General features: G+C 39.7%; 1 protein-coding gene, 1 long non-coding RNA gene and 1 pseudogene across 5 annotated transcripts; 2 read left to right on the forward strand and 1 right to left on the reverse strand.

Moving 5' to 3' along the window:
• The first annotated feature begins 1,238 nt into the window (after positions 1-1,238).
• PTN (pleiotrophin) lies at positions 1,239-102,075 on the forward strand. Of its 2 annotated transcripts, none has more exons than XM_038559442.1 (5): positions 1,239-1,415; positions 78,459-78,574; positions 79,423-79,596; positions 81,912-82,073; positions 101,332-102,075. In XM_038559442.1, the coding sequence occupies exons 2-5, from the start codon at positions 78,460-78,462 to the stop codon at positions 101,385-101,387; spliced, it is 507 nt and encodes a 168-aa protein (XP_038415370.1). In that variant the 5' UTR covers positions 1,239-1,415; position 78,459; the 3' UTR covers positions 101,388-102,075. The 2 variants fall into 2 exon arrangements, with proteins under 2 accessions (XP_038415370.1, XP_038415371.1); XM_038559443.1 differs by lacking the exon at positions 1,239-1,415 and adding an exon at positions 2,369-2,443.
• Positions 59,078-158,840, reverse strand: LOC111090243. Of its 3 annotated transcripts, XR_005371260.1 has the most exons (10): positions 158,504-158,840; positions 157,935-158,407; positions 120,263-120,319; positions 100,644-100,750; positions 96,143-96,243; positions 95,238-95,317; positions 87,727-87,885; positions 80,407-80,477; positions 78,407-78,547; positions 59,078-60,325 (listed from the first exon to the last, which is right to left on the reverse strand). It is a non-coding gene; the product is annotated as an uncharacterized LOC111090243 (long non-coding RNA). The 3 variants fall into 3 exon arrangements; XR_005371261.1 differs by lacking the exon at positions 87,727-87,885 and having other exon boundaries at positions 157,935-158,012; XR_005371262.1 differs by lacking the exons at positions 100,644-100,750; positions 120,263-120,319; positions 157,935-158,407; positions 158,504-158,840 and adding an exon at positions 96,351-96,667.
• A 25,369-nt stretch (positions 158,841-184,209) lies between these two features.
• Positions 184,210-184,370, forward strand: LOC119877124 (annotated as a pseudogene).
• Positions 184,371-228,475: the final 44,105 nt, after the last annotated feature.

Consider the following 228,475-nt stretch of genomic DNA (forward strand, 5'->3'; position numbering starts at 1 on the left):
ACACCTCTTTGTCCCTGGCTGGCACTTTCATGGGACATTTGTCCAGGTAGCACTCAATATACAAGCCCAGAGTTCTCAGAACTACCTGCCACAAAACAATGCTTCTAATTGGTGGTGGTGGTGGGGGGGGGGGTGGTGGAGGTTGGGGTAGGGTTCTAAGCAGATGTAAATTTTAAGAGTTATATAAGGCACATAATAGATATTTATCAAACTGAAGAGAAGGAACGTAACCTTAGGAAGTGGAAATGGAAGTATATTTTGCGACCATTTGTGGATGCCATGGAATGAGAAACTGAAAAGTAAAAAGAGGAAGACTCGAGGCCGGCAAGAACTCTGATGAGGAGCAGAAAAAAAAAATCTCAGAATGTGCTTTTTGATATGTTTGGGGAAAGTCGTCTTATACGTCACTATTATTTTATGCAATACTTTTATGTCCTTGGTGTCATAGATATCCATCCATATGTCATCCAAACACCCCTCCATGTGTTGACTGCCTTAGCATCGGTTCTCAATGAAACATAATGGGAATCCCGAACGCCACGCCGCCCAGCCTCAGTTGTACCAAGGACCAGAGTTGGAGCCACACTGATTAAGCCTCTCAACTCTTGGGTGTCAAAGAAGGCATGTCACTAAAGGTCACTAAAGGCAAAAAAAAAAAAAAAAAAAAAAAAAAAAAAAAAAGTGTAAAGAGCTCCCTAAAGCGAAATGGCATTTAATTGGTAACCTTCAGACATCTGTCACTCTTGGTGACCAGCGCCAGGGAGGACTTCGCACACTTGCGATGGCGCAGGTGGGACGCGGCTGACAGCTGATGTCCGTGGAGCAGGGTGCAGGGGCAGGGGCGGGTGCTCGCGCGCGCGGGGTGGGGAGAGGGGAGGAGACGCTGCCTTGGAAGACGGGGTTTTTTCATCTCAAATATAGCTTAAAAAAAAAAAATAAGTCTGGGGCTCCAAGTGTCTCCTAAATTGCTATCAGCTGTGCATTTGGGCGCTCCTGCCTCTCAAGCCGTGGGGTGCGCGCACCTAGAGCAGCACGGCTCGGGCATAAAGTTTGCAAAGGGAACGCGGTGTGCGTCCCCGCCCCACGGGGAGCGGTGGTTGGTCCGGGGGCCCCGGCGGCTCGGGGCTGGAACGAGCTTCCCAATCAGCTCGCGAGCCCCGGGCGCGCTCCCTCCCTCGGCCTCCGCGTCCGCGCCCTGCCCGCCGCGCCCCCTCCCTTTCCCCAGTCGCCTTCCGCTCCCTCCCGGCGGCGCGCAGCGGAGGCCGAGGCGGCTCGGGGTCCCCGCCTGGCCGTCCCCCCAGCCCCGCAGGGAGCCGCCGAGCGCAGCAGCGGCCGAGCGGGCGCGGCCCCCGGCAGCCCACCGAGCGCCCGGCCTCGCCCCGCGCAACCCAGGCGGCCCGAGCGCGCGACGCCGAGTAAGTGGCCGGCGGCGGAGTGGGCGACCCGGGCGGGGGCGGGGGCGGGGGTGCCTCCGAAGCTCCTGCGCCCCGGGGCCGGCGGAGGCATCAGCCGGGCGTGGGGTGCAGGGTGGCGGTCGGGGGGGGTCAGGGTGCCGGGAGGCGGTGGGTGGGGGCGGCTTTTGTCCCGGCCCGCGAGCATCTACACCTTGCGCTGCCCGGGGCGGAGGGGTGTCTGGGGCTGCGCGGGGTGGGGGGCGCCCCGGGGCCGGCGGAGGCATCAGCCGGGCGTGGGGTGCAGGGTGGCGGTCCGGAGGGGTCAGGGTGCCCGGAGGCGGTGGGTGGGGGCGGCTTTTGTCCTGGCCCGCGAGCATCTACACCTTGCGTTGCCCCGGGCGGAGGGGTGTCTGGGGCTGCGCGGGGTGGGGGGCGCCCTGGGGCCGGCGGAGGCATCAGCCAGGCGTGGGGTGCAGGGTGGTGGTGCGGAGGGGGGGGGCTCAGGGTGCCGGGAAGCGGTAGGTGGGGGCGGCTTTTGTCCCGGCCCGCGAGCATCTACACCTTGCGCTGCCCGGGGCGGAGGGGTGTCTGGGGCTGCGCGGGGTGGGGGGCGCCCCGGGGCCGGCGGAGGCATCGCGGGGCGTGGGGTGCAGGGTGGCGGTCCGGGGGGGTCAGGGTGCCGGGAGGCGGTGGGTGGGGGCGGCTTTTGTTCCGGCCCGCGAGCATCTGCACCTTGCGCTGCCCGGGGCGGAGGGGCGTCTGGGGCTGCGCGGGGTGGGGGGCGCCCCGGGGGCAGCCCCCCGTCCTCTCTCCTGGGCTTGCGGGCTGCGCCCACCGCGCTGGCCCTTGTGGGTGCGGGCCGGGGGCCAGGGGGGATGTAGGGGTCGACGTGGAGAAGCGCTCCCCGGGCTGCCCGCCGGCCCCGGAACGGCTCTGCAGGCAGGTGGCCGCAACCGAAGTTTAAAAGGCGCACCTTAAGCCCGTCTGCGCTTCGAACGCCGACTTTGAGGGCCGCCCGCGCTCGAACTTCGGGGCTCCCGCGCCTGAAGGTAGGGGGTGGAATGTTCACCGCTAATTTGCCGGATGCCCAGTCGGAGTTGAGGTTTTTCATAGGTTGACCTTTTTTCTTTTTCTTTCTTTCTTTTCTTTTTTTTTTTTAAAGCACGGAATGCATTCGACTGCTTCCCTACTTGTCCTACAAAATAGAACGCTTCCTCTTGGAGGACGCACATCATGCCCCTTAACACACACACACACACACACACACACACACACACACCTGGTTTCTGCGCGGTGAGCCCCCGTGACCTAGGCCAACCGCGGCCGCCCCGCCAGTGCGTGGGGATGCCCTGGAAAACTAGAGGCTGCGGTGGCTCCGGGGAGAGGAGGAGCGGACCGTGGGGGCGGCGGGGACGTTCCCCTCTTCCCCTTTCACCTCGATAGCTCGTTGCTTGAGCAGCTTGAGGCAGGTGGTGTGTGCGTGTGCGTGTGTGCGCGCGCGTGTGCCTGTGCGTGTTGGAGCGGCGGACCTGGGAGGAGACCGAGGGCCGGCCAAGAAGAGCTTTGGGATCCCCCGCCCCAAACCCCTCATGAAGCAATTTCAGGATCCCAGGCCAACGTCAAGTTGGTGAAACAGGAAAGCCCACTTGGCCCCCTGGGTCACTGGGGATGATGGATACGTGGAGATCCTCCCGGGTAGTGGTAGTGAAACAAAAGAAGTGTCTCCCAGCCCAGAAGACCAAGCATGGATTTTCCATCTTCATTAGGTGCCTTTTTAAATAAATTATTCACCTTAGGGGCCAAATCGTTAAAAAAAAATCACTTTACATTACTTACAAAGTCCAGTTACATTCAGAGGAAATTAGAGTGGGTGTTAGCTCCTTTCCCCTTTTGAGATGTGAGATACGTTAGATGTTAGATCGGTGATACTTCCTCATTGAAACCAGAGGATGAGACTTTTTAAAATTTTATTCAAAAACAAAAACAAAAACAAAACAAACAAAAAACCCAAACACCCTATGGCTATTATTCTGTGCTTTAAGAAACTTGTGCTGTGAGTTCTCCAACTGTGCTTTACATCTTCCGAAGGTGATCTTTTCTCCCCCTGGGAATCTTTTCTTCACCCAGGTGGTGAGGGGGGCAAGGAGGAGGGAGGGAGGAGGGCCCCCTTCCTTTAGGACAGTTTTCTTCCCATGAGTGAAACCAGTGAGGGATGCCCACCTGAAGCCTTACAGTAGGCTTACAGTGGGTGCTCTATTTCAGCTGGTCACTTGTGGATACAACTGCATTGTATTTTTTTCTTTTTTTTTTCTTTTTTTTTTTTTAAGATTTATTTATTAGAGCAAGGGTCAGAGGGAGGGGAGAGAGAGAGTCATAAGCAGATTCTGCGCTGAGCATGGAGTACTGTGCAGGGCTTGTTCCCAGGATCCTGAGATCAGGACCCGAACTGAAACCAAGTGGGGTTGCTTAACCAGTGGTGCCACACAGGTGCCCCGCGTTGTATTTACACAAGCCAGAGCTGTGCTAATGCCCAGTTAATGTCCCATTAGTAGATAACTTGTATTACCTGATGTTTAAATGAGGTATTACAGGAGATGAGAAAAATTTAATAGTATATAGAGTAACATATGTACATATTATATAATAATACATAGTTCTGTGGTTTCCTATATTTGTTGTAATAAATTTGCAAATTTATTGAGAGCTTCAATGCACCTTATTTGGTCTTTACATATAGCAATATGTAGCAGGATGCACATTTTTTTTAGGCATTTTTCTTTGTAACTATTAAAATCAGTGGCCTTGTTTGAATATCCATGAAACTTGATCATTGGAAATATCCTGAAAGAAATAAGGTCCCCAAATAGTTTAATTGCTTTTATCAATAAAATCAATCTTAGAAATGAACTGTTTTAGCTATAAATGCTTTTTTCCCCCCTTTGAAGATACTCTTGTTTTCTCATTTAAGTGATCTCTCCCCATGGATTCTGATCCCGTTTTCTGATCTGTGGGGTTTTTTTTTTTTTTTTAATCACTCTTCAAAATTTTCTCAGGAGACTGAGTTTAGTTGGCTTACTCAAAATGTGGTTACCTAATGGCTAATGTAGGCCCAGAAGTTGGAACACACCTTAAAGTTCTCCACTATGGTTTTTTTTTTTTAAGATTTTTTTTTTTATTATTCATAAGAGACACAGGGAGAGATGCAGAGATGCAGGCAGAAGGAGAAGCAGGCTCCCTGCGGGGAGCCCCATGTGGGACTGGATCCCAGAACCCCCCAGGTCACGACCTGAGCCAAAGGCAGATGCCCAATCTCTGAGCCACCCAGGTGTCCCTCCATTTATGCTTTTAGTATGGTGGCATAGGGATATGGAGAGTTGTCCTTACTTCTCTCCTGAAGGTACTGTTCACATTGAGAGTGCCCAGGGTGACCAGAGCGCAAGCATGGTCTACACCTGAGTGCGCTGAAGTCTAGTGTAAGGAGCCCCGGGGGAGTCAGGGCTCTCCAACTGTGCTGTTCACTGCTTGGATGCTGAATGGGACTTCTTCAAAAGGTTAAGGCTGCCATTCTAATGAATAATCAGAAGAACTTTTGTCTCTTCTTGGCACGATGCCATGCCATCGCTCTGTGGTAAAGTAATATTCAGATATGGATCTTCTCTTTATGAGCTGGGTCGGCTCTTTTCCGTCCAGAGCCAACTGGCCTGAGTGGGATTTGGGCCACAGCCTGCCTTTGGAAAGCTGTTCTTCATTACTGATGTTTAAGGCCAATTCCACTTTCCATCCATCGAGCCATTTTTCCATGCACTTCTTGCCAGTCTTGTATGTGGCAGGGTTCTCAGTGTCATACAATCTTTCTTAGGTTGTCAAATATAACAGGGCTTTTGTTCCGCCCTGGTTTAGTATTTGGTTAAAAAAAAAGTTAAAATGTCTGCGGTGTAAAAGAGTAGCTATAATGGAACATTTTCAGAGGGCATTATATTTATGTTAACATTGTGGATTTGATTATGTAGATCACATTCACCGCAAATCCCTAGTTCTTAAGGGTAGGCAAGGAAGACAGTGAATAGTTGATGCTTGAGGTAGTTTGAGAAATAAAATTTAATTTCTTCTACTGGGATTTGTTTTTTAGCCATTTCTTCACAGTGGATTTAGGTAAAGTGACATTTATTTATTTTTCTTTTTTCTTTTCTTTTTTCTTTTTTTTTGGGGGGGGGGTAAAGTGACATTTAAAAAAAAATCACCATCATGTATTTTCTAACAACAGAATTCTTAGAGTCCTAAACATCATCCTTAGGAAAAAAAAAGTCAATTGTTGTATATGAATCTTGAAAGAGGTGAGTGATAGTAACTGACACCGCGCTCTTAATTCTAAGAACTGTGCTTAGTACAACCCAAAATGTCACTTAAAAAATGGCCTGCTGTATTCTTAACCCTTTGTTTCCACTTCTTCCAACTGTAACACTTCCCTGTCCCCTTCCTCTGGCTCTCATTGCTCCCTTCCATTCATCCAGTGCCATCATTTCCCATTTAACAAATCCCATGATGTCTTGCCCAATTCCTTTGCCATATCTGTGACGGTGAATACACGTTCCTGTAACTGTGTATCTGGAAGCGTTGCCCATATGTGAGATGCATGGAAGGCTGGGCCTTTGTAGCTGAAAATTTCACATATTTCTGATCCGGTTCACTCAAATCTGTTTTTCAGGCCAATGTGCACTCTATCGACTACCCTGGGTTATTTCCCTTTTGACTAAGAAAGACCCTAGTTAGGATCATTTCATGCTTTTGTCACTAGGAGAGGCTTGGCTTCATTGTTTCTTTAGCGAAGCCTGGATTACTCACTTCCATCTTCCCAGGTCCTGCCTTAACAATGCAAATGTTTCTTGCTCCTTTGGCAAGTCAATTTAACCATAATAAATAATTTTTATTATATATGCTAGATGCCTAATGTAATATACTCAAGAAATACAACACATAGTTTCTTTTCTCCAAGGCTTACAGTTTTACAGTTCCATTTGTATATGGAAATGGTGCTAACTTGTGAAATCCTTTATTACAAATTCATTTAAAAGAGATGTCAATGAAAATCCATTTATACTCCCTTCCTATCTCTGGAAAAAAACACATTTTAAGTCACAGGTCATGTCATCAAACAAACGGCTTCCTTTTCCTTAGCATGCAGCAACCTTGCTTGCCAACACTGCCTTCTTCCGATTATCTGGTTATATTTTACTGTAACCTCCTTGACATATTAATTTTTTTCCAACTTCCTTGGACACTTCTCAGTATTTTTTTTTTGCATCTTTTCCCTTCAACTTCCAAATGTGGATATTTATTTCCAAATATTCAAGTCTCACCCCCTACTTTTCCACTCCCCCCCACCCAGATGCTTCAGTATTAATCTTGACTTTGAGTTTCTACTTCAATTTTCATGAGAGAACTTGCAAATCTCTCCATTCTCTATTGAGTTTTGGTGTCACATTCTTAATTTTTTTTTTAATGAATACTTAAGGGGAGCACAATCCTAGTTGGGGAAGGAGATTGAAATAAAAGACTTTTTGTTACTTTGTTCTTAACCCTAACAGACTTCTGCACATATTGACTACCCCATTATATATCAGGTAGTGTGATAGGGGTTACAAAAATAGGCCTTCACATAGCTTTTGGGCTACTCGGTGTTTGTGTGAATACCATTAAAATTACTACAAGTTAGAGTAAGATGTGTACATACAAAGTGATTGTATGAGTAAGATGTGTACATACAAAGTACATACAAAGCGACAAAGTGATTTAAAAATTTTTTTTATGAGAAAAGGAGTTTAACTCAAAAGGCTAAATGGAGAAGGTGATAATATGTATTTCAAACTTATCACTGTGTTTTGGTTACTCTAGTGCCATTTATCTGGAAGAGAAATTGAACTCTTGATTCCTTCGTGCCTTCATTTCACATCAGCCATGCAATACAGCAGACAGGAAGTGACTGCAAGTGACATCTTAGAATTTACTCGGAGTTATTTAGAGTAAATATAATTTGAAAGATTTGACACATCGCCGTAGAAAATTTCAGGAAAATTTATAGTGGGAGTGAGATGACTGCCCTTCAGGGGAAATCTATGCATGGAGGAGAAGAAAGCAAATCCTCTAATGTCCTCTGTGGAATTTGTAGGAAACTGTAAGGGAGTGGGAGGCACCCAAGGAGGGTTTCCCAGGCAAATCTGCCCTCTAGGTGGAGCTCTCATTCTGCCCTGCTCTTTTCTCCACCTCTACATCAACCCTTCCAAGTGACCTTTAACTCTTGCTTTCTGTAGCAGGGTTGACCCTGGAAGAGCTCATCTTTTCCCAATCATAATTACTCACCATTGTCACGAGCTCAACCCCCCCACACCGTGTACCCTTAAAGGCAGGGACTCCCTCCTTCATCTCAAGGACCCTAGAATATCTGGCACCAGATCATTGAAAATGACCAATAATGTCTGGCAAATAAGTAAAAGAGAAATGACTTTGAAAACCATTTTTTCTGCCTCTCATGCTCCAAAGACCTTGATGGTCTGTCCTCTATACATGATCCCTCTAAACATCACCTGGTGCCAATTTCCTATTTAAATCTGAGCGCCCCCATTCGTAGCTTCCAACCTCTATAAGAAGCCTCTCCATCTCTCGTTCCAGAGGCCACCTAAGCCTGCCAGTTCTCTGGAGTATCTTCTAATCATAGACTCCCTCATCCACTTTATGCCCAAATGTTGCATGGTCTCCGACTCATGACTACCTCCCTAATAGAGAAATCTGACTTACCTCTTCTTTAACAGACCATGAAAGTCAAAGCTACAAGACTGATCACTTGAAGCCTTCTTCTTCACCATAGCTCCAACGTGGCACTAGAATATGTACTTTTCAGAACTTTCTACATTTATATATATATATATATGTATATATATATATATATATAATTTTATACTTAGGCTGAGCAGGGTTTTTAAAAAATTGATGCAGTTAAGCTTTGAGGAGTTAAGATGAGTTAAGTGCCATGCAAGTACCGAAACAAAGGTTTTAAATTCCCAGTTCATGTATTTTCTTCTCCTCTATAGTGTAATGCCATTTCTTCCTTTGGCTAATTAATTTTATGTCCCAGTTGCCTCTTATAGCAAACCTAAACTTCAGTGTGTGTGTGTGTGTGTGTGTACACACACACACACACACACACACACACAGAGTGTAAGAGGCCAAATGACCTACGGTAGTGGTTCCCTGTCTTCAATGTTTATCAGAATAACCAGAGCCCTGTCTAAGCCTCCAGATGCCTGGGGCCCATCCCCACAGATTCTGACTTGAGAGGTGGAATCAGGGAGTCTGGACGTGTGACAGGCCACTTGGATGCAGGTGATATGTTAAAAATATTAGCCCTAACACTCCAGTATTTGAGCTCCACGGTCAAGGAAATCAAGGTAGAAACCACAGCTATACTTGCTACTAGCTGTGTGACCATCAGCAGTTATCATGCTTTTTCTTCAATTGCCTTCTGTCTCATTTTAATGAGAGCACTGATACTGTGTAGGATTGACATGAGTATTGATCTAGAAAATGAACATGACGGACTGAACCCAGAGTCTGTGGGGGCGTGTTTGACAAGGATGACGAAGGTGCTAATTATGGTGACGCAGCACCCCACAACACTGTGCTCCCTCACTGCTTTCATTTCTCATGCCCAGTTGGGTTCTCAAACATGCAGACAGAATCTTGGGTGACGCCCCCTCTACTTGTTGAAATGCTTCTCCTCTCCACACTCTCAGATCATTCTCTGTAAATGCAGCTCCCAAATGCCTTTCCTCTGAAAAGAAACATGCGACAAGTGGTCATGCTTAAGGCCTGGGGTCTCCAAATGAGGCTGGGGACCTTGGCCTTTCTTGTATGGTCTAGCAGGGCAGTGTGCATTTAAGGCACCCCCGGCCCAAAGAAAGCCATCCTATAGCTGACGCTGGTGAGGCCCACAATCTCGTTCTCCCCTCCCTGACTCCTGCCACCAAGGAGGCATTGGCTCAGAGGAGTTGTCAAGGTTAAGGTGTAGAAGCCCACATTGTTTCCTTGTGGCTCTTCCTGTTATTTGGTATGGGATGGTGTGTATGTCACTGAGTCTCCCTCAGCCTCAGGGTTTCTTTTTAGCTGTCAGATGGCACTGAGGATGGTGATGGTATTACCTGCTTTGCCTTTGGTGATAAACTGTGACAATCCAACATTTATAAATTGTAAACTGTTACATTAAATGTGAGTCGTTAGTAATAAAATCAGTGGAGCCAGGTCTGTCTCTTTTCCCAATTCTGCTGCATGTCATTGTCATTTTCTGAGGGCTCCTAGAGATTGCTTAAGTTGCTGGAAGGTAAGTTTGACTGGATGAGGTGAGTAGGATGAGAGATGTGTGAAGGGTGTGAAGAAACGAAAATCTGAGTCAGAGTGAGGGGCGGGGGGGACACAACCCAAGAAGACAATCCTAAAAAAAGGCTAAACTAAAATGGTTTTGCATTCTTTTACTAAATATTGTATTACAGTTCTTCCTAAGAGTTGTCAAGGAGACACCCAATTTTTCAATCTCTTATTCTCCCTCAATTTAGGTCTTTGCAGCACTGTGTTTACACTATAGCAGGTGCTTCTCACACCTTCCTGTGTATTTCAGTCCCCTGGGGATCTTGCTAATGCAGATCCTGAGTTAGTGGGCATCAGGCCACTTCTCCCCAGCTCCCCAGCGATAGCAGTGCTGCTGGCCTGGGGACCTGACTTTGAGTAGCCAGCCACCGGAGTTGAGTTGAACAAACCTGAGAGAATGGGAGAGGGATCAGAACTCTCCAGGCATGACATCCATAGCTTCCAACAAACATGGAGAGTCATGGGCAGTAACCCTTTTTGCTGCATGCAAAAGCTGCTCATCCCCATACTTGCTATCCAAACATTTACAGTGTTTGGTTGTTTATTCAAGAAAATTGCAGTTGCCTTCTGAATTCTGCATCAGCTAAAAGCCCTCAGAGTCAGTGCCCCCCTGCCCTGTGGGTACTAGTGTCTCCTTTCCCGGTGCTTTCCCTTGAGAGGGGAGAAGGGATCCAAACACTGCCTTCTTAATTTGCCTTAAAAGCGACTGAGACTTCATTCTTAATATGAAAAGGATAAAATATAATTTGTTTTCTTTGTGCTAGAATATTCTCCTCTTTAGGTTTTGAGTATATGTCATTCTCTTTGATCATCCCATCCATACCGTAATGGATGTCGAGCAGGTGTCATCCATCTGTGTGACTTCCGAGAAGACTCGGGGCTGCCCAGAGAAGAAGCTAGAGATTTTTGCCTCAGAGCCAGGTTTCAGCAATAAGGAACATATCTCGGTAACGTTCTTTGGTAACAGAAAGTCTTCACTCAAGCTAAAACAAATGGAGACCACACAAAATTTTGAAACAGTGTTTTCATACTTGTTTGTTAATAATACAGACTTTTTGAAACCTGGCCCTGGGGTCCTTGCCCCCAAGAGCAGAGGATCATCCCTGAGGTTTTGACATACAGCAGTCTTCATTTCGGATCACTAGAACACTGGAGGGATTCCAGTGAGCCTGTGCCAGCTGTCCCTGGGGTATGTCTATGTTAAGCCAGAAGTGGGATCTTTGGCTTAAAAGAAATACCCTGCAGCTTTGGAGACACTTATGCAAGGGTCAACTTTGTTGTCCAAAAAGTAGTTTCCAGAAAAAAATGTTGCCTTCTCTGTGCAGTATGTTTCTGTAGGTATGGTCCACGGGGTGTCATTGAGGGAGACTGAACTGCCCCGGGAAGGAAAGCAGGTAGTTTATTAGATTATTTTAACAGGTTTAGGTACTTAACATTTTGAAACAGAAGCCTTTCTTCCTATCCTCTTTTCTTATTTATAGCATACGTTTAATTATTAAGTTCAGTGTCTTTGCCGATATTCAGAATCTCAAAAAGAGCTCCATTCATGTCAAACTTGTGAGAAGGTTGCTTCGCTTTAATCATATGAAATATAATGAAGAGTTTTTACATTATTACATTTGTTATTAGAAAAGCAAATATATACCTGAAGAAACATTATTTTTTTCTCTCACTTTAGAAAACTACATGTTCCTGGTATAAGATGCTCAAAGTTTTAAGAACTATAAAGAAGAAAAACTCACTTTAAGTCTTGCTCAAAATGGATACTTCTATTAACACTGTGATATACATCTACAGATTTACCAATATAACTTTAAACAATAGTTGTATGAATGGTTGTAGGTCTTTAAAAAATCAACATAATTAATGCAGGCTATACTTTTAATAGCTTTACACACATTAATGTGCATTCGATTTTACTAAATGGGCCAATTAAGGTGGAAATTCAATTTATTTAGCTTGACATGGGGAAATTTGAATCATTAAAAAAAAAAAAGCCTAGTAAATTACAATTACAGAGTCTCATAATAAAGTTGGAAGTAGGAAAATGAAAACAAACAAGCATAATCCCTTGAAGCAAACAAAAAAATCTTTGTCTCAGCGAAGGATGTACTGTTGAGCCAGGAACAAGTAATCCCGTGGAACTTAGTGTGTGCCCATGAAAGGTTAAGCTCAGTAAACAGTATCTTCCATTCTAACCCTTGAGGACCTTCCCAGATACATAAGGGGAGAGGGTTAGGGTTTCCCCAGGGGAGCTACAGCTGTCAGATTCTGCCTTGGTCCCATCTAACCCCTGTAGCAGCTCCCAGGAGGCTAGGGGACCTCTGGGCTGTTCTGGGGCCCAGGGGCTGGGCCCAAAGCACTGCAGGTGGTCAACCTGCCCAGCAGCAAACATTTTGATGTGTCCGTGGCTCTTTGATGCATTGGCACCCAACGGGGAGTTGTTTATTTGCTCTGTTGTTATTTGGAAGGTCTAATGCACAGATTGGCTGTAGTTGAAAATGAGTCAGATCAAATTTGCGTTTGACAACCTGCATTCCTGATTGGAGAGGACAGGCGGTAGTTAAAAGCTTTGATTGTCCATGCCAGTATTGGGATTCCCACCAACTTGAGCCTGAAATGATTTTTAGCCTTTTCAAATAGCGGGTTTAGTCTGACAGGGATCACAGAGTTTGCCCCCTGATACATGATATCTGGGGATTTGAAGATGTATTTCAAGGCTGTCATAAATGAATTTGGTTTGGAGAGAGAGATCAAAAGCAATGTGGCAGGAGTAAGTGGGTAGAGGTGGATTTCTAACCAGTTTCTCTCAAAATTGATCTGCAGTTCCGAAAAGCAGCCTAACTCGGGGGTTCTACTGCCTCATCCAGTGATGTTCTCTTGCAAGAGGTTAAAATGAGGGCAGTTAACTTCAAAGGCAGCAGATCCAACAGACAAAAGAAATGCAAGTAGACTTGGTCTGAGACCTTAGAGAAAACATCCCCAAACCTGAGAGTCGGAAGCCCTGTACTTGGGGAGAGGAACTTGGGGTCTCCCAGAAAATTCTGTTAGATGGAACTGAGGTTTCCTTCACTGCAGAGGAACCACTGGGCCCACTGGCTCTGGTGGGATTTGTTGGGAGACTCCTCTGGGCTGGGTTGGTCTTGTTTGCTTCCCAATTCCCTGAGCTCTAGATGCCTCTTGGTATAATGACACCATGCAGTCAGTCTGGCTCCGTGGAGCAAGCTTGTCCCCTCCTTGTTCTTAGAGGAAGCTTTGAAGACAGAACAGTAGCAGCTCTTCCAGTGCCTTAAATACGACCTAAGCAATATTGGATGCAAGACCATGAGGGGAGACTATTTGGTTGCCGGAGCCAACTCTTCCGTAAAGGTGCACATCCTCTAACCAACTGTCTTCTTCACCCTTGATGGGGGGGGGGGGGTAGGGTCATGAAAGGGGCTCAAGGAGGAGACAGAGAGGCTCCCTTTCCTGCGCTGGAGCACAACAGGATCCTCCAGGTCCAGGGCTTAGCTGCCCACATACCAGTGAGCTTCACCTGGTGAGTTTTGTCCCTTGCCTTCCATTTACCAGCTGTAGCGTGCAATGTTGTTTAAATCAGTACCTTGTTTAAATCAGAAAAAGTTTAGGCTTGGTCCTTTCTATTAAAAAGTCCAATTTTATCTTGAAGAACAAATTATTATCCCCTTGTCTTCTCCCCATCTCCAACTGACATCTTCCTTATCTGGTTTCCAAGTCCATGCCAAGGTGTGGCTAGGTTTATTATCATCCATTAGAACTTGAGCAACATTTGAAAACTAGTACAGAATAAGGGGAAGGTGTAACTACTCTTCTTACTGTGATTTTAATGTATCTTTGGTGAAGAAGCTCAACCTAAGTATTAGAGGCTGTTTTTCTCAAAAGGGAATGGATTTCATGGCTTAGCCAGTGTGATAAGGGATGGCTTATCTCTACTCTTGGTGCAATTTAAGCAAAATCACACTCTGTCCCTTGAAAGTGTTAAATATTTGTATCTGTTAGGACTCATAATGCTGCAGTGAGATCAGGGAACCCGTTAGACCTGCAGAGAGGCCAGGAACCTCTGCATTGGAAGAGGTGACGAACATGGCAGTGAAGTGCAGACCAACTAGTAAGGCCTTAAGGAGCAAGTAACAACATTCTCCCAGAGGGTACAGATGGAGAAACTCTGAGACTGTGGCTCATCAGGAAAGTTTGACTTTGACTGAATTAAGGAAGAATAAATACCCAGTGAGGAGCACCGTATCAATTGAGGGATACTTGAGGAACATACTAGAAAGGATAAGACTTGGCAAATATTGACTGGTGTTTCTTGAAGCCTATCTGCAGATCTTATGACCTATCCCTCAAGATAACATCTAATACTATTTCCATTTGTAGACCTCTGTGTAAAGATGCTTCCATTTTTTAAAACCTTTTATTATTATTTATTAGAGCATGCATGTGTAGTTGGGGGGAGGGCGCTGAACAGAAGGAGAGAGAGATCCCAAGCAGACTCCCTGCTGAGCATGGAACCTGATGCGGAGCTTCATCTTAAGACCCTGAGATCATGACTTGAGTTGAAATCAAGAGTCAGACGCTTAACCGACTGAGCCACCCAGACACCCTGAAGATGCTTCAATTGTTAAATCATTTTGTGTCTTTGATCCTTTGTGTTTAAAGGAAATCATTGTATTAATTCTGAGTTTCAGTGGCCATGTGTCTTGTTACTGAATCTCATCGTTCTAAACTCTGTTGCTGGGTAATCCTTTCTAGTTCTTTCTATCCATCACTGCCCATCAAGCAACTGGTACAGAGCAGGACTCAATTCACATTTGTTGCTGCATAGAATTAGAGTAGCATTTTACCTAGTTTCTTCTCCTCCCCTGCATCCCTACTGCCCTCTCTCCACCAACCCTGGCAAGATTTAATATTACTTGGCTGCTGTAGCACGAACTGTGGCCTGAGAAATTGTTTCTCTTGGCATCTCCAGTTTTTCTTTTCTGCTCAATCCTTCATACTCACAGATATTTCTGCTATCGATGTTCAGGCACCCAGGGGCCTGCCTTCTGCTGTTATATGAAGACATCTTGTATCCAAGCGTCACACTGGCCATTGGCATCCCTCACTTCCCTTGATGTGCTCTGGGGACATATGGCAATCAGTCAAGTTCAAGACCTGCCAGCACTGCAGAGGTGCTGTTTCTAGGAACTTCTAGGGCCAGACTTTGTCCCTTATCAGTAACTTCTGGAAGCTGCAGACCTAGCTGGCTTTCTTTTGTTATTTCCTCCCCTTTTTTCCTTTCTGAGCACCATCCACCAACTCGAATAATAATATCTGATGTTTATTGGATGCTTTCTATGTGTTGAGTACAGTGCTAGAACTTTACGTTCAGTTCCAGATTAAATGCTCCTAACAACCATGTGGGAGAGAGATTATTTTCTTTCTTAGTTTCAAAATGAGGAAATGGAGGGTCAGAACCGTTAGGTAACTTGTCCCAGATCACCAGCTAGTGAGAGGGAGAATTAAGATCGTGGTCCAAATACTTCTGACCACAAACTCTTAATCGGCATGATGTCCCACTTCTACACCCCGTTCCATGACAAGGAAGGATCCCATGAGTATCTGAAGAGACTCAGGTTCAATATTCCCTTCTTTCCCCTAGCCAGGACCCAGGAATAAGGTCTCATACCATGTAATTTATTTCTACCTCCCTCTGATCAAGAAAGTACCCTCCCTTGGACAAAGAATACTGTCATTAGGCTCGGCCTCTTTGGCTGCATCTGATTGTGTATTGGTTCATTTTCCATTGTCTCCTCAATCATCACTTTGGCCCGGTGGTTCATCGGGCTCGCTCGTGCTGAGGGGAGGGGACAGGGGAACATGGGCTGGAGAGTGTCCGGGAGATGCTTTGTCCGTGCCTGCGGCCTGCTATCACCTGACTAAATTGTTTATTGGATTGCTGTGTTCCAGCTCCGGGGGAGGCCACAATGCCATGTTTGTGTATGAGAGGCTCTGGCTTTGATTAGCAGCTAGCTCCAGTGCAGCTGAACATACAATAGGGACCAAAGGATGGGGGAAAAATCCTGCTACAGTTTCCCATTGGAAAGCATTCCCTGTCAAGCTTGGACCTCCAGCAGTGGGGCCCAGATGGACAGAGGCTGGGAAAGGTTAGGCGATGGGTTCTCCATGCTCTGCCTGCCCCATTGCTTGGGGTGAAGTCACTCCTTTACATGGAGTGTTGAGCCATCTGCCTCTAGATGTCTTTCATGATTTAAGGTCTGAGATTGGTATTGATGTGGTTTGACGCGAGGCAAAGCCTGGAAGGATGAAGAGCATGAAAGAGCCCCACTATTACAAGGGATGGGGTAAAAACATGGGAAGGATGGGCCCATCTTAAAGGGCTGGTCACACCATACCAAAAAATAAAAGTCATTACCTTGGTTGTGTGGACGAGGTAAGAATAACTGTGACTGTAATTTTATCAATGATAGAAATGGGAAGGTTTTATTCCATAATAGAGGCAGAGTTAGTGATTTTGTAACAGACAAACTCATAATAGAATTTTATTCTCATTAAATGAGGTTTTCTGTTGTCAGCACCCTATCCATTGGTCGCTGAATAATAAGGTATCAGCCCAAGTTACAGACCCCCTGTAAATCCTTAGAGGAGTATTTAATTGGGTGAGCATTTTTAGCCAGTAGAATATTTGCCTGAGATATTGTGCATGTTACAGAAGGACACCATCCATTCTCTTAGCCTGTAGGTACCTTACCTGGGTCCCCCTGAGAGGGACAAAGGAGACTTGTAGTTAGAAAACTATACAGTCTAGAGCATGGTGAATTGGCAAAAGGATGGTTCTATCAAGTTACCGAGAGGAAGAAGGCATTCTGGTCTGGAGCAGCCAAGGGAAGGGCGGGCAGAGCTGCATGAGGAAGTAGGGTTTGCAAAGATGGAGTGCTGCTATGTGTGGGAGAAAGGCAAGGAGTAAGCATTCCAGGTGAGGGGTGAAGAAGAGGACAGCCAAAGAGATGACAAAATTGAGATTTGGGGGACCAATTGCAGATGGGCCTGATTCGTGCACACAGTAGGTGGCCGGAGAACCAAAGTGAGGAACAGAAAAAAGCATAGGGCCACAAGAGCAAGACCCCTGAAGGCCAGCCAACGTGCTTGAATTCCACTGTGTTAGACAGTGGGGAATCACTGATGGTCCCCACAAGTAAGTAAGGGGAAAAAAAGTGGTAGAGAAGAAGAAAGATTATTTTTAGAAGAGTAGTAGATTATAGGTGGAGAGAATCAGGTTTTAAAAAGTAATCCTCTGGGTACTGGCCTTCCTCCTCAAGCCTTTGATCTTTTCACATTCTAGAAATCCTGTTCACACTTCAGCGCTTGGCTTAAATACCATCTCTATGAAAATTGTCTTTATTCCTCCAGTTGAAATGAATCCTCCTCTTCCTGTTCCACAATTTTCTGTGATTTCTCTTCTAGTTTTCATTCGTTCATTCAAAAATATGGAGTGAACACACAGTGTGCTGAGCTCTCTGCTAGGAATGCAGAGATGAATAGGACCCCATCTCTGTCATCACATCCCACAGTCTGGTTGGGGGTAGACCCGTACATCAATGTAACGCCCAGGCAATGATCTAGATAGGTATTCCTGAAAATCCATAAGAGAGACCCTAATTCAGCTGGAGGTGGAGTCAAAGCAGGCTTCCAAGAAGTCATGTCTCCTGACTTGTGTTTTAATCTTGAAGAAGACCAAGGAGAAAGGAGGGTGGCATTCTAGGTAGATACAGTAGTGCAAATCCTGATTTTATTCTTGTCTTGAACAGTGATTTGAAATGATTGTCTATTCCTTATGTGTGGAGCCTTTTGCCCAGGTACTTGGGAACCATAACTGAATGAATGAATTTCTAATGCCTTGATGTATCTAAGTACTTGAGAGGGATCCTTTCTGGAGATACTAAGAAGGAAAAGAAAAGCCATCTGAAGTCTAGAGGTTAGGATGTAGGGTGAGTATATTTAAAAGGTGATTGGAAAAATGGGATGTTGAAGCTGACCCAGTTTGGGAAAATTCTGGTGCCGTGGATAGAAAGAAGACATCTGGAGAAAGAGCTGATTTGGGGGAAGAGGTGGATGTCCTGGGTCTGAAGAAGTTGTGGCAAGATGAGATTCCCTCAGACCTGAGCATAAGCAGGACCCACACATCCCATATCTCTCTGAATTTTGTGGGCACCCTCAGTGCCTGGAAAGGCCGTATGATGAGCGTGAGCTCCAGGCATGTCACATGGGTGAGTGGTATCCAGGCTCCTTCCTGTACCTTCTTCTGCCCCAGCAGATCTTGCAACATCTTATAGCTACAATGAGGCAAGACCACGTTAACAGTTTTATTTTCTGGGTAATATTTTTGATGACTCTGCTCCTTGCTTTGAATTTCCCTTGGATGTATCAGCCTTTGAAAAAGCTCTGTAATCAGGTCTAGGCATTTCATATGGAATGGCTTGAAGCCACATCTTCTACCAGAGATCATTTGTTAGCCAAGACCCTTCTGTAATTTGAGGAACCACATTTGAGATGAGCACCGATCACTCACACCGAGGTGCCTGCTCTTCCCCTGAAGCTGCTCATTTTCCTTCCCTCAAGTGAATGATCTTGTGCCAGTCATGGGCAGGGTCATCCCTTGTGCAGCCAGTGGAAGAAAGTAGTTATTCATGATGAGCAACACCACAGTAACCGGGAAAGCCAGACTGTTATGGCTCACCAAACTTTGATGAAAATACATGGAGAAAAACTAGAGCTGGACCCTCAAAGGCAGAAAGCTTCTCATGTTCTTTGTTGGAAGGGCTCCTGTCTGGGGAGAATGTTTTGTACCATGATGGCTTCTTTGCTATCCACAGTCAGCACCTCTTCCTCCACATATCCTGCTGGGATATGAACACTCTCCTTTCTGGCATTTCTTTATCCAACCCCAGGGGTCTTCTTTGCACCCCAGGGCAGAGTGGATGTAAATGGATAATTTTTTCATTTTTCTTCTTTAAAAATTATTTTTCATCTTTGCTAAAAGACAGGAAAGCTCAGGAAGAAGTCACAACTGTCTGGTTTCCAATCCAATTGGAGTCTGAAGAGTCAGGAAATGTCCTAGGGATAGAGATTAGACAAGATATTTTCTAAGAAAGCCATTTAGCCATGCATATATTATCCTTAAAAATACTCCACATTATGGGGCACCCGGGTGGCTCAGTGGTTGAGCATCTGCCTTTGGCTCAGGGTGTGATTCTGGGGTCTCGGGATCGGGTCCCACGTCGGGCTCCCTGCATGGAGCCTGCTTCTCCCTCAGCCTGTGTCTCTGTCTCTCTGTGTCTCTCATGAATAAATAAAATCTTCAAAAAATTTTTTTTTCCAGATTAGAGGTTAGTCTGCAGATCCTGGTCCAAGTAATCTGGGGCTTCTGAGGGTGAAATCATGTGATTTCACAGAGATTTTCCCTCCTTTGATTCCTTTGACCAGTCAGTAAGCTTCTGTCAGGATGAGCTATTATAATTCAATTCAGAATCTTTTATTTGCAGATAATCCCACTCGATTTAAAAAAATTCTCTTCTGTATTGAAGCTTCTCTGTAATGAAACTAACAACAAATATATAGGTAATACGTTATCCTTTGCAATTTTCTTTCATAGTTCCTAACTCCTTTTGTCCTCAGAACAGTTGTATGAGGTCAGATTTAATATTTCTACTTCTTGGGATGCCTGGGTGGCTCAGTGGGATAAGCGTCTAATTCATGCTTTCAGCTCAGGTCATGATCTCAGGATCATGAGATCAAGCCCTGAGTTGGGCTCCATGCTCATTGTGGAATCTGCTTGAGGTTCTCTTTCTCAGTCGGCCTCTCTCCTACTTGATCTCTCTCTCTTTCAAAATAAATAAAATACTTAAAAAATATTTTTACCTCTTGTACAGATGAAGAAAAAGAGGGTCTAGGAAGGGAAAGACTTGTCTAGAGTTTCTCTAAAAAGGCAGATTGGAGTTACCTCATCCCCCTCATCCCCCTCAGAATTGGGATAGTTTTCATAATCTGTGGAAGTATTTGTTAAAAAAAAAAAAAAAAGAATTCAAAGACAGCTGGTATTCTGTTCTTTCCTGTGTATAGATTCTTTGGCTTACAACATTGGCTTGCCCAATGTTTCTTCACCTGCATTTGAATCTCACAGGGTTGTAATCTGAAAGCGCCTCATCCTTCACCTGTGAAGTCAGAAACTTTAGGTGAGGGCTTAGGAACAGCAATTTTTAGCCAGGCCATTTCATATTCAGTAAAATTTGAGAAACTGTGTGTGTGTGTGTGTGTGTGTGTGTGTGTGTGTGTGTGATATTTTCACCATATGTCTATTGAGAATAAGGTCTATTATGATGCTGGCTGTCTTCCAGAAATTATTGGAAATAGATTCTAGGTTCTAGACCAGACTCTAAGAATTGGCTAACTTCATATTTTAATTAAATCATTTGAATTTTGCAGGCTTTCATGTCCTTAATTGTAAAATAAGGGACCTCAACTAAAAGATCACTAAGATACCCTTAAGTGGTTGGAATCAGCATCTATGCTCTTACCAAACTTTGGTTCTCAAGACTTTCCTCTCTCCCCATGGAATAGACTTCTGACTATGTTTAAGTCTGTGGTTCTTAAATTGGCGTTCCTCATCTGCAGCATCAGGTTCACTTGGGAACTTGCTAAAAAGGCCCATGCTCAGGTACCACCTCAAACCTACTGACTCAGAAACTCTAGGGTGGGATCAGCATGCTGTGTTTTAATAAACCCTCCAGTGATTATAATACATGATCAAGTTAAAGAATGATGTGTGTAGGCATTTCTGATCCTGGCCAGTACATGCAAATCACTTGCTCTATAATTACATTTTGTTTTCCTGGAGCTGGGCTGTGACTATATGCTGCTGTCTGTTTCTCAGGGAAAGACATTTAAAAAAGTATAATCTGTTTATAATCCATGACTTTTGAGGGTAAAAACCCAATTTCCTGTGTTTCTAAAGTAGTTTCTCCCATATATAGAGGTATTTAGAGGTCATAGGAAACCTTGGCAGAGGAATGAAATTTTCAATTATGGGCATTTTTTTACCTTGCATGGTTCCAATATGCATGAATTTTGGTTTCTACAGTTTACTTAACCCTAAAACCCCAATAGCATGGTTTAAATTTTAGTATATTAACCATAAGTAAGTATACACAGTAAAGATTTCACCCCAGTTAGTAAGTAACAGATTTGCTTTCCAATTGGTGACCAGTCGCATCACTTCTTTGGTCATTGGTCCAGATTTGTCAGTCACCTTGCATCTGTCATTCATGTTATGCAAGGACAGCAAAGAAGGTAGTCCTCTTACCTCCTTGTCTCCCAGTATAAACTCACATGACAGTTTTTCAAAAATGGATAACTAAAGGGAAATTGGCCAACAAAGTTGAAAATGTGGGCAAGGAATGAGAAGTGATTTACTACTGGGAGTGAAATTGAAATGACATCCAAATGGACATAAGAAATAATGAGAGGCAGGAACATGGACACACTGCCCTTTGAGAGACAGCACGAATGCAGCCAGACGTTTGGTGAACACCAACTTGATATAAACGAGGAAGACAGATAAGACAAAGGAGATGAAAATGTGCCAAAGTGATTGACGCTGGCCAAAAACTCACTTGAATAGAATTCTTGAGTGTATGCTAAGACTTGAAAACTTGAAGAATGAAAGAGTAAAATAATCTTAGCCTAGAAAGGCATAGAAATTTGCCAAGGCATAGAAAAGATGCTTGCTCAGTATTGTGACTTACACAATGGGAGAAAGAAAGCAAGCTCTTCAGAGGATTCTGGATAAGTATTTTACAAAAACAATGATGAGACACACACAAAAAATTTCCTTTTTAAAAAATCTCAGTATTACTAGCATTGTACATGACAGTATGCTGTTAGCTTTGCCATATTTTTATTTCCCTATAAGTTTTTAATGATTTGGTGAAAATTTTCAAAGTTTAAGGAACAGTCATACTTTTTCCTAATGATTATCAAGCTTGCTTTCCATGGTTTCAGTCTGCATGACCATTTTTATGTCTGCACTACTGGGCAAAGCCATGACTACCTGCATATGTCTGTGTATGCATCACTTCCAAACAATAACGATGAGGTTTTGCATTTCATATTTGTAAAATAGAAGAGAGGTCACCACCTGAAAACAGCCATCCATTTATTTGCTTCTCAAATATTTATAGGATGCTCACATACTCTTCTTCTAAGCCTTGGAAACCAGGGGTGAAAAGATATGGAATGCCTGCTTCTACTGGAAGCTTTCATTCTGGACAAATGAACCAAATAAGCAGATGCAATTTCGGTTAGTGTTGAAGTTAGGAAGAAAATCAAAGCGGGGAATGAGCGCATTATGAAGGTGCCTGTGCCAGGCAAGGATGGTTGTCAAGAAAAGCCTATTTAGGGACACCTGGGTGGCTCAGCAGTTAAGCGTCTGCCTTCGGCTTACGGTGTGATTCTGGAGTCCCAGGATCGAGTCCCATATTGGGATCCCAGCATGGAGCCTGCTTCTCCCTCTACCTATGTCTCTGCCCCTCTCTCTCTCTCTCTCTCTCTCATAAATAAATAAAAATTTTTTAAAAAGCCTATTTAGTTTCCACCACATGCTGTCCCTGGGTGGGGATAAAACCACAGTTATATTTTATCTCCCTCATTTTCAATGACTAAATCCAAACTTCTTATCTGTAAACTGCAGTATATTATCTTTATGGAAATCAAAGTTATTAATAGTAAACATTTTGTTTTATTTATCCTAGTCATGTATGGCCTCTTTTAAGTAAAACAAACTGAATAGGAAATCTATAAATACAAAACTATGTGGAACTTAGAACTAGGAAACCTTAAAACTAGGAAACTATGAAAATTTTTTCTTGCACAGTTTAAGCATTAAACAATATTTTAATTTTGCAGGTTACCTAAATTTAAATTTGGGATCCTATGTTTGAATTCCAAAGGCCGCATCTATACTTCAACTGAGAAACATATTAAATAGTGTTTGGAAAAGAAGAGGAAACCATATTCTGATGTCCATAAAAAAAAAAAAAAAAAAAACCTTCAGTTGAAGCTGATACTAGTCAATATCTAGGAAAGATAATATTGTTATAGATTATAAATTCACATATTTAATCTTTTATCACCTGTCACCTAAGAACTTGGCATCAGTGATAAAACATTATTGCTGATAAGCGAGATCTTGCGACTATTGCCATCTAAGTATGTTTATAGAGAATCTATATAGTGAGATAAACTATATTGAAAGTATGTAATGTACACAAAAATATATTTTTTTCATATTCTAGAGAGAAAGAGAAATCTGTATAAAAAATCTATAGGACAGTATTTGGTTAAAAACTCTTTTGAAGCCAAACTGAAATTCAAACCATATTTGGATTAAAGGGTTTTCTTTTGACGAAACAAACATGTCTCTGATTTTTAGCCAAGCTGTGAGCAGGTATAAAGCCTGCCCTGAAGCCAGTTGGATAAGTAGTATGAACCCTGGACTTGGGTGAGGGGAGAGCATAAGTGGGGAGCGTTTCTGCTGCTGAGCTGTGTACGTGCCCTATAAGTCAGCATCACCTAGAGCATGGAAACTTGGTTGGCAAAAGCAAGGGAGGCCTACCAGCTGTTGAATTGTTTCCTTAACTGTCCATTATCTTGGGTGCTCTCAACATCTGTGGACTCAAAGTGCATTGCTGAATACTCATTACAGAGCCACAGCACATACACTTCACCTCAAAGCTTACTTTGAGTCTGGGGTGGCGGGGGGGGGGGGGCAGAAGTTCAAGCACGGAGAGTTCTCCCAATCTCAGCTTGCTCTGTAGGATGAATAGCTACATCAAGACCTCCAAAGAGGACTAACAAGGCCTCCTGTGGGGCAAGATGGCCATAGGTCTGAAGGACCAGAGAAGCCAGGGTGCTGGTTTGCATAAGGCTATTGCAGCTAGGAATAAAATTTGATTGACAAGCTCCTGTTGGGAAAGTGAGAGAAAGTGTATAATGCAAACTTGAAAAAAACCCCACTGCATTAGAAAAGTTTGCTAATTTTTCTCTATTCGGTATCCAGCATTATATTTCTTTCTGTAAGACTCCTTAATGGTGTGTGAGCTCTTTATTCTCTTTAAACATCTTCTAGAGAAATCTCCCCACTTTCCTGCTCTACTACAGCTTTAAGTCTGAGAAGGAGCGAGTGTGTTCATAATCTTTATAATAAATACATATTTATTAATGCAGAGACAGATATTAAACTCTAAGAGAAAAACAGTGTGAAATTTCCTAGAAGTGTGAAATGATCCCATTGATAATTGAGCAGAGAGGATAGGATATTTAGGACATGCAGTCCACATTTTTGACTTGACACTAAAATGTTCAAGAAAGATTTTATGTGCCAGGGTGTGGCTCTTCATTTTCTATCAGGCAAGTGAGTGAGCACGAGGAAGGGTGTTGAGGTGCGTGGGTGAATGGCAGTGAATGATGAGTAGAAAAAGAAAATATAGGACTATTTTATTCCTCCAAGGCATGAAATAATGATAAGAATAAAATTGAGGATGCTCAAAAGTTGTCATTTAAATATGAATATATATGTCTATGTCTTCCAAGCAGGCAAGCACACATCGAGCATACATAGAGTGTGAAAGGGCATTTCAGAGCTGAAGAGAGGGAGGGATTTCTTTTCTTTTCTTTTTTTTTTTGGGGATTTGTTTTCTGCCACTTAGAGTGTCATGGGCACATGGACATGTGGATTTTTTAGTTGGTGGAATGTGTATTTAAGGGGCATTTCAAGGAAGCCAGGGGCATTGAGTACAGATTGGAAAAACGGCCCAGACCATTTTAACAGTGTCTTTGACCTTTCAATGTCACTGAAGTCCTAACCCTATGTATAGAAAAATAACAATGTCACTGAGTCCTAGGAAACCTGGAGAGGCTGGAGAACAGGCCGCATGCTCTCACTGCTTGCATCAGTGTAGCACAGGCCCTGTGCTCAGCCTCTGGGGCCTGCAGGCTTGACGGCTTGGGGTCCTCCTCCACTGTGCAGGTTTGAATACCCTTTATGGACGCCAAGAGGACAGTCTGAGATCTCAGATTCTGATAAAATGACAAAAAAAAAAAAAACAAAAAAAAAACAACTCTACAGGGGAGGCGTCCTGAGTTTTCCATTTCAATGACTACAGAGGAAGCTGAACAGCTCAAAAAAGCTGTGAGCTGTTTGAGGAGGGCCACTGCTGTCTTGGTGAAATGAGGAAGAGCTATTTGCTTTCGGCCCCTTGGGGTGCCTTCTTCAATGTCAATTTTTAAAGAAGGTGCTCAAAAAAGAGCTCTCAGGTTATGGGAGTTCAAGTCAGGCCCTCTTTAGAGGCTGAAGCTTGCAAAGAAATGGAAGGGAGGAAAAGCTAACCTTCATGAAATCTTCTAACATTTTTTGAGCCAGGAAGGCAGATAAATCCTTTGTTATGTGTAGGACTTCAGTGAATCCTCACGATAGTTCTGTAAGGTGGGAACCAGTTCATCCCATTTTACAGATGAGAAAATTAAGGCTGAGAGCCGGTAAAGTGCTCTTTGGGTAAGTAGGTGAGGCTTGATGGCAAGTGTGTGCATTGGTCTGGACCACAGGTTGTCAGCAGTCATACAGTACCTGTACTGTACGTAGCTTAGATAATAGTGGGGGGAGCTGATAGATACATGGAGCAGAAAAATCTCCCTTTAGTGATGTAAAAAGAAAGATACAAATGACACTAGTCATGAAAGTGCCCAAGAGCAGGGGCATCTGGGTGGCTCAGTGGTTGAGCATCTGCCTTCGGGTCAGGTTGTAATCCCAGGGTCCCGGGATCGAGTCCCACATCGGGCTCCCTGCAGGGAGCCTGCTTCTCCCTCTGCCTGGGTCTCTGCCTCTCTTTCTCTCTGTGTCCCTCATGAATAAATACATAAAAATCTTTTAAAAAAGAAAGTGCCAAATAACAAACAAATGGGTGCTGGTGGTGGAGGCAAGTTAGTTCTAAGCATTGAATGCTATGCCTCTGCCTTCACGTAGTGTAATTCACCCGAGGTGTTATTATCCCATTTCATCAATACAGAAAATGAGGTCTCAGGAAGGGCAGGTCAGTTTCTCAGTCATCAGCCAGTATTTGATGAAGGCTATCTTTGAACTCTGGTTTTCTGACTCCAGAGTCCACCCTCCGCTTCCAGCCTCATGGCGAGTGAAAGTGAGCACCCTGGAAGGTGGAAGAGGAGCAGCAAGGGTACCATCCAGCAATGCCTGTGGCCATTTGTTCATTCACTTACTCATTCAGAGTGCCCACATCTGTGTGTCGGGTGTCTGGAAAGGAATCCAAAGTTAAATGAAGCATAGAGCCTACCATTTGTGGTCTTAAAAATATACATGATGGGGCTGCATATTTTGTGTAAATATTCACAAAAATGAATATTTAATGTGGAGTCACATGGGATAAAATGCTACCTAGAAGAACCTGTGGAATTCTGACCTCCCTGTTGTTGGAGGAGGTATGTGGAGTTGCTGAAATTGGGAATGACAAGGGGCTGAAATTCTTGGCGCATTGGCTCTCTGCTACTAAGGTACTTCTTGTGAACAAAGGGTCAAGTCCACGTCATCCATAAACCCTCCAGCCAACCTGAGCATCCATTCCTCGAGCTCCAAGGGTGTACTTACCCGTGTCGACCCTTGCTCACACGTGCTGTGTCACTCACCTTCTCAGTTGATGCCTCTTCTTCCTGCAGAGACAGTAAACTAATTCAAAGGCTGTAAACCCTATGTCTATTCTAAAAATGTTCTGATAGCACGATACCCCACAAGGCATCACTACATCCTGCTGAGTGCTCCACAGGTAGTCACTTCACTGTATTAAGGTGAAGGAAGGCTCTGTAAAATCCAGAGGCAGAAAGAAAGGAAACACATGGTTCTCCATCCCTGCATTTTTTTTTTAAGATTTATTTATTTATTTATTCATGATAGACATAGAGGCAGAGACACAGGCAGAGGGAGAAGCAGGCCCCATGCAGGGAGCCCAATGCAGGACTCGATCCCGGGACTCCAGGATCACACCCTGGGCCAAAGGCAGGTGCTAAACCGCTGAGCCACCCAGGGATCCCCCATCCCTGCAGTTGTTGATGTGGGACTGGAACTTTGTGAAGCTTCTAGGTCAGGTGGAAGGGAAGTCGTCAAGTTCTGGAGTCTGCAGAATTTCCCAAAGTTGGGAGTGCCGCGTGTGTGTGGCCAGCAGTTTGGGGGTCTACAGGTTGCCATATTGGGGGCCCTCTGGGCGATTTCTGATTGAGGTTGCTAGGCATGTGGGGGAACAAGAAAGAGCGAGAAGGAGAGAGAGCGGGGGAGGGAAGGGGGGGAGAGGGAGAGAGACCACCAAACTGAGAGGAAGCCCAAGTGCAGCAGAGAGGCGGGCCTGGTGACAGACAAAGCATGAATTGTGAGCAGTTCCACTCGGGGCCTGGGAAACCCCAGCCTGGGGGGTGGGGTGCAGCTGTGACCCGTTTGGCACAGGCCTCGCTGGCTGCACATAGTTCCGTGTCCTGGATGGTCAGACACCTGGGCCACATCCTGAGTGCAGCCCTGGCCTTGGAGATCTATGATGTTCACCAAATGTGGCAGCTGGCTCATGTGTAGGAAAGGTGATGCCTTGGGAGCCCTCTCTGCACCCCTAACTCTCCCCAGAAGGGCTTCGTCTCCTGCTTATTGTTCTCACATTAACTTGCCAGTTTCTAAAGCAAAACAAATGCTTTCCACGCTCCTTTGGGCCCTCTTGGGGCCTCTGGCATCTGCCTGGGTCAGTTGTGAAATTAGCCCCCCACCTGTTTGAGAGCCTGTTACTAATGCGAGGTGGCCCCCCGCCTGTCTTCCTAGCATCTACTTCCATTGCGTCACTTGACCTATGTAGTCGTGGAAAAGGCCTGGCTCAGTGTTTCTCAGGAGCACTACGTGTTTGGGCTCCCGAGGGATTTTTCTTTTGCCATTTGCAAAATTTGCATTCCCCTCACCCTGGAGCAGGCCCCCGAGATAGGAATTCCAGGCACAGGAAGCAGAGGGTAAGCACGTCGCCCCAAGTGTGCACAGGCGAGCGAGCAGTGGGCCCAGGCCTTTGCAGCTCAGAGCCTTGAGAGTGCTCCCGTCTGCCAAGCCTCCGGGGTGTGCTGCTGCTGGTCTGAGGACCTCACTGTGAGAAGAGGGGCTTTAGTTAGACGTTACTTGTGCATCAGTTACCCACGAGCAAGAAGGGTGTTAAGAGATGGTTTTACTCAGAAGCGGATTACATGCAGTAGAGCTGTCGGGCCTTGAAGAGGGGCAAATGTGGTGAGCAAAGGAAAGGTCCCCTGCCTCGGTAGTAGATGTAATCAGAGCAGCTTGCTTTTATGCCTTTGATATATGATTTTACTACTTGCAACAAAACTGAACCTATCCTCTAGTCCAGTGTTTTCTTTGCAGCCTGCACATGCAGACACCGACGCTGAGATCACAGAACTGTGGGATGGGCCTACCTGCAGGTGGTGTAGCTGCATGTCCATTCTGGATGCGGTGCTCTCATCTCCCAGCTCTACAGCCACCCTTTTCTGCCCTGTCCTGGGATGCTGGGGTTGGGACACCACAGACCACATTGCTGGGTTGCCAGTTGGCTGCACATGAAGCTGTTGATGAGCGGGAAGCTCAAAGTGACTCTGAAGTGCGAGAGCCTGGGTTTTGTCAGAGGCCAGGTTAGAGCTCCCCTTTCCACATTTTGGGAAATCTGCTTCCCAAACGATGTCCCAATGGGCACATGAGAGAATTGGTCAAGTTGTTACTTGAACGTGGTTTGTAATTCTGTAACACCCACACGTAGATGTGGTGCTTGATTTTCAGGGAGATCAGCCCAGAGTTTTGTTTTAGTTTTTGTTTTTGTTTTTTCAGCCCAGAGTTTATAAGAGATAAGAGCTTCTTTTAGGACTGCCAGATAGGTTCTCTTCTGTGATTCGCATTAAGAGTTTAGACTTGAGCTTATCTATCACTGCTTTCTGTAGTCTCTCCAGAGAACTCCGAAGAATCCAGTGCACGTCACAAGGCTCATACCCCACCACTGACATAATGGTCAAGACAGCAGCCGGCTGGGCTCTCCAGACACTTTCTCCAGTAGGTGCTTGATCACAGTCCCCCACAGGTGCTCATTCAATTGACTGTGATGCCGTCCTATCGCATAATTATTAGCATGCTATTTCTCATTGGCAGGGAGCCCATCAATTGTGTTCAATCCCAAGGACGCAACCAAACCAATCCTAAATGCCATCTCATCTATTAGGGTCTGATTCCCAATTGCATGCCTGCTATCAATTTCTATATCAATTAGGACCAGCCAGGAGAGAAACCACACCAATTATTTTAACAGAATGAGTATAAATATTAGCTGACCATGTATAAAGTTAGTAACCAGAAAACTGAAAATGAACCACTGAAGAATCCTGGAGCATCACATAGCAGCATAAATAAGGTTGGACTTGGACCTAAGAGATAAAAATAGGCATAGTATATATTATACGTTTGTATATATAATTGCCCCAGACTGCTGAGCCTATTAAATCTCCTGAGATAGTCTATATTCTTACAATGCTTTTTGCTTCTAAAATACCAACTTTGCATTGTGCTCTAAATATCTTTCTACGTATCTGCCTTTCATTAACAGTGGGTATCTCCATGGCGACATGGAACAGAGTAGATCAAGAAATGTAGAGAAGAATAGCGGGCCATGATACTACTGAACTTGCTTTAGTTACTGGAGGACTCAGTACAGACACCGTTCTCAAGAGCACGCCTTGGGATTCTTATGTTTCAGGGCATTATGTAGCCTTCTGAAAGTTTTGGCTATGGGGTCTAGCTGAAAGATAGCCTTCAAGGACTCCAAAATAGACACATTTTTCTGCTTTCGTAATGTGACGTCCCACCTCTGCTCATCACCCAGCAGCTGATTAAAGAGATGGAGTAGCAGACCTGCCTGTAGCCCAGGCCAGTAAGACTGGGCAAGATGAACATCCAGTGCTGAGGAGTGGGAATGTTCCAAGAGTGTGTACGTTTCTTGAGGACCTCCATACTCTTTTCCAGAGGGGCTGCACTAATTTGCATTCCCACCAACAGGGCACAAGTGTTCTCATTTCTCCTCATCCTTGCCAACACCTGTTGTTTCTCTCTTTTTTTTTAAAATTTTAATTTATTTATGATAGTCACACACACACACAGAGAGAGAGAGAGAGAGAGAGAGAGAGAGAGAGAGAGAGGCAGAGGGAGAAGCAGGCTCCATGCACCAGGAGCCCGACGTGGGATTCGATCCCGGGTCTCCAGGATCGTGCCAGGCAGGTGCCAAACTGCTGCGCCACCCAGGGATCCCTACCTGTTGTTTCTCATGTTGATTTTAGCCATCCTGACAGGTATAAGGGGATAGCTTATTGTGGTTTTGATTTGCATTTCCCTGATCACGAGTGATGTTGAGCGTCTTGTCATGTGCCTGTTGGCCATCTGGATGTCTTCTTTGGAAAAATGTCTATTCAAGCTCTCTGCCCAATTTTTAATCAGGTTGGGTTTTTGTTTTTGCTTTTTGATATTAAGTTGTGTAACTTCTTTTATATTTTGGGGATATTAACCCCTTATCGGATATATCATTTGCAAACATCTTCTCCTATCTTCGGTAGGTCACCTTTTGTTTTTATTGATGGCTTCCTTCACTGTGCAAAAGTTTTTTAGTTTGATGTAATTCCATTTGTTTAACTCTTTTTTGCCCTTGCCTGCAAAGGCCAATTCTAAAAAAATACCGCGAAGACCTGTGTCAGATTGCTTATGGCCTGTGTTCTGGGAGTTTTATAGTTTCAGGCCTTTTATGCATTTGTTTTGTAGTAAGTTATTTTAAACTAGAGTACGAGTCTATTTAAAGCTCAGTATTTAAAATTTTTATACAAAAATTAATAGAATTTTCTAGCCCTTTCCTAAACCCTACTTCCTTTGCTCTCTCTCATGGACTGGTTGTTGAAAATCTCTCATGTTAATAGCTTCTACTTTTCATTAAATCTGAGGGAGGGGTGTTAAAGTGTTTTTTTTTAAAGCAAACTAAACTGCCACAACCTTCCAGAAAGTGGGTATTGAAAACTGAGTTGGACAGGTGAGATAGAGAGTGGGCAGAGAGAATAAGTAAGCTGCAATAAAGGAAGCCACTGCACAGCAAAAACCAAACATACTGTGAAACCAGGGGACATTTGTCTTCGAGCATCTTCCACTTCACATTTCAGTAGGCATCTCATGGCCTAGTTCTCTGTCTCATTTACCCTTCTCTCTGTCATTGGTAGCAAAGCAAGCAAAGTGCCTTCAAGTCAAACTCCTAAGAAATGTAGACTGTAGAGACTCCCAAAGAGAAAGGGATGGATTCATTTGGCTGCCTCATTGCTGTACACCCTCATTTATGTTCATTTTCACTGGAGAATGATTATGACAGTATAACTTAAAAATTGGCTTTGAAAACCATGGGCATCAAAAGTAGACAATAATTAATAAACTGTCCTTCGAATTGGAAGACATCACACTTCTTCCCTGTTAGCATTGTCTGGTAGGTTTTATAGATTTATTAGGGCTTCAGAATTGCTACCTGCCTCTTAAAACCAGGTCCGTCTACTTTTGTGTGACATGGCCAATCAATGATACAAACCAGTCTCCAGAATTAGGCATCGCAACCATCCATTTCCCCGAGAAATTGTATCCAACTCTCATTCTTCACTTTGCTTTAGGATGTATTTCAGTGTCTATTTTGTGTCCCATCATCTCTCTTTCCCTTTCAGTCCTAGCTTCCCATGGCCATCTGAAATGAATAGAATAAATCAACCTTTCAGGTGGAGAGGGAATTTCCAGCCAAGCCCGTTAAATGGCGAAACACCAATCTCAGACAATTCAGCGTAATCCAGTAAATGTAGAGGTAGCCAATTGATTCAAACCTTCCTGCTCTTCCCTAATCTTTATAACTCCCAGAGTAGTGTCTAAGTTCCAGGGAACTTACAGAAAGCCAATGTCCTGGAGACAAATGGAGAGATGGAATTTGGGTTGGGAGTGTCTTCTCCTTGGCCATTCTGTCAGCTGCTAAGATTTTAATCTTCAACTATCTTAGCATATAAACTCTGATAGTGACCCAATCCCCCTAATGGCAAGTCCTTATGGTGGTATCTCACAAATAATGCCTTCCCAAGCCCTGAGTGTGAGAACTCATGAGTAGTCTGGCATAACCTACCATGAAAAGGACCTAAGGCAGATGGCTAATCCCTCTAGAGGTTTCAGTAGGCTTTGGTCAGCTGATTTGACAATCTAATCACTACTGGTAGGATATATGAGTTTACATAAGTATGTATATATTTCTAGGAAGTAGTGATGGAAAATAGAATTAGTTCTGTACTGATTTTTTTTTTCCTACTTGTAAATCCAGTTATCTTCTTCCTTTGAGCAGCTACACAAAGTCATAATACAACTCTCAAGAGAAAGTGGCTATAACAGATTGTGAGAAAAGAAGAGCAATTTTTGCCTTTTGAGGAGCAATCAATTTGGGAGCTTTTCAAAGCCGTGGGGGACTTGGGGCATGGAAGTTACAACAATAACAATGCGTTGAACAATGAAGAAGACCTATCTTCTTCCCCTTGGACCAGATAAAGATTTTATAGGCTGTAAGCAAAGCAAGTCAGAAGGGCCAGGGTTATTAAGACATAGGTGTGTCTCTCAGTAGATATTTTGTAACTTGAGGAAAAGAGGGTGGAAAATACAATCCTAGATGGTTGACAGATTCCATGAACAGATGAATCTGTTTCTCCCTTCCAAAGAACACGGCAAACCCTGCAGTGTCCTTTCATTCCAACCTCTGACACTGTGCATGGAACAAGGGCAGGAGTAGAAGTGGCTGTGCAGGGCATTTTGGAGGGGCAGGAGAGGTGTCACAGATACATTCTGGCCCTGGCTCTGTCCTTTATTAGTGACTTTGGCCAGTTTCCCTGGGCAGTGTTGTTGATATTATCAGGTAGGATGGTGCATGTTACAACACACTGTGAATGGTAATCACAGAATTATAAAGCATATTACATGCAGAAAACACCAAACTGGATGACCCACATTGAATATATATTTTAAATATTAAAGCTGCGTATGTGTACATTGATTATATATGCATTATATAAATATGAATATATATTCAAGTAAGAGAAACTTAAATAAAATCAGGATATTGTATGATAGAAAAAAAATTGGCTTAGGTATCCTGAACTATGGGTTTTGATTTCTGCCCCACCACAAGCCGTGTATATATCTATGATTTTCAATAAGAACTTTATATACTCTCTCTCAGTGTTGTATCTTTGAAAAATGGGGTACACCAGATGGTCCGTAATCTGTTTCATCTCTTTATATCACTATGATTTTGATAACTTATGTTTATATGTTTAGTCTGTGTTCTTAATCAGGCAATTAATTTTAATTAGTTGATCTGGTTAGAAATAAAGATTAGGAAAAATGGAAAGAAAAACCAGTATGAATAAGCCAGCCCTCCATCCAATCAGAGGTATTCTGAAAAACACTTAAGTGGCTTTTCCATTCGTAAACTTATGTAATTGAGGGACTTCTAGGTGCCAGGCTTGGGAATCCAGGCATCTGTCCTGTCCTGTCCTAAAAGGAACTTAACATTGTCAGGAACTAAGTAGCTTGCAGATCCTGGAAAGCAGCAGGGATGTGATAGACGTGCACTTTCATGGAGACTGAGATAATCCATAGAGAAGGTAAAATGTCAACACCAAAGCCCCAATTTAAAATCAGATATTCAAATTAGGTGGCACGCATACCATTGATAGCTGGATTCAATTTCACTTGTTCATCTGAGCGCGGACCACTTGTGGCCTGTGTGGAAATTTAGTGTCCTAGCTCAAGTGGTGCTAGTTGCTAATGAATGGCAATCCCATTATTTTCATCTGGGGAATCTGAGGCCTGGAAAGGGAAGTGACTGCCCGAGGTGAGGTGGTGCGCTACTGAGTAGTGGCAGAGGCAGACTGAAAGCCTGCTATCCCTCAATCTTAGTGCTGTGATTTTTTCCCCCCACCTCAGTTAGTCTCCTACCTGAACAATGACTTATTATCATGACATCCTAACATAAATGTGAGCTTCCTAAGACACAAGTCAGGTTTCATTTTGAGCATGTATTTAGGTGTCTGAGCATCTCAGGAGTGGTCATGTTTAGTGATGCCAAGGTAAGGACCAGTAAATAGTAGCAAGGAGGTAAACAAATGCAGAGTACATTTCCAAACCCGCTGGAAGATGAAAACTCAGCTATTTTTGTTATCCTTGGTCCAGATTTTCCTTTTCCTATTAAAAAAAATTGTGAGTTAAGCTGTATAACCATTGGTTTTGGCATTTTTTCAAAGGGTTTCTTTCATTTTGCAGAGGACCTCATTTATCCCTAGCTCTCCCTGCCCCCAGGGGGTTGGAAACTCAGCCAGGGCATCTGATTTATATAATTAGCCCTTCGCGAGTATGGATGGCCTCTCACTCCAGCATGAAGTGAGGTGAGTTTGAGGAAAAACACTCTTCCTTTATCCTCCTGCTTACCCTCCCTCCCACTTCTAGCTCTCATTTGTAACCCGATTTACCAGGGAAAGCCACGCTTCTGCAATCTGATGTGATCTCACCCTGCCCGAGCTTTCAGCCAGAAAGACTTAGAGCCCATCAATTCCATGATAATGGGTGTATAATGACGGTCCCTTTGGTATTGCTCTCACCCAAATCCCCATTTAGAGACGGCGACTGGAAGGACAAAGGCTAGTGTTTCAGGAAGGGCAGATTTAGGGTAGATCATGGAAATCGGCATTGGCTCACATGTCCGGGACCTAATGAGAATCTGGCAGGGGCCCAAAAGGAATTGAATCCACTCTGCCTCTGCATTCTAGTCCCCATTTCAGTGCTTTTCATGAGAATCTGCAGAATTGGAAGCAGAGAAGGTTAGGGAACAGCCCGGGGAGGGGTAACTACCACAGTAATCACCACCATGGGGTCATTTCTGTCCTTGGGGCCAGTGACGTTGCAGAGAGCCTCCGGCTGTTCCTTCAATGAGGGCTTCTTCCACACTCACACTTGTGTCTGTGCCCCATTTTGTGGCTTCTGGCGATGCTCAGGGTCCTTGCCCTTGACAGTGGCAAGCTGGTGTCCTGCGAGTGCTTGCGCTTCCACCTGATGATTAGAGCTCATGTAGATTTGCCACACTTCCCATCAGCCTCATCCTTCTCGTTTCCCCATTACCATGCAGCACCTCCTTCTTGCACATTCCCATGCTTCAAAATCTGTGCCAGCAAACCTGGGTAGTCAGGGAAGTGTCACCAGCGATAAAAAATGCAGGTGGTGGGGGCGTGCAAACAGTTATCTAGTACCAAGGCCAGATTTTCTGGCAACATCACCTTGGAATTGTACTAGAAAGTAACTGGAGTATGGCAGTGAGGAAGGAGGAAGACTGCTTCCTACCCTTGGAGCTATAATGGGATGACTAATGTCCCTGTGGTGGAGGAAGAATGGGCCGAGGGGTGATGGTAACGTCTTCTTGCCCCAATGTTGCGTGTGATGCATGGACAGTGAGGACCTTTAGGGGTGCTAAAGGTCCAGAGCTAGCGCCACGTGGGAAAAAGAAAACCACTTTTCAGATAGATGACTAAGACATGAGGAAATGTTTACATCTCATGGGCAGAGGATGCACATCAATATGGTGAATGACGTGGAAATATCAAACTCTACCGTGACATTGTCTTGAGATTGACCTGAATTTAATACTGATTTTCCCCCCACATCTAACATTCTTATGTTGAAAGGAAAGTATCTTGGGTTTGCCAACCTCTTTGCTGTTTCCAAGTTGGTTGATGGTGAGGCCATCGGCCAGTCTGGTTTGGGTCACTTTCTTAGGTTGTGGTTTGGCCTTGGGCGCATCCAAGTGCTCTAGCATGACTGTTGAAATAAAAATCGTGTGAGTAATCCAAAGAATACATCAGCTGGCATGGCTGTAACTTGCTTTCTGCCACGTAAAAACTTTTCCTCTGAATGAGTGTGGGATTGGGGAGGTGGGGGTCTCGAGTCCCAGCTCTCTGGGCAGGTGTTCTCTTTCCCCATCTCCCAGTTCCCACACCATGCTGCCATGATACTTAAAGAAAGGACAACCCTCAGGGCGCCTGGGTGGCTCAGGCAGCTAAGCATCTGCCTTTGGCTCAGGTCATGATCTCAGGGTCGTGGGATGGAGCCCCAAGTCGGGCTCCCTGCTCAGTGGGGAACCTGCCTCTCCCTCTGCCCCCTTGCTTGTGCTCACTCTCTCTCTATCTCAAATAAATAAGTAGAATTTTTTAAAAAAAAGAAAAGAAAAGATAATCTCAGACACTCCGTGCCTTCTCCTTTTGGTGCTCCTTCAGGTGCTTTTGTTGTAAGAAGTTGTGATGCAAGTGACAGGCATGCGTTTTGGAACAGTTGGCCCCTTGCACGTTAACTCCATTTGGGGAAATGTGCGACGCTGCTTCTCGTCTTCAGGGTTTTTATTTTTGAGAGCTCACAGCTCGAGGTCCACGGTAGTTCCTTACTCTTCTCTCTTTCTTTCCTGGCACTCCTTGTTTTTTGCCCTGCCTATTTCTCAGCTTGCTTTTCAGCCAATAAGGCTTTCTTCTTCATCTCCTGCTTATTGATGAATGAGTTTCATTCATCTTTCCCTCTCTCTTTTTTTTTGAGGGGGGGGGGAGCGGGGTGGTCTGTGAATAGCTATAGACTTTGCCTGCTCCCATTTTTCCGCTTGGCTGTTCAGTTCCATGGAGACAGAAAATGGAAGGGAGCAGCAGGGTGGGAGGCACCAGGGTCAGAGGTCAAGAGTGGTCACCTTTTGAATTAAAGCTTCTGATTTCCACTGGGGATAACATATTGTAACCCAAAGTAACTGCAAGTCGTTGGCTGTCAGAAGCCTCAAAGCAAAGGGAGGGAGGAGAAAAAGAGGGAAAGATCAGAGAGGAGGGGAGGATTGCAGACCCTGGAGTCAGTTAACATTATTTGCAGTGCTTTTTGAGATAGAGTTTGGTGACTCCGCACGTGAGACGTTATGCTTTGTCCCGCTCTGCATATCTTCTCAAGGGTCGGACCTGGAATATATCTTGCAGTCCAGACGTAGAAGATTACAGCCTTCCTACCTTACAGGCAACCGTATTCAGAACTATTTAATTAGGTAGCAAACTATTGTGCAGCAAGAAAGCGTTTGTGGGAGCTGGGAGGTTATGCTCCAAATTACATTTAAATTGTCACTTCTTAAAAGATTTTGCAAAGCCAGCACTCAGGAGGCCACTGTGTCCTGTTGCACATACACGAGCACTGAAGTGTACCCATGTTAGTGTGTTAGTGATTGTTTCGTGGCTAAACCACAAGAAATCTTGTAGAAGTAGTTCAGGGAGTGGGATTTGCTTGGTTTTCCACTCATATGTGCTCCTTAACCCTGCAGATTTAATTTTGGTGAGCAATAGAGTAGCCTCAAAATCAAACTGTAGTTTCCCACTGACTTTTTAAGGCCTTGGTCTCCATCCTCTCCGTCTTTATGTGTATAGCACAAACCTCAGCAGTGCTCAATAATTGTGTGTGGAAAGAAGAAATGATAAGGAGGATTTAAATTTTCCAGACATCATAAACACTTTTTATGTGCTAAGATATTACTTGGCCTATAGCAAATGGTCCTACTACAAAGTAAGAGTCCTCCTCAGGGAACTTTTCATACAATCAGGCTTTAGTTTTGTCTGGGGAGAAGTTTTCATCCTAATAATACAATAAATAGATGGAATCCTCAGAACATAGTGATTCAAGTCAAATCAACACCGAAATAAAAGAATATTCCATAGAACAGTCCTTTTAGAATCTGACAAGTCATCAGAATCACTTGGGGGGAAAATGTAAAAATTCTTCCCGGGCTCTGTAACTTGTGATTCCAGGATGTGACTTGTTTTATAAGCTACTGTCACAGCCCAGGGCAAGTAAAGAGCGAAAGAGCCTTGCCAATAAACTCTCCAAGTCTGAAACCCTTAGTGGCAGTCAGAACCATATATGACAAATTCCATTACAACAACCACAAATACAAAGAGAATGTTATAAAACAAAGCTATTTCCATGTCTCATGCAGCTGGCCCATAGAAACAGTGCCTTATTGATATGATCACAATAAATACTATACAATGAATAAACATGAACATCAGGTGCTTGGTCTTTGAGGCCATATAAGTAATAGCTATTGTTTCACAAAGGAACTAAATTGTATACAGTTTACATTGACAGAAGGGAGCGGAGAGCTGAACTGATGCACATTTTGAGACGTTTTGATGCTGTATATTCCAACCGCCTACCAAGACCATAAAATGAGATCATTCAAATGGAAGCGCCTTACAGTACTAGAAGCATCCAGTAAGTGGAAGCTGAAGTCCACTATTGCGTTCCTCTTAACAAGCTTTCATTTCAGGAAGGAAGGGTAACAGCAATGTGGGCGCCCTCTATAAAACCCTTACCAAAACGTCAGTCTGCAGAACAAACCCAGAAGTGCTTAGAGGGAGCAGGTGCTGTGGTCCCGCAGAACTCCAGGTGAGGTCTGGCATTGCTTGGCGGTCAGTTCAACTTCTTTGCATCCATTTCCGATTTTCCTTTTCTCTGCTTTATCAGGTTCCATCTACTGAAGTTTTTCACTGAATGTCACCTGATTGCCAGAACTGTTTGTTTTCATTTTCCAAGCAACCAAATGTTTCCTTTTACAAGTAGTTAAATTCTGCGTGAAAATAAGGACAACATTCCAGACCTAGGGAGCGAAGAACCAGCAAACATGGTTTGTTGCCTCTGCTGTTGTGACTAGCTGTGTCCACCTCTTTCTGGTATTTAGCTTCTTTGAGGATTAGGTCTCACCTCTGGAAGATGGGAGTAATATACATCGCCCTGCTGGCTTCCCAAAAAGGCTGGGGTCAAATGAGAAAATATGCACGGCATTTTTTGTAAATCTTAAGTTACCAAGTAAATGTAGGGAATGATTAGGCTTTACCTTCTTACTGTATCAGATTGACTTCTCTTAAACCTTGGAATAATTTTTATTTTACACAGACCAAAATTTTCTATAATACGTATTTCTAAAATTGACTAAAAAACCATGGGTTGATGATTTAAAAAAACAAGTGATAACAAAAATAATAAATTACGAGAACTCTTAGGGGTATGTTTTCATGTTGTGATTCTTAACCTGGATTTTTGACAATCCAGGGTAAGGGGTTCGGGGGTCACCTCTACTTTGCCAGGTCTTTTATTTTTTCTTTAAGTAGACCCAGCGTAGGGCTCAAACTCACGACCCTGAGAGTATGACCTGAGCTGAGAACGAGAGGTAGACGCTCAACTGCCCCTGCTTTGTCAGGTCCTGATCTTCAAATGCCAAGATAAATGTTTTTAATTACGACATTAATTTAAAAAACAAAACAGGACAAACATACTTCTTATTGACTTCAAAGAATAACAACAACAAAATGGTTTGCATATTTATTTTTCTTTTAACTTGAGTTCCCAGAGTTTTGCTTATTCTGTCAGGGAGCTCATGGGTACTTTTCCTTGAGAACTCAAAACCTAAACTTCTGTGGCACAGGGCCCTCTGCCCCAGGTAGGCTTGCTGTACAATTCTATTGACTCTGTGTATGTAATTCGCAGTCGCTCTTGGCATCCTACAGAGGAACTCTGGATCCTTTTATTTATTACTTATTTATCTCATCAATATACTCAACACGCCTCTCTCTTTTTAAATATCCAGTTCAGCTTTTCCACAAGCTGGTTTACCTCCAGCACTATGACAGCTCCCTGCTGTCTCTCCAGGTGGATCTGCAGGCATTCAGAGTGTGGGTCCAGTGGGCAGCCTTCCCCTGTCTTCAGTCTCTTTGGGAACCCCCCTTCCTCTCCGGGGTCCCTCACCCTAGCCAAGGGCTCTCCCCTTCCTGCTCTCTTTCCCCTGGCAGGCTTCAGTGACAGGTGTGCTTCAGCTTCACACGTCTGCTCTACTCCCTGGATTGTCTTGGTCTGTTTCTTTCTCAGGCACATTTTGCACATCTTCAGGATATTGTTGAGGAGACCTGAGTGTGTAAGATGTTAATTGCAGGGACATCTGGGTGGCTTAGCAGTTTAGCACCTGCCTTTGGCCCAGGGCATGATCCTGGAGACCCGGGATCAAGTCCCACATCAGGCTCCCTGCATGGAGCCTGCTTCTCCCTCTGCCTGTGTCTCTGCCTCTCTCTCTCTGTCTTTCTGTCTCTCATGAATAAATGAAATCTTAAAAAAAAAAAAAAAAAAAAAAAGATTGCAGGAGCCACATTTCTGGCAAATATGGTGCTATTACCCTTCATACTTTTTCTCTCTCAAGGGCCTGACTCCTTGATAATGATCCAACTCCGGCTCAAAGAGCCAGTTAGCACAACAATAAAAGTGGGGAACCGGTCACAAGTCAATTTAACATGCAGGTGGAAAGATTAAGTTATTGGTAGGAGGGCTCATCCATAATAGCATGGAAGGAATAGGCTTCAGAGACTTTGTACTTTGTATTCAGACAAGGATTTTGAAAATGAAACCTTCTGCTGGGCCAGGTAGTGCTCGGCAATTTAGTTATCTCCTGGGGTTGAAGTGGGATGAATTCAGGGAAAAATCCAAGCTCTGGGATGATCACCTGAGATAGAGAATGTCTGCTTTTAGGCTCTTCCTACAACACTCTTCTCCCAACCCCCAGAGTCCGTCCTTGTTAATCAGGGCAGCCACAGTGCTGAGTAGACCTCCCCAACCTCTTTGTCTCTGTCATGAGATCGGTTCATGCTAATGTCCACTTATCCCTTCCAGGGCCCACCAGGTTTGACCATCTCTGAAACACCTGCCCTAACTCACCCCTGACTCCTAAGGAAGAGGTGCTCTTAGGTCCTTGCTCTTCTCTGTTGCCGTACTGCCCCGATATCCTCTTTTTCTTGGCTTACTTGTCAGTTTCCTCCATCAGGTGTCATCTCCATGAGGGCACATACTAAGCTGGGTTTTGCTCTGTGCCTCTGCTCTCCAGCACAGTGGCTGACGTCTCAGAGGCACTTGGTGATGAATGAATGCATGAAGAAATAGGGGACAAATGGTTAAGGTCACTTGGAATAGCTGATGCATTTTTATGCTTCTCAGATGACGATACTCCCACGATCAGCTACCTGCATCTTAGACCCTAAGGTCATTTTGATGATCACAAAACTCTGAGCCCAGTGGGGTACAGGACACAAAAGTATTTGAACAGTGATTTTTTATGGAGTATCAGTGTTCATTTGTTCTATCTACCCACCCACCCATCCATCCATCTAGAAAGAAAGAAGATACAAGGGTTAGAGAAGAAGAGACACTGCTTCTCTGGAGGGGGACAGTCACCTCGCCTGAGACCCTCTGGTTCCTACACTGCCTCCACCATAAGACTTAGGGTAGAAGGGCCTGATCTCTTCGCCATAGGATTTTTGGCTCAGATCTAATGGAGGAGACTTTGAGGGTTTTGGTAGAATTGGGGGCTACCCTGGTCTTTTAAAAAATGGGTACCTTTTACTTGAAGGCTACTCTGATTCTAGGGCCAAGACAGGGTCTCTGGCGAAAGAGTCAGAAGACAAGTTCTTTAGGGCTGATTCTTAGGCAGAGAAATTTAAAATAGAAGGGTAATTAATGTTCCTTGCCATCTGGCCCTTTCAGAAGGGTGGAAACAGAGATGAGGAGTGAGGGCAGAGCATCTGAGGTCAAAAGTGATATATATGATGGGAACGTGCCTTTCATACCAGAGCATGATTTTCAGTCATATTGATAATTTCTGTCTCCCCTTTGGAGATGACTGCCCACAGTATTTGGTGGTCTCCTCGGGAATGCTGCTTTTTATTGTGCCACCTGCTGCTATTACATGTCCCTCTGGGGCCTCTCAGAGGTGCACACACAGTGGACTTTGCACTGGCTGGTACAGCACTTCCTAGTTTGGACCCTAGCTCTCTGTTTCTTGAGAAGCTTGCCAAATGACTTGATCTTTCTAAACTTGGCTTTCCCATTTCAACAATGGGGTCAACAGTGATGACTAATGAGACTGTAATAAGGATTAACGGGATCAGAACATGCAGAGCGTTTCATATGGTGCCCAGAACCAAAAAGAAGAAAAGAATCCACAACAGCTAACAGTTAAAGGTTATTTAGAAGTCGCTCTGTCCAAGCACCAGGATGCCTGAAGAACATGACCCCAGATGCTACCAATGGTGGGACGTAGGGCTGGACACAGTAAAGAGAAGAAGTAAGTAGGATACCAGTTGTGAATGCCCATGGGTGAGTAGCATGGGCCCAGAGAGGAGGCATGTAGGAAGGCTCAGTGTAACTTTTTATTAAATCCCAAAGGGGCAGTGAATCGTCTCTTAGTACTTACTAAGAACTCTCCGGAGTTCCCCAATTGTTTCTGATTGGCCAGAGGCTTACCAAGTGTCACCTGGAACTGATTCCCACAGTGGATCTGGAAAAAAAGCAAGGCTGCCGTCTTGGCACACACTCAAGTTGTGATTAACCAGGCCTGGAGCCATGTCATTTCTCTAAACCCCTGGATATATTACAGATCTTGCCTCATTTCTTTGCTCACAAGCTCCGTTTTCTGGATAAGAAACCAAAACAGAGTTAGCTTTTTTGAAATTCTTGGCAGTGAACCCTAACCCCTGCAGAGAGGTGGTGCCATGAGCAAAGTGGGTTGAAAGAGTTGGTTGCTTCCTGCTATTTTGGGCAGGAAGGCAGGAAATAGTCCTGCTTTACAATAATTATGGGCAGCGAGGTTGGGAATAAAGCAAGGCTTCTATTAAAACAATCTGTTCTTAATAACGGTGTGCCGAGCCACCAAGAGTATGTACAGAATTTTCGCAGGGTCTCAACGTGTCTCACTGACCAGCCACCCAGTGCCATGTATTTATTAGCATGAATTATACTAAGAGGTTTAGAACTCTTTAATTACCAACATTTCTATGTTAAAACCTATGGGAGGATCAGAAAGTCTGAAAAAAAAAATCTCATTAAAGAATCTGCTATATTAAATGACTAGGATACTTTTCTCTGCTTAATATCCACTCAGTGACTCGGTGAGCTTTTAGACAGTTCAGATCAATATCTGGCCAAGTCAGGAAAAAGGAAATCCAAAGCATATTTGCTCAGCTAATTAATACAGAGTTTAGGATTAGTTCAATCAAAATTTAATCAAAATTTGGATTAACACAAATCTCAGGACTGTAGAAGGCTCAAGACTAGAAGCAATCATGTTTTTATATCCAGGAATCCATATTCCTAAAGTTGCGCGTGGACTTCTTTTTTGTTCTGTCTTGCACCTTAATCCTCAATGGAGATATTTCATTTTAAACGCCCATGGATGAGCTGCCTGTACCAGTTTTTTGCTGCCTGCAGCATGAGCTACCTGTGTCACGTAGAATCAATCAGGGCAAGCTTGTGACAGGAGTGGGTAGACAGGAAACACACATTTCCACCATGCCCCCCCCTGCCCACCATAGGGAAGCTTCTAGCCCCATGATATCCTCTTGATCTAACTCATCAGCTCTCTGGGATATGTTCCATTTGCCCCTCCCGGCCCCCTCTCCAGTCTTCTCACGTCTGCTCTAAATACCAGGAGGTTGACCTTCATGGAAAACCAGATTCCTTTGCCATCTGGCTTTTGGTTGGCTTTGGCCCACAGAAGCGCTGTCAAGAGCTCATAAAAAGGGGGAAAGAAGGAGTCCAGGCTGTTAATTTCTGTCCCTCCTTTTCTGCTCACTTGTGAGTTTCCTGAGGCTGATGGGCTGTGGCCCGTCCTCTCCTGGAGCTCTAGCCATTTTGAGGCTCTGACAATTATCCCTTCTACTTTCCATCTAGACTTCACAGTGGTAAACCTTTTCTGTTGTGGCTCACCCCAGTCTGTTTCAGTATCTCCTTTGGTTTGGTTTAGCTCTCCTTGCATCATTTTAAATAATGAATTCATTAAACTGTCCTCAAAGAATACACTTGAGCAATGCCATCTGTGTCCTGCTGAGACTCTCTTCTCTGTGCGGTGACATGAAACCTCCATTCCTTCAGACTGGTTTGTCACCGTGCCTCAAACATTCTCTCTGTGGCTTTCCCACTTCCACATGTGTAGTGGCTCATGCCTTCCCATGCCACAAAACCACACCAGACCCGAGTTTAACCATGCCAATCCCCTCCCCCTTCCCCGAGCTGGCCATTCTGTAGGAAAGCAATAGTCCAGATTCTTTGGAAAAAATGATCCTGTGCTGTTTTATAACATGGTATATTTAAAAAAAAAATACATTATTCAACATTATCTGGTCATGTCTTTTGGAAGCTTCTTTAGGAAAAGTCAGTTTCTTTCACTTCCACACATTTCCCCATAATACCAACCTCTTTGTCCTATGCACTGGAAAATGTATTTACTGGTTTAAATTAGCTCCGATTTGGAAAACTTGTTGAATCTCTTGTATAGTCAGGCATAAAACAACTCAGTTTCTTTAAGCTTCCCAGCCTGCAGCGAGCACAACGAAAGTAGGATTTCTGAAGCTATTGGATCCGCCTCGATTTTTAGGGTTTGATGGAAACCAGGAATGTTGGGACTAGCTCAGACACTGGGAAAAATAATCACGTCTCTGTTTCACTCGTGTGCGGTTACGGGCTAAGTGGTGTGGTGCCTGGCATCGCTAAGCCAGACGTCATACAAAGTGGCCTCTGTTTCAACAAGCTTCAGCTTACACAGTGTGAAACCAGAGGCTGAGCTCCCACCTTTGTTACTACAGAAATACTCGGTTGATCAGAGTGTAAGTTGGGTGAGTTTGGTTGGTTGGTTATTTCTTTAATCAGTATATATAAGAGAATTTTCATTCCAAAGATGAGTAATATCAAAGTGATCTCTTGGAGTCGTGAGCAGTTGATACAGATGTGAGCTCTGAAACCAAATGGTCCTCAACTCTTTGACATGCTTCCACTCGAGGTCCCCACCTCTTTGACTCCCCTATTTTCTCATTAACCTTGCTACCGAAACATTCATATTTTAATAATTGTATTTGACATTTTGTTGCATTGGAATTTTTGCAGGATGGAGGTATTTTAATCTTCTATAGCTCAAACATTTTCTTATTTATAGAAGTATTATGATTATTATAAATGACAATAATGGCATCATGGTTTATGTTTATCAGGTGGGTTCACATACATTTATCTCACTGAATACTTGTCTGAAATAGGACAGATTTTGTAATATATATATTTTTACCTAAAGACATGGAAATTCTGCAAGATCTCGTGATTTGCTCTTGATTTTTCAGTAAGAACTCTGAGACCAAAGGAGTCAGATTTCTTTTTAAAAATTTCATTTATTGGGATCCCTGGGTGGCGCAGCGGTTTGGCGCCTGCCTTTGGCCCAGGGCGCGATCCTGGAGACCCGGGATCGAATCCCACATCGGGCCCCCGGTGCATGGAGCCTGCTTCTCCCTCTGCCTGTGTCTCTGCCTCTCTCTCTCTCTGTAACTATCATAAATAAATAAAAATTAAAAAAAATTCATTTATTTATTCACTAGAGACAGAGAGAGAGAGACAGAGAGAGAGAGAGAGAGAGAGGCAGAGAGGCAGAGACATGGGCAGAGGGAGAAGCAGGCTCCCTGCGGGGAGCCTGATGTGGGACTTGATCCCAGGATCCCAGTATCACGACCTAAGCCAAAGGCAGACACTCAACCACTGAGCCACCCAGGTGTCCAAGGAGTCCGTTTTCTGATTGAGAACCAGTGCCTCTCCCTTGCCTCGCACTGCATTAGTTAATCACTCAAGGTACAAGTGTCCTCCTACAGAAAATAGAAGAAGGGAACACCGAGGCTGCTTATAGCATCCTAGTCAGATCAATTCCTCCGTCAGTGGTTCCACAGCTTTCTGAGGGTGAAGCTCCAGCCGGGGTAGTTATTTGTGCTGGTGGAGTGGAAAAAAATCAGTATAGAGAAGTGTTTGCCAATACAAATGCTACATGAGCCACATATGTCATCTTCATTTTTCTTGTAACCACCTTTAAGAAATTAAAAAAAAACAGAGAAGATTAATTTTAATAATCCATTTTATTTAATTGAATATATACAAAATATTTCATCACGTAGTCAACACGAAATAGGAAGGAAATACTTCATACTCCTTTTTCAGACTGTCTGAAATCCACTGTATTTTACACTGACAGCACATCAGAATTCAGACTGGTTGCATTTCAGGTGTTCACCTGGGATGAGTGGCTGTTTTATTGAGCAGTGAGAAATGGCACCTTTCCTGGTTGGCAAGTGGTACGTGCTCCTAGCGCACATTCCTTTTCTTCGACATCACAGGGCTACAGTGGTGTTTGCTTTGAGGCTATCAGAAGTGTCATCATAGTATTCAGGAGGATGACCAATCAGTAAAGGAAGGAGATTTTCAATGACCTCTCCTAGACTTGAAGTGTCATGAGGGCCAGGTCTAAGCTTGTCTTATATCTTGCTCTATTTTTAATGACTGGTACAGTGCCTTACTCTTGAATGAATGAAAGAACTATTGATGAAATGAATTATATCACCCTATCTGTGATATTTTGACGTTTTTTTTTTTTTTCCCTTCATACTAGGTCTTCAAATCCTGGTGTGCATTTCACACTTCCCGCACAGAATCTCAGTGCAGACTCTGCCCACATCCTATGTGCTCAGCAGCCACATGTGGCTAGTGGTTCTTGAGTGAGACAGAGTAGGTGTAGGTTGTTGGGATTTAAGGCTGACCCTGTCACTAACATAAGTCACCAGATATTGTGACCTAGGGTGAATTCTTTTCTTTCTTTGCCAGCTCTCTGGAGGCCTGACTTCCAACTTAAGACTCTGAGTCCCCTTATAAAAGAGGAAACAGCAGAGATACCGTACTGCCACACTTACTTAGCCAAAGCAACTACTATTACCTTCATTCACAATCCAAATAATGTGGCTAATGAAAATGGCATAGATTTTCATTTGCCTGCCTCACCTTCTCCAAAATGTCTGTATGTGCAATACCAGCAGGGCACATAACTAGAAACGCTGAGAGGAACTTTAAGACACAATAGATAATAGGCTTTTCAGTAACTACAACTTGGCCTGTTTTCTGGTGGCTGGGGTGGATGGCAGAGAAACTTGCTAACAGGCCAACCTCACTTGGTGGGGCCTGAGATGTCCTGGTGGGGAGCAAGTGATCCTAATTTGGCTTCTGACTAGATACTTGACTGCCAAGCAAAGCAGCCAGAGACTAAACAAAACAAAGCAAAACAAAAAACAACAACACAAAAACCCCACGAAGCGTTCAGGACCAGGACTCTTCTGCACCAAGCAACATGATGCAAAATCATGTTCTGCACAAGGGTGCGCAGTGCGTATCCCGTGTTCCCTCCCGGGGGCTTGTGATCACCTGGAGGGAGTGGTACGTTATTAAGTTTTGTCCAAGGATGCTTCATGGACCATCGACGGCCACCTCTAGGACCTAGGTAGGCACATTTGACACTCAAGCTATGCCAGAAGGAAGAGTTCCCTTCTGCTGAAGCTGTAAAACAAACCAACAAAACAAAACAAAAGCAAAAAACAACAGTGGTAATGTAACAACATTCTGTAGCTAAATGCTAAAATGCGGAAGCCCTCATATACCTTATATTGGTCTAAATATGAGTGAATATTATTTCTTTCTAGGAAGTAAAAGGAAACAAAAGGAACACAACAAAGTTATGTAAGTATGTGAATAGAGAACAGATGTGAGATATACGTGTAATGCTCGGGCAACATTTTTGCTTGGATGGTGTACCTAGGCCCTCCTTTTCCCTGAGTACTTTAAAGCAAATCCTGGACATGTTATTCTTTCATCTGAAATTGCCAAGATAAAAAGCTTTTTAGAAGTCATAACCATGATACCATCATCACACCTCATAAAAAAAGAACACTTAAGACTCTTTGTTCCACCCTTTCTTAAATGTGCTATTTCCATAACAAATCGTTCACTTTAAATAATTTTTTTGAAGATTTTATTTATTAATGAGAGACACAGAGAGAGAGGCAGAGACACAGGGAGAGGGAGAAGCAGGCTCCATGCAGGGAGCCCGATGTGGAACTCGATCCAGGGACTCCAGGATCAGGCCCTGGGCTGAAGGCAGTGCTAAACCACCGAGCCACCGGGGCTGCCCAAATCGTTCACTTTATTTTTAATTTTTTAAAACAATTTTTTATTTATGATAGTCACACACACAGAGAGAGAGAGAGAGAGAGAGAGAGAGGCAGAGAGACAGGCAGAGGAGAAGCAGGCTCCATGCACCGGGGGCCCGACATGGGACTCAATCCCGGGTCTCATGGATCGCGCCCTGGGCCAAAGGCAGGCGCCAAACCGCTGCGCCACCCAGGGATTCTGCAAATCGTTCACTTTAAAAAGGGATGAGCACTGGTTGTTAGACTGCATGTTGGCAAATTGAACTTCAATTAAAAAAAAAAAAGAATTAAAAAAAAAAAAGACTTGCCAAAAAAATAAAAAATAACATCCCTCCACCCCCTGAAAAAAAAGAATTAAGGTCAGGACCTCAGCTTGCCATCCTCAGAGTGCTACATGTAGTAGAATCATCCAGAGCATCACTTCCCAAGATAAAAGATTTCTCTCTTTTTTTAAAAAGATTTTATTTATTTATTCATGACACACACACACACACACACACACACACACACACACACACATATACACAGAGGCAGAGACCCAGGCAGAGGGAGAAGCAGGCTCCATGCAGGGAGCCCGACAGGGGACTCGATCCCGGGTCCCCAGGATCATGCCCTGGGCTGAAGGCAGGCGCCAAACTGCTGAGCTACCTGGGGATCCCCAAAAGATTGCTCTCTTCCCTTGGCACCTGCGCAGTGGATTGTGCCCTTCGTCACTAGTAGTCACTAGCATTTCAGTGTGCTAGCCGAGGAGTTTCACCGATCGCGTGACGCGGGGCTCGTGGATGCACTTCGGGGCCTGGCCCTTTGCTGTCGCAGGCCGTGGGGAGCAGGCCCGGTGGCAAGGGACGGGGACCCAGCGCATTACTGGCTTGTGGTTTGGTGCTGGCCCCGGACTCTGCAGGCTGCTCGGCACATGGGGGTCCTCTCGGGGCCCTGCAGCACCGCCCGGGCAGGAGCGAGGCCGGGGCTGCACAGCAGGGCTGGGGGCCGCGCGTCCGGCCCGGTGTCCACGCAGGAATATTCACCCGGGGTGACAAGGGGAGGACCCGGTTGGCGCCTGCAGCTGCAGCCCGTTGACTTGGGAGGACTTCTGCAGCCTAGTGCAAAGACAGGTTGACCTACCAGCTAGAAGCTGCAGAGGGGACCCCTGGGGGGCTCTGCAGTGGGGGAGCATATGCCTTCCACCCAGGACATGGCCCTGGGTCCCAGGATTGGGTCCCAGGTCGGGCTCCATGCAAGACACGTTCAAAGTAACAAATTGAAGGAAGCAGCCAGGCCTTGGGGGCAACAACATGGCCAGAAGGAGTCAGGGAAGCCCAGACTTGGCGGACACAAGGAGGTAGATTCAGCTGCAAATTTGCAATTGTGCTTTATTGCAACCCAAGCTGTCCAGAGGGAGAAGGCCACTCTTGCTTGGGGCTGGGGGTTTCCATGGTTGTCAGTGGGCACACCTTGGACCTTGTGTCAAATCCTGTGGTAGCTTCTCTATTGCTCACTCTCCCTTATCTAGGTTAACAACCACCCCCCACCCCTTGTTTTTAGCCATCACATCCCTGCCGTGGCTGCATGATGGAGCATATGGTTCCAATATAAGCAAATTAGCATAATTCCAACCTAAAAAAAGCAGCCATAGTCCCATCCCTGCCATAGTCACTGGTTGGCAGTGGGCATGAAAAAAAAAAAGAGCCTGTTTCTCCCTCTGCCTGTGTCTCTGCCTCCCTCTCTGTGTGTCTTTCATGAATAAATAAATGAAGACTTAAAAAAATGATAAAAAGCATGGAGAGGTTCTTACAGCTTGTTCAATTTTGAGACAAACCATGGAAAATTGTGAGTATCCTAAGATGGCGAGTAAATACGGAGGTGAGTAAGCTATGAAAGCTGATGAAGCTTTAAAAGCATTTGGGTAGAGGGTTAGGATAAAGGAATCAGATCTCATTCTTCGTCACATTAAAAAAACTACTTTATTCCACACTCTGAGGATTTCTTTTCCCTCTTTTGAAGATGACCCTCCTGAGAGGCTGCAATTCACCCCCTTGATTTTAGCTGGAATATTTTTCTAGTGGCTGGAAAACCATTAAATCCATGTACATTTTTATTGGTTCAGAGCAGGCCAAAGACTCCGAGTCTCCACTCTTCCTTAGGGATGGGAGCTTTGTTCCTCAGACACCACGGAGCATGGGGTGGGTGAGTGAGGTTAGGTCCTTAGGGGAGGTTGCCGCAGGACACGGTCCCAGTGCGAGTGGGAAACCCCAGCCCAGTCACACCAACTTTTCTAAATGAGTCAAAAGAAGTTGGAATCATGTTTATCCTACTGCCCTTGGCGATAGATTGGTAGGTCTCAGCGACCCTGACTGGAAGCCCCATGTAGAGAGCCTGATGCTTCATAGACCACGAAGGAAATTCTCTTCCACTTACTTCAGTTGAAGCCTTGAAGAAGTGGAGTCAGGGAGGACTAGAAGCTCCCTCAGGCTCACTTTGCTGCTGTGGGCTCCTGGCCGTGCTTATTGGCACTCACCACCCAGCCACCACTGGTGGTCACACATGCTTAGCAGCTGGGGGCACACCCAGCTATGGTAATGGGGACAGGGTGGAAATTCTTGGCCTTCATATAGATTCCTGGCTATTTTCTGATAGCCATGTTGCTTTGATACAACTAGATGGAGAGTTCCAAGCAAATTATTTTGTCAAATGAAAATGACTCCAGGGCAGGTTTCCTTGGATAAAAAAATACACTATAAGATGCAGTACTTACAAGAAATGCAGAAAATTAGAAAAGCATTAAAATGCCCCCATTCCACAGATGACCTCTGTCAAAAATTTAGTATCTGTATATATCAGTGTGTGGGTGCCTATGTGTATTCTTTTTTCTTTACAGAATAGGATTGTAGGGTACAAAGGGAATCAACAACTTCTTGTGAGAATTAATATTTTTATTGTGGATAACTACAGATCTCATTTTAATGGGAACATAAAACTTCATTTCATAGACACATTTAATGAATCTCATGCTGGCTCTTAGAAAGTTTTTATCATACAGCTTTAGTAATTTTTTTTTCAGCTTTAGTCATTTTGAAGCTTAGTTCAAACTTTTACAAAATCAGTTTCTTTTAAAATAGTAAAAAAAAATTCTAAACAAAGATGTTTTCAACATAAAAATGAACATTTAAAAAATTGTTTTTTAATAGCCTTATGTGAAGGGTAGAGAAGTTAATGTGGGTGGGAAGAAAAGCAATTATTCCAAATATAAAATTATCTAGTTATTCTTCTGTTTCTTAAAATAGAAAATTAAATAAAATTTGTTTGGCCAAAATATTTTAGTCGGCCCTGAGAATAAAAAGTGATTTTGAGAGAAATCAGAAGACCTTGATTGTCACCTACTGGGCCACCACAGTGCACTCCCAAATTCCTGTGGTTGATCTTGAGTTAGTTATCTCCTTTTCTACGTACTCAGTTCGTGTACAATAAGGAGGAATAGTAATTATTTGTTCCACTGAGTTATATATAGTAAGCTCAAATGATATAATGAATGTGGAAGTCGATAGAACACTCCAAAGCATTATTTCCATATTATTATTATTGCTGTTATGATTATTTATAGGTCCATGGTTAGATGACCAGAGGAATTTGATGGATCTGCAATTAATTTATACGCCAGTGATGTTTTCCTGAAACTGTGTGTGTAGGAGATTGATTACACTACTTTCAGATAAGGCAAGCTCGTTTTCAAAGTAACCGGAGGTACTCATTAATGTTCTAATCACACGTTAGCTCTCTCGCTTTCTAAAAGTGTTTAGCCCTTTGTTTTTGTTTTCTATTGCCCTGGGACAAATTACTATAAACTTTGTGGTTTAAAACAACACCCATTGATGAGCTCGTAGTTCTGCGGGTCATTTTGGGCATGATGTGGTTGGGCTCTCCCATCAGGGCCTTAAGGCTCTGATCAAGGTATTGGTAGGGCTCTGTTTATTTCGGGACATTTTGGGAAAGAATCTGCTTCCAAACTCATTCAGATTGTTAGCCATCTTCAGTTCCTTGTGGTTGTAGGACTCAGGTCCCCTTTTCCTTGGAGATTTTCAGCAAGGAGCCACTGTCAGTTCCTAGAAGCTATCTACTTTCTGGCCACATGACCCTCAGAGCCAGCAGGAGAATGTCCCTTGTCCAAATACCTCTCACACTTTCCTTGTCTCTGACGTCATGGCCCTAATTTAGCGGCCTCATTTGATTAGATTAGAGCCACCTAGATAGTCTCCCTGTATTAGGGTCAATTGATTTGGGACCTGATTGCATCTCTGAGGTCCTGTCACAGCAACACTCAGTGTTTGCTTGAATAACGAGGAGAAGGTATGTGCACCCAGAGGCGGGAAATCTGGGCAACATTTTAGTGTTCTGTCTCTATACCCCCAAAATTCTTCTCTTCCAGTGATTCAAAGGACTATACTTGTTCTCTGAATAAAGAGAACTCCCAGTGCAAGAGTCATAAGTAAGTCTGAGTTCTAGAGAGCTTGGAGATGACATTTCACTCCTGAGGTTCTAACTCATGATGACAGTCACCCTAACCTCCTCTTTGCAGGCCCAAGAGAACAGGCTTAGAGATCAGATCAACAGGGGCTCCTGAGTGGCTCAGTCGGTCAAGTGTCTGACTGTTGACTTGGCCCAGGTCACGTTCTCAGGGTCATGAGATGGAGCCCCACATTGGGCTCTGTGCTGGGTTGTTGGAGCCCGCTTGAGATTCTCTCTCTCGTCCCCTCCCCCTACCTTTCCTCTTCTCTTAAAACAAAACAAAACAAACAAGAAAAAAGAAATCAGATCTACAAAATTCAAATTGTTTTTCTACTAAGACCTGTATGAGTTTGGCAACATGTGTAACCTATTGGATTCTGTTGTTTTTCCACCTGTGAAACTGAATGCTACCTGTTTGCAAGGGCATTCTGACTGTGAAGTAAGAATGTGCATGTAAAAAGCTTTAGTACAGCACCTGCATTTAAGTGCAAGATGAATAATGATCTCAATGTTGCTTCAGTGGGGAAGAAAACAAAGAAAATGCAAATTTAGGTTATTTTCTTCTCTTGGACTTTTTAAATTAAATCCACAATCCAGCAGAAGGGCTGATTCTGCCTTTTTAGTGCTTTTACTGGAAGTGATATCCCATAATAATACCACTTTTAATAAATGTACTATTTATATTTTTAGCCCTCTTGAACAGTAAGCCCAAACTGTGCAAACTCCAAATGAAGAGTTTGTTTTTCCGCAAATACATGTTTCTTTCCACCTCTGTGCATATGATTACACAACACTAAGTTAAAAACTGAAAATGTGATTTTTGGTAACATTAAATATATTTGATAATAAATGCATGTGCTATTTTCATCAGAGGCCCCTAGAATGTGACTGAATGTCCTTTGAAGCGTAAACAGTAATCACAAATTGTATTTTACATGTAAGATGTGACGTGAGGAAGGCTTTCCAGAGGACTGTGCTGTAAACACTTTGAGAAGCCCATGTAGTATAAACTTTTAATTATGTGGGAATTTCTTTCACTCTTGTCTTATTGAACGAAGGAGTTACACTTAAATTTTCATGAAAACTTTCAAGCTTTAGTTTAAGTTCTTTAAGGATAAGGGTCACTTATTTATTTTTATGTCCACAGAGTCTTGTATATATCAGCACTAAACAAATTCTCATTGATGGGTGAGTAGCTGAAGGATCAGTTTAAGGTTGTTCCTTTTTCTGAAACTCTCTGGGGGAAAAAAATGCACATTTTATTTGTACTTAGATCACATCCTGAAGGACCCTAAGTAGAAAAGAACTCCATGTCATCCCCAAAATAGCTGACAAGCTTTACATACACATAGTAATGAGGCTTGGCAATTCATAAGCTACTTTTTACAAGCGCTCTGGAAGGGTCTGGAAGCAGTAGTTATTTAAAAGAAGCAGTATAAGCAAAGATAACAGTGAATTTGTTCACAAATTGTGCATGTGGAATGCCAAGAGAGGAGAAAGAAAAACTTTACTAGCAAAACAGCAAACAATCCACCACTTGGGGAACAAGCCTCATTTATTGGATGAGCTTTATCGTAAACATATACCAGAGTGAGATTTCAATCTATGAAATGAGACAGCTAATGATTTCCCATCATAAAACATGAATGACGCTTATTACATAATAGAATAATTAATTAGGATTCAAATCAAGTTAACTTCTTATCTGGCTTCACTGTTAACTAGCTGTGTGGTTTGGGGTAAGTTACGCAATCTATAAAAATCCTCAATTTCATAGTCTATTAACTGCAGATTAACAATGCCTGACATTGTTTATTTCACAGTGATTTTGTGAAATTGAACAAAGTAGAATCACATCATTTTGGAGTTGAAAAGTAGTTAATGGTTATTTAGTCTAATTAGGGCTTTAAAAGGAAAAGTGCTTTACAGACAAACATTTAGTACTGTATATGGTATTTTAAACCTATCTGTCCTGATTTTTTAACGCATTCTGAACTATTCCTCCAATCATTTGTTTTCCCAGCAGAGTTGCTTTAGATCTACATGTGCGTCACCCAGCCTGGTGCCTGGAATTCAGTACACGTCCATATCATAAATGTATTCAGTCTACATTAATGATTGAATGAAAAACAAAATCTTGACCTTTGAGGAGTAGACCAGCCTCACCTCCATCTGATTTGCTTTCTTTTGTGTTAATTTGGCTTGCATATCCATAAAATGGATATAATGTCCTCATTCTGCTACTCTGAGCTGTTAGGATAATTGAGGTAAAAATAGGAATTGCTGGAATATAAGAAGGGAAGTCGCTAAGGAGGTTTTCGGAAGTGTTAATGAAACTGAAACTCTCAGGATCTCGGCCGAAGCAAGTAATCACAAATAGTGGACAGTGGAGTGTTTGTAGAGAGCGGAGGGTTTATGCCTTTGAGTGCTATTTTTTCAACAAATTAACTTTGTAGGTATAGTCTTGTAAGGCTAGTTTGTGCATACTTTCCTATATCGTTGATCACATAATGATACACATAATGTGTGCACTGATGATCTCAGTGTCTTACAGATATTAGTACTGTGACATTGGTGGTTGCTCTAATCAGGGCAAACTAAGTTGCTGGGGGTTATTTGACTCTACTCAATGATCCATACATGCATATGAATTTTTAAACGTTTCCATATTTTCCTTTATTTTTATGCTGATACCGGTATAGTTGGTGATGGCCTTTAGTTTTCTTCCTTCTATTTTTTTTTAAAAGACTTTATTTATTTATTCACTAGAGACACACACAGAGAAAGAGGCAAAGAGACAGACAGAGGGAGAAGCAGGCTCCACGCAGGGAGCCTGATGTAGGACTAGATCCTGGGTCTCCAGGATCGCACCCTGAAGGCAGCGCTAAACCACTGAGCCACCCGGGCTGCCCTCTTCCTTCTAATTAATTATAGGCCTGAAAAACCAATTAGCCGAGCTTGCAGAATTACATGTAAAATTCAAAAGGTAGTGATGAATATCCTAAGAGAATCCACCACATTATATTGTTTCATTAGGTTTGACTGGTCAGCCTTTTAAATTTTTTTTCCATTCATTCTGTAAATATTTGCCAAGGACTTAGGTACTTTAGTAAGCATGTGGGTAGAAAGACTACAGGACACAGTGTTTTAGAAACAGGAAGTTGCTGGATTTATATGCCAATAAAATAAGATGTATGTTTTTTTTTAAGAGGTATGGTTTTTTAAGGAAACAAATATGATCTAGGTTAGCCACTACTCAAAATCTAGTTACAATTTACAAGGTAATAATCTCTAATCCATTTGAGTGTTAGTCCCGGCTGTCATAGTCACATTTATACATAATCAGAGTTAATTTTATATCCTATTGTCTCTGTCTGAGTTATCAGGAACTCAACCTCATTCCTCTCTGAGAAAAATTAAATGAAATGACAGTGAATATATTCCAGCTCCATATAAGGAAGAGCTTTTTAACAATTGGAGTCCCTCAAAAATGGAATGTGCAGATTTGCTCATTAGCTTCATTTTTCCATCTGTATTTACCATTTGCATATATTAATTTGGCCATCCAGTAAAGCATTCCTAGTATCCTGTGAAGTAAGTTATCTTCTGTTGCTTAAACTATTGATTTAAAAACATTCAAATGCAGGATCTCATAGTCTTCACTGTTTTATTTTAATTAATTTATTTTAAGTTGATACTGTAGTTTATTGAGGATGTAATTAGTCTTGATTTTTGTCATCAAAATAATTTCATATTTGCTCAGATTTGAGGTAGCCTGCACATTTAACTATCCTTTTGGTGTTTTTTTTTTTTTTTCGCTTATTCATACAGTGTTTTGTGGAACACCGTTAAAGAGAGAATCTTCAGTGAATTTCTTATAGGTACCTCTCCAGTTGACTTTTCCAGAGTGTATCCACCTTATAATGTTACTGTCTAACTCAAACTTCATTGTCTGACTCATAGGTGTGTTTTCAGAATATGTGTCAAATGTTGCCTGAAATCAAGGTACTCTATGGCCACGAGATCATTATTGTTAGCTACTTTGTCACATAACTGAATAAGATTCATTTGGTATGACTGAACCATTTTGATCTCTTAATTCCTCTTTTATAAGTTACAATGGTAGTTTTATTCTTTAGGCTAGTTATTTCTAGGAAGTAGGGAGATTTCAATGAGTTGGGCATTTGATTCTTCCGATGAAAGGAAGGACAAAACTAAATAACCTTTTTTTTTTTTTTTTTTGGTGTGGAAACTATGAAGGCATACTTCAGGGGATCTCTGAAGGGGTAGGAAGCAAGGGATTCTCACACACCAATATGAGATCTGATGATCATGGCTGCATTCATTTCAACATTGTGTGCAGAGAATCATCAGGTGCGAGGAGAATGAGTGGGACTGTAGGAGAGAGAAGGATGATGGAAAGGAGGCTAAATGATCATGAAGTTGAAAAAAGAAAAGTGGGTTTTTAGACGAGGACAAAGTGAGTGAGCAGAATCACAATCCCTGATTTTTGTGTTTCTAATTTCTGATAAGTCACATTTCTTTCAGCTTATTTGGTAAGCAATCTTTTCATCCTTGACAAGGGCATGGTGAACAATGCAAAGAATGAACCAGACAGAATGAATGGAGATGGGGTATCCCTACCGAACTACAAGGTCATTTGATGTTTCAAACTAACCTGATGTAATGTTCTGGTTTTAGAAGATGTCACTAGGTCCCTAATGAAGTGAATTTGCCAGCCTTCTAACAAGATTTTCCCCTTTCCCAAAGCAACACTCTGCATAAACAATTAAGCCTTTCCTTGATTTCTTTTCTTGTGGATTTTTTTTTTTCCGTTCTTCTTTATTTTTTTAGTCAATGAACTCAGCCCCAAATGAAAGCTGGAGTTGTATGAACTGAATTGGCTGGAACTAGTAGCTGAAAAGCGTGCAAATCAAAGCTGGCAAGTGTTGGCTCTTCCGTTCTTGAAGGAGAGGCTAACTTCAATCCAAATGGCTTCCTGGGCAATTGTTCCATTATCCTAGGGCTTTGTTCCTGGTGTAGAACCAGACATTAATAATCCAGCTTTTGCATGCTAACCCAAGAAAATACACATCACATCTTTACCTTGCAGTGTCTTAGTACCCATTTGGACACTTCCTAGTAGTGTGGGAACTCTGTAGGAAGGGATTTTACTTGACCTATGGGGTTGGGGAGAAAGAGGAGTAGCCCACAGATGGAGATATAGACTTGTTTCCACACACATTTTGGGGAGGGAGGCAAGATTATTTTTAATTTTGCTTTAGAAAATTATTTACCTGCCAATGATTCCTTTCTAGTCTAATTGTATCCAAGAATTCCCGCAAAATGAGAAAACCTAATCTAAAGATGGTTTTCAAGTAGAGTGAATTTTTTTATTGCTAAATATTAGATCATATGAAGTTGACATATGTTTATTTTGTAGCCATTATTAAATACTAATTTCAGTTTTTGCTGTTTTCTTGTTTTAGAGAAACCTGTTTTCCCCCCAAATCTCAAACATTTTGAAGACCTCCAAAAAGCCTAAGGTACCAGACTCTCTGAATATAGGGACAGGTGGATAAATGGCCGTGAATGACAGGAATTCCATCCTGACCCTCTATTGTACTTCTTCTGTTCTACTACTTGCCTCCTGCCTCATTTTCAAATTCAGAAGTAATAAATTATCAGTCATCCATTTAAAGTTTGTACATGATTTTCCTAGAATCTAAAAATTTTTCTGGATACACTTTAGCTAAGAAACAGGACCTTGAATCAGTATGCCTTTCAATTTGTTGAGGTTTTACATAATTCACACTTTTACAAAGACGTATAGCTCCTCTGAAAAACATGATAGCTCTTTTCTACACAAATTACATCCTGATAAAGAATTCAAAAAGGCTCTTTGCATGCTCTTCTTACATGCTGTCTTCATATCAGCTTCTAGAAAATGTGGAGCCAAATGCAGCGTAAATCATTAGCTTGTACGTAGAGTGCTTAACAGGCATCTTGTATTTTAACTTCACTATTCAATTAGAGCACATGTCTAATTTGGTTTTAAGTGATCTAGGTTCCAACCCCATTTCTCAGACTTTGTGATCTAGGGCAAGTTATCTCAACTTTCTCACGTACATTTTTTTCTCACCTGTATAATTGGAATAGTATCGACTGCCTTCTAAAGTTGTGAGGATAAAAATCAGATAAAGCTCTTAGCACAGGCAAAGCCTTTAGTCCACAGTGACTATTATCTTTCCCTACATTTATTTTCCCTCTGCCTTTTTCCTTATTTTTATTTTTTAATCTTTCTAGAACGTATACATTTTTAAAACCTACCTTAAGCTTACTGGAAGAAGCTGGACAATCAATCAATAGCAAATATTCAATTTTTAAAAAAGCTTTTATTTGAGAGAGAGACAGAGGTAGCGAGAGTGAGCACAAGTGGGGAGGAGAGGGAGAAGCAGGCTCCCCATTGAGTAGAGAGCCAGACATGGGGCTCGATCCCAGGACCCCAGGATCATGACCTGAGCCAAAGGTGGACAGTTAACCATTTGAGCCACCCCAGTATTCAACTTCTTATTTCTAAAGAAACAATGGTTTCGAAGAAGCATCTATTAAACTTCTTTGTAGGAGTTCACCTGGGGATCTTGACCTTGTTAAAATGTCAGTTATACTTTGGAAGTGTCTGGGGTGGGGGCTCGAGAAGCAGCATTTCTTATGTGCTCCCAGGTGAGGTGGATGGTGCCTGGCTCTCCAGTAGCCCTTTGTGCAGTAAGGGTTTCAGAAGAGAGAGAGGGATGTCATCTCTAGAGCTTTATAGAAACAAAATATCCAGCGCTGGGACTCCCCGAATCACAATCTCACAAAAGCAGTGAGAGGGTCTCTTATTTCTCTTATTATGAGTCAAATCGTGCAAATCAAATTTACCTGAAAGGGTCTCATGGGATTCAATTTCTAACAGGAGTCATTGTCTTTGCCGTCCTTTTGAGTCACCCCAGCTCCTTGAACAGGTATTTGGTCCTTGACTCTTGGACAGTCTTTTCCATTATACTGTATCAGTTCTCAAAGCCTTTCATTATATCACATTGAATATTTATTAGGCTCTTCTTATATAATATCTGGGCAAAGTCACACAGGATGTTCACTGGCCAAGAAACAGTCTCTAATGTTATCTTAATGATTGTTTCTGAGATAGCTGTTTGCTTTTTTAACTTCACAATAATACTGAAATGTATCTCTGAGATTGCTAGTGACTTATTGCTAATTCCTGTGGGCACCTACCTGTAGAATTTGACTTTGCTCATCATTTTTTTACTTCTTGAAACTTCCTCTTTGCTTGGTTTCCAGGATTCAACTCCCTTTGCTTACACTTGTTGCTTTTACCCCTTTGCTGCTACCCATAATTCACTTATGTAAAAACTACAATTGTTTTCACCTTTTGCGTGCCTCTCCAATTTCTTGCTTTGTCTTCTTTGGGCAGCCCCAAGGCTTTCCATTCATTCAAAGAGCCTCCGTTGACTCCATGTTCATTCCGAGCACCATACCGGAGCCCTTTTCCAGATCTATAACATCCTATCGATTTCGGTTCAAATGTCCTACTGGCACTTGAAACTCAACATGTCCATGAAGATCTTTATCACATCTTCCTAACTTCAGTCACATAACATCGTTAAGCCTTTGTGATCCATCTGAAAATTAAAGATAATAAAAGAAACTAAATAATCATATTTGCTGAGAATTAAATCACATTTAATACGTGCCCGAGGCTTAGACTACTGTCCTTCAAACAGATCACAGTATGTCTTATGAAGTGGTGTGTGAGACCCTGTTCTTTGTGTTGACACCTGTCTCTGGATTGGAGGTCAGAATTGAGGGGATACCCGAGATCTCTCCATCCACAGTAGATTCAATTTATTTGATAAAGCCAATCAATTTTAACTCTTAAGTACCTTTTCTTTTTCCCTTCATTCCTTTTCTAATGTCACAGTTTTAAGTCTTTGCAATGCCTCACCTGGAATATGTCAGATGGTCCCCTCTCAGCCTCCCTGACCCTAGTCCTGTGTCCTCCGTTCACTCTGCTGACTGTTGGCAGGGGGTCCTCTCAACTGATTGTGGTCCCCACTGCACTCCAGGTTCCTCAGAGCTCCGGGTGTCCTGAGGTAAAGCATCACTGCCCATCTCATGGGAGCCTTACACACAAGAAGGAAACACCAAGAAAGGTGGCTTCTCTCTGTTCCTTTTCAATTTCCACACTTTTCTCTCTGATGCTTGAGCAGTCTTTAACTCCTTGCTGACTCCTGGAATATATCACACTTGCTCAAGTCTGCAGGCCTGTGCCTCAGTGTTCTTTCTTCCCTCTCCTCATCTGTTATTTGGTACTAAACTCAAAATTAGTCTCCTCTGGAAACTTTTCTTAAAATCTCTGAACATACTTAGGTAATTGTTTTATGCGCATAAAAAATGATTGTAGCAGGTTTTAAACTTTAGTGCTTCATAATTTTGCACATAGAAAATAGTGTTGGATTTGTCAGATTTTTTATGGCATCTGTTGAAATGATCCTATGATTTTTCTCCATTATTCTGGTATGATGTTAATGTGGTGAAATACATGACTGTTCAGGTGTTGAAACAACCTTGCGTCCTGGAATAAATACCGCGGGTGATGATTTGTTAGCTTTTTAAATATTTGATGGATGGATTTGATTTACTAGTATCTAAAAAATATTTTCATGTTTTTATGTTCACTAGGAATATTAGTCTACAATTTCTTCAATGTCTTTGTCAGGTTTTGGTATCAAGAAAAATTCATTTAAAAAAATAAAAAAAAGAAAAATTCATTTATACTGATTTTTTTTTCCTATTTATTTCAATTAACCAGAGAGATTTTTAAAACCTCAGATTATAATTCTGGATTGTTCTATTTCCTTCTTCAGTTCTGTCAGTGAATAATTCATGTTCTTGAAAATTTTGTTAGGTACAAACCATCTGGTATCATGTCTTATAGATTAATAGATCTTTTCAGATTATAAAATGTCCCTCTTATCTTGTTAATTTTCCCTGTCTTCAAATCTATATTGACTAATAGGACTATAGGCACCAGCCTTTTTATGATTACTATGTCTTTTCACTTTCAACCTTTTTAATATATATAAAATGTGTCTTTTGTAGATAGCATACAGTTCAGTATTGCTTGTTTATGTAGTTTGACAATCTGGGTTTTGCTTAATATATCTAGTGTATTTGTACTTAATCCAATTATTTGTGTGGTTTTAAACATACTATCTTGTTATTTCTTTTTATACCATCTGTTCTTCGTTCCTTTGTTTCTCCTTTCCTATTTTGGATTAATCAAAATATGTATCTTTGACATATCACTTTCTATTTAAAATGAATGTCGTATCACTTTTGTAAAATGCAAAAGTTCTTAAAACAGTATAATTGCATTTCCTTCATTTTTATTAATTGTTGTTTTACTTCTACATATGCTATAAATCCTATAACAATTTATTTATAATATATGATATTTATAATACATTATGTGTATATAAAATATATATGGGGTCTAATTACATATTACATATATTTTAACATCTATAATACATACACAGCCACACAATATTCCCTTCAATTTGAACAACATCATTTAGAATTCATTATAAAGAAAATTTGCCAGCACCTAATTCTTTCAGCTTTTTTCCTGAGAATATATTTATTTGCCTTTAGTTTTAAAATATATCAATTACAGTTTGTGATTTTTTTGTTGTCCCATGGTCTTTTGTTTCCTTTGTTTAAATAAGAAAAGGTCATTCTTGTTGTTCTAGCTTACATGACATACCTCCCTCCACAGTTGCTTGGAAGGCTTTTTGTTTTGTTCCTTTAAATTTTGTTTTCAACAGTTTAAATATGAAGGGCCTATGTGAGGCATATTTTATTTTCTTCATGCCTGGGGTGTGCTGAGCTTCTTCTGTGGGTTGATGTTTAATCAGACTATAGAAGTTTTCAATTCTTATTTCTTCAAATACTTGTGGTGCTGCATTCTTTCTCTTCTCTACTTCTGGGTTTCTTTCACTGGAGTATGATAGATTATTTAATACTGGTTCACAGTACACTGAAGCACTATTTTTTTTAAAAAGATTTTATTTATTTGAGAGCAAGAGAGAGAGAACATGAGCAGGGGAGAAGGGCAAAGGGAGAAGCAGACTCCTTGGTGAGGAGAGAGCCTGATGCTGGGCTCCATCCTAGGACACTGAGATCGTCACATGAGCTGAAGACAGACACTTAATTGTGTGAGTCACTCAGGCATCCTCTTTTTTTTTTTTTTTTTTTTTTTTTTAATTTATACCTCAGTGTCTTAGTTCAGATAATTTCTAGTGCTCTATTTTCAAGTTCAGTAAATCTCTCTTCTGCTATATCTAATATTTTATTAACCCATCCAACAAACATTACATATGTAGTTTTCAGTTCTGTAATGTCCATTTGATCCTTCTTTTTTACAGTTCTCACTTTTTTCTGCCAAGATTCCTCATTTATTATTGTGGTATTTCCATCTTTTCTTGTAATCATTGACAATATTTATCCTATCTACAGTGTTCTCAGTGAATGGCAACATTTATTTCATCTTGGAATCTGTTTCTTTTTTTAGATTTATTTATTTATTTGAGAGAGAGAGCAGGGGAAGGGGCAGAAGAGAGGGAGAGGGAAGGAATCCCACGCTGACTCCCTGCTGAGGACAGAGCCTAGCAGGGTGCTCTGTCACACCACCCTGAGATCATGACTTGAGCCAAAATCAAGAGTCAGGTGCTTAAGCAACTGAGCCACCCAAGCACTCCTTGGAATCTATTTCTGTTGACTATCTTGATTATGCCCTGCTTCACAGTTCTTTGGCATGAACAGTTTTAAAGCTTTATTGAATTTAACTGATATACCCCAAACTTCACAAATTTAATCTATTCATTTGATGACTTTTATGTATGTAAATCGAAACTTGCAAAATTATCACAATTAAGATAATTAATGCATCTATCACTTGCAAAAATTTCCTGATGCCTCTTTGTAATCTTTCTCTCATCATCCTCCAAATGCTCCCAAATTCCATATTTAAGTAATAATCTTTTTGTCACTTTATGAGTTTGCATTTTCTAGAATCTTATGAAAATACAGTTGTACAGTACATAGTATTTTTTTATAACATCTAAGCACAATATTTTTAAATTCATACATGTTGCATGTATCAGTTAACTTTTATTTATTTATGCTTAGTCAGATAATACAAGTAAGCCACAATTTATTTACCAGTTTACTTGTTGATGGACATTGGAGTTGTTTCCAAGTTTGGCATTTATTTATTTATTTAAGATTTTATATATTCATGAGAGACACGGGGTGGGGGGGAGGCAGACACACAGGCAGAGGGAGAAGCAGGCTCCTTGCAGGGAGTCTGACGTGGGACTCGATCCCGGGACTCCAGGATCATACCCTGGGCTGAAGGCAGGCACCAAACTGCTGAGCCACCCAGGGATCCCCCAAGTTTGGCTGTTATAAATAAAGTAAGCCTCTATGAATATTTGTATATAAGTCTCTGTGTAGCCCCAAGCTTTCAAGTGTTTGGGGAAAATGCCTAATAGTAGAGTAGTCAATTTGTATGATAGGTATATGTTTGGATTCTTAAGAAACTGCCAAAATGATTTCCAAAGTGGTTGCAATCAGAAGATTATGAGAGTTAAACTTACTCAACATTTTCTAACACTTGCTGGGGTCAGCCTTTAAGTCATGTGAGTGAGTATATAGGGTATCACACTGAGGTTTTCCCATTAACATCGAACATTTTTCATGTGCTTATTTGCCATTTGTATATCTTCTTTTAAAAATGTTCAATTCTTTTGCCCACATTTTTATTGGATTTTCTTATTGTTATTGAGTTGTAAATGTTCTTTATATATTCTATATTGAAACCCTTTGATAGATACATATCTTGCAAATATATAGTCATATAATTGATATTTGTATGTTGATCTGGTATTCTGCAGCATTACTGAACTCATTTATTCTTCCTGGTAGCTTTTGGGGGTAATTCCATTGATTTGTGAGTAGAATCTTGCTCCTTCCAGGCTCTTTGATAATTCTATGTTCTTGAGTTGAGAAACCTGGTGCAGCCTTTGAGATACAATTAAGGTTTATTGGGTTATGATTTTCTGTAATTTCTTTGCAATCAAAAGTAAAAGTTGCATTTCCAGTGTAGATTTATGATCTGTGACAGGCTGATCCACAAATTTAGGTCCTTCTTCAAGGTCTCACTTTCATTATGTGTTTGACCCTTTGGCAAATGTAGAAGAGCTGCTTCTTGGGGTTGGTGCTAACTGCTGCCCTGAGAATTCTCTGCCTCACACAGCCATAGGATATTTATTCTTTACCTATCCAATATGATATTGTCAGATAACTTTCATTTGCTTAACGGTATATTAGTGAATATGAAAATCTGCATGCTGTTTTGTTGGTTATGTTTTTAATTGAGTCACTTCATTTGAACAAATAAAGCCACCAGCTATTAAAGATCCCACCTGAACTCAGTAGTTAATAAAAGCTGTACTGACCTGTTTAGAAGAGCATGAAAATATGGTAGTGATCTTGATGAATTTAATTTTTTAAAATTAAATTGAAGCTGAGATTTATACTTTTTTTTTCCTTCTTAATTTATTGTATGCCTGATGCTTGATTTTTGACTGTTAAATCCACCTTGCTTTCTGGGGAACAAACCTAAACTGGTAATTCCTGATTGATTTTGGTAGCATTTTGTTGAGGAATTTTTCATTTCTGTTCATAAGAAGGTCCTGCTCTTTTTACTTCCTCATTTTCCTGGTCTGGTCTTGACCTGAAGGTTATACTGCCACATAATATGAGTTAATCAATATTCTTTATTTTTCTTATTCTCTGGGAGAATTGTGTAAGGTTGGAATGAACTGGTCTTTGATTGCTTTGTGGATATTGCTTTTTTATTTAACCTAAACAGACTTTATATTCCTTTTTTTTTGGGGGGGGGGTAAAGTAACACGAAAGTTGCAATAAATCTCTGCAAGATGTGTGTGACCATGAAAACACTGCTGAGATCAAGGTAGAGAACATGTGGTTGCTTGCTGAGTGAGTCTGAGTAAGTATACATTTTTGTTTCCAGTCAACACGGGGCATTTATTTATGATGTGTTAGTACTACTGAGAAATTAGTTCAGTTTGTCAATACAGATGACTTTGTTTGGATTTTTACTGCCGCAAATTAAGAAGTGTTCTTTAACTATTCAGAAGAGATTTTTTTTTTTCAGAAAAGATTTTGGAAAGAACATTAGACACTTCTTTTATCATAAACACATTTGCTTTCAGTTACAGCATTTTTATATCTCACACAAAATATGGTATATACTTTCATTGCTCTGGTCTCCATAATGAGTTAGTAATCTAGTAGGTTTTGTGAAATAAGATATAACTCACATCTGTGTCTCTCTTATAACATAGCCTATAATACACATTAATATACAATATATAATATTATATATTATATATTATATAATTATTATAACATAGCCTATAATTGCATTTAGTAGGTGGTCACTAAATATTCATTGATAATAATTAGGATTTCAAAGTTTTGCCTGCTGTGACTCCAGCTTATCTACGCTGTACTTTCTTCTTTTTACTACCAAAATATAGTAAACTATAGCTTCTACATTGAACTGTTTACTTTAAATTGGTTTCTTGATTTCTCACGTAGAGCTTTAGCCAGTTCTGTTTCTCCCACTGGAATGCTTCGTATTCCAGATTTACTTATCATATTCCAAACCATCTTAAAAGATCATATTGCCATTATGTTTATTAAGCTGTCCCTGGTTAACTTTCATAAAGATATGCTGTCTTCCACCCCAACTATCTTCCTCTAAGAACCACAGGAGCTACCATGGATGGAGCACATGAGATGCCAGTCATATTATATCTGTTACCTCATTTTAATCTTCAAACAGATTGTAAGCCTACATAATAAGTTTCCATAAAGGAGGATACTGAGTAAGAGATTGACTACTTTGTTCGGATCACTGATGGAATATTTTTGGAGTCATTGTGGAGAAAATCTTGCTGACTCCAAAGCCTCTTCTCTTTCCACAGTATTAAAACAATTTTTATTGCCATATGACTTTCTTTTATACTATCCTCATACGATCATACTTGTTAGACTATGCATTTGATCTTTGATAAGAGGATAAAATCACACCAAATTCTTGTAAAGTATGAAACTGTTGAAATAGACACTTGTAAACTTCCTATTTGTAAATTATGTAAATTCCTGTTAATACCACAAGCAAGGTATTTTGAATACTCAAAATATATTTCATATTTACATCACCATACGTGGGACATCTGTTCAGTTCTGCTTTTTGAACAAAAAGTTTTGCGTTATTGTATCCTCCCCAGCATAGACTTGAGATTGGCTAGGCCAGTGACTATTAAATTTATTTTTCATTTTTGACTAGTGAAACTTACAAGGAAACCAATGAGGAAAGTAGTGAAAGAAGGACTGCTCTAGCCAGAGGGGAGATAAAGGTGAGGGACATGGGAGGCTTTCAATAAACCTGCTCAGGATGCCCTTAATGCCTTACACCAGCCTTCGCTGTCTCTCTGTGGAAACACCAGTAATCTAAAAATCACTGCTTCAGCCCAACTTTGTTTTTCTAATGAAAATCTAAAAAATCTAAAATCTAAAATCTAAAAATCTAAAAAAATCTAAAAAATCTAAAAATCTAAAAAATCTAAAAAATCTAAAAATCTAAAAATCACTGCTCTAGCCAGAGGGGAGATAAAGGTGAGGGACATGGGAGGCTTTCAATAAACCTGCTCAGGATGCCCTTAATGCCTTGCACCAGCCTTCGCTGTCTCTCTGTGGAAACACCAGTGATCTAAAAATCACTGCTTCAGCCCAACTTTGTTTTTCTAATGAAAATCTAAAATCTAAAAATCACTGCTTCAGCCCAACTTTGTTTTTCTAATGAAAATCAGAAGGATGTGTGTGTGTGTGTGTGTGCGTGCGTGCGCGCGTCTGTGTGCGAGGTTTTTGAGTCTTGGATCTTGTTCTTGACTCTCAGTGATAATACCTTCGTAAAAAATCCCACAAAATGAAATCTCTGAAAGATCCATAAATTGACAAGTAGCAACAACAAAACCCAACCCAAAGAGCCATCACGTAGAGTATCTGGATGGATTGTTGATTGGTGGCTCTCCCCTCCGTGGTAACTATAGTTTTAGCCATGTTTGTATAACAAGCAGCCTTTCCTTCTCTCTGGGATCTTCCCTTGCTTCTCTATCTTCCTCTCTCACAGCTCCTAGGATGTACTCACTTCCGCTTCTCCTTTGGAGATCCATCCACTGCTACGTGCTGCCCTGTACTCTACATTCTAATCACATTTTTCCCCTGAATATTATTACAAACATCTTCACCCATTTGCTTTCTTCTGCCTGAAGTTCCCTTCTTTCCTTATTTTCTTAGAAGGCTTCAACTGTTTTTGTTTTGTTTTTCAAAAAATGCTCCAACCTTCTACCTCATTCAGACTTGCTAAGCAAAATTAGTACTTGGGCCTATACACTCAGATAACACCGTGCGTATAATTTTTCCTAATATTTGCCACCGTGAATCATCATACTCACTTGTCTCCCTTTTCTCCCCTTTAGAACTCTTTTGGGGAAGGGCTGTATCATATTCATATTCATATTCCCATGCTCAGCATAGACTCAGCCTTTCACAGGTGCTTTCAAAATTGGCAAATAGACGTATAACAAAAATGTCCTAAATATCACACTTCTCCAGCAGGTGCCACCATGCCATAAAGGATATTTTGACCTGAAAGTTCTCTGCATTTGAGACACTGAGTTATGCAAAATTAAATGAATGCCCTACTTTATCAATCTAATTGATATGCACTTAGTTAAAATCAAAGGTGGAACGCTGTTGAATTTACTTCTGTGCTGTGAGCAGAGTACACCTGAGGTTATGCATGCATGCGCTTAGGACGTATTCTTTTCAAGGCTTAGTATTTAAATAAGACAGCTTAACAAGGCCAAAATGAAGGGCTGTTTAGTAACAGACTTCATTATAAACATAATGCTTATTTATGTGAGACTTTAGGAATCTGAGGCAATGATCAAACCATTCGAGAATAAATCAACATGATGATTTTAGACTTGAAGAAGAGTTACTGAAAATAAAGGGAACCTGTAAGTAAGGAAAATTAAAACACTAAATTCCCAGGGCACTGCTCAGGCAGGGTAAGCATCTGCCTCTGGCTCAGGTCATGATCCCAGGGTCCTGGAATCGAGCCTCACATCAGGCTCCCTGCTCAGTGGGGAGTCTTCTTCAATGGACTTCTGCCTCTCTTTCCTGCTCATGTTCTCTCCTTCTCTCTTTCAAATGAATAAATAAAATCTTTTTTTAAAAAAACCCACTAAATTCTCCGTAGAAACAAATCTCTCTCAAATGTAGGAGACAGAAGAAATCACCATTATTTAGTAAAGGTATAATGTGGAAAGGTAAGATTACAATGGTGTTTTTGTTTAACCTTTTGTCTTTGTACCCTTAGAAGTAAACTACCTCTATGAATACTTTGCATTTCACAAGCAAGATGGAGAAAGCTGACTTAAATTAAAAAAAAATAATAATAAACCACTCTAAAATCAAAGGTCCTGAGCTATTTAAGAAACACATGAATTAACATGTATTTTAGTTACTATTGCAACTAGATAACACTGCCTGGGATGTCTTTACATTTCTGTGTGCTTTCCCCACCCCAATATGACCTCAGCGACCAGCACCTAATTCTGTTCTCCAGAGGTCTGCTGTCTTGGGAGAGAGGATAATGGGCAAACAAAAATAAAGATATAATACGTCCAACAATAATTTGTGCCAAGGAAAAAGTAAAGCCAGGTGAGGGAACATGCATGTGTGAAATTAGTGCAATTTTAGATAGTGGAATGAGTTATCATATTTGACCCTGGGCTGTTTTTTCTCTTATTTTTCTCTAATTTATGTTATTCTATTCAGTTAAAAAATATGTCACTAACATCTGTGTGTCAAACACTGTTCTAAACTTTATAAATGAATGTAACAAAAAGTTAGTGTCTTGTCCCTTAAAAGGTTTATGGATTACTGAAGGAAAATGTATACAGTTTGTGTACACACAGTTATATACACAAATGCACATGCACACACTGAAAGTTATGCTATGATGTTAAGGTTTTTTTGTTTTCCCCCCAGTAGGCTCCATGGCTCCATGCCCAGCGTGGAGCCTAACACTGGGCTTGAACTCATGACCCTGAGATCAAGACCTGAGCTGAGATCAAGAGTTGGACACTTAACTGACCAAGCCACCCAGGCATCCCTGATGTTAAGGCTGTTGAAAGAATTCAGCAGTAGAGGGTATTCTAAATGTTAGTCATTCTAAGAGGACCTCAAAAGGTTCATGGCTTGTATTGTTGGCAGTTTTTCAGAGATGAGCATTTACTTCCTGGCTGGTGTGTGGGAGTGAGTCAACTAGCTAGCGAGGAGCCTGAGCTCCAGTAACTGCTCAGTGACTACAGATTTTTATTCTCCATTTGCTTTGTGCTTTACAATTCTGTAATTGTATGTTTTCATTTTGTTTTGGTTTTATTTATTTATTTTTTATTTTATTTTATTTTTTTTTAAGAAAGGAATGACTGTTAGAATCGGTTGCTAGTAATGGTAAAAAAAAAAAAGTTAAAGGGGCCTTATAAAGTGATGGTTATTAAATATAATGGTGTCGTGGGCTCATGATGTTTTTCAGTTTTCTGTGCTTCCGTTCATAGTCAGTAATATGCCCCTTGAGCATTCAGGGTTTGTGAATGAGCAGAGTTTGTGAAATGGACATGGCACAGTGAGCTCCAAAGACAAAGAGGACAATGTTGCCTTGACAAAGGCTTCTCTGAAGGTGAAAATCCCATATGCAAAACTTCAGGATGAGATAAGAGTTTGCTAGGTAGAGAGATGTGGGAAAGAACTGGTTGCATGAGATAGCAGGAGCAAAAGATGAGTTGACTGAAACAATATTTTTGAGTTTAGAGAATAAGAGACCCATGGGTTGAGTGTAGGAGGGTGAGCACAGGTGGAAAGGAACTCCTGTGAGAAAGAAAGATTTGGGGATGCTCTAGATATTCTGTTTACACCTTGGCTTTGTAGGATATAGGTCAGAAGGAAGCAAGAAAGGCCACTTCATGCTGCAAGAGAAATCACAAGATAGTACAGTCATCTATGAGGAGAACTGGACTGCCATTTGTGCCCAGTGAAAATTCAGTGTTTTCCATTCTATTCTAGGAACATCCCACCCCAAATGCCAATTTGTTGTCTTAGTACAGTTAAGGATAAAGGAAAAAGGGGGCTGCAACAGAAGTTAAGAAAGCCTACTGACAGAAGGCACTGTGGGGCTGCCATGTGCCAGGTACTGCGATGCTAACTTTTCATGCATACTCTCTCATCTCAAAACACGGTGAGACAGACTTTAGAGCCATGTCTACAGCTAAAAAAAGTAAGCTCCAGAGAAATTAAATGTAGTGCTTCATTACCTAGCCAGAGCTGAGATCTTAACTCAAGGCTGACCTACTATAAAGCCCTTACTTAGTCCTCTGTATCAAGCTGTAGCAGATGGATACGAAAGGGATTAAGAGGAAACTAGAACATTCTAAAAGTCGATTTCCACTTACTTTTGATTATGACAAATGAAAACAGTAAAGGAATACTACAACTAACCCAAGTCCCTTTTGAACTCACGTGATTCCAAAAAATAATTGAATAAACATAACTTCACTGTCATATTATGGAAGGTAACCAAATCGAATTCCTTTGAATGCTTGCTTCTGTTGATTGATTTTTCCCTCTTTTTCATCCCTGAATGTTTTTATGTATTTAGAGTTGAATTTGAAGTAGAAAGCCATTTTCAAGAAACCTACACATCCATGTAAAGATTAATAGGGGTCAGAGGTGAGAAGGCTACATGGTTTTAGTAAAAAATGGGTTTCCTACTATATTGCCACGTCAGAAAACAGGAGATATCATGTTTTAAATTAAATAAATGCTGGTCATTATTTTTCTTGGGGAAGGTAAACATTTCCTAACATGATGATTTGGTTGGTTTACTTTTTGAAATATGGGATTAGATATTCATATAGATTATACACTGGTAAGATCTCAGGTTTGACTAGGCTGCTTACTAGTAAGTCAATAGGAGTTAGAAATTGTTGGTTGTTGGTCAAACCTTCAGTAGACCCATTGATTTTAGCAGAGTAGAGAGAACAAGATCAGTCAGGAGGACTGGATGGCTGATTATTGAATTCCAGAAGAATTAGAAAAGCTTAGAGGCTAACATAAGACTGTTCCATCTCAGAAGATAATGATGAGTAGTGAAAGTGATAATTAGGGGCCTTGCTGCAAAATATCAGTAAGAGATACTTTATTTTTCTGGCTCTTTCTCAGTCGTATGGAAGAAGCCATCCATAACCCACCTACCGAACTAGTCCTCTTCAAACTCACATCACCTTTTTACTTTGTTCATAAAATTTACCACAGTCAGAAATGGTCTTATTTATGAACTTATTTACTTGCCTTTTTGTTTACATGTTATCTTGTAACATGTATCTTGTAACTTTGCCCCCTAAGTGTAAGCACCACAGGGTCAGTACTCTGGTCCATATAATTCAATTCCTTGCCACCACTGCCTAGACCATCTTATGCTACAAAGGATGCAACTCTTTCATACACAGACTTTTTTAATAATTGAGTAAATGGATACAGGTATTGGTTAATGTTAACCAATATTTGTGATATTCCAGGTATTGGTTAATATTAACTAAGTCAATATTTATAGAGTACTTAAAATAGGTCCTTGCATATAGTATAATAAAAGTTTAACTCAATGAATATCTTCCTAAAACGAGCTGAACAATCTCCCTCAAGCTGAGGTCACTTCTGATAAGAGAACAGAGACATTTAATTTTAAGACTGCAATAATTGGAATGTGATTAATAGTTAATGCTCCATAACAGAATATCTGACCATTAGTGGTTTTGTTTGCTTCATATGGAACTTAAAGGAAATTAAATCTTTGGCCTTAACTGAATCCCTGTCTTTACCCTCAAGAAAGAGAAATGCAAAATTGTTGTCCTTCCCTTACACTTCATGACATTTTGTAGTTGTTACCAGAACATAGTGAACCACAATTGGCTATTTGACAGTGTAAACTTTATTGGAGTGCAAGTTTCATGAGAACAAGCATAAAACTTACCACTTGTCATTGATGTATTCCTGAGACTATAGCCCAATGGCTGGCATAAGGCAGGTGTCCCCAAAATGTTTAATGAAATAATTTGCTAATGTCAGGAGGAAGGAGGTATCAGGATATTTTTGGAATCTTCCCGAATCCTCCCATAAATATAGATGGTGCAGCTTGGTAGATAACAAAACTAAAACCCAGGGACAAGGTTTAAAGCAAAACTCAGGACAGATTTTTATTATTATTTCTCACAGCTCTGGAGGCTGGAAGTCTAGGATCAGAGTGCCAGGATCTGGGGCTCTGGGTAACAGACTGCCAGCTTTTCATTGTATCCTCACATGGCAGAGGGCAGAGACAGAAAGGAAACTCCCCCGTGACTCTTATAAGGGCACAGATCCCATTCATGAGAACTCATCCTCATGACTTCTTGGATCTTAATTGCCTCCTAGTATCATCTGCATGACGAAGGGTAGGGTATCAATATACAAGTTTTGGGGGGATATGAATATTCAGTCCATAATATCCTACCGATAATCATGGAGTAGTGCCCATTGCTGTTAGCATGACAGAAGGGCCAAACACAAACGTTGTGCAGCTCCTGGTGAAACAGCACAGTGCCACTTACAGTCCTGCCAAAGGGATCACACCTGAGTCTGATTAAGCCTCTGCATCCAGCTGCCTATTTGCAGCCAAACAAAGGAATGTTGAAATTCATCATGAATTTGCAATCATCGAAATCCAGAATGTGGGCTACTGCTGATTAAATGGCCTGGTTCTTGTAAAAAATGAAAAGCCAGAAAAGGAAAAAGGAGCTAGAGGATAAGCCTGTGTAATAAAGAGCAATTCAAAAGACATCAGTTTTTAAAATGAGATGTGTCAAAGGAAGCTCACTTGAGTAAAACCCTCAAGAAGTGCAGAGGCAATTACTGCATATTAGTGTTGGGGGTACAGGGCTATGATGGGGATGGGGAGCATGTTAAAGGCTTTGGATAGGAGTGGAAAATTTATAATTTACGAAGTTATGTATTTGCTTTCTGTGGTTTTCTGTACCTCGTGTTTTTGATTTTACAATAAAAAGTAAAAAAAAAACGATTTCATAGGAGTTTGGACAAATAGATGACAAAGTCTAGAAAGGTCTAGTGATGTGTAATACATGATGCAGAAGCATTTCACATCATTCACTGATGACCCTGGTTATGTGTGTGTATACACACACACACACACACATTCTGCACTGATTATGTATGACTGCTTTAGATTCTGGCTGTTGTCTGCAGCCTAACTTCCTCAGTAAATTTCATATCCCCTTGGCTTAGACAAAGGACTGAAAAATCAGTTGAGCTGGCAAATTAATTCCTCTGATGCCATGTTTTAGTGATACTTTTCACTAGCAGAAAGTTTACCAAGGAGCTGCTATGGACTGGGGCCCTGGCCCAGGTATTTAAAACAGAAAAAGGGGATTGGAATGGTTTCTCCACCCCGAGGGCATAAAGTACAGTTGCAAAGTGAGATTTTTTTTTCCCCACATTTCATACAAGTTAAATTGCCTTGATATGATCCCTGATTCTCAACATGGAACCTCTTGACTTCCATGAACTTCAAAGAAAATACTGAGGATAAAGGTCCTCAGGTTTATTTTAACCTAAGAAGTCAAAAGGCAGAATGAATTTGTGCCCTGATCACGCTGAACAAATCTTCAGTTGACAGTCAAATCATATCTCTTTCTCCTTTTCGGTTTCATTTTTTTGTCTTTTGCTTTTGAATGATGCTAGATAGTTCAAGGTGTGACACCTGTTATTTCTCATTAAGAAGTATTATCGTTTTGCAATACAAATATTGAGTCATTATGTTGTACACCTGACACTAATATAATGCTGTATGTTGATATATCTTAATTTAAAAAGTTAAAGAGAATATTTCTTTGTGGTAAGAAGAGTGTAGGGGTGAATTAACTTTATTCAGCAACTAATCATACATTTCTTAATATTCTGGGTTGGCTCTCTGTCTACATCTGCATTTTCACAGTAAGCCTCTCAAGTAGTTATAATCACTCCCACTTTGCAGGTGTCAAAACAGAAGTTCCAATGATTGGTTTTTGCCTGAGGACATTCCCAAAATTAGGTGGTGGAGCTGGAGCCTCAGCCAAAGCTTCTGCCTCCAGTTCCCATGTTTGTCCTTCCAAACAGATCACTAAGGGGCCAATTCGATTCTAGCATCCTTGTCTTGTGTTTATACCAGAGGTTGAACACCTTTTAAAATTCCAGATCCTATTAAAATGCTAAAGGAAATGGAACTCTCTTTTTTTTTTTTTCCCCCTTCTCGTCAGCTTTTCTCTAGGGAAGGGATGAGGATTTAATAAACTAACACTTTTCCTTTAATTTCTTTCACTTTAATTTCCTTTCATCTCTGAGCTTTACACTTATGAGTGATGGAGATTAACTCAACAGTAATTTCCAGAAACCACCATCCATCTAAGGCAGTCTTCTATTTGACTATTAAACCCTATGAAATTAAATCTATCAGGGCAAGTACAACGAAAGATGGAAGTTAGAGGAGGTGAAAATAAGGAAACGGTTCAAAAGAACAGCCGGTTCGGCAAGTCATCCTCTTCCACTGTTTGATTTCCCTCAGTGCAAAAACTGAGCTGTGATCAATGTCTCTGTCTCTGTTCATCTCGCACCCTGCTGGAGAGTGGACAGGGTTAAACTATATACAGAGAGAACTTTTGCCTTTACTTGATGCTAAGGACAAATAAACAATCAGCTATGCAGATGCCACAAGCAGGGGAACTGTCAGCTACACATGTACTGAAGACTCAAGTATTTACTACAGCAGCAGGCATCAGCGTGCTAATTGGACATTGTTTGGGAACACTCGAATTTGGGGATAATTTCAATCCTCCCTTTTCTAAAACCCCTTACTCTATTAAATAATCTTTATTCATTTTCTCCAGCCAGAAGAATCTAAGCTATCAAAATATAGGCTCAAGCAGAATAGGAGGTAGGGGCGAAGGAAATGAGAAGAAAGATATTCTCCAACTCACCCCATGGCCGATCGCATATTTTACACAGATAGACTTCCTGTACACGTGGACTTGTGTGCATTTTTCCTCAGTGCATCTAAAACTGAAATTCACCATTCACCCACTTCTTAAGGTTCTGAATTGTTCTGAATTAATATCAGAAACAGAATGGCTGCATTTCCATTCTAACTCTCCCAATTTTCATCCAATTCCTCTCTCTGCTTCCTTCCTGTCAGCTTACTCGATGAGTAAGGTAACTTCATGACTTAAAACAAGTTTATCCTTAGGAAATTCTGGTCTGGATGGGTTTTTTTTTTCCTTTGAAATGAAGTGAATTTGACTTAAGAGAAAGCTTTTTGAAAATAAATGTAAAAGAACTTAGTAATGTAAAACTAGAAATGCCCAGGTTAAAATGAGCCAGTGAGAGCACCTTTCTGTTAATAACTGTGCCTGCCGGTGTGGCTGTGGTTTTCTGGGGGGCTCCAAGGGCTCCTGCCCTCTCCTCTTGCTGCAAATATTACAAGAACCTACAAGGATCAGCCCATTGTGTGGTCAGAAAGTTTGCTCATGAGCTGTGCTATCTCAGTGGGAACTGGTGAATTCTCAAAGGACTCTAATCCAGTATCTAAATGCTTCAGGTATTCCTAGGTAATTGTTAAAAGTAAAAGCAAATTCTAACTCGGAAAGAAATACATTTAAAGTTATGAATTGAAAAGTTAATTTACCCTTTGAGAAAACTCAAATGAGGGTTCCTGGGTGGCTCAGCTGGTTAAGCGTCCAACTCTTAGTTTTGGCTCAGGTTATGATCTCATGGATCCCGAGGTTGAGCCCTGCACTGAACTCTGCACTCAGCGGGGAGTTTGCTCGAAAATTCTCTCTCTCTGCCTCTCCCTGTACTCACACACTTGTGTGCAGTCTCCCTCTCTCATTCTCAAATAAATAAATATTTAAAAAAGAAAAAAAAAACTGCCTCTAAAGTGGTCACTGAGAGTAGGTTCTCAGCCAGCCTTTGGAGAAAACAACAGGAGAACTTCACTTTGATTCACTTTACACCTAATAATTTTACATGATATTCAAATATATGGCAATATATATCAGTATGGATGCACCAGGGTAGTCAACTCTAAGAAGTCTTGCCAGCCAGGAAGTCTAGACTGGCTTTACATATCATTCATGCCCAATGAAAGGCACGGGAAAAGTCTCAGAATCAATAGGAATATTTCTGTGTGAGCATTAGTGAAGTATAGTTATAAAAATTCAGCATTAGGAGGATGAACAGAGCATCCAGTATTAGAGTTTAGAGAGTGATGGAGATGGTGAATAGCTAATTAGGACTTATGAGTCAGCAAAAGGACCAAATGACCAAAATACTCATTTTAATTAGTAAATGAAATATGCTTCATTCATACGATGGAATCCAAAGTCATCAAAAAAAAAAAAAAACACTAATAAGGGATAGTATTCCCATGACACAGAGAGGGAGACAAATTTGCAGACAAGGATATCATTTCATAGATGATTTTGAATTATAGAAACAAACTGTAGAACCAGATGATCTCAGTCCTGTGTGTTTTTGGGTGTGTGTGTGTGTCTGTGTGTGTGAGGTTTTGTTGTGCACACTCAAGGAAATATAAAATCACTCTTCTGGAAAAACAAATCCTCAGAGCTAATGACCATGGGTGAGCATGTTGACAATTAGTTGTCATGAGTGACTTCAAGTACTAGGACAGTTTTTCTAATGTAATCTGGGATTATTGATTCATATAAAATGGGGAGAATTTTAAATTATGAGGGAGTGTAATCTCTTTATCCTAGAATTTAGAAGATTTCAGGACTGTATGTGAGCTACACACGTGTTTGAAATAAATCAGTGTGTTAGCTGTACTTCTGTCTTCTGCTTCACTCTTTGGTGGACCAATGAATAATGGAACAGTGGTGATAAAATAATCATGATTATAGGAAACGTTTAAAAAAGTCAGAGATGTTGGTCATTATGACACATCTAAAGATAAAGGCAAATAATATGCTGGCCCAGATAATCCATTAGCTGTGTCATTCAAATTATCCATGTGGACTACAACACCAAGGTTGTTTCTAGGGATTGTTACAAAGATGACCGTAGTTCTCGACACAGTACCATGTGTCACCGTCAGCAACATTAACTGCAGGAGTCCATTCAAAAAACATGCCATGAAAATTCTTTTGCTTCCTTAATTCCTGAGTCATACTCAGCAAAGCAAATGATTGTGTGTGAAGTTCTTATATGGAGAACCGTTGTATTTTTGTCGGTGAATATCTGACTAATTGCAGATGCACTTACTTCAGTGGCTGTTGTTGAGAAAAGATAGATTCAGCCTGAGAGCACTGATAGAAATCTTCCAAAAATCTATTCCAGAAATGGAAAATGGTGCCCTCCATTAAGGAGTTCCACCAGCCTACCTCTCTGACTTAGGATGACACCACCTTCTTCTGTTGCTCTGTTTTTTCCTAGAATGCAGTCCCAACAGTATGTGCAGCAGCGTCGAAAATTTGCAGCTGCCTTCCTGGCATTCATTTTCATCTTGGCAGCTGTGGACACTGCTGAAGCGGGAAAGAAAGAGAAGCCAGGTAAGCTGTAGGGTTGTGAAGGCAAGACTGCTCATGGATTAATGTCTATCTGATCCAACTACCTGATTTTTGTCTTCCCTCCCTCCCTCCCTCCTTCTTCCCATCCTTTCTTCCTCTTTCCATGTATTTAGAGGAAGCTAAGTGACACCCCTGACACCCCCCCACCATCCATCATAAGCCCTAAGATATGATGACGATTAACATAATGATCATATCAGTAGCTACCATGTACAAAACACTGACGGGCAGTCAGGTGTCTTACTTTAGGTTGCCGCTCTTCCTCAGAAAGAGTCCTGCAAGGAATTTTTGTTTTATCTTACATTAGCAAAGGAGGAAACTGAAGCTTAGAGCAATACAGCATCTTCCCTGTGTCACTCCCAGTGTCATAAATAGTAGGCTGTGGAGCTGGGAGTCTGTGTATGTCTGTGATCCACCACATTTAGCTTATGCGATTCCATTTCCAAGACAGAGAAAAGAACATTGACTTGCAATGAGATGCTAATCTGACAACCGTGACTTCCAATAGACTGTTTCCTTATTTTTCGTGTTTCACTGTTTTTGAACATCTTCTACAGAGGCGTGTGCTCCTAAAAGGAGATGTCATTAAATCCCTGGTACAGCCCCTCGCACCTAGAATTACATTAGTATTGGTTCTATCTCCTTCAGCTTTCCTTCTCCCTTCTCTTGATTCGTCATTTGGTTAACACTCATCAAAGTGCTCCTGTTGACTGGACAGGGAAGATGCAGGCAAAAAGCACAGACCCCTCAGTTAAGGTGCTCTGGAATGAACTTTGTTATAGGAATGAGAGTTTTCCAGAAGTTGACTGTTTTTCCATTCTTCTTTCCAGAAAAAAAAGTGAAGAAGTCTGACTGTGGAGAATGGCAGTGGAGTGTGTGTGTGCCCACCAGTGGGGATTGTGGCCTGGGCACCCGGGAGGGCACCCGGACTGGAGCTGAGTGTAAGCAAACCATGAAGACCCAGAGATGTAAGATCCCCTGCAACTGGAAAAAGCAATTTGGAGGTAAGCCCCACCGCTATTGTCCTATTGATTTAATCTTCCTCTCTGAGCTAATGCTTGCATTTTTCCACCAATTATCTTTTTCAGATTGACTACCACTTATTTTAAGTAAGTTGATTTTATCAGATTGCAAATAGCCAGATATCTTGCCTTACCCCAGGGTTTCTCCACTCTGGTGCTACCATCCTTTTGGGCTGTGTATTTTTTTTGTTGTTGTAGAGGGCATTGTAGGATATTATTCTGTGCATTATAGGATATTTGCCAGCATCTCTGGCTTCTAATTCACTAGTTTCCTCTAGTACTCCTCACCTCCACCAACTGTGACTGCTAAAAATGTCTCCAGATATTGCCAGATGACCGCTGAGGTCAAAACAGTCCCAGATTGAGAACCACTCTTGTACCAATCAGGACATGAAATATACCCTTTTTTTTTTTTTTTTGAAATATACCCTTGATCCCTCCTAAGTGTGCATTGATCTATTTTCTCTCCTCTGTCTCCCTCTAGTTCTCATTCCTTTTTCCTTCCTCGCCCCCTCTCTTACTTATTCTTCTCCTTCTCCAGACCTCTTTCTATGACTTTCAGGCCCCCTCTCTCTTTCAATCTTTCTGCACCATCCACACTGGTTAATAGAGTTACGTATCAAATCCAGCAGGCCTGCTTATCGTCACTTCCCATAGACTCTTCTCTCCCTGACTATTGTCATTCCCCTACAGGCCTCATCTGCCTATTTGGGAAGGAATCCTTTTCAACACTTCCAACTTTTAAACCCACTAGTGAACACTCAGATTACTTCTTTATTCCACATTCCAGACCTTGTCTTTCTTGGCCATGGTGGTCCACAGTGCCCCAAATATTCTTATTCTCTGCAGAAATGTATTCTGACCTATAATCCAGTAAAGAAAAACAATGAATATACATGCTGTATCTATCTTTTTCATCCTCTATAATCTTTAAGATACTTTTTATGAATGGTGATAAGTTTTATAAGGGCATGGTGAAATTCAGACACAATGGTCTTAAATTATATATAGGTTCCCCTACAGATCCACCTATAGATCCCCTACAGATCCACCTACAGATCCACACTTTTTAGAAGTGTGTCTTAGAGAATGTATACCTAGAATATGTAAGGAACTCTCAAAACTAAGAATACAATTAGAAAGTGGGTAAAAGACATAATTATTTTACCATAGATGAAATATAGGTGGCAAATAAATGCCTGAAAAGATGTTGAATATCTTTTCCTCATTAGGGAAATGGAAATGAAAACCAGTGAGATGTCACTATATACCACATTCCTATATATTCCTTCCTATCAAAAGGACTCAAGTTACAAATAACACTAAATGCTAGACAGGAGGTAAAGAAACTAGAACACTCATACCTTTTTGATGGAAATGTAAAATGGTACAGTCACATTAAAAAGGGATATGACAAAAAAATAAAAATACAAAGAAAAATAAAAAGGGATATGACAGGTTTTTTTTATGTAAGAATAAACATCTGTTTACCATACAACACAGTGGTTTCACTCTTGGCCATTTATCCTAGAGAAATGAAAACTTAACATTCCTCTAAAAATCTGCACACAAATCGCGGATAGCAGCTTTACTTGTAACAGCCAAGAGCTGGAAACAACCCAGCTATCGTTCACCTGGTGAATGGTTAAGCAACCCGTGATATATGCCTACTATGTATACTACTCAGTAAAAAAAAAAGAGGAACTGATTGTTGAAACGCAAAAGCTGGATGGACCTCTAGGAAATGTTTCACTGCTGAGTGAAAAAATGCTGATCTCAAAAGGTTACATACTGTATGATTCCATTTATATAACATTCTTAAAATGACAAAAATTACGGAGATGGAGAGGAGATGAGTGATTGCCAGGACTTGAGATGGAAAGGGAGAAAGGTGCCAAAGCTAAGCCTGTGACAGGAATAACCCAGAGGACTCTCACGTTGGAGCTCTTTTGCACTTTAATGGTATTGGTGTTTGCTCGTATCTATAGAAGTGACACTTCACACAGAACTAAACACACACATTCATGGGTACACACAACTGAGTGTCTATGAAATTGGCAGAACATGAATAACCCCTGAGGAATGTGTCCCTCTGCATTTCCGGGTTGTGTCCATGGACTCTGGTTATGCAAGATAATCACAATTGGGGGGAAATAGGGTGAAGGATATAGGGATCTCTCCATATATTTCTTTCAACTACATGTGACTCTACAATGATCCCACTGCAAAAAGTTAAAAAGAAAAGTGTCTATCTAGAGGAACTCAAAGATTTCTCTTTCATCCTACCTTGTCTTTAGCGGAGTGCAAATACCAGTTCCAGGCCTGGGGAGAATGTGACCTGAATACGGCCTTGAAGACCAGAACCGGAAGTCTGAAGCGAGCCCTCCACAATGCCGACTGCCAGAAGACAGTCACCATCTCCAAGCCTTGTGGCAAACTGACTAAGCCCAAACCTCAAGGTAGGTTCCTGTCATCATAGCATGCTTTCTTTATGCATATGTTAATGGGTCATGCTGGATCTTCAGATGTGGAGACTCGAATATTCTAGAGGGAAATCTTAGGTGAATTACCTCAAGAAAGGGATTGAAAAAGCCCTTTATGTTGAGCATCACACCAGTGCTTTTCAGCAGGCAATTGATGAGTTCAAATTAGAATCCTCTGCACAGATGGGGAGTGGGGGTGGGGATTGGAATAATCTCCTCGCACAAATAAACAATTTAGCAGAACACGCCAGTCGTTGAATGGTGACTGTATATTCCAAGTCCTAAATCGAGACTGCATCCTGACAAGTATGATGAACACATTTATGAAGATCATGAGGCAGAAAATCTAAAATCAGGTCTCTTCTAGATTATCCAGCATATATAGTTTGCATGAAGTCAGCCACATGATTTTACATTTCTCCTGTATTTCTCACAATTCTTTCAGTTTTACCAAGTCCCTTTATCATAGAATTTTAAAATTATATAGGGCTGTCTTTCTAGTCATTCCCAGAAAGTTACACTCTGCTCTCATGCCAGAGAAGGGGAACCAAAACAAATATCATGGCTATGGTTTCACAGAAATAGAATCTCAGCTGAGGGCAGACAAGGGGGGATTGCAGTCTTGTTTCATGGGTGTTAGGGGCTGAATGGTGTCCCCCCACCCTGCGCCAGCTTAAAGTGAAATAAATCATATGAGTGGGTCCCCGTCCAATCTGTCTGGCATATAAAGAAAGATTAGGACACAGACACATTCAGAGGAAGATTGTATGAAGACACAGCAAGAAGATGGCCATCGACAAGCCAAGCAGACACACCTCAGAATAAAGCAACCCTGCTGACTGTTGATCTTAGACTTCTCACCTCTGGAACTCTGAGAAGAATTTCTATTGTTGAAGCCACCCATGCAAATGAATACAGTAGGTCTCTGGGAACTCTAAGATACCTCCCTGTTTTTTGCTCATATTTGAGCTTGAAAATGGACCAGAAAAGTCTTACTGACCAGATTAAATATAAGGGGAAACTCAGAAAAATGAAGTCCATAATAAATGAAAATGGGGATAAAATACCTCCAAAAATCAGGAGGATTGGCTGGCCTGCTGCTGATAGTCAGAAAGGACTCATTTCACAGACCTAGCTCTTTAGCCTCTGATAGAGTTGTCCGTGGATATGGTTACCTTCAACTGCTTGGTGGCCAGATGCAGGCTAGAGTTGCAGATGGCACATCTAGGATTCAAGCTGCCCTTTGCAGATCATGGAAATCTGCTGGTTGCAGTGTGTATTTGGAAGGCATGATGTGAGGCTGGGGTCAGTACATGAGTGCGTGTGTGCCAGCTTTACGAGTATTACTTGCCTGGAGACAACTACACAGATCTAATGAAAATTAGTGGCCGTATCTATCCAGTGAGACTTCTCCAAAACTGGAAGAACTCAGAGATATACAGTGTCCAAATTACTTTGTAGCCAGACAGAGAACCAAAATGTTCAGCATAAATAGAGCATTGGAAAGAAAAGGGATTAAAGAAGTCTCCATGTTCTACCATAGTGGTTCTCACCCTGGCCTGCACATTAGAATTTCCTACCTAAAACTCCCAGTTGTCCAGGCATAACCCAGACCAGCTATCTCAGCCTCAGTAGCCTTGAAAATTAAGATGTCCCATGAAAGATTTCAGTATCAGCCGGAATCAAGAATTACTGAGTTTGAAACTCATAGAGACCACACACACTCACATGTGCGTATACGCATGCATGCCCATGCATGTGTGCACACACGTGTACACAATCTACTCCGTTCCTTCCTGTGGGGGAGAGAGACTGCAGTCTAATGGATGAGTAGGGAAAAATGAGAGAAGGATTAGGTGGTGGATGGTGGTAGGGCTGGGTGGATATGGAAAATGTTGAAAAGTCTGGAATAGATAGGACAGTGTGGGGACATGATTCAGGAAGACCCTTCGGATTATTTGGCAAAGACAAGTATGTGAGGATTTCTTTTGAACTGGACTGGCAGATAGTTTTCCATTTTCTCATTTGGTAATATATAATGAAGGTTATAAGTCTGGCTCATGCTTTCACCTTGAAAAATGGGGGTAAAATATTTTAAGTGGGTAAACAGTCTGTAATTTCAAATATCAAAAATTAAGGTATATACAATTAATTGAAAATGGGATTAGCCTGAGCGAGTTCTATATTTCACAGCACTAGGTAAAGCCTAACACTGATGTGCAAAGAGGACTCCTAAATGGAAGAAGACACTTTTTGGAGCATGATTTCTTATTATTTTTGTAAGTTTTAATTAAAGTGTAGTCAACATTCAGTCTTGTATTAGTTTTGGGAGTACAATATAATGATTTAGCAATTCCATACACTCCTTAGTGCCCGTCATGACAAGTGTACTCTTAATCCCCATCATCTATTTCCCCCCATCCTCCCTTATCTCTCCTCTGGTAAACATCAGTTTGTTTTCTTTAGTCAAGAGTCTGTTTCTTGGTTCGCCTCCTTTTTTTCTTTGTTTTGTTTCTTAAATTCCAAACTTGAATGAAATCAGATGGTATTTGTCTTTCTCTGACTTATCTTGCTTAGCATTGTACTCTCTAGCTCCATGCACATCATTGCAAATGGCAAGAGTTCATTCCTTTTTATGGCTGAATGGTATTCCATTGTGTATATATACCACATCTCCATCCATCCGTCAGTCAATGGACACTTGGGCTGCTTCCGTAATTTGGCTATTGTAAAGGAGGCTGCAGTAAGCATAGGGGCATGTATATCCTTTTTAATTAGTGTTTTTGTATTCTTTGGGGAATACCCAGTAGCGCCATTACTGGGTTTTAGGGTAGTTGCATTTTTAACTTTTTGAGAAACGTCCATACTGCTTGCCACAGTGGCTGCACCAGTTTGCATTCCCACCAACAGTGCGTGAGAGTTCCCTTTTCTCCACATCCTCACCAACACTTGTTCCTTGCATTTTCTATTTTAGCCTTTCTGATGTGTTGTATCTGAGTTGATATCTCATTGTGGGTTTTATTTGCATTTCCTGATGGTGAGTGACATTGCCCATCTTTTCATGTACCCATTGGCCATCTGGATGTCTTCTTTGGGGAAGTGTCTGCTTATGTCTTCTGCCCATTTTTTAATGGATTGTTTCTTTGGCGTTGTGTTGTTTAAGTTATTTATAGATTTTGGATTCTAACCCTTTATTGGATATGTCATTTGCAGATATCTTCTGCCATTCAGCAAGTTGTTTTAGTTTCATTGATTACCTTGCTGTGCAAAAGCTTTTAATCTTGATGGAGTCCCAATGGTTTATTTTTGCTTTGTTTCCCTTTCCTCAGGAGACCTATCTAGAAAAATGTTGCTAAGACTTATGTCAGAGAAATTACTGCCTGTGCTCTCTCAAACATTATTTCTAAAACTGTTCTGGAAGACATCTATCAGAGTATAAGTTTCAGGAGGGCGGGGACCTGATTGTTCTGTTCTCTACTGTGTCACTTTTGCTTAGAATAAGGCATAGCACATTGCAGGTGCTGAATAAATATGTGTATAAAAAGTAAATGCTCAAAGAAAAGTTCCACACATTACATTTATCAAAGACTGGTGGAAGCTGCAATAAAAAAGTCATTTAAATAATATTTTTATAAAGCAATAAAATTATATATTATTTTTTCCTTTTTGGAAAGAACAACTCAACAGGGCTTCCTGCTATTTTAACTCAGGAAAGAAGGGGGTAAGGAACTTACTATTTTGAATCGGGCACTGTGATAGGCACTCCTCATTTCAGCTTCAAATCAACTCTGTGCACTACATTGTATTTATCTTACTTTATATATGACAAAGCATGGGCCCAGAGAGGGTAGGCAACTTGCCTAACACTTCACAGCTTGTAAGGGGTGATTCAAATTCAAAGTCAGGTTGACACCACTGCCTTTTCAGTTGCACCAAGCTGCCTCTGGGCATTATAAGCTCATGACACTCTGGTCATGTTAGATAAATCTTGATGTCTAGCATCATTAAATAGAGCTCCTGGAGACCTTCATCTGAGGTATCCTTGATGGAACAGATGAGGAAGAGAACATCAGTGAATCTTCTAAATCCATCCTGTTGTGTAGGAGCAGAATCAGTTTCAGGTTTTCTTCTCTTTTAGCACCATTTTCTGGCTTTTTAATGGAGTCTCTGAGCTCATGGCCAGAAAGTATCCTTCTTCCCCTCATCATTATCCTTCTCATCAAACACATCACCAGGTCCTGTTCTTTTGTCTGCCTTTTTGGGGTCTGTTTTTTTTTTTTCCTAAAACTTTTTGGTTTGATTTCTGTCCTCTTTTGTTTTGGAAAAAGGTAGTGGCTTAATATGCAAACTGCATGACCTGCAGTGTGGGAAACACGGTCTTTAAATTTTGGAATGGAACATAAAGACATCAGTAAGGCTGAGCCTACTCAGCAATTAAACTGAAAAGAGACTGGAGAATATCATTGTGATATGATTCCCAATAAGGCCACAAGTTTAAAAGACTTGCTTGGGGGAAGAGAGGGCACTTAATATCCGGAGTTGGCACCTGAACTCTGGGAAATTGCGAACAATCCCACTTGGTTTAGTTAAAAATCGCCTTAAAATTCACCACACTCCTGTCTAGTGGTTCTTCCTGTTGCTATGTCAATATTGTACAAATGCCACACTCTAGCCTTGGTACAATTTCAGTGATACTAGATATCAAATTGGAAACTCTTATCTAGAGATTCTCCTGTGTTGAAACCCCACTTAATCCAAGAAGAGGCTTTAGTCATCTTCTCTATTATATACCCAGAGGAAGAGCGAATATTGATAGTCTTATGTAGACATAAGAATTGAAAGGTGCGTAACCAGAATATAGCTTTCCTGGGAATGGGGACAGGATTGCTCTGGGGAGGTCATTGATTCAAAGATTGTAACCAGAATTTGCCTAATTGCAGCCAGAATCTACCAGGGATCAACTGGCGAGCAATTGTGTTGGACACTGGAGATTTTACTTTCTTAGTAAAAGAGACTAAGAGTATTAATTACAATCACTAATTAAGAAAATCCTGTATCTGTCAGGGTTTCTAGTTGCAGCAAGGTCTACTCTAGCTAGTTAAGCAAAAAGGGGGTTATTTGAGGGTATTATATAGCTCACAGAATCTCCAGAAAGGCCAGAGGATTGGATCCAGCAGTATTGCAGCAGAAGGCAACAGATCCAAGAGAAATGTCTAATCATGCCAAACATGACTGATGGAGCAGAAAGCCTCCTGCTAAAATTACCCACAGTTCAGCACATATGCTAAGAATTGAACACTGGAGATTCTGCTATACCTGTCCCCTCAAAACCAGATTCGTTGGCCTCCTTTCTTGCCAAAATACCCAATTTCCCCAAATTTGCCTCCCCCCTTTTTTCTGGTTGCTGACTTCTGCCTCTAAGACTCAAAGTGTGATTGCTTGATGGAAACGAGATCACATGTAAAATCTTGCTGCAAGGGACTCTGGGGCATGTGTCTTCAAAACTCTCCCTCTGAATAGGAGAAGAACAGCTGAAAGGTGCTTGAATTGGTATTTAGTGAGCAATTGGCCAGGGAGTGGGCAGGAAGGGTGGAATGTATTGAAGTATCTCACCGGACCTAACACTTACTCCTTTTGTGTAGATGAGGCATAGATGACATTTCTTGGAGAGGAAGCTGCTGAGAGAAATCTCAGATAGGGACAGTTAACTCCAGCGTAGAGTGAGTTAGGGCTCTCCTTTTTGGAACTGCCAGTAGTTTTTCTGTCAAGTCATTAACGGTCTTTTCAGCTTGAAAAAAAACCAAAAACATGGGGATAATTGAGCTGTGGATCAATGAAGAAAGTGGGAACCAAGTTCAGTCTGCGCTGACAGCACTGCATAAACCATCAGAGCACAGTTATTCCAGAGGGCAAAGAAGTGGTGTCTAAGCCACAGTGTCTCCCAGGGGTCCCCTTGGAGGATGGGCTCACTGTGGAATTAGAAGATGGCCCACCTGTGGGAGAGCCGTGGCCCTACTGGCAGTCCCATCTATGCAAGCAGGTGCAGCGCGAGGGAGCAGGCTTCTTTCTTCTTTCCAGTTATCACTGGAGGGAAGCATCTAAGTCAGGGCTTATGCAGGAGGCCTTCGTACGAGCTGAGATTTTCCTAGGGACCACAGGAGATGTGGCCTGAGTGATTGTCTTAGAACATTCTAGAATCTTAAGTTATTGTTGAAATGGAAATGTTTAGTTGTTACTATTTAAACAAGATACATAAATAAGGGGTATTTGTGGAGCTTTTCTTGTACTGACAGGCGAGCATTTGTGACAGTTTCCACATTTGCCTGTGGAAGGGTATTCTAGGGCAGGAGGAGGCGGGAGCACATGAATGCATGTCTGTGCTACAGGTGGGCCAGGGAACAATGTGAATCCCTCCTGCTGCCCTGTCCACCAGTTCATGCTCTGCGCTCGCCAGATCCTTGCTATGCTTCCCTCGCTCAGGAGGACCCCAATTCCTTTTATTTCTTCCCAGCTATTTCTAAAAGTTTTGCCATCTTGCTGTTCTTTTTTCTGGACAGTTGCCTAGCCCTCTCTTAGGTTTGACAATTCATCTTTAAAGATCAAAAGAACGGCAACTGTTTCAGTGCAAGACTCAGCTGTGTGTGCTGGACACAGCACTTGGCAGCTGGTTATAAATGAGAAAGGGGGTCAGTAAAGTGATATTCCCAGCATTCTCAGGTCTCTCCTGCTCAATAGATTTTTTTTGTTGTTGTCACTTCTTTTAAAGATAAAAGAAGTTCCCGACATTTCTTTCTGGAGTCTGGGCTCTGATACACCTTAGCAATGAGCATGGTGCCATTATGCAGATGAGTTTTGCTAGGCTGAGAGACTCGACTGTGTCAGGAGAGGTGGAGGGGAGCTTGGGATGGGCTCAATTCTCCCTGAAGGCCCAGCAGGGTTGGTGGTTGCTGCCCTTGCGTCTGATCGGAAAGAGAAGCCTGGGGAACCCTGCAGGAATTTTTTTCTTCTTGATCAGAGAAAAACATTCTCACTCAGTTTGGTCTTGAGGTTTGATTTCTTTTTTATTCTGCTGTGGACATGCCTTTGAACATTTATATTTTATTTCCCATTCATGATACTGTAGTTGAAATGAGAAGATCTAGTTCTGCCCCTTTCTTATTAGAATTACCTTTTTTTTTCTTCTATGAAGTCTACAGTGAATACCTCATTATTGCAAAGATGAAGTGAATATGTAAAAATGCTTGAAAATTGTGCAGTATTTACAAACTATTTCCTTCCTTCCAAATGAAAAGCTTGAGGTGGGTGTTTCCCTGTTTAGGTTTTTGTCATTTACTATAAAAATTTGTTTAAAATATCATGTATTTAAGTTTAGTAGAAATCATGCTACCTTTTAAGGCAAAAGAACCATGGTGATTATAACAGTAGTAATTATAATTAATATTTCCTGAGAGACTTGTATGTTTTGAGTGTATTTTAGTATATTGAGTATACATTGCATCGCTGAATAATCACAGAAACTGTGAAATAGTTACTATCATCATTCCTCATTTTACAGATGGGGACATGGAGTCAGAGAAAGTTGTATAGCTAATACAGGCATCTCAGTTTCTTATCTAAGAAAGGATGAATTTCAGATTTCCTAAAATCCCACTTTTATCCTGGCTTTCCATCAGCAACAGAATCAGATCTTTGCTCCTTCACAGGACATCTTGCTCAGGCATCATCTAACTGACTTCTTGGCTGACCCTTGCCCATGTGCTCTGCTCCAGCCATCCCACGCCCCCAAACTGGATGGCTAAATGGGCCATCCAGTTTGGGGGCATGGGATGTTCTTATACATCCACTTCTCTGCACCCTGTGGTTCTAGAAACAGAAAATCTGTTCTTTTTCTATACATTATATATCTCATTCCGTAAAATCTAGCTTGTTCATTTGGCAAAAAGTTATTAAGTGGGATTAAACTACTGATCTATATGGACCCATAATGCAGTAGGAAAGCAGAAGGATAAATCCCAATGTACTGCAGAGAGTGACAGATGCTATGAAAGAGAGAAGCATATGGTCCTCTGGTACTGTTTCCAATTTATTCATTTATTTATAAAATCTATGAAGAGCCTGCAGTGGAGCAAGCAGTATGTCAGGTGCTAGTGATGCTGAGCAAGTTTCCTCCCTCTTACTGTTATGTTCCAGTGAGGGTAGTGGGTAGATAATGGGACAAAAACAATAACTAAAAGAATAACTATGTATTGGAGTAAGTGGTCTTAAAAACTAAAGAGCCAAGTGTTAGACTGGCGGGGTTTGGGGAGGGGAGGGCAGTTAAGTTAGATAGAGAAACCAGGGAAAGCTTCTTGGAGAGGAAGTTCTGAACTTGGTCTTGAATACAGAGCACAGGAGCTAGCCATACTAGTTTCTAAATGACATAAGGACAAGCTCAAAGTCCCTGAGGCCAAAATGAGATTGTTTTGTTCAAAGACTAGCAAAGAGATCAGTGTTGGAACTTGCAAGATTTCCCTTCCCAAGCGTTAGGTTGCTGCCTTTCTGCAGGACGGGTTCTTCTGATAAGACATTCATTCATTCTGCTGTTGTGAGTGCATCTTTGCCTCTCAACCCTGACCCGCTTGAGAGCAGGAGCCACATCTCATTCACCACTGCCAGTGACTACATCTCCTAGTCCCTAGTTCATGAGAGGAATTCAATGAATAGTACTGATTTGAATGAATGAGTCAATCAGTCAATCAATGAGTCAATGAAGCATCCAACCAGATGTCCTGGTCTGGCTCACAAGGCCACATCATTCATTCAGTGGCTGCAAATGTACAGAGAAATCACCATTGAGGCACAGTTTGCTGGGAAGAAGAGTCATCTGGGTGTTTCACTCCCATCCTTATTAAAAGGATTTTTAGTCCTCATTGTGGGGACAGATGTGAGAACTAGGAACTATAAATATTTGTAGGGTTTACCTCACACTGTGTGTCTAGCTTCATCTCCCTTGGTAAATTCCAAGCTCAGGGGCTCATTAGCTGTGCACACATGAAACAGCTATGTAATAATTAGTATGAAGGAAGGCTGCATAATAGAACAGTGTTCACCCAAATCAGTTACGAGTCGAGGGACCTTCTTTCTTTTCCCCCTGCAGCTTTTGCATTTCTCCCTTCTGACTTCTAGATGGAGAATTTCTGCTTTGTGTTTTAAGTTGTAGCTCTTGTCATCAGCATTTTTGAGCAACATAAAAGTAGTATTTGTGATGTGACTGGCATCACACTAGGTTGTTCATGTGCATGGTCTCATTCAGTCCTCACAGGAGCTCCAAGGAGTTGTTCCCATTTCACAAACAAGTCACTAAGGTTGCAGTTTGCAGAACGTCACTCAGCCAGAGAGGGGTCAGGTTTGAACTTGAGCGCAGGACAGTCCTTTTCCAGAGTTCTTTCTAATATCCCAATGCTTCCCAAACTGAGTGTTACCTATGGCATCTCTCTGGATATTCTGAAAGACATTAAGAATTCTAGTTGTGTCTCATTTTTTTAAAAGATTTTATTTATTCATTCATGAGAGACATAGAGAGAGAGGCAGAGACATAGGCAGAGGGAGAAGCAGGTTCCCCCGCAGGGAGCCTGATGCTGGACTCGATCCCAGGACCCTAGGATAATGACCTGAGCCAAAGGCAGATGCTCAACCACTGAGCCACCCAGGTGCCCTGGATTGTGTTTCTACTGTAATCCTAAAACATTACTATAAGCACGTTTGAAGGTCATTGATGATTGAGACGTGTCAGATAATTTTTGGCTCAAACCCGTCTTTGCGTAATAAGCTCACTGAAGCAAATAATAACTTTTAGGGCTGCATTTCTCAAGCTGGGATCCTGCAGAGTAAGACAAAGCAGTGCATCATAGCCTGTTAACCTGTGGCCTGCCAGGCCAGACCCTGAGCTGGATCCAGGACTGATGCCTTGCCGCTGTGAGAGTCATAGCCACTCTGGTGCTTCGCAAGGATTTGAGGCTCCGCTGTCCTGGTAACCAGTGGAGATACTTCGCACACTCTCAGTGACTCCAGCCAGCTTTGCACTGATGCAAAGCCTCTGGGAACCCTCAGGGAAATCAAAGCAGGCTGGTTGTTGCTCAGCACAGAGGCAGGGAAAAGGGGAGAAAAAGGCTTTTTCTAGAGGGATAAACAATATTTATAGAAGAACTCATCAGAAATGCAAAGAACAGAAAGCAGGTAAAAATTTTCCTGGTGTCCTACTGCCTGGGCACATAGGGGACAAGACCTGGAGCTGTTGACTATGGGTTCACATATTCATTTGCCCTTGTAAGTCTTTCAGATATTATTTTCATTAATAGAAAAGTGTATTTTCAAATCTTCACCCAGACACAGGAAAAGCAATAAATTAAGCTGCTGTGAAGGTTTCTCTCTAAAGAGAGAGAAGTCTGGAGGCACCTCTTCAAGTCTAACCTTTGATGCTGCTGCTGTAGAGAGGGTGGAGTGAGTGCGGGTGAGAGGAGGTGGGTGGAGGGGAAATCTGGAAGACATGCATGCAGATGGGTGAACTGCCGACTGCAGGGAACAGCTTGTGAAACTAGTGAGGGACATTAAATCCTATACTGCATACTACCAAAGTCACAGACTTACATGGTGTGTATTTAAAATTCTGGAGGACACATTTAAGAAACCATGAACTCACATGTATTTTGCACTTATTAATGAGGGTGCTCTGAAAGCTATGCAAAAATGAAAGCGTGAAATCTAATTCACTGATGTATGGGTTTGCTTGCACCCTTAGGTAACAAAGAACCTAAGCTCGTGTAGCTTCAACAACAGACATCTGTCTTCTCACAGTTCTGCAGACTAGAAGTTTCAGATCAAGATTGCTGTAGGGTTGATTCCTTCCGAAGGTCTTGAGAGAAGGATCTGTTTAGACCTCCCTTTTTGGCTGATAGATGGCTGTCTCGTCCCTGTGTCTTCACATAGTCTTCCCTCGGTGCCTTTCTGTGCTCAAATTCCATCTTCTGTGGACACTAGTCGTATTGGATTAGGGGCCCACCCTGATTTTAACTTAATGACTTCTATGAAGACCCTCTCCAAGTATGTTCACATTCTGAGATGTGAGGGTCAGGAATTCAATATGAATTTTTGAGGGGAACATAATTCAGCCCATAACAACTGATTCATAACAAATGCTACCATCACTTGGAACCAAAAAAAAAAAAAATCAATTGGGGAAGCAAATAAGACATGATGTATGGAGCTGTACCTACTGAAATTTTAAATATCCTAGACTTCACATTTTTTCCCCTTTGACATAAATCAAAATTTGATTTTCCAGTAACACCAGTCATATAATGTTAAACATCAGGTATGATAAGAGAAAATAATGATGTGCTAAGTGGGAACTATTTATTATTGATTATAATAACATACTTCATTTCTGGCTCAGGCTACCAATAAGATTTGATAATAAGGTTTTCTACATGGGCCCTCATTCTTGCAGAGACATCACACCTTTCCTGTTTTGGGGTGGAAGAAGTCAGTGCATCTGTGTTGGGAAGGTCACTATGAAGAAGTGTAAGGTCCTCAGAGTGGTGGTTCAGATTGAGGAAGGGGCAGATGCTTTTGCTGAACATGGGAAACCAAACATTAATCTCCCCTCCATGGTTGTATGTGTGTGTGTGTGTGTGCACGTACGCATACCTGAATGTGTATCATTCTACCTAACTCCATAGAGTTCTTCAGAATAACTTTGGAAGATCTAAGAATGAAATTAGGGCCACCACTACCAGCAGGTGTGACAATATACAGTGCCTGTGATACTTCTTCCATGGGCTGGGGAAGCCACTAGGTAGCTCAGTTGCTTCCTTTAAAAGAAGGGGAATGGAGAGATGGGACGGAAAAGAGGCTGAAAAGTGAAAAGGCTATAGAGAGTCATCTTGGATGAAGGGAGAGGAGTTTACTCTACCGCTACTGGGTGAGTTGCTTTGGAAAGTAACTTGACATTTTTAGTGACCTTTATTAAGCTTCCTCCGTGAGGTTGATGAAATAAATTTCCTCATCTCTTCGACTTCACATTCAGTTAAATCTATATTATTCACCAGCGTTTTCATAGTTTAACTTTCTGTTTTACCACCTCTCAGAGTAAAAGGGAGCAGGACAGAGGTTCCTTGTATGGTCCAGACATGTTTAGCTTGTGCCTAGACAGATGCATACTATCTTTTATCTATCACATCTATTTGATAGCAGAAAGCACATGTGTAGGAGGACTGATGGTTGAGGGAGAGGTAGGTACTGTTGTGCAACACAATCGTTGGGTGAAAAGGAAGGTGGATAGTGAGGGAAAGAACAGGTGTTAACGTGTGGGCAGTGTCAAGGAGCAGTTGTTTGTATGTGTGTGTTCCATTCATAATCCTAGAGGGAAATGCATGGAGTCGATAAGGGGAAACAAAGCAGTGGTATTACAAAATAAGAAATCGAAGAAGAAATAACAACTATTGCACAGACATTGGAACAAACAGACCTGAGAATGATTTAAGAAGAAAAAATTTTTAAGATTTTACTTTTGATTTTTAAATAGAAAGTTCTACCTATATTGTGCAATTTAATATATGCTACCCTACTTTAAACTGCAATGTTGGGAGATTTAATGAAGGAGGCTGAGCCAACTAGTACCTGGATTCTAGATGGATCACTGAGTTGCATAATCAGGATTCAACAGGCCTTATTACCAGTTCTGAGGAACAGCTAGCTGATGTGAGGGATTAGATATTCTCAGGTGAGTGGGCAGCTCATTCTTAAGCACAGGCAAGTTCCTTTAAATAGGTTCACGAAGCAATACTTTTTGGACATATTCATATTGTGATTGTACTGTTGGACAGTGATATGATCCTTTTCTCTCACTCAGTTCTTATGATTGATTGAAGGAGTCTCCACATGCTAGCTTCCAAGGTCTCTCTGGCATGGCTCCAGCTGGGCCTGCCCTCCTGCCCTCCAAATCTGCAGTGTCCATTTCTGACTGTCCATAGCTGCCTCCCATGTGAATTTTACCTGTGAGAAGGTGCAAATCTCTTTTTTTCTATTCAAATCAGTACTTCCTGATTGGTTTAATGACCTGAAGCTACTTCACTGAAGTCAGTAGCAAACAGTTGAACTCACTTTAGTTAAAATCCAGGCTCCAGTCGACCATTTCATCTCTCAATTCCTTTTTATGTTTTCTGGAGGCACAAGCAGGCCATCTGAAAAAAAGGGAATCAAACCAAGACATGTTGATTAAAAAATGAGATAACCTTATTCCAGAATTCTCAACTCTTCTATTCCTTAAAAATAACACCTTCCTGAAGTTCTCTGAAAACTTTTACATTGATATCTTTCTTCCAAGATTCACTCCCCAATTATTTCTCTCAGATTTCCCAAATACTGAAAATGGGAGTGGGTGCTTATTTGTACCAACTGCATGGCAACCCTGTTCCTAAAAGGGCCTGTGATCGAGGGAAAAGAGATGATGCATGCTGTTTGATTATTTGTCTTTTGAGAACAAATTTGCTGTGATGGGGTGTGATAGAATGTAAATGAGTACTGCCTTTCTAGAAAGAAATTTGTCAGTACATATCTAGAGCTTTACAAATGCCCTGCCCTTTGGTCCAGTAGATTCTCTTCTAATAATCTATCCTAAGCCAACACTTGACAATGTAATGATTTATCTACAAAGCATGCATCGTACCATTAGTTATGGTAACGAAAAGTGAGACCAGAGACCACGCTAACCAATAAAAGAGGAAAGGTTACAAAACATATGGGACAGAACAAGTTTTAGTAGAAGTACCTTATCAACTGTCAATACATTCCTACTTAATATATGTTACATATATTCATTGAAAGAAAACATAAATAGTACCCACTGTGGAAAGTGTTATCTCTGTATTGTGAAAATATGGGTGATTTCTGTTAACATATATCTATGTTTCTTTACTTTCTGTATAAACTTGTATTACTTTTAAAACCAGAAAAGTAATATTTTTAAGAAGAATGAAGTAACAGAGAGAGGAGAAACTATCTCTTACCTTCAGGCTAAATCTTTCATAGACATTCTTTTTCACCCTAGTAATTAATTCTCCCTGTGGATACTCTTTTACATTGTATGCATCTACGATGCCAGAAGAAACTAGGAGGAAGAGAAATAGGCATTGAGATAATAAAAATAGCTGCCACATACCCATGACTCAATTAAAAATATATACTTTAAGAGTATTTTACAATTTTGAGACTCACAGAAAGTAATCTTGAAATCTTGTAAACTCAAAGTAGAATTTTGTCTTGTTTGCCATTATATCCCAGCATCTAGAACAGTGCCAGGAATATAGTGGATGTAGGGTGTATTATTTGCTAAATGAATAGAGGAATGTTTTTTGAATATTCCTATTTGGCCAAATAGGATATTAGAGGTTATAACCTCGCATAATATTCATGATGGCCCTCCGAGGAGGATATACTCAGTGTTATTATCCCCAGTTTATAGGAAACAGATGCAAAATGGACAATTTGCCTGACATCACAGAGCTGGTAAATGGAAGATATGGATTAGAATCAATTCTTTGTTCTTAGACTGATTCTAATGGAACGTCATGGTTTCCTCATTGCCCTACTAACAAATGATGCCATGATGCTACTTACTACTTGAGAATCTTGTTTTCTTTTTCTTTTTTTTAGAATTTTGTTTTCTAATCAAAGTTTTTAAAATGTATAGATTCAGAAATTATTGTAGCATGACTCATATTAATTCCTATGCTTTCTTACTGCCTCTTTTCTCCCATATCAGTACTTGCTGTGAATGGCAAGAATTTTCTTGGCTCCATTTTGAGCTTTCTAGATAGAAGACAGTAAAGATGGCACTCCAGGTGATTCATAGCAATGTGAGGATCCTGAATTCTTTCTAGAGTTTTTCTTCTTAAGAAAATCTTGGGACTTTCTGAACACTTTTAAATATTTCTTTTCAAATAATACAAAGTACACACATACCAGAAGAGAACAATGAATACTCTCCTCCCTCACCTTGAACATTGGCCAAAGAAAGAATGAAGGTTTATAAACACAGGAAGTTAAAACACAGTAAAGGCACCACTGTGAGTTTTCAGTATGGTGATGTCCTGGTAGGGATCATCATCCAAGGGAAAAAACAAGTCACTTTTCAGGCTGGTGGCCTTTGTGCTCACATACCAACGATGGCTCACTTCCTATTTGCATCCATTTGGGCTTCACAGCCTCAGTCCCTGTGGGGAAGAGTGACATATAGCCTAAGGTGTTCTTTGATGTGTGGCATGTGTGTACTTCTTTCTCTGGACTTGCTCTTTTCACTGTGAACTCAGGTGCCCTACTGTTTGACATCAGGATACTGATCACAATGGCTCTTCAAACCTTTGAGAGTAGCCACTATGTGACCGTATTACAAATACAAAGCACTTGCTTTACACTGGTATACCCATGCTCCAAGCCAATTCATGACCCTTGTGCCCATAGCAGATTTCTCAATTGTAACCTTGATAAGCTACTAAGATGGGACATAACTTTATTCACAGAGTTATTTCAGTCTTCTATATTAAAAACAGAGACAAATGGCTAAGAAATTTGGATAACTTTCATGTATATACGTTTGTAATTTTTTTCTTCATAAAATATCTTTAAAGAAGTATGGAAATACTGAAAGACTTTGACTGAATCTACACTCCTTTCCTTGAGAAATACTACTATTCTGTATACTAATGAATTGACTCTGTTTCCCATCCAAGTGTTCATTTCTTGACTTTTATTCAACAAGTATTTCATGAGCACTTATTATGTGCCAGGCACTAAAGACACAGATATAAAAGACAGATACAGTCTCCACCCTCAGGGGGAGGGAGAAATGCATATTAAATAATTAGATATAAAATCAACTCTGATTTCATAAGAGTGATGAAAGGCAGATGTGAGAGGCACCACATGGAGGTATCTAACTTCAGGTGCAACCTGCTTAGTGTAGGAGTTCTGGGAAGGCTTCCTTGAGGAAATAAAGTTGAAACAAAGGTGTCAAAGATGAACAGATTTTGGCTAGGCAAAGTTGAGGTGGTAGGAGGAAAAAGGTGTGGAGAGAACACAGTGTTGTACAAAGGCTGACATGAAACTAAACAAGGAAACCTCAAAGAACCACCATTAGGAAGAGAAGGGCATGGTGAGCCCGTGAGGCAGGGGTTCTTTCCATGCTAGAGATTTATGTATTTTATTGAAGGGTTGTGCATCAGCTACAATGCTCTAGGCACTGTGCTAGGGGCAAGGGAAGTGACAGTGAGTTGAGATTATGCCCCTCACAGCTTATGCTTACGGACAATTATGATACTAACAGTCAGTGATCTGAGAGAAGAGAGAGAAGAGGCTTTTAACGCAGACCAAGCAATCAACAAGCTAGAAGTTGTGTCAACACTGGTACCTGAAGGATGAGAGGCATTAACAAGATGGAGGGAGTAGGGGAAGCACAGAGCTGACGGAATGAAAAGTGAATTTGAAGGCCAAAGAGTAGGGGAGAAAAAGAATGATGTGCTCCTGGAACTGAAATAGGCCTAAGCATAGAGACTCAAGCCAAGAGAGGTGATTTGAACGATGGTCAAAAGATAAGCATAAGACCAAGTGCATTTACTAGAGAGGCGATGATCAATGGAGGCAGTGCTATGTTGTGTGAGGAGGTCAGAGAATGGCCTCTCATCTGATTCTATAGCTGGATCACTGAGGACCTTGAGGAACGATAGACATTCTTTTGCACTCAGTTTCTTCATCAACTACACAGGGCAGTTCAACTAAGTTCTTTCCAGCTTATAGATTCTGTGATACTATTTAAAAACCCTCATGTAGAATGGGTAAAGCCCAAGAAGCTGTTTCTAAGTTTTTGAGGCCAGAGAAATGAGGAGTGACAACATTCATTTAATCTGTCAGTAACATGTACATAAGTCATCAAAAAAAACCTGCTTTTGTTTGGCACCAATATTACCAACACAAGTTTCATCCTTATTCTCAAAAACTTGAATAATTTTTTATGTTACAAACCAAGTTGACCTTATGCAAATAGAAATGTATCCTTCTTTCCACCACTATCGCAGTCTCCTCATTTTTCTACTTAGATTTGAACCCAGACTGGACTCAAGGTCTGCATTGTGTCAAAGGAATGCCCTGATGACTTCTCAGTAGTGTAAAAAAAAAAAAAAGTTTGATTGGCATTGTGCAGATTAAACTGGCAATTATTTGGTTTCTTGTTGATTAATGAAAATAAAATATGGGCATTCTCGAGTACAGAATTTGGAGAAATTGAGACAAGAGAGACTAGGTTTATATTCCAGCTGACACCCTAGGTTCTTCTCTGAGGATATCTTTCTAATAAACAGCTGTTGTTTAAAATTTCCACCAAAGACTGAGGAATTATTAAATGTTAAGACAATGATTATTCAGAAATTAAACAGAAAACATTCTTTGACTTTATAGGTATCTTTGAACTTGAAAGTTCTAGTCATCTCACCTTTCGTGGATCAAAAGGAGGAAACATTTATAATGACAAAAACAGAGTGAAAGGTTAAATCTCTTCGGTTTAGGTGGAAAGTGAAGGATAGGCATGAACAGAGTGAAGACTTGTGAACAGCAAGTTAGCAGGATGTTAGCAACTCCTGACATAATTGTGATTAGCGCACTTTTGGAGCTTGAACAAAGGGAGCTCAGGACAATTACTTGGTGCAGAAATATTATTTCACCTAGTATATAGTGGACTTTTGAACTTAGAAGAAGTGACAAGATAAGGGGGAGAAAAAGGTTCAAGCTCTACCCAGGTATAAGTTTGGACTTTTACAACATACACAATTAGCATTATGTCCCCTCTCATTCTAAGCCCCTCTTGGACACAGGCCCTGTGATCCATTGGACAATCCCTGATGGCCATCATTGTTATCTCATGATTCCTCTGTCTTTCCGCCTATTCAGGGACCTGCTCAGTCAATGTATCTGAGGGATAATGAAGAATATTAATTATATGGAGAAATGACCTCTTGTTCTTAGCAGTTTTCATCAGTGTGATGAAAGACTAACCTTTATTGAGCATAGGTGATTATGCCATGTTCTGTTCTCAGTGAATTTTATACAACTTATTTAATGTGGATATTGGCCCTACAAAGTGGTATGATTCATATGCCCATTCACAAGTGAGGAATCTGAGACACACAGATACATGAACTGGCTTTCAGGAAGTCTCAAAGTAACTTGATGATGGAGCTAGGACCAACACTCTAGCAGTCTAACTCCAGAGCCTATACTGAACCCCTATGTTTCTACCACTTCTGTGGTAGAAGGATCTTATAAAGGGGAAGGATCATAAAAACATTTAGCAATATCCTCTCAATTGGTAGTGATTCTGACCATTCTCATCTCTGGAGCCAAAGTTGACATGTCCTATTCTACATGGCATTCTCCTCTGCCTAGAAGAAGGGAGAGAGCAAGAGGATTGAATGGAAAAGGATGGGATGTTTTGATTCACGTTCTCATGGTTTTACTTACCTGGTTCAGGCCAGGTTGGTATGTTCTACTTGCTTCATCCAAGACTAGGAGGCTCTATAGAGTCAAAGCTCCACATGGTTCATAGCTGGTCCTTCAAACATGAATAGCTGGCAAATATATAAGCAAAGGGCGAATTCAAGAGAGGAAGCACTTCGAAAGCATCAGGAAAATGCTTATCAATAGCCCCATGGAAAGGGCACATAGGGCATGAGTTGCTAAGCAGAGCTTTTATAGCTCTCCATGGATCAGTCTTGGAATATTCTCTCAGGGAGGTCTGCTGTGTTTCTCTTTTCTAAGTAGGATCCTCAGGTAGTATTTTGTTTATCAAATGGGGGCAGCCAATAAGATGGCAGGCATTTATAGGTGTTCACATGAAGGAAGACTGTATGACTCCTGCCTATTCTCCTAGGCACTCTACTGGCAAAAGCAGGTATACAAACCACACACCTTGTCTATCCATGTAATCATTTCACTCCTGGACAATTACAGTTGGCCCATGAAAAATGAGGGTTGGAACCGCTATTAATAGTTAAGTTTGGGGGGAGTACAAAGTTACATGCAGATTTTCGACTGCATGGGGGGTTGGCACCCCTAACTCGAGCATTGGTCAGGGGGCAACTGTATAAGAAAAGCGCCCCCTTTGTTTACTAACGTGATGATTTTCTTCTGTCTGTATTTTTAATCACAGCAGAATCCAAGAAGAAGAAAAAGGAAGGCAAGAAACAAGAGAAGATGCTGGACTAATAGACACCACCTTCTGATGGAACGTGAGAAGGACATCAGCAAGCAGGATCAGTTAACTATTGCATTTATACCTATGTAGGCTTTTTATTCAAAAATTATCTATAGCTTAAGTACACAATAGGCAGAAACAAAAAGAACAGAAAAATTTTGTAGTAGCATTTTTTTTTTAATGTATACCATAGGACCACTAGGGACTTATAATAAAGGACTGTAATCCTATTTAGAAAGTTGACTTATAGTACATGCTAGAACATTGAGGTAAGTTTTTTGAAGTTATGTGATATTTTACATTAAAAATCGTTTTTTTTACATGTTTTTCTTTTGGCAGCAATTTACGTGTTATGTAAACTACTATTCTTGTTAGATAATTTTTTCACCTAGACTTTTTTCCCCATTGAGAAAAATATATACTAAACAAAGCAGCAATAAAATATAATCACCCTATCTGAGGAAATATCTTTTTTTTCTGCCAATGGATTTAAAAAAAAAAAAAAAAAAACTTTAGTCAGCAAAATGGGGGAGGGGGTGGAGCATGCCCTAATTCAATGTTGAATTTTTTTTTTTTTTTTTAAAGGAAAAGCATTAAAAGTTCTTTCATTTTGGCAGGGACATTGTTTTCTTGATGAAATTATTTTTCCTTCTGAGGAAAAAAAAGACTAGGAAAATAAATCAAGGTGATGCTGAAAAAGGTGCTTTTGTGTGCAGTGATTTGATACTGTAACCCTCCTCCTTTGTCCCCTACACTCCCCTAGTCAACCTGTTAGCAGTGAGAATTTATCATACAAATTAAATTACTCATGGGCACAAATGTTATAGAGGGCTTATGTAATATAGATGTAGATGTAGATCTATGTATTTTTAACTATCAGCATTTAGTGCTATGGAATTGAACAAAAGTCCCAAAGTAACCTAGAGTTTTATGGAACAGAAAAACACTCTACTTATATTGAATATATTTGGGCTTGCACAATCCAAATCAGGAACAGGGTAACATGCAAAATAGTACTTTGTACTTGGTTTCTACAAGTCAAGATTTCTACTCTATTATCTACCATGTGTACCAAGATAACTACCAAGGGTTATCTGTACAACTCCCTTATCTGCTGGATTCCAAATACAGTCTTTAAATAAACAAGTCCCTGCTTCTATTAGAGAAATAACACCTCAGGAATCAGCTGGGATTAGCTAGTATTCCTCTTGAAAAATCCAGCTCTAATTTTCAAGTGTAAGACTCCATAAACACACACCTACCTACCAAGGTAACTCCAAGTCCACTTTCAGAAATCATGGTTTCAACACACCTTGGGCTAGCCATAAAAATAATTACAAAACTGGTCTAATGATGCAGCCAGAGCCTACAAAGCTAACCTGTTCTGCTGTCTAGTCAAGGACTCCACTTGAGCTAGAAATGTTCAGGGGGTTTGTCTCTCCCCACTAAGTCAAAACCAACTGCCAGGGGGAGTAGACAAAGCTCAAACATTTTATGGACTGGTGCTTAATAAAAGCAGAGTACCTTGTAAAAAGCAGACGACAGAAACTGCGAACAGTGGATGTGGTCTTTTTACAAGGGGGCCTTAATAGGGAAAAAGCACTTGTGGGGATGGATGGACAAGAAGAAAGACATTGTTTTGAGTAGGTTTTTTATAGAAAGTCTCATAAGGATAGAGATGGTGGAAGAGTCTGTAGCAAGTTTTGTTAGCTTCTCACCTACTATTGTTCCTCCATCATCCTTTAGCCAAGCTAGCAGTTCATGAATCAGTAATGAGCTAAGGTAAACTAGAACAAAATCTCCCCAAGGGAAAGCAACCCTGTAAATGATTGTGGCGTCCCCTTCACTCACGGGGCATGGAGGATGATTCCTAACAAACCCTAAAATAAACCTCTGAGTCTCTGTCTCAGCAAGGAATGCTAATTGCTGTTGCATAGGCAAGGAAATTAAACTTCCTCTAAGTCTTGAGAATTATTCTACCCCAGTATAAAAAGCCTCCCCAAAGTACTTAAAACATAAATGCAAAAGGACAAGCTCCAAAAATCACTGATTCCAACAAAGAGGAGAAAACAGACCATCATCAGTCATTTCCGAGAGTGCTCCAGCAAATTCTTCCTTCCCAAATGTTCTGAGGCTTACAGACTTTGCCTTGAAGTTTATTTAGCCTTGAGGTAGGAAAGGGAGATATAAAAGAATCAGCTGTGATAGAAAAAGTGGCTTGGGAAGACAGCAGAGTAGGAGGACACAAAGTTCACTTCATCCCACGTTTACAACTAGATACCACTCATAGCCAAGAAAATAAGCCGAAGAGCAATCCAAACACTGGCAGAACAAACTCTGCAACTAAGTGTAGAGAAGAAGCTGCATCAGAGAGGTTAGGAGTTGGAGAGGTGAGGAAGGGCAGGAGTGGTGGTTAGTAGCTGACCGAAGGCGGAAGGGAGCTGTGGACACAGGAAAACACAGGGTAGCCCACATAGGGAAAATGAATCCCCATAACATCTGGCTTTGAAAACCAGAGGGGCTGAATTCTGGGAGTATAACCAGTGCAACTTGGAGCCTGGAGCTTTCAAAATCAATCAATCAATCAAAGTAAAAGTCAGCACTTAGCAGTGGGCAAGCCAAGATAGCGAGTCATAGCCAGGTTCCTGCCCCTAAAGAGACAACAGCCCAAGGAGACTCAACATAGAAGCCACAGTTTGCACAACAGGACAGAGATCTATTTATAGTAATTTTGGAGAGTGATGGGGATACTTCTCTGGGAACAAAGAAGCTGGCAGGCACCATTTTTGTCCTCTGACCTCCAGCATAAACAGAGCCACCTGAGGGAGATGGCACTGCACAGACACTTGCTGCTACCTTACTTGCTAGCGGTGTGCTCTGCCCATGAGTTCTCCTGAGGCCTCGCCCACTCCAGACCAGCTGGCCTGAGCCCTGGGCTCAGTGCAAATTGTGTTAATGCTGTGCAGGCCCCACCCAACTGCTATGCACACAGACGCTGCATGCCCTTGGCCACCAACACCATGGCCATGCACCATGCTCCCAGCAGCCACCAGGTTACAGGGGAATATGACCTAGGATTAGCAGCTCAGTGCAAATTTTCCTAATGCTGCTGCCCTGTCCCTGAGTCCTTCTGTGGTCACGCCTCCTCAGACCCTGCATGCTTGGCTTTCACCAACATCACAGAGAGCAAGTACAGGCTACAATAGGCAGAGAGGAAAAGGGACTCAGACTCATAACAGGACACAAGCAACACACATAGGAAACTTCTCTCAAGTGCCAGGTTCTGGTGAACAGCAGACAGTGTACTGCATGGCACTACAGGACCTCTTCTTCATAAAGCCACCACTTGCAAGAACAGAAGACATAGCTGGCTTTCCTAACATAGAGAAAAAGCAGACACAGAGAGGTAGACAAAATTAAGAGACAGAGAAGTATGTCCCAAATGAATAAAAAAAAAAAAAAAAAAACATGACAAAATCACAGCAGTGGACCTAAGTAAAAGAGAGATAAGTTATATGCCTGATACAGAATTTGATGATTATAAGGATACTCACTGGGCTTAGAAAAGGGTGGAGGACATCAAAGAGACCCCTGACAGAGAGATAAAAAATAACATATCAGAGGTGAAGGACTTAATACATTAAATTAAAAATACAATAGATGGTATAAATAGTAGACTATAGGAAGCAAAGGAATGTATCAGTCACCTGAAGGATAGACTAATGGAAAGCAATCAAGCTAACAGGTGACAAACAAGTACTGCGTAATGAGAATAGACTTTGAGAACTCAATATGATAACATTCACACTATAGGGATGCCAGAAGAAGAGAAAGAAAGGGGGACAGAAAATGTATTTGGAGAAAAAATAGCTGAAAACTTCCCAAATCAAAGATGGAAACAGAGATTCCCCCAACATATTCAATTGAAGGCAGTCCACACCTAGACACATAGTAATTACAATGCCAAAAAAATAGTGATGACCAATGAATTTTAAAGGTTCCAAGAGAGAAGAGGGCAGTTATAAAGGAAGTCCCATAAGGCTATTGGTTGATTTTTCAGCAGAAACTTTGCAGGCCAGAAGAAAGTGGCATGATGTATTCAGTGCTGAAAGGGAAAGATCTGCAGCCAAGAATACTTTATCCAGCAAGGCTGTCATTCAGAATAGAAGGAGAGAGAGAGTTTGCAGGCAAAGAAAAGCCAAAAGAATTCATGACCATTAATCTAGCCATACAAGCAATGTTAAGAGGGACTCTAGAAAACAAAATCCATAAATGAGAGTAAGAAAAATAGGAAGCACAAAAGCAAAGAAAAAAAGTGTATCTGTAAAAATCAGTCAAGAGAAGCACAAATTAAAAAGATATAAAATATGAAACCAAATATCTGAAGTGTGGAGGGGAGAGGAATAAAGGAGTTCAAAATTAGGTGACTGCTTAATATACACGGCTTAATAGAGCTTAATATGGACTGCTACATGCAGAAGATATGACGTATAAAGCAACTGGTAATCACAAATCAAAAAAACAATGATATGCAAAAAATAAATAAGGAATCCAAGTATATCAACAAAACCAGCAAATCATGAATGACAGAAAGAAAAGAAAGGATCAGAGAAAAACTATAAAAACAAGTAACAAAATGGCAATAAATACTTATCTATCAATAATTATTTTAAATGTAAATTAACTAAATACTCCACTCAGAAGACGCAGGGTGACAGAATATAGAAAAGCCAGACTCCTCTATATGCTGCCTATAAGAGACTTGTTTCAGAGCTAAAAACATTTGCAGATTGAAAGGGGATGGAGAAACATTTATCATGCAAATGGATGTCAAAAGCCAGAGTAGCAATACTTGTATCAGACAAAATAAACTTTCAAACAAAATTTGTAAAAAGAGACAAAGAAGGACACTATATAATACCATCCAAACGAACTTCAACAAGGAGACAGTGGCACACTGGACCAGATAGATTTAACAGATATATTCAATTAAAAAACAAACAAATATATTCAGAACATTTCACCCTAAAACAGCGGAAAACATAGAAGTATACATGGAACATTCCTCAGAATAGATCACATATTAGGCCACAACAAGTCTCAATAAATTCTAAAAGACTGAAGTCATACTATGCATCTTTTCTGACCACAACACTATGAAACGACAAGTCAACCATAAGAAAAACATCTGGAAAGAGTACAAATACACGGAGGTTAAACAACTTGCTACTAAATAATGAATGGGTCACCCGGAAAGTTAAATCAGAAATCAAAAAGTACATGGAAGCAAGCAAAAATGAAAACACAATGACCCAAAACCTTTGGGACGCAGCAAAAGTGGTTCTAAGAAGTTTATAGCAATACAGGTCTACCTCAAGCACCAAGAAAATTTCTCAATCTAACCTTACACCTAAATGAGCTAGAAAAAGAACAATAAATGAAGCCTAAAGCCAGCAGAAGAAAGGAAACAATATTAGAGCAGAAATAAGTGATATAGAATCTAAAAAACCAACAGTACAGATCAATGAAACCAGGAGGTGGTTTCTGAAATGATCAACAAAATTGATAAGCCTCTAGACAGATTCATCAAAAAGGAAGGGAGGCAGGGGGGAGAAATGACTCAAAGTCAGAAATAAAAGAGGAGGAATAACAACCAACACCACAGAAATGCAAACAATTATAGGAGAATATCATGAAAAAGTGTATGCCCACAAAGTAGACAACCTAAAAAAATAGGTATATTCCCAGAAACTTATAGCCTACCAAAATCAAATCAGGGAGTAATAGAAAATTTAAACAGACTGATTACTAGCAGCGATTGAATCAGTAATCAAAAAATTCCCAAAAAACAAAACTCCAGGACCTGATAGCTTCATACGCAAATTCTACCTAAAATTTAAAGAAGAGATAATGCCTATTCTATTCAAACTATTCCAAAAAAGAAAAGAAGGGAAACTTCCAAATTCATTCTATGAGATATCACCCAAATACAAAATGAGACAAAGACACCAGAAAAAAAGAAAATTACTGGGCCATATCTCTGATGAACACAAATGCAAAAATCCTTAACAAAAAAAACCCAAAATACTAGCAAACCAAATCCAACATTACATTAAAAAAAATTATTTGCCATGATCAAGTGAGATTTATTCCCAGGATGCAAGGTGGGTCACTATTTGCAGATCTATCAACTGATATATCACATCAACAAGAGAAAGGATAAGAACCATATGACCATTTCAATGGATGCAGAGAAAGCACAACATCCATACATCCATACATCCATATGTATGTATGTACAACATCTATAATATTACAACATCCATAACATCATACCTAAGAATAAACCTAACGAAAGGAGTGAAAGACCTGTACTCTGGAAACTATAAAAAACTGATGAAAGCAATTGAAGGCCACACAAAGAAATGGAAAGACATCCCATGCTCATGAAGTGGAAGAACAAATATTGTTGAAATGTCTATACTAATCAAAGCAATCTACACATTCAATGCAATTCCTATCAAAGGACAAGTAAAAATATTTTATAGAACTAGAGCTAAACAAACAAACAAAAAAACAACTTTATAATTTGTATAGAACAACAAAAGACCCTGAGTAACCAATGCAATTTTGAAAAAAGAAAAGCAAAGTTGTTAGTATTGCAATTCCAGACTTCAAGTTATATTACAAAGCTGTAGTAATCAAAACAGTATTGGACTGGCACAAAAACAGTCACATAGATCAATGGAACAGAATAGAAAACACAAAAAATAAACCCACAATTAAATGGTCAACTAATCTTTGACAAAGCAGGAAAGAATATCCAATGGAAAAAGGAAAGTATCCAACAAATGGTGTTGAGAAAACTGGTCAGCTATATGCAAAAGGAGGAACCTGAACCACTTTCTTACACTATGCATAAAAAGAAACTCAAAATGGATTAAAGAACTAAATCTGAGACCTGAAACCATAAAAATCCTAGAAGAGAACACAGCCAGTAATGTCCCTAACATCAGTCAAATACCATATGATTTCACTCTTATGTGGAATTTAAGAAACAAGCCAAATGAACAAAGGGGGAAAAATGAGACAAACCAAGAAACTATAAAGAAACTGCTGATTACCAGAGGGGAGGGAGGTTGGGGAAGTGTTGGGGGGTGTTGGGGGGGGCGATGGGGATGAAGGAGGGTACTTGGTATGATGAGCACAGGGTGATGTATGGAAGTGCTGAATCACGCTGTACACGTGAAACTAAGATAACCCTGTATTTTAACTATATTAGAATTAAAATAAAATGAAATTAAAAACAAACGAAAAAGAAAACAGCTGTGATTCCTTACATGGCCTTAGAGTGAAGACAAGCTTTCTGGCTAGTGATTAGGAGGGCACAAAGCAGCCTATCCAAACCCTAGCAAAAATATGTCTTCAGCGACCAGAAAATGTCCTCGTTCAACTCAGTGATTGCATCCTCTGTACTGGTGTTCTGATAGACTTTCTAATTTATCCTGAATACCTGAATGCTGTCACATTCGTTGCATATAGACAAAGAGGATCTGGGATAGCGACATTTCGATTTCATATATTCCCGGAATGACGTTCTAACTTCCTGTTAACTGTGCAAGAGTGGAACTCCAAATACAATCTAATATTCGAAATAGCTGTTAGGTTCTACTAAGTTGTACTGGTGGGGATATGTGGGTATAAAAGAATTCATTGCATTTGTGTTTTCTTATTTGAGGAAAGAAAGGCTACACTGCCATCAAGAAGACAGAGATTTCTTGAGGAATGAGACACACATACTTTTTTCATAATGTGCACTTTGTCTCCATATTACTTAAAATCTTAAATCAATTGTTTTATAACTTCTTTCCATGAAAACTAGAGGTAAATACGCTTTAGGAAGCATTGAATGTGGCAATAGAAAATACTATGAATTATTCAAAAATAGTTCCCAAACATAAAAGTTAGAACTTTGTTAACCTTCAGTCATGAGATATTTTTTCTTTCTTTTTTTTTTTAAAGCGATTTTATTTATTTATTGGCGCAAGAGAGAAAACACAAGAAATAAAGATCATAAGCAGCATGGAGGGGCAGAGGGAGAAGCAGACTCCCTGCTGAACTGAGCAGGGAGCCTGATGTGGGGCTCGGTCCCAGGACCCTGGAATCATGACCTGAACCGAAGGTAGACACTTAACCAACTGAGTCACTCAGGCACCCTAGGCATGAGATTTTCTAAGGGAGTAAAGCAAAGGGCTTTCTCCCCGTTAACCTTCAAAAAAAAAAAGCAAGTCAATATGTTTGGAGGTGGAAAATTCCCTCCATGTCTTTCTCTACATTACCACGTTTTTCTCCTGTGTTCCCCCATTAAGTCTTGGCTGCCACAATGAGGCAGTAGAATGCAAGAGGACACTTCTTTCCCTACATTTGGAAACATTAGCAACAGACAGTAACTGCTCCCAGTCTATCAAATAAGTGCATTTTCAATCTACTTTTCAAAGAAGATATAGAGTCTTGGCACACGTTTACATCAAAAGGGCACAATATTATTCTGAGCATCAGCAATTAATGCCTACCTCCAACTTACGGAGACTCTATTTCCCCCAGAAATAAAAGATGTGGAACATCTTATTCAGAGAAAAATATATCACGATCTTACAAGTCCACCCCCTGCTTCCCTGTTTCTGTTCTTCTCAACTGTTCACTCTTTAAGCAAAGCACCAAAAATAAGGTAAACTGCGCAATCCTGGTGGGTCACAAGTAAAATCATGTGATTCAAGGATGTTTTGACACAAGCAATTACAGACCTACATGTGCTTGTTAATTTGAAAAGAAACATAAAATTAAATTAGCTCTCAATATCTGATTTCTGTAAAGTGATTTTTTTTTTTTTTTTTTTTTTAGGACACAAAACCTTAACAGGCTGTTAAGTTGTTGTACAACTGTTAACCTTAACAGGCTTAACAGTTGTAGACTGTTCAATGTACTTCCTACATACGTAACCATTATAACTGCTGTATTAAGTTATCTGTGAGGCTGGTGAAGGAGATTACACATCTAGTTTATCACCACATATTTTCTTTTGTTTTTTTGAAAATGGCAAAAAGCCATACATTTTACATTAAAGAATGAAAATGGACGGTCCTGCCATCATATCCCTAAACTCCTGCGAATGGAGGGATCGCCTTAGAGACCATGCAGGTATAGTGACTGTATCCATATACTTGACTTTCTCTTAGAAAAGATACAAGGGTTACATAAAATAATAATCATGAGAATTGTTTTTTTTTCTGTCTTTTGATTGTCAGATCCATCAAACACAGGACAAAGTCATCTTCAAGCATCTTAGTTCATGAGATTCTTTGAGAATCACACAAATGTTACTATAGTTATTATAAATGACCAACAAGTTGAGATGCTTGCAATAAGTGTTAGGCATTTTAGGCTTCTAAATTCAAAGGTTGTATGCTTTTAAGGTAGTCACGGCTAATAATCAAAATGCTTAGCAATTTATTTAGAGATTTGCCAAATTACTGTCTGATACCAAGGATGAAGAGAGAGATAGGAGGGGCCTGTTCTGGGAAGTAGTCCAGAGGAGAGTGGGCAAGAGGTGTTTAATTGCTCTAATCAAGCATTTCTGACACCTCTGAATTCCTTACCTCTGTATTAAGCTAAAGAATACCTGGGTTTCAAAGGTAATATTCTTTGGGGAGCATTTTGTTTAGGTGTGTATTCATTAAACTAGGACGCGTAACCAGTGCTGGGAAAATTGAATTCAGACTTTCTGGTGAATGCATCCTTATCAAGACAACTTAACTATATCCAAAATAAGATCTCATTCTCCTACTAAGTCCATCTCTAAAATCCATTTGAACAAATACTTTTCAATGTTATTTATATAGATTACTGTAGATTAATTCCTGAAAACCTCTTTGGGTATATTTCCCCCTTCCAAATTCTAAGTATACATTTTATCTCATAGGCTATGACTAGTTTAAATTCATTAACTTATGCATTCCTTCATTAAACATACTTAGCTGCTACTGGTGTTACTCAGCTGTTACTGGTGATAGGGATGTAGCAAAGAACAAAACGGACCCCCCCCCAACACTATTTTCATGAAATTTACATTCCTGCTGAGGACTCTGATCATGAATACAATGAATAATGTTTTTGTTATATATTGCTGTCTAACAAATCACCTTGTGGCTTAAAGAAACAATTATTTTATCATCTCATGACCCTTCCAGTAGGCTGACTGGACACATCTGTGTGGTTCTTTTGCTCCACATGATGTTAGGTTGAGGGATTGGATGTCCAACATGGCTCAATGTCAGGTCTGGCTTCTTAGTGGAAATGACAAATTGGATTCAACTCGGACACTGAATTGGTAGACCTCTCCTTTTGTCTATGTAGTCTCAAGACCTCATCTATCTACATGGTGCTGTCTGCCTCTATGGGGTTTACCCAGCAGAACAACCAGCCTTTGCACCTGGCAGCACAGAGTTCTTCAAAGCACAAAGTTGGAAACTACCAAGACTTCTTAAGGCTTAGGCCTGAACCTGGCCCAGGATCATGTCTGCCACATTCTAATGGTGAAAATGCATCAGGGCCAGTTCAGATTCTAGAGGTGTGGTCTACACAGGGAGTGAATCCCAGGAAAACACAATTCCCTGGGGGCCTTATTGGGCACAAAATACACAAAAAAGTAAGACACACATTAGATCGTGTTAAGCACCATGGAGGAAAATGAAACCATGAAGGGCAATATGTAGTGTTGGGGAAGCACTGCCATTTGAAATACAGTGATCAGAGGAGGGGACATTCAAGCCAGCAAAACCCTGAAGCAGGTGAGGGAGTAGGTTACCCACAGGGAGAGCATTCCAGGCAGAAAGAGCTCTGTAAAGGCAGTGAGTGCAAAGCTTCCAGATGGAAGTTTCCAACACATTTCATGAACAGCAGGGAGCCTGTGGACACAGGAAGCCAAGGGAAAAGGAGGAAGAGTTCACCAGAGTAACAGGAAAGAGGGCAACACCAGTGAGGTATGGGAACCAGAGGAATTGTTTTATTTCTCCTGTGAGAGTCACAGCTTCCTCAACCAAGAAGACAAAGTAGGAAGGCTGGCAGGAGCTTTGGAGGTTGGGGTTTCTTCAGATTCCTCAATTCCCTACTAATATACCTGCTGAGCAACTCACCTCAAGGTTCCCATAAGGTATGTGGCAAAGTTCTCCTTGACCTGATCTAATTTAATGAGCTGAATGATCCATCTCTCAGTTTAGTTTTCTTCAATCCCAACCCCATGACAACTAGTAAAAAGAGATGCCTGGTGCCAGGAAGACTCTGGATTTTAGTCCATGCTTCAAAATGAAAATGTTAACATTTGAGCTCATCATTTCCTTGGCTTAGTTTAGATGGGTCTACTGAAAAGCCACCTATTCCTAAAAGTGTCAGCCCCAGTGCCCTGGTGCCCCACCAATAAGTTCATTTATGAGCTCTTCACTCTATATCATGGACCCTTCATTTCTCAGCTTAGAATGTTAATGTCAATCCCATTGCTTTTTTTGACATTTCAGCTTGATAATTAATTCTACACACTTCCATCATCTCTGAGGGTCTGTGCCCTATGCTGTACCTAACAGTCTCTTGTTCCTGATATCTGCATCATTCTGCATTCTTAGGTTGCAAGCAATTAGAACTGCTATTCCTAACTGAATGTAGTGTGTGTGCAAGGAAATTTTGAAAGGACATTCAGTGGCTCAAAGAATGGAGTAGAAAGGGCTAGGGAGGGTAAAGGATCAGAGGAATGTTAAAATATATAAAAGACACAAGTATTCTGAGCATCTGAGCAACCCGAGAGTTCCTCACATGACTCAGTTCCAATCATTTTTGGTCTCTCTATGTTCTTGCATTCATGGGACATTCCTCCTGGGAAAGGCCTCTGATTGGCCTAACCTGGGCCACATGGAACTCCCATTCTCAGAAGTCCATGATTCTGAGGTTGGCAGCCTACTGGAATCCCACAAAAATGAAGTAGAGCCCATTCTTCCAGGATGGGCATATATGCCAAAAAAGAAAAAGGAAATACTAAAAATGAAGCATTGAAATAATTGTTTTAATTAATTATTTTCATTATATTTAATACTAAACTATTAAAAATAAGGAGTGCTAGGAAATAAGCACTGACATGGGCTGGACCCATTTTGTACAGAAATTTGAAAGCAAAGAAAGGAGCCTGTTAGACAATGAAGAGTTCCCAGTATTTTTAATGGGAGACTGGCATGAGTAACAGTGCTTACACTTGAAGGATTTTAGTCTGTCACCTGGCTTATAAGATAAATTTAAGTAGCAAAGCACTTAAGATGTAGAGACAATTTAGGAAGTTATTGGAATTTTCTGACAGAGAAATAATGAAGGTCATTTGGATCTGTCATACATTTTGCCTCTGGCCACCAAGTCATTTTCTCCTGATTATTTTTTTTCCTCTTCTATCACTGTTGCCTTGTTATTTTCTTTGTGATCCAAGGAGATCTGACTTAATAACACATTTTGCTTCATGCTTTGGGAGCCTAATGTCACATAGCTCTTCCTTACTAAATAAGACAGATTTAGAGAGCTGACCAGTTGTCCCAAACTTCCTGATTCTCTGACTTCAGAGCCCCTTGTTCCTATTAGCATGAATGAGGTCACCTTGATCAGCAGACTTAGTCCCAATAAAGAGTCTTGTGAACTGTCCTCTGATTCACCAGTAAGATACTCACCAGCAAGCCACTGTTGCTTTCTTGCCCTCAGGTTGCATCCCATGTGTAAGACACAGAATCATGTTTTACACCTGAGATAAAGCCTCTAATCTATTACCCCCTTCCACCATGCCCTTAACTTCCTTGAAGTCAGCCCAGTATTCTGGCCTTTATAAGACTAGACTCTGTTTTTCTAACTCTATCCTCACCTCCCCAACCATGTAGTCTCCATTCAGATATAGTCCTGCTCTGAACCTCTTATCACATCTGGAGAGACTTGTCTGATGTGAGTCAGGGAATGAGTCTGCATTTTGTCTGGTATTAGAGTACTTGCTACCATGTTCTCTGAGCTTTGTTTCAGCAAACATTTTCAGGTTTTTTTTCCCCTAGACCTTCCTGATGCTAGACTCTGACCAACCTGTGGCCGACTCCTATACCTTCTTGCCCCTGAGTGCTGGGTTCTTTCTGCTAGGCGGACTCTCTCTCCTACCATCTTCTCTCCCATCACCTTCCTTTCCTTCCCTTCCTTTCAGCAGCTCCTATCCATATGTGAAGCTCTCTGCTTCCAGATCTAAGCCCTTCTGAATCAGTCCTGCCTGCCTGAAGCTATCCGCTTCAACTCTGGATGTGTGCTGAGATAGGGGAAGTCATTTAAATAGAAGAGAATGGGCACAGGGGAGAGTACAGAAAACAATAGAAAAGGTGATGTAACACCTTATCTTATCTACACAGGCAAAGACAGGTACTGTGCTATCAATCACCTGAGAGTCCTAGAGAGAGCTCAGAGATAGATAGAGCTCCCTTTACCTGGAGATTGGTGGAGAACTCATGTGATAGAGCAGTGGGGAATGCTAAACGCAAGATGCTCATTCTCAGGTAGGGCTCTTAACATTTTTTTGATCCGTGAACTCCTTTGGCAGGCTGGACAAGCCTGTGGATGCCTTCACGGAACAGTGTTTTTATGCTTAAAACAAAGTACAGTGGATTATAAATGATTCCAATTATATTGTAATTCGGTGTAAATATACTAAAAAAATAAGTTTGATAGAAGAATATTTTGCTTCACTACCCATTAAATTTACCCATTAACAGAAAAGGACAAACATTATATGGTCTCATTCATTTGGGGAATATAAAAATTAGTGAAAGGGAATAAATGGAAAGGAGAGAAAAAGAGTGAAAATATCAGTGAGGGTGACAAAACATGAGAGACACCTAACTCTGGGAAATGAACAAGGGGTAGTGGAAGGGGAAGTGGGCAGGGGTTGGGGTGACTGGGTGATGGGCGCTGAGGGGGGCACTTGGCGGGATGAGCACTGGGTGTTATGCTAAATGTTGGCAAATTGAACTCCAATAAAAAAATTTAAAAAATAAAAATCATAATGAACAGATTTATAAAAAAATAAGATAGAAAAATAAATTTACCCATTAAATAACGGGTCTAGGGCTCAGTCTAATCACTAAAGTGATAGATATAAAGGATGTTTGTAGATATCTACAAAGCTCGAAAAAATGAGATTCTCTGTGCTTTCTGTTCATGGCGAAGTCACAAATACTGTTAATACTGTTGTGGTTTATTGCCCATATTTGCCATGGAAGAAAATGTCAAATTTCCATCCAGAGATGTGTGAAAATAAACATTTTTTTTCCTGTTATGTCATAGTCCCCAAATTTATTTCAGGTACCCATTAGTTAAGACTCTATTCCAATGGAAGTCACAATCCTGGGCAAGCCCAGAGTGTTGCTAGGGATCTGTTGTCAATTCTTTCCCAAGGGGGCTCTTTTACTCTTATCACACTAGGATCTTCCTGCCTTCTCAAATAGTAGACTTCCCTTCCTATCAAGACTAGAACACTCCACTGGATCCTCTCCCTGGTGCCCGGGTCCTTGCTGCTTCCTCTGTAATGTGAGGTTAGACCTCCATACAATGGTAGAACTATGGTCTTCTCTCCCAATTCCTTAGCTGTTATTCTCTCACTCATACATCGATCTGTTCATTAATTCAACCAAGTTTTAAGTGTACAAAAAAGGCATGTTATATCTCTGTCCAGATTGGATTCAAAATCTATTCCCACCTAAGATTCTTGTACTTTACCATCTCTTTGCTTAATACTTACTTCTGATGACAATTTTTTTAAGAGGCAGAAAGTTACTAGTTACAGTTATATATTATGCACATTTGCAGATATGGCAGTCTCTGCTGGGTGGATATTATTAGTAATAATTTTCCTTTTCTATAGAGCAAATCCTATAATGGATTTGAAAATGTAGAATTGTCCGAAAGCAATATTAATAACTTTGATTTACTGAGTGCCTACTACATGCAAAACACTGTTATAAATGCTTCCTGTGGATTATCTTTAATTATCATAATGATTCTGAGAGAGAAAGGCTATTAATACCTTCATTTCATAGTCAAACGAAGATTCAAATGGGCTAATAATTTGTCCAGTGACAGTATGAAAGAGCAAAGGCATTGTATCAATACTTACATTTTAGCCACTCTTTACCCATTATATGAAATGAAAATTATATATGCTCAAAGTTATATGACTATATATTATAATATTTAGCCATATTTAAATAAGGGCCACTGAAATCCATTCTGCCATTTGTACGTAAATTACTTCTAGAAGTTATTGAGTAACAGCCATAAAACACAAGGTAAGAAGATGAATCCCCCAATACCCTCCTATAAGTGAAATGCACAAATATTAGCATTCAACTGTACTTGAGGAGTAACTTACACATTTTCACACAGCTCTAAGTTTTGGCAGGTGGTATTTCCTATTGTATTGTCTCTCATTGTGTTAAGAGTTTGTACTTTGTTATCAAAATTTTGTTCTCTTTTTCTAAATATAAGGGAATCGTCTTCCCTCCAATGGTTAGACAAAATCCTGAAATTCTTATTAAAATAAGAGCAGTGATTGTTTTATCAGCTTAATTCAGGAATTGTAGACTAGGGAAATAAGATAAACCTACCTCAAAACATATAAACATATTATAAACGTTTGCTAGATTCTTTGTAGGAGTTCTCATTTTTTAACATAAATAGAACAAAATGAAATATATTAGGGAAAAATTAATAACCTTCCAATATTTTCTTGCCATAATCAGTGTTAACATTTTTATATGTACTCTTCCAAAATATTCTCTGTGTACATATACATGCAGCAGCTCTGAAGTAGGCAGATAAAATTGGAATGGTGCATTCTAGAGGATATAATCAAGTCATTTTTTTATTGGGATGGATTCACATTTTTTTTGGTTTTTTTTTTAAGATTTTATGTATTTATTCATGAGAGACAGAGAGAGAGAAAGAGAGAGAAAGAGAGAGAGAGAGAGAGAGGCAGAGACACAGGCAGAGGGAGAAGCAGGCTCCATGCAGGGAGCCCAGTGTGGGACTCGATTCCAGGACTCCAGGATCACGCCCTGGGCTGAAGGCAGGCGCTAAACCGCTGAGCCACCCAGGGATCCCCAGGATTCACATTTTAGATAGGAGTTCACCTCTCAGCCACCCTAACTATGCAAGGCCTCATAGGGTGCCAGAATTACCACAACCCTCAGAATATTGCCTCATACAAAGGCCCATTCTGCAGGAAAAAAAAAAAAAAAAAGTCATTGCAATAGGCGAGTCACCACAGAATACCAGAATACACTGGCCCATAGAACTTGGAATGACTTTTTAAAATCTTAGTTAATATGCAAGCTTAGGGACAATGCCTGTGGAATTTTGGCAATGAATTCTATGATGTGTAAGGTACCAGGTTTCGCAGTGGTCGCAGACTGGTTTGGTTAATATCAAGAAGACGGGGAAGCCTCCAAGTAATAGAGGCCAGACATCAATGCTTAAAGCCAGTAACCCAAAGGCTGCAATTACCTTAATGACCAGCAAGGCTGGAGGGACAGCCAACTGGACTTTACCTTTAGGGAGTCTGAAAGATAATAATGGAATCTGCTGTTCCTAGAGACTAAGTGGTAAGACAAGGCAGTCAAGAAGGGTGATGCTAAACATCTACAACCAGGAAAAGGTAAGAAGAGAAAAGCAGGAGGCTGGGGGTGTTTGCCCTCAAAAGACTTATGATTCCTTGTTCAGTTGTTAAATCTGAGCTCATTTTAATATTCAGAACCCAAAGACTGGACAGATCCAGGTCCTAGATGGAAAGACTATGCAACTTCATGCCTAGAAAATACAATAATGATTCCTTTAGAATCCTCAAATGGATCTAAGGACACTTAAAAGGTTGACTTTACCCTGAAGACAAGAGAATACCAAGACATTCTGAGAAATACTGACAAAGTATCTGACTTGATATTCATACCTAGAGATCCAAATCATCATCATCGAGCCCTCTACCCTGGCTTAAGGGAGCAAGTAAAACATAGTCCCCTGGATAAAATCAGATCACAGTGGGCCCATTCCATCTCAAGACTCATCCACTGGTCATTTTTCCAATTCCAGAATGAGTGATTGGAACGGACATACTTAGCAATGGCAGTAACTCCGTCATTGGGTCACTGACCTCCAATAAAAGGTCTCACAAGAAACCTCTGACCAAGAAACCTCTGACCCTGTCCTCCTGCAAGCAATTTAGTTAGTCAAAAACAGTATTGCATCCTTGGGGTGGACAGTGGAGATAAGTGCCACCATTAAAAACCTAAAGTATACAGTGGGTAGTGGTTCTTAGCCAGCCTTTCTTTACCTTGACATAATTGTTCCTGAAAAGTCGCTGCAGGCTCCTGAGAGCTTAACCAAGGAGAAGCCCCAGCTGAAGCTGCTGTGCCAGGCCTAGTATCCCTGCCAGAGCAGATGAATGATGCCTCTGGCACATTGTAGGCCACCACTGCTTTCGCAAATGTGTTCTTTTTGATTCCGATTAGAAAAGAGAAATAGTTTGTGTTTGTGGTTTAGCCACTATTCAGCCATAATTTTGCTTTAGGACTGTATTAACATTCCCATTCTCTGTCATGATGTAGTCTGATCAGGGCCACCTGGATAACCCACAAAAATCATAGCAATCTATTATGTTAATGATACCATGCAAATTAGGCAGGATGAATAAGAGGTGGCTCATACGTGGGAGACCTTGGTAAGGCTCTTGTGCTCCAAAGAGTGAAAAGAGAAGTCCTATGAAAATTCAGGGACCTGACACTTTGAAGCTTTTAGGGGTCCACTGGGGAGAGGGGCTTCTGGGTTATGTACCACACTAAAGTAAGAGACCTAAATTGCTCTAGTTTCCATCTACTACAACAAAGAAAGCACATGGTCTGGTAGGCCTCTTAGGGTCATGGCTCTGGCTCATCTACCAGGTGACACAGAATTGTCAACATTGAGTAGGACCTTATTTAGAAAAGGCCTTAGCAACAGGTCCAGGCTGTGGTGCAAGCAGCCCTGAAGCTTAAGCATTAAGATCTAGCAGCAACTATGGCACTGCATATGTATGTCAGCAGTGAGAAAAAACACAACACAGTGGGCTGCTCTTGCAAACCCCAGGGGAAGAATTACAAGGCAGGCCCTTGGGATGCTGAAGCAACTAAATTCTTGCAGATTCGCTTTCCAAAATTTACATCTGCACTGGTAGAGTATCAAGTTTCCATTACTCTTTGTTTTTGTTAATGCTTGGTGTTGTCAAACTTCTGAACTTTCTTAAGAAATTAATACAAACTTGATTATTTTTAGACTTGATTATTTTAGATTATTTTGTCTATTTTAGACTATTTCATACTATACATATGGAAAAAATAGAAAATAAACTTATCTTCCATGCATCTTTATCTGTTGTAGATGGCAGTTGCTTAAGAGAGACAAACTATCTGAGATCTAAAGTTCCTTTGACTCAAAACAATAATTTTTAAAAATCAAAGAAAGTTAATCTTTATAACATGGAGGGAAAGAAGATTCAGAAGTTTTCATAACCTTTACACCAACTGATACCTTATAAATTTTTGGTTCTTTTATACTCTTGAGTACTTCTCTCTCAGATTTCTCAAGATACGTGATAGTATTCCAACTCTTGAGATTAGGCCTTCTGGTGGTAAAATTGGGAAAAAAAAGAAATGAAGAGAAAGGTATCTAACTAAGCAATTAAAAAGTAAATAAATAAATAAAAATCTAGATAGTGTGAATTTCAGGACTGTTGAAGATTACTTACCCTCATGCTGCTGTACTTGGCTATGTTGGTATGTAAGTCTAGAGGACATTAGAGCATCTGAGAAAAAAATGAGAATTCCATTAAACATTAAATGGAATATGTGAATGGTTATACTCTTTGCTCTTCCTACCAATGCCTACTTTTGCTTTTTTTAATGTCCACTTTCCAGGCTAGGATTCTTGCACTTAGCAGGAATATTTCTTCTTTGAAATAGGATTCTGGACCATCCCCTGGGCTCTGCTGGTCCATAATCCATCAGACTTTAAGGAGCCCACAGCTACTGTCTATGTGATGGATCAAGTTAGTTTAGTCTGAAGAAATAGATATTAATCTCTAGAGAAAAATTAATTCCATGCCAAAGTGATTACTCTGGCTTGAGATGTCATTATTTTTCTCATTAGAAATTAAGACTAGGATGGGAAAGTTGCTTTAATATGGGTTTCTCATGTTTTATACTCTACTATCTTTTGTCTAGTTTTGCTACTAAATGTGTGGTTCCTAAAAAGAAGCCACATTTTCCCCAAGAATCATGGAGATTTTTTTTTTTTTTCCTGACAGCTACCTTGAACTCAGCTTCCTTAATGGCTAATTTTCATGAACTTTGCTTCATAATTCCTAATTAAGTTTATCTTTTCAGACTTTAAGTTACCATATTTCAATTTCTAATCAATTACGTAAAATTATTTTTACCTATTATTAGCATTTGGAGCCTACAGAGAGGCAGTCTCCAAGAATTTCAGAATGTATTTTTTAAAAAAATGGCTCACCTTCTGCAAGCGAAGCTACAAAGTTAGCATTTTAATTGGTCGCACACAAAGGCAGTTTAAAAAGACTGGCTACAGGTTCAAGGAATTGAGGGGTATGAGACTGATGTCACCCACCAGGGTACGCTGATCAGAAGGAGGAGTCTGGGGTAGTGGGGGAGGTGAGAGAAGATGATCTGGAGAGTTGTAGTAGCCACACTGCAGTATGAGCATGCGCAGGGAAGGGAGAAACATTAAGCAAAAACACCTACCAACCACATCCAACCCCACTGACTGGACAGGACTGATCTCACTGAGAAAATATCCATACCCAGTGTAGGTCTACATATAGGAAGAAAACCAATGCCATGTCAACGTGAGTATTGCAGCCTGAGATATAGTTATTTTCATCACTATAATTAGTGATGGAGGTCAAGATTTTATATTTCAGCTCTATAACATGGTTAATTTGAGTTCAGCCTGCCATATGTATCCGTTATTAGTATGCTAATAACTCAATCTCTGAGTCAGTTGGGGTCAGCCCTTGAACCATGAAATAGTAGTCACTGTGATGCTGCCCCATGGGATTATTTCTAGTGCACAGCTTGCCTTTTCCAAGTGATAGTTCTGTTTCAGACAACTGTTTTGAAATTTCTGTGGTTGAGATGGGTCATTAAAATTACGAGAGTAGAAAATGCCCGTATTAAATTCCTTAAAATATCATCAACTTCATAGTGGTGTAACACATATTCATAGTTAGCATGTACCTCCTTACTTTGACATCTATTGGGATGAAAAGAATTAAACCCAAGTTAGGAAACACATCAAAATTAAATCACCAGGAAATCTCATTCCCAACCAGTGGACTACAAAATAAACTTTAATAACCTTCGGGAAGAAGCCTCTCCTCACATTTTATGAGAGTGGAGAAAAGAGAGACTTCAAGATGACAAGTAGGGAGAGTTCTTATATATCAAGAAAAATCTTTGAGACTGGAATGACACATCTTACAGTATTTATATGAGCTGCATAAAGGCTCATAGAAAAAGTGGGTACAGACTGTGTCATTATCAAAGTGTCTGACCATGTTCTGGCTACCTAAAATGTCAATTTGAGAAAGAAACTTTAGTAGGGAGAGATGGATAACATGCAACAGAGAGATATTTATTTTCTTTCTGTCATCTTGTTGCATAAGGGGCTCATTTTTAGTGATATTCCAATATACACCTAAGCATAGTAGGTATTGGTAATGAATAAAATATCTTGGCAATGTAGAAAATATGTAAGAGATGTGGTCTTTCTATCAGTGTCTTGATTAACTGGAGAGAGTCCACAACAATGTGAATTGGCTCTCTGAGTTTTCCAGCAAAATCCCTCACATGTTTTTCCTATCCAGGAACTCAAATTTAACTATCCTATCTTCCATTTTTCATTTAAGTTACTATTTTTAAAAATAAATATTCGAACAGAATAAAGACCTATGCTGGTGTCTTAGCAGCGGCAGCTATGACAAATTACTACAAATTACCACCGACTAAGTGGCTTAAACAACAAACACTTATTTTGTACAGTACCGTAGCCTGAGAAGTCTAAATTCAAGGTGCTGGTGAATTTAGTGTCTGGTGAGAGTCCTCTTCCTAGATTTCAGTCAGTTATGTTTTTGCTCCTCACATGAGAGAGTGTGTGTGTGTGGGGGGGGGCAGGACTCTACTTTCCTTCTCTTCTAGTTCTAGGGGGCTACTAATTCCATCCACCCTTATGAGCTCATTGGAACCTAACTATCTCCCAAAGGCCTCACCTCTTAATGCCATTCCACTGGAGATCAGGGTTTCAACATATGCATTTCAGGAGTGGGGGGTACAAGCACGCAGTCCATAACAGCCACAAGAGATTAATTTCTGCATAATAACTACACACTTGAAAAAAATAACTACACACTTGATACATTTTGTGCTATATCAAAGTATCCCATAATTGTGAATGGAAATCAGATCTTAATACATACTCAATACTGAAAAATCCTAAAGGCCTCTCTGATGAATTTTAAATCACTACTCATCTAGTTATATTAAAGGAGTTATAGAAGATTTATTGGACATGAAAAATCCCAAGGTTTATCAGGATTTAGGAAAATCTCATTAGAGCTAGTTCTCACCAAGACTACAACTGGAAAATGTTTATTTACTGGCAGTTTTGAAAACCTCAAAATCAGCTGGTCTCAGAGTCTAGTGCTCCACAATGATTGTAAAGTTAGATATGTCCTTTCTCTTCCACCATTCCTAATATCCTCTAGTTTGCTCAATATTCTGTTTGCATTGTCCATAATCGCATCAGCAGGACCTCCAACATGTGCTCAATGCTCAGGAAAATTCCTGATCTCACAGGCTCAGCATGATAAGTAATATTTGCAGCCCCAAATCATAACCTTGAGATACGATTTGTCCTCCAGAGAGGACAAATTGCTCTTCCACCAATATGGGGTTTTGCTTTATCACTAATATCTCCCTTCTGCAACTGCTTTTTAATTACAATTACACGTTGTTTGGGTCCCCAGAACATCACTACTAGGAGAGGTCCTTCCTAACCTGAGGTAGCTGGGAATGGTGCCTTTACAGTCTTGGTTCTGTTACAGTTTCTGTTCCATTTGGTAACTGCCATGATTTTATCCAGTCCTCTGTTCACCAATCTGAGAGCTTTCTACCTACACAAATTCAGTTTTAGAGATAGCAGGATCTATTAGATAATACCAAAGACTTCTGCCAGTGAGATCATTCCCAGTACTGATTTTGGCCCTGCCTCTCATTTCAGTATTCATACATTTTTTACCTTTGGTGAGTAGTGCCACCATGGAATCCCATCATTGTCATCACTGAAATCAGACAGGCCAGCTGACAGCGGTAATTTTCACTACTGCTGGACCTCTAGAGAAGAGCCACCATGAGATGTCACCTCCAGTGAGGGGAGTGTCCTCTGAACGCTCTTGGAGGATACACTTAGGGAGTAGATGGGCAAGCCTTACTCTATAGTAGCACTCTCATCTTCCTAAACCTTTGAAAACCACATCCCCTCATTTTTTTAACAGCCTACCAAGCAGTCTGGCATTTCATCTTATTTCGGATCCAAGGTTTTTCTTTAGTTTTTAAGATTTTATTTATTTAAGAGAGAGTGAAAGAGCAGGGAAAGGGACAGAGAGACAGAGAAGCAGACATGCTTTGCTCAGCTGGGAGCCTGACATGCGGCCCAATCCTGGGACTCTGGGATTATGACCTGAGCCGAAGGCTTAATTAACCAACTGAGTTGCCCAGGCACCCCTTGGGTCCAGATTTTAGTCAACAAAGCAAGCAAACTATTAGGACACCTTCCAATCACCCATGCCAATGTTTTAAATACAAAATTGTGTCTTAATTCACTGAAAGCAATATATTAGACTCAATCCAACAGTAAAATCCTAATTGAAAATATCTATAATTTTTTTGTTGTTGTTGTATTAGACCTTTTTAAAGGTTACACTTTGTACTTTATACTCTGGCCACTATTTGAGTCCATTTAAAGGACTAGAAACAATGAGACATGGTCAGGGCAGTTCCTAAGGAGGGTTGTAAGTCCTCTGAACTTGTGAAATTATGAAATTCTTCTGATTACATCAAAGTAGGTCATTGCAGTTTCTTCAGGAATGAGGAGACCAGCTCCCTTGACTGGACATGAGTGGCTTCTTTAATGAGTAAAGGATACTTGGCAAAACACAGGGAGAGACTCCCAGCTTTATCAGAATCTACCTGTAGGAGAACCCTCCTTCCCATATAATAGCCTAACTTTAACATAGGAATCCAGAGGAGATTGGGAATTCAGTTTGTGTTACAATTACTTTTAGGATTAAACATCAAGTTTGGCTTTCAGAATTCGACACCTTAAAGCTACAGAAAGTAAGGGATTTTTGTTAGCTAAGCAATAAAATCATTCTGGCCCCTAACTAGAACCTGAGACTAGGGATTTTCATTCCTCATGTTATTCAACTAATAATGGAAATGGCCAACCAACTGTCCTTATTATGCTTATTTTCTCTAACATATTCTATGGAAGCAGCTGCTTGAACTACCAAAGTTGTGCTTCTTCTACAGGTATATCAGTACAGATGTCTATAGGGAATCAGTAGATATTTTGCTGATGTATATCCTGAACCTGAATGTTTCCTTTAACTGGAAAGAGGGTCACTAATGGTTTTTAACTGGATCAGAACATCAAGAGCAGCAATTTAACAAATACACATAACAGAATGAATTCAAAGAACCCCTCTTCAAAGTTCTTATGCCTCTTGGGGCCGGCAGGGGCAGAGGAGTAGGGGCCTCACCTCATCCGGCCCCACCAACTTACCCAGATAACTTCCAAACCTCCTGAACACCTTGCAAATCTGACCTGAGATTTAAAGAGAACAGCTGGACACTACAGAGAGTAGGGTTTTGCTTCTAACAAGGTAGGAAGGATGAAAAAATAAAATAAAAAAGAATCAAGTGGGGGAGCTAACCACCCCCCCCCCGCCCCCCTCGCCCCAGGAGGTGGGCTAAGGCCAAGGCGGGAGCCTCCAGGACAGGAAAGCCCAGCCTCGGAGACGCAGGGACTTTAAAAAATCCGCACTGGATTCTTCCTGGAGGGAAAGGTGCTCAGCAGGGAACTCGGGCAGGATCGCAGTGGAGCCCCCAGTCTCCCGGGGTCACTGTTATAGGAGGGGTGCCCAGGGGAGAGCGAACCGCACACTGTGGGCCGATGCTGGTAAAGGGCTGGAGCGCACCAGGTGGGGCCTCGGGAAGAAGCTGGGGGGTCAGGCGGGGGCTCCAGGTGGAGGGGGCTGCGCCCTGCTGCCTTCAGGAGCCCGGGCCTGGGAGCGGGATTCCAGCAGCCCAGGGTACCGGGGGACACAACCCAGGATCCTGCACTCACCCCGGGAGAGGCGGAGGTGGAGGGGGCACAGGACAGTGAGGACACTCCTGCCAGGTGCCCCCAGCTGTGCTGATCAGCACCCCTCACCCTAGGAGCATCCAGGACAGTGTGGACTGGGAGAGTGCAGGTGGTTACTGCAGGAGCTGACTCCAGGGCTGGAGACCTGGCTGCCGCCGGAGTAGTTGTTCCTCCTGGTGTCACCATGTGCCTGGGAGAGGCAGGGCCCCCAGGAACAGGGGCCTCATGGGGTGAACAGCTCCCACAGAGCCTGGCACCCAGCACGTGGCAGGGCAGCTCCCCCAGGTGCACACACCTGAGAGTCAGCACAGCAGCCCCTCCCTGAGAAGACCAGCTGAAAGGACAGGAGAAGAGCAAGTTCTTGACTGAGCAGCACTGGAAAGCTCCAGGACCAAGGGAAAATAGAGGGAATATAGTATACAGAAGTAGAGGCGCCCCCCCCCCTTTTTAAAATTTGTTTTTCCTTTTTCCAGTACAACTCATTTTTATATCAGACTAAAAATTTCCAATATTTTTTTCTCTTTTCCCACCTTAACTACAATATTTTACCACCTCTTCATCTTTAAGTTTCTTCCTTTTTGACATTCATATTTCTACAATTACAGGTCTTACATATATTTTCCACTTCTGGATTCCCTTCAACATACTCAATTTAATTTGAGGAGATATGGATTTTTGTTTTGTGTTTTTTGTTTTCTCTGCCTCATTTTGTTCTACAATGGCAGAAATTAATACCTTCTAAAACATGACCAGCATGCACCCAGAACCAAGTGGTATACCATGCTCGTTCATTCTGTGAGATTATATTCTCTCTTCATTCCCATTCTGCCCTCCTCCTTTATCTTGTTTATGTTTTGGTGGTCAATGGTGGGGCTTTCTACAAGTATTGCTGGTTTATATAAATTTTGGATTGAGCATCTTTTAACATACCAAGAGGATCACCCTCTAGGACCCCTCAGGTAGACTTCATTCTCCTTCCACTACAAATTCCTCACCACTGCAATCTTCCAGTTCCCCCTTTTTTTCTTTTTCCTCTTTACCTTTCTTTTATTTCTTCTTTTTTTCTTCTTTTTTGGGATTTTTGGCCTTTTATTTTTTTACTACTTTGTTTTAAAATTTGTTTTTCACTTTAGTGGTCCTTTTGTTTTATTTTGTTCTGATCTTCGTTTTCATTTTCTGGTCTCTGACCTCATCAGAATCATCTAGAGTGAAATTTGCTTAGGTCATGGTTGATATTCTTGACTCAGTCCGCTCATACAGCCCCTCTGCACTGAGCAAAATGACTAGAAGGAAGGACTCACCATAAAAGAATCAGAAACAGTAGTCTCTCCCACAGAGTTACAGAATTTGGATTACAATTTTATGTCAAAGCCAATTCAGAAGCACAATTATAAAGCTACTGGTGGCTCTGAAAAAAAGCATAAAGAACTCTAGAGACCATTACTGCAGAATTTAGATCTAATCAGGTTGAAATTAAAAATCAATTAAATGAATTGAAATCCAAACTGGAGGTCCTAACGATGAGGGTTAATGAGGTAGAAGAAAGAGTGAGTGACATAGAAAACAAGTTGATGGCAAGGAAGGAAGCTGAGGAAAAAAGAGAAAAACAATTAGACCATGAGGAAAGGCTAAGAGAAATAAATTATAGCCTGAGAAGGAAGAACCTACCTATAATTGGGGTTCCAGAAGAGGCAGAGAGAGAGAGAGAGAGAGAGAGAGACAGGACCAGAAAGTATATTTGAACAAATCATAGCTGAGAACTTCCCTAATTTGGGGAGGGAAACAGGCATTCAGATCCAGGAGATAGAGAGATCCTCCCTAAAATCAATAAAAACCATTCAACACCTCAGCATTTAATAGTGAAACTTGCAAATTCCAAAGATAAAGAGAAAATCCTTAAAGCAGGAGAGACAAGAGATCCCTAACCTTTATGGGGAGAAGTATTAGTTAACAGCAGACCTCTCCACAGAGACCTGGCAAGCCAGAAAAGGCCGGCAGGATATATTCAGGGTCCTAAATGAGAAGAACCTGCAGCCAAGAATACTTTATCCAGCAAGGCTCTCATTCAGAATAGAAAGAGAGATAAAGAGCTTCCAAGATAGGCAGAAAATGAAAGAATATGTGACTACAAAACCAGCTCTCAAAAAATATTAAGGGGGACCCTGTAAAAGAAAGAGGGAACCCAAAGAATCAATCCACAAAAACAGGGACTGAATAGGTATTATGATGACACTAAATTCATATCTTTCAATAGTAACTCTGAACGTGAATGGGCTAAATGATCCCATCAAAAGATGCAGGGTTTCAGACTGGATAAAAAAGCAAGACCCATCTATTTGCTGTCTACAAGACATTCATTTATTCATTAGTTCATTTTAGAACTAAGGACACCTCCAGGCTGAAAATGAAAGGTTGGAGAACCATTTACCATTCAAATGGTCCTCAAAAGAAAGTAGGGGTAGCCATCCTCATATCAGATAAATTAATATGTATCCCAAAGACTGTAGTAAGAGATGAAGAGGGACACTATATCATATTTAAAGGGTCTATCCAACAAGAAGACCTAACAATCATTAATACTTATGCCCCTAATGTGGGTGTTGCCAAATATATCAACCAATTAATAAACAAAGTAAAGAGATACTTAGATAATAATACACTAATAGTAGGGGACTTCAACACGGCAAATGACAGATCTTCTAAGCACAACATCACCAAAGAAACAAGGGCCTTAAATGATACACTGGACCAGATGGATTTCACAGATTATATATATATATATATATCTTTCCATCCAAATGCAACTGAAAAGACATTCTTCTCAAGTGCAAATGGAACTCCAGAATAGGCCACATACTGGGTCACAAATCAGGTCTTAACCAATGCCAAAAGATTAGGATTGTTCCCTGCATATTTTCAGACCACAATGCTTTGAACTAGAACTCAATTGCAAGAAGAAATTTGGAAGAAACTCAAACAAATGAAAGTTAAAGAGCATCCTCCTAAAAGATGAATGGGCCAACCAGGAAATTAGAGAGGAATTAAAAAGATTCATGGAAACTAATGAAAATGAAGATACAACCATGCAAAATCTTTGGGATACAGCAAAAGCGGTACTAAGAGGGAAATATATCGCAATACAAGCCTTCCTCAAAAATTTGGTAAAAACTCAAATACACAAGCTAATCTCGCACCTAAAGATACTGAAGAAAGAATATCATATAAAGCCTGCACCAAGCAGAAGAGGAGAGATAATAAAGATCAGAATGGAATTCAATGAAATAGAGACCAGAAGAACTATAGAACAGACCAACAAAACCAGAATTTGGGGGACACCTGGGTGGCTCCGTGGTTGAGCATCTGCCTTTGGCTTAGGTCGTGATCTCCCGGTCCTGGGATCGAGTCCCACATCAGGCTCCCCGTCCCCCCACAAGGAGCCTGATTCTCCCTCTGCCTATGTCTCTGCCTCTCTGTCTGTGTCTCTCATGAATAAATAAAATCTTTAAAAACAAAAACAAAACAAAACAAAAACAGGAGTTGGTTCTTTGAAAGAATTATTTAAAGAAACCATTAGCCAACTTTATTAAAAAGAAAAGATAAAAGACTCATTAATATAATCATGAATGAAAGAGGAGAGATCACAACCAATACCAAGGAAATACAAATGATTTTAAAATCGTATTATGAGCAGCTATATACCAACAAATTAGGCAATCTAGAAGAAATGGATGCATTTCTGGAAAACCACAAATCACCAAAACTGGAACAGGAAGAAATAGAAAACCTGAACAGGCCAATAACCAGACAGGAGATTGAAGCAGTCATCAAAAACCTCTAGACACAACAGTCCAGGGCCAGATGCCTTCTCAGGGGAATCCTATCGAATGTTTAAAGAAGAAATAATACCTATTCTACTAAAGCTATTCTGAAGGATAGAAAGGGATGAAATACTTCCAAACTTGTTTTATGAGGCCAGTATCACCTTGATTCCAAAACCAGATGAAGACCCCACCAGAAAGGAGAATTAAAGACTGATTTCCCCAATGAACATGGATGCAAACATTTTCAACAAGACACTAGCCAATAGGATCCAATAGTACATTAAGAAGATTATTCACCATGACAAAGTGGGATTTATCCCCAGGATGCAAGGCTGGTTCAACACCAATGTGATAGATCACATCAATCAATGTGATAGATCACATCAACAACAGAAAAAACAAGAACAATATGATCCTCTCAATAGATGCAGAGAAAAGCATTTGACCAAATACAGCATCCATTCCTGATCAAAAATCTTCAGAGTGTAGGGATAGAGGGAACATTCCTCAGTATCTTAAAAGCCATCTATGAAGAGCCCACAGCAAATATCATTTTCAATGGGGAAACATTGAGAGCCTTTCCCTGAAGATCAGGAACACGACAGGGATGTCCACTCTCACCACTGCTATTCAACATAGTCCTAGAAATCGTAGCTTCAGCAATCAGGCAACAAAAAGAAATAAAAGGCATTCAAATTGGCAAAGAAGAAGTCACACTCTTCCTCTTCGCAGATGACATGATACTGTACATAGAAAACCCAAAAGACTCCACCCCAAGATTGCTACTCATACAGTAATGTGGCAGTGTGGCAGGATACAAAATCAGTGCCCAGAAATCAGTGGTAATGATACTGAAGAAAGAGAAATTAAGGAGTCGATCCCATTTACAATTGTACCCCAAACCATGAGATACCTAGGAATAAACCTAACCAAAGAGGTAAAGGATCTATACCCTTAAAACTACAGAACACTTCTGAAAGAAATTGAGGAGGACACAAGAGACAGAAAAATATTCCATGCTCATGGATTGGAAGAATTAATACTGTGAAAATGTCTCTGCTACCCAGGGCAATTTACACATTCATTGCAATCCCTATCAAAATACCATGGACTTTCTTCACAGAGTTGGAACGAATTATCATAAGATTTGTGTGGAATCAGAAAAGACCCCGAATAGCCAGGGGAATATTGAAAAAGAAAACCAAAGCTGGGGGCATCACAATGCTGGACTTCAAATTGTACTACAAAGCTGTGATCATCAAGACAGTGTGGTACTGGCACAAAAACAGACACATAGATCAATGGAACAGAACAGAGAACCCAGAAGTGGACCCTCAACTCTATGGTCAAGTAACATTTGACAAGGCAGGAAAGACTATTCACTGGGAAAAGGACAGTCTCTGCAATAAATGGTGCTGGGAAAATTGGACATCCACATGCAGAAGAATGAAACTGGACCATTCTCTCACACCATACACAAAGATAAACTCAAAATGGATGAAAGATCTAAATGTGAGACTAGAATCCATCAAAATCCTAGAGGATAGCATAGGCAACACGCTTTTTGAATGTGGCCACAGTAACTTCTTGCAAGATACATCCATGAAGGCCAGAGAAACAAAAGCAAAAATGAATTACTGGGACTTCATCAAGATGAGAAGCTTCTGCACAGCAAAAGAAACACTCAACAAAACTAAAAGACAACCTACAGAATGGGAGAAGATATTTGCAAATGACATATCAGATAAAGGACTAGTATCCAAGATCTACAAAGAACTCATTCAACTCAACAGCAAAGAAACAAACAATCCAATCATGAAATGGGCAAAAGATATGAACAGAAATTTCACAGAGGAAGACATAGACATGGCCAACAAGCACATGAGAAAATGCTCTGCATCACTGGCCATCAGGGAAATACAGATCAAAACCACAATGAGATACCACCTCACACCAGTGAGAATGGGGAACATTAACAAGACTAGAAACAACAAATGTTGGAGAGGATGTGGAGAAAGGGGAACCCTCTTGCACTGTTGGTGGGAATGTGAACTGGTGCAGCCATTCTGGAAAACTGTGTGGAGCTTCCTCAAAGAGTTAAAAATAGAGCTACCCTATGACCCAGCAATTGCACTACTGGGTATTTACCCCAAAAATACAGATGCAGTGAAAGACTGAGACACCTGCACCCCAATGTTTCTAGCAGCAATGTCCACAATAGCCAAACTGTGGAAGGAGCCTCAGTGTCCATCGACAGATGAATAGATAAAGAAGCTGTGGTCTATGTATACAATGGAATATTACTCAGCCATTAGAAACAACAAATACCCACTATTTGCTTCGACGTGGATGGAACTGGAGGGTATTATGCTGAGTGAAGTAAGTCAATCGGAGAAGGACAAACATTATATGGTTTCACTCATATAGGGAATAGAAGAAATAGTGAAAGAGGTTATAGGGGAAAGGAGGGAAAATGAGTGGGAAAAATTAGAGAGGGTGACAAAACATGAGAGACACCTAACTCTGGGAAATGAACAAGGGGTAGTAGAAGGGGAGGTGGGTGGGGGATGGGGTGACTGGGTGATGGGCTCTGAGGGGGGCACTTGATGGGATGATCACTGGGTGTTATACTATATGTTAGCAAATCGAACTTCAATCAAAACAAAACAAAACAAAAAACAAAACTCTTATTTCTCTGGTATTACTTCCAGTACGAATTTTTGAAATCAGTGTTTTGAAAAGTTATCCTTATGAGTGGTCTTGGACAAGATCCATTATAAGTAATAGACCATGCCCAATTGTGGGATCTGTGGACAAATCTATGCAAACTGTTATCTCTGAGGCTGGGCTGGGCTTGAAATCTTTATGCAACAGGGAGAGCAGAGAAATCTGCAACTTGTGGAAGTGTATCAGAATTCAATAAAGACAAACTGGAACCAGAGTCTGTCTCTGACCTACCTCAGTGATGCTGGAGACCTGGAGAAAAGGATAGTACCATTGAAGATTAAGCTGCACATGCATCTTCACCAGGATTTGAGCAACCAAACCAGAAGATCTGATGGGAGCTGGAAGAGCTAGGATAGATGCTGCCCATACCAACAGATGAATGAGCAGATGAGGGACTGCACATGTGTGCCACATTACCTTAAGTTCCTCACTTACCATCTGAGCATAAAAATGGCTGCTTCATTTCCTCCTTCTAAATCTTGCATCCATTTCTCTTGAGGCCAAATACAATCTGGAAGAGATGAAGTTGGGAGCCACATTGACCCACAGGACTGTCTGCAGGAGTGAGGCATGCCTTGGGCATGGAGAGTGGTGGTTGGGGGGGGGTGGTGAGGAGCTGACCTCATACCAGATATTCCAGGCACAGGGAACCCATACTTGAAAAACAAAAGCCCATAACATTTAGCTGAAAACCAAAGAAGTTTAACTTTGCAAGTTCTCACAATCAGCAGGGCTTAACATCTGGAACTTTAAACTTGGTGGGTTCAGTTCTGGGAGAGACGGAGGGCAAGAGGAAACTGAATCCCTGTCCTTAAAGAAGCAGCATAACAAACAACCCCACTGAGGTACAGAATAAAAGTAGTTTGAAAACCACCTAGGGTATACAGTAGGGAGATTTGTTAAATACTCTCAGAGCATGTTCTGGAGGGGCAGGGATAATTGGGAGACTTCTCCAAGAACAAAAGAGCTGTTAAGTGTCATTACCATGTCCCATCACTCAGCCTAGATACACGGACACCTGTGGGAACCAGCACAACACCAACACTCTCCACCTAGCATGCTAACAACATGCCCGCCACACTCACTTCCTCACTTCCACTCCCTCCAGCTAGGCCTTGGCCCCTGATCTCCCCCACAGCAGACCAACTAAGCACTGCTAATACCACATGCCCTGCCCCTGTGCTATTCTGTGGACCTGCCCCCTCCAATGCAGCCTTGTCAGTAGTCCATCTAAAGCAGTTCCACAAGCATGACAGTGTGCAAGCAACCTCAGCAGAAGCCAGCACCAATCCAAGGTGATTCCTGCTCAAGGGATAGGGGAAAATAACCACACACACCAGTCCAATGTGGCCCCAACAGTGGGTTGGGGGCAGACATGTCCTCTGAATGTAAGCACTACCCACCAACAAAAGCCTCCTGGGGACAACATAAGAAGAGTACCCCACAATTTGGTAGTACTATAATTCTGGAAAATGCCTGAACTGACACCCAGTCAATCCAAGGCAGCCTCAGACTGGCCCACTAACAACACAGGGATGAAAACCTGCCCATGACAGACAAAGAGAGCTATAGAAGATGACTGGACTAAAAGCAAAAGGAGCTTAGCCACAATAGTAGGATACATGCAACACACACTGGGGACACCCCTGAAGTGCCAGATTCTGGTGAACAATGGACATTGCCCTGGAGGGCACTACAAGACCTCTTCTTCACAAAGCCATTACTTTTAAGAGCAGAAGACAAAGATGATGTTCCAAACATATAGAAACAGACCAAGAGAGTTAGATGATATGAGGAGACAGAAGACTATGTCCCAAAGGAAAGAACAGGACAAAAATTACAGCAAGACACCTAAGAAATGGAGATAAGTAATATGCCTGATAGAGAATTTAAAGTAATGATCATAAAGATACTGGACATGGGAAAAGAGTGGAGGACCTCAGTGAGACCCTCAACAAAGAGATAGAAACATGAAAAAGTATCAGAGATGAAGAACTCAATAACTAAAATAAAAAATACACTGGAGGGAATATATAGCAGACTAGAGGAAGCAAAAGGATGGATCAGCGACCTGGGGGACAGACTAATGCAAAGTAATCAAGCTGAACACAAGAGAGAAAAAAAGAATAGGAAAAAATGAAAATAGATTAAGGGAACTCAGCGACATCATCAAATGTAATAACATTTGCATTATAGGGATCTCAGAAGGAAAAAAAGAACAGAAAATTTATTTAAAGAAATAGTAACTGAAAGCTTCCCAAATCTGGGGAAGGAAACAGATATCCAGATCCAAAAGGCACAGACAGATCCTAACAAATTCAACCCAAGGAGGTCCATACCAAGACATATAGTAATTAAGCTTACTAAAAGTAGTGAGAAAGAATTTTTTAAAAGATTTATTTATTTATTTTAGAGAGAGAGAGAGAGAGCATGAGCAGGGGCAGGAGCAGAGGGAAAGGAAGAAAAGAATCTCGAGCAGACTCTATGCTGAGCCAGGAGCCCAACGTGGGGTTTGATCTCATGACCTGAGGTCATGACCTGACCTCAAATCAAGAGTTGGACACTTAATCAACTGAGACACTCAGGTGCTCTTTAAATAGAGGATTTTTAAAACAGCAAGAGAAAAGACAACAGTTACATAAAGGGAAACCTCATAAGGCTATCAGCTGATTTTTCAGCAGGAACTTTGTAGGCCAAAAGAAAGTGGCACGGTATCGTCAAAGTGCTACAGACAAAAATTCCCTCTCCAGCAAGGCTATCATTCAGAATAGGAGAGATAGAGTTTCCCAAACAAATAAAAGTTAGACAAATTCATCACCACTAAACTATCCTTACAAGAAACGTTAAAGGGGACTCCTTAAGTGGAAAAGAAACCATAGCATGAGTAAGAAAGTAGGCAGCACAAAAGCAGTAAAATTAAGTATATTTATAACAGGCAAAGGATTCACAAAATAAAAGAACATAAAAGGCTGGCACATATACCTAAAATGTCAGAGGAGAAGAATAAAAATTAATTGCTTTTAGAATGGGTTCAAATTTAAGCAACCATCAAATTACTATAGACTGCTATATTCACAAGATGCTATATATAAACCAAATGGTAATCACAAATCAAAAACCAGTAATAGATATGCAATAAAAGAGAAAGAAATTCAAGTTTATCACTAAAGGAAGCCATCAAATCATGAGAGAACAAGAAAGAACTGAGAAGAACTACAAAAACCACCATAAAACAACAAGATGGCATTTAGTAAAGACCTGTCAATAATCACTTTGAATGTAAATGGATTAAGTGTCCCAATCAAAAGACATTAAGGTGACAGAGTAGATTAAAAAAGCAAGATCCATCTTTATGCTGCCTACAAGACTCATTTGAGACCTCAAGACACATGCAGATTGAAAGTAAGGAAATGTAAAAGCATCTATCATGCAAATAGAAGTCAAAAAAAAAAAAAGCCAATATACCAATACTTATATTGGAAAAATACACTTTAAAATAAAGACTGTAGCAAGATGCGAAGAAAGACACTACATAATCATAAAGGGAACAATCCAGCTAGAAGATATAACAACTGTAAATGTATGGGCAACCACGTGGGAGCACCCAAATACATAAAGAAGCTAATAATAAACATGGAGGAGCTAATCAATAGTAATACAATAATAATAGGGTTCATTAACACCCCACTCGCATGAATGGTTAGATCATCAAGCAAAATCAACAAGGAAAAAAAAAGACATTGAATGGCACATTGGACCAGATGGATTTAACAGATATTCAGAACATTCCATCCTAAAATAGCAGAATACACATTTTTATCTAGAGCACATGGAACATTCTCCAGAATAGATCGCATATTAGGCCACAAAACAAATCTCAAAAAATTGGAAAAGATTAAGTGTATACCATGCATCTTTTCTGACCACAATGCTTATAAAACTAGAAAGTGACCACAACAAAAAATCTGGAAAGAGCACAAATACATGGAGGTTAAATAATATGCTACTAAAAAATGCATGGGTCAACCATGAAATCAAAGAGGAAATAAAAAATATCTGAGCTGAAAATGAAAACACAGTTGTCCAAAGTCTTTGGGATGCAACAAAAAGTTGTTCCAAGGAGGAAATTTATAGCAATACAGGCCTACCTCAAGAAGCAAGACACATTTCAAATAAACAATATAACCTTACACCTAAAAGAGCTAGAAAAAAAACAATAAACAAAACCTAAAGTCAGTAGAAGGAAAGAAATAATTAAGATTAGGGCAGAAATAAATGATATAGAAGCTAAAAAACCAATAGATCAGTAAAACCAGGAGCTTGTTCTTTGAAAGAATCAACAAAATTTATAAACTTTTAGCCAAACTCATCAAATAAAAAAAAAAAGAACTAAAAAAAAATCAGAAATGAAAGAGAAGAAATAAGCAACACCACAAAGGATTATAAGAAAATATTATGAAACATTATATGCCAATAACTTGGACAACATAGAAGGAATGGATAGATTTCTAGAAACATATAAACTCCCAAAACTGATTCAGGAAGAAATAGAAAATTTGAATGGACTTTACCATCAAGGAGACTGAATCAGTAACCAAAATCTCCCAACAAACAAAAGTCCAGGGCCAGATAGCTTCACAGGTTATTTCTACCAAACATTTAAAGAAGAATTAACATAGGGACACCTGGCTGGCTCCATGAGAAGAGTATATGACTCTTGGTCATAGTGTCATGGGTTTGAACCCCATGTTGCTTGTGGAGATTGCTTAAATAAACAAACAACAAACAAATAAATAAATAAACTTAAAAAAAGAAAGGAGAACTCATACCTATACTTCTCAAACTATTCATATATATATATATATATATATATATATATATATATATATCAAGGAAACTTCCAAAGATATTCTATGAGGCCAGAATTATCCAGATACCAAGACCAGATAAAGAAACAACAACAACAAAAAAGAGACACAGAGAGAGAATATAGGTCAATATCTTGAATGAACACAGACACAAAAATCCTCAACAAAATATTAGCAAACTATTGACTCCATAGCAAATGGAACAGAACATTAAAGAAATAATTCACCGTGATCAAGTGGGATTTGTCCTGGGATGCAAGTGTGACTCAATATGATCAAATCAATCAATGTGATACACTGCATCAACAAAAGAAAGAATAACAAGCATATGGTAATTTCAATAGATTTGACAAAGTACAACATCCATGCATGATAAAAACCCTCAACAAAGTAGGGTCAGAAGGAACCTACCTCAACATAATAAAATCATATATGAAAGCCAGAATATCCTACTCAATGGTGAAAAACTGAGAGCTTTTCTCCTAAGGTCAGGAGCAAAACAAGGATGTCCACTCTCACCATTTTCATTCAACATAGTACTGAAAATCCTAACCACTGCAATTAGACAACAAAAAGAAACAAAAGGCATCCAAATGGGTAAGTAAGAAGTAAAACTTTCACTATTTGCAGATGATATGATACTATATATAGAAAACCCAAAAGACACGACCAAAACAGTGATAAATGACCAAAACTGATAAATGAATTAAGGAAAGTCACAGGATACAATATCAATATACAGAAGTCCATCGCATTTCTATACACTAATAATGAAGCAGAAAGAAAAGGAATTAAGAAAATAATCCCATTTACAATTACACCAAAAAATAATGTGCCTATGAATAATCTTAGCCAAGAAAGTGAGAGACCTGTGCTCTGAAAACTACATTCATCGATGAAAAACTGACTAAAAAAATGAAGATGACACAAACAAATGGAAGGATAATTCATGCCAATGGATTGGGACAACAAATATTGTTGAAATGTCCATACTACTGAAAGCAATCTACAGATTTAATGCAATGTTCAAATGTTCAAAACAACAAGTATCATTTTCTCAGGGAATGCTTGCCTCCCGTGCATTTGCTTTGTCTTGTCCCAGTTCACAAGTCAGGATTAGACGAGTAGGCGGGATATAATGGCTTGTCCCTGGAATACCCAGTGCCCTTTCGCTGATGTGCCCACGTGAGCCTCAAATCTCAGAGAGGCGTTTTTGCTCAGGGATTTCAATCTTTGTATTGTTTCTATCCCAGTCTTTTGAAAAGTGTTCCACTCTTATCTGGCGGTCACCTACAGGGATCCAGAGCTAAATGTGTTTACTCTTCTTGCCAGGGTTCCTGGACAAGCATGTACCGTGTCACTTCCCCTACTTGAAGCAGAAAATTAATAAGCACAAAAAGGAAAAGGTGAACAAATGGGGAAATTTTGTTGATACAACACCTTCATCTTTTGATTAAAGTTACAAGGTTCATACATATATAGAGTCAAGTGGTATTTGTTCCCGGGACTCATGTGCTTTGCAAGTAACTTGTTCCTGACAAATATATGCCAACAACGATAATGAGTCCTCTTTTTCATTTTTTTTTTTTTGTGAGGTCAACTCAATTATTTCATAAAGTAAGGAGGCATTTGTTCTGAGCCTTGGTGAGGCTTCATTTTGGATGATTAAGATGTTTCACTTTTTATAAAAAGTAAAAGCTAATTTTCTTTGTACTGTCCTCAGTGGACTGGAGACTAGTGCCACTAGACAACTTGGATGAATATCACAGCTTCTTTAATCAATTCTTCTGTGACTTTGAACTTAACCTCGACAAATCTGTTTCCCTATAAGCAAAACAGTGACAATAATATTATCTCTCAAAGAGTTCCTGGGAAATTATCTATGAGAGATAGCACCATTTGTGACATCTACTAGGTGCTTAAAAAGTGTTAGTTAGCCTAGTTATTATTATTAGCTCTTACTATGTTCCAGTAGCCATGTTTTAAAGAGCCACAACTGGTGAGTTTGCAGTAATATGCCTTATTTAACCCAATGTAAGCCAAATTATGATGATTTTCATATTAAATGAGCATAAATACTTTTACCTTTTTTTCATATTACATCTTTGAAATCTTGTATTTCACGCTTACTGCATGTCTAATTTAGACTGCAGCATTGTTTTCACTCTGCGTTTTCATTCTCCAACCTCAAAATTTGAATTAAGGTAGAAAAACATTCTACAGAAAAATCAAAATCAAATCCAAAATATAGTTGTGTAAAGAAGCAGCACTGGAAAGTGTGCCGGTATTTCCACCGCTCTCCTGTAATGCATCATACAACCCCCACCCCCCCACCCCCATCCCGCAACCCCCCGCCCAGTGTCTCAGCCACAGCTTGTGGCACCCAAGGTGAAAACCTCAGCCCCTTGACAGGGGCTCTGGCAAGCTGACAGCTGCTTTATTACAGAAGCTGGAAATTGAGGCCAATACACTTCCAGCACACAAAGGGACTTCAAGTCCGGTTTGCGGAGACAAGGCCACCATCATGTGGAAACTGATGGAACTGCAGTGAGAGTTATGTCCCCACTGCAGGGGTGGGGGGGGTGGGGCGGGGGCGGGGAGACCCAAATGACCAAGTCATCAGTGCATCCCCACTGGGCGAAAACTTCAAGAATCCCTGCTCAGCACACCTAAGAAATGTGTAATCAACCTCGAGAGGATCCAGGGAGGCTTTAGAGAAGACCAATTTCTATTTCATGGGAAGTAAAACAAAGATAGATCAAAATAACTAGAAAATATGTGATCCAAATCAATGAAATCATAAAAGAGAAAATGCGGGCTTATACAGATCTGGGAATACTGCAACTAAGGTTCACATGGTAAAGTAAAATTTTGTATAAAATCCAAACTTTTGGCCAGGAAACTTTTCGGAGGTCTTTGTTTTTTAAGATTTTGTTCATGTACTCATGAGAGACACAGGCAGAGGGAGAAGCAGGCTCCATGCCAAGAGCCCGACGCGGGACTCGATCCCGGGTCTCCAGGATCACGCCCTGGGCCGAAGGCAGGCGCTAAACTGCTGAGCCACCCAGGGATCCCGGACATATAGATTTTTGATTGAAGTAAGTGCGAGGAGATGATGAGTTTTTCTTTCTGAAGAATATTCAAGCCGATATAATCAGTCATCAGAAGATTTGAAGTGACAACATGTCTTCCAAATGGTAAATCGCTTTGGCAATATTACCCAGTTTCTAAGATGAGTCAATACACAGCCTGTCTTTTGGTTTCAAAACACGGTAACATTGTACATAATATTATGATATTATGTAATATAATAAGAGAGTTTCAGAATAGTCAAGATATAGGCTCATATACTTGTGAAATTAATGAAATGACCAAGGCATGAAAATTGAGAAGAATGGGAGAGAGTTCGTGTCACATCCAAAAACACGCTACTGCAAGTAGTATCATCTTTTGTTTTCACCAAATCTTTCACTGAAAGATCTGTATTTTCCTTTTCCAAAAACAATACCCTTCCAAGCACACAGATATTTCCTCCCTCTAAAATTCCAGGACATATTATTTAGGGCATATATCCAGGACATATGCTTTCTGAGACTTTAGAAAAGATTATGTGATTACCAAGAGCCAATGTGGATTCACTAACTAAGCATATGTCAGAACACATTAGCCTGTTTTAATAGGGTTGACCTGTGGGGTATAATGATTTCCACATGACATTTAAACGAAGGTTATTCTTCTTTCCTGGTTAATAATATGGTAAAATACAGTCTGGATTATTGTCCTGCCAACTATTGAAAAATTTCTCCAGAATTGTTTGGTTCTTTTATATTCAGGGGCATTTTTAATGTAATATTGCTAAACCCTGTGATTTATCTTGTCCTGTTAATATTTTAGCAATGACATGACTAAATGTAGAAAATATGGCTATCAAATGTGCAGATGACATAAAGTTTGGAGGCTAGCTAATATGATAGATGTCAGAACTAACTTTTAAAATGAGTGTGGCAGGCCTAATGCAAAATAATGAAATTTAACAAAGATAAATGATCTTGCATTTTAGTTAAAACAGTACATTTGATAACTGGATTGAGAAGACCTTTCTTTGAAACAATTCATATTTTAAAAAATCCGGAATTTTGTTTATGACAAGACAGATATAAGTATGGGAACACAAGCACAATTTTATTTTACTGAAATGGAACTATTGGGCCCAAATCCAGTTTGGTCATGTTCTCACTGCCTTCTCTGCTAGCCAGATAACAACCTGAAACACAGTGTTTATTTTTGTTCTACATTCTGAGAGAGATACTGACAGTTAAATGGTATATGGAAGAGAGTATTTTGAGATGGCAAGTGCTATAGCAGCTACTTTTTTAAAAGATCCATTTTAAGGAATTGTAGTTATTTTCAGTATGGCAGAGTGGTTAAACTCATAGTTGACAGAAACAAGGAGAACTGAGTTCAAGTTCCAGAATAACTTTCACTCCTGGTATTGTGACTTTGGGCAAGTTTTTAGTTTATGTGAACCTCAATTTCTGCATCTATAAATCACTTATGCTAATACTGACAAAGGGGATAGATGCTAGTAGGGGTTAGATTTTTTTTTTTAAAGATTTTATTTATTCATGAGAGACACAGAGAGAGAGAGAGAGAGAGAGAGATGCAGAGACACAGGCAGAAGGAGAAGCAGGCTCCATGCAGGGAGCCCGATTGGGACCCGATCCTGGGATCTAGGATGACACTCTGGGCCGAAGGTGGGCCCTAAACCGCTGAGCCACCCAGAGATCCCCTGTAGGGGTTAGATTTAAAAGGGGGGGGGGTATATTAAGGTAAAATCCATAGAAGAAAAGAGATTTTTCTTTAATGTATTCTATCAATCTAAATTACCCAATTAAACCATCCAATGATTTAGATTACCTGAATTGCCTTCACAAGGAATGAGCTCTTTGTCACTGAGGCTACTTTACAGATTGAATTAGCAGCTCTCAGAGGATACCTGCTGTCAGGTGGAAGTTTGACTATATGTATGACCATTAATTCTCATCTATATAACCATGTCATTTCAACAAGCAGTTATTGTCACCAGGCACTGCACAACCAACAGGCAGGTAGCCTCCCTCTGAGTCTAATGGAAACCGGCATATACTCAAACTACTACATTACAGTGAGTTAGGGAACAAGCACGGAGAATTTAATGTTCATCAGGGGAGGGACACCCAGGAGACCCACCAGTCAGTCACCTGCCTGTGAGATCTCTCTAGCCAGCTGATCATCTTTGTTCTTATGGGAAATGTCAACCTTTAGAACTAAAACATCCGAATTACTTAAAGCTTAGTGCCTGCAACAAATTCTCTTCTCGAAAATCCAATTCTGGCTTTCTATACGTTGTCCTCTCCCCCAACCTTTCCTCCTTTCTTTCTAGGGAAGTAGAGTAGGAATCACCATATGCTGCTGCTTCACATTCTGTTTTTCCTCCTCTCAGGATGTTTGTTTGTTTTTTTAATAGATCGGATCTGTTTGCTGAGGATTGAGGAAAGGTCATTATGGACCTAGGATTGATGTCCCAAATCCTTTCTCTTGACAACCATCTCTTGCAGTTATTAAAACAGTCTTCATTCCAAGGCTGAGTGCTGAGCTTCCATTGCAACTGGCCTTGAGTGTTCCTGGGAAAAAGCAACCAAACATAGTTTTCTACTCTTTAGTTCTTGGGAAAAACACAACCAAACAGTGTCCTGACTTTATTCCCCAGCTGCATGGACATTTGGCCATGTCCTTTCAGAGTGCTGCTTTTCTTGGCTTTCAGTAATGCCCGGAATCATCCCATTTTGAAAGGGAAGGATGGAAATGAAAAAATGAAACAGTTTTCTGCTAATGAGACCATTTTCTTATTTTATTGGGGAGGCATCTGAGAAAAGCTGGTAACTTGGCTGCTGATCTTTCTGCAAACAATGTTTTGTTTTTTTTTTTTTTTTTTTTTTTCAGTTTTAGGCTTTCTGCTGAAAATTTAAAGGAAGAAAAGGCATCCCTTTGCAGAGCCAAATAGGATTCCTATAGATTTGAAACACAACTTTTACCTAAGTCTTATCATATCCCAAATAATTATAGCCATGTTTTTCCACTTCTTCCACTGGCTGCTGGATCCATTCCACATTCAGAGCACACATTGATTAGGTCATGAAGATGTGTAATCAATCACTGGCCTGCCATAAACAGAAGGAAGGCACCCCAGCCAGAGCCCTCCGACCCCTGAGGAGAGAGGATATGCTGAGGCTGATGGCTGGCCAGAAACATTTCTCTTGAGAATGAGACAGTTTGGAATCTTTTTCTCCTCATGCAGATTTTATCATCAGTTTGTATTTGAATCTTTGAAATATTGCAAGAGTTACTTAGCAATAGGGTAGTAGTACCCCCTTACCTGCTAGGGGAATACATTCCAAGACCCCCGGAAATGCCCACTCTGCGGGAGGACTACTGTATCTTAGTTTCTAGGTGCTTTTGTTGTTATTTTGGTTCAAATCCTGTATTAATTTCTAGTTTTATTATCTAGTTATCAAAGCTCATGACATCATAATTTCTGTTTTTTCAAATTTGATGAGGCTTCTTTTTTTGGAGGGAAGGTGTACGCTCAGTCTTTGTCAACGTACCAAGAACCCTTTAAAAAGGGTATATTTTGATTTTCATCATATGACATTATTAGGGGATGGGTGGGGAGAAGAGGTATCGATAATGCCAAATTGCAGCTCAAATAAAACCTACAGCCAATTTTCAGTGACTCTGTAGGCACATTAACCAGTATGCAGATTAATGGTAATGAAAATGGGATAAATCTGGCATGGCCAACCTGCTGCCCTGTTCCTTCCTGAATTCTTTCTCTCTTCCTCTTTTTTAAAAAATACATTTTTTTGTTAACTTTTCTGGGCTTCCAGATATACATTTTTACCACCTTCAAATTGCAACTGAATTTGCTATGTGGCTTTCTGACATCATATATTGCAGAAGACACTCTAAGCACGGACAGATTGTGTTCTTTGAACATAACCAGCTTTTCTATTTTTAACATTTGTTTTTAGTAGTTTTTGTTTTTAATCCGAACACCTATAGAAATCTCTCTTTTGCTATTGTAAGTACAAGGAAGAGAGTTGTGTGTGTGTTTTTACTGACGTCTCCAGTATGAGGATCATCTTCACACTCATGGGTTTCTAATTGTCTGATTGTTAGCTAATGAAATGTTCATCTTGTTTCTTATGGTTTCGGGTCCAATTATTCCATTGTTCATTCAGGAATGACTATGAGTTTGTAACTTCATTATTCTTCTATCTGTTGTATTCTTCACTGTTTTCTTGTCTTACTTTTCCTTCTGCCCTATGGGGAAGGTTTTTTTTTTTTTTTTTTTAACTTTTATTTATTTATGATAGTCACAGAGAGAGAGAGAGAGAGAGGCAGAGACACAGGCAGAGGGAGAAGCAGGCTCCATGCACCGGGAGCCCGATGTGGGATTCGATCCCGGGTCTCCAGGATCGCGCCCTGGGCCAAAGGCAGGCGCCAAACTGCTGCGCCACCCAGGGATCCCCTTGGGGAACGTTTTCAAGTTTGTCTGGCATATCACTGCTGTGGAAGATCAATAGTCTTCTTTTCAGTTGTATTTTTAATGTCCGTGAAATTATTTCATATCCCCCTCGTTTCTACTACATTAGTTTGTAGCTTATTGTCTTAAAACTAGCTGATGATCTTTTGCTGGTTTCTTGCTTGTTTCACAGAAGCCACATAAAGAAATGTTCAGAGAATTAAACACTATTTTCTGCTTTTTCTTCTTCTCTTGGCTACACATAAATCTTAGAGGATGTTCTTTTTTGAATTTATTTCAGTTGAAATTCTTTTTTTTTTTTTTAACCTTAATATTTTATAGTATCCATGTGTGGTTTGTTTTAACTTTCTAGCCCCTTACCTAATAATTATAGTTTTTTTCCAGACACAATTTTTTTTTTTCAGGACCAAAATGCCTTATCTGTACTCTTTCTTCAAAAAGTCAAATCCCGGGATCCCTAGGTGGCGCAGCAGTTTGGCGCCTGCCTTCGGCCTAGGGCGCGATCCTGGAGACCCGGGATCGAATCCCACATCGGGCTCCCAGTGCATGGAGCCTGCTTCTCCCTCTGCCTGTGTCTCTGCCTCTCTCTCTCTCTCTCTCTGTGACTATCATAAAAAAAAAAAAAAAGTCAAATCCCTATTTTAGTTTATAGTTGGGATAAAGGAGTCACCACCATCATCACCATCACCACCATCATCACCATCATCACCATCATAGCTAACAAATACATAGCATTTACCATACACCAGCCATTACTCTAAGAGCTTTATATATTTTGTTCACTCAATCCTCCCCCAAAGCCCTACGAGGTAGATACTATTAGTGTTGCTGTTTTACAAATGACAAAATTGCAAGACGTTGAGTGACCTTTTCAGATTACTCAGTTGGTAAGTGTTAGAGCCAGGATCCCAACCAAAACTGTTTGGCCTTGCACTGTACCTCCTATAACTATGTTTGATAGCTTGCCCTCTCTCACTGTTTTTTTTCCTTCACATAAGAAGCTCATGAACGTTTTGGATCTCAGTCATCTCAATTGGGGAATAACCCACACTAATACATAGCCACTATTTTACATAGAGTCTCATGCAGTCTTGCATACAATGGATCTCTGGATCCTCCAGGTTTCGATTCCCTGGTCAACAAATCGAGTACCAAGTATGGTATCTCTGAAATTTTCCAATGTGAGGGCTGTTCATGATGTTCTTGATGGGCCCTCAAAATACACTGTACACCTTCCCCTTCCATCTTGCTTTACTTTTGTCCAGAAACTGTCTCACCAGCTGAAACACAGATTTCAGTTGTATAAGGTGGGAAACAGCATTTGGACAACATAACAACCAAACCGTCAGGGAATAAGGAAATGTCTAATTAACTTTCTGGAATAATCATTCAAGTGGACAAACAAGAGGCAGAATTGAGTCAGGAAGTCTTGTATGATTTCTAATGTTTTAGTGGCTGTTGCGTACAAATTGTATTTTTCATACCTATCAATGCAGTGGAAAAGATTTGTGTCTTCAGTTTTGTCGTGTTGTGAACTTGTACTCTGTTTCACGGGCTCTCACAAACATAATAGTAGAAAGGAAGGTGATCACTGTGCGCAGGAAGGATCCAGGTTTTATGGGGTGTGAAACATTTGAATATTGTATGGACTAGATGTTTGCACTCCCTCCAATTTCATAAATCTGAACTTGTGTTGTGAAGGTATGTGGAGGTGGGGCCCTTGGGAGGTGATTAAGTCCTGAGGGTAGAGGGTAGAGGTAAAGGGAAAATCCCTTCCTGAATGGGAGTATGAATGAGGAGGAGGATCTCACCAAACACAGAACCTGCCTACACCTTGATCTTGGACATCCCAGCTTCCAGAACTGTGAGAAATGTTTTTAAGCCACCAGTCTATGGTAATTTTGTTATAGCAGCCAAACAATCTAAAACAATTACTAATTAGATGCAAACATGAATACTTATTTAGAGAAGGAAAGGAAACCACAACATATTGAAAATTTAAAAGCCAACATATACTGGTTTAATGATGATGGTTTTTCACCATGGAGGCGATGTTTCTGGTTAAGTAAGTCATACAACACCTATAATAGCTGCTCATTTATCTTGCAACTGGAGACATCATAGACAAGCATGTACCATGTAGGCACTCACGGGAGATAAAAATTACTTTGCAAGTTTTATCTCCTCCTTTTCACTGAGCAAAGGACCATATGTAGTTATAGAACCATTTTGCAAGAAAACCACAGAATCATAAAATTTTAGAGCAAGTATGAAATAAACGATGGTATTCGACTGTTTAACTGAGGGTTTTTAAATGTCAGTATAAATGAAAGATCAGAACATCAAATGCTGGCATCAAAAGGGGAAGTAGATTGCAGGTATCATGTAGTATCATAACTAGGCTGTTAGAAAGATATCAGATAAGCTAAAAATATATTTATCGGTGTAAGATTAGCATCTCAGTTTGCTTCTATTTAGTTGTGAAAACAATCTTAATATAAACTTATGCATTAGCATGAGGATTTTAGGTCATTTCAAGCTATGACCCTTCATCACTTCAATTTATAAATACAGACCTTATAGGACTAGTGTGTCCCGTTTGCCATCAAAGTAGCTAAGGATACTATTTATGTTAATTGTAATCAATAGAATTGAGCATCAAAATTTTCAAACTGAAACTAATGAATTAAAGACAGTTGTTTTATAGAGCACCTAACTACTTCGGATTCTGCAGAACTAGTGACTTTTATAGTTCTATTTGAGGAATGATGCTCTTCCCAAGTAACACTTGGCAGGCGAGCAAATTAAAATAAAAACAATTGTAATAAAGGCAAAGCCAGAGCCATGGTTTTGGCTTTGTTTCTGCACATTACTCCACATTAACACCTGCTCCCATTTACTTTCTATAAAATAAATGAAAAAAAAAAAAGAAAAGAAAACACCCAGTACATGAAAAAAGGGGAAAAGTAGTAATTAGGCATCCAACACTAAAAGGGAATTTGGTTCTGTCCTTCTTTCTTTCTGTTAAATAATTTCTTTCTTGTCATTTCCAAAGCACTGATGGTAGATGCAGGGCAAAGGAGCCTGACAAATCGGGCAGATCTGAAAAAGTTCTTGTTTCACTTTTTCATTCCATGGAGCCTTCTGCCATTCTCAACTCTTCTGTAGCTACACAGCAGAAACCAATGGCAGTTTAAAACAGCTTTAGTTGATGTAGTAGCAGTTGGTATTTAGTAACTGACTTAGGACTGGCTTATGAGATACCAAAAATTAATATTCCATGAAAATGACAAAGCCATTGCCTATGTACCCACATATCTATCTCTTTATTAAATTTTAGCAACCAGACTAATATTTGTTGAAATTTATGAGCCTATGTATTTTTTAGATAGATAGATAGATAGATAGATAGATAGATGATAGATAGGTTTTCTGAGATTTATTTATTTATTTTAGTGGTGGAGGGGCAGAGGTAGAGGGGCAGAAAGAATTTGAAGCAGACTCCCTGCTGAGTGCAGAGCTCAACTCGGGGCTCGATGCTCTGCTGACACTCGAACTCATAACACTGAGATCATCACCTGAGCTGGAATCAAGAGTGGCATGTTCAACCAACTGAGCCACTCAGGCACCCCAGAGTAGTTTTATTTTGTAACGTGTTTTTACTCAAAACTATGTTACATTTGATGTTTAAAGTCAGACGATATAAATAAAATCATTTCCAATTACTATGAAGAACTGTATTGGTTAAAAAAATACTTAAGCTGATTAATCTTATTACTTAGTTTTCAAAATGAGACAATATTATTATTTCATCCAGTTTCCTTTTTTCTAAATTTTATTTTTATTTATTCATGAGACACACACACACACAGAGAGAGAGAGAGAGAGAGAGAGAGAGAGGCAGAGATACAGGCAGAGGGAGAAGCAGGCTCCACGCAGGGAGTCCGATGTGGGACTCAATCCCCGGACTCCAGGATCACACCCTGGGCTGAAGGCAGGGGCTGAACTGCTGAGCCATCCAGGTGTCCCTTCATCCAGTTTCCTATGGGACATTCTTTTTTGGTCATCATTTATCTGTATTAATTTTTACATATATATATATAGTAATAATCTTACAAATCAGTATTATAATTGTTATGTACATAGACTTTGGAATCAATGAAAACTTAGTGCAAACTTCAGTTCCTAGCTCTGGGACTTTGAGCAAGATCACTGAGCTTTTTAGTGCCTATATCTATAAGATAGGGGTACAGGGTTATTGGGAGGATTAAATTAAATGATGTATACAAAGCTAAAAGATCACTCTGCAATTAATAAAAAATAGTAGCTGTATATTATATATATTATTAAAATTATGTTGAAGATATATACTTTCATTTTTATCAGTTGCACCCTAAGTTTCTTAAGCCATTTTATTCCATGTAGAATTTCTTATCAGGAGAATGTTCAACAATTTCCTTACTTTTGGTGTCATGCCCTAGAAAGGATTTTTCTTAACCTCTGCTAAAAGAAAAAAAAAAAAAAAAAAAGAAAAAGAAAAAAAAATCGTGACCTATATTTTCTCCTAAAAAAATATTTGGGTTTTGCATTTTGAGTCACCAGCAACTTAATTTGCTGTTCAGAGTGAGATAAAGCTATAGTTCATAGACATAGCTTTAAGTGAATAAGTAATTGTTTTATTAAACATTGTAAAATGTTTAGAGAGAGGAAGACACATTGTTCCCTTTAATAATTCAGAGCAGTTTCAACCAAAAGCCTGAGCCAAACAGTAAATCATAGAAACCAGAGAAGTAAGCAAAAGCTCGGCTTTTGTTAATGCCTGTTATAGTTGGAGAAGGGAAGTGGGTGATTTCATGGCCAAAAGTAACCTCTTTCTAATGGGGAAAAAACATATTAAAGAGGTATGCTTGGTGGAGGGTGACAGGAACAAGGTGCATTTAACCAGTTTAGTTTACTTTTTTCTTATTGTTATTGGTCCCTGAAAACAGAATTCAGATCTTGGTGCAGAGAGCATCAGCCTGATGAAAAGTTTCTCCCATTAGGGAGCACAAGGGGATACCGGACTTAAGAGGCAGAGGAATGAGTGTGTGGACCAGAACAGCTCATATGGGGCCCTGGCTACAAGCAAAGGTATAGGTGATGCAGGAAAGGTATTTGTGCTATAATCAGTGATTGAAATAGTGAGGTTCTCACATCAGAAAAACAAAAGGAAAAGCAAAAAACTTCAAGACATAAAAATCAAAGGGCTGTACATACGCCAAGCAGTTGCATCGCCAAATGACTTCTGACTCTGAGAACATGATTCTTTCTTCCAAGAATTCATTCATTCAACAATTGTTAAGTCCACATTGTGCTCCAGATTGTTCTAAACTATGAAGATATTAGAGCACAGCAAAGCCCCTGACCTCACTGAGATACAGAGTCCTGTGTGCTCAGTCTGGTGAGCAGAAATAGGGGTCAGTGGCAGTCAACATTATGAAAGGCTCAGACAGAGGGTTAAAATGTGTACTTAGTTACTTATATTCCTTTCCTTGGTCTTTGTTTCTATCCAAAGTTTTTTAATGATTTTTATTTTAAGTATTACCTATTTTTCCAAAAGTTATTTTCTTCCCTATGTATGTATCCATTTATCCTATGTATGTAGCATGCCCGTCCATTTGCTAGCTATGGCTACTGATCTTACAGGTATGGCAACCTGAATCTTCTTTAAAGTGGTTCTTGAAAACTAGCATAGATGCAAATTAGCTGTGGGATTTTTATTATTATTATTTTTATTTTTTTTAGCTGTGGGATTTTTAAAATGGGCCACTTCTCTGGATATTCTGACACAGTAGGTCTGAAATGGAATTGTGTGGTTTTAGGGGCAGCCCAACTGAGAATCTAATGGGACTGAAACACATATTAGTGATTGTCGAGGACACCCTTATTTACAAAATAAAGTGGTAATATTTGAACAAACATATTTTTCTTCCTCAAATGATTTAAACCTCCACAGATACTGAAATGTTGTTTCCGTGAAGTAGCCATTCTTCTGTGGGACTGAGGAGAGAGTCCCTGTTTTACTGTTGGTGGTACCCTTATTCCACACATATAGAGACTGTGAAACACCCATTGGACAGGAGAGAATTGTTGCTTTTTGCATTTCACTGATAGTATATATAATTTTGACCATCTCCAGAGAGCAATAGATATCCTCCCCAAAGTGTCAGGCATACAGATGACTGGCCTCTAGTTCAGTAGCTAGATTTTAATGTCTGATCCATCAGGGTATAAGTGGTATTGCTGAGTTTTATATGTATTCCTCTCTCCACCCTATTTAAAGGGCCATTAAATCTTTAACTCATTAACTGGCACATAAATCATGCCAATGATGTCATGCTTTTTCCCGCATATATCTATACTCTTACCCTTGGCTGATTAGCAAACCTCTCTCTCTCTCTCTGTTTTGCATGCACACACTCACAGTATGCTCACACGTACTCACACAGGCACGCAAAAATCCTCTCCTTAGGTTTTTGTTGGACTCTTCCCTCTCTGTGTAAAACAATCAGGACTGACAACTGAAAAAAGAATTTGAAAGAAATATTTTTCTTCCTCTTCTCCTCTCTGGCTGCCTCCCAACAAACTAAGCCATGCAGTTCTGGGTTCTGTCTGACACATCTTAACTACTGACATTTAACAGATGCTTCTCCAAGAAATAGGGGAGGGCGAAGGTGAAGCAGGGGTGTGATATAAGTAATTAGACTAACGATGTCTCAATTATCAAGATGTTCCCACAGTGTCCCCTTCTGTTAGCAAATCTGGAACAGGAAGGCTGTCTTTGGGAAGGAAAGGCTGGGTGAAAAGATACATTGATTTGGGGCTACAATAGGATGAAGTCAGGGAGTTAAAGAGAAATTTTAAGTCTAGTTTTCACACCAAACAATAAACAGAAAAATCTAACCTTTAACATTGATGAGATCACTGAACTGGCAAAGCTAGACCGAGAGAATGGAGACAGTTTGGTTTTGTGAAGCCCCCCTCACCTCCAACCCATTGACTTAATCATGCAAAGCTGCCTATTAATGTAAAATAATTTGCCTTCCTTCTGTGTGGGTCTCACAAATTGGTAAGACTTCGGTAGAATACAAGAAGTCTGCATTTTGTTGCTCACTTCAAAAATTCCATTTATTCCATTCATCTAAGAGTAACTGCATACACTTCTAAATTTGTGTCAGCATTTTTTGTATGACTTTAAATATGTGGTACTCTGAATCTTCTTTTTAAATTTATTTTTAATTTATTATTTTTTCAAACATCTTTAATCTCTTCTATTTGCTTCATTTTTTAAAAAAAGATTTTATTTATTTATTCATGAGACACACACACACACACACACACACACACACACACAGAGAGGGGGAGGGGGGCAGAGACACAGGCAGAGGAGAAGCAGGCTCCACACAGGGAGCCCATCGTGGGACTCGATCCCCGGTCTCCAGGATCATGCCCTGGGCTGAAGGCGGCGCCAAACCGCTGGGCCATCGGGTCTGCCCCATGAATCCCCTTTTGAACCAGTTTTAACAGCTCTTGTTTTGCTCTTTAATGAGGCAGTTAAATAAAATCTTTGACTTGTTTATTCTATTTGTATAAGAGATATGGTTCTATCCCCTTTTAAGAATTCTACTTTGCTATCCCCTTAATAAGTGCCCCCCCTTTTCACTTATTTTAGTTAACAATTTTTGTTTCTAATTATTGCCCAGAACATCTTTTTTTTTTTTTTCTCCCCTCCCCAATTAGGTTAATCTATTTGAAAAAACAGATCACAACGAGAAGATTGTTTTGGGACTTTAAGGTTAGAATAAATAAAACTCTGTCTATGAAATAATGGAAGTTTTTTTTTTTTTTCCTTGGAAGTACCATAAAAATGTTACTTCCTATTCTTAATGAACAAAATTGAATGGTATTGAATGAACAGTCATCAAAACTCCGGTGATACTTCTTCCCCTTGCAGATGTAATCACCACAGGTATTGATTTTTTTTAGGGCAATGATTTGGGACTTCGTGGTCTTTAAATAGAATAGCCAGCAGAAAGAAAATGTCTATTTTCAATCATTGCTTCTTCAACATTCTCATCAGCCTCCAAAGTTGTCATTATAGATGACACAGCTTAACACATAGAGCTGTCAAGTCATTATGTTGTATGCGTGAAACTAATGGAACACTATGTGTCAACTATACTTGAAACACATATACACATACGTAAGATGGGGGAAAAACCAAGTGTCTGGTCATGGTATTACCTTGTGATAAAACTCTTGCAATTTCCATGATTGCAGCTGATGTTGTATTCATTTCTCGTGTGTTTGGTTTTTGGTGTCGTAGCTCCAGAGGGAAACTCTCAAGAACGACACTTCAGGCTGAGTTACAGACACTGTCATGCATGGTTGTGCCGTGCATTGGTTTTGTTAGTCTCAGAGCCTGACTTTTCCTGACCTCATCCTAAGACCAGGGACTCTGTTCCTTTTGCAGTCCCAGAGACTCATAACTACCGGCTATAATGAGCATACTCCCAGCAATCTGGCAGGGCCATAGCAGAAAACATTGAGGGGTCTGGATTTGCCGCATGAAGGCATTAAAGGTTTCTGTTATTTTGGTTTTTGAAGATCAAAATGCCTCTCGGGACTGATGATTCTTCCTGCTGTGAAACAGGGCACAGGCAAGCATGGAATCAGCATAATTCCACATAAATGCCATCTTACCCATTCTCATTAAAAGTATTTTCAGGGAAACTAATTGAAGAGAGTACTGAGAACATTCATAGAGCAATGCATTTTCCTTGTCTTTTTTTTTAATGTATTTGTTCATGATAGAGAGATAGAGAGAGAGAGAGGGGCAGAGACTCACAGAGCAATGCATTTTCCTTGTGTCTTTTTTTTTAAATGTATTTATTCATGATAGAGAGATAGAGAAAGAGAGAGAGAGAACGGGGCAGAGACACAGGCAGAGGGAGAAGCAGGCTCCATGCAGGGAACCCAATGCAGGACTCAATGCTGGGAATCCAGGATCCCGCCCTGGGCGAAAGGCAGGCACCAAACCGCTGAGCCACCCAGGAATCCCCTCCTTGTGTCTTTTTATCATGCATTGATTATTATGGTTGTCAGCATTCTAAAATGAGCCCCACATTCTCACTCCTGGTATAAATGCCCTGTACGATTCTCTCCCCTGTAGCATGGGTGGGAACAGTGAAAGAGACGGGATAGCAATCCAGAGATTAGGTCGCTAATCAGTTGACTTTGAGTTAATCCAAAGGGAGATTATCCTGGGTGGGCCTGACCTCATCAGATGAGCCCTTTAAAAGAAAGTCAAATGTTGGAACCCGCTGCTGGCTTGGAAGGAAGCAAACAAACATGTTGTGAGCTGCCGGCAGAGGAAGGCCACATGAGGAACACCTGAAGGCAGCTTCTGGGAGCCAACTGTGACCTCTGTTGACAGCCAGCAAGGAAACAAGGTCTTCAGCCCTACAAGAAACTAAATCCTGCCAACAACCAGAATAAGCTTGGAAGAGTGCCTCTCACTCCAGAGGCGCCCACATCCCTGCCAACACCTTGGTATCAGCCTTGTGAGATGTTGAGCAGAGAACCGTTATGTCGTGCTCAGCCTGCTGACCTCCAGAAACGGAGAGATAATAAATGGGTGTTGTTTTGAGGCACTACATTTGTGCTAATTTGTGTTAGAGAACTAACACAACCACTCTTATTACAGGCCCTACAGGACGTGCTTATACAAACTCAGATTTCTTTCTTTCTTTCTTTCTTTTTTTGAAAGACAAAACATTTTTTATTAAAAAATTCAGGTGGTGAATGTTATGTATCCAGTAAATAAAATATTTTAACAGTCAGCAGTGGCCATTAGCACCCATTCACTTGGCATATCCTGGAGGCCGAAGTTCTGCAGTGAATTTACTAGTGAATTCTGGCTTTAAATAGCAAGACTATCAGGCTGGAATCGTTTCCAGCTGGAGACAACAGACCTAAAAGGAAACTAAAGTTACTGAGTGGATGCAAACTCTGATTTCTTCAGAAAACAATGAGAAGGGACCGCTGAGACAGGATCCAGGCTAAATCAATTAAACAGGGTGGAACAGAGTCTGGAACAGAGACTGCTAAGGCCACCCTCCTGAATTTGGACACAGACTTGCCCTTAGGCAGGGCAGAGTGAGCCTTCCCTAAAGCAGTGATGATTCTCATGCCAAATTTGGAGAGGGATCCTTCTCCTCCACAGTCAGTGGTGGACTGACCCTTTTTGTAAAATACAATAAGCACAAACGAGCAGAAAAATAAAACTTTTTTTTAAAGGACATTTGAAAGTCAAGTCTCAGGTTTTTTTTTTTTTTTTTTTTTTTAATTCAACAGACACAAGATTACTGTGTCCAATTGCCATAAAATTTTCCAAACGCTTACTCTCAGTTTTGGTACTTATCACACTGCAGACCAGTTCCAAACGGCAGACCAGCGCCAGTCTGTGGACCATGTGCTGAGGAATGTGGCTCTTGGAGACATCAAATGCTCCGAGTGCCCTCTGCTCCTGAGCCTGGAATGGACGGATAGCTAGTGTTCCACAAAGATAACGTGATGCTCAGAAAGCGTGTCTGATGATAGATGGGTGCTTCCCAATTGTGAGCTAGCTGGTGGCTTTTTTAAATTTAAATTTAAATTTAAATTTTTGTTTTTATTTTTATTTTTATTTTTTTTAGCTGGTTTTTCAGTTCCTCATAGATAGTCCCCTGACCTTGCAATAAAAAATATACATTGTAGCTCCAGTGCAAGTTACTTGTGCCTGCTAAACCTCCCTCTCTCTTATTTGTAAAAATGGTATATTAGTAATCTGTCTCATATGGTTGTGAAGGCTAATGAGGTAAGTGTATGTATGTGTTTTGTAAGCTGTTAAAGCGCTCTAGGCACGTACGGATTAATAGTTTTACTATTCTTCCGTGCTCCCTAGGTAATTCATTGCAGCATGCCCTGCACAGAGGATGGGAAATGAGAAAAATCTGACCATGTGTTCTAAATGACTTGATTTTGCTGTTACTAACAGTTTCTGGGGATGACGTGTGAAAAAATTGCAGATCCTGAAAGGCTCTCTCTGTGACATTAGTCACAGGCTCCTTGGCACATCTGGGTTATGTGTAGAGGGCTCCCAATTAATAACATAAGCAGGAATAATTGTCATTGAATTCTACTCTGTAATCACGACCTCTGTTCTGCGGTTGTTCTCAGGGACATGTGAGGCAGGGCTGATACTCAGCTAACTCCCCCCCTACTGTCTAGTACTGCCTGTGAGTGTTGTGGCATCATTACTACACAATTCCTAGAAATGGAAGAGGGGAGGAAGACAGCAGCATCTGGTTTTACAAGTGCAATCCCAGCTCCAGCTCAGACCACTGCTCAGTCAGAGAGCCCTACCGGTGCATTTATTTTAGACAAAAATAGAATAACAACTTTAGACTACTGCCAGTGTTTCTCTTTGCTCTTGTAATGCTGGGATGTTCCTCTCTATGGGTCTCTCTACCTTCTCCCTTCAAAGTGGAACTAATAGTGGTATTGGAGCTACAATGCATGTTTGTTTGTTTGTTTGTTTGTTTAAATTGCAAATAGATTTACTATGTGATGGTCTCATTTTATTTTGGAATTAAGAGGCAGGAACAATAGTGTGGCCTCCTGGCTGGGTATTTTTGTCCCTTGGTGGAATAAATTATTCCTTTAAATATCTGTGCCAGTTCACTATCCACTGCATCTATTTTTCATTTTTATGAGTAAGACAACAAAAACATCCCTCAGAGAGAGGAGGCAGGACGTCTTGTATATTGACTATGGCCTAAGTATTATACTACATTCATGCCTTCTGTATTATCCAAACACCATCTTACCAAACCTTTTTTTTTTAAAGATATTATTTATTTATTTATTCATGAGAGAGAGAGAGAGAGAGAGAGAGAGAGGCAGAGACACAGGCAGAGGGAGAAGCAGGCTCCGCGCAGGGAGCCTGATGCGGGACTCAGTCCCAGGTCTCCAGGATTGCACCCTGGGCTGAAGGCGGCGCTAAACCACTGAGCCACCCGGTTGCCCTTACCAAACTTTTATTATGGAAACTGAGTGTGTTCTGGGTGTGGGGGAGGGCAAGAAATAGTACCTTTCATCTAATAAGAAAGCACATTCCTTAGACACAGGGCCTGCCGTTTGTGGGTGTGCTACAATTTGATAAATGGGCCTCATAGGCATGTTCCTGTGCAAAGACCCATAGAATGTGCCCCAATGCTCAGGCCTGCTGAACTTCAGGTTGACAGTGACCCTAACTAACTACAGGGAAATGTCTCTCCCAACAGGTACAACCTACTAGCCAATGCATTCCATAATAGGATTAAGGTGACCAGAACTCATAAAAATTGTAATATAGCAAAAATAAGAAGATGAATGATGAATGATGGCATTTTTTAAACTAAGTTTTGGTGTACATCATGGAGTAGGGGGAGCAAAGAACCCAAAGGTTCTCTGAGTCTTCCCAGTGCTTCTGAGCTCCTACAGCTTCTTGAATGAGAGCTTCTCTTCCAGTCCTAACTCGTATTCTTCTATTTTACTCAGAAGTCCATCTTATTCAAGTGCATTATGGGGCAACCTTCTTATCCAATTTGACAGGAGCTCTTAGCCCAGTTGCCTAAAATGTATTCATCTGGATTGTGGTGTACTATTAAAACTCTATTCCTGTATTTATAATCATTTTAGCAAGAGGGATGCCTAGGTGGTTCAGCTGGTTCAGCATCTCTCTTTGGCTCAGGTCATGACCCCAGGGGCCTGGGATCAAGCCCCGCGTCAGGCTCCCCGCCCAGTGGGGAGGCTGCCTTGCTCTCTGCCCCTCCCACACCCCCACTTGTGCTCTCTCTCTCTCTCAAATAAATAAAATAGTTAAATAAATGATTTTTAACAACAAAGACATACCTCTCCCAAGCAGTCTCTGTAGGTGTCAGAAAGGTGTTCCAAACAACGCATCTTGTCAATTTGTGATTTCCACAGCCACTACAAGGTAAGGACTAAGTTGAATAAGAGGTCAGTGATATGCAAGGTTCTACCATCCATAGAATCAAATCAGGAGAGAAGCAGGTGAGAACCAGTAACAAGGTTTTTAAAAGGTGGTACCAAGAACAATAGGTACAACATAGCGTAGAAGCAAAAATTGTAAGTAGGAAAGATGTGGTTTGGACATGGATGGCATGGGGCTTCAACTGGATAGATTGAATTCATGAGACTGTCCTGGCTCTCCTCCTCTCATTCTGTAACCTGTCACCTGTTTTGTGGTCCAAAGGCTTCCTGGATCTGCATGACCTATGTGAGTTCAAGCGTGTAGGAACAACAGTCCACGAAAACTAGTGATTGTTGGCTGAGACTGGGGGGAAAGTATCCACAAATAATACCTTTTTCTTTTTTTTTTTTTTTTAAATTTTTATTTATTTATGATAGTCACAGAGAGAGAGAGAGAGAGAGAGGGGCAGAGACACAGGCAATAATACCTTTTTCTAGGTGCGCAGTCCCAAGCTTAATTCCTGGGAGGACATCTTCTCCACTTTCGTATAATTCTGAAGATTCTAGTGATTCATCGACTTCTCAGTCCCACATTCTTCTACTTTTGTAGACATTGCTCTATGATTCTCAGTCTGGTCTTTTTTGCATTCCTCCGTTTTCAGGTTAGTTCTCTACTTGGCTTTCATAACACTTCCACTAAGTTCCTTGTTTTTATTTATTTGCTTTTGTTGTTCCAGTGACTACACTCTTGACTCTTCATCTGTGTTGCATGAACAAGTCCAGCCTGTCCCTCTGTCAGCGCTTTCTGTTGACATCTCTCTGTTGTCTCACCTACAACTGTATAAAAATATCAATAGCTTCTGTCAGCTTTAGTTCCAGCAAGACTTCAGATTCTGCATGGGGACATTATCACGTCATAGTGATAAGACAGTCTTGCTAACCATTCTGTCAAGGCAGTGTAAATCAAGTGGATAAAACTCTCCAGGAGAAAAGCAGTTGAAAGTTATGAGGGACATTTGTTTATTGAGTTCATTGAGGAAGAAATATAGTAATGAGGAGGAAGGGTTTGGAGTGTATATAGAAATGGGTTATCATAACACTTTTGATGCTTAAAAATGTATCACACTATGAAAGTTCTTAAAACAGCAAAATATGATGAATCGTTGGCAGGACAATGTCACTGAAGAAAATAGGTTGAGGATTCTGAAGAAACTACAGGGGCACCTATTTGTCTTGATGAAAGGCATGACATGATTCTGTGGTTTTAAAATGGATTTTTTTGTATGTGCCTGTGAGCTTGTGAAGACCCTTTCAATGGAAATATAGAAGTGTTGACCAGATAATAGTTCTAAGCATGCAATGTAAAAGAATATTCTGGATGAGAGATTTTATAACATGACTTTTGCCCAGCTGCACTGAGGTATAATTTATATAAAATGAAATCCATCCATTTCAAGTGAACAGCTAGATAAATGTTGGTAATGGGATACAGTCCTGAAGTTAGTGCCAAAATCATAACACATAACAATGAGCTGTAGGTTCGTTGTAGATGTCCTTTATCAGAATGCAGAAGTTTCCTTCAGGTTCTAGCTCACTAAGAGTTGTTATCACAAATAGATGTTGAATTTGTTCAAATGCATTTCTGCATCTATTGGGAGTATCAGACATTTTCTCCTTTTCATTTGTTAGTATGGTGAGTTGCACTGATGGAGCCTTTGAATAATAAACTCCTGCATTCCTGGGACAATCTGCTCTTGATCATGATGTCATATATTTTATATATATGATATAAAATATTATTTAATAAATTGACCTCAATTTATTAAATTTTTTGCATTTATGCCCATAAGTGATATTTACCTGTACTTTTCTTATAATGTCTGGGTAGTTTGGTATCGGGGTATTATTGATTTTATAGAATGAGTTGGGAGGTGCTTTGGGCTGGTTGTTTGTGTTCTCCCCCCAAATTCATATGTTGAAGCCCCAATCCCCAATGGGATGATATTTGAAGATGGGGTCTGGGGGAGATAATTAGGGTTAGATAAGGTCACAAGGGTAAGGCCCTCATGATGAAATTCAAGCTTATAAGAAGAGATACCCCCCAAAAAAAGAGACACTAGTGTGTATGCTCTCCCCCTCCCTGTCTCTCTCTCTCTATCTATCTATCTATCTATCTATCTATCTATCTATCTATCTATCTATCTATCTCTCATGCATGCAAATGAGATGCTGGCCACCTATAAGCCAAGAGGACAGGACTCAGAATGAAGCCTACCTTGCCAGCACCTTGACCCTTGGACTTCCAGCCTTCAAACCTGTGAAAAATAATTATGTGTTATTTAAGCCATCCTGTCTATGGTATTATTTAATGGCCTAAGCAGACTAAGACAGGGGACATCCTGTCACTTCAGCTTTCTGGAAGAGTGTGTACAGAATGAATATTTCTTTCTGAAATAATTGGTTGACTTCCCCAGTGACGCCATTTAGGCCTGGAGTTTTCCTCGTGAAAAAAATTTTAACTATAGTTTAATGACTCTGTTCCTCTAATGCCTCCCTTCCAATGTGATTTCCATTTGTATGACAAGTACTTTTTAATTCTTTCATTTTCCCCTGAGCTTTGAAAGCTAAGTTTTTATCTCCTTATTTAATCTGTCATTTGAGAGCTCGTGTGTGTTGCGTTTTATTTTTTCCAAGGCAATTGTTTATTTATTTCTTAATTAATTTTTTAAAAAACCTCAATATATCTTAAATTCTTTGCATTTGTGTAAAGCTGCTGGTCTACACTTCTCAGATGCCTAGCAATATAACTTTTTGATGTTTTTCTTTTTTTCTTTTGAGTCTGTTGGGTGTGCAAGATCATCAATTTTTGCTTCCCTCTCACCTCTAAATGGAGGCTGTCCTTTGTGGGGGAGGTTATAGATGTTTAGTGGTAGAGAGGCTCTTGGGTGGCTCATTCAGTTAAACACTGACTCTTGATTTGGGCTCAGGTCATGATCTCAGGGTGGGGAAATGGAGCCCCTAGCCAGGGGCTTCAGGCTCGGTGGGGAGTCTGATTGAGATTCTTGCTTCCCCTCTGTCCCTCCCCCTCTATGCATGCTCTCTCCTTCTAAAATAAATAAATACTTGTTTTAAAAAATGGTTAGTGGTAGAAAACAGGGAGACTCTGACATCTTAGAACACACACTCATACTAAATCTCATGTTGCTCGAGATACACACGTTGCTCCAGACTAGCAAGAATTTTTCCTGGCTTGCGGTGAAGGCACTTATATAATAGGTATTTTGTGTGATGACTTAGCATTGATTTACCATTTGCTGACCAAGATCAGCAAATTCAGAGCTTCCGGCCTTTCACTTATTGTTCTGTTTCACCACAGTATTAGCTCACTAAGATTAACACAAAAAAAATATTACCTCTGAGGGTCTCTGTTTGTTCCTTTGCTTCTTTGGCTAATACACTCTGTTAACAAGAGCTTAGCAATTAGCCTGCTCTTCTAAGCAAGGTATACATGATTTGGCTATTCTTTGCTATCACATTCATCCAATAAGTATTTGTTGAACATTCATTATCACTCTTATGGTACAAGAATGCACAAATTCTTTTTTTTTTTTGATATTTTCAAATCGTCCTATTTTATTTTTTATTTTTTAAAATAAATTTATTTTTTATTGGTGTTCAATTTGTCAACATACAGAATAACACCCAGTGCTCATCCTGTCAAGTGTCCACCTCAGTGCCCGCCACCCAGTCACTCCCACCCCCGCCCACCTCTCCTTCCACCACCCCTTAGTTCGTTTCCCAGAGTTAGGAGTCTCTCATGTTCTGTCTCCCTTTCTGATATTTCCCACTTATTTTTTTCTCCTTTCCCCTTAATTCCCTTTCACTATTTTTTATATTCCCCAAATGAATGAGACCATATAATGTTTGTCCTTCTCCGATTGACTTATTTCACTCAGCATAATACCCTACAGTTCCATCCGCGTCGAAGCAAATGGTGGGTGTTTGTCGTTTCTAATGGCTGAGGAATATTCCATTGTATACATAGACCACATCTTCTTTATCCATCATCTTTCGATGGACACCGAGGCTCCTTCCACAGTACGACTATTGTGGACATTGCTGCTAGAAACATCGGGGTGCAGGTGTCCCAGCGTTTCACTGCATCTGTATCTTTGGGGTAAACCCTCAGCAGTGCAATTGCTGGGTCGTAGGGCAGATCTATTTTTAACTCTTTGAGGAACCTCCACACAGTTTCCCAGAGTGGCTGCACCAGTTCACATTCCCACCAACAGTGCAAGAGGGTTCTCCTTTCTCCACATCCTCTCCAACATTTGTGGTTTCCTGCCTTTTTAATTTTCCCATTCTTACTGGTGTGAGGTGGTATCTCATTGTGGTTTTGATTTGTATTTCCCTGATGGCAAGTGATGCAGAGCATTTTCACATGGAATGCACAAATTCTTGCCATCACAGTCAGGACTTGCTTTTCCACCTCTTGGCCAGGTTTGTACTTAAGGTGAAAAATTTGGTGAGAAGGTATTCCAGGCAGAGGTAATAACCACTTCAAAATCCATGAGGTAAAGTTGAGCTTGGTGTATGGAGGACCAGCAAAAAAGCCAATAGGACAGGGACAATGGCATGTGCTTTGCTGTAAGGTGATCCTCTAAGGTCTGTTCTGAGTCCTCTCTTGGCCTCTTCCATCAGCCTGGGCTGATTTTCACTAACCTCAGCAACTCAGCATAGTGCTTTGTACTAGTGTTGCCTTTCTAACTTTACTTTTTAACTCTAGTGTCTGATCTAGTGCTTGGCTTTCTCCCTGCAAGCAGATGCTTCTAGCCAATTCTGTACCCACCACAATTTGAAGCTTCTTCCTTCCATGATTCCTTCTCTTATGGTTTTTACTCTGAGTCTTTTGAAGAAAAAAAGAAATATGAAATTGTGTTTGTTGTTTTTGGTTTTTAGAAATAGTTCTGTTTGGTCTCCAGTTAAGGGGAAAAATGTCAGGTTGATTTTCCCTGCCTCTAGATTTGCTAGCAATTTTCCTTAGAATTTACCACTTTCTGAGTCAATGTAGCAGAGCCGATCAGATTTTGTGATGCCAACCCATGCTAATAAATCTCACACAAAATATAAAAGCAGAATGATGATTTACTAAATTTCACTGGGAATTATGATCATAATGGGACAGAATGTTCACATCTCCATAGTTAGTACATTTTTTTTCCTTGTGAGCAAGTTTCATAGAAGGATAATTTATTAAAGGACAATTCAGTGAAGATAAATCAAAATAAAATGAGTTAGTGTGATGTTGAGAATGTTTAGTGTTATCAGGCCTAATGCTTTGATGCTCCCATCTCTACAAGAGGACCCCATCTATCAGAAAGACCAAATGCCCATATTGGCCTGAGGGTTCCAGCATGGTCAGAGCTAGAACAATCTCAGCCAACATTTGCATCTAATTTTTTTCCTCATGCTTCTGCAGCTGAAAAAAAGGTTAATAAGTATAGTAGATATCATGATAATTTCTCATATTCTTTTCTTCCTCCAGTAATATCATACTGTACCTTCCCACCTGTTGGCATTAGATATAAGCAGTTACGGTTCCCTTTAGCCAACTAGTTGAGAGTGAAAACCACTAAGAGCCACAATGTGACCTGCAACCTAACCTTCTCCTCCCCTTCCAGAGTGATTAGTGATGCCTTCTTTATCCTGGTCTCCAAGTAAGAATGATGTAGAGAAGAGTCTCAACCAATTCCACCTATAAGCAAGACACAGACCTTCCTTATTTTAAACCATGAATATTTGGGGATTGTTTGCTACCATGGCAAAATTAGGTTCATGTTGATGGATATGGTACTTTATCATAGGGAGTGCCATAAAACAACCTTAAATATGTGGTATTGACTTCATGGGTTATATGGCAGACAATAAAGTCAATTTATCATTGACTGGAAAAGTGAGGATCAGTATTACTCAGTGGCTAAATTTTGGGTAAAAGGAACAATTACTTGGCAGGCACAATGAGGCATTCACACAGGCTGTAAGTAACCATGGCTAAGTAGAGAAAGAGAAAGAGGCAAGGGGAAGAGAAAGCCAAGAAGTATTCAGTAAGATTCGTCACTCAAAAGAAACTTAAGGGGTGCTTAGATGGCTCAGTCAGTTAAACATCTGCTTTTGGCTCAGGTCATGATCCCAGGGTCCTGGGATGGAGCCTTATGTTCAGCTCCCTGATCGGCAGGGAGTTTGCTTCTCCCTCTCCTTCTGCCCCTTTTCTCACTTGCGCTCTCTCTCAGATAAATAAAATCTTGAAAAAAAAACAAAAAAAGAAATCTGGGTATAGCCGTTGCTCATAGAGCTGACTGCAATAAGATAGAAAAGCCAGAAATATGTCTCAGAGAATTTTGCTGTCAAAATAATCAACAGCACTGACTAAAAATAAGCCATGACTATTTGATACTTACAAAGATCCTGGGGTTCCCAACTGTATTTAGGCAAGAAGTAAGCTGAGAGAGTTGCTCAGGTACCAAGAAGACATCTTGCTAATGTCCAATTCAGATGCAGTCAGGGAAGATACTATAAAACAAACAAACAAACAAACAAACAAACAATTACAGAGAGTGTGAATCCAGGGAGAAAATTGGACATGTCAGCTATTCCCAAGGGGGAGAACTAGAACCTGTTTAAAAATCATTCCCTGCCAGGTATTGGGGCAATCCTTAATACATCTTTTTGGAACCTTTTCAGAACTGCTACAGAGAAGACCATGTTACGTGGGGACTAGTGTACACTATGTTTACACTACACTGTAGTGTACACAGTAAGAAAACTACACTGTAGTTCTGCCAGAATGTTTCCTGCAGTTATCTGTCCTGGTTCCATTATTGCATATTGGATTTTGGAGATGTTCATAGGCCTTCAAGTTCAAGAAGATCACAAGATACTGCACAAAACCACCAAATTCCTTAGAAAATCTGGGTTTTGGAATTGATGTCATGACTGGAAGAACTTTGGCATTGCTTCCCTTGGGTGGGCTGCATATTTTGTATGGGGGTAGAAGAGAGAACTAAATATTTTCTGACCAGAATTGTGAATTATGATAGTCATTAGGGCTATTTACCAATCTTTTAGTTATTCCCCTTCTGCAAGTCTAAGAGGATTGCAATTGCCAAATCTTTTGAGGAGAGCCATGGCCATTTGACCTGGATTTGGCTTAGAAAACATGAGGAGCTATGATTTGTGTGATGTCCAGAAAAAAAAGTCTTTAACAGTCAGTGCATGCTTTGTTATTTCCCTCTCTCCCTGGTGACTGGCCATGTTCCAGATGGTGAAAGCCCTGTCATCCTAAGTGCCTGTGTGACTGATGTGAGATGAGCATGTAGCATAAGCAATAAATTGAACTATGATGTTTTAGTCACTTAAATTTTAGGAGCATTTTTACTGTGGCACAGCATAATATACCCTGACTTATACAATCCCAAACTTGATCAAATAAAATAAATAACAAATATTATGGCCTATATTCCTCAAGATTTCAACCCTAAACAGAATACAGGCACACTCTATTGTACGGCACTTCACTTTGTTGCGCTTCACAGATAACTGCATTTTTTACAAGTTGGAGGTCTGTGGCAACTCTGCATCCAGCAGGTCTATCAGCACCATTTTCTCCACAGCATTTGCTCATTTCATCTGTCATGGTTTGGTTATTCTCACAATATTTCAAACCTTTTCATTATTATTATGTTTGTTATGGTGATCTGTGATCGTGATCACTGAAATCTTGGATGATGATTAATGTATTTTTGGATTTGTAAAGGTTTTTAAAATTAAGGTAGGAACAGTTTTAAAGACATAACACTATTGTGTATTGCATCAGCACAGTGTATACTGTAGCGTGGTATAGTGTAAACATAACTTTTATATGCACTGGGAAACCAAAAATTCATTTGACTCGCTTCATTGTAATATTCACTTTACTACAGTGGTCTGGAACCAAACCTGCAATATCTTCAAAGTATCCCCATATTAGCAAAGGAAACTCAATTCTCTCAAAACAATGCAATACAAACAAATTAGATGCGGCTCAGGAATGCAACAATATTTTTAATGTAAGAAAATGTATATATGTAATCCACTGCATTAACACCTTGTAGAAAAAGCCATATGCTCATCTCAATAGATACAAAAAATGTGATAAAATTCAAGACTCATTCAATAAGCTAAAAACAGAAGGAAACTAATTTAACTTGATACAAGGTAACGACAAAACCCCCTATAATGTGTACAATTATAATTAGGGAAACACTGGGATCGTTCCCATAGATTTAAGAACAAGAAAGGGATTCCCAACTTTACTGCTTATATTTAACATTGCATTAGAAGTCTGAGATTGGAATAAGATAAATAAAATAAATTACGGGCATAAAGATTGGAAGGGAAGAAATAAAAGTGTTAGTACATATGCTACTGTTTTCATAGGAAATTTAAAAGTACAAATTTTCCTTTTTAAAGGAAACATGCATCTGTTCTGTGACCTAGCATTTCTACTTTTACCTACCTGCCCGACTGAACTTTGGCATATGTGTACAAAAACTCGTAGTTGCCCTATGCATAACAGCAAAAGCCTGGAAAAAAGAAATGTCCATTGAAAGAAAATGAGTAAATTTGATACAGTCACCCACTAGAATACTATGTACGATTGAGAATGAATAAACTATGAGTAAATGTAAAACACAGATAAATTTTAGTTATGTAATGCTGAGTAAAGAAAATAAGCCTTAGAAGAAACATATAATATGAAGTTCTTTTTGTTTTGTTTTGTTTTTATTTAAATGCAATTAGCCAACATAATATGAGGTTCTTTATGTAAAGTTCCAAAATTAATGATAAAACTCTATAAATTATAATGTAAAAGAGTCTAACTGTATATTAACTAAATGGAATTTAAATAAAATTTTGGGAAAAAGTGAATAAAGTAAAAAAAGTCTAAAAGGTCATAAACTCAAAATTTGATTGAAGGATATATAAGAAGATGTGCCATGGAAGGAGTATATAGGTAGATATAAGTTACTGATAATATTTGGGCTCTTTGGGCACTGTATTCAGAGGTGCTCATTATTAGGTAAAAATTCAAATAATACCACTAAATTTAGAGATCTATACATAGATCATTAATGTTAGATACGGAGTAAGGGCTATATTGATTTTATTCTGCACATATGTGCATGTATGTATGTTAAAAACATGTGCATGCATAATCAAATACAATAGAAAATACATATACACATATACTTACATATATATAATTAGACTCTAGACAGATGGACACTCATTTTAACTCCCACATGCAAGTGGATATATGTACAAATATCAAGAGGTTAACATACACAGACGTACACAAAACCACACGTATAAACTTAAGTACAGAAATAGAAAGTAGCATTGTGCTTTCAAAACTATTGAAATATGAATAGGTATAGATTTGGGATGATAATTAGGCATGGGTGAATTGATGGATGGGTGGCATGAAGTAATATCTATACATAAGAGCAGTAGGTTGAAGTCAATGAAATTTTAGAAAGACATTCAAAAAGGAACAATGTCTTGTGAAAATGTTTAAGACAATACCAGAAATTAGAAATGTTCTGTGTACAAAATAATATTCATCTCTAGACATATTAATGTATTCCATTTTCTCTACTGCTGTTTGTTTGCTTAACTTATAAAAATGTATGACACCACCCCCACCAACCTGGGAAGTTGTGAAATAACAATCATCACTTCACAGATGATACCTGGCATCAGAATTGTGTTGTCCAGCACTGGGATTTCCTTCAAAAGAATTGGCTTAATGGTGCAGAACCTAGAAAAACTAAAGTGTGAGTTCTCAGTAGCAGAAGTTCCATCTAGTCTGAAGGTTTACAGTGGAAATAATCAGAAATCGCCAGGGAAGACTTTCTGTTGTCATTATTTACAATGCAGTATCACTGGCTCTTATCAACATATTATTCCTTTCTCCTTTTGCCCTCTTAGCAGAAAATATCTGCAATCATATGAAATATAGGCAATTCCCAGCATACATGACTTGGCTTATGAACATATACACACTGATACAGAAGAGTCTTGTATGCACAGTCCTGTTCCATAGTCTCAAGATAACAAGTGGGGTTTTTTTTTTTTCTTTCTTTTTTTGGTCTCTTTAATTCATAAGATTTGAGGTGGAAATGACCTAAAACTGTGCCTTTACATTCAGCACTCAAAAACCCACAAGACATTGGTGCTCAGAAGTAGCTAGATCAGTTTCTTTCTGAAGCGAACAAAAATGAATCTCGCATCTATGTTATGAGCGATAATTGATTCTTCCCAGGAACAGAATTTATGGCATTTGGTTCACTAACACACACCCCTTACCACTGTATATTTTAACCAGTGGATTCAGTGATTCTACATATGATTGGAAATTTCTGACTATTATCTCCTTCAGGGTAGTTCATCTTATAATTCACATTGCGAAATGCAATTTACTTTGTTATAAAATAAATATCCAAGGATGGTATTAACTTTACAAAAAAGATAAAAAATTCAATTTATTAAAACTTATCAAATATATTCAAATACATGAATAATACAATTTAAAAAATCTAATTGAATTATGTTAGGAGAATAACACAGAACCAATTCATTAAGTTTAAAGCTGTAAATAAAGCAAAAAAAAGTATTTATCTTGCCTTCCTGGTATGAACATTTTGTAATCAAATAGAGTAAACATATTTTATAAAGTATTTTGATTAGGAATAAAAATAATTATTAAACTACAGTATCACTATTTTGCAACCTCAATGGATTATTGGATATAAACAATTAAACTCAATAGCTTCTAATGGCATAAAAAGAGAACAACTAGATATTATGTACTTCATGATGAAAAAACACAAACAACACAATACCTATAGTATTACCAAAGGAATCGAATATGAGAGTGATCAAGTCTATAGATCTGACAATTTGTCAGAATTTTAAAGGACTGTGAACATGTGGAACCGAAACATAATTTAATACAATTCCAATTTTAAAACTCAGCAGAATTTTTATGGAAATTGACAAGATTATTACGACATTTATATATAAATTCAAAGGACAAAGGATAGGTTAAAAATGCTAAAAAGAATGAAGTGGGAAGGGTACCTGGGTGGCTCAGTTATTAAGCATCGGCATTCGGCTTGGGTCATGATCCAGTGTCCTAGATCAAGCCCCACATGGGCTCCTGGCTCAGTGGGGAGTCTGCTTCTCTTTCTGCCCCTCACCCTGCTTGTGCTCTCTTCAAATAAATAAATAAATCTTTTTTTTTTCTTTTTAAGAATGAAGTTGGAGAATTATGCTTGAGTTCAAGATTTACAATAAAACTAAAATAATCAAGATCTATAGATCAATAAAAGAGAATTGCTCTCTCAAGAGTAAACTCTTTCATATATTTTGATTGGTTTCACATAAAGTTTGCAATGGGGAAAAATTGTATTTTCAACAAATCATGCTAGAAATACTGGATATCCATAAGGCAAAAATATTATTAGAACATTATGTGACATGTACCCCATATAGAAAAAGTACTCAAACAGATCATGAACATACATGTAAAGTCTAAAACTATCACATTTCTAGACTAAATATAGTAAGGAAATCTTTGCTACTTTGAGATGAACAAATATTAAGCCAAAAGCACAAATCATTAATGTCATATTAGACTTCAACAAAATTAAAACTCTTGAATTTACAGAAGCATTGTTAAGAAAATGAGCTGAGAGAGCTGGGAGACTGGGAGAAAATATCCATTATAGTTTTATCTGATTTGTAACAAGTATATATAATTTTTGCAACTATTGTCAATAAGGAGAATACGTATACTTAATAAAAACAAAAATTTGGACAAAGACTTACACAGATGTTAAATGATAAAAAAGATACAAATAGATAACACACAAAAGATGCTTAAAACTTTTAGTCATTATACAAATGCAAGTTACAACCATAACAAAACGTGATATGCACACAGAATGATCTTAATTAAAAAGACTGACGAGGTCAAGTTTTGTTGAAGAAATGCTGCTCTCAAAACTCACAAATTGCTGGTGGCAATGCAAAATGTCATACCCTTTATGGAAAAAAGTTGGGCAGATTCTTACAAAGTTGACCATATACTACTGACCATACAATCCAGGAATCCAATTCCTAGATATTTACCCAAGTGAAATAAAACCATATATTCAAACAAAGACTTGTACCCAAATATTCACAGCATCTTTGATAATAATAGCCCAAAGTGGAAGCAACCCAAACTTCTCTAGACAGGTAAATGATAAACCAGTTGTAGTATATTCAACAATATTTATATTAGAACCAAAAAAAGGGGGGTGGACAAATCATCAATATGCTCAATTAGTTGGATGAGTCTCAAAACATTTTACTCAGTTAAAAAAGCTACACACAAGAGTTGAAAGAATTATTTTCATTTATTTGAAATAATCCAAAAGACAAAATACATTTTTGGTGATAGAATGTTGGTTAGTGGCTTCCTTGGGCTGTTGGTGGGGACAGGGATGGCAAGGGAGAAAGAAGAGACGTTTAAGAGCCTCAGTACCTTTGGTTTCAAAATATTTTATTCTGAAACTCTTAAGGCAGGAAATAGTTCAGCATTTTTTTCCTGGATATCACAAACAACTTGTGACTCTAGACCTACTTTTAAAAATGAAAATAACCATTAAGTATTGATTCCTTAATATTTCTCATGTATGTTTGATGCCTGCACTCCAAGGTACAAATCCCTATATTAATAACACTGATTGCTGTAAATCTCAGTAGCTTAAGACAGCAAATGTAGGTTGGTCAGCTTATTTCCAAATAGTGACTCAAGTATGCAAATTCTTTCTAATTTGTCATGTCACCAATTCAGAAATCATAAAATTTCTGTCATAAGGATGGCAGTCAGAAAGAGAGAGTCAAGGATCTGGCAAGAGAATTTAGACAGATCTTTAAAAGGGTATACCAGTATTCCTCAAATCCTAATGCAGAAGAATCATCTTGAGATTTTGTTACAATCTCCACAGTCCATTGACTCAAAGTAGTTTAAGTGACCAAAATCAAATTCCAAGAGGGACTTGGAAATTTAGTTTTTACTGTCTGTAGGAATAGGATTTAGACTGATGAGTAACTGGCATTCCCTGTCACACATGCTTTACCTAATATCAAGACTTACTATATGAAAGTCAGACTGATTAAAACATTGTGGTACATGTATAAGAAAGGACTTTAGTTGAGAATTCAGAAACAGATCCATATAAATGTGTGTGACACACATAGGTATATATATATATACACACACATATAAAATGATAGTAAAGGTATATCAAATCATAAGTGAAAGGACAGATTATTCAGGAAGTAATTAACAAGGTATGGGGAAAAATTGGTTCCTTCCACCATAAAAAAAAATCCCAGTGGATTACACATTTAAATAATAAAAACAACATAAAATTTTGGTAGAAAAAATATAGAATATCCTTATGATAATATTAGGGTAGTAAAAGATTTTTTAAACAAGTACTAAAAACTTAAACTTTCTACTTAAGTATAAGCAGAAAGACTAGAAGGCAAGCCACACAAAGGAAAAGTTGAGACAAGCCCTGGTTTGGAGGAATATATTTGCAACAAATATAAAACACCAAGGATTAGAACCCAGAGTATATGTATATGTGCAAGAAATTGTATTGCTGTGTTACTTGTAATTGAGAAAACTGCTAAAAATTTAAATATCTAACAATAGGGAGGGCAAAATTTACTATGTATGAATTGTTATGCAACTATTTAAAGAAATGAACGACATAAATATATATGAAAAAGCAAGTTGTGAAATGATATACATAGAATAAAACATATCTACAATTATGTTATGCACACAGACAAAATGATATTTTACAATTTTCACTGTATATGAATACAAATGTATGGGAATCATTCTGGAACATTACACAACAAAACTGCCTCGTTCTAATGACTAAAAAATCAGGATTGAGAGTGGCTTAATGGGGACTCTAATGATAGCAGCTTAAAATTTTAAAGAGAGAAAACGTATTACTTGTGGGGACTAAAACCATGAAACAAACAATAACAAGAATAATTGGAGTGGAAATATACCAACGCGTTAATAATGGGCACTGGGTGGTTGAATTGTGATTGCATTTTATTTTCTTTGCTCCTTTTAGTATTTTCCTTGTGTTTCTTGGGAACACATTTCCATATTTAAAATTTTAAATCATACAAAACACTAATGAAAAGCAATCATGATGCATGCATAAAAGGGGGTACTATCCCATTAAAGCCCAGAGGAGTTTCCTTGAAATGGAAAATTGTTCAACTGGTTGCATGAGAAACTAGAAACAGGTTGCAGAATGGAATATCCTCTGAGTTATAGGTTATTATTTAGTTTCAAGAAAGAGAAACCCCCTCGAGCTAGCTTAAGCGATGGAGAATGTATTATAAGGGTTCATATCTCACAGATATACACAAGCAGAGGCAAGCCTTGTGGGAGACAGAGATGAGCCACATAAAGTTTATGAAGGATCAAAGCTGCCGTTCTCTTCCTGTCTCTCTCTTATTTGTACGAAATGAAAGATAAAAGAAGGTACGTAGAAAGAAATAGGGGAGAGAGAAAGGATTGATAAACGCATTCGTTTATTCATTCCTGGAAAGAAAGTAATGAAAGAAAGAATAAATTAAGGAAGGAAGCAAAGAAGGAAAGAACACAAAGTTAAAATAGTAGGGAATTACTGGCCAACATTATCTCTCTTTTCAGAATGAAAAATCCCCTTATTTCAAGACCATGTGATCCTTGTTTAAATAAATGGTAGGTTCTCATTTTCCCTGAATCTTTGAGAAAATAAGATCACTATTCTGGATTACTGTAATAGCATCCCTGAAGGCAATGAGGGGTGTCATGAGAGAGCCTTAGGATTTATCTCTGTTTCCTATGATATGTAGTCACCACAAATTCATTCGCTGTATGAATGAACTACTCCATAGAAAGGGCACTTCAGAACGTAAGCCCTGAATCAAGGGACTGTACCCAGCTGCCTTCTTGGAGTTCCTTCTTTTCTGGCTAGAAGGGAGGGTGGTCAAGTGTACCAACCAAAGACATTTAGGGAGACATGGCCTGCCTGCAATGTCCAGCTGCTCAGAGATACTCAACCACGCTTCAGGTGCTCTTTGCCACCATGCTTCATCATGACTCTGCCAACCCTTGTCTGGTGAATTCATGCTATGACTCTAGCTAGTTAGAACCCACCAGTTTCAGTGATGTCATGGACTCTGGGATACACCATTCATGTCAGTACCCTCTCTACCGCCCTTGTGAAGAACAAAACCATACAATTTTATGCAAAATAACCTCCAACCCTCAGTGTTCACCAAGAATTCAGAAGCATGAGCCACTAAAAATATCTAACAAAAAATTTCAGTTACGCTTGGATTTAATGATACATGAGCCTCAACACCTTTCGGAGCAGATCTGCTCCTCAAAGGAACTATGACGTTAATCTGAAGAAGTTTATTTCAAAGAGAGAAGTAGCTGGTACTGTTAAACGCTTCCCTTAAAATTCTACTATAAAATATGGAAACAATGTTAATATGTAGTTCCTTCTGTCCTCTACACTCTGTACATATATTCTAAATGCGGATCTGACTCTATGCAACTTGTAAAGGAGAGCTTTGCCTACAGATTTCAGTGTTCTCTGGATGAAAATTCTGCTCCGGTTTTTCAAGTAAATGCCCTCAGCTATAATGGGATAACCCTGCATTTCAAGCATTAGAGTCTGCTAGTAAACTCTTTAGCTATAATTAAAAATTAATTGTAAATGGCTGTACTCTTGAAGGAACAAAATCAGGACAATGATGCTGTGTTTTAAAATTAGGTTAATTGTCTGCTTCCCTTTACCTCTGTATCAAAGGCCAAAGACATTGCTCTTTACCTTTATATTCTGGAAAAATCCAGGCATTAAAATGATAACTTCTTATAGCACAGGGCTTTTCCTAATCTCCCTTTCATACATGTTTGAAATATTAGTTTCAACCCAGATTAAACATGATTTTTCAACAAAATCTCACAAAAAACCTATAATTAATCAAAACACACCATAATAGATGGTTAGACTCATAAGACTAGAGTTTATTTTTTAAATTCCCACTAAAACAATCTCAAAAATACTTACCATTCACAGGATTTGGGAGAATTTCTTAGAGGAGTCCTCGGAGATAATATTGCAGAAAAAAAATATATGCTTGGAGGGAAATACAAATAACCATGGGGGAGAAGATAAACAAACAAAAGTTACCTAAGGCAAGAGGCCCAAACAGCTGGGGCCCTGCCTTCATATTTGTTAATCCAGTATATAGTAAATATTCAATTTCTTCACATCTATTCAGTACTTCACAATACATAGGGCACTGTGACATGCACTAGGATAGAATGAAAAGTAGAGCGTACTCCATGCTCTCACAAAGCTTCATAAATATTTGACAAGCCATGTGCTTGTGTATCCATGAAGAAATGAAGAAATGAATGAGTAAATTAATGAATATTCTGTAAGAAAGACTATATAGAAAGAGATCATTTGAAACAGTCATCCTAGAGCAAAACATTTAGACAGTATCTCTGAAATTACTGATAATCATGATGTAAACTGAATGTTTCAGTTTTATTTGGTTTTGGTTATAAATGTAAATGTCTGCTGATTGTCAGAACCCATGACAACAAACAATCTGTCTATCAGCACATTACTGAACTCCCTAAACTAAGAATAAGGGCTGGCACTTATTAATAATTAATAATAATTATTATTATATCATTATTATATTATATCATTAATAATAATTAATAATTAATAGTAATTAATAAGTGCTTAGCAGGCACTCAAGAAGTATTTGTCAGATAGCTATAAAATACATGCAGGGCAGCCAATCAAAATATGTTTTTTAAAATATACCCTGTCATCAAGCTCTAGGATTAAGTCACCAAATCAGTGGTTAAAACCAATGTACTTTTTGAGCTGTAAGGATTCCCAATCCCTGTTAAGCAAATGAGTAAATTTTGGATTGTAAAGTACAAGGAAAGCAAAATTGCCTTTCTATTAAAAAATCCATAACAGCTGATTTACATGTGCTTAGGAATACAGAATGTTGCACGTGAGATTTCTGTTCCACCTGACCTCTCCCAAAACTAGATCATTTTTCCTCTCTCTCTCTCTCTCTCTGCCTCCACCCACACCCTCCTTCCCTCTTTCCCCAACCCTGCCCCTTTCTCTCTCCTCTCTAGTCCTTTTTTTTTATAAATTTAATTTTTATTGGTGTTCAGTTTGCCAACATATAGAACAACACCCAGTGCTCATCCCATCAAGTGCCCCCCTCAGTGTCCGTCACCCAATCACCCCCACCCCCCGCCCACCTCCCCTTCTACCACCCCTAGTTCGTTTCCCAGAGTTAGGAGTCTCTCATGTTCTTTTTTTTTTTTTTTAATAAATTAATTTTTTATTGGTGTTCAATTTACCAACATACCGAATGACACCCAGTGCTCATCCCATCAAGAGTCCCCCTCAGTGCCCGTCACCCATTCACCCCCACCCCCCCGCCCTCCATCCCTCCCACCACCCCTAGTTCGTTTCCCAGAGTTAGGAGTCTCTCATGTTCTGTCTCCCTTTCTGATATTTCCCACACATTTCTTCTCCCTTCCCTTATATTCCCTTTCACTATTATTTATATTCCCCAAATGAATGAGAACATACACTGTGTCCTTCTCCGATTGACTTATTTCACTCAGCATACTACCCTCCAGTTCCATCCACGTCGAAGCAAATGGTGGGTGTTTGTCTTTTCTAATGGCTAATATTCCATTGTATACATAGACCACATCTTCTTTATCCATTCATCTTTCAATGGACACCGAGGCTCCTTCCACAGTTTGGCTATTGTGGACATTGCTGCTAGAAACATCGGGGGTGCAGGTGTCCCAGCGTTTCATTGCATATGTATATTTGGGGTAAATCCCCAACAGTGTAATTGCTGGGCCGTAGGGCAGGTCTATTTTTAACTCTTTGAGGAACCTCCACACAGTTTTCCAGAGTGGCTGCACCAGTTCACATTCCCACCAACAGTGCAAGAGGGTTCCCTTTTCTCCACATCCTCTCCAACATTTGTGGTTTCCTGCCTTACTAATTTTCCCCATTCTCACTGGTGTGAGGTGGTATCTCATTGTGGTTTTGATCTGTATTTCCCTGATGGCCAGTGATGCAGAGCATCATCTTATGTGCTTGTTGGCCATGTCTATGTCTTCCTCTGTGAGATTTCTGTTCATGTCCTTTGCCCATTTCATGATTGGATTGTTGGTTTCTTTGCTGTTGAGTTGAATGAGTTCTTTATAGATCTTGGTTACTAGCCCTTTATCTGACAGGTCATTTGCAAATATCTTCTCCCATTCTGTAGGTTGTCTTTGAATTTTGTTGACTGTTTCTTTTGCTGTGCAAAAGCTTCTTATCTTGAATGAAACTAGACCACTCTCTTGCACCGTACACAAAGATAAACTCAAAATGGATGAAAGATCTAAATGTGAGACAAGATTCCATCAAACTCCTAGGGGAGGGATCCCTGGGTGGTGCAGCGGTTTGGCGCCTGCCTTTGGCTCAGGGCGTGATCCTGGAGACCCAGGATCGAGTCCCACGTTGGGCTCCTGGTGCATGGAGCCTGCTTCTCCCTCTGCCTGTGTCTCTGCCTCTCTCTCTCTCTCTGTGACTATCATAAAAAAAAAAAAAAAAAAAAAAAAAAAAAAAAAAAAAAAAAAAAAAAAAAAAAACCTCTTAGGGGAGAACACAGGCAACACCCTTTTTGAACTCGGCCACAGCAACTTCTTGCAAGATACATCCATGAAGGCCAGAGAAACAAAAGCAAAAATGAACTATTGGGACTTCATCAAGATAAGAAGCTCCTCTCTAGTCCTTGATATTCAGAGGCACTTGACTGTTGGGTAGCTGGAAATGGCAAAAACCTAAGTGCAAATTCTTTCTGACATTAACACTTCTCCCTCACTCTGAATTAGTATGCATAGTAGCTAATAAGCTATGAAAGTCACTTACCAATAACAATGCGATCTTTGAATACTAATCTGAATGGATTCCAGCCATAAAGGAAAGACAAATACCCTGATTGGATGAGGCTAATAAGGGAGCCTTGGGCAAAATAAGTGATGGATTCTCATTTTCACGCATCTCCTGCACTGTGCCCTGACACACCTCTCCCCTGTCTTTATATTTCATTCAAGTAGAAAAATTAGCATCAATTTGTGAGAACAGTTCTATTTGCAATCCTCATATTCCTGCTCCCTCACATACCCATCCTGTAATTGCGGTATATGCATAATTTGTCTATTAGTAGAATAATCATATTTGGCTTTTTCTCCCCCTTGAAATTAACCAATGGCTCTTTCAGGCATCTAAGATTACATCTAGTTTTTTGGTTTGTTTGTTTTTTTTCCATTCATCTTTTTGGAAACCCAATTCCTACATGCCTCAATCAATTAGATACAGTGGGTCTCAAACCTGGCTACAAAATAAAATCCCCTGTGAAGATCTTAAAATAATACTGACGCCTTTGTTTTGCCTCAGAACAATGGAATCTGAACCTCTGAGAAAGTGGTCCCAGCCTCTATTTTTTTAAGCACCCGAGGTGCCTGAAGCGTAATAAGAGCTGAGAACTGATAGCTATGGTTATTGGTTCAGTCCTGGTAGACATATTTACATTTGTAAACCTTTTTCAGACCATAAACATCAGTCTTGTCCTTGGAATATGTATCCTCTAGTGTATTGGGAGGGTAGGAATAAAAGTTACTGGCAAGAGCAAGTACTTTTCTACGTCACGAGGAAAGCATTTATTCCAACATAGGGACCAAAAATGTTATCTTCATAAGAAAGAATACTATCTTAAGGTTGTTTGTAACTTTTTATTTTGGAATAATTTTAGATTAACAGAAAGTTACAGAAATAATACAGAGACATTCTATATCCCCTTCTCAGATTCCCCTAATGTTAACATCTTATTTAATCATAATATGTTTTTTTTTCTTTTTTTAAAAATTTATTTTTTATTGGTGTTCAATTTACTAACATACAGAATAACCCCCAGTGCCCGTCACCCATTCACTCCCACCCCCCGCCCTTCTAATCATAATATGTTTATCAAAACTCCTATCTCAATAATAATGTTTTCATATACTATTAATTAAATTACGATCTTAATCTGGGCTTCCCCAATTTTTCCACTAATGTCCCTTTTCCAATCCAGGCTAGAATCCAGGAAACCATTTTGCATTTCATCAACACATCTTCTTAGTCTCGCCTATGAGTTTCTGTCTTTTCTTGTTTTGTATGACTTTGGCGCTTTTGAAAAGCGCTTGTAAAGTGTTTGATAGAACACTCTCAATGTTTATTTGCTTGAGGTCCCCTCATGACTGGACCAGGGCTATGGATTTGGGAGAAGAAAACCACAGAGGTGAGCTTTCCTCTCACTGCCCCAGATCACAGTGTATATGATAACATGATTTATCACTGGTTATGTTAACTTGATGGCTTGGTTAAGGTGGTGTTGGTTAGGTTTCTCTACCCTGAAGTTATTATTTGTTCCTTCTTGCACTCTGTTCTCTGGAATTAATTGACTCACTAAGTCTAGTTCACACTCAAGAGGCAGAAAATTAACTATATTTGGAAATCTTCCATAAGGACGGTTTGTTCCTTCTCTATCATTTATTTCTTTAGTTGTTTATTTTTATCAGTATGGATTCATCAATATATATATATATTAGTTTTTTTTTTAGTTTGGGGGATTTAATGCTATTATTTATTTTGTTGCTCAGATTGTTTCATTTTGGGTCATTGGTGACACTTTGGAGTTGGCTCCTGTGTCAATTTGACATATTCCATTTTTGTTTGTTTTGCTTGGGCATTTTCTTACTTTCTGGCATTACATGACTTTCTAGACTCATTTTGTATTCCCTATGCTCCAGCCCTACAATCTTCAATTCCCCCAAAAATCTCTGGTTTCTTTTATTGGAATATGGTCTTTAGAAGCCAACATCTGAGTAGTATTGTTATTGTTATTTTGGGAATGTCACAGGGGTGAGGTTTTTTTTGTTTGTCTGTTTGTTTTTGAGTTTTGTGTCCCGCACCGTTCCCCAGCATTCATATCTAAATCCTGCCTATTAAAGAACCATAAAGGTTCTCAGAATCTACATATTAAGGTAAAAATAATTGTAATGATGACACACAAATTCTGTTTATTAAACTGGTATTTGGTACCTGGACATTTTTATGATCTTGGCTTTTTGTTTTCATTATTGGTTTGATAAAGATATCATGACCTGTGTGGGTTTTTTTTGCCAGACACCGTGGATGCTGTCTACTATCTTTATTTGAAAATGATAATCATATAGCTCCAGAAAATATTGTTTATGTGAATGACCTTCTTTAGCCCTTTTAGTGGTTCTCAAAGTTGACAGGCATCATCAAATTTCTGGAGCACCCAGCAGCTGACAGCTGAGATATTTACTCCACCTCTTATATCAACTCTCAAGAGCTCCACATTTTAGTGATTAGGTTTTTAAATCATTTATCCCTTTTTTGTTTGTTTGTTTCAAAAGCCTAAAGTGTTCAACAAACAGCAGCTGTTTCTAGTTAGGGCTTTCATAAGAGGCTTGTCAGATTTAGATATGGGTTAGTTTTAGTCATGGCAGCATTTGCAGCTTACACGCCAACAGGGAGTAGAACTCAATATCAGAAATTGATACTAAATCATGAACATTAAGTCCCACCATAGTAACAACAGAAGGACTTCAGAGAAAAAGGAAACCAAATAAGGGTAAGCCTAGTGCAACCTTCAGGTCCAGAGTAACTGTGCTATCAGAGACCTTCATCATATACCCATAGCAATTTGAAGGTAAGGATGACAGAAAGTAGAAGTGCTTAGTTCTTCCTCTAGAGCCACTGTGCCCACCTCTTTCCCTCTTCCTACTGACACCACATGGAAAACAGATTAAGTGGGAATGTAACATATAAGCTTTTAGGAAAACAAGACGTCCAAAGACAAAACGCCATTCTTCTTGGTGTCTGACAATTAGCAACTGTGATGAAGTGCTTATGTGTCATTCAGTGATCTTTGTTTCAGTTGTTCAGGGAAAGCTGAATTACTATAATGTGATTTGAAATGCCGGTTGAAAGCATTTACATAGATCTGTGTAATTATGAGATGGAGGTGTGTACATCTGCTGATGAAACTCAAAAAAGCCTGCAAACACCCAAACTGTCTTCAAAGAGTGAAGGGACATGCAAAAAGTGCAAAATGTATGAAATAGAACTTAAACCCTCAGTCACTTCCCGGAGAGAACTTCGAACTTGGAAATATAAGACTCTGAAAACACGGAAGAATTTTTTAAAATATCAGATTTTTAATTCAACTTGATCTACAGTCTCTAGGTGCTCTGGAAATCCTTGTCCCCTGAAGGATAAACATGGGCACTTTCTAATTATTTATTGGAATTGCTTCCAGGACTTTATCTATGGTTTTAAAGTCTTTACTGTGGCATGACAAGCAGAAAAGATTACCCCCACACATACACACACACATTTTCTCTCATGAAAGTGATTCATCTTCTCATGCGGAGAAGACAATTAGTGTCATGAAGCATCTTTTAGTCCAGAATCAAAATGCTCTCATTAAAAACAAAACAAGAAGAAGAAAATTTCTAATCTCATTATGCTATTATCAGAAGGAACAATCCATCTCTAGTCCTTTTTTTTTCGACTTTTTTCCAGTTACAGTGAAAAGTTGAGTTTTGCTTTAACAGAATCCTGATAAATGACAATATGAAATAATCAAAATGAAACAGAGGGCCTTGATTACTTTTCATAAGGATTTTCTAGAAGTCTTCCTTACTGAGTTGAATTCCGTAGTGCTCTTGGAATATAATTTGATGTTCCAGATTAGTTGAGATGAATCTTTTCAGGAATATTTTCATTTAAAATATGATCTTAAATCTTTCTAATCTTATGGTTCCTATGTAATCTTCCATTAATGGAGCCATTTATGGAACTGGACTAATTGTAACGCTATGTCAGTTAATCAGAATTTGTTATTTTTCTATTCTGTGCTCTGAAAGATGTAAAATAAATAGAGAGCCAGGTTCCATATTCAAGAATGCTCTAGGTCTAATGAGGATACTAACTGCTTCATAATCAGCACAAAAGAAAAATGGAGTTCATAAGTTACAACAGGATAAAATAGAAAAGAGGAATGAACTTAAATTTAAACTCCATTCTGGCAGAAGGACTAGCAGAAGATTTCTTGAAGGTGAGACTAGGTAGTCGTCAGCACAGCTATTACATTCCTTTTGTCTTCAGAGAAGCACAAGTGTAATCCCCAATGACACCATAAAGGCACAGAACAATCTACTGCAGTAGTCTAAGAATCTGGCATTTAAGGATAGGCATCCCGGAAGACGCCACCAGAATGGCAGCTGTGGAACCCACACTCTGCAAATTAGGAGAAAGCATTAAAATCATATTACTTAAGAGGGCAGGTTGCCAAATACTGGAAGCGTTTTAACAGAAGAGGATTTCTGAAATTAGATCAAGTTACACTAAACACTCTCATTGTTTTCCTTCAGACTCCTAGGGCCATTTCCCAAGAGGTGTAGAATTGTAATTTTGAAAGTTTTCTCTAGATAATTTTGTTGAACCATTACTTAGGGTGAAGCAGGAACTGTTAGGAGCCATAAGAGCCTAGAGGGCACTTGACTCTAATCAGTCCAGCACAACCTTGATAGGTTTAAATATTAGAATGCTGAGTAGCAATCCTTTTTAAAGTAATGGCATTATAGCCTAAAAGTAAGTGTGAACATCAATGAACCCTTTGATTTTAATTCTATTTCCAACTCTAGAGACTTTCTATACTACTAACACTAGAATTGCAGCAGTATCTATTCTAACAAGAACTTTTTCCAACTGTCCTGTTCACTGCTATATATCTCACTAGAGTACTTTTCACCTTTATCATTTTTTAGACATGTTTATTCAGAGACTTTTTTTGAAACAAAAGATGTCTATTATTTATAAAACAGCTAAATTTTAGGCAGATATTTTGACATCAAAATATTTATCTCCTAAAGAAATAAAGGTCCATTTGCTTATATATTTTGGCAAGAAATTGTTTTCTTGGGGCGCCTGGGTGGCTCAGCTAGTTAAGTGTCTGCCTTCAGCTCAGGATCCCAGTACTCTGGGATCTGGCCCCACACTGGGCGCCCCGCTCAGCAGGGAGCCTGCTTCTCCCTCTCCCTCTGCCTCTCCCCCGGCCCCACTTGGGTTCTCGCACACTCTGCTCTCTCAAAGAAATAATTAAATAAATAAAAATTGCTTTCTTTTGAGAATTTAAAAATATTACTTAAGAGAGTTCTATTCTTTTCAAGGATGGGAGTAAGGGCCTGAGTCATTAAGGGTCTGAGTACAAAAAGCTTTGGCTCAAACCTTTGATAATCCTTTCCCATATGCTTTGACTCAAACAACCTAAATCTTGAAAATTTCTGTTTGGCAAAATAAACTACAATTAATAACTGTGCCTTGTTCATGTTTCCATAGATTTCTGGATTACTAGGACACAGTATGAGCTTAGATCTGAATTTCAAAAATTCTATTCAATATTAAGGCCCTAAAACATATTCATGTGTTTTCATTTGAAAATGATTATTATGGCAAACCATTTGGAAAGGACTTTAAAAGCGATACAAGTTTGTTTACTGACAGCTAAGTAGAGTGTGTTAGTATGCATTGTGAGTCCCAAGAGAAAAACAAGTAAATTGCTTGGGAACTCTTTCTTTCAAGGATCATCTCCTGGGATTACTTTTCTGCAAAACATTTTTGGAGAATCATTCTCTTAGATTGTTCTTCCATTTTAAAAGTGCAACTATATTAAACACACATGCATATACTGCAGAAAGTGTCAAGAGCTACATTCAGAAAAAAATAATTGGTTTAGATATTGGAAGTTATAATTTCTTTTTCAAGACTGATAAAATATACATAGTCTTAATACCTTATATTATTCTAGTTTAGCCATTAAAAAATAACCTTTTGTAGGTAAAATCCATTTATTCCTACTAATTCTTAAAATAGGTGTCTCTCAGAAGAGAACAAAATTTTATCTTTCTAAAATGACTGCCCAAAAGCTGCAGGATGGAAAAAAATTATCTCTGACAATCTATTATAGATTTGAGAGTTCATGATCTTTAACATTATAATTTCTCTGTTATCTGAAAATCTAGAAAAAAAATTCCCAGCTCCGGTCATCATTTAAGTATTATCTAACTGTCTTAGACCATTCAAGTTACTATAGAAAATATCATAGACTGGGTGGCTTATAAACGACAGAAATTTATTTCTCCAGTTCTGGAGGCTGAATGTCCACGATCACGGACGGTGCCAGTACAGTCCAGTTATGGTAAAGGCCTGCTTCTGAGTTACATACTACACACTTCCTGCTCTGTTCTGCTTCTGTTCCTGCTAGGAAGGGCAAATAAGCATTCTTGGGCCTTTTTGTATGAGGGTACTAACCTCATTTATGAGTGCTCTAATTACCTCCTAGTTACTTCCCAAAGGCCCCACATGTTAACACCGTCATTGGACGTTAGGATTCCAATATGTGAATTTGGGGAGGACACAATGATTCAGATGATAGCACTGACCATTATCACCATGAATCTGAAGTCCAGAAAGATACTTATGAACTTAGGTATCAATAAATACAGATTACAGGATGGTGGGGTAGTGTTGAAAGGGCAGCATCACCATTTGAGAGCTCATAGTCAGTGTTCATTGCCTCATTCTTGAACATAAATGGTCGATCAAAGAATGCTGGATGTTGGAGTAAAGCCAGAAATATGGAATAGAAAGACTAAGCTAAGTGAAGAAAAAAAAAGGTACTGGAAGGAATCAGAAATAATTTAGGGAACAAAAGAGAACTAAAAAACAGTTAATGATTTCCTTTCAAGTAATTGAAGAAAATATTACTTCCTTATGTTATGAGGAATGCAGAGTCTCCAAGCCTAATTAATAGGTCATAAATCATCGCTTCTCGGCCTTTTGGCTAAGATCAAGTGTAGTATCTGTTCTTATCAGTTTAATAGGTCATAAATCCCTGTTTCTTTGCACTTCTAGTAAGTTTTGGTTGAAAGCAAGTTAAGGTATGTAATACATTGCATTTACTCTAAGGATTGCTTTATTTTTCTGAAGGTTTGTGGGTTTTTTTTTTATGCTGTGATAACAGGCAATTAACTTGACTTAATTCAGTTGTGATATTTGTCTTATGTGCCACATGCAACTATCTAATTCTTGCTTTTTTTCCTTTGCATATTGTGACTTTATAGCTCAGATACCTGAAGCTACCACAGTATCTATCTCTGCTGCCTGGTAAGAAATAGATTAAAAAACGTACGGGGGATAGGGTAAATGGGTGACAGGCACTAAGGAGGACACTTGACGGGATGAGCACTGGGTGTCATACTATATGATGACAAATTGCACTTCAATAAAAAAAATATTTTAAAAAACCCCAAAGATGTGGAAAGTATGTAAAATTCCTTAGACTTTCAGGCATTCTTCAGGCTCCATGGCATCTCTTTTTTCCCCCCCATGGCATCTCTTACATGAGCACATAACTTATCAGCCAGCTAGAAATATGGAGTATCTGTTATCTCAGCTTCTAAAATCTGCCCCCTTACATTAACAGCTCTACTGCCATGAGCCATGAACTGAATCTGCCACCTTCAGCAAGCTGGGGATGAAGAGAACACCCTAAGAGTAGAAGGTCACAAATCAACTTTTTGCCTAATACACAGTAGTTTGCTGATTTTTAAAAGTGAGTAAACACTTCTCATACTGTTGTCTGTCTTTGACCATTTTCCAGTATCCTTCAATGGTCAATTTCAGTATATATATATATATATATATGTATTTTTTGGTGTATGCTTTCTCTTTGCAGAAAAGAATCAAGCACCTTTATAAAGCCACCAGAAGTAAGGTCACTTTTTATATTTTTATTTCCCTGGATATTATGGATTTGAGCATCTTGTTTTTATACTGATCTTGTATCTTGTGACCTTTCTAAACATACTTAGGATTTTTACATAGACAAATACATAGCAAAATGGCAGATGTAAATGAAATAAATATAGGTATAACAATATGACTAATAATATTAAATGTGAAGTGCCTAAATATTCTGATCAAAAAAGAGATTGTTCAACTGAATTAAAAAAGGAAAACCCAGCTATATACCATCTATCAAAGATGTACTTCAGATCAAAAATAGTATAGTTTGAAAGTAAAAGGACAAATACCATAAAAGCATGAAGCATAAAAGACCTATATTTGCTATATTAATATAGAAAAATAGACTTCAAGAAAAGGCACATTACTAATGACAAAAAAGGACATTCCATAATGAGATGAGTCAATATAGCCAATGATATAACAATTATACATGCATTACACATCTACCAAAAAGTTCAAAAATAGATCAAACAAAAACTAATGGGATTGAAAAAAGAAAATAAATTGACAACAATCAGTGAAAATTTTAATATTCCTCCCCCAATAACAGACACATCAAGTAGAGAGAAAGCCAAATAGGACATAGATAACTTGAACAATACAATCAATCAAGTTGTCCTAATGCATATCTATCAAACACCCAGTAACAGTAAATTACGTTCCTATTGAAGGACCTATAGAATATTAATCAGTATAGAATAAATGCTAGGCTAGAGAAGTCCCAATAAGTTAAAATGGATTAAATACATTTGCAACATGTTCTGGAAATTAACATAAACTAGGAATCAATAACAAAAGAAACCTAGAGAATCAACAAATATACAGAAAGTTTTTAATAGCAAGAACATTTTCTAAATAGACCAGAGGTCAAAGAAGAAGAATTCACAAGGGAAATTGGAAAATATCTTGAACCATTAAATGAAAATGAAAACACAACATATCAAACTTTCTGAAATCCAGCTAAAGCAGTATTTACAGTGACATTTAAAGCTATCTATGCTTATATTAGAAGACAATAAAAACAAAAACCCAAAGATCTCAGCGTCTACATTAAGAAGGTATAGAAATTCTAAACCTAAAGAGTTTGGTAGAAGAAAGCAAAAGAAGTAATAAACATCATAAAGGAAATCAATGCAATAGAAAGTGGATAAACAGTAGAAGAAATTAATGAAACCAAAGCCAGACACAGAAGACTATATACTATATAATTCCATTTTTTAAAAGATTTTATTTATTTATTTGAGAGAGAGAAAGCAAGCGAGAGAAAGAAAGAATACGAGCCAGGGCAGTGGAAGAGGGAGAAGCAGATTCCTCTGCTGATCAGGAACCCCGACCTGGGGCTCAATCTCAGGACCCTGGGTTCATGACCAGAGCCAAAGGCAGATGCTTAACTGACTGAACCACCCAGGTGCCTCAAATGATTCCATTTTTATGAAATTCTAGAAAAGTCAAAACTATAAGGGCAAAAAGTAGAGCTGTCATCAGAAATTAGCTGAAAGGGACTAAGGTAAATTTTTGGAGGTGATGGAGCAAGGTCAGTTTCATGGGTGTGGCTTGTGCAGTCTCATGCTCATAAGGGCTCTGCTTTTGGTTTCATCCTTGATCTCCTGACCCTGTCAGCATTTTGAAATTTTTAGTATTTGAACAAAGATGGCTATATTTTACACTGGGGCCCACAAATTATGTAGCTGGTCCTAGATAGAACTTCACTTTTGTGGTAAATGCATGGCTGTACACATCTACCAAACTGATCAAACTGTACTCTTAAATGATTATAGGAAGGGGAGATGGGCTAGGGGATTGGGTGACTGGGTGATGGGCACTGAGGAGGGCACTTGATGGGATGAGCACTGGGTGCTATACTATATGTTGGCAAATCAAACTTCAATAAATATATATATATATATATATATATATATATATAAGAAAGGAGCAAAGAACCTCCCCAAAATAATTATAAAATAATATAATTTATTTATATTAGTACATATTTAAAACAGACACATTGTTTTAAATTACAAAACAATATAACAGAATAAAGCTCTAAAATATAAAAAAATAACATATTATTTTGCACATACTATACTAGCAAACATATACATATAAATCTTTAAGACATATTTCCAGCAAGTATGAGCATATGTAATTTCATTCACTGATGAAATAAAGAAGAAGTGCTACTGCCTCTTTGGAAGACTACCTGGAAATACCTATTAACATCAGTAACAGAGGTATTTTGATCCAACAATTCCACTTTTCTGAATCTACTTCATAAAATAAAAGTAATAATTTCCAAATATCTGTATTTAATGATTATTACAGCAGTATTGTTCATAGTAGTCAAGAACTGGTTACAAAGCAAATGCTCATCAATGGAATTACTGGATATATGTCGGCACACTTATGTATAAAATATATTAAGGAAATTAGAAGTGGCATACATTACATGATCTGTAGTGACTTCTATAAAATTTGTTGAGTGAGAAAAGCAAGGTACATAAAATAGTCTGTGAGATCTTTCCATTTCGGTAAAATAAGTATGTACACAATTGAAATCTACATACCTATCTATCTATGCAGGATTAAATTAGTACAGAGAAAACTATGGAAAGACTTAGTTATTAGAATGGAACTGGGAAAGAGATGCATAGGGAAAGGAGAATGTGGCTTTTTACGAAAAGGTCTTCTGAACAATTAATTTTCTTTATCATTGCATCTCTTTATTTGATACATTTTTATAAATCAGTATTTTTAATAATCATCAAAAATCTCTGGCTTTGATGTCAAGGAGACTTAGGTTTGGATCTGCTCTCCACCATGTTCTGGTGTACACATTGTTTCGGTGACCCAATCTCTTTTTATATTCACTCCTTATTTAGCAGATCTGTAGTGAGAATTAAGATAATGTCTACAAGATTCCTGACACTTGGAGCATTTTTAATTATAAGTACAATAAGTATTTATTTTATTCTGATAAATACTTGGTAACGTTCTGAGTACTAGCCCCTTATTAGTGTTCCTGTGTTTTAGATTTATAGAACATTCCAGTACTCAGAAAACTGCTTTGAATATTAGAAATATTTCAAATATATGTTGAAATAAGCACCAACAATTATCTATTGATCAGAATGGTTGATTAACCCAAATTCTCCAGATCAGATTTTAAAGGCTAATCTCAACTTCTGAATTTTTTTTTCCTTAGAGAGAGTGTACACGTACCTGAGTAAGAATGGGGAGGAGGGGGAAGGTCAGAGGGAGAGGGAGAGAGAGAGAATCTTAAGTAGGTTTCACACTCAGCGAGGAGTCCTACTTGGGGCTTGATCTCATGACCCTGAGTTATGACCTGAGCTGAAATCAAGAGACTTATGCTTAATCAAATAAGCCACTCAGGAGCCCCCCAGCTTCTGATTTATTCAAATAATGAATCTTTCTTATTTTTAAGGCATAGCAAAATTAGTACATCAGAGTTAAAATTCAATGATCAAAGGCAAAGCCTTTAGATATTTACATGGAGAAATGAAAATAAGGTTCTATAACAAAAGTTTATTGTATACTTTATTACCCAAATTAGGACACTTTAAAGATTGAAGGTAATTGGGTAGGATGGGAAAAGGGGGATAAGGTGTATGGTTAACTTGACAGCATGTTGGGAGGATAGATGTTTATTCCCAGTGAACTAGAGCCATTGTATTCTTGATTCCACATAGCCCTGCATAAGGCAAAGCTGTAGAGAATAGCTCACCAGGAAACTTTTTTTTAAAAAAAGATTTACTTATTTATTTGAGAGAGAGAGAGACAGGACGTGCGCATACAAGAGGGAGGGGTAGAGGAAGAGGGAGAAAGAATCTCAAGCAGACTCCACGCTGAGCACAGAGCCCAACTTGGAATCAATCTCACAACCCCAAGATCATGACCTGAGCCAAAACTAAGAGTTGGATGCCCAACCAACTGCTCCACCCAGGCGTCCCTCATCTGAAAACTTTTTATTTTTATTTTATTTTTTAATTTATTTATGACAGTCACAGAGAGAGAGAGAGAGAGAGAGAGAGAGAAAGAGAGAGAGAGAGAGAGAGAGGCAGAGACACAGGCAGAGAGAGAAGCAGGCTCCATACACCGGGAGCCCGACGTGGGACTCGATCTCAGATCTCCAGGATCCCGCCCTGGGCCAAAGGCAGGCGCTAAACCGCTGGGCCACCCAGGGATCCCCTCATCTGAAAACTTAATTGAGCTGAGGTTTCAAGGATGTGTGTGGAGTGCTTCTCCAGGAGGTTCAGCTTATGACCTGTATTCTAACCAAATTTGAGAGAGCTTAGCTACAGCTGATAAGGACTACCCTCTAGAAGCTGAGTGATTCAAAGACCTACAATCAGGGGAACCCAAGTACAAGAACTTCTCCAGATTATTTGCCCTGGAAAGAGATGCTTGTTTTCTCCATTCTTTTTTTTTTTTTTAAGATTTTATTTATTTATTCATGAGAGACACAGAGAGAGAGGCAGAAACATAGGCAGAGGGAGAAGCAGGCTCCCTGGGAAGCCTGATGCAACACTCGATCCCAGGACCCCAGGATCACGAAGGTAGATGTTCAACCACTGAGCCACCCAAGCATCCCACTTTCTCCATTCTGAGTTTATATGTAAGGATTTTACATGGAATGTCCAAAGATAACTAGGACCTTGGGCTTGATTAGAAAGTCATTGGCAGAGAATGTCACTTTTTTGTGGTTCAGTAGACAATACAGCTCTAGAATTTTATTCAGAGAAGGCAGCAAAGAGAAACAGGTAGATGAAATGAATTTAAGTCTGCATGACTTGCAGGGTATAGGAAAATGGTAGCCTAGAATGGGGACCACAGTAAGAGAACAGAAACTAAAAGATTAACAAACTTGCTGAAAATCTGGGGCAAGAAGCAGTCAGATCCTAGTTAAAAGGCTTCAGCAGAAAGCACAGGCCATCAATAGGAAAAATGGAAATTGATGTTAAACTGGAAAGTCTGTGAGTCAGAGTTTTACTCCCTCCTTCAAGGTCAGATAATCTGAAAGTGGAGATCCAAAGGGATATCTGGCTTTAATTCTGAAGGGCAATAAGGTATGAAGCAAGCTAGTTCTTGACACAGGTCTACACAGTACATGTTCCCAGCTATCTGAAAGCTCAATTTCCTGGCACCCTTTCCTCTTGGAAATTTATAATTCACTAAGTGTTGTATCATTATCAGATTTTGGTGTAGATTTGTAATAATGACATACAGTAGCAAATTCCTGAAATGCATGTCCTATCTGCCCATCTCTGCTCAGGAGAGAGGGCAAATGAACAGGACTGCTGTGTCCTCTGGGATTAGCCTCTTGTTGGCAGACAATCAGAGAGCAGGACTGGGTGCCATCAAGCCCTTTGAAATTTTTGAATAAGAGTCTCATGACTTCTTTCCTCCTTCCAAGTATGTTGCTGAACTCGTTATGGATGGAGATATATTCAAAACCAGATTTAGCTATGCCTGATGGACTTAAGCCAACACTGCTTTTGTCTCATCTACCTGGCAGCCCCAGTTTGGAAGCCCTAGTTTGCATAAGACAAAAAGCTCACTATCTATTAAGGAGCGGACTGTAAGTTTGCTTTCCTGGTTAGACTAGACATTTGCATTGTTTACATGTTGAGGAATGGCAAATCATTCTTAGAACAGAGTTATGAGCAGTTTTGTTCTCTACTGCAGTCATACCATACATTCCCTAATGAGGAAGGGACTTATCATTCAGGAACAACAAACTTAAAATTTGGAACATTACTTGAAATTCTTCAAACTCCATTTCATATTCTTAGTAATTTTTGAATTCTGGCATTCTGGTCATCTCCCAAGAAACCCAACAATAAGTATGGCCTATTTGCTATTTGTTATGATGTAGCTTTTATGTGCTTTTTTCATTTTTTTAAAAAAAATTAGTATCAGTCTTCTGTAAAAAATTTACGACAGAGATAAGCAAAGGAAGTAAAACAAAAACTCACTTGAAGTCCTACGCTAGCGATTTTTAATCCCTTAATTTAGGTGTAGGTCCTTTCAATACTCTTTCTATGCATATACAACTTAACTTTATAAAACTGGGATTATTGTATGCGGCTTTGGAAAATAAAAAGATATATTATTTTTGATAGCAACATACCTTCAATGCTTTTCTTTATCAGTATACATTCTTGGGAATCTTGGCTACAGATGCTGGGTTATACACACATATATACTTTGGCCTACCCTCCAAATTCCATCAAGATGAGAGTGAAGAGATTTTAAAAAGCCATTGGAATCTACAAGAACAAAAAATAACTGCAAAGGAAGTAAAGGCAACAAACATTTGGGAGTTGAAAGCAGATGGGTGAGTAGTAACTGATCAAGCAAATATGAGGAAATGCAATTGTCCACTGGCAATGGAGATCCCAGGTAGGCTCAGGAATTGACACTGCCAGCTACCTTCTAATAGAAGTAAAGATGGAACCATAGCCAGAGACTTGTGCTGGCCTGTTAGAGGCCCTCAATCACTCCCCCTATCTCTTCCCTCCTTGAGATTTGTCCTCTGAAGGGCATAACTGGAAGTTCTCTGCATTAAAGGGATGAGGGACAGATGTCTTTGGGGCATGTTAAGATTCCTGGCTTGTTTTTTATACCAGCACTCAGGTACCTGAGCTTAAACCTTTCAGATAGGAGATTGAAAAACTCTCTCCTAGAGAATCTGACCAGCCTATGAAGAAATATATAACAATATTAACAGCATGGTCATCCGCAAAAAACCAGCCCAGACAGATAGAGCAATAGTTCAGTCATAGTAAGCAAGCTTCATTGACATTCATAGTTCATGATCAGCATGTTTATCATCTACTCTTAAATATGAGCAAACAAGCACCATCCGAGGAAATCCTCTAAACACAAAAGGCAGAAAACAGAAAAAAGGAGGTAACAAAAGAAATAGACTTTGCAGGAAAAGAATACCTTCCTTCAACTTTATCTAGGTATCAAATCTATAGAAAAGCTAAATGAATAGGGCAATGAATATTTTACCATATTTGTGTTCTCTCTCTCAAATGCTGAATCATGAAATCTTGCTCTTAAATAATTCATCATGTATCTCTTGAAAAGAGGGGCTTTCCCTATATAATGTCATTTTCACATGTAAAAATATGACTAGTTTTCTATCATTGATCTTCCACATTGTGTCCGCAAGTGAGTTTTACTGATACTTCTGTTTTATTCCATGATGCAATCAGATTTCATAAATTCCACTTTGGTTTTGGGTCTCTGCAGACCTTTTATTAAAGAACAGTCCCTCTGTCTTGTTTTTCATGACATTTGTTATTTTGAGGAGTCCAGATCAGTTGTCTTGTAGATAGAACATTTTGCATTTTGGATTGGACTGTTTCATCATGATGTCATTTAGCTTATTTCCCTTTTCTTGTATATCCTGAAAGTAAGTCTATTCCATAGATGATGTTATTTTGTGTCTTCACTGTACCAGGTTGGAAGAGCATATAAATTTAGATCAGTCCTCCAATAAGAATAACTAATGATGTTAAATTTGATCACTTAGTTAAGGTGGTTAAACAAATCTAAGAGGAGAAATACAAATCTGAAGACCAACAAAAGAAGATATTGCAACTATGAAATAAGAAAATGCCTTTTCAAACACTGAAGAATACTGAAAAATAAGATAACAGCTCTTTAAGAGTAAACACAAAATAGAAGACACCCAAAAGTCAAGAGGAGGCATGAAAAATAAGGTTGAGGGCAGCCCTGGTGGCTCAGCGGTTTAGTGCCGCCTTCCACCCAGGGCCTGATCCTGGAGACCCAGGATCAAGTCCTGTGTTGGGCTCCCTGCATGGAGCCAGCTACTCCCTCTGCCTGTGTCTCTGCCTCTCTCTGTGTGTCTCTCATGAATAAATAAATAATAAAAAAATTAATAAAAAGAAAAGAAAAATAAGGTAGATCACCTAGAAAGTAGAGGGGGACGAAAAGGCTGAGGAGGAAAATAAGAGGGAATATAAAACAAAGTTAGAGGAAGAGTCCAGGAGATCCAACATTTGACTAAGAGCATTTCTAAACTGAGTAGAAAAAATATGAAGTTAAAATTATTAACAAATCGATTCAAGAAAATTTTCCTGAGTTGAAAGATATGTTTCCAGATGGAAAGTGTCATGAAGGACCTCGCATAATGTGCATGGATTTTTCTCTATTTGCTCCATTAGCCTGTCTTCTCTTATACCTTATGATTTTATTTATTGTAGCAATATATGGTAATGCTTGGCTGGGTATGTCCCTCTTCTTGTTAAAAATTTTATTATTTTTATTTTTTAAAAATTTTATTATGATATTTAGGACCATCTTGCAAAATATGCCTTCCTTCAAAATCTATGTACATTTTGATCAGGATTGGATAATATACCCATAAATCTGAATTCAAAGTTTAGGTTTAGAATGGTAAGGTTTCCCATTCAAAGTCATTTATTTTATTACATGCAATCAAGCCGTCTCTAGCATTTTTTGCTATTTTTTTGTTGTCTGGTTTGTCAATAAATCCTACAAATTTCTGTTTAGTTAATTCCTAGAGAGTTTGTAAGTTTTTTTTACTATTATAAATGTTACCTGTTTTCCCTTACATTTTCTGTATTGATAATAAGTAATTATAATTATACATTATAATAAATAAATAAATAAATAATAAACTACCTCAGACAGATTTATAAGAAAAACAGAGGTGGCCAACACAGGTAAAGCAGCAAACAGCTCTGATGGGTGAGTGCTCCCTGAGCAAAGTAGTATTAAATTCATACCCATATCTGGTATGGACTGGTATTGAGTCCCAACTGGCTTTAGACTAGGTACTTCTGTAGGAGTATCTAGGCAGAGAAGATTTAGTAGCCAGGCTGTGATAATGTCAAGCATTTCATGACTGATTTACAAGTTGGATTGTAAAAGTAGCAACTGAGATAAGATGATTTTCCTATTAAAACACAATTGAAGGATGTCCTGGCCTTCTCTACCACTTTCACTTAAAACATAGAAAATTCTAGTTCTACAAATCCATGCTCTGTTTTGATATACTTCTGTGTTACGTCCAAAGGAAATCACTACTTTTAGGAATGTGCAAACTCATCTTAAAATTTAATCTTTAATATTTATTAAAACAATTGGGTTTCATATTACTTAGCTTAAAAAAAAAAGAAAAATGTATATAAAACTCTTAGAGAAAACAACCTAAGTAACAATTTCTCACTAATTCCAAATGTAAATACTCCTAATTTTCTCTTTTTCCTTGAAAATTCCAGAAAGGGAAACACTTAGCTTATTTTATTTTTTTTTTTTTTTTGCTTTTTTACTTAAACTAGGGAATTGAGAGACTCTTAACTTTGGTTATCTCAATCGCTCTCTTTATTCAAATATCTCTGTGGCTAATGCACAGAGAGATATCAGGTTTCTGAAGCCTACATGTTCCATTTCAAAGATCCTAACTGTACATGAGCATTGAGTTTTATTGCAGCATGATTCTGTGTAAATAATTTCACTTTCTACAAAAAGGAGATAGTTCTGGCAGGGAGTCTATCATAGCATGGATATCCCAATCAGAATCTCTCTTCCAATCTTTTATTTGAAAGTGATTTATTTAAAAATGCTTCCTATTTCTACCTGGGTCATTTTTGCTAAACGATAATTTCCTAGAAAAGTATTTCCTTTGGGTTTTCCTATGGGTTGGAACACAGCAACATGTGATATTATTATGTGCAACTAAACCCATAACTTCTTTTGTATCTGTGGCTATGTCTCCTTTCTGATTCCTAATAGTCAATATTTTGTTACATTCTTTTCCCATTATTGTTCATTAGATTTGTTAGGGCTTAAATAGAGAAGGGCTCTCTTGCCACAGGAGCAATACCAGAGAGCTCTGAATGAAAATGAGACCAACCCTCCATAGCACTAGCTGTCAAATAAAAATGAGGAGGAGTCTACAGAACTTGCAGTGTGAACCAGAATTCTCTATACTGTCTATACATATGGCATGGTCCAGAAATATGTTCACAGATATGTCCTCCTCTCTTATTCCTATCTGTGGGAAATGAGGCAGTGAGGAGGGACAGAGCCTACCAAATACTGAATGAAAATAAATAATAATGGAATGAGGAATTAACTGTATAAGAAGTTAGGCTCTGATTATTCAAAAACACAATTGGGGGTACCTGGGTGGCTCAGTCAGTTAAGTGTCTGCCTTTGGCTCAGGTCATGATCCCAGAATCCTGGGACCCACTCTGGTTCCCTGCTCGGCAGGGAGTCTGCTTCTCCCTCTGCCTCTTCTTCCCTGCTAATGCACTCACTCTCTTCCTTTCTCTCTCTCTCCCTGCTAACGTGTACTCTCTCTCTCTCTGATAAATAAATAAAATCTTAAAAACACAACTGAATCTTGACTCTTTTTATTAAAGAAGATACTTTATACTCACATATGTTCTTAAAAAATTAAGCATAATATAATCAATATGAAGAAACTAAACACACCTGTAGTTATGAGCATGTATCCTAAGTCCATAAGCACAGACAACTGATGTGCTCAGCTACACATAGTCTTAGATGCTTCTGTGCTTCATCCCTCTGATTGCCTGATAGACAAGTTTTAGGAGGAGGAAAAGCTATTGCCCAGCCTCCTTCAAGTTTAGACAGGTCTCTTTTGAAATCACTGTCATTATCCAAATCCAGATGATCTCAATAAGGAGCAAGAAGGAGGAGGAGAAGAAGAGAAAGGAAAAGAGAGAGAGAGCATGACAGAAAACAAAAATATTCAGGATTCGGTATAGAAATGGAAACTAACATGAAATATGGAAGAAATAAAGAATTTTGAAAGAACACCTTGTACAACTTGTTCAAACACCAGTAGTACTCTTTGAAAGACTGGGGTTTCTTAAAAAAAGTCTTTGCCTGGGTTCTCTGGATGTAGCAAAGGAGACTGCAAGGAGTAGAAATGCCCTTCACCTACCAAGAAGATATAGAGCAGAAATGGCTTACCACACCACAGTTCCTCAGATTTCTCAGAACCAGTAAGGTTGGGATGTAAGCAAGAATCTTCATATATTCCTGAACCCACTCAAAACCATAGAATCAGAATCACTGTAAATGTGTATTTCTTTAAGAAATTCAATGGCAGGGATCCCTGGGTGGCGCCTTTGGCCCAGGGCACGATCCTGGAGACCCGGGATTGAATCCCACGTCGGGCTCCCAGTGCATGGAGCCTGCTTCTCCCTCTGCCTGTGTCTCTGCCTCTCTCTCTCTCTCTCTGTGTGACTATCATAAATAAAAAAAAAAAAAATTAAAAAAAAGAAATTCAATGGCAGATCATTGTGATCAATCTGGATTGAAACAGGAAACAGGCAGATTTGGCTGGTTTCTATTTCCATGGAATTAACAAAAAGAATTAACAAATGATCAAGATATGTACCTTACAACTCAAGAGACACTCACATGATTAGGAGAAACACATCCTACACACACACACACACACATACACACACACACTCAGAAAAACCTCCATTACTCCAATCAACTTCCTTCACTATACATGTAGACAGAGAGAAGCAAGTAAGAGAGACATGAGTTCATGGTCCTTATGACAAATACAGTACAGCCAAGACAATTCTTTGTCTTCTCAATAGGAAATTGTGTGGGAGGGACTGTCTCCTTCCCAAATCCAAGGAAAAGAGATTTCAAAAATTTTACTCAAGATTGGAAATGTCTATAAGCAGATAGTACTTGCTTCTCATTCTCCAGGTAGACCTATATCAGGCAACATAGTTGGTGCAGTGCCTGAGAAACAGGCCTTGGAAGATAATTAGAAAGAGCGTGCCATGTAGAGAGGGGGCCGTAACAGGTGGCTTGCTTGCTTGCTCTTTGGCACATGAGGGATGCATGATGTTTCCATAGTTCAAGTGGGGAGAGAGTTGCTATACTGTAAACACAACCAAGAAGACTGCCTGCCAGGTGAGGGCATGCTAAGAGTTAAGATGGTATGATGTGGGATCTATGAGGAAGTTATGGTGAAACAGATCAAGCTACATCTCCCACATGACATGAAGGAATTATGCAGTGCTCTTTGCAGGATATAGCATGTAGACATTTGCCTCCCAGGACAATCACACGGCAGTCCATGTCAGGCAGAGGAATGACAATCATGGGAAATTATGTAAATGGCATCACCCCTCCTCCATCAACACCAGAGAAATTAGGCGGTGATACAGAGGCATAATCGGGCGTCCCAAATCAGACCAGACCCTCTTCAACACTGCCTCTCTGATCCCTTCTGCTGCCAAGAACTAAGGAATAAAAAAGCATCCTGCCCATCCCAAGTCTGTCAGACTTAGGCCTACCTGACACTAGTGGGAGGGAAGGAGATGACATTTACATAGGAGTGTAAAGGTGTTTTAAACAGGATGTATATTAGCTGAAACTGACAGGAAAGCTATGGAAGCTGCAAATGGAGTTGTCAAGGACAGGTAAGAGAGACATCCATTAGAGCAAGTATATAAAGCAATAATGAGGAAAAAGAAAAAGAAAACATCTTTATATTGTTATCCCTGCTCAATATCCTGGTTACATGCATATTATAGTTAGGGATGACTATTGCTACCATGTGTGAATAAAATGCCAGTTTCAGATTCCTCAGTTACATAGATACTTAGGACACACAAAGATGATTCAAAATAAGACATATCCACAAAGCCCAGATAATTTACCTGTTGCTGCTCAAAAACAAGCATATGCACAGGAGTAGGGGTCTGGTTGACATGCAGTTCTGAAAATTTTTATTAGATTAGCATGCAATTCCCCTATCAAGTATTTGGTAAATAATAATAATAATAATAATAATAAACTATAGTTGGCTAAAAATGTGGATACGGAAAACTGTAGACATTTCAGAGAGTTTAAGTGACTCTAATTCTCACAAAAGTTGATAACGGTGATGAAGCTACTAAAAAGCAATGCAGTTTTAGGCCAGGCCAGCAGATACTGTAACTTAATCAGAAGAGGTCATAGTCCCATTGAGGCCTGAACTGATCTGTTCCCCCCCACAGGCCCCCACCAAGAATGTCATTTTAGAGAAAACATGAACAAGTTGATTCCTCTCAGAGGACAGTGACCAGTCTGATGAAAGTTCTGGAAATCATACTACATGTGGAACAGATGAAGAAAAACACATGTGTTTATCTTAGGAATATAGTAGGACAGTTGTTAGAGCTCTTCTCTTTATTTGAAGGACTGTCACACAGTAGAAGGGGTATGCTTGTCATCTGATGCTCCAAAGAATAAGAACAATCAAAAGTGGCAGAGATGAAGGCTTCTATACATGTGAAAAAAAAAAAAAAAAAAAAAAAAGCCTGCCAATAGTGTAGGGTACACAAGCCTCCTCCCTCGCGATGGTGGTGGTCCTGGGGCTGAGCTGAGTCTCTCATGGCTGGGGTTTCCAGCAGCAGCTCAATGACCATATATGTCAGAGAGGCAACAGTGAGACTTTCTGCCCCAGGTGAGACGATCCAGTAAATAATCTCAAGGGGTCCTTCAAAAGCTGTCAACTTTGTTTCTAACTAGGCTATATATGCATGGCCTCACTTCATCTTTCACCTCCAGATGTATGAAAATAAATCTTCTTTGAGAGATAAAAGGGTAGAATTTGTCCTAAGTTAAAACAAAAAGTAAAATTAGAACAGAGTGATTCTTCAGGTTATCCACTTTACGGTGGCATTCATCGTTCACATGGTGTTTGAGCTCCTCTTCCTTCCTTCTTCCCTCCCTTCCTCCCTCCCTCCCTCCCTTTCCCTCCCTTCCTTCCTTCCTTCCTTCCTTCCTTCCTTCCTTCCTTCCTTCCTTCCTTCCTTCCTTCTTTCCTTCCTTCCTTCCTCCTTCACTCCCTCCCTCCTTCCTTCCTAATGAAGAAGGAGGAAGTTGATCTGGAAATTTTTAGGCTTCTATTATTACGTCCACAAAAGTCACATTTTAGTACACTGCAAAATAATGTCATTGTCTTCGTATATGATTATTTAGAGCAGAGTTAGCAGTATGTTTTGACTCTTTGGTGATTTTGTATTTATTTGTATGTGAGTGCATATGCTTCTAAGGGCAGGTCTAGCCCACTTTCCAAGCCTGGAATCTGGGATTCCTCAGCACAAGTTTGGTTGAATAAATTTCAATCAGTGTTATAAATGTATGTTTTCTCTATTTAGTATGTAAAGGTCTACAGATGCCTCAAAACATTTCATTCATGCCTAAATTGGCAGGACTTTTCTCCTTCCTTTTGGCAAATATCCTCACTGGGGTTTGTGCAGAACTAATGCCAAACTTCCTCAGTGTGGTTAGCTTGTGTTTGTGCAACAAGCTTATCATCCACAATGAACACATGGCTTTTAGACACAGGAATTAATCAGTGCTGGAGAGACATACTCCTGGCATAGATTCTGGATTGCCTACTTGCATAAGCCTACATTTGGGATCTATTATACAAAGCAGGATCCAGGGCAGCTCTGTCAGCCTCAACCTTTGCAGAAAATGTCTATTAGGGGGAAAATAGTGAGAAACATGGGTGGATAGTTAAAATTGAGTTAGTAGTATGCCTATTTCACAGGGCTGATATGAGAATCAAACAATACTATATGTGAAAACACTTTAATAATGGATGTCCTGCCTTATTTATAAAGGATTTAAAGTAGTTTATAGTGACACATTAAATGCGGCAAGATACCATAAATTCAAAATAGGTCAGAAAAAGTAAGCATGGAGATGTGTAAGATAACCAAGAATGAGGCTACTGTAGGCCCTATGTCCTTGCTGTTCTTTTTCAATAAAATCGGATTTTTATCATTTTATTAGTTAACACACAGAAGGGCATCTGATCAATTTCAGAGGGCACAATGTCTATATGATTAACTTGCTTTAGAGAAGCAGTTTTCCCTTAGTTTATGGTAGTAAGAATTTTCCTTTGTGGGTCTTCCAAAATAGAACCCTCTTTGTTAATAGTGACCAACATGCCCTCCTCAACAACTTGGCAACATTGTCGTAGCCTGATTGTGCCACGTGGTGATACATTCAAAGCTACTCTCAGAACCAATAATACCATAGTGGGTCTGCAGGTCTATGTGATGGTTTGTCTCCATCCAGACTGAAATGCCAAAAGGAAATTAAACGATTGCTGTTAAAACCTTTTTGAGTTGCAAAGTAGCACACAAATGCAAGGCAAGATAATTTTCATTAACATTATGGTTTTGAAAACCAGGTGGTAAACTTGCGACTTAATGCAATAAGCAATAGGAGATTTAACATACTGGCAACAAGGAAAGCTACAGGAAATCTTAAATTCCTTTTGTTTCCCTTTTGCTGGTAAACAATTCTCCTCCCAAATAGGTACGACTCTTTCACTGTAGTATCCAAACTAGGAGAGCGATCACTGATTTACAAACAACCTCCAAGGTAATGACTCAGAACTTCTGGATGTCTTGCCTGTCATGGAGAGGCAGATTCTCATTGTGAGGGGAGAGAATTTATTCATGCAACAAAAGCAGAAAATGGAAAATCTAAAATATTGAGCACTTTAAAATACTGTCTGCATATTTGAATGTAGGTATGTGAAATACTTCAGAAAGCACTAGTAATTCAAAATACAGATATTGCACTGTAATGACCTAAAAACAGACCTCCCGGCAGGGATCCTTTTCATAAATTTTTACGAGAATGGTCTTCATTGCATTGACATTAATGCAAGGTGCATCCATGTAACTTGAGAGTCTTCTATGTATATATTACCCATTTTATTCTCAAATTTGCTAGAAGCAGAAGGAAACGGCTTTTTCTTTGTTTTTAGTTGCTTTTTTTTTTTTTTAATTCCAAATGACTTTTTCTCATTTACTGAATAGGAAGAGAGAAAAGAAATGTTATTTACTCATTCAACAGTTTCAGGTCTTTATTATGAACCAGGCACTCTGCATAAAACACAATTTCTGTCATCATGGAAAATAATGATAATAGTAAAAATACTAAAAACATGTGAGGCCATTTACTCTGCCAAGCACTGTATTAAGTTCTTTATGTGCATTACCTCATTCTGTTATCAAGGCAGCCCTCCGAAACAGTCACTGTTATCATTTCCATTTGACAAATGAAAAATTAAAGCACAGAGAGGCTAAATAACTTTTCCAAGGTCACAGAGTTAGTTATCCACAAACAATACAGGTATGTTTTCACTCTGAAGTCCGACCTTTTAACTGTGACATTATAGGCGCTTATAGCTTCTTGGAAGAAACTCAGAAATAAACAGAGGAGCCTGGTTGGTTCATCAAGTGGTAGGACATGAATAAACCTGGTGGTTATGATGTTTTGAGAGAGGACAATCCCAGTATTGTAACAAGACTTCGTGGAGGAGATTTAAACTGAGTTCCAAAGAACATGCAAGGTTTAGTCTTGGGGAAGAACAGCAGGTAAAGGAAAGAGGGAAGGATGCTCCACATTGAGCAAAGAGTGTATCTCTTCCGTGCATATGGACTAGATCTAAAGTCTGCATAAGATACACTGGGTAAAGTGGTAACATGAAAAAGAAATAAGCTAAACAATTCACTGCCTGCTAAAAAATGCATTGTCACCACAATCACCGAAAACAAAACAGAAGTCCATTAGTGAGAAAAATAAAATGACATTTGATTATATTGAGATCTAGGGATATAAATAATATTTAATTGTCCTCCTATAATGTATATTACGCATTTCTTCATTCTCCTGAGAGCTTAAAATGCCTTCAAGGACTTCCTCACCTCCACCAGCTTAAACTTCTGCTTTATTTCATAGTCATATCCACTGACACTTGAAATATTGTTCTAATTAAAGTGTTGGCACTTTAGGGGTGCTGTGAAATTTCTCCTAGAAAAGTGCCCTCTTCTCATTCTCATCGTGAAACCAGAAGAAAGGTTTAGGGACTCATCAAGCTTCCAATCTTTTTAAAGGCCCTAGCAATTCATACCATAATCTTTCCCACAAATGATTGTCAGATCTGGGGTTAGAAATCACCATGCTAGACCTAAAGGTTAGCTTTTTCAGCATTTTTATGCTTTTTAAAATTTCCATAAGAAGATAAATGCTGAAGGATCAGTAAGCTCAACAGCTTGGACACCCACTGCTGCCACACAGGCGTGTGAAATGCCTCCATCTGACTCAGAATTAGAGATGTAAAATTGTCATCCAGCTCAGGATGAAAGCTTGGCATTAAAAGTATTTATAATGTATGTTAGCAAAAACTGTGGGCTTGGAAAACCATTGCTGGAAAACTGGAATTCTTAAAAGAAATTCCAACAAGCGAAAAGGGTTCTGGGCAGGATATGTAAATGTGGAGGAAACAGTCCATCTGCTGGGTATCTTCAAATTATCTATATATAGCAATAGCTATTCCAGTCGAGAGTAAATAATACCTTGTATCCTTATTTACATGAGAAATAATCCTATAGTTGATCTCTGCCTGTTTTACACCATTGAAACCCCATCGTTATTTTCCCTCTGATTGGTTGTCTAGCTTGTATATCGACATATACCACGTATTTGTTTATTCATTTAAGAAACAATTATGATATGCCTATTATGAAACAGGCAAACTGCTAGAAAGTGAGTATACACTTTTGAAAAAAAAAAAATTGTAGTTCAAGAAAACCAAATAGCACTCCGAGGGCCCTGAAGTGGGACAGATCTCAGTATATTCAAGAACAGGAAAGGAGTCCCATACCCTTTTGGCTTCATGAAGATGGTGAAGACTAACCCCAAATAAGGCTGCTGAAGAGGCAGAGCCAGATCCTAAAGGTTGGATTTCTGTGTGGCTCTCCCTACCTGTCACACAGGTAACTAGGGAGACAAAGTATAATTTGTTAATCGAGATGGAAAAGTTTTACAGAATTTTTTATCTTGAAAATTGAAGTCTTGTCCAAATCCCGGTTGTTTTATATATATCTTTTTAATCAATTACATTTCAGACTTTAATTTATATTTAAGATTAATTTGTGTAGTTTTGGGGGAAAATACATTCAGCTTTGAAATATAATATATGGGAAAAGATGGCTCTTCCTGTATGGTGAGGGGGACCATCTGTCACCAGGGCTTTGAATTGGATCTTTAAAAAATGATATACAGTGGCTCCCGTATTTTTCTCTTTTGGTAGCTGAATTTTTATTTGGCCAAATAAAGTCATCTCAACCAACTACTACATCTATCATTTCATAAAATGAAGGAAAATCTTACAACAAAAATTGGGAAAGATTATTTCAGAATCTTCATATTGGATAAACTGAATTTGTGGCAAACTAACTAAATGTCCTTATTCGTCTAATTTCCTCTTAAGACCAGGTTAACCTCCCTCCTGACCAAAGGACCAGCGTTTACTAGCCACATAAGTGTATTCTATAAGAATTCAGGCAGGGAACTTACGAGTTAAAAATCCTAAATTCTGACATGTAACTCTCAGTATAAAGAGTCCCTGTAAAATTTTAGTAATGAGTCAAGGGGTCAATTCCTGATAAGAGGTACCATCCCATTCTCTGACATTGGAAGAGAGCTGGTTCACTGGGTATGGTGATGGGGCTCCAAGGAGTCTTCAAGATGGGACAAACTTAGAAGTCAGCCTGAAAAAACACCATCTAATGAGAACGCACTTGAGTTTGCTGTGAAATACATGGAATTTAGCGGTAACAAATCCTGGGACTTGCTGAGGTTAGTGAAGAGCAGTTGGTTCATAAAACTGTAACACAGCGGTACCCCCCTTATCTGTGGGAAATATGTTACAGGGCCCCAGTGGATACCTGAGCCCACACATAGTAAGGAACCTATTTATACTGGTTTTTTTTCTATACCTACATACCTATGATAAATTTTAATTTTTAAGTTATGAGCAGTAAGAGATTAGCAACAATATCTAATAATGAAATAGAACAATTATAACAACATATTGTGATAAAAGTTATGTGAATTTGGTCTCTCTCTCAAAATATCTTCATTGTACTATACTCACCTCTCTGCTTATGATGCTGTGAGATGATAAAATGCCCATGTGCTGAGATGAAGTCAGGTCAATGACATAGACTCTACGTGTGACCTTATCATTAGGCTACTAGACCTTCTGAAGATTCATCAGGAGGATCACCTGCCTTGGACTGAGGTTGACAGTGCATAGCCAAAACTGTGGATAAGGGAGAACTTAGTCAAGAGTGAAGGTTGAGTACACAGCGTCCTAAGTGACTTACATAAAGGACCCTGCAGAGCTCTCAGCTGAAGACTTGTCTACAGTTTTCCCTATTTTTGGGTTTCACTGTTGTAACCCAGTATTATGTAGTTGGGAACACTCGTATTTAAGCTCGCTCATTATTCTGGTATCTGCCTTCTTAAAGGTGGATATTCATATTAGATGAGCATATCTTCTCCTAAGAGAGAAGCTAGCAAAAGGTATTTGGACTTTTATTTTTTTTTAATTTTTTATTTATTTATGATAGTCACAGAGAGAGAGAGAGAGAGAGAGAGAGAGAGAGAGGCAGAGACACAGGCAGAGGGAGAAGCAGGCTCCATGCACCGGGAGCCCGACGTGGGATTCGATCCCGGGTCTCCAGGATCGCGCCCTGGGCCAAAGGCAGGCGCCAAACTGCTGCGCCACCCAGGGATCCCAGTATTTGGACTTTTATGAAGTCAGGCCAATTGGGAATGAACTTGGTATATTTCTACAATTTTTCAGATTTCTAATACTCAGAGTTCCCTGTCTCTGCAGGAGAAGTAAGGTCTTGAGTGTCAGTGGAGTCAATAGTTTCTCTTGTCTGTATATTAGAGGGTTTCCTCCTGATTTTCTCTGCTCTCACTCTTAAAATCCAATTGTTAGGATATCTTAGCTTCATCCTGTATCTTTTTTTTCACTCCCTTTTTTCTTCTCTATGCTTTATTATTCCATTCTTTTGAAGAGTTTCACATCTAAAATTTATATTCTACTGAATTACAAAAATCTATCATATTTTTATTTTTTGAAGTTCTTTTTAAAGTAAATACTTTGATTTTTTGAAATATTGTTTTATTTCATGGATTTTGTCTCTCTGAATGTCTGTAGTGGTTTTATACTGTCAATTTATTGAAGTTGGAACTAAGTTTTACAGAATTCCCTTTTCTCTGTTGTCCTGGTTTAGTGGTGGTCAGTATAGGGTACCTTGTCCAGCTCCCAAATGTTATCTGCTGGCTAATCTTGGTTGCCAAGCCACAGACCCTTCAGTTTTTGCCTGATCTCTTTCTTCAAACTCTCTAAGTCCTGGGCCAGACACATCTGCATTATGGCAAAGGGTACCAGCTATTCTGCAGCAGATGGGTCATTGAGGCCAGAGGTGATCAGAGTCAGGTTACAGTTTTTCCTCATGGGTTCAAGTTTTCCTTGCTGTCTTCTGATTTTCCTTCAGTGTTTCTTCCCAACTGCTAGTGCTTCTGGCCTGCAGCAAGTCACCAACACTGGGAGATGTACAGGCAGCAATCTTTCATATGCACCTTCACCAGCTCCTGTAACTGTAGAAGGCTAATCTCTGTAACAAAGGCCTATTCCATGTCACTAGCTATGGTTTTACTGCTCTACATGAGCTCTATGTCTTAATGGGAGATAGAAAGGAAGAATCAAAAGATCTACAACTGGGAACTATCATAGCTGACCAGAGAAAGCTGAAAGTTATATATTCTTCAAACATAAACAGCAAATACTGATGTAACCCAAGGGTCTGGTAACTATATTCTGGATACAGAAAGTGGGCTTCTAAATTCTCATTTTTCTTTTTTTTAAGATTTATTTATTTATAAATCTATAAATTTATGAGAGATACAGACTTAGAGAGAGAGGCAGAGACACAGGCAGAGGGAGAAGCAGGCTCCTCGCAGGAAGCCCAGTGAGGGACTCGGTCTTGGATCCCGGGATCATGATCTGAGCTGAAGGCAGGTGCCCAACCACTGAGCCACCCAGGCGTCCCTCATTTTTCATATTAGGACTTTTAGATATAATATCTAAGCTTGAAAAACTGGGAACTATTAGTATAAATATTGGATAGTAAAATGGCAAATTGGTAAAATTGACCATAAAACAAATGAGTAGGGAAACATTTACACACAAACACAAATAGCAAAAGCAGTGAAAAAATATAAAACCAGCTAGTATCTACAGGGCATCACAGGAGATATATATTCTTTGCATATATTGGTTCTTTGCATAATTTGGATTATAGAAGTATAGTTTGGCTTGTACAAGCTTGGAAGAAAACCAGTTGGCACACACCAAAAAAAAAAAAAAAAAAAAAAAATCCAATGAAATAACAATGTGGTGATACAAGGGGGAATTAATGAACCTAATTTAGTCATGAAAGTGGGTAGCACCATGAGACCATTTGGGGAGCAGTGAAAATTAAAGAGGAACTGATACAAGGAATAATGGAAAAAGGGGGAGTTTTTTGTTATTGCTACTGTTGTTTTTAATAAAGATGGAACTTTAAGCATGCAAATTGGATTATTTCTAGCATGCTCCAGTCTGTTGTTGTTCTAGCTCAATTCCTTGTGTGCTTAAATAAATCAGTGTAGGCATATTTGTGTTACTTTGCCTCTTCTATTTCTCCACCAACTAATATCTACGTAGAAGCTGGTTCTTTAATTAGGAACCATTGAAGATCACTCCCTTGGCAGTGCCTGACAGGCTTCTAGTGACTGCTGCAGTCCTAACTGAACTGCTTTCCCTGCTCCTGATAAACACAGAAGCCTGAGACCACCCAGTGCAGGGATGTTTCTATAAATACTAGAAGAAACAACTAAAAGAACTGAAAGTAGTTGACTGTGGGGAACAGGAATTGGGTGGACGGGGCAGGAATGTAATGGAGGGAATGCTCTTTTCTGTTAGGAGACTTATACAATTATATACATTATTATGCACAGGTAGTGTTTTGGTAAAAATAAAAATAGAATTAAAAAGACAATGGCAGCACCTAGGTGGCTCAGTCAGTTAAGTGTCTAACTCTTGATCTCGCTCAGGTCTTGGTCTCTGGGTCATGAGTTTCAACTCCATGTTGGACTCCATGATGGGTGTGGGTCCTACTTAGAAAAAGGAAAAGAAGAAGAAAAAGGATAATAAAAATTATAAAAATATAAAGTAAATATGTCTATTGACCACACCCAACAACAAAGAACAGGTCTGTATTTTAAACATTCTGGGAAAATATTACTTTCAATCTAGAATCCTATACTTAATTCAACTTAATATTAATCAGGTATAAGGACAGAATAAATATTTTTTTGCCATTTAGGTATTTATAAAGTTATATTCCTATGAAACTTTCCTAAGGAAGAAACTGGAGATTGCATTTGGCAAACTAGAAAATGAGTAAAATGAGTGTAGAAAAGAATAAATCCGATTCAAGAGGGTGGTGCAGAGATGTTTAAAGATGTTTAAAGGGTGGTGCAGCTATATGGCAGGCCTACAGAAAAACCAGTCTAGATAGGAACAGGAAGAGAGAGGGAAATAATTGTGAATATTGACAAAATGCAGACTATAGATGCTCTAAATTAAACATAAAAGAAGCTCACCCATAAATTTCCAGCAACAATACACATGGCATATTAAAAGCCTCAACCTGCCCTGGAGAAGCTGGCACCATTAAAAAGCATCTCCATTATTGATCAGCCTCAGAAATGCTGTCTGGAAAGTAAAACAAATCTATCTGGCTGACTGCCCATTCTACATCTATACAATAGAGAACTATACGGCCACTAAAAGAATGATATGTATCTATATTTACCAATACTAAATAATAACCTTGATAAACTAGAAATAGCAATGACAATAATATACAAACCTGGGAAAATATAATTTGGATAGAATTTGATTGGCAGTTAGCTATTGGCTTCTAGCCAGCCCCAAATGGGTAGACTGAATTTCCCATCTTGGGAAGGAAGATATGAGAAGAGACCAGGGCCTGCTCTAAGTATGGCAGGCAACTCTAGTTTGGCAAGCAGAGGGTAGGTGTCTTTGGTCCCTCTGTTTGCTTGGCCAAAGCCCTCTGGACCAGGTTGACAAGACAGGAGCCAAATAGATTGCTAGAGCCTCTACCACTTTACTAAATGGTTTAGCCAGCCACAGGGCCCTTACTCCTCGAAGATGAATCTGGATAGTGTCACCCCAGTCATCTTATTAACCCCCTAATCATGCAATACTGCATTTTATTTGGCTGAATTTGTATTCTACTCATCATGTTATGATGAGGGTTTATATATATTTTTAAATGAAAAATGCAAGATGCCAAACATTATATATAATATGTTTTAATTTGTTCTGTAAAGAGGACTATTTGTTTGCACACACACATATACACACACACACAAACAAGTACATATATCTGCTCCCAACGTATTTGGGGAAGGATAATAAGAAACTAAAAATAGTGGATAAAATAGAAGTACAAAGATGGGAAGGAATCTTACATTTGTTTCATACATTTTAGTCCTATTTGAATTTTAAGTGTTTATCAATTATCTATAATACTTATCATTTTACTTTATTTTTTTAAAGATTTATTTATTTATTTATTTATTTATTTATTTATTTATTTATTTATGAGAGACATGGAGAGAGAGACAGAGGCAGACACACAGGCAGAGGGAGAAGGAGGCTCTTCGTAGGAGCCAGGAGCCCAATGTGGGACTTGATCCCGGATTCTGGGATCACGACCTGAACCGAAGGCAGCTGCCCAACCACTGAGCCACCCAGGCGTCCCTAATTTTACTTTAAAAAGAAAAAGTCATAATAATATTACATTTATTTAAAAGAGTCAGTATAAAGGGGAATGGGAAACATCATGAAAACACCCATGATGGCCACGGATTCCTTTAAAAAGGAGAATTGCAGAGTAATAACTATAAAGAGATGGCTGCAGGAGATAAAGGGGGGTGATGCTAAGAGGAAATTCTTACCACATGAATTAAAACATTGTGAACAATGAAGTTTGCATTATATGTATATGTGGTTGGGATTTTTTATTATAGCTGAAATTTACTTATCTGGGGAAAATACAGGTTTCACGATAAAATTAAGGATAAAGAAAAAACTTTATTAGAATAAAAAAATACAGACTTCATTTGGAAATTCTCTTCACCCCTGCCTTGTCGCTGTAATGAACCTGCTTTCCAATTTCATAAGATGGTAATTTCATACCTTCCTTTTTCTTTTTTTTTTTTTTCATACCTTCCTTTTTCTAATCAAATTTCTTCCTACATTCCACTATGGCATTCACCTCATAAGCCAACCTTCAGATGACAATTCTTCCCTACATTTCACTGAGTAAATAAACTCAGCAGGAAAAAATATAGCTCTCGTCTTCCAATCACTCAAGGGAGAACCAACTGTACCTCCACTAATCTTCTGTGTGTTCCCGCTAAACTCTCAAGTCTTCCTGAAGAATCCATGAAGAACTGAAGTGGCTTCCTTTCATGACCTTCACCAGCCTGCTCAAGATCATTCTGCTGCAACTGGCCTCTTTGCTGGCTGCAGATCTAGAAGAGCAAAACTAACTTTTCCCAGATTTTCTTTCCCCCTTTTTTTTTCTTTATGTACCTGCTTCTGCCTTTGTTGGCTGTTGGCAGCCTAATGTTCTCCATCCTATATATAAGTAAATAATTAGCATGCATGTAACTATCTCAGTATCTCTGAATTACCCTTTGACAATTCATTTCCATAGTTTACACTGAAGCAGTATTGACCTGAATTCTAAAATTGCAGCCAATAAAATTGTGCACTTCAAGGGGTCAGTTTCCCTTGGCTCATCTGGTAAGTCTCATGAGTGGTAATTGAATACTTCAACTCTACCATGTGAGGTATATATCTTGGTTAGGTTTGATTCTGGTTATAATTCTGATTTGTGCCAGCTGGTTATTTGTTCCCATTGATGGCTAAAGTAAACTGGCCTTGGGGTGCCTGAGTGGCTCAGTTGGTTAAGTGTTCAACTCTTGATTTTGACTCAGGTCATGACCTCAGGATCATGAGATGGAGCCCCATGCCGAGCTCTGAGCTGGATGCAGAGTCTGCTTGTCTTTCTTCCTCTGCTCCCCAACCCCACCTGATCTCTCTCTCTCTCTCTTTCAAATAAATAAATGAATAAAATCTTAAAAAAAATAAATAATCTGGACTTTGATGCCATGGTCTGACTGAAGATTTCCATCAGGCAGCAGACAACAAGAGTTAATTCTAATTTTAAAGATCAGCTCCCTTTCTATCTTCCCCAATGCAAGCCTTTTTTTTCCTGTTGTTGTTGTTGTTTTCATTATGGCCATGATAGTTGTGAATTCTGATAAAAATTAAAGTTGAACATCAAGATGCTCTTCATTTACAACAGCCTGTTTTAGGAAGTTTTGATTTTTGCAGAGTGCTGCACCTAAGTGGAGTTGGAATCATTCCAAATTAAGGTCTTTTAATAAGGCTAGATGAAGGAGACAATACAAATTGAGGTCATCGAAAATTAGTTTAGTAAATCGAAAAACTAGGGCTCTGAACAGCCACATAAATAAAAAATTATGTTAAGGTGTAATTGACGTATAATAAACTGCACATAAAGTTTACAATGTAATGGTTTGATATATGTAAACACCCTGTGAGACCATCACCACAATCAGGATATATCCATCACCCCAATAGGTCTCCTCATGCCATCTTTTTATTTTTTTATTTAATTAAATTAATTAATTAATTAATTAATTTAAACTTCAGGCTGGAATGCAGGGGTGATTCACAGGTGCAATCTCCCTACTGATCTGCAGGGGACTTTTGACTGCTCCCTTTTTTTTTTTTTTAAGATTTTATTTATTCATGAGAGACACACAGAGAGAGGCAGAGACACAAGCAGAGGGAAAAGCAGGCTCCATGCAGGGAGCCCGACGTGGGACTCCATCCTGGGACCCCGGGGTCACTCTCTGAGCTGGAGGCAGATGCTCAACCCCTGAGCCACCTGAGTGTCCCTCAAATAGGTTTATAACTGCTTGTTCGGGCTTTTAAAATGATGGCTGCTTTAACATGCTCATTAGGTAACTCCAACATCTCTGTCATCTCAGTGTTGGTATCCACTATTTTTTTTTTCCCTTACTCAGATTGAGATTGTCCCCATCCTTGGTATAACACATGTTTTCCAGGTGGTACCTGGACAGTTTGGGTGATGTTATCAGGCTCTGATTTTAGTGGACTATTCTGTGTTAGCAGGCTTCCTCTAATGCTGTCCCTGGGTCGTGGGGAGGCACTGCCTCATCACCTCCTTATATTCAGTGGTGGTGGAGGTCTAGTTTTTCTCCAAAACTTCTGTTGGCACCTAGAGTAGAGAGCGTTCTTGTTCCTGTTGGGTGGGGCTGGGAGTTCAGGCTATAGGGAGGCTTCCGCTGATGCCAATCTGTCCAGGAGAGGATGGCTCATGACTCTTCCTCACCTGACCTCTGCTAACATCCTGGGGGTGTCCTGCTGCTGCTGAGCAACGATGAGACTCTGGACTCTCCACTAGGTCTCAGTGTCTTCTGATACTCCTTCTGCAGAGAAGAAGGACACCTCACTACCACTGAGGGGATGAAAGTGCAGCCTCTCTGTGTGGAATCTGCCAACACTTCCAGGGGAGATGGTCTTCTTGCTCCTGGGCAGAGCATAGACACTGACCTCCACCGGGTCTCCTCTGACATTACGCTTGTTACTACCAAGTGCAGGTGGTTTTCCCTAATGCGGTGGGGTTGTAACGTCTCGAATCACATCCCCCCTTTTGCACTATCAATATACTGACATTGTGCCTTCCTTCATGAATTCTAATGATTTAGAATGCTTCTGAGCCTGTCCATCTTTTGCCATCATTATGGATGTCCTTGTGTGGTGGTGTTTGACACTTCCAAGTAGTAATTGTTGTTCTTATACGTTGCTGTGCCTCCAATTTAAGGTAATCTCTCCTGAGTGTCTGTTTTCACTTTATAGCTTCCGCTCTCAGTAAATTCTTCGAGAATTTTTCTCAGTCTATCTCTTCAGACTCCTTCTTTTCATACACTAAGCCTAAGTTTTATACTCCCTTCTTTTTTTTTTCTCCTAATATTCTTAACCCCAAGCATTGACAAATGCATGATCACAAATTCCGTGCCAGCACAGATATATAAGGGGATCGTAAGGTTAGGTAAGTAAATTCTAGCACAAATTGCATGTGCTGAACATCCTAAGGTTTTAATCAAATCCTATAGGTGATAACACTCAATTAACAGGGAAGGGAAAATTAAAATGCTTGATATTTAGTAATTGCTGTCTAAATTTTATAGACTTACAATTTTTCCAGATCCGAAGGAGAGCTAAAAGTTCACGTTTAGTTCGTAAATATATAAACTGGTGCCTTAAGCTATGTGTTCAGTCAGCTGGCTCTTTTTATCTTTCCAGTTATTCTGCTGAGGAAGCTCTTACTGAGCATGTTTCAGATGTCACAAAAGTAAAACTGACTAAGAGAATCCACCCCTAATCCAATGCAATCCAACAAATATGCTTTGAGTTACCCATTAGATCTAAGGCACTGGACTAAGTACTGAGGAAGCCACACATCTGAAAAGACTCAGTCTCTGCCCTCCAACATGGCAACAATGAATCATTGACAACTGCAAGAATGGAAAAGAAGTCTATTATGGAGTTGTTGCAATGCAATGTAATCTCATGCACCTACACTGGAGGAATGGAGAGATAGAGCAGAGTCAAGAAAAGGGACATGTGGCAAGATGCTGGGAAACTTGCAGACAGAGTTTTATAGGTTTCCATGGAAACAGTTAGACTTGAATGCTCGGGTGCATAAGGCAGTCTTACCAGGTGCCTGTTATTGGTTTGGAGGAGGGAAAAATTACATTTCCATGACAGTTACAGATTAGCTGAGCAAGTAGCTTTCCAAAGTGATGTACTTGCAAAAAACAGATCAACATTGTCCAGAGTGAAAATGTTTGTATTCTCCAGCACCAGCTGGGTAATTAGATCTCCCCTTAGAAAGGACCAGATTGCAGTTTGTACTTTCTGGCCATTTTACCCAAGATAGCAAGATCTTCCACACAGAAGCAATTTTCTGGAGGGAAAAAAAATCTCATAATATGTAGGTAGAAAGTAGGAAAGAAAATTGAAAATGGGAGAAAAATTGCCCCAAAGAGACTCATGCAGACATTTCAGAGGTTACTAAAATAAGACAAGGAGTAAGAGTGTGTGTACACATAGGATGTTATGAAATATTTATAATGGCATTGAGACACTGAGGTATTTGGCTGTGTAGTGAAGCAATATTTTTCTATACTGAATTGGGATTTAAGAAAGCAACACTGTCCATCACAGATCAAAAGGTGACAGAGAAAGAAAATAAAATTAGGCAATGTTGCAGAAGGAATCTGTGTATAGTCTGAGTTTAGCAAAACATACCTTTTAATTTCACATACTTCAGGGACACAGAAGATAAAAATGTCATACTTGTTCCTTCCAAACAAGACAGACAGATAGATAGATAGATAGATAGATAGATAGATAGATAGGTAGATAGATAGATGATAGATAGATAGATGCTATTTCTGCTGACTGCGTTGTTTGTTGACTCTTTTTTCTTTTGTTGTTGACTCTTATTAGTACAGATAATAGTGACAAAAGTCAGCACAAGTCCTTAAAGGAACACAAAAAACAATGATATCAGTAGGCGAAAGACTGACAAAAAGTTACAGCATAAATTAAAGATTATTTCTTAAATCCTGCGACACATAGAATATAGTACTCAGAAGAGAGTGAATAATTGGAAAAATCCTTTGGAAAGAAGTGAACTCTTAGTCTGATTTCAAAAATATTGGTGATATAGATTGATAATGTGAAGGCAGAGGCTATGTCAATTAATCAACCCAAAATAAAAGCTATGAGCTTTGAGAAAACTTTGATGATAAGAGATGGTAAATATGAGAGCAAACGTGCAGGTCAGCAACAGGAAAGTATTGGTACAAGATTGTCCCTATTAACAGATATGGTGTAATTGCTAACTACCTTTGAGTGGCATGCTACCTCTTTGGGCTGGGCAGTTTTAGTGCATTCTCTTCGCTTGGGTTCCCCATCAAACTTCTGTTATAGAACCAAGAAGTGTGGGTCCTAGAATAAACACAAGAACAGTGATGCTGAGAGAAGCCTAACTAGTCCTTATGGGTCTTTTTAGAAAACAATTGAATGATACAATTAATGTAGCACTACTGATGTAAATGTACAAAATGTAGAAACATATAAAAATAACTTTTGTATCCAGCCTCCATATATAATAATATTTTTTTATATTCTCCTTTCCTTTCCATGATTTCTTTTTTTTAAAGATTTTATTTATTTATTCATGAGAGACACAGAGAGAGGCAGAGACACAGGCAGAGGGAGAAGCAGGCTCCGCGCAGGGAGCACGATTGGGACTCGATCCTGGGACTCCAGGATCACGCCCTGGCCCGAAGGCAGGAGTCAAACTGCTGAGCCACCCAGGGATCCCCTCTTTCCATGATTTCTTAAGACACTCACGATATCTTTTATTGAATGGATGTGTAGGAAAAAAGAAAGGAGAGAACATAACATTCTTTTAGGCCTGTGAAAGAGAAGATGGAGAAGCTCAAGTTTAAGCCTTAGAAGACCAAGGGGATGGCCGCTAACTAAAATTAGGCTATCTGAAGCCATACAAATATGAAACCTACCACTGTCACTTATATTTACCAGCTAAAGGGTCTTGGGAAAGCTCTTTAATATCACTGAGCCAGAATTTCCTCAAATGTAGAGTGAGGGCAATAGTATCAAATCCAAAAGGTTATTATGAGGACAAAATAAAGTTATACAAGTCATTTAATGCTCATTTAGTCATTTCCATGTGAGTGGCCAGAAACCCTATATCAGAGGCTGGAAAGAGTGAGGTTCATGTCAAACAGGAAGGATGGATGCTTGCAGGGACTCATAGGCAGAAAGCACACTTTTTCAACCCACAGCTCTAGGGGAAATCCAGAAAGAGAATGTGTTGGCAATGTCAGTGAGGTGTTTCTAGAAAGAGGTGAGCCTGAAAGTAATTAGCCAGCAAGTAAGCAAAAATGAAAGGAGAAAAGGAATAGAAATCCAGGACTTTGCAGATAGAAAAACTGGCTGCTTTTAGAACCCCAAATGGAAAGAAATACATTTTTAAAAGCTTTGAGTGGTGAAGCCCTGGTAAAATGTCTTGCCTGCATAAAGTGATGTAGAACAAAGATAAGATATGATCTTTTCATGGTTTTTCCCAGGTAGCTTAAAATTAGCTGTGACTTAAACAAAATAAAATAACATTATTTTATTTATTAGAAACAAAAATAACATTATTTATTTATTAGAAACAAAATAACATTAGTGAGAAAGGAAGAAAAGAAAAGAAGAAATGGAACAGATTTGTTTATTTTTTTTTAATTTTTATTTATTTATGATAATCACAGAGAGAGAGAGAGAGAGAGGCAGAGACACAGGCAGAGGGAGAAGCAGGCTCCATGCACCGGGAGCCTGATGTGGGATTCGATCCCGGGTCTCCAGAATCGCGCCCTGGGCCAAAGGCAGGCGCCAAACCGCTGCGCCACCCAGGGATCCCCAGATTTGTTTATTATGTGTTGAAAAGAATGCCAGATACGGTGACTCTAACATGGAAAGTACTATCCCATAGAACAGAAAACTTTTAAGTGTTTGAATGAGTGGTAGTTCCAAAGAGGCAATGAGTCGAGACCAAAAATTCTCTGCTCAAAATGACATACAAAACAAAACAAAAAACTCAAGCTCCCTATATTGGCAGGTGATGGGCTCCCAGGAGGGCAAATTCTGCAGGCCTTATCTACATTTTACATGAGGCCAAGTAAATAGTAGACAAGGACGCCCATCCCTGAAGATGGAACCAGTAGCCTTGTTAAACAATGCTCAGGAGAATTTCTCCCTTAGAACAGAATCTAGGAATGTCTCACTCTGCAGGGTCTTTATGTTGTCCAAGGGGACTGCAGCACAGCTCCCATTCCTACTTACTAGGAATGTTCTGGTGGTTATCCTGTCTCTACTCCATCCTTGCACATGTGATGTGTGAAGCAAAGAGGGGAGTAAAGTAGGTGGATGCAGATAACTTTTTTTGGTTTACAGGTTGCCAGATAAAAAAGGAAGGACTATCAATCACACAGAGATTTTTGTCACTGAGCTAGTTGCATTGAAGGGATGAGTGTCTTCCTTGGGGAAGAAGTAAGAAGTTGGTCAATTTTGAGAAAGGAAGGGAAAGTGAAATGGATATTTGGTGACCAGGTGGTTAAAATGATAGACTGTGGAGGAGATGTCTAGGTGCTCACCCTTGATTTTCCTCTTCCTGAGAGAAGAAAACATAAGAGTTTCACCTACTTACATTTATGGGGGGGGGGGCATATATATAATGTTTTTATTTTGAAATAGTTTTAGATTCATGTTCAGTTTAAGAGATAATATAGAGAGACCCTATGTACCCTTGACCATGTTTCCTCCAATGATAATACCTGTAGAACAATATTGATATTGTGTACAAACACAGTATTGATATTGATGTGGTCAAGATGGAAGATTTACATATCCATGAGTTTCCCTCATGTTGCCCTGGAATAGCCCTGTCACTTTCTTCCCTGTTTCAAATTCCTTCTTTTTAAAATAATTTAGTTAACATATAGTGTATTATTAGTTTCAGGGGTAGAATTTAGTGATTCATCAGTTGCATATAACACCCAGTGCTGATCACGAGTGCCCTCCTTAATACCCATCACCCAGTTACCCCCCCTTCCCCTACAGCCACCCTCAGTTTATTTCCTGGAGTTGAGTCTCTTATGGTTTGTCTCTCTCTCTCTTTTTACCTATGTTTCCTTTCCTTCCCCTATGTTCATCTGTCTTGTTTCTTAAATTCCACGTATGAGGGAAATCATATGATATTTGTCTTTCTCTGGCTGACTTATTTTGCTTAGCATAATACACTCTAGCTCCATTCATGTCGTTGCAAATGGCAAGACTTCATTCTTTTTGATGGCTGAGTAATACTCCATGGCATCCATTCATCTGCCAATGGACATCTGGGCTCCTTCCACATTTTGGCTATTGTGGACATTGCTGCTGCTATAAACATTGGGGTGCATGTGCCCCCTCAAATCACCATGTTTGTATCCTTTGTTTAAATACCTACTAGTGTGATTGCTGGTGCATTAAGGTAGTTCTATTTCTAGCACTTTGAGAACCTCCACATTGTTTTCCAGAATGGCTGCACTAGTTTGCATTCCCACCCACGGTGGAAGAGGGTTCCTCTTGCTCACTTCTGTCTTAAACTCTGCCAACTACTCACCTGGTCTCCATCTCTACGATTTTGTCATTTCAAGAATGGTATGTAAAGATGAATTTGCAACGCTTTGGGACTGGATTTTTTTGGTCAGTGTGATTCTCTGGGTATCCATCCAGATTGTTGGGTGTTTGAATAGTTCATTCCTCTTATTACTGTGTAAGATCCTATGACATAGACATACTATAGTTTGCATAACCACGGACCTGGTGAAGGATATCTGGGTTGTTTCCAGTTTGGGGCCATCACAAATGAAACTCCTGTAAACATTCATGTACAGGATTCTGTGTGAACACAAGTCTTCATTTCTCTGGAATTAAGTAGTCAGGAGTACAGTTGCTGAATTGGATAATAAACACGTTTGGCTTTTAAGAAACCATCATGGTGTTGCTTATATAATGCAGTAACTCCAAATTCTCAAAACATGAGTTTTCCAGTGGATTCTAATGGTTCTAATTGCTCTGCTCAACTTTCCAATCAAAACAGCTGATAATATGATTTTTAGATCACCAATAGACATTTTAGGAATATTTGATTGGTGGTTCCCTTTTTCTTTCATTTTATTTATTGTTACTGTTAATTTAAGGCTAACACATTCTTTATCTTCTATTTTAGGGAAGATATGTTAATCTTATGTGATTTCAGATTAGAATGGTGAATGCATATTTCTAAATAGTCTCATTGATAATCACTGACACTTTGTTTCAACTTTTCCTTTTCTATATATTTCATTAAAAATTGTCCACAAGAAACAACATCAAGAACAACAAAACATTAAACAAAACATTTTATTTCTTAGAGGTAAAATGTTTCTGGCAAAAGCTAGTGAGGGTTAAAGTCACCACAGTTAGCAATTAAATATTAAATGTTTCTGTGAAAATCAAGCATTTACAAGAAAGAACATTAGCTATGGTCAGCAAATAGCACTTCCAATCACTCCCTTGCTCAAGGCAGAAATCTTAACTAATGTAATAATCCCCTCACTGATCTCCCTGTGCCTACCACCCACAATGGGTGTAGACAATCTACATTGCTCTAAGAGTGCTGTTTCAAAATCTCAAATCTGATCATACACCATCCCTCTTCAAAACTCATTCACAGCTTAGGAGGAAGTTGAAAATCTTTAATATGGCCTGATTCACATGTCCATAGACAAGAGCCTCCAGAGACCATCTCTCAGACTTCTGTCCATTCACTCTACTTTAGCCACACTAATTCCATGATGGAGAGACCAACTGGCCCTTTTCCTGTATAGCTCTGGGTCACAGGCACCTAATATAGATAAGGCATAAGGTTTCCACTCCGTAAATATTTGCTGAATAACTGAGATTATGAATAAATGGAAGAATTAATAATTGCTCCTGATTTGTTGGCCAATCCATCAAGTTAGACTATAGTTCTAAAAAACAACAGATGCCAAATGATTCTCATTCCCGAGTCCCTGTCCTGTTATTCTGCCTTTGGAATCCATTGCTTAAGAGCTGGAGACCTAAATCACCCTTTTAATCATTTCAAGGAAATTGGAGACATTTAATCTGTTTTACTTTACTTACTAAACAACCAAGGTTTATCACTTAGGGACCCAGTAGGTGACAGACAATCCCTTAAAAACAGATACTGTGAGGAAAGTTTATTAAAGCTGCTACATGCAAAGGTAAGGGTGGTGTTTAGGAAATCCGACAGAGAATAGTACAAGACCCTGGGTCTTAGACTAGTGGCAGTAGTAATGATGAGGAGCCATCACCACCCCCAAAAACGGAACCACAAAGCTGCGGTGGGTCTCACTGAATCCAGAGAGGCCACGTGGTTGGTGCCTTGCAGAGGGACACAACCAAGTTACGGTGTATCAAATGGAAGGGAGCTCAGGGAAATACATATTATGGTATCATTCTCCTCCTAACCTCTGATTTCTTGCAAGGTCGCCTGGGTGACTCATTCCAATTAGAAATTAGAAGGGAAAGAAGCACGAGAATGCAGGGCACACGGGCCAGCTTTTCAGAATCCACAGAGCGGAATGGAGAAGGTAGTGGATTAGGAGAGGCTACAGGAAAATATCTGGTATGCAGGCTGCATGTTGTTAGAGATCCAGATGTTAGGATTCTGGTGAATGACCAGTGATAGTCTCCTTCTTATTGTGCATCCTGGAGCAAGCCAACCTTTTACCTGACAGAGATTTACATCTACTGCTCTCTTTAACCATCTGCTCTGGCTCTGAGTCAATCATTCATGGGATCTTTCTGGGCAGGCAGCTCCAGTCATCAGTTCTGGGCTCTCTCTTCAACCTGACTTTTCCTTGCAGGTCTGACTTTACTTTGAATCGAAAAACTGTGTCTGACTCTTAAAGCGGTTAGTGTAGGAACTATGATTAGAACTCTTGAAAGTGAATAAGGGAGATAGAAAATTAAAGTCTCAGCTTTCATAGTCAAAAATTTAATTTGAAAACCTCAAGAAGCTTCTCAAAATTTAGCCTACAATATTTCTAAAGATGACCATGACCGTTTTTTCCACCTCGCCAAAAAAAAAAAAAAAAAAAAAAAGATTTTTAATTTTCGCAAGTTGAATTCTAGTTAGGAAAAGACAGATCTTAATGATTCTTGAACCCTTTTGAGAAGCAAAGATAGTACTCCCTTGAATGGATACACTATTTTGAAATAAATTAAAAATTTCAATCGATGGAAACTATAATGGGTTCACCCAGCACCCTCTGCGGATGACAGCGCCCACCGATCCGCACTGACCTCAAGCTGTTTTACTTATGGTAATATCCTGAAATTCTTGATTCTTATGTGAGAGTCATCCTTGAAAGACTTTCCTTACAAACTCAAACTTCTTAGTTTGAGTACAGGAAAGGAAAGTACAGTAGCCTTTAGGTTAAGCATGGATGAAATCTATTGTCTGCTAATTTTCTACTGCTGGAAACGTGCTCTTTATGTGTGGAAGAGCAGTTTGTTTCCATCTTCACAGGTGATCAAAGCGGTGTGGCCAAATCATTTAACTTCCAACTCACATATTCTTCAATCTTGGGAAACAGGATAACAGTGACTGTTTCCAAGAGTAGGTGTAAAGATTGGTTTGGTCAGATGTGTCAAGTCCACAGAAAAAGTCTGCAGGCATCTTATGAAGGGACATTTTGTTCCACTAATGATGCTTCCACTGTTTTGTCTGCAATTAGTAGGAACTGTTCTGTTTGAAGGTTAATGTCAGAGTGTCCGATAATGTTAATAAAAATTCCCCAAGTTTTAGTAACTGTAAGACACATGGGAGGGCTTACGGGGAAAAAGGGAAAAAAACTGACTCCTCAGAGCTGCATAGTGGAGCTCAATACTGGAGGGGTGTCAATACAGGAAAAAAAAATATACATATGTATATATAATATATTCTTATATCTATTATACAGTATTCAAATATCTTTCCTGGAAGAGAATTCCATGTATATATGGAATTATATATATATATAATTTTGTTTGGGGCTTAAGTGCATTTTATTGGTTTTCTTTCAGAATCCTTCTACAAAAGAACAATGTTAAAGGGGCACTGGGTGGCTAAGTTGGTTAAGTGTCTATCTTCAGCTCAGGTCATGATTGCCAGGTCCTGGGATTGAGTCCTGGAATTGGAGTTGGGCTCCCTGCCGGGCAGGAGTCTGCTCCTCCCTCTTCCTGCCACTCTCCCTGCTTGTGTGTGCTCTCTCTTTGTCAAATAAATAAATTTTAAAAATTAAAAAAAAAAAGGAGTAACATTAAAAAACAGGGCCCTGGCAAGAGGGTGAGAACTCTTTTTCTTTCCTGAGAGCCCTCCATTTATCTCGATGTTTCCCAGCTGTGTTCCTGAGAGTGTTTTCACCCCCAGCAAGCCCAAAAAGGGAAAAGACCTATCACCTAGCATCCTCTGTCCTTCAGTCCCATCCCACACATGATGGTAAGAACTGTTGGGATTCAGTGTATATTTCTGTGTATATGATTATTACATATATTGTTATTCCAATATATATTTCTTTCCTTTTTTTTTTTTTTTTTTTAAGAGAGGGAGAAGGAGAGAGAGAGAGAAAATCTTAAACAGGCTCCATGCCCAACATGAGTCCCAGGTGGGGGTCCATCTCACCATCCTGAGATCATGACTGAAGCTGAAATGAAGAGTGGGATGCTTAACCCACTGAGCCACCCAGGTCCCCTTTCTGTATATATTTCTTTTTTTTCTTATATATTATTTATATTTCTGTTTTCAGTACTGACACACAAACTTCCTGAAAACAGATATATGAAGCTTGGTCAAAATGTGCCTATCTCACACAGCCAAGTGTAGCTAGGAGGTTGAAATTGAGTCTTGATTGAAATAGGAGATGGTGCTTTGCTCTGCTTTTCCTTGCTTTTAGTTCAAAATGACTTTACCTTCATTTCTCACCCTCTTTTGTTTGTTTATTCCAGACACTCATACTTATTTAGAGATGATTTAGATGTTGCCTCTATCGTATTTTTTAGGCAGAAAAGAGATGAATGAGTTTACTCTACAGAGCATTCCACTTAACTATCTAAATGTATCTTTCAATTTACCACACAAAATAAGAGATTCTCCATAGCATGATTCTCAGAAACGCTCACTTAGTGGTGGGCCTGCTCTAAACACACACACACACACAGATCGATTTCAAATCCTCAAATGAGATGAGCTTTAGGCAGCTGCTTAAAGTATCCATAGACTACAGATATCAACCCCTAGCATCAGTTCTAATCTTCTATAAAGTATTTCTGAGAGTAATTTGTTTAGTCTTTAAAGCACTTAGGTTAGCAGGATAGTTTGGTTAAACCAAACAAATGAGCCTTCCTGAGATTTTATAGCTAAGAAATGGTATAACTGGGGTTAGAATTCTCCAACTGCTAGATGCCCTACTGTTCCTCCACTCCACCAAAATAAAAGATAACCACATAATGTATCATCTTAGCTGGTGTTTTTGCAGGAAGTGGGGGAAGGATGCATAATTAATTAATCAAGCAGTCAGTGTAAACCAGGCCTGAACCCAGGAAACCGGGTCAGGCTGCTTCTGTGTGCTTTCTGCTTTTGATAAACTACTTTTGAGATTTGAGTCCTGGCTGTACCAATACCAGCTATGGCAGTGGGTAATTACATGGTTTCATGGAGCCTCTGGTTCCTTGTTTATAAAATGAGTATAATAATAATAGCTTCTTATACGATTTTATCCAGATCTAAGTGATAAAATGCCTGGCACATGAAATGAACTAGATCCATGTAAGGCCCCAATAATCTTCTTACTGCAACATGTAGCAAAACACTACAGAATTTGAGCCATGTCTCTGAAGGACAGAATAATTGTATTTTGGGGGATTTCAAAGTTCATTCTCTATTTGGAAGATGAGATCCACAAGGTCCAGAGATCTCATTTGTTTTAGTAAAGCACTGAATGGCCTGACTGGACACTGAGGGCTCAGCAAAGTGCAGTCTGAAAGGTCCTGGAAACTTCTGTCTCTATCACAGGTTTCCTCTATAAGAAGTGTATAAATACATGCCTTTACTGAGTACCCTTCTTTGTTGAGCATTCTACTGGGAAACATATAGTTACTAGATATTCCTTACATAAATATATATAGTTTACGGTGGTATTGCATACATGTAAATAGGGATTATCTATATCTGAAGAAATTAAATGATTTTTCTCAAGGTCATATAGCTAGGAAGTGGAGAAAATACTGTCACTTAGAACAGTGACTATGTACTAGGCACTGTCTCAGGTAGACAGATGCAAATACCATTTTGTATTTACAAAGTTTATAGTCTACAAACAAAGACAAAAATTTATTTGAATAGTCCTATAAGCCCAAATAAAATTGCAGTTGTGAAAAATGCTATGGGTGCTATAGTGGAAAATTTGATGCAGTCCGACAAGTTCAGGGGAGACATTTCTGAAAGTGCCATCTTTGACTTGAAGTTTAAAGAATTATCGGGAGTTAACCAGATAGTGAGGGGTCAGGAGAGCTTTCCCCACAAAGTTGTGCAAAGCTCATGTGCTAAGGCCTTTGGGCAGGAGAGGGCATGATGGGGGTGAGTGTGGCTTGTGGCGATGAGGCAAGAGCAACAAAGTCACCTAGGAGTGTGCTGGAAAGTGAGGATGGAGAGCGAGGAAAGGGGTCAGTCCATGAAGGGCTTACAAGTCAGACAAAGGTGTATGGACACGGCCAAAAGAACTCACTAACAAGTTTTAAGTGGGGAAGTAATGTGTTCTGATTTGTCTCCTGAAAAGCTTGCTCTGGTTGCAGGCTTGCAACCAAGACAGATGGAATGGGATTGAAGTGAATGTGGCAAGATCAGTTAGACTGCTTGCACTAACTAGTGGTTCTAGTGCAGATGTGAGAAGCTGAGGGGTAGATTAGACACATTTGATATTTAGGAGGTAAAAATGGGAGGACTTGAAGAGTGGTCGGGTGAAAATAGAGGGTGATGGCAAAGTGGCCCGTTTTGTGCACATAGTAGATGATGGGCTAAGAAACAGCAGAATGGGGCCTATTTTGTTAGTGAAATCATGAACTTGAGCTTGGATGTGGTACGTTTCAGGTACATTTGAGGCATCAAGAGGGGTTCTAAGGTAGACAGATAATAGTGTAGATGGTAGGGAAGACTGGGATGGAGGTGATATTTATGTCTTATCACATTTAAGAGGATAATAAAAGCTGAAGCCATGGATGGCATTGTGTCAGGAGAGAGTAAAGACAGGAGAGCGAGCTGAGGAACTTCAACTGCCCAGTGCATAAAGCAAAGTGTTTATGACCATTGTGGAAGCTACAGTGAATTCCTGCTTTTATTTTTATTTATGTTTACAGTGAGGAGAGAAAACAAACAGGAGGGGCAGAGGGAGAGAGAATTTCAAGCAGACACCTGGGTTGCGTGTGGAGCCAGACTCGGGGCTCAATCTTATGACTCTGAGATCATGACCTAATCGAAATTAAGAGTTGGATGCTCAGCCAACTGAACCACCTAGGAGCCCCAAGAATTCCTGCTTTTAGATGGAGGTAGGTGAGAATGGGTAGCACATGACATTTAATCAACCCTGATAATCAAATAATCTAAGTTTACCATAAGCTGTGTGTGAAAATACCGGAAGGAAATCCTTTCCTCCACCTGGAGTCAATGCTCACTGGTCAAGACAGTAATTTCCATTCACCATGGTACTTCCTGGCCTATGTGGCCTGAGGACATTTGGTATTAGTTTGTGTGGGTTTTGGTTTGCTTCCCTTTGTTTGGAAGGAGGGAAGGAATTCCAGGTCAATGTCTCAAAATCAATTATTTGGGGGAAATCACACACAAAAAGGAAAGCTTGTCTACACACCTAGCCCAACGACGGTTTCTAGAAACCTGGGCAAATCTGGAGTCTCTCTTTCCAATATGTTAGATATTGGAGAAATGGAAAGCAGAGGACAGAAAGAGTGCTCTGGAGCACTTTTCATCTGGTAGATAAAGTGAAGTGACAGAGTAGAGTCAGAGCTCACACTAATTTGCATTAGAATTGGTACTTTTGGGGGGGGGGGAAGACTTTGTACCAGTTGTATTCTTTCTTAAAGAGTATCCAGGAGTACTGGAGTCTGACTTCCAAAGTGCTCACAAATGTATTCTAAACATGCTGAATTATATGAAAAACAAATTCCTGTTGGATTTTTCTGTCTGGTACAATGCTTTATTTAGGAATACAGCTTGGCCAAAACACATCCCAGGACATGGCGTGTCATTGTTAGTATCTTCTATTTCCTCTGTGCTGAATCAGGAACTCGGAATGTTTTTGTATTTGTGCATCATCAACATTTAAGACAGCACTCCTTTGGTATGTTGAGTATTTTTCACTGGTACATACTTCATTCCTTGCATTTGTGAATCACTTTCCATTAAATTCCTATTACCGTCTCTTGAAACATGTTCTTTTCTTTCATAAATAAAATGTATAAGTTAATTATACAAACTTGTATAAAGTATATGTAATTTATATATATAAATATATTTATTTATATTATTTACATATATTATACATATATTATTACATATATTATATATGTAATTTATTTATAAAAATATAAATATATTTATTTATATATATTAACTATAAATATAGTTAATCCAATTTACAATAGCTTATTGTTAAAGATCCTATCAAGTTCACAGACACTTAAATAGCTGTCTTTTAATGTAGGATTTTAAAAAGACTAGGACTCTACACTATTGTGTATTTTTTTCCTTTAAGATTTTATTCATTCATTCATGAGAGATACAGAGAGAGAGAGGCAGAGACATAGACAGAAAGAGAAGCAGGCTCCTCGCAGGGAGCCCAATTTGGGACTCCGACCCTGGACCCGGGATCATACCCTGAGCCAAAGGCAGACGCTCAATCACTGAGCCACCCAGGCGTCCCTACATAATTCGGTATTTCAAATGAATGTTGTATTTCTTACTCTTTAATAAAAAGCGAAGCAGTGGAAACAAACGAGGAGGATACCAGGTTCCTTTGTCACAACAGGTCTCAAAGAGTTGTTTAGCTAGTATAACCTTATCATCCTAATTTGTCAGTGACATAAAATATTTAAGCTGTACACGGCCAAGGAATCTGTTAAAGGGTCTGTTACAATGTGCTTCCTAACAGAAGTGTGTTCACTGAACATCAGCTTTAGCTCCATTTTACATCATGTCTGAAACTTCCAATTATTTTATTCTTCCTCAGTCCTCAAGCTTGTGATAATGTGGTTTCTCACACTCGGAATGTTTAACAGGATTTAGCGGGCTTCAACTGCTTGATTTAGATCCAAGACTTAATCATGACAAGTTCCCAGCTGATGATCGTGTCACTCACATCCCCACAGGGCCTGGTTTCAAACAGCATGTTGATATGCCCTGAGCTCTTCTCAAGGCGACTGAGGGCCAATGTCCACTATGCTGGGAACAGTGGTGGGAAGGCCCATGAGACCACAGAGGAAAGGAAATTGGTGTCATGTTGCTTGGAAAAAATACATTTGGAAGCCATCATGTACATTGATTTTTTTGTTGTTGTTGCTTAAAGCCATATTTTCGCCCTTTGTCTGTATTTTTGCTAAGTTGTTTTGTTTTGATATTTAAAACATGTGTCATTGTAAGCAGTTGTATTTTTTTAATGCCTTTTTGCTTTCCGGAGTAGCAATGTCAACTACAACAAAAATTAAAAACAAGCTCTAGGGAAACAATCATTTTTGTGTTTGACACTTAGAATGTTTATAAAAATTACTTAAAACATTAGTAAAGACTTTAGCAAAAATACTAAAAAGAGATGAAGGAAATGAGTATACAAAAAATAGAACTTGGAAAAGAAGAAAAAAGAAGTTCTATTAAATATTTATTTTTATTCCTTTGAGAGACCTTGGGGGTAAGTTTTTCCCTCACCGGGATGTCTTATTTGTATTGTTCCTGTTTTATTCTTAATTTCATCTTTATGGTTATCTCTTCTGCTTAAATAGAAAGTTGTTCGGATTATTATTTCTATGTAGGTTAAGCTACCCAAAAGAGTTGAAAAGAAATGGTTTTATTCAGCCATTTAGTAGCTGGGGTTTAAATGTTCTCTTGTACTTATTCATTAATAAACAGAATGAGGAGGATCCCAAGAAGAGCAAACATAACCTGGTTGGTAATCTTATTTTTCCTGCAAAATAAGACTTGCATTCCTGGTTTCTTGTTGGTTTTTCAGGATACCAGACATTTGGACTATTAGATCATCTGGTGCATATTCAGAGTAAATATCACTTGTGTTTTTATACCGTCCACAAGGATAAAGAGGTATGAACCTAAAAAAGAATGTCTGAGAGGGATTTTGGGATAAATGTGCTGAGAAACCGTTATTTTTTTTCTTGTACATAGCTCTCTTTATAGTCAGTTTTTTTTTTTTTTAAAAAGATTTTATTTATTTATTCATAGAGACACAGCTAGAGAGAGAGACAGAGACACAGGCAGAGGGAGAAGCAGGCTCCATGCAGGGAGCCCGATGTGGGACTCGATCCCGGGGTCTCCAGGATCACACCCTGGGCTGCAGGCGGCGCTAAACCGCTGCACCACTGGGGCTGCCCTATAGTCAGTTTGCTATCAAACCATATTATATAGTTGTTCAGCGTTTGGGGGTACCCATCATTAAGATATATACTTTTAGATATGTGTTTTAGGTGTTATGATAGATTTTAGGTATGTTTTCCCACTATGACTTCACATAATTGCTTCCTTCAGAGAGATTATCTTCAGATGCCTGGGATGTGTTGCTGGCAAAATGTTCTACAAAGCTAAAAGGTATTGATCCTAACAGCTTTGAGAACATTCTGCAATTTACTGATCATAGTACAGAGTCTTTTCTTTAGTACCACTTGGCTGACCTGAGTTCAATGTCTTTGCTAGCAGAGTTCCAAACGCTTTTGAAAATAGTGGAAAGGTCATGCCTCTGGGCACTGTCAAGGTAAATAAGGTGAAACTTGTGTTTATATGCATGTATGTCTTGTTGGTGTGTATTTGTGTGAGTGTGCATTATGTGTTTATGTGTATGAGTGTGTGTTAAAAAGAGGTTGAAAAATTCCTTCTAGAATGCAAATATTTTCTTTTAACCTAACATTACTTCTAAACAAAATAGTGGAAGGATTCATTTTGAATGCTCATATGAGGAGAATGTGTTTGCATACATATTCTATATGATGTTGGAGACAACATAAAATATATTTTTAAAGCATCTTCTATTGGAGATATCACAGAATTCAAGCTTCTGCTGTGTTTGTCTTTAAACTTGGGTATGCTAATGGTTCTTCAAGTAAATTTATCAATGTAGTTATTTTTAATCTCTGGTGTTAAAAGTTTCCCAAGAGGCAGAAAATATGAAGCCCCTATTTGTAAGTCAACAAACTTT

Source organism: Canis lupus, chromosome 16 (assembly GCF_011100685.1).
Source record: "Canis lupus familiaris isolate Mischka breed German Shepherd chromosome 16, alternate assembly UU_Cfam_GSD_1.0, whole genome shotgun sequence".
Classification (NCBI taxonomy): Eukaryota; Metazoa; Chordata; class Mammalia; order Carnivora; family Canidae; genus Canis; species Canis lupus.

Excerpts from the sequence above, each read along its gene's own strand:
- PTN (XM_038559442.1), top strand. The coding sequence starts at position 78,460 with ATGCAGTCCCAACAGTATGTGCAGCAGCGTCGAAAATTTGCAGCTGCC. Across the intron at positions 79,597-81,911 it reads CTGGAAAAAGCAATTTGGAG|CGGAGTGCAAATACCAGTTC; the intron begins GTAAGCCCCACC and ends CCTTGTCTTTAG. Across the intron at positions 82,074-101,331 it reads GACTAAGCCCAAACCTCAAG|CAGAATCCAAGAAGAAGAAA; the intron begins GTAGGTTCCTGT and ends TTTTAATCACAG.